General features: G+C 43.3%; 5 protein-coding genes and 1 non-coding gene across 14 annotated transcripts; 3 read left to right on the plus strand and 3 right to left on the minus strand.

The window, feature by feature from the left end:
- Positions 1-9,507: 9,507 nt before the first annotated feature.
- Positions 9,508-36,797, minus strand: CCDC47 (coiled-coil domain containing 47). 2 transcript variants are annotated; one of them, XM_054993071.1, is made up of 13 exons: positions 36,778-36,797; positions 27,604-27,866; positions 25,525-25,632; positions 23,880-24,054; positions 21,579-21,700; positions 20,491-20,556; positions 19,435-19,536; positions 18,143-18,253; positions 16,891-16,976; positions 15,934-15,992; positions 15,253-15,362; positions 14,131-14,298; positions 9,508-11,709 (listed from the first exon to the last, which is right to left on the minus strand). In XM_054993071.1, the coding sequence occupies exons 2-13, from the start codon at positions 27,859-27,861 to the stop codon at positions 11,629-11,631; spliced, it is 1,446 nt and encodes a 481-aa protein (XP_054849046.1). In that variant the 5' UTR covers positions 27,862-27,866; positions 36,778-36,797; the 3' UTR covers positions 9,508-11,628. The 2 variants fall into 2 exon arrangements, with proteins under 2 accessions (XP_054849046.1, XP_054849044.1); XM_054993069.1 differs by lacking the exon at positions 36,778-36,797 and adding an exon at positions 31,941-32,042.
- A 56-nt stretch (positions 36,798-36,853) lies between these two features.
- DDX42 (DEAD-box helicase 42) lies at positions 36,854-57,963 on the plus strand. 7 transcript variants are annotated; one of them, XM_054993063.1, is made up of 19 exons: positions 36,854-36,982; positions 37,773-38,675; positions 39,016-39,245; positions 39,782-39,932; positions 40,629-40,690; positions 41,179-41,215; positions 44,357-44,506; positions 44,875-44,979; positions 45,772-45,891; positions 46,835-47,011; positions 48,403-48,531; positions 49,084-49,183; positions 50,565-50,612; positions 51,473-51,570; positions 51,749-52,025; positions 53,629-53,855; positions 54,114-54,224; positions 54,310-54,408; positions 55,357-57,963. In XM_054993063.1, exons 2-19 carry the CDS (start codon positions 38,673-38,675, stop codon positions 56,014-56,016), a joined length of 2,784 nt encoding a protein of 927 aa, XP_054849038.1. In that variant the 5' UTR covers positions 36,854-36,982; positions 37,773-38,672; the 3' UTR covers positions 56,017-57,963. The 7 variants fall into 7 exon arrangements, with proteins under 7 accessions (XP_054849038.1, XP_054849041.1, XP_054849042.1 ...); XM_054993066.1 differs by having other exon boundaries at positions 38,579-38,675; XM_054993064.1 differs by lacking the exon at positions 36,854-36,982 and having other exon boundaries at positions 37,000-37,891; positions 38,477-38,675.
- A 2,038-nt stretch (positions 57,964-60,001) lies between these two features.
- On the minus strand, positions 60,002-77,273 carry LOC129340317 (parathyroid hormone/parathyroid hormone-related peptide receptor-like). The gene is made up of 13 exons (XM_054995040.1): positions 77,196-77,273; positions 71,174-71,279; positions 69,255-69,365; positions 66,787-66,911; positions 65,629-65,723; positions 64,820-65,009; positions 63,837-63,990; positions 63,458-63,518; positions 62,378-62,444; positions 61,958-62,052; positions 61,499-61,640; positions 61,375-61,416; positions 60,002-60,391 (listed from the first exon to the last, which is right to left on the minus strand). The coding sequence occupies exons 1-13, from the start codon at positions 77,271-77,273 to the stop codon at positions 60,002-60,004; spliced, it is 1,656 nt and encodes a 551-aa protein (XP_054851015.1).
- Positions 77,274-87,934: 10,661 nt separating this feature from the next.
- On the minus strand, positions 87,935-88,006 carry TRNAC-GCA (transfer RNA cysteine (anticodon GCA)). The gene has a single exon. It is a non-coding gene; the product is annotated as a tRNA-Cys (tRNA).
- Positions 88,007-106,533: 18,527 nt separating this feature from the next.
- Positions 106,534-121,867, plus strand: ARL5C (ADP ribosylation factor like GTPase 5C). Of its 2 annotated transcripts, XM_054993272.1 has the most exons (6): positions 106,534-106,584; positions 113,446-113,506; positions 114,936-115,083; positions 118,208-118,291; positions 119,706-119,857; positions 120,551-121,867. In XM_054993272.1, exons 1-6 carry the CDS (start codon positions 106,539-106,541, stop codon positions 120,597-120,599), a joined length of 540 nt encoding a protein of 179 aa, XP_054849247.1. In that variant the 5' UTR covers positions 106,534-106,538; the 3' UTR covers positions 120,600-121,867. The 2 variants fall into 2 exon arrangements, with proteins under 2 accessions (XP_054849247.1, XP_054849248.1); XM_054993273.1 differs by lacking the exon at positions 106,534-106,584 and having other exon boundaries at positions 113,444-113,506; positions 114,682-115,083.
- Positions 121,868-128,052: 6,185 nt separating this feature from the next.
- Positions 128,053-199,746, plus strand: PLXDC1 (plexin domain containing 1). The gene is made up of 14 exons (XM_054993609.1): positions 128,053-128,149; positions 145,819-145,982; positions 161,874-162,011; positions 165,635-165,704; positions 168,279-168,401; positions 170,925-171,043; positions 171,237-171,336; positions 172,821-172,916; positions 179,466-179,547; positions 181,996-182,056; positions 185,592-185,727; positions 192,494-192,529; positions 194,240-194,409; positions 198,045-199,746. Exons 1-14 carry the CDS (start codon positions 128,053-128,055, stop codon positions 198,153-198,155), a joined length of 1,503 nt encoding a protein of 500 aa, XP_054849584.1. The 3' UTR covers positions 198,156-199,746.
- Positions 199,747-208,796: the final 9,050 nt, after the last annotated feature.

The following is a 208,796-nucleotide window of genomic DNA, read 5'->3' on the forward strand; positions in this document are numbered from 1 at the left end:
GACGCACTGCACTCTGGATAAGAATTAGCAAAAATATTTCTGTGTCAAAATAGCTATTGGCATCATGATCAAGGAGCAGCCTGGTTAAATTACATATGCTGTCAAAAGTGTTAGACCTTATTTTGATGCAAAATTTTTCAATTAAATAAATTGAGTAACATTATTCCAATACAAACTCATGGATCTGTTTTTTTAAAATAATCCATTAGTCTAAATTAAAAAGAAAATTCGAGCCTAGAATAGATGGAGGAGATGAAAGAACTAGTCACCATTTTAAAAAAGATACAATGGCCAATTTTGAAACCTTTGGTATTGCAAGCATAAAAAGTCACATTGTATAAAGAAATATGAATAAATATTTTCTTTCTCCCTCTTATCGTTTCTGCACTACAATTCTATAAAGTTTGGTACACTTAAGCTCATTCAAAATAAGCAATGTTGAAGTCTGCAATTACACAATTCAAATGATTTCAGTTGTATTAGTAATCAAAAAGCTCTGCCTTTAAACCATCTTCTTCAGCTTGGATTGTAACATAAATTGGCTGTCGCTTTCCCTGCATTTCCCCCCACCATGCCACTGGAGGACTTTTTAAAGGGTTCTGTAATTGCTATAGAGTTATAGTGCATGAGAGGGAGCACACACATATGCACGCATGATACAATCCTAATGAAATTATTGCTAGAGAAAAGTTACCAATTCTAAAGAAACCCTCCAGTGGCAGTATGGGAAAAATGACAGCCATCCGGAGCTAATAAGGAAAATGACACCAACACGTCCCAGGATCTTTGCAAGTGCACATCTTTCTCATCAAGTCAGCATGCTAACATGCTTGGGCTGCATTCTTTCAAAAAAAAAATCAGAGTAGACCAGGTTTGGGGGCGGGGGAATCATGCCTAGTACAGGGATAACCCAAAAAATGGATAATTAGAAGACAGTGTTTGGTGGATACTCCCAAAAAACAGAAGTCCAGTTTAGAAGCAAAGGCAGAGTTTGTTCATGTGGCAGCAGCCCAGGAAATCAAAGTAAACAAACAAGAACTCAGTAGTCTGCCCCTGCACATACTATTTTATCCTCACAAAAGCACTATGAAGTAATTTAGAGGGAGATCTAGTGACTGGCCCAAAGGTCACACAGTAAACTTCAAGGCTAAAATGGGACTAGCACTCCTCTCTCTATCATGTCCATGCATTATAAGGATAACTTGACTTGTTTTTCCAGATGTAGTGGTCCTTCTAACTTTTCTTCCTCAATTAGTGTAAAGTAGTGGCTAAGAGAAGTTCAAATGTTACTTCAGCCTGCAATATAGTTGGTGGCTTTAAGAAAGTCACCAGCTCTGTGCCTCAGTTGTACCATTTGTAGTTTTTGTTTAAAAAAAAGACAGCCAATAACTGGCAATGTTATAAGAAGAAGGTAACGGTATTTTGATTAGTTTCTTTAATCAAGGAGTTTTGAGCCTTTGGCCTGCAAATCTAACACACAGACCAATTGTCTTCAAGTTGGATGAGATAATAGGTAACCTGAGGAATAAACAGATTCATGAGGGAGTTGTCCTCCCATCCCATTGGGGTCTCTGCCTTGTACCTAGGTTTTAGAGTAATAAAGGTTGCTGCCATATATGCTAATTCACATTTACTTCAAAAATATCACATCCACAATATTGCTTACCCCATTTTCATTCATTCTTAACCACCCCCAACCTGGTTCTATTTTAAAAAAGCACATTATCTTTACAGTAGAGTTTCTGCTGAGATTCAAAACTACGTAGGTGCCATACTGTGCAGTTAACTTCTCGCGTGAAATGGCGCCCAACTTGGTTGAGGCCAATTATTAGCACCAGGCTCTACCAGTCACAAAAATGCATGTTACTATACAGGGTTAAAAACAGAAACCCAGTTGGTATCTTAGGAGACCAGCAAAATTTATTCCAGGATAAGCATTTGGGCTCTCAGTTCACATCAGATGCATAAAGTGGACATCAGTAGCAGATACAGCTATATGCAAAGTTACAAGCAAAAGAAAGGCAGGAGTGGGGATAATAGTAGACGTGAGAGATTAAAAGCTCAAAGTTAGCCAATAGAGATGTCGTCTTTTTTTTTTAGCTGGGCTCCTGCACAGTAGCCTGAGGCAGCAACTCAACAGCAAAGCTTCCCAACCAAGTGCAAATATATCAGAAAAACTGTCCCTGTTGGATGTTTCTCTGTCACACAGCTATTAAAAAGTACAGAGCCTAACTTTGGGGTGGGGAAAGAAATCCTAGTAATGTAAGTGGCATTTAACCATTTCAGATACACAGCGCCCAGAAAATATTTCACACACATTTATCACTAACTTTGGAGTACTGCATTGAAAGACAAAATGTTGCACCACCTTAAAGATTATCCAGTTTTCATTAAAAAAAAAAGCTTTCTGGACTAGAGCCCATTTCAAAGCTTACCAAGAGTTCTGGCAAAACCTTTAAATCCTCTTTTATTAACTGTAGTCTAGCAACCCAATGAATACATTTGGAAGGCATAAGGTATTAGGGACAAATTAGGTCCACCACAGAGCAACTCCCCCGTATCAGATATATTTTCCTAACCTGCCACTGCCATGCCTGAACTCAGTGTATGAAAGGAACTGGACTGTCAGCTACAGCATTAGCCTTCCTTGTGTCAGCCATAATGCAGAACTTAAGCAGCCCAAGAGTAGGTACTCTTAAGAACCCATTTCCTGGGATTATGCCCCATTGAAGAGCGTTCTGTAGGACTGCCCTGCTAAATGGGGAGAGGATGCTTGCAAGGGTAGAAGATAAGCAAAAAGACCCTTAACAGGGCAACCCACAGGGAAAAGCTGGGAGAAAAAAATCAAATAGTTTGAAAGAGAGAAAAAAATCAAATAATTTGGATTGACTCTGGACACCTTGAACCAGTATGTGGGCCAAGAACATAATGGGAAGGCATCTCGGCTTTCCAGAAATTGGTTTGCTCTGAAGTAGCATATGTTTAGCAATAGCCTGTAAGTTTTTTTTAATTACCATTTGCTTCTTCCCCCCTGTAATCCTTCCGCCAAGGTCAGTGGTAGCCAAAGGACTTTTATCACATTTTTCCAGCTGAGCCGTTTGAGGTCCACCTATGTGAAAATACAGCCCAGAATTCTCCATTTGCAACAAAATGGATGCTGGATGTAAAGGAATGAATATTTATTCTGGGATAAACAATGAGGAACAGTGGGAAGTGATAAACAAAGAGCTCGCTGTTCAGCAAATAATCATTTCATATATTCATAGCAAGACCACAAGTGTATCTCCTGAAGTATCCATTCCAGCAACTTACCCACAATGCAGTTGGAGGAGTCTTTAAGAGAGTTATTTCTACAAGCTGGTTGCCATTGCTGAGGCGAATAGGAAGGAACTAGTTCATCTTACCACTAGGTGGCGAAGTCCAGCAGCACTCATATACCCTTATTCCACATCACTATACAACACTTCATCAAGGAGAGAAAAGTTGAGAAAAGCAGGTGAACTGTGGAGAACTATTCCACCAGGGTGTAGAAGATAGAATGTCAGACTGAGATTTCAGAGGCCGGAGGTCAAGTTGCCATGGAAGCTCACTCTCAGCTAACCTATGGCCCAGGTTCATTGTGAGGATAAAATGGAGGAGAATGATATCATAAGCAGCTCTGGGGAGAAAAGTGGAGTCTAAATAGATACATCAACTTGACAAGCTCCACATCTGTGGAATCACTGTATTTGCCAATAAAGGACAGGGAAGCTTTTTGTGTCCCAGACAAATTAGGATCAGGGTCCCCTAGCTCACTCTGGCCAGCTTTAGGGAACAATTAGGCTCTCCTGGTCTCAAATGCTGAAGAACCATTTAATACACAATGTAAAATATGCCCCCGAAATATGTAAAATGTGGCCTCAAAACCACTCTATTCATGGCAGTGTAGCCAAGAACAATAATTTTGATGCTAAATCATCTGTCATCCTAGCAAATGGCAAATGGCAAGCCTGATTTTAGCAGAGCACTCAAGCCTTCGTTTGCCAGCATGTCCTTACTTTGAACTTGCTGCTCCACCTAGGGTTGCCAGGTCCAGGCTGGAAAATTCCTGGAGATTTGGGCGGGGGGATGGAGCCTGGAAAGGGCAGGGTTTGGGGAGGGGCCTAAGAATGGTATAATACCATAGAGTCCACCCTCCAAAGCAGCCATTTTCTCCAGGGAACTGATCTCTGTCACCTGGAAATCAGTTGTAATTCCGGGAGATCTCCAGCCACCGCCTGGAGGCTAACAACCCTAGCTCCACCGCCTTTGTAATGTTCCCACTCTTCTGAAGAAGAGAGTGCTGTTAGCTACTCTGCTCAAGATGGCTGCTTTGCTCAGCCACAAAAAGTACGTTGCTCAGAATCACCAGAAGCACTTGCTGTGAACAGAAGCTGGTATTGTGTATAGAATCACAAAACCTTTCCCATTGTAGGTAATACGGTAGCTCCTTCTCATTACCAAATGATCAAAGTGACACATTTTCCATAGGCAAAAGGAAGGTATTGTATGCCAGTCATATGGCTCAGCCTGAAATATTTCTGGATCCAAGTCTAATTTTAATTATTTACCTCATTTATAGCCCACCCTTCTCCCCAGTGGGGATCCAAAGCAGCTTATATGGTTCTGTTCTCCATTTTATCCGCACAACAGTAACCACATTGAGGTAGGTTAACTTGAGAGGGTGTGACTGGCCCAAGGTCATCCAGTGAGCTCTTATGGCAGAGAGGGGATCCAAACCTGGTCCAACACTCTTAACCACTATACAACACTGGCTCTGTCTCATGACAGCTGCAGTTTGGGTTGCTAGGCCCAGGTTGTGAAATTCCTGGAGAAGGTGGGTTTGGGGAGGGGAGGGGCCTCAGTGGGCTGTAATGCCATAGAGTTCACCCTACAGAGCAGCCATTTTTTCTCAGAACTGGAGAGCAGTTGTAATTCCAGGAGACCTCCAGCTACCACCTGGAGACTGGCAACCCTAGCTACAGTCTCTCAGTACTCCCCCCTCCCCCAATCAAAGCCAAGAATGAAATATTTCCGTATTTTCTAACTGGTCTGTACGAAGTTGTTCCAAGAACATGAGACGAGTAATAAATACTTCAAACGAACAAAAAATTAAAAAAGAGGACTCCCCATACTATGTCCAGAGTGCATTTTTCTCACTACTCAGTACACATGGTTTTCTACATATACCTGAAATGAGGAAGTGTGAATTCCAAGGCTTTTGATCCCTGGCACATCCGGGTTGGGGGGGCGGATTAAAGGGGATGTTGTTGCATTATTTCCATGGTGACTACCAACTGATCTCATTTTAGAAATCAAGCACTGTATAAAATTTTAGTCCAAGTTCCTTAGAGGCTTATTGCAAAATAAATCTCAAACCTCCAAAACTTAATGGATTTTAAAAAAGGCATGCTTTTTTAATGTTGTAAACAATTTGTGTACTGCATGACTGTGAACACGCCAAACAAATGAGCCATTTCTGTGGGGAGTCTAACAGTGAAGCCTCAAGGACACTTTTCCTAGGAGTAAGCCCTGTTGAGTAAATTTGAGTAGGATTCTAAGTTAAGCTGCATAAGAGCACATTCTATGGCATCAATTCTCTGCTTATCTAGCAAGATGTCCCACCAACACACAGCGAGCCTTGCTTCCAAGCAAACATACACAAGATCAAGCTGTAAAACTGGGTTTTTACCACTCAAAACTGGGCCCCACTGCTATTGCTACACAAGCAATAGCAACAATGCCCCTTTGACTGCCACCAGTCAATACAAGAAAGCTGACCAGCACTGTAGCTCCACCCCATGTCAGTGTTAGCACACTTTTCTGAGCATTAATGGTGATATGACATATAGCCACCACAGTGGGTCCCACATCACACAGAGGAAGAATGTGATAAATTGGGCCAGAATGCTGGCCCAGTTTATTTACTTGATTCACACCCTTCTCAATGAGGACCCAAAGTGGCTAACATTCTCCCCTTCTCCATGTTGTCCTCACAACAGCCCTATGAGGTAGGTTAGATTGAGTGTGCGTGACTGGCCCAAGGTCACCCAGCAAGTTTCCATGGAGATGCAAATCTGGTCTTCCACATGCTAGCCCAACACCAACCACTACACAACACTGGCTCAAAAGATCTGTCACCTACTGAACACCATTTTCCCTACAACTGATTAAACACAGTCTCTCTTCTAAAATCTGACACAGTAAAAAGGCCCATTCTCTTTCATTCCCCCACCCAAATAGAAATGTAGAGCTGGAAGGTATCCCCCAAGGTCATCTAGTCCAACCCCCGGGCACAAAGCAGGAAATTCACAGCTACCTCCCCCTCCCCACTGACTGCTGCTCTATGCTGAGAGGAAGGCAAGAAAAACTCCCATGATCCCTGACCAATCTGGCCTGGAGGAAAATGCCTTCCTGACCCCAAAGTGGCAAAAGGCATTACTCTGGGAAATAAGGGCCACGAGAACCTAATGCTGACTCATCCCTTCCCGCCCTCCCTCTCATTATCTGCCTAAGTTCATACTAAGTCACAGAATCAGTATGGCTGTTAGGTAATCATCTTGCTTCTGATTAAAAACCTCCAAACAAGGAGAGCCCACCACCTCTCAAAGAAGCCTGTTGTACTGAGCAACTCTCTGTATGGTAATTCTACCTGTTTTGCCAAAAACTTTTGACCCATTGGTCCAACCTTCCAGGGCAACAGAAAACATCTCCGCTCTATCATCTGTGTCACAGCCCTTCAAATATTTGAAGAGGGCTATCAAATCACCTCTCAGTCACCTCCCCTCCTGGCTAAGCATACCCAGCTCCTTCAGTGTTTCCTCACAGGACATGGTCTCCAGACCCCTCACCATTTTTGTTTCCCTCCTTTGGACATATTCCAGCTTATAAACATCTGTCTCAAACTGTGGTGCCCAAAGCCAAACACTACTCCAAGTGAGGTCTAACCAGAACCAAGTGATCTGGACACTATACTTCTGTTGATACAGCCTAAAATCACATTTACCTTTTAAGTTACCTCATCACACTGCTGACTCATGTTCAATGTATTATCTACTAAGACCCCTAGATCCTTTTCACATGTACTACTGCCAAGATAAGTCTCTCTGTTCTATAATTATGCTTCTGATTTTCCTACTTAAATGCAGTAAATTTATCTGTTGAAATTCATTTTGCCTGTCAGAGTCATCCTGAATCTTGATTCTGTCTTCTGCTGTATTTGCTGCCTCTCCCAATTTAGTATAATCTGCAGATTTAATGTGTATCCCCTCTAGTCCTTCAAGTAATTTATAAAGAGGTTGAATACACAGGGCCCAGGACAGATCTCTGAGGGACTCCACTTGTCACTCCTCTCCAAGATGATGAGTAACCATTTACAAACACTCTTTGGGTGTGATCTGTCAATCAGTTACATATCCACCTAACAGAAACAGGATCCAAACTACATTTTACCAACTTGTCAAAAAGAATATCATGTTTAACCTTATCAAAGGCCTTCCTGAAATCAAGATATGTCCACAGCATTCCCCTGATCCACCATAGTAACTCTCTCAAAAAAGGAGATGAGGTTAGTCTGACACGACTTGTTCTTGAGGAACCCATGCTGACTTTACTAATCACAGGTGTCTTTTCTAAATGCTCAAGGACTGACTGGCTGATGATTTGTTCGAAAAGCTTTCCAAGTATGGGTGTCAAGCTGACAGGTCAGTAGTTACCTGGATCCTCCTTTTCCCCCTTTTTGAAGATGGGGACAATGTTTGCCCACCTCCAGTCTTCTGGCACTTCGCCTGTACTCCAAGAATGCTCAAAGATGATGGACGGAGGCTCTACAATTACATCAGCAACTTCCTTTAGTACTCTAGGATGCAATTCATCCGGCCCTGAGGATTTCATTTAAAGAAGTGTTTACGTACTAGCCCTATGCCTATCCTAGGCAGAAATTCTGTTCCTTCATCATGTGTTTTCTTTTGGGCAGGTTGAGCAGTTACCCTGGCAATCATCTATGTATTAAAAGCCAGCTCCCAGTATTTCTTCATTTACAAACACAACCATGAAACAACCTAAGACAGAGCATGCAGAATAAAAGATGCAGGAAGGAGCAGGCTCAGTTCCAAGCAGTTCGCATGGCATTCTGTAAGACATAGCAAAGAAGATGAAATCAACGCTGCTGGAGGTCAGGCCAAACTGGTTTTGCTGACCAAGCTGGGATCACTAGGGCCAAGTATATCAATGTCCTTGAATACATATACTTTATTTTCCCCTCATATAAATGAACAACTGCTATTCACTCCTGCAAGATAAAGGGTTACACTTTGGGGCACTGTTGTGATAGTGGCAAACTTTTCTCTCCCCCTTCCCCCCACCCTCAACTCTAACTCTGGGCAGCCCCTTCCTCATGGAAAGGAACGTTGTGGTCTGTGCATGTAAAATGCACGTTTCTGCACACAATTCGCAGCTTTCCCTTCCCCACTTCACAGCAGGTCCTGTAGTATATATGCCAGTTCTGTCTTCATCATGTCCACATCCATCCTAACTGCAAAATTTTGCTACTTTATTATAAAAAGAAGAGCCCTCTCTGGTAAGTTTCTTGAAGCAATCGCGTATTCTCTAAAAGCACAGCTCCTTCTCTAATCATCCCATAGTTTATGTTTTAAAAGGGGAGTAAACTCCAATTAACCAAATTCTTGCTCTACCCAGCTCCCAGATTTTACTCCCTTCTGTAACACACATGCTCACCCCAGCAGGCTTGCTCTCCCTCCTTCACCCCAGTGTCCACTCCATTAATAGCACAAAAGGGGTGCAAATGTACAAGGCTAGCAGCAACTCATGTAGCCTTACCCCTAAAGCAAAAGTGGTGCCTTTCCTTCTCTTTGCCACAGCCTCTGTAAAAAGAGAAAGAAGGGACCATCACCAGAAGTAGCACCTTCCCCAATCTTCCCATATCCCTCAGCTCAGTGAAGCAACATTCCCTTTGGCAATCCTCTCCACAGCCAAGTCAGACTCTCCTTTAATGGTCCCTTCATCTGAACCTTTCCTGCCCACCCAGTTTCCCTCTCCCTTCTAAATATGGTATATGGTACAGGAGTGCTGAGAGCCATATACATTTCCTTCTCCAGAAGCAGATCTATATGAATGATGGGTAGTACTCTCCAGAACTGCCCCAACCCAACAATGTGTTAGAACAACTGCTTGGATGTCATTTCTGCTCTCAAATATACGTCCTCTCCCTTTCCGTACTACCTGGTTTTCACAAAGGAGAGACAACTCATCAACTAACTTGGGAATGAAACTAAACAGGAAGCCTCATAGTGAAAGGGGGGGGGGAATCAAGCATGTTCAATTTTAGCCCTTTTTTAGTTCTTAAAAGCAGTTATTTACAAAGTTCTTTTCCACTGCCCTGGGTTTCAGAGAATTTCAATCATACCATTTATCCTTATGTGAACAAAAATAAGAGAACAAATCACATATACATTTCCTTAAAAAGAGAAATCTCTGTGAAACAATACTTTATTCAATTTTACTTTCTACATCTAGAGACAAAATAGTTTGAATCCCACACAGGATTGTGATTTTTTTTTTTTGCTGGAAAGTACCATAAATGACTGTTATATAAAAGTTACTAAATTGGACTGTTATTCAGGTTTCTGATTTTTAAAAACAACTGTGCATTTTCATGCTCTTTTAGCACATGCTGATTTAGAAGAGCAGCTTAATGTTATTGCATCAAAGATATTTGCAGATAAAAGCACAGTCAAGAAAATACATTAAGAATTTTTTTAACCCTCTTGTTTCTTTTCATAAAACCCTCTGACAAAGAACGCCCACCACAATGATCAAATGCCCTCTAGATAAGCATTTATAAAATGCAGCAATTCCACAACACTGCAAAGCATTAAAAAGCTTAGGTGCCTAGTTTTCCCTAGCATAAGCAAGCTCCTCTGTAGTCATCAATAGATACAAAAGAGACGTTCCTCTAAAAATTCTTCTACCTTGCTGAGGAAATAATTGCAGTATTAGTTGACAAGAAGCTGGAGTCTAAATGTTACACAGCCTGCAGCCACAGATACATAGAACAGTTAAAACAGCAGAGAAGATAACTTATTTAGAAAACCACATAGAAATTTAGAGAAAGCTCCTCCTGAATACTTTAAACATCTAGGAGGGAAAGAAACCATACATGTACACACTCACCCAAAATCAGCATACACTGTCCATGTAGGGAAACAGGAACAGCAGAGCTGTGTGCAGAAACCAGGTATGCAAAGCTTACTCGGGGCAGGGGGACATGATGGACAGATTACATTCTGCAATGGAGGAATGCATGTGGAACCACATGCTTGACCTCATACACATCTTCACGCAGCATCCTCTATTCAAGGGGAAAGCTGCATACACCCCAATGTGCCCACAGCGCTGCATCAAGGCAATTTAACAGTTGGATTCACATTCTTTTAAACTTCCTGAATTAAAAAAGAAACCTTACCAGCAGACACATTTCTTTGCACTCATTTCCTATTGCTTATATACTAATCCACATATTTGTAGATCCAGATCCTGCAGAGCCTTAATAGAAAGGTTCATCTGTATACAGTCTCTTCAAAGTATTAGGCTCCATTAGGGGAAAGCAGGATAAAAATGTCATTTTCAAACCATGTAGATTGACAACTAAAAGAATTTAAATACTACTGATTTCTACCTCTCTGTAACAGGAACAATGAAAAAGATTACATTTTTAGAAACTTGTGTTTTTTTAAACCCCAAACTATCCACTTAATGTGTTTTGAGTTTAATACAAGTTAGAATCAAACAATTAAACAAAAACTATTGTTGCATTGATAACAAAAGGAGTGAATATTCTTTCTAGTCTGAGGTTTGGGGGATTTTTTTTTGTAATGGACCATTATAATTCTTTATTTTGCTCCTGTCCTCAAAAGAGAATCAAAGTGCTTATGCATTGCTGGTACATACAATTTTTTTTAGAAGAAACAAGTAGTAGACCAAACCCAAGGGCTATTACAAGTATCTGCAGTGTCATCCAAAGCAAGTGGGCGGGGGGGGGACCCAGTCCAGCAGCATGGAAGACCATTGTAAAGCTTTCTCTATATACACACACATCTGCATGTTACATAAAACCAGAACACTGGCTGCAATCCTGAAAATATTTATTAGTAGTCCCACTAACACAAAACAGGACTAAAGCAGCTGCCAGGATTGTAACCCAACTGTTGGGAGTGCCAATGCAAAGGATCTTGCTTATGCTGCCAACTGCAGGGTAGCTTCGGTGTTTGTGAGTTCATTTTTTGAAGCAGTCCAGTGCACATAACAAAAATGTTACATCAGAACCGATTACCCATTTCCAGACATAACCCTGTGACTGATCCAGGAAAAGCTCCATGGTAACCAGTTCCAATAACCTTTCCATGTGGACACGTCCACAGAAAATGCTTCCAAATGTAATTCCATGTGCAACTAAACATTAAGTCAAACACGGTTCTTAACGGGCAACTGTTAAGATCAGGAACATAATTAGCTCATTTGTAGGCAGCAAATTGCAATTCTACAGTTGGCACTAAGAAAGGGGTTTCCTGGAACTTTGTGTTTTGCTTTTTTTTACATGGCTTTCACTTTGATTTGCTTCATCTTCATTTGCTTCTTCTCAAGTTTCTTCTGCTCACGCCGCAAAGCAGCCTCCTGTTGTAAAGACCACAAACTATGTGTTATCATTAGTTTCTCTGTGTTGTATGCAAAACAAAATTGAGTCCCCCCACCCCAAGTAAACAAATCTCACTGACAAGTAGATCAAGGGCCCTTTCAGACAAGTCAGTCATTGTGCAGCAGAAATTGAAATTATGACTTAGCAGGTACAGGTGATCAAAATGGTATTCTCTTCCCCTGCTAGTACATTTGTTTTAGGGATAAGTGGAATTGTTGCAAGAGGAACTGTTTATTCATTAGCAGGAATGAAATTCAGCATCAAGTTAAGCCCCATATCCAGGACCAAGAAGGCAGGGTCAAAACACAACTTCCAGGAGTGAAAGGATTCCCACTCTATTCCTATACTGACCAAAAAGCTACAGCAGGAAATAAACTTACAACTGACAAAAATATAACAGCTGATCAGTATTAAAAGAATACTATCCAGGTAAACTGCAAGAGAGCTAGCTGCCCAACCTACAAACACAGAAAACTAAGTTTCTCCTGAGGCTGTTGTTGTTATTAAGCCGTTGCATCACAGGAGAGCATTCTGCCTAGCCTTCCCTACAAGAGCAGCAGGAACATGTCATGGAACAATTTCCTTCCTTCTGCTCATCAACAGGAAGGCGTTCAATGTTGGGATATCAAAGAGCAGTACAATTCGACTAGGTCCTGCCCCAGCCTCAAATATGCCAGTAAGGCAATGAGTCCTGCTAACGGAGAACTCTGCAGAACGGTTTGCTCAAAGGCAGCCTTAACCTACGTGTCCCTCTTAGATCATCTCACGTGTTTGCCAAACAGAGCTACCCTTTCTCTCAGGAGGCTGCAGACTCTTAAGAGAATGTGCTAAACTTGAGTTAGGCAAGGAATATTCAGCCAATGCACCCCAATTGTTCTTATATGCAACAGGAACAGTTGGAAGACATACTGGAAGCCATACGGTTTGCAGAGCTTCTACTGGAACTGAGCCCAAATGATCAGCTTCCGGCATATGAAAACAAACGGGGGGTACAGAGAAGCTGCAAACTCCCAGGGAAAGCAATTTTCAGTCTTGCCCTCCCAGTCCCTTGGAACAGTGCAGTTACACAAGTCACATGATCTCCTACCTAGTTCCTCTGACATCAAGGAAAATGAGAAGCACATTTCTTCCTTATGATGTCTGTGCCAATTTCAGAACTTTAAAAGACTATTTTTTTAAAGAATCCTTTTCTCATTGTTTTAACAGAATGTGTGCTCCCCATCATGTTACTATAGTAGGAGCATTCATGTTGCTTTTTTAAATTTGGAAAAGAAAACAAAAACACACTCCACGAAGTACCAGCTTCTCCCAGGTATAGCCCTGCTAGTATTATTGCCTACAGACAAGCATATTAAATGCTGAACTAGCACTGTTTCAGATTGAGGAATATATTTATTTTTATTATTAGCATTGTCTCGATCCCCTCTTGGCCCACTCACAATATGCAGACTCAACAGAAACAATATAGGAAGAATCACATGACTTCCTCTGCTCCATGGGTTCACCAAAGCAACCAGGGACCCACACATTTTATCCCCCTAACCCTCCGTTTTCAGCAGCACTGCATGCAATCACTGAACCACTGGATTTTGGATAGGAGAAAACCCAGGTTCAAATCCACATTATGGCATGAATTCATTGGGCAGCCGTGGACCTTCCAAGAACATTTCAAAAGGCAGGCTGTGAAATCAATTGACATATTCTTAATTGCAACTGGCCTCTCCAAAAACCACATCCTCAAATGTTTCATTCATAGTAAATTTCAATGATACAACAATGGCCACCTCCCTGCTCATGTGAATTACTAGCATGACCACAGTGACACAGAAACAATGCAATCATGTAAGATTATGGCTCCACTTCTGTAAAAAAGAGACCATGATCTGGAATGGATCTGCATGTCCCAGAGCAGGTCACTCTGAAAGAGTGACAAGTAGATTAAAAAAATTTAAGGGGCATGGCATATTTACCCAGCCACCCTGCATATTGCAAAATGCTAAAGGAAGAAGAAAAGAAAAAGAACTTGCTGCCCCATTGAACCCTAGCACACCATCAACTGTTTGTGCGTCAAGATCTGACTCAATCAAGGCAGGTTCTGGAAAGAGATCAGAGAGGAGTTTTGGCAATTTTCCACAGTGCCCTACAGAGGCATGGGCTTGCACTCTGAGAATCAATGACAGCTTCTCATGGATTAATCTCTAGTTCTGTACACTTCACCAACCATTCTTGTATTAAGCACAAGCAAATTCACCTCGATTTCACAGTACAACAAAGAGCGTGCAACCAAAATGTATAGTGTTCATTCCACCTCTCCACAAAGACCCTGGAAACTGTCATGCTTTTAACCACAACAAAGATCTCTGCTAAGAGCTCAACTTTCATTAAGGGACTTGTTTTACCTCCAGGCGGCGCTGCTTTTCTGGATCCTCCTCATTCATGATCCTCTCTTTCTCAGCCCGTTTCTTCTCCTCCCGGCGGGTCTGAGCAGCCTCTTGCCTTTGCACATGAGTGAGTTTCAGAAAGTTCTCTTCCACACGCGCCCTGTTCTTATCTGCTTTTTGTTTACCCTTTGCCCCATGGTGGGAAGAGAGAGAGACACACAAAACGAGTCATAGTTAGTACGATTAAACACTTGGCACATCAGGCAATGTTGCAATAGGCTAAACATTGGTGATAAGACCTTCCAGATACTTTCACCTGCAGCAAAAACTTGGTCCCAAACTGTTCCAAAAAAGGCTGGATTAATGACTGTAATATACCAGGTTCCTCTCATACGCTTATGCAAGCTGCCCTTGAGGACAGTTGAGGAGTTTCAGCAGGCACAGTGCACAGCAGCTCTCGTCCTAGTAGGAATGGGAACCCAGGAACATTATATTCCAGCATCTGAACTCTGAACAGACTACTTCTGGCCTTCCCAACAGAAATCAAGATTGCTGTTTTCAGCTTTTAAAGTCATACATTGAGTTGACATCGAAAGGACTTTGTTTTTCTCTGCCTACTCCATGTTATGTCCAATCACAACCTGTTAACATTAGTGGTTTTCATCCTTTCATATCTTATATCCCACCAATCACTCTATTAAAGAACCTGAGTCCCACCATGATAGAAAAAAGCCCATGTTTTCTGAGCAGGGCACTGTACGTTGACAGACTTTGTTTTTACTATTAGCATGCTAAACGGTCATAAATGGATAAGACATAGGAGGAAGGATTGGCAAGAATAATTTTTATGAAAGCCCTGTGTTCCACCTAGAATACTCCTGCATTCCACCACTGGTATGTGCACCAATCGAAAACCACTAGCCTATAGCACACTCCACAGTACACTACACATGCCCCACAATCAACTGAAGACATGCACAAATCTGCATAGAACAGAAGGAGAAGTGACAGTGTGAGTAGGGGAAACAGCTAAGGGAAGAGAGTAGGGAAAATAGGCTGGACTTTTTTTTAAAAAAAAAAGTTGTTTTAAAAGTTTTTTTTTTTTACACAAAGAGGCACACATGTCAGCTCATAACTTACCTCTCTGTTCAGACGGAACTTTTTTGCTTTGTCAATGGAATAAATAACCATGTTCATCAGAGGCAGCAGGGCCTCCATGTCTTTTGGAGAAGTGTTGCCTGATCCAGGCACTATAAAGCAAGAGAGATACATTTCTCAAATTTAATGCCCAAGACAATTGGAGGAAAGCTTTCAGTTCTTTTTCTGCACTCCTTCTGCATAGATCCACTTTGGCAACCAAAGTTTCAATAAGGATCATAACAAACCACACTGATAAAAAGGTAAACAGCCCCACTAACATTAGGAGTTAATGAAGGGCAGATTCAAACATTACATTTCATGCTCTCCTAGATTTTTTTCTAAGTGATGCCATAGGCATGGGGGAGGGGGCTAGGCAATTCCCCCCTAGAAAGCATAAACAGCAAGTTCCAGATAGGTAGTCATGTTAGTCTTTAAGGAGCCATTGGCCTTCTGTTTTTATTTTGCTGTTACAGACTAACAAAATGTAATCCAGCATCAGTTTTCATGAATCAGAGCTCACTTGTGATGCTACACTATTGTGTCTGACACAAACACACACACAAATCACCATGCTTATAACTACAGGAAAAGAATTCTTTGACAAAAGGAGATGAAATTGCTTTCTGCTTGTGGAATATGTTCAATTTTAGATGCAGTTTAAAATCAGGAACACTTTCTTACCGTTAAAAGTAAACAAAAGTGTCTTTTTAGTTTCAGGCAGTTTCAAAGGCTGACCCTCCCTAGCAGAGAACAAAAAGAGGGTGGGTGGATGGAAGGAAGAAATAAAATAGGCAACAAATAGACAGAACAGTCCATAGGCAACACCATAAGCCCACTGTGGGAGGGAGCTCCTTTTTTGGATGCATCTGCATGCATCCTGTAATAGATGACAGCCCAGAACATTTTAAAACGATGGCAGGAACTTCCTGCTGTGGGAGTTTAGAGTGGCTTGGGAGTACTTCTCCGCAGGATGTTTGTGAATATACTTCCCACAATAAACCCCAACAGAGGCGGAAAATGGTAGGAGCATCTGATCCAGCAACAGCTTCCATACAAACCATCAAGGTATCAGTGGAAGGCATCTTAGAAATTCCTAGGCCAGGCACAAAGACCAGCACAAGAGTATCCAGGCTGCTCTTCTGCAACTGCAGAAGGATATGACGTAGCAAGTCTGTTCCCCACAATGCACCATGCTGGACTCCTGGCACTGCCAGTCCTCACTGCACTGTCCTTGCACTGTCAACAAGCACAGTGTTATTTATAGCTGAAAGGTATCTGAGCCATTACTAGGCCAGATCTCCACTGCTACTGCCTATCCTGCTTCCAGTAGCTAAAACAGGCATCAGTAGTAACCAGGAAAATTGCTGGCTCCTGTAGCACTGCCTGAAAGTAAATGCTCGGAAGGCAAAGGGACTGTGCTTCTCTCTCAGGCAGTCTTGTTTAAGCAACATTTAATTCTCTCATTCCACATAAGCTTGGGCTGTAAAAGAAAATAGAGAGCTGAGTCTTGCCATAAATTAAAGCAACGCTACTAGCAGTCACATGAGAATTGCCAGTTCACTGGAACCTTGGACAAAGAGATGGACTGCAACCCACACATTAATTTGTAAGCCTAATATTTCTTGTCATCATACTCACTCTTGCATAAGTTTTGGACCGGAAAACTGATCCGAAAAATGGATGGACTCGATCTTGTCAGCATAATGCGTGAGGAAATGGATCATCTACAAGAAAAATTAAGACAAGCATATAGAGAGGGGAATAATCTCTTAATGGCAATTGCCCATTAACTCCGAGCAAAGTAAGGTAGTTAAGCATTATAATAAAAAGAAGAGTAGTAGCACTGCAGCATCAGACCAAGGACCGCATAGGAAGCATTCCATTGCCAGCAACAGTTAGTCAAATGCCTCTAGGAAGCTTAGCAGAAAGAAATGTCCCTTCGTCCTCAGTACTTGCTCTTCAGAGATATGCTGCCTATGTACTTGAAAGTTCCATTCAGCTACCATACCCAATAGCTTTGAAACAGGTTAGGTAAATCTATCGGGAACAGCAGTCTCAAAGGCTATCTGGCTTAATGGCTGTCACCAAATCTTGTGGCAAGTAATCCACTTAATCAACTAACTTATCCTGTGATACTTTATGCTTCTTTTGATAGGCAAAAGAAAACAAGACCAAGTGCACACATTTTATCATCATCATCATCCCCCCAAGGGTAGTCACCTCTGATTTATCAAATGTTAGAGGACAAACCACAGAAGATGGCCGTAACCACCGTGCCTGTTGGTAAGCCTTCCTGGAACATCCGGCCAGTTAGTGTTCTGAGACAGTACAGGACTATATGGCCCTTTAGCTTGACCTAGAATGGCGCATGCCTATGTTTTAGACAATTAGTTTTATGCGCAAGTAGTTTGAAACCCCAGGCTTCCCCAATCAAAGACATCAAATTATAATTTTCAATCTTTTCAACTAAAAAAAGACTAGTTACCAATTCTTTCAACCCCATCATAGCAACCTTAGGATACATACAGACCTGTAAGTTACCCATTTACTCAAAACTACTCTAGTAAATTTCAATACAGGTGGATTTGGAACCCAAGTACATTATGTCTAAGTTCGCTGCTCAGCCCACTACAACAAGCTAACTCTAATTATCAACAGCTGGAAGACTTCATTTATTTCTCCTGGGAACTTTCAAAGTGAATGGCCTATTTTTTCCTCCAAGCTACTTAAGACAGAAAGATCCAAGACAAACAAGGCTATTCTTGGTCAAATACTGCAGATGAGGGCCTCAGAATGCAAAGTAATAATTTGACTTTTGGTTGTGCTGTTACAACTCCCATGAGATTCCACACTGAGTACAATTTTTTTATTAGCAGTTACTTGACATTACCTTAGTATCCATCATTCCCTCTGTGACCTCACCCATCTCCGACAGGATAGCCAATGACTCTGGGAGTCCATACTTCACCCCAGTCTTGGGTTTATCGCTGCAGAACTCACTCTGTTGGGAAGAAACTGCTGCATTACAAGTAGATTCCGTATCTGCAAATCCTTGGGTGCAAGCAGTTGCCCACTCAAAAAAAAGACTTGGATACACACTTTAGTTCTCAGTAAGAACTGAACTTCGGCTAAATTACCATTTATTTCCTGGCAACCTGGTGTGTAGCCGAAAGCCAATGATCACTCCATGTTTTCTCTATGGTTTTTTTCAACTTTTCAGAGCTCTTGCACTTTCCCCCCTCTTACCATACCTTCAAGCTAGAAGCATCCAAGAGGCAAGTGGCTCATAACATACACCTGCTGAATCTCTCACGGCTACAAGGTCAGGCTTTAGAAAGAGTGCATGGCAATTTTACTGTTGGATTTATATGATATTTTATACAGATCTCTCCAAAATGTCAGGGTAGGTTACAGTATTTTAACATAAGGAAATAAGTGCACACAGAAAGCTTAAAATCACACTGAGGATATCCCAATATTTTCAAGTTCTATTAAATACCCATCTCTCTCTCATGGATGAGGGGGACTGAAGTGACTCTTGTCACTTCACCACTTCTCACCCTATGTGTGTATATTCTCCTGTGTGTATTCCTTAGGAGAATACACACAGCATGGTGTTCTGCATGCCTTGCTACAGGCCCTCTCCATTGTCCCAGCAAAACGGCAGACAACTAAGCCACTAGTCTGAGGCATCATTCCCAATGAACCAGGAGCCACTCAAGGACATTTTTATCCTGTTCTCCCACCACAGAACCCAGAGGGGCATAAAGAAAGAAGTAAAAGGAGAACTGGCTTCACATGATCCCACTCCCATTTTATCCACATCACAATTCATCATGTAAGGCTGAGAGCAAACGACTGGCTCAAAGTCATTCAGTGAACTCATCTCATGACTGAGTGGGGATCTGAACCCAGAGTTTCCTAATCTAGTTACACTATGTCACACTTTTTAAGGCAGATGGCCAAGTATGTTTCCATACATAGAAACTACTCCAATTATTTTCAACGGATTCTGTAAGCTGAAACAGTGAACACAGTAACTATAATAATCTCCATCAGCACGCTCGGGCTACGAGAAAGGAATATTGAGACAACACTTGTTACACTGCACACAATACATACCTTTTCCACACATTATTCTAATTTTGAAGTTTAGTGGACCCCTTGCAATGCAATACATACCAGGTCCTGCATTTCCTTTTGAAGCCGCACCAAGGCTTTCCTTGTCCCAACAGCAAACACATAGGTGTCCATATCCTCATCATTCATCGTCACTTTTATTTGCTAAGCAACAGACAGAATTTGTGTAGAATTACAAAACAGACATAATTGTTCAGGAAAAGCTAAAGAAAGACCAAGAATTCTGGATCACAGCCAAGAGATAAATTGGCTCAATTACCATAAGTGGCCATTAGCCAGGATCAAGTTGGTGGGGACCACCAGATAAAAATAATTTTGAGGGTAACGTAAAAATATAATGACCAAAAGAGGAACTGTAGAACAGTTTCTGGACAGCAGTCATTAAACCTTTTAGCATGTGTACGCACCACAACCAGAGTAATTTGATACACAGTTACCCTAGAATGGCTTTGTTCAAATTGTAATAGAGTTAACTAAACTGCGATGAAGGACAGTTTTCCTTTAGCCCCAGCAAGCAGGTGAAGCATTACTTCATTTAACTCTGCTATGAAGAATATTCTCATTAAAGCAACAGCAATCCTGAAGGAACCCCCTAACATGCCAGAGAAATGGAAGAAACTGACAGTGCAATCTTCCATTACATCTACAGCTATTTAGTCAGTGAACCAGATGATGCATCTCGAATCTCTCCCGACAATTTTGGGCTAGAACTGAACAGCAAAGAACAATGCATGCCGCTATGGGTTTGCACCTAACGCCCGCACTCCTTTCCAGCATGCAGACTTGATCATGTTACACCAAGAAAAGCAGGTTTTCTGCAACCTATATAAGTTTAAGCAAGCATGCATTCAAGGATAACTTATTCAAGGGTTCATTACTTGCCTGTCTCAGACTCTTTCTGGCTTCTGACATTTCACTAGACATTGCCCACAGTCTTCAAAGACATATGAACTACTTCTTAGTTCAATCATGCACGCCTAGAATGTATCCATCTCTTGCATATAATAAGCCACTGCCAGCCACAGCTCATCAGGCTAAAGGAATCGTGAGTTTTAACCTATCCAAAATTGCTCTTAGGTTGCAAATCTAAACACATACCACTTGGTCACAGGTTGGTCTCATCATGCGAGCAAGCACATTCAGCAGATCTTGTCTCTTGAGAAACTGAAAGAGAGCATTTGGGGCCGTGGTTAAGTTCCTGCAACATGCTTAGCATTCCTTGCCATGTTTCCAAAGGCCCAATGACTCACTACCACCACTCCACCAGAACTAGTTAAAAAGCATGGCAAGGAATCCATTGTTACATATGCATGTCAAATGCGTACAGAAGACATGCTCTAGAAGCATCAGGGAACTTTTCACTGCTCCCCCTTACAACAAGCAGTTATTTCCACAGTGGAAGGCTAGGGATCTTGTTTGGGAAATTCCTAGATATTTGTGGGTAGTGGCTGAGCAGGACAGAGTTTGAGGAAGAAAGGGCACTCAAAGAAGACGTAATTCCACACAGTCCACCCTACAAGCAGCCGTTCTTCTCTGTAGTCTGGAGATTACTTGTAATTCCAGAAGAACCCCATGCCACATCTGGAGGTTGGTAGCCCTAGGTCAACTTGAAACAGACAGCAAGACCCCACCTGGGAACTTGGGTGCAGTCTGTTTCACATATTATAATCCTATTTCTTTCCCCCATGGGAGAGAAGAGGGTGATGAGAACTGAACATCCAACTTGCTAGGACCTAGTTCCTGTCTTCCCAAAGTGCGGGGACTGGAATGATCCTGCAGGAAATCTAACAGGATAGGGGCCTTTCCTTCTCAATTTCTCTTTCTCTTCTTCTTGAAAAGGTAGATTGAACTAGTGTTTCCCAGCCTGCTTCAGAACTGCCTACATTTAGTTCTCTTTCCTTGCTGTAGTTCCCATTGGAACCTGGAAGCAGTTGACTTGCTCCTGCTTTTAGCACAATGAGGGGGAAAAAACCAGTGCCATTGCATGCAGGGTAGAATGAATCAGAAACTCCTTTTCTCCTCGCCTGTAACACTCAGTTGTTAATCCAGAATTAGAAGATATATACAAGTATTAAGTGAAGACTCCCATCTGTACTAGGGTGCTGCCAATCTAAAAAAGAAAATTATTTGGAAAAAACATTCAGCTATTTTAAAATAGTAGTGTCTGAAGATGCTCTTGTTCTTACCTTAAGCTGGATAAGCATGCCCTCACAGCACACCCGACCAGAGCACCAGAGGTTGTAGATATGTTCATTCTCTTGGTTCAGCTTTCCTGTGCTCATGGCATCTTTATTGGTGCCATCATCCCCTTGAAAGAAACCAAATGCTAATTAATGAGAGCCTGCCACAGGGCAATTGCCTGGTCCTGTAGGAATAGTATGGTGGAAGCTGCACTGCTTGCCGGCCAACCTTCCTATGCTCTTTCCAACACAGGATGGAAACTTGAGCTGGAATACTCATGGCCAGTTGGATTTTCTTCAGGGGTACTAATCTCAAATCTGTCCTCTTTTTAGGAAGCAAAACTTTGCCACGTGTCACAACTGTGCCACATGATCCATTGGAACAGCTGCTCACCACCCACATGGGATCTGAGACAAATAGGGCAGGGAGGGAGACACCTAACATGCAGGTGCCAACTGCAACATGGTTGTTCTTTAAGAGGCCACAACTGAGGAAGGGGGCTGCAGGGGAATTGCAGTGGAAGGAGAAAAGCCAGGGAAGTTTTCCTCCCCCTCCATAGGGTTGAACTGCTCAGGTTTAGGGCTGGACGAGCCCTCAGTCTGAGCGGTACTCTGCAGGGAGGGATTTTAACCTCCTCGTGTTACAAGTCTTCTTGCTGAAATTGGGACTAGGGATGTATACTTCATAGACCCTAATTCCACACAGACACCTGATCCTTCAAGTTGAGGGGGCTGTTTTCTTTGGAAGAGTGTAAGACTGGAAAAAGCCTACAATCTTAATTCATCTCCTACCCACCCAAGACCATTTAAATTGCAAATGGGGCATACTCTCTAACAACATAAAGGATCCTGAAGAGGGGTGGAAATCTTTGATAGTTCAGGTCCTGCTAACACACACACACACACACAACTAACTTGAATGTGGGTTCTTTGGCTTTCCTCTCCACACATTGGCAAAATTATAGTCACTTGCTATCTCCACAGCTTTCTCCTCTCTAGTCTTTTAAGTTTCTCACCTCAGTTCTCTTCACTTCTGTTCACTTACTCTGCTGCCAAAATCATCTGTCTCCCTTTCAGTTCAGACTACAAAAGGCGCCTCTTTACATTCCTGCTAAGGCTTATCTTTTCCCGTACTTCACATTCTCTGTCTTGTGCCTTTTGTGCTTGGAATGCAGTCCCAGAAATATGGCCATAAAGATGGGCTGTGGCCGAGTGCAGCAACTTACGGCCGCCCCACAGGTTTTCAAGTCAAGAGACAGAGATGTTTTGCCATTGCCTGCCTCTTCATAGAAACCCTGGACTTCCTTGGTGGTCTCTTGTCCAAGTACTAACTACGGCCAACCCAACTGTGCTCCCAAGGTCTGATGAGATTGGGCTAGCCTGGACCATCCAGGAAAGGGCACAAGTCAGCTGGCTTTGTTCCACTCTTTATTTCCTTTACCCTGTGTTTTGTAGGTTTCTTCTTTTCATCAGGCAAGAGAGAGGCCTTTTCAGTCTTCTATATAAGTTAAAAAGTAACTACCACAGCTTTCTGAGGAATCCAGAGCACGAAACAGCTGGTGCTCAGAGTTTAAGTCGCATGGAAGAAAGGCTTAGGGCAGAAGTACAGGGTCAGTCTGCTGTCACAACTGCCCTTTACTCTGCATTGTCTTCTACTTGTGCAATTCCATTTTTGGATTATTTATGACATATTGTGTCTGATACAAAAATAGAAACAATGTGAAAAATGCAGTCCTAGCCCTACCGTGTGTTTACTGGATACCTCGTGCTATTGGATGGGATTGTTTTAGACCATGGAATCTTCCCTGAGTCTCATAAAGAAAAACAGTCTATAAAGTAAATAAATAAATAGAACATATCTGTCACAAGGAGAAAATGACGGATTGGGAGCTCCTTCTCAGCAAAAGCTCTTTTATTCACCAAGCACAACTGCCTTCCTTCTTGCACTCTGAATTTCTTAAAATATTTCTCCTGCCTACACTAACAAAGCAGAGGAACAAAGCCTAACCAAATTGCAGAAGCACAGAAAACTGGAACACTACCACAGATCCACAAGACTTCTGTATCATTTCCTCCACAGGTGTAATTCAACAGCAAATCCTCAGACAGCACTCATATACAAGCACCCCCCACCCCCCACCCCATGTTCCCAAGAACAAAAAACTGTTTAGCCTGGTACATGTACAAAGATTTCCCAGTGTCTTCACTTGATCTCCTGCTACAATGAATATTATTACAGGAAACTTCTCTTCTCTTAAAGACATCACGACACTAGCTGGTTGACAAGTGGATGAGAGAACCACATACCGACTAGGGCAAAATTACTCTCCAGCAGCTCCCGGTGAGTATTGAACCAGGCTTGAGCCAGACGGTTGTTCTTGTTCTTTCCAATGATGTAGTTCATGATGTAGGCAAGGAGACCTGTCACCATCAAGATTTCCATATAATAACTCTCCCAGCTGTTTTGGAGGTGCGCAGGGACCTGCAGTTGGATTTGGACTTTGTTTTAGTTGGAAGGGGGGAGGGATCAGGTACCTGATGCAAGCTCTGCCTCCAAATTATAATGTATCTATCATAGTTTATTAATTTAGAACTTAAATTCCAGGCACAAAGAGAACAGCAAATCAATGCAGGCCCAATAATGCATTATTTCTAGCAAGCAGAAAACTTTCATCTCATTTCATCTAATCTCATTTTAATCAATAATTAAGGCAGGGTTATTTTGACTTGTCCCAGGCAGCTAATGAACTTTATAGCAGAAAGCCAAACCCAGCTCTGCCCCATATCCAAATACTGGCCCAACGTATGCATTGTAGACAAAAGTGAACAATTTTATTTATTTACTTCCACTGTTCTCCTCTTCTCAATTTTTCTTCACAACAACCCTGCAAGGTAGGCTAGGAAGGCTGCAAGTGTGTGACTGGCCCAAGGCCACCCAGCAAGCTTTCAGGGCAGAGTAGGGGATTTGAACCTGAGTTTCCTAGATCTCAGTCCAGCACTCTAACCACTACACCACATTAGCTCACAGATAAGAGATACATAGTTAAGCAACATAAATAACAGAGGAGCACAGGGTAGGTAAGTTGTTTAGGTTTCTTTCCTGGCACAAATACGACTCAAAGTTTCATTGGGGAACTTTGAGTCATATTTGTAAGTACCACTACAACAAGGCACTACACTTTCATCTTTCTACTTAAACTTGTGTTTCGTACTCTGCTTGGTCATACCTCTGACATCCTTTAGGTAAGAGCTGAGCTAGCCAATAGACTTTCAAAATATATACATGGAGAGTATAGGGAAGAGGGAGAGAATCCACAGCACACACTAGAGGAAAGGCTTGATCACAGGTGCACAAAAGCACTTTGCTGAATAAACGAGTTTGAAGGAGGAGGAGAAAGCAGAGAGGCCGCATTCTTTCCTCGGGAAATTGTTCAATCTCTTATTACTGTTTTCAGCAACATGCTGGGCTGTGTGGGTTGACTGGGGATGGTCTTGGCTTGAGGTAAAGTACTGGACTGGTAGGATCCTATGCAAAATTCAAAGCTGCTGTTGATGCATATTTCAGCTACTGAAAGTGAAGAAACCATTTAACAGTACAGCTCCTTTCAGACAGTAAACTGCTAGGATTAGAACTTCACATGAGTCCTAAGACCAGTGGAGGGGCCATGGTTCATGGTAGAGCATCTGCTTTGCGTGCAGAAGGTTCCAGGTTCAGTCCCCAGCATTTATAGTTAGTAGGATTAAATAGCAGATGAAAGACCTTCACCTGAGACATTGAAGAGTTGTTTCCATTTCGAGTATACAATACCCTCAACAGAAGGCAGCTTCATGTGTTCAGAAGTGGAGAGCAGGGGGAATGCACCATGAGTTTAATAATAGTGATTTAGGCTAGCATCACTATGACCTATTATAACTAAGAGTTAATTATGAACACTTCACCACTTGCACTTACATTAACAATTTTTATAAGATCTTCACTTCTGCCAGGAGAGGCATCAGGTTTCTCTTCATAACCTTCAAACTCTTCATCGTCATATGGCTCACTCTCTGTATCACCTTCCTACAAGGAAAAAGTACAAGACACAGAAGTGTCAGATGTTTCTGTAATACAGGCTTTTAAGAGCATGAAGCCCATGTACTCTAGCACTTTGCTGACTGAATTAACAACAACTCATAGCAATTTCATAGCCCTTTCAGGGTTCAAATCCTTACAGACATATTGGGTTAGAACCAAATGTTCCATTGTACTAATAGTGGAGCTGTCCTCCAGATAAAGGTTCTACTGCTAATGGAACAGAACATTTGAACCCAATCCATTCGCTCACAGCAACCCTTATAACAACCATGTAATGAAGGCCAGCTTCCGATTGCGGGTAAGGAGAGTAAGGCTGAAAGAGTAACCTGAACGAGAAACTAAGTAGAGTGACCATCTACTCAGTTCATGGCTGAGAAGAAGTTTGTACCAGAGACGTTATGGTTCTTCACTAATTCTCTTCACCCACTACACTACTTAATTTCATACCACTATCACTTGGCATGATCCTAAATCAGGGATAGGCAACCTTTTCAGTCCAAGTATGTGCCAAAGAATAATGCAACATATACCTGTGAAGATGCTCGATTGTCAGCAATCACAATGAGGGGTGAGGGGAGAGACAAGGGTTGTCCTGAGAGACACAGTTGGACCAAGCCAAGCCCCAGTGGCACTGCCAGCATCTCAGGGATCCACCTTGTGCAGATCTGGAAAAGCAACGATGGGCATAGGCCATGCCTGTTGCCTTCTCTTGCACTGCTGCCCCAACAGTGCTGCCAGTGCCTCAGTTGCCTGGGCAGAGATCAAGCCCTGGGTGCCAAGCAAAACAGTCTGGTGTGCTGCTGTTGGCATACATTCCAGGGGTGTTGGTTGCCGCCCCTGCCCTAAAGAATTGATCTGGATCATGAAAAATTATTGCACTTCCATTCTGAACTTTCTTCATGGAGCTCAGTGAGGCTCCAAGGCAGTCGTGCATCCTGGTACCAAGCAGATTGAACTCTGCTTCATTTTAGCAAGCTAACAGCAACACTTGTCCTCAGATTGTTTTATGGATCCACTAGAATAGCTTGATATTTAGTGTTCAATTACTCTTTTTTTTTAATCTAGCAATTGTTAGCAGTAATTCTCTCTGCAGTGCTTGATAGTATGGATGGCTCTGGAGTAAAGTTCACTACATCAACACTACTTCTGTGTTGTGTTTATAAACAACACAGAAATGAAGTACTTCTTTTGAATGAGAGAACTCTTCAGGTTTGAAAAATGAGGGTCAAGCACAGCCTCTGTTCTCTGCCATTCACATTAGATCTTCGGGGAAACCCAACAATCAATGCTCCCATCTTTCAGAAGCGTGTATGCTTTTTAAAACCCAGGTATTGTGTTATTCTAAAGATGGCCATAGGGTGGCAGTAACTCCAAGAAAGAGGGCTTTCTAACACCTTCAAGACTAACTTATAATGTGTCCCAAGCTTTCATAAACAACACGTGGGGAATGACACCGACTAAGAAGATGGTAGGTTATTTTACAGATAAAAGCTTACATACAGTAGAAGGCACATTAAGTTAACAAAGGTAAGAACTCAATAGAAAGAATGCTAAGAATGCATCCAGGAGCTAGAATGTACCAGATGAACACAGTTTATGTGACACGCTGACTCAATGGAAGCAATCCATGTTCAGAAAGAAGTCGCCAACTGGGTGCATCAAGCTATGGGAAAGCCTGCCGTACAAAGATCAAATTAAGGAAAAGAGGAATGCATGCAGAACCCCAAGTATACACTCCAGGGTACTTACAGATTCATGAGTATATGTGCAAATGTTGGTATCCCTGCAGTTTTCTGAAGCAAAGCTGCATTCTATATATCATCATACATATTATACAGAATATAAGCTTCGTTTGGATTCATCTGTGTAGAAGGCTAGCTAACCCCCATAACTCATTTCCATTTTTCCCTTGCTCTGGAAGTGACCAAAATGGTGAGGTCCTTCATTAAACATCACCTGTGTGTCTGCATCCTCAAAGTCAAGACTTTCATCTTGACCTTCAAGTTCGATAGTGGCCTCCTCCTCGTCATCTTCTGTCGTGACAATGCGCTGGGGAGATTCCGTTGCAGGATCTTCAATCACGTCTTCAAATTCAGCAAAGTCATTGTCATCATATTCCACAATGTCATCACCATCATCAAATTCATCAAACTTTGCCAGAGAAAGACCCCATGGGATGAAGAGAGCAGCTAATAAGAATCTTGCACTTCTCATTATTGCTGGAGGAAAAAAACAAACACATCAACATCTTCAGACCTGAAATGAAGAATTTTATTTTCTCCTAGGACAGCACTGCAGGTATAGGTAACTTGCTCTCCTTTTGTAAGGACAAATAATGAACAATACATTCAACAATATGCAGGTCAACGTTGCATATCCTCCGCATATTACTTTTAGGAATAAAGTTGACACATTGCAATGTTTTCTTGTTCAGAAATTCTATGATGTGCAGTTTCCCAGAGGGTTTTTTTTTTAATGATACATTTGTGAAACCTCAAAGTCACGTGCTGGTTCATTTAGGCAACATGGGAACGCTGTTGCATCCCACATTCCTACACAGTTTATTTAGGTCATCCACTTTACAGACACTGAACAGCGCAAGACCATGAGTAGGGCCCTACTGAATTAAGCCAATCAGTTGATCTTCCACTTTTCAAAGGTGGCCAACCTGACGACTGCAGGAAATCCATGAGATTTCTTAAGCAGCTGCTCTCTTTACGTTGTACAGTCCCGTGTTAAGTGTAGAGAGGTAGATGGCACATAAACATAGAAGCACCTAAAAAGCAATTAAGAGACTTGTCTTTTTGTCCATTTTGAATTTACTGCCAGTGACTTTCAATGGGCAACCTTGAATAATAGATTTTTTTCTCCCTGTTGCATATTACTACACATACCCTTCAAGCTATTCATTATTTTACATTATTTTTACACTGTTCCCTTGCCTACCTCATTCTTTTTTTCCAAGAGTGCTCCAAATGTTTCACACTTGCCTTGCTGAATATGCTGCTTAAGCCCCCTTGATTATTTCTACTGCCCCTCTTTTCTGTACTTTTTCCAGCTCTAGGATACCCTTTCTGAGAAAAGCGACCAGAACATTCACAGTATTGCAAAAGTGGCCACACCATTGATCTGGATACTGACATAGTAAAATCTTGCAGATTTTCGGTTCCCAATAGTTCCAGTCATAGAATTTGCCTTTTCCTTGGCCATTACATTGATTTCTTTTCTAGTGAACTATCCCAGCTAATCCCCACCCAAGTTTATTTAGAGCCCTTTGATTACAGGCATAAAAACATTTTGTAACTTCAAGTTTTGCTTCAGAATACTCCTACCTACATTTATTATGAGATATATATAATAGACTTCTCTTATGTATTTTGATGCATTATCCATTTGTTAACAGTTATATTGGCTGTGCAGAAGTGGTGAAAGTATATAATATTCAATATGTGGCAAATGATGAAACTAATAATGTAGTTGCAAAACAGATTAGTTATGACATTTGTAACTTAAAATGTTGAATATAGATGTACCTTAATATAAGTATCATTGTATCTCATAGATAGTGTCTTAATGAAGGGGATGTTGGGGAGAAATACATTATTTCTGATTCACACAATCCCTTTTTCTGTATCCCCTCTTGTTATTATTTTGTTTTTAAAAATAAAGAAAATATAAAATAAAAGAACACGCCTACCTATATGTTTGCTGACACTTTCAGAAGAATTCTAAAAACGTTAGTGAGACAGGATTCTCCCATGGAAAGCCAGGGCTCCTGTTCACAATTGATCACATTACCACTCTCTTATTTAGCACTTTTAACTACCACTGTTAATTGATAACTTTGAAAAGTCATTTCCATTTGCTGCAGCAATATTGGATAGCAATTTCGTTACCCTAAGCTGTAACTAAGAAAGTGTTCCAGCTGCAAATCTTGACGTCATAATAGCACCTGCAACAGCCTTCTTTTATGCTTAAAGTTGTTTTATGGGTTGATTTTGCCATTACCTACTGTCAATGCTTGCCACTTACAAAATCAAACCTTTCTCTTGCTCCTAAAAAGGTATGCCATCTAGATTCAAACAGTCTAAAATTAGAAGTAGCAACCAGAACACTTGTCTCCATCACCCATCAGCTGTGTTTTTACAAACAAGAACAGGCAGACCTGGAATATACATAAGGGCACCCAAAGAAGAACCACGGGTGCAATCTCACTTTTGGCAAACCCTTTCAAAATGTTGCACTGCCACAAAATGGAAAACATTGGCTGCCTTTCCATAAAACATGTCCAAGCACCAATTACTGTATTTGTCTTACAACCACCCTGTGAAGGTTTGCCAGAGTAAAAAGTCACATCTCCAAGGAGCCACCAAGGAGGCTTCTTGGCTAATCAGTAAGGTTGCCAACCTCCAGGCAGAGGCTGTAAATCTCCTGGAATTACAACTGATCTCCACACTAGTTCCCCTGGAGAAAATAGCTGCTTTGGACTCTATGGTATTATACCCCACTTAGGACACTCCGCGAACCCTACCCTTTCCCTGATCCATCCCCCAATCTCCCAACCTGGAGTAGGCATCCCTCCTGATCAGGGGTTCTAAACAGGTCTGCCGCATATTTATCCACTGTAGCTCATAGCCCTCCCCCACATAAAGACTACCTTTATGGAAGAGGAGAGCAGAAATGGCATTATACTTAAATCCAAGGAGTATGGCAAATAAATACCAACGCAATTAAAGAGAAACATTGTTTTGCCCATCAGTGATTCTTGCAACAATAACTTAAAGACCAGTTTTGGAGATAATGGGATTTGGAAGTAGGATACTTGAGATTAATTCCCAAACCTGACAAGCGAGTGGCCACTTCAGACAAGTCTTCCTGACTTTTCCCCCCAATCAGTGTAGGAGATAAGAAAACATGTTTCTTATGCCACTTTTAGCTTCAGAACCCAAATTTAATAAGCTAGAGAGTAGCAGATAGGAACAACCGTCATTGTTCCTTGACTCCTGAAAAAAACAAGGATTACAGCAACCAACTTAACTTCTATGGGGAATCCTGATCCTTGTGAAGAATCCTAACCCTACCTATCCTAAATATGCTAAGTGTCTGTTTTTCCCGACCAACACTATCAACAAAACACAAAGACTTGATTCTACACTGTTACACCATCCTACCAGGTTCTGTACCTACATTCACAGATAGATATCATTCCCCACCCACCCCCATTCCTATACATCAGGGAAATTATCCTAAATTTTTATCCTTTTTTACAATTCCATGTATAAATATGAAAATGCAGGTAAGACATTTTATGGAGTCACTCATCCAACACTGACCATACCATCCAAAGCACCATTACACCCTTCTAAGCAGACGTCAATGTACTAAGAAGTTTGTAACTCTGTAAAATGACACTGACAGTGACCTTGAACACACCCAAGACTACAAGAATCCCACATGCCTGGTTACTGCAAAGGACTCCAAGAGATTTGATTATGAGACACAGGAATTGGACTTTCTTCAGCCCAGACATCAAACATTGTTTCCCACCCCATCAACATTATCCTCTGTAATGGGATACCCTTCCTCTTATAGAACAGCCTCGGAATACCACTATTTCAATCGGTGGAAAAAATGCTAAATGAGGAAAGGAGGGAACATTTTCACCCTAAACATGGTTAGGGTTCCACAGCGAAGCACACAGGAATGACCTCACACCTTCCCAAGGGGTGTCAAAGGAAGGCATTCATTTGCTTCAGACACAATGTAAGGTTGCCAGCCTCCAGGTGGGGCCTGGTGATCTCCCGGAATTACAACTGATCCGCAGAGACCAGTTCCCCTGGAGAAGATGGCTGCTTTGGAGGATGGCATTATACCCTGTGGTGGTTCCTCCCCTCTCCAAACGATGCCCTCTCCGGGCTCCACCCCCAAATCTCCAGGAATTTCCCAACCTGAAGTTGACAACCCTAAACCTTGTACTATCAGCTATGCAGCTCCCAGGTCTACGGGAAGGGGGGGGGGGTCTTTCTTTTTACATACGACCTCCGCCCACCCAAACAGCTAGCTTTAGGCCTGGAGGTGAAGGGGCTGGGACTTCGTGGGGTGACCTGCTCGCGCTCCCTCCTCCCCTCCCCAGTAATGACCTCAAGCTGGGGAAAGCATGGAGATATTGGACTGAGGAGAAGGTCTGCTTCAATTGTGTACATGTCCTCCTCCGATTAGCTTCAGTTGGCGGGAACAGAGGAGCAGACCTCTCGCTCCAGCAGGCCCCCGCCAGCCCCTCAAAATGCCCGTACCTGAGCGCAGCTACTCGAGGGCCCAGCTGCCTTCCTTGCTGTATTTGCGCTGGCTTTCGCCCCGGCCTTCTTCCTCGTAAAGTACGTGGATTGCGTAAATCCGCGCAGGCGCCCAGAGGCTGAAGGCCGCGAGAACGCTGAGGGAGGAGCTGAGAGAAGAAAGAATATTCCCCTCAGCCTCGTTCCTCCTTCCACTTTTGCTGGCAGGGTTTGGGTCCAGTGGCACCTTAGAGACCAACAGGATTTTTCAGGGGTGTAAGCTTTCGAGATTCAAAGTTCCCTGTTTCAGATAACCGAAGAAGATTTCAGGGCCCTAATTAGAACACACATGCCTTTTTGAAGGCAGGAAGCAGAAGAAAAACATGGCAATCTCTACGTTAACACAAGGGGACGTTAATTTTAGGTGATGTGCAGGCTAAAGAGGCCAGCTGTAGTCTATGGCTGTGAAGCCAAAAGTGGCTCTGTAAGGAACCAAATATGGCGCTTTAAAAGAGAAAAATAAAAAAACCCACCTTTTAGTTGGGGCATAGTGGAGGCGTAAGTGGGAGTAACTAGGAGGGTAAAGGGAATGGCAGGCAACCCTGTTTTTTGTGGGTTTTTTAAAAAAAACGGATCTAAGGGTTTTTTTTGAGAAGCTTTACAGAAAGGGAAATGATAAGAGGTGAACAGCTGCCGGTAATCCCAAATGCAAACCATGCACAGATTTATACCAGTGCACTAAGGACTATGCAGGGTGCTCTTGTGTGTATTCATGACGGATTGTGAGAGCGCGTGCGTGCCACTTTCTAATACATTTCTTGCAAGCCCCAGTGTTTGCGTCAACTCTAAGCAAGGTCAAGTTGTTTATTTTCAATGCAGCAAAGGGGCTTTCCTACTTTGGCTCTTTGTTGATCTCTGACTTTGAATTTCCACTCCTCAGTTTGGCTCTAATTATAAAATACCGCTGACTCTGACAAGGATTAATAGAAACCCCACAGAGTTACTTAATGAGTGGAAGGCAAGCAACCCCTTACTCAAAACCTCGCAGGAGGATCATCTACTTCCAGATGTGGAATTCTTTTCTTGGAAAACGCAGTGTTTCCCAAAATAGATAGTAGGCTGCTCTCTACCGCCTCAAGCAGACTGAACCCTTGGAGAGACAGGCGGGGTATTGAAGCAGATAGACGACACCACGTCCACGGTGCGAGGGCAAAACGGGCTGCAACTCCGGCTGACCTGGTGCCTCCTCCCCTCCGCTCGAGCCTTCTTGTCGTGGGCTTCCGCGTCCAGTTTCTGGAGCCTGCCTAGAAACCCCCGCCCTTCTTTCCTTGAAGCGCAGGTGGCAACCACTCTCCACCCGGGCGGACTTCTAACGCCTTCGCCCCTCTCTCCTGTGTCTGTGCATCTCTCCTCTGCATATGCAGGTCTACCCAAAAGGACGCTCAGAGCATCCCAATTACACTTTCAGTACTCCTTCCCTCTCCCCTTTAAGTCTGAGCGGAAGAGGCGGTCACCGCTTATTGGCCCGCGGACAGCGTTAGGCCCTCCCCTCCGGAAGCCTCGGCGGAAATTTCAGGTCCCGCCCTCGTCCGAAGCAGCCGGCAGGTGGCGCTACGTGCAAATGGGAGGCCCGTTTGGCCCTTATGTCTATAGCCACATATTGCGCCACACATCCCTTTTTGGGGTGCCACCGAATCCTTATGCTTATTGTGTGTAGTAACCCCAAACTCACCAACGAATCACATTAAAAAAAACAATAAGATACGTTGGTTGCTTTTATTCCACCGCCTCTGTCAGCACCACGTCTATATGGTGAAAATAAAACATGCAGCTGTTTGCTGAAGCTAGCAAAGCTCTCCTCCTTGTGGTCCAAGATAGCATCCAAAATAAGACAGAAAACAGTCACTCAAGGCCAAGGCCAGTTGGGTAAGAGAGGGCTGATTACTGGGGGTATTTACTGAGACATGGCAGGCCTGGAGACTCTGAAATTGTGAGAGTATTCTATCTTGATTGATGCTTATATAATCACAAAAGTCTGTTTCAAGATTTTGCTATTTTGGAGAAGAGGAACCCTTCTAGGCACCAAGAATAGTGATTCTCTGGTTCTCCTCCTAAGTGACATCATGCATTTATTTTCTCCCAGCTTATATAAGTAAAGTTGCATTTTTCTTTTTCTGAATTTGGTGTTATGTCCTCCCTGCACCCACCCAAAAGCTTAACTCAGCACACACTTAGAAAGTTACATACAGAAGACAGTGAACACACTGCTCTGGGTATGACTAGCTAAGAAGGGAGATTTCCAAGGTTTCTCCAGTATCCATAGTGGTTTGTAGTAGGTTGATTAATTTTAAAAACACCCTCCTCGTAGACAAAAATAAACTGTCTTGCTTGCAGATTACTATGCAAACATACTTTTAATTTACTTCCAGCAGCAGAAAGGAATTGCACATTTATTGTGTGGCGAGAATTAAGATTAGGAGTGTGCAGCCAAAAAAAATCAGTTCCATCTAGATTCAGGTACTAGGAATACCATAAAAATTTGGTATCCTTGACATCTGAATCAGATTCTCTAATCTAGTTTGGTAAGATCAGAGAACTCCAAATTTATCCAGCCATTATTCCCTGTATAGGAAAACTGTCCAGGAGGATGAGTGCATTTTTCAAGCAAACTCCACCAAATTTGCAGAGGACCTAATCCTTCCTGTCCACTAAATACTGTACATTTCAAGAAGATTGGACCCCAAAAGCCAGTCCCAATGCAAGTCCCACTTTCAATTCAAGCTGGATCAACAAAGCCCAACAGACCCAAACTGCACCAAGGGAACCAATGTCAAACCAGAGACTCTCACCCAAACAAACCTCCAAAGAATCCCTTTTTTAACTGGTGTGGCATCGTTAAGCCTCCTGTGATCCTACCATATGTAAACATGGCTGGGCCTGAGGGGGTGATGGGCTGCTGCGGGGTGGGGGGGGGTGGGGAGGCTCACTGGGAAAGCTATTAAGTTTAAAAGGTGTCTGGCGGCTTAAAAGGATGGTTTGGAGCTCCAGAGTGGAGATGGGAATTCACAGTCCTCACGGAGAAAGCAAACAACAGAGGCAGAGCAGCAGCAAGAGGGCAGTAGTGCAAGCTGCAAAGAAGTGGTGGCTTGAAGTGCTGAGGTAAGCTCTGCAGAAGAAGAGTAGCTTGATGTCAGCGGAATACAGAAGGAAGCAGGCAGAGAGGACGAGAGGGGAGGCCACTGGGAGCATGGGGAGTAGTGAGATAAGGGAGATGGTCTTGCTTCCTCCTACCCCCTGCCTTCACCCAGCTGGGATGAGCATAGCAGGTGGCAATGCCCTCCCTGCCCCCACTTTCACACAGCTGGGATCAGGAGCAGAGCAGGTGGCAATGCCTGCCCCCCCTTCAAACAGCTGGGATCAGATGCGGAGCAGGAGGCAAGGCCTGCCCCTTTCACCTAGCCGTAATCAGACACAGAGCAGGTAGCAATGACCAATGCCTGCCCACCTTCACTTGGCCGGAATCAGGCACAGAGGAGGTGTCTATGCCCGTCTCTCCCCACCTTCATCTGGCCAGGATCAGTGACTGAGGATGAGGAAATGCCTGCCTGTCTGCTCTCCCCTTTCTAGAGCCTGTTGTATTTTCCCCCACAACAGGCTTTGTTGCTAGTGAGAAAATGGTCTGCCTTTCTCACAGTGTAAATCAATGTAATCAATAGGATGTGACATATAATAAGCAATGTAATGGTCTAGGATTACAGAAATTTGAATTTTGATGGGAGGGGCTGAAAGTGGTTTGCTGTATTGTTTATGTGAAATCAAGCTTTGGTTTTGGTTTGCATTGCATTCTAATTTTGTAATCCTAGTCCTATTGCATTGTTAATTGAACATTATGATTGCATATACATGCTTTGAGTCTCAGCGAGAAATGCAGGTTATACCTGCAATGTGTTTAATTTCTAGTGCCCTTACATATGTAGGAATATTGAGCACCGAACTACCTTACAGTTACTCATTTGCATAGCAATCATTTTGTTCAACTGGGCAATGCTTCCATGACAGTTACACCAAAAGCCCCTGCACTGCTCTAATTGTAACTTTCGGTCAGTGGCTTCTTTCCTCAAGCCAGGCCTAGCCTACAAAGCATAGCTCAGGCTGCAGTAAACCCCCCTCCCTCCCTGGACCTTAGATTAGCTCTTTTGATCAACTCTTTTTAACTGGCTTCTCTTTGAAACAGCTTCCTGCTTTGAAAATAAAGACACAGACATAATGGATGTACGCTTCTATGCACTTTATGTAGTAAACTCTAAAATTCACGCTGGAGCAGATTCTGTTAATCGGCAGGTTGTGGTTGGGTAGCAAATCAGCACTTTGCTGGTTCGAATCCCACTACTGCCATGAGATCTGCAGGAAGCCTTGGATAAACTATTCCTTTCACCCCAGCTCTCTGTCTGTATTGTGGGGATAATAATAACACTGACTTCATTCACTGCTCTAAGTGGGGCACTAATCTATCTAGAAGAGCGCTATATAAGTGCAGTTATTATTGTTACAGTCCTGATTTATTTAAATACAGGCAAGGGCTGTTGTTTTCCTCGGGTTGCCAACCTCCAAGCAGGTCCTGGAGATGTCTCAGAATAACAATTTTCTCCAGCCTACAGAGATCAGTTCCCTTCGAGAAAATGGCTGCTTTGGAGGGTGGACTTTGTGGCATTATACCCTGCTGAGGTTCAGCCCCTCCCAAACCTCGGCCTCCCCAGACTCTACCCTCAAAATCTCCAGGTATTTCCCAACCGGCAGCTGGCAACCCCAGGAGAGACATCCCCCAAGCTCCAGGATGAAATAGAAGGGCTGCACGGACCTCTCTAACCTCTCCGTCTCTGTGGTGCTACTCTCGCGGAGCCATTTTGTCGTCCTCGGCATGCGCGTTGACGTCACGGCGTCGCCGTAACGCCGTCGCTCGGGTGCTGAGTCTCCCGTTTCTTCTCCGTAGTAACCGCCTGTGGGGGGACGGCGGGGAGAGAATCCCATAACCCCGTTCAGGTCTGAGGAGGAGGCGGCGGTGGGTAAGTGGAGAAGGGGCCGAGAAGGAGAGGCAGAGTCGTTGCCCCCGGGGCGGTTGAGGGAGAGGAGGAGGGGGCGGGGCTGCGGCCTAGAGAGGCCTTGGCGCCTGCTTTGATTAGTTCTTCCTTCGCCTGGGGAGGTTGGTCTCTTGTGCTTTCGGTTGTACCTGTGCCCCCCCGCCCCCTGACTCCCGTGGAGGGCTGGTAAATACGGGCGACGGATTCGCAGGGGATCAGCCGCTTTCGCTTGCTGCAGGCAAAACAACACAGGAGCCGTGTGGCGCCTGAACAGCTGCGCAGCACCAGCTTTTTGCGCGCTTACTCAGGAGTAAGCCCTGTTGGGCTCAGCGGGGGCTCCCCCCCTCCGAGTAAAAGTGCTTAGGGTGGTCGTCTTATGGTGAGCAGAAGCTGTTGTGGATATAGGGGCCGCTTTACCGTATGACACGGTGACTCCCCCTTCTTTTTATGCGGGTTGTAGGTTTGTTTATACATGTATCCACACGAGGAATGTGTGCTTCAAGTATCTGACCCAAGTGAATAGTGATTCTTGAGAAACGTTTTCTGGGGTTTTAAAGAAGTCTTTAAGACTTCTCTGGATTTTTACTGCAAGAGAGATACCCGCTGTAGAGGTTGGGTACAGGGTGCAGCCTTATACAGAGTTAGCGACTCCAGTCAAAGTTCACAGTGTTCAATGAGCATATATTGGAATACTTCTGCATGAATTATACATTTATCACCTAATCTGTAAATCTTTGGCCTGGTTGTGTTTTTGTTGTGATCTTAATTCACCAAGATGGATGACTGATTACTGGTGAACAGCAGAGGATGGCAGAGACAGCAAATTAGTCTGAGGACCTGCATTGACATCTGTGGTGGAAGTTGGACCTGAACACAGGTCTCTCTCTCAAAAAAGTGTGGTATTCTTTTGGTTTTTTTCTTTGATGAAATGCATTGGCTGTATTTATAAAATGGAGATAGTCTTACAAGAGAAGAATTATTTTCATAGAATTTTAGTGCTAGAAGGCACTAAGAATCCATCTAATCTACATACATTTCTGACCAGCTGCGTCCTAGAATCCAGTCTATGGAGTCCAAACCACAAAATGATGTTGTAATATAGATGCATTGTGCAACAGCTTTGAGTGGCTCAAACAAGTGAGCCAAGCTAGAAGACAAAGAAAACCCGAAATATATATATTTTTAAAAAACAGGTTCTCTAGCCAATGGACCTGGGTGAATGAGATCTAGACTGACATCTCTGATCAGCTAAGAAACTCCATAGGTAGCCTTCAAAAAGTCATTTCATGTTTTGCTTTGATCTCTGTGACAAGACAGTGGGTTACAAATGTAATATGCAACATTACTTCGTCATATGAAGTAGTGGTGAGCTGTGTTTAGGGTTTGAAGACAAATGAATAAGAGCATTTGTAAAAAAAATAAGAGTATGTGCAAGGTAAAATTACTATGTAATCATCTCATGTTTATTTACACATCAAGGTGTCTTGCTGCTTGTCTTCATCCCCTTCTGCCTCCCGGTAGAGCTGCTGTTCCTTGTTTTCATACCCTGCAAAACACAGGATACTTTCTTCCCTCCTTCAGACTGTTTTCGTTCATCTTGGGAGAACTGTGTAGTTACAAACTCAACAAGTGAATTATTTCCACAATCAACACTATCAAATCCTCCACTGAAAATATGGTACGCTAGATAGTAGGGTACTCCCTCTGCCAAGCTTTGAAAGTCCTAGATGTGAGAGTAGAAGGAAAGGTTAACTATGAACTGGAGTAAAGGACTATGATAGCAAGCCCTTACGAGTGGTAATATAAATCCATCATTAATTTACAAATTATTATCAAGTTCAGATTTTCTTTATTATGGCTTTTTTTAAGATGGTGGTCTATTTATTTTTCTAGATCAGACTCGCTTTTCTTAGTTCCATGCTGGTTATCCATGAAGCTGTGTTGTTTACTTGAACACTTGACTAGCTCTGAAATGGGGAAGAAGTTCTATAGCTAGCACAATTTTTATCTTTTATCAGGCCAACGCCATGAACTGGAACAAAGGTGGCCCTGGTACTAAAAGGGGTTTTGGTTTTGGTGGCTTCTCAATATCATCTGGAAAGAAGGAAGAGCCAAAACTCTCTCAACAGTCCCATAGTGCTTTCGGTGCCACTGGTTCTGCAGCTGGATTTGGGAAGACACCACCACCTCAGCTGCCCTCTTTTTACAAGATTGGATCCAAGCGAGCAAACTTTGATGAGGAGAATGCGTAAGCTGCCCAGTTATTTCATTCGTAGCTTCTTAGATCTGCTTGCATGGTTTTTGTGCATTGTTTCTTGGTTAGTTTCTATGCAGTTTTCAGCTTGTTTGGCTGAGGGAATCCCAAGAAGGCTTATCACTTCTCAGATCCAACAAAGGGTTTTTGAGCTTTCTTTCTCCTGGTGTCCTGACTATTTAAGAAAGCAAGCCATTGTCAAATCAGAAGTCCTTCTGCCTGCCATATTTGCTGACTATCCATGCCTGGAGAATGTCTTGTTGGAATTCCTAGATTTGCCCTGAATTTCCCCAGCATGAGTTTAAAGTGTGTGTGTGGGGGGGGGGGGGAGACTGTGCATGGTTCCACAGGCCCCCCCCCCATGAAAAATTAGTTTATTTAAAAACACAAATTTTGTGATTTCTGTTCTATATGTAATTAATATATTAGTTTCTGCTCTGGGATTGGCGAAAACAGCTATATAGCTCACTGTTTTCCCTGCATTAAGCTTGGCGTCTGCTGACTTGGTTGTTGTACATCTCAATTGACAGGTATTTTGAGGATGAAGAGGAAGATTCCAATAATGTTGACTTGCCATACATTCCTGCTGAGAACTCTCCCACTCGGCAGCAATTCCATTCCAAACCACCTGACTCAGACAGTGAGGATGACCCCTTGGAGGCATTCATGGCCGAAGTTGAGGTGAGCTCCAAATTCTTTATTGTTTGCAGAGAATGGATTCACCAGAAATTGCTTCTAGGGAGTACAGTTTTAATGTTGAAGAGATTAACCTTAAATATTTTTTACTTTTAAAAACATTTAAAAAATCACCTTTTTATACTAGGGTACTCAGGTAGGTTACAGCAATCCAGTAAAACCAGAAAATTAATAACATAATAAAATTAAAAAACGATAAAATTACCTTTAAATAAAATTAATGTCTAGGGCAAACATGCCAAAACACAACCTGAATGCTAATTTGGCTTCAGAAGTCTTTATATCCTTGTGTTCCTTCACTAAGGAGTTGTAAAGTTGTGGCACTATCACAGAAAAGGCCCTGTTTCTTGTGTGCATGATTAAACCTAGGGGGAGGGAGCCAGGAAGAAAATTCTTATGCACCAATTTTAAAAAACGGGGAGAGGGCTCCGTCGAAAACTACCACTGAACTGAAGTTTTGTATTTAGATGCATGTGTGTATGCCACAGAATGCTTCAAGTGATATGACAGGAATAGGCTAAAAAAGTGAAAGGAACCAGTCTTGTTGACTACAGAAGTCATCTCCTAACAACTGGGCTTTTGCTTCTTCCTGCTTCTGCATTCCTTTGCAAGTTTCTCCATGAGTTCCAGTGTAAGAAGATGTTTTTGATCCTGCTATCTGTTTCTTTTGTGCCTCCTTAGGATCAGGCTGCTAGAGACATGAAGAGACTGGAAGATAAAGACAAAGAGAGGAAAAATACAAAGTAAGTTTTTTTTCATATGTTGCAGCCCTGTCGAAATCCAAGAGATGGACAAGTGCATGGAATTATTCTATATTATTTCCTCAGGGATAACATTTGAATTTTTTTGCCATGCCAAGATCTTTAGGCCTTTTTGAACCTCCTTAAAGGCTGTAACCTAAATCCTGCGGGCTAATTTGTGTGTGGTGGGGCGGGGGGGGGGAGTTACATGAATGACTGTCTTGCAGCAGGAGGGCCCCAATCCACTTAAGATACTGCAAATAGCTCATCTCTTGCGTGAGGTAGATCTGAAATGGATTCATTCAACATGATCCTTCGTAATTCGGCAAATCCTGGTGGGTTGGAATTCACATAGACAGATCTTTGTTGCTCTTTGTTGCTGCTGAATATTGTCAACGTGGAGTCATATTGATGCTGATCAGGTTGTATGTATGGAGCTGGGTATGTGGAACATTTGCAGGGAAGTTTTGTTTCTCTGCTTGTTTTTACAGGGGTATACGCGATGATATTGAAGAAGAAGATGATCAAGTGAGTTTCCTACACACTCTTTCTATCTATTACCAAAAAAATCACCAAATGCCTCTGAGTGCAAATTTCTTAATATTCTTTGAAATAAATTGAATCACTTGAAAAAGTGCCCAGTCATATCATTTACTGTGGGGATTTTGTATGTGTGTATCTTTTGCATCTAAGTGCTCTGGTTCATACAATTGGTAGCTGAAAATTCTCTGAGCTTGTGCTTCTTGTTCTCCACATCAAGTAGATTACTGTTAATTATATTCTAAGACCTATTATTTGATACCAGTGACCAATAACTTTATTTATGATTGCATAAAAGAATACTTGTAAATCAAATTCTGAAGACTTTAGCCTAATAATTCCCACATTGGGTATAGTATTGTATTGCAAGAGAAATACTAGAGGGCAGTGAGAAATAACTAAAGTCTCTTGTGGGCCTAAAGAATTCACCCTTTGGGAAGGGTGCTCACTGAATTTCTACATAAGCTAGTGTTCTAGCCTTAACTTTTTCTGATCATCTCCTGCAGGGGAGGAGAATGGTTTTGTCCATCTTTTGTATCGGGTGTGGTTGGAGCATTCAATCACTTCTGGGTCAGAATGACCCACACACTCCTGTGGAGGCTGTCCATCATGTTTGCATGAGACCCTGTTCTAACCTTCAGTCAACTGGCATGCTCAGAACAATGATGGATAGAAGTACAGGGTAAAGTGCTCTGAGGGTAGATTGTTATTACTCATACCAAATCTAAAAATAAACTCACAAGGGCGTAAGTATGAAGCCCACCTCGGATTTTAATTCAGACAAAATGTGTCTCGGCTGTCAGAAGTTTGGGCCACACTGTTCTAGCTCAGCTAGAGTGATATGGTTAAAGTGGAACATTTTTTGCAGCTGAATGTAAAGCAGGAAAGAAACAGTAGCCGTGACCAACTAACTAAGGCAAATTGAAAAACAAATCCAAAGAAATAATGCAAAAGTTACTTTATAAGAAAGTTAATAGAATATAAAATAAACTCTGAGTGGTCAAAAGCTGGCACAAATTGCTAACAAGTGCCCTGTGGGAGTGAAATACAGCTTCAATATGCAAAATCAATACTTGCACACCCCACAAAGTCACCTTGACTAACCACAGAGTAAATGGACAGAAATTTACAGTAGCTATACAAGCTTACAAATCAAAATATATATACAGCATTTTGCATGGCAAACACCAAGTGACTAACCAATAAATATTTGAACATACAATCAGGTTTGACCACAAATGTTCAGTAGCTATACAAGCTTATATATCAAAATTCATATACACCATTTTGCATGGCAAAAAGCCAGTGACTGACCAATAAATAAATTTGAAAATACAATCAGGTGCAACCGCAACGGGTTAGCTAGCAAGGAATCCCGTTTCAGGCATCCCCTTCTTCCTGGCAGTTACAGAACCTCAAGGAAAGTCACAGTCAAGTTTCATGCATGCTGGAAGCTTGCTCAATGTAAAGCTGCTTTGGGATTCTGACAGTAAGGAACTTGAACCACATGGCTCCCTTGATAGACATTAATCCTAATTTAGAGGAGGGTTGAATTTGTTGTTTAATCTGCAGAATAGGCATAGCAGAGGAAAAAGGACTGAAGAAGCCCACTTAACATTACAGTTCAATAAAAACCTCTGCAAACTGAGTCCTGAATTCATTTGTGAGTGGAGATGATTGCGTCTTCCTGCCCTACTGTGTCTTTCACTGGGTTCACTACTTTTGCTCCTCACCACCATTGCAGGAAATTGAGCACATTGTGAAGAGCATATTGCCTGCTACCTTAATAAACACAACACTCGTGTCTCACGCTCTTTTTAAAAAAACTTGCCAGATTGTCGGACAGTCACATTGTTTTGATGTTGCACAAAGAAGAATGTTAGTTTTAAAAAACTTCAGAGATGTCTTAGGGTAACCTGTAGGGAAAATCTAAAATGTGAAAATCTAAAATGCAATTCTAACAAGAAGGGAAAGTACTCATTTTTTCCCTTCAAATTTAAGAATATAGATTATTCCTTATGATATTAATACATTAACATGATTTCCAAAAAATTTTGGGAACACATAATTAAGAGTTGTATTTGAGTGTTTTCTGTTACCTATAGCATATATTTCCATCTCTAAGTATCTAGTGGAACAGGTGCTCCCAGCACTTCAGAGGAAACCTGCTTATCTCCTTACATTTCAAAGGATTTTGTTTTGAATGACTGTTTCCTGGACATGAAGCAAAGTAACTAAAGTGATACATTTCATTGGAACACTATAAAGTGACACAGGAATATACAAGCATTTGAGTTGCACAAAATTGTTCCCCAGGCCACATCATTACAGAGATGCGATTGGAACACTCAGCTTCAGCACTTCTAATCGTTGTTTCTTGGCTTTTACTTGCATACGGATTTTATTTTCTTCCTTGGATCAAATTCCCCTTTATGTTTAGAAGAGGAAAAAAACTTTTGTATAACATGCTTTGTAGCCTAAGGATTTAGGAATTATGTGACTGTATGGGAATAAATGATAGCTGTTGGGAGAAAAAAAGATGGTGTAGCAAATTAGACCACAGACATTACTACTCTAATTGCTCACACATATCTATGTTAGTTGGTTGTCGCTCATTGACCATCTGCAAGAAAAGCCAACTCTTTCCATTTTCAGAAAAACTTTTTTTTTAAAGTTCTTAGTTGCCAGAAGTGTGAGCAAAAAGCTATTTACAAACTTGCATTAAGGCCATCTGCAGCTTAATGTGAAGAAAAGTAAAGGGGACACCTTTAGGCATGTACAGAGTATCTTTCACTCAACACCTCTCATCATAGAAATTAAAAACTGCAAGATAATCTCATCTCAGCATTGGTGAAAATATTTTTGAGATACTGCCTCAATGTTTTGGGTACTCTGAAATTTCCACTTTGCTATTTAAGCCAGATACAGCAACCAATGTACAAGTATTTAATACAGTTCTAAATAATTACGTCAGTATTACTGAAAAGGCATTATTATTAAAGTTTTAAAAACAGACATAACCTTACTTCCCTTTGTAGGTAAGTGTTAAAAATAAGTAACAATCAAAACTTGTCTAGCAGTAAAGCAAAAACTACCTGTATGCAGTTATACTGCTGTGTTTTGCTGCAGGAGGCTTACTTCCGCTACATGGCAGAAAATCCTAATGCTGGTGTGGTCCCAGAAGAGGAGGAAGATAACCTGGAGTATGATAGTGATGGAAATCCAATTGCGCCATCCAAAAAAATCATCGACCCTCTTCCTCCAATTGATCATTCAGAGGTGAGGGAATTTTTTTACACTGTTACAGCTGATATTATAGCTTCAGTGCCAAGTTTAGCTGAAGATCAACAGTAACGGAATGAACAGAGCCATCTACCAGAACCCCTTAATTACATCTGCTTGGTTGCTCATTTTATCTGTTGCTCTGAGCTGCTAAGATTAGGAAGCGAGATGCCCAAACAAATACACATGGGGGTTTTATGTCATGATGACCAGCCACACTGGTTGTTCAGATCTCTCACAGAAGCTACACCCTCTCTGGCAAGTAGTTCCTAAACAGGAATGTTCACAAATGTTCCATGACATTAAAACCAGAAGTTTTTTAATCTATAAGGTGACACACCTGAATAACTCTGTTTGGCTTGCAGATCGAATACCCACCATTTGAGAAGAACTTCTATGATGAGCATGAAGAAATCACCAGCCTCACTCCACAGCAAGTGGTGGAGCTTCGCCATAAGCTAAACCTCCGGGTAAGGTGTAGCCAGAGCTCTCGTTCAGAAATTTTAGTGGCAATTGTGCATGAGACGTTAGACAAACAAGTAACATGATTCCTGTCCTGGGGAGGGAGGATCCTTATAACTCACCAAATGCTCAAGGCAGCTAAGAATGTTGTTTAAAAACAATCTGTAACCAAACAGACAACATTAAAACTCATCCCATCATACAGGCCTAGACACTTTCATTATACAAAAATAGTCCAGCTTTTTCATCCATTCAACAGAGTACAGCCACCATTTAAAATAGTACTTCCCTGTATTCTGTCCACTTTTTTACTCTACCTGGCCTTGACTTGCATGTGAAAAGCCCCCAACCATTCTGTGATAATGATCCCATTTCAGTCAGTCAGTACGTTTTATTGGCATTCGATAAAAAAAATTGTTTGTTTTTTTATTGAATGCCAATAATGATCCCATTTGAAGCAGCTATGCTGGTGAGCACAAGTGGCTCCTTTTTGATTTGCTTGCTCCAAGCACTACTTGGGTGACCTCTCTGTTGTACCAAATTGAGGTTTCTGCTGATATGGATGCTCCCCTCATTGAAGATGGATCTGCTACTACTACTGGGACTCTTGAGTAGAAATGCACCATGCTCAGAATGGGAATAGTGTATCTGTAGTAGGGAGGGAAGAGACCTGTGGTGTAGGGGATGGATGATCTTTGACTCCCCCTTTCCCCTCACAGTTCTAGTACATACCATAAATAATCATATCTCCCAAAAGAAGTGAAGAAGACTTTATGCATAATTGATACGATTCTTCATAGGTCTCTGGTGCTGCTCCACCAAGGCCAGGAAGCAGCTTTGCTCATTTTGGTTTCGACGAGCAACTCATGCATCAGATCAGGAAATCCGAATACACTCAGCCTACCCCTATCCAGTGCCAGGTGAGTCTTGTATCTCTCTGTGGAGCAATAAATAGAATTCCCAGAGTATAAACTATGGGGTCTCATTCTTTTTGAGTATAGAAGGCATGCTTCCCAACTTTGTAATGCTCTGTTTATTCCTTGGCTAATGGGCAAGCAGCTTTAGAAATTAAATGATCATTTCATTTGCCCTTTGTGCAAATCATTCCCTCTCATCTCAAATAGTGCCAGCTTAAACTGCAAATGATAATGTACAAAGGTAAGAGTGTCGGACTAGGATCTAGGAGAACCAGGTCTGAATCCCTACTGTGCCATAGAAGGCACAGTAGGGATGTCCGTGGGCCAGTCGCACTCTTGCAGCCCAACCTACTGCGCAGAGTTGTTGTGAGGATTAAATGGAGAAAGGGAGAATATTGTAAGCCACTTTGAATCCTTATTGTGGAGTATAAATTAAATACATAGAATGTTATACTTGATGTACTGTTGGTCTGATCCAGCACTGTTGCTTTTGTGTTCTTAGCTTAGCCATGTAATAGCTCAAAGAGCGAGAGAGAACCTCTGAATATCTGTTTGATTTTTAACCACTGCCCTTGCTGTACAATTTCATACTAGTTGAATCTCTTCCAAATGAGATGAAAACCTAATGCAGTTGCTGACTTGGGATAGCCATTTTGTCCTATGAGTAGTATAGACCTTTGATCCAGCCAGTTGTAAACCTCAGTTACCTTGATATTTGCTACCAGGAACACCACAAATGGTATTTCTTCCAAGACTTATTACAAAATGGTGTAGACAAATATTTTATATTTAAATGTAATTTCCAGTAGGGAGAGATGCTACACAGATGTCTTTATGGATTGAATCACAATATTAGTCCTCAAGCTGAGTATCGCCTATTGCATGTTGGAGAGCTGATGGTTTAATATATGTAGGTTATTTATTTATTTATTTTTCTTCTCTTTAGGGTGTTCCAGTAGCGCTGAGTGGCAGAGACATGATTGGCATAGCAAAGACTGGCAGTGGGAAAACAGCCGCCTTCATTTGGCCCATGTTGATTCATATCATGGATCAGAAGGAGCTGGAACCAGGCGATGGTCCCATCGCAGTGATTGTGTGCCCAACCAGAGAGCTTTGCCAGCAGGTAGGTACATATTTAGAGCTTGGTAAAAGGAAAGGGAATTAGTAAACACTGACTTAGAACAGCATAGACATTACAAGGGATTCTGCTATGGGCTGCCCTTTCAATTGGGATTTGTGATAATTAACAGAGAACTTCCAGCAACTACTGCTCCATGTAACAACTATTCAATAAATAACATTTTACTTGTATGAAAATGCTATATGTCATAGCTCAACCACCTAAAAGGAGAGCAGAGAGCTGCTGAAAGATAATTTGCATCTGAGAAAAACTCAGATGAAAGATGATGTTTTAGCTCTTGCTGCACTGACAGGATCCCCTTGATTGGTCAGAGTTTGTGATGGAATTTAGTGACACAGGTGAACTTTGAGTACTTGTCCCCTTTCAGATCTTGAGAAACCAATAGTTAGGGCCCGTGTGCACCGGAAAAGGGTTTATGAAAATGACCCAAATACTTAGGGATAGTTCTTCACTTGCCTCTTCTGTTAAGCATGTGCCCCTCCTCCCCATGTATTGAGCTCTGTTTTGTAAAGGCAGGCTGCAGATGCTGCAATTGTAAGGGGAGGAAGAGATTGCTTGCCTCTGCTGTCACGCTTGTTTCTTCCCTGCTCTGCCTTTCCATCCTCAGTCCCAGTCCTGTTTCACCTGGATGTCTTGGTCCAGTGTTCTCAGAATAATGCTGGAAATCTGCTCTGGAAACAGATCCTTCTAATTTTTTATTTATTTAAAACCTTCCTGTGGTATCTTTCCACCCAAATAGAGTCCCCAAGGCAACAAATGTCAAACATTAAAACATTTTAGCTTTAAAAACATTTAAAATAAATTGTATATACACTATAGTTCAATAAAAACATAATAAGAATTAACAGCAAAAACCAGGGAGGAGGCCAATAACAGTTATTAATTAAATTACATTAACATTTCATGACCAGAAATACTAATTTATTCCACTTCTGTGAAGATGTGGAAAGTGACAGAACAGGCAGCTAACAAGATGAGGGGACCTGCTGTGGTTTAGCTATGAATAGTTATTGAGCAGTGGATGTGAAAAGGGTCAGATAGCTAAGCATGGATGGGAGGAAGTGGAATAGGACTAATTTCCTGGAAAGGCTGCTTAAAACTAGAAAGTTTGCAAATAGTAGGTAAAATTTCTGTAATCCATTCTGCTAATGGTGGCTCTTTGTTCAGGTTCAGGGAGCCTTCTGCCATTGGAAAGGGTTCCTCTTGCTGAAGTGGAAGTACCCCTGTTAATGGAACAGATTGCAGGATCCAGCCTGTTCACTCTGCATATCCTTGTACTAAATTGCTAGGGAAGATGTGTACATTTAGCAGTTCCTTCCCTCTGCTTTCTCATCACCATCTAATGATGATCTATGAACCTGTGTGCCTTTTAGATCCATGCTGAATGCAAGCGATTTGGGAAAGCCTACAACTTGCGCTCTGTAGCAGTGTATGGTGGAGGAAGCATGTGGGAGCAAGCAAAGGCTCTACAGGAAGGAGCAGAAATCGTTGTCTGCACCCCAGTGAGTACTTCTCTAGGGTCTTGCTGCCACAAGAGGCTTGGAAGGTTCAGCTTTTGTCTGTAAAGGATACAAAGGTTTCTAACATTAGTTCTCAGATTTTTTAAATCTCTTGACCGTAATTCATCTGCACCTTACTAAGTACAATTGTAATTCAAACTGGAGTTAAGTCTCGAATGGGAGAGGAATGTGGCCTTAGATGTTTGGAAGTCAGTTGCTCTTGAGGGATTTGTCAGACACGGGAGCACTCAGACTGTTCTTGAAGCTAAGTATCTTCCCTCAAGCACTGACTTCAAAGTTTTTTTTCCCCTTTTTTCCCTTTGTCTGACCTGGCTGACTGGTATTCTTCCTCCTACCCCATCATAAAACTCTCTGGCAGGGATCCTAGTGGTCATGTTCAGAAAGGGGCCACAGTAACAGTAAGGCAAGCATAAGGAGATATAACTGAATAATGGATCCCTCTTTTTCCTGTTTAATCTCTATGACTTGGAAACTTCTGTATTTTAGTAGAGCTGAAACTAACAAGGTTGCTGCTGTTATAATATTTCCATTCAGGGCCGGCTGATCGATCATGTGAAGAAGAAAGCTACCAACCTCCAGAGGGTCACTTACCTTGTCTTTGATGAAGCTGACAGAATGTTTGACATGGGTTTTGGTAGGTAACGTGGTAAAAGCAGCGATAGTGTGGCTGTGTCCAGGGCTGGTCCATATTCTCATCTTCACATCTTCTTCCAGTGTGTCTTGGCAAATCCATTGGTGAAGGAATGTAAAAACAAATGACTGCCTTAGCTGTGCGCTGAGCAAAGATTTTTTTGCAGTCTCTACAGGCTATTTTAAGTGATAGTGGTGGGTCAAAATGAAGGCTTTTGGATATGGAATGTAACAATTAGGAAAGAAAGTGATTTGAACCAGTGAAGAATAATGCAACATAAACATGTACGTCCTGTGGCCTCAAATGGCCTCCAGATGGTCCTGGGAAAGCAGAAGAAAGGGTGGTCTCTGGTGGCCAGTCCCAGCCTGTGGAGCTTCAGAAATCTTCCAAAATACCATTCCTGCTCTAGCAAGCACTTTGTGGCCAAGGGGAGAATTGCTTGAGTGTCTAGCTTTCATGAATTTGCTTAACACCCTACAGATAAAGGTGGAGCATGGTATTCGCAACAAGCTTAGAGTTGACATGGAACCCCTGGATCTGCTGCTACTTCCTGTCTGCCTGTTGCTGCAGGACAGACCTAGAGAACTGGCCCCATCTTGTCCTGTCTGTCTTTTGGCTATGGTAGAATTTGGCCAAGGGAGGTGCATGCACTCCAGACTGATTCCTGATTTGTTTTGGGGGGGTGGGGGGAGTAATTTATGTTTAAAAATGTAAATATATTTACATATCACCAAAAGCTCAGTATTAGGTGCCTCACTGCAAGGAAGGCTTTTTCCTGGAGTATAGAATACTACTAATAGCCATATGCAGAAACCCAAGTATCTTCTAAAATACAATTTTTGCAAAATCCAGATGTAAAAGTGCTGTCCCCTTTCATTATCTGCAGTTCTTAATGTTCAGAAAAGGCATACTGATCCACCCTGACAGGTAGCTTTGTCTACCAAATTCAACACAGGGGCGATAAAGCTGGAGTATTTCTCTAGCCTGTATTGGGACTTGCCCCTGATTTGAAGCCACTAAATAAATAGAGAACAAATATTTATCTGCCATTAAAGCTTCTAGCTTTGTAAACTCTCAATTAATGCCCCCTTTTCTAATGTATACAAAAGATACTTGAATGCCTTATGTCAGACTTTTATGTATTTTGAGCCTAAATTCAAATGTATTAGCACTGCATTCAAGAATTCCTGAAGCTGAGTTTGGGTATGGTTCTGGATTTGGGGAAGTAAAAGTGCATTATCCTAGAATACTGCAAGTTTCATTTCAGTCATGTGCCACACTTGAATGATGTAGTTGGATGCTTAGAAATCTCAATGGGTATGCTTTTAAGTATATGTCAGTGTTAATGGGGCTTTCTCTGGAACTCTTATTTGTCTTTGTTTAGAATATCAAGTCCGCTCAATTGCTAGCCATGTGCGTCCTGAAAGGCAGAGTGAGTATTGGCTTCTTTAATTTGGTGTAGTTTGAAATATGCCTTTTTTGAGTCTGAAGATATACCTGTCTTGGTAAAGATGTCTCTTCCTGTGAAGAGATGCTTGATTTTCCTATAGGGGTTAATTTAGCCCTTCTCCAAACCTAGAATCTGTTTTCTGGAAATACCTAGAAATTAAGTTGGATATTTAACATATTTGCACTGATTTCTCTAACCCTCCTCCCCTCCAGTTCTATTTCCCAGGCCTGCCAGGAAAGAGGAAAAAAGCCACTACCACCACCACAAAACAATGCAGAAAGTGGAGACAAAGAAGCAGTGGCTGGTGGGACTACGAGCTGCTAGCCATTGCCTCTTCATTTCCACTTCTCGCATTGTCTTGTGGTGATGAGGGTGGTTTTTCCCTCTTTCCTAGCCACCCTCTGTCCTCATGTTACTGATACATGCATTATAAAACGGGTCCGGTGCCACCTACAATGCCTAGTAGCTCAAGGATGCCTGGCAGATGAGATTCCTATGGCCAACAGGTCAAGGAAAGGCTAATCTCTCCCACAGTTTCTTGCCCTGCTTGGATTGGAAGGAATCTAGAATCTTCCTGTCGCCAATTAAACAAACCTAATAATCTCATATTAGTTTTCCTGGTGAGTCGTAGTGGAAGCTGTATGAGAAGTCAGACTTTGATCTTAGACACTGTATCATGTGCTAGCTGGAAACATTGTTTCTGGCAGTGGCACACCTTTTTGAAAGCAGACTGTGCAGAATGTCACATGCCTAGTTTCTGGGGGCTTTGCTTTGGGTTCGTGCCCTTGGTTCCAGAATCCCCGTCCCCTTATAACTTAAGCAGAGCTTTCCTGCCTCAACAGCTTTGTTGTTCAGTGCAACTTTTCGGAAGAAGATTGAGAAACTGGCCAGAGACATTCTGATTGATCCGATTCGTGTGGTGCAGGGAGACATTGGAGAGGTAATATTTCACTTCCCCTTCTGGAAAATCTCCCCCTCCCCCCAAGAACTGGGAGGTGCATGGGGATGTGTGTGGTGTGTTTTCCTCAGTCCTTTTCTTTGCAGAGGCACTTGCAATTTGCTGCATATTGCTGGCTTTTATTTTTCCCCGTTCTTTCCCCCACCCCTAATCTAAACAGGCAAATGAAGATATCACTCAAATTGTGGAGATTCTCTCCTCTGGCCCTAACAAGTGGAACTGGCTGACCAGCCGCCTTGTGGAATTCACCTCTTCAGGAAGCGTCCTCCTCTTTGTCACCAAGAAGGCAAATGCCGAGGAACTGGCCAATAACCTCAAGCAGGAGGGGCATAGTCTGGGTCTGCTGCATGGTGACATGGATCAGAGTGAAAGGAACAAGGTCATCTCAGATTTCAAGAAGGGCACCTTCCCAGTTCTGGTTGCTACTGATGTGGCAGGTAAGGGTGCAAGAACATGTCTGTTTAAAGGCCTGGGAACCTTTTGTTGTTGAACCCTTCGCTGAACCTCCCCATCTTTCCCCAAGCCTTTCCCCACCTGCTAGCTTTCACCTGCCCAGCAACCTATCTCCCTTTCCTGAAGTATCCATGCATGCCAGAAAACAAGCTGGCAGCTGCCTAGAGACTGCAGAAGTGAGAAGAATATTTATTTACTTCATTTATGCTCTGCCTTTCTCCCCATTGAGGACCCAAAGTGGTTTATATAATTTGCCCCTTCCACACAACAACCCTGGGAAGTAGGTTAGACTGAGAGGGCATGACTGGCCCAAGATTGCCCGGCAAGCTTCTGTGGCAGAGTGGGGAATTTGAACCTGGGTCCCCCAGATCCTAGTCCAACATTCTAACCACTACACCATGCTGTGCCACTGTTTAGATTTTGCCACCACCTAGAGGGTCCAGTGGTCACTGGGAAATTTCTCCTCCACCCTCCCAGGAAGACCACCATCTCAAGGGCAGGACCAGCATGAACCCACTGACTCATTTTTGTTCTGATGTTTGCAGACTGCCCTTCCTCCTTCCTAACTTTTCCTTCCACTCCCCTTGACTTCTGGGTCATGTCTACTTGTTTTGGAGGACAGGAGGAGCCTTCTCTGCTGGACTGATGAGATCTGCTTTGGGAGGCAGTTGTCTGTAAAGCAGTTTTGAAATCTAAGTGCCTGTCTTTAGCACAGAAAGTTTTGCCCTCAGCAAATACGTGCATGTCTGTGGTCCGTGTTTAAACTGTATCTTTATGCTCCCATCCCCATGAGCCTGGAAAGTGAAACATTTGTGAAACAACTGAATATAACTTGTAAGACATCCTTACACAGTTTTTTCCCAGGCTATTTTTATGATAGTTTGTAGCATAAAAGAACTTGATTTTTATTTATTTGTTCAACCCTGTCCTAATTTGTATGCAGTTTTAATTTGGCAACATCTAGAAACTGGCCATGGTTCCCTTTGTTTTATTCTCTCCCTGGCTTTATTTTAAATGTATGTTTTAACTTTTCCTCATGTGTTTCTTTCTTAGGAGTTACAGATTTGTGGTGTTAGCATAATTTAAACCTCAGTGTGACTTGTTTCTAGTCTAGAAAGACCTCTCTTTGGAGCAAGAATAGCTTGTACCCCACCACGCAGTTCCAAAGACCTAAGGGTGTTTCCACCTTTGGAGGAAGGAGTGGCAGTTTCTGCTGATTTTATCACAGATTTCCATTTTGCCCCTTACGCTGTTCCTGAGGGTCCATTGACCTCCCATCACAAAATGGGGAGGGATAGGAGGGGCTCAGTGGGCTGCAACAGAAGAGGGTAGCAAGAAAGTTCTACTCTGCAAATGCATCTCATTGAATGCAAACCAGTGTGATCTGTACCAAGTCTACACTGAAGGTTTCTGGGCTGAAATGAGTACTTTCTGCTGTTACCTTACATTTTTGTAAATGGGAGGCAACAGAAAAGAGATCTAAACAGACTTGGATCATCCTAGGGAAAGAATGGGCAGTGCAAGCCAAGCAGAGACTTGCAGTGACTTCTTGATCCCATACCTGGCTTTCTCTGTTCTGTGCCCCAGCTCGTGGTCTGGATATTCCTTCCATTAAGACCGTGATAAATTATGACGTAGCCCGCGACATCGACACTCACACCCACCGAATCGGTCGCACAGGCAGAGCAGGCGAGAAAGGTGTGGCTTACACCTTGCTAACTCCTAAAGATAGCAACTTTGCTGGAGACCTTGTTCGGAATTTGGAAGGAGCCAATCAACATGTTTCAAAAGAACTCTTGGACTTAGCCATGCAGGTAACATATGCAAGCACTCGGAAGTCTTTCCATAGCCAGGAACATGCATTGTATATTTCTCTGTTGCTTTCGGGGGAAACGTATAATGTAGAATTGTGGTGAATTTTCCATTCTTCCATACTGTGCACTTTTTTGGGCATTGCTTTCACACTGCCAGCCTGAATTCTGCAGCCTAGAATGGACCTGAACCAGCCCACAATTGTGTGCTTGTGCCTCACAGATTTATTACTTATGTTACTTCCATCTTTCTCTTGAAAGAATGCTTGGTTCCGAAAATCCCGTTTCAAAGGAGGGAAGGGCAAGAAACTCAACATTGGTGGCGGCGGCCTGGGGTACCGTGAACGCCCTGGCCTAGGTTCTGATGGTTCTGTAAGTATAACAAAGTAACTGTGCTAGGTTCAGCAGCTTTGGTTAGAGATAGACAGGACTTACTGCTGGCATCTTTGTTTTGCAGGATCGTGGGAGTAACAGCGTAATGAGCAATTATGAGGCATATAAACCTTCAACAGGAGCAATGGGGGACAGACTGTCTGCAATGAAGGCTGCATTTCAGGTAGATATGGCCTGTTGTCCTGCCACAAATCACATGCCACCTCTGTTGCTGCCTCTTTTCCACCAGGCTGGTTGTTTTGTCTTTAAATCAGTTTTGCCTATCCAGATTATATCAGGAGGAACCTTAGAAATCAGAATTCACCTTTAAGAATTCGAGAACTGAAAGAAGATGTTGAGGATCTTTGTCCAACCTTTGTTTATCCCCCTCCCCTTGACATGCTTTTCCATAGGTCCTCCACACTGGTGTGGGGTCATAGCTACAGAGGACCACTGGAAGAAGTGATGAATCTTTACCATCATCTTTTCTCCTTTTATTTTGGTATCTGAACATGAATTCATTAAAATAAATTGTTGAGTAGAGGAGGGGGGCTAGCAGCAGCTTTTTCTGCTTTGGAATAGCCATCATTCGGCCTGCAGTCTGAATTTCCTTCACACCCCGCTCAAGTTATTTGGCAAGCAATATTTTTGTTGGCCAGGAGATGGAGCTGTCACATTCCATTCAGTGTCTGGATCAAAATTGCTCATTGGCATATCACAAGTCAACCCTCTTCCATACAAATGAATGTGCTTCAAGCAAAGTGCAGAAGGGAACATGTGCTTTAATCCCAGAGGAGCCTGGAGGCAAGGACTGGTTAAGTCAAATCCTCCAGATGGCTCAAGATAGTAAGCCATGCTTATATATTGGAGAAGGCAGTAAAGTAGTAGCCAAGTAATAGTAGTCAAGTTGTGACTTGACCATTTGACCTAGAAGTACCTTCCCAGTATGGCAGTTAACAGGAGGAGGTTTGTGCACATTAAGACACACCCACTGAGCAGAATCCTGTCTTCCAGCATCCAGTTTTTAATTTTGATAGCATCTAATGCCCCTGAAGCTGGGAAAACAGAAAACGGTGGCACATACTGTGTGATATTTTTGTGAAGTAGTGTTTTTTTTTTCTCTCTCCTCCAGTCCCAATATAAGAGTCACTTTGTCGCTGCCAGCTTTAGCAACCAGAAGTCGGGCAGCTCTTCCACAGGTGCTGGTGGCTGGACCAGCGCTGGCAGCTTAAATTCTGTTCCAACAAATTCAGCACAGCAGAACTTGGCAAAGTCTGACAACCCCATGAGTGCAGCAAAGGGTCTTCCAGGCTTTATAAGCTCTGGCAACTTAAACAGCATCCCTTCTTTCCCGGGCTCTGGAATTCAAGGATTCAACAGTGTGAATGCCAGCAACAGCTCCCGAGAAGGTGGCAGTGGAGGCAGAGAACGGTACAGTGACAACCGGGGAGACAACCGGGGCAGCAGTCGTCACAGTGACAACCAGCGCCACGGAGACAACAGCAGTCGCCACAGTGACAGCCAGCGTCATGGAGATGGCTATCGCCATGGAGAGAACCGCCACGGGGACAGCCATCGTCACAGCGAAAGCCGACATTCGGGTGGTGGAAGTAGCAGCCGCCACGGGGACAGCCGGAATAATGGGGACAGCCGGAACAGCAGTGAAAACAGAAATAGCGAGAACAGGAACAACGAGAACAAGAAAGATGGCAACAGCAGGGACAACAGCAAGACAGATGGTTTTGCTGTTCCTGAGCCCCCGAAGCGCAAGAAGAGTCGATGGGACAGCTAAAACCCCAGGCTCTCCATCCAAGTGGCAACGGTGCCTGTCAAAGGAGGCTTGTTGTACCAATAAGCAGTCGCTGAGGAGAATAACAGTGGACAACAGCATTCCCCAACCAAGCCTTGGCTGGTGCATCTGTAGACAGCTTCACTTTAATGGCACGTAGGTGTTGTGCTTTGGTCCAAAGGAAAGCATCCCCTCTCATGGAACTTCTCCATGCCCTGCCTTTCAATATCCGTCCACCTGAGGGACTTGGTTAGCAAGAGCAAAAAAAGTTTTGGTTGGGAGTGTTTTGTTTTTGCTTTGTGTCAAGAAAGGAGCTTGAACTGGGTAGATCTTTTCGCTCCCCTAGAAATCAGTGTGAACTTCAACTAATGCAGCCCCCCTGTCTTCATCCTCATCACCATTGCACCCCTGAGCCTTTTACAGCTGGTCACACTAGCTGGCTCTGCCCAGGTCTGCTTGCCATGTTCATTTGGCATGTGCGCAGTTGTGCCACATGTGCAATGTCAGAAGTGAAAATGGTGATTCAGACTGGAATGCTACAAGCGGCGGACAACGCAGGTGGAGTAATGGTCTCTAGTGTGGGCAGTTCATAATCGAGCAGGCCCATGTACACAGAATCTCAGGCCCTGTATGGGAAGCATAATATCTTGCTGTGGCTTTTGACTGTGGTAATCTTTTTACCTATCTCACGTGATGAATCAGTCCAAACTGGTTAAGTCCATCTTTTATTAAGATTAATGGGCAGGTGTTGTGGCTTCAGTCCTGCTTTTTATGTCAGTAGTCCACACTTAAGTTAGAGAAGAGAAACAGATTATCAAATCACCAGCTTCATACTCTGCTGCTCATTATTAGTATCTGACAGGGTACTGTTAGAGATTTTATTCCAAGAAGCAGAGGAGAAAGAGGCAGGAAACATAGGCAGTACACTCTGCACATTTCTGTCATTTCTCCCTCCGTACTTCAGACAACTTAGATGACGAGTTTGGGTGGAACTAAAGGGCCCCTTTGAGTTGGTAATATGCTCTAGTCAAGTAGTGGGCCAGATGGCACTTACTTGTGGGCCCTTGTTGTTCTAGCAGCCTCCAGCAGAGCCTGCCTGATGTATTTCATAGAGATATTTTCAGGGGCAGAATGGCAGTGTTCCCCCACATCCAATTAAAATTTTTACACAACATGTCATTTATCTTCCAGATATTTGCTCTGTAAAACTGCTCAGCAAAGGCTCGCAGAATCTGCTGGCTTCTGTTTCCTGGGGATGGTCCAGTTTCAGTGCTTATAAATCTCTGAATTTATAAATGTGTGAGGAACTCTGTTAACCGTGAAGTTGATGAGGATAGGCAGGCCATGAAGGTCAGGGGAATGGTCACTCCCAGAAGGCTGTCCAGGAAACATGTAATACAAAAATTGATTTTTACACAACAGGCTTCCATTAGGATGAGGTCTTGTGTAGATTAACTTGTTAATGTTCCAGACTTTTTTGTGGTTTCCCTCACCCCACCCTGGCTAAAACATATTTGTGGGGAGAGAGACTTTTCATATACTGTATCAAGTTGCCATGATTTGGGGTGGGGGTGGGGGGCAGAGCCAGGAAGTTTTTCAAACTTCTAAGTTTGGGACTGATCACAGAAAAAGTGTGTACACAGAGAAGCTAAAATGGGACCTGTCTGAAACAGAATGTGATACTCTTTCCAAAATGGCTGTCTCACACATTTGGAAAGCAGCAGCAAATGTAAAAATATCCCACTTTATTCATTTTTTAAAACTGTGTTCTTGGGCTCTTTAATTTTTTTTTCCCCCCAGTGTGGTAGGATAATCTTGTTTGCTGGAAATAGTTCTGTTCTAGCCTCTCATTTATATGAAATTATCTGAAGCCGTGTCAAGATCTTGTGACATGCTGTTTTGTTTACTTTCTGCTTGCTCTTCTAGTAAATGTTTTTATTACTAGGACAATTGCCCAGCCTGTGCCTTTTTTGTCTTTTCTTACTTGTGAATAGGTTTTGCTGATGCACACAAAGTTGGGCTGCTGTAGTTATAAGGAGTATTTGCTCAGCTCAGACTGGCTAGAAACTCTGAGCATCTCTAACTTTCCCTACAATACATTCCTCACCTCACTTGCTCAAGTCATTTTATTTTGCATAATGCTTCTGCAGATCCTCCTAGGATGCTCATCTTATTGTAGATTGGAACTCCTTCCTGTACTGTCCCGACCCTTAGGAAGAAACTGCTGAAAAGTGCTTGCCCATGTCGGACGCATAGGGTTCGATCCAATTAATTTTTCTGCTGGTGAATTTTTCTACTGTGAATTCCAGTTTTTTCCTAGAATCTCCTTTGACCACCTGAAAAGCCTATGCTGGGGTCATGGGACCTGCATGGATGAAAGTCACATGGACTGGGGCTGTAGGGAGGAGAATAATTGAGTGAGACTGAGTGGAAGAGCTGGCTGGATCCAGCCCATAATTCTTAAAAGCTTCACTCATTATGCTACAGTCCAAGTGCATGTATTTTAGCATAATATATTCCTGGCAGCAAGTACAAGTTGGAGGAGTTGATGATACTCTATAGTTCAAACCTTTTCCACAACGCATGCTGTCCTTCAGAGAAAACAGCCACATTTTCCCTTAAAATATATGCCAGATTATGTGTCGACCAATTTGCATTTCCAAATTTCTAGCTCCTGCTGCCAGGAAGCGCTATTTAACAACACTTATTTCTTAGGCACTCTCCCTCCATCTGGGGCTCCATAACCTCATTTGCAACATGGGCCTGGAATCTCAACAGAGGGGATTTTCAGGGAGAAAACAGGCCGATGGAAATTTAAGCACATGTCTGACTTCACACTATTCTGTTGCAGCTGGGCATTTGGAAATACAAATTGGTCTCAGTGTCATTTTCAGCATTAAAGGGATTCCATAACTATTTTAGTGAAAACCATATTTTGTCCAGTATTGAACTGGTCTACTCTGCCTGTAGTTTTAGACATAATGCCTCTTGTCTGCTGCTCAGATTACAGGCAGAGTGGACATCTGGTCTAATTCTTGTCACTGAGAGGGCCATTGCCACAGTTTATTTTGGATTCAGAATTCTGTCTTTTAGAAAGACCTCCAGAAGATGGCAAAATCCATCTGGTGCTGTCAAACAAGTGTGCAAGTGCATCCGGTTTTCATAAAAGATTCCAAACACAGGTAAACTTCAAATACAGTATATAAGAAGTATGGTTTGCCACTGGGGAAGAAGATAAAGTGTTCATACAGTTGGAAGAATGGAGAGGGGTGACCATTAAATAGGGGAGAAAAGAAAACCCTATAATCACACCCTTTATTACGTATATTGGAACACCCAGTCTAAGAATGGAAACCTAGTTTAATTTAATTTCCAACATGTTTCATAGAGATACCAAGTTCTCGAATGCTGTAATTCTTTGTCCATAGAGCATAATAATGAAAAACAGCTTGCAATTGTTACCAGAAGTTTAGACTGTACGCTGTTCTAGAATGTTTCTATCTAGGTGTGATGACCAGCCTGTTAAGTATCCCTTACAGTTAATATCATGCGTGATTTCCTTTGTAAGAAAAGTTGATATTTTTCCTTGTGTGTTTTAGTGTTTCTAAACAAGGTGCAATATTTCCATTCTGCAATATAACAGAAATCAGAACTACCAGCTAACAATTTTAGTTGTTCAATTAAAAGGAGCAGATAATTACATTAAATGTGAATCTTATCAATCTAACCCCCCCTTTTGAACTGTGAGTGAACTTTATATTGAATCAACGAAAGCTACTAGTCATTGTCAGAAGGAAACATCTTGAACAATTTATTTCTCATTACAATAATATGACAGCCAAAATAGCCTTTAAAACAGAATGCTCTTAATTCTAGGTCTAAGAATTCAGATTTCTTCCCTATGTAAAGCATCAGTTAATTAATTGAATCTCTCAACTATTGCCTTTGAGACCTGGTCTTAGTCTAGCTGATAATTTTCTATGCTCTTTTACAGAATGGTCTCCAATTCTTTCTTGATACAGGAGTGGCTTCCTTCTAGTTCGAGGGATGTCCTTAAATCCTTCAGGTTCTCCTCAAAGGCCTTCTGTACAATCTCTTGGCTGGAAGATCTGGGCAGTGTCGGTGAACCAAGCATGTAGTCCAGCGCAGCGGCAGCAGGGGTGAAGTGTAGAAGCCAGTTCTTGGCCCCCAAAGGCAAGGCTACTGCTGCTGCTGAGACTGTCCCCCAGCCAGCCATGCTTAGACTCACACTGTTGGTGACATGGGACACAAGCCCCCCATAATAGTAACTCCCCCCTGTGCTGGTCACTCGGGTTTTCTGTTTGATGTCTAATACCAGGTTTCTCCGGAAACGGGCTTTTTTAATTTCTGTTTGTACCTGAGGATGGAGATAGACCATCAAGTGTATCACAACTTGGACCACAAATGGTGATAATTCCAGAGGTGTTGCCATGTTTTCAAAACGAAATAGGAGTTAAGTGGCACCTCAGATACTAAAGGTGTTGCTTGTTTTATTGGACAAAGTTGCCCATTGTTGGTTTGGAGACTGGTCAAAACAGCTCACAAACCAGTGGCCCATTCCCTATGTCCATGTTCCTTTTGGACTCTTCCTTCTAGCTTTGTTCTCACTAAAAAGTGATCCTAAAATTCAAAGCAAGTGTAAATTGAGATTCCTGTGGTAGGATTTTATCTGTACCCTGAACTGTTCCCAGCGGCTTTCCTTGCTTCATAAGAAAAGGTGAGGTTGCATGAGGAAAATCTGCCAGCATAAAGTGAAATAAACAGGACCGAATTTGAGCTAGAGGTGAGGAATCCTTGCCTCCTGTGCTTGTTTCCTATTCAAGTGTGTTCAAATATAGGATGTGAAGTAAATAATGAGAAGGGCCACGGGATAAAAAAGAGGACAGAATTTTGGGAGTTCTGGATACCTGAGAACCTGTGAAGTGAGGTAAATGTTTCTTTTCCATACAATGTTTGGGTTGGAAAAGAGGGCAGAAGGGAATCTTTGGAGGCCTAAACTGACTTGGCAGCTCTGATGGGGTGCATCGCTTACTGTTGCATAACTACAACCAGCATCCCATTTAAATCAGATTAGGAGGAGAAAAAGCTACCGCAAAGGATGTGGTTTCTGGGAATATCTTCCATTTTAAACATTAAAATATTGCAGCAAAATATCTATATCCATTTCCCAGAGAGAGAACATGGAACAAGATGGCTCACCATGTCTCAAAAGATGAAGATCACAATATAATTATACAAGCACACATACGTGTAACCATATGCAGAAGGAAATGAAGCTCTGTATGGTGCTGCAGAAACCATACATGCACATTCCCTCAGAAGAGTGAAATCTTAACTTACCTCACCATTGCAAAAGCAGTAAATAAATGCCACAAAGAAACCCTGCCAGGAGAGATGAGAGAAAGTCATTGATGAACAGGAGTAGCAGAAGTAGCTCAAAGCTGAATCTCTCACAAGGAATCACCTGTAAAGAATTGAAGAGCATCTCATAATGCATTTGGATCTGCCAAAGGATGCTGGAGACGTCTGTGTAAGGTATGGCCATAAACACCACATAATGGACACCAAAGAGGGGCATCAAGACCAGAGTGGATTTCAGGAGCTTCCTGAAAGGGGGAAAAAAGGTATGATGCTACCTCGTAGCAGTTTCTTAGCTACAACACAAGGAAAAGTAAGAGAGTCATAGTGGGTGATGACTAGAAACTTGCCGGGAGTTTGTACCGTGGGGTGATGATAATGACAGACTTGTAAGAAAAAGAAAATACAGTCAAAGGGAAAACCAGAAGAGAGGGACCTTATTTGTTTAAAATATTTCTATTCCAGCTCATCTGGCTTATAAAACACAAAGAGCACTTAACATGAGGAGACATCACCTTTTCTGAAGCTCTAGAGATGGCAGCTGCAAATGTTTAGACCCACATACCTGTACTGTTGACGTGGATCTAATTTTCCTGTATTTGTTTCCCACAGTTTGGATGCAAGGACTCTCACAATGTTCAGGAAGAGGAAAAAATTGACCTATCAGCAACAAAAAAAATAGCACGGTTTTTGCCCTTCCTTTAAGATTTTTCAAATCAGCGGGCTTAGTAGGGTTTACGTTTACTTAGTACAGCTGCGCTAGGAAGCTAGAGCAGGATTGTCCCTCTTTTTTTTCCTGACTTGCCTTGATCTCTTGTCAAATTGGAGTTTCTGCAAAATTCTGTATATTGCCAGCAGCAAAGAAAGGCAAATTTGAGCACTTGGGGGAGTGGCTGCTGTAGATGCCTGTTGGCAATCTCCCTAGCCAGGGGCATTTGGGGGCATTTTTCCTTCCTCTCCTAGCTCACTTTTTTGCACTCCTCACCATGATTGCGGCTAAGATCGGAGTTTGATAGATCCATTTCATGTTTCCAGCGCTGAGGTCCCAGCACCTAATGAAGAGAATCTGCAGTAAACAGAAAATGCTACGACCGCATACTGTCCTACGCTTGACTTCGAGACTCGATTTCACTGTGCCCTGTGCCTTTAATGATTCTCAACAGAGCCCAGAGTTTAGGCTACTTTGTTAGCAATTGAAGGCTAGGGTTAGCCAACTTTGTAATTCTGAGTTTGGGAATAGTTGAACTGTACAAGCCGTAAGGAAGTTTAGCATTTTAGAGAGTTTGAGATGTTTCACATGTTGTTTTTCCAATATTGGAAGGTGGGGGAACCATAGTCCAAGATGAATGCCTTATCTAAGGCCACTTAGTGAGTTCAAAACAAGATTTGAAACAGTAACTTCTTGATGCAGTGACTACACTAATTCAGCCTTCATGCTTTAGGTTGTAACACTAGAATTTTTCTCTAGGTGTTAGTGCAGCAGAGTCAAACCATTGATTTTGGTAGGCTTAAAATAAGGTTGCTAACTTCCTGGTGGGGCCTGAAGATCTCTTGGAATTGCAGCTGATGGACAGACCACAGACAGTTCCCCTGAAGAAAACTGTTGTTTTGGAGGGCAGACTCTATGGCATTATGCCCCACTGAAGTCTCTCCCCTCCCCAAAGTCCAGCCTCCCCAGGCACCACACCCAAATCTCCAGGAATTTCCCAACCTTGAGTTGGCAAACCTAGCTTAAAATACTGTAGCTCTGCTTAGGGCAGCACTGTTAGACTTTTTTGTGCAGATTTTATGGTCAACCTCAATGAAAAATGGAACATCTGCTATGGTGATAAACCATTATTGAGGGTGCAGTGGGAGAAGGATATTCTTTAATCCAGAATAAAAAGGTGTTCTTATTATGCATCCATCATCACATGGGGGTCTTTTTAGAACTGTAAACATTTGTCTCAAGGTGGAAATGGCTACTAGCTAAGCAGTGGGCTTACATGTTTTGCATTGACTGATCCTGCCAATTGACAGACTTGTTCCAAATTTGCCAAAATACTTTGAAGTGAAGAGTACGTACTGTGTATCTGCTAAAGATGCTCTTACACTGGCCCATATTGACACGAAGACACCAGGCACCCCTCAAGGGAGAAATGAGAGAGGAAAGCAGAAAGATACCTGAGTTTTCAGTGAGATCTTAAAGGGACTAGGAGAAAATATGAAGCCAGTAGCATAGAATGACTTCTTATTCTATACTGTTACCTTCATCCCCCATACTGGAAGAGCTATAGGTAGGTATGAGAGAAGTAATGCTAACTGTTGTGGCAAGGCCATTTCAAATACAAATATGGAGTCTGTCCTTCAGTGCCTCTGAGGTAAAAGTTTATAACCCTGGCTGAGGATCCCCAAGCAGATTATTGCTGAAGCAGAAAGTAGAATGTGAACCGGACTGTGCTTACCCCAGCCAATGAGTGTGAGAGCCCACAAGTAACTTTTGTTTGAGAGGAAAGCCATGAAGATCAAGCTATGCAGGTAGAGACCTTCGACCAAGATCCAGTAGTGGTTGGTAGCCAGAAAATAAAGGAATATAGTTACAGCCACCTTGCAGCCTGCCTGAAAGAATAGAGCAAGACAAGGCTATCTATCTAGAGCATTTTTCTTCCACTCTTTTCTAATAGGAATAGGGCATATAATTCTCCTGTGCTCATTTTATCCATACAACATCACTGTGAAGTAGACTAGGCTGAAGGAAACTGAGTGGCCCAAAATCACCCAGTAACTTCTGTATCAGCATGGAGACTTAACTTGGGTCTCTCGGATCCTTAACCATTGCACCACACTGGCTTTCAGTATCTAGTTCCTTTTATATGCTCCCAACCAGCTAGTATGGGAATATTGATGAAAACTTCATCTAGTATACTGATCCCAACCCATTCTTCCTTTCTTGAATTACAATTAGCTGCTTAATGAACTGGACCTGAAATGTATGAACAGGCAGATAAAACCAGGTCCCAGAGATCACCCAGCTCTGTTCCTGAAGGATCCCCCCACACTCTTAAAAAACTAGAATGCTGATATATTAAAATGTTGTGAAGTAAACCATATTGAACCTGATTGTTCTGATGTCATAATGGTCATTTTCTGGAGGCAGAAGAGGAAGTCTGTCAGCAGGGGAGAATTTGTATCTGTTCTTTCCTCCCACTGCAGAACAGCCATAGCATAAATCATTTTGTTCTTAGGGATCCCCTGAACCCCACAAGCAGCATTTTGGGAAACACAGTTGGCTGCAGTGGGAAGGTTGTCAGGATGCAACAAATTCATATTGCTATCTAAGAAAAAAAATGGAGGCATATTTCCTGTGAAGATTTAAAGCCAAACCTATCTTAATGATAGAAATTAGATGCTGGGTTAATGGAAGTGTGATGTGCACACTGGGACTTACCAGCTGGGTTTTCTTAGGTCCCCAAGAACTTAGCTCCTCTGCATTCCAGTCCCCAGTATGTGCTTTTCCTGGTCCCTCCAGTAAGGTGCTGGAATAGAGCACCACATCCTTCACAAAGATGCTCGTTGCCCGGCAGATGAAAGAAGCGAAAAGGTGGAGATGGATGTAGTTCCGAGTGCAGTGGAGTCGCCTAAAGACACCCATTACCCATGCAGGAGAAAGGGGCATAATGACCATGGGGAAAAGAAAGCAGGTACGGGATTTTAAAGAGTACCAGTAAGAAAGTGGCCAAGGTGTTGCCTCCCATCTTCTGATCCAAGTCCCAGAGAGAGAGAGACAGTACCAGTATAAGATATATATGTCACTTCCATCTCTGCAATGACCATACAGCAGCCTATCTCTGAGTGTCTTGCTGGACTTAAATTACCCCCTGAACCCATCTGCAGTACAAACAAAGTTTTTTAAAGGACTTACTGATAGTCTCTACCCTCATGCGAACCTAATGGCAGCCAAGGTCTTTTCTGTGCTACAAATTCAGGCCTGCATCATTATTTGAAAGACAAGAGTTCCATGAAGCATGTACAGAGTGATTTTCCTTGTCATTAAGTATGTTGCAACTAGGCCCCATGTATCTGGGATTTGGTGGTGGAACTTCCACTGCAGACAATGTGACCTCCATGTGAATTTGGAGCCCCAGTCACTTCTCCTTTTGCAAAAATAATCCCTTGCCAGGTAGTTGTGGAAGGGTTCTCTCTGGATATGGAGGGATGTATCAGAATTTGAATATAGTATGTTTTTTTCCTCCTTACTTGAAATAGCAAAGGATGAACATGGCAACCACAAGGGAGGTAAGGGAGATGGAGTAGCCAACAGTATAGATGATGTGCAGGCGATCAAACACTTCCTAGATGGGGGGGAAAGAGAAACAAATTCCTGCATTGAAAGTCTCTTCAAGACTTGTCTACTAACAGCTACTGTCAGTTTTTTATCCTATACCTCAACTGAATGAAAACCTCCCAAAAAGGAAACTCCAGAATCTCCTTGCAGGCTCATAAACTGCCTAACTGGTAGCCATGTCCTAGGAATTCTCCACCCTGATGTTCCTCAGGAATATGTGCTATAGTAACCTCACATTTGGACTGCTGCAATAGCCTCTTCATTGGACAGTTTCTGAAGACAGTATAGCGTCTGAAGCTGGTACAAAATGTGACTTGCCTACCTCCTGAGTGCGCCACAAGAGGCTGCCTATCACCTCCTGTTGCACTGAATTCCTTAGAGTCATCAATTTCTACACATTTGTAACTCACCATGTCTTTTATTCTCCGGGTGAAACCTTTTTTATTTCAGCTGTGGCTTCTTTTCTTAGCGCTTTACAAGCACTTTATGAATGTTGGGAGAGGGTATTGGTTGCCACTGCAAAATGGCTGCCATAGCCAATTGTAAAATATTGGAGGGAGGGAGGGACAAAGAGAGTTCTTATCGCAATGGCGGCATCCTACTACAGTGATGGTGGCTTCAGGCTTGTTTTGAGGTGCAGCTCTAACACAGCTGTGTGTTTTTAAAAAAACTTTTAAAGGCAGGCTTCATTCCCAGGAGTTTGATTTATGCTCAGAAACAGTGACAGGCAAAATGTGTTTAAGTTCAACTCCCTTCTGATGTCTAGCTGTTAAATGAGTTTGTTCGCTATGGCAAAGGTCTGAAAACTTGGAGGACGCCTGTTTTACCACATCTTAGTCAGAACTTCAGTCCAACTAGTTGTGACTGGATCTCAAGATCTCAGGCAGTGAGTACCCAAGATCTTTCACATGCTAGGGATAGAACCCGGGACCTTTGGGTTGCAAAGCACATGGTTTACCACTGAATAATGACTCCTTCTCTTCAAAACCTACACGCCTCTGTGTTTTCTGATCATCCCACCCACCCATGTCCGTTCCCTTTTCTCCATTCATTATAGTAAAGAATTCAACCTTCTCTTTCTTCTGTTGTTCCGGTGCAAAGAATATGGCACATTCTGTGTAATTGGCCCATGTCTTGTTCATGTTGGGTACCAACTGCCAGTTCCCATTGGCATCACAGTATCTGTAGGCATGACCTGAAATAAGGGGCATGCAGAGTTCAGCAAGCAAAACTAGACAAGGGGAAGTTGCCAGAAAGAACAAATCAGGTTTTTTCCCCAAATGCTAATGGCCACAGCTCTGGAATATATGAGTATCAAATGAACAAGTACTTTTGTGTGAGTGCTGAGTTGTTTTCTTTGGTCAATAATTGAGGACGGTTGAAAACCTGCCAGATTGGTTCAAGTCCTGTTTGCTAGTTGTGAATGGGGAGCCAGTTTTTCTATAGATTATTCGACTGTTCATTGATCTGTCCGCCGCAGTTTGACAGGTTGCTCCACTGTATTCCTTCCTAGCAGTGCAATATAGCGCATCAGCTTTTGGTGCATTCTCTTACAGCCCAACTGAGTTCTACTGTCCCTTGCTTTACCACTGCTGTGCTTAACTGTGTTTAATACACAGTTAAATCAGTCACTAATCATATAAATCAGTCATAAATAAATGCTATACTTTAAAAAAAAATCTCATGGTGTTATTGTAAAGATAAAGCAAAGAAGGGGAAATCATCATGCATGCCACTCTGAGCCCCTTGAAGAGACTGGTGGGATTTTAAAAATTACTTGATAAATGACAAAAATGTACTTGACAAATGGCCTTTCTTCCCTCCCCATGTACCCAGTCTAGACTGGGGCCCTTTACAGCTTCTATTTTAAAAATACTGAGGATCTAATCATGGATCTCCCAGTTTCTCATCTGTTTTGACCCACAGTCAGTCCTCACACAATGGGATTAGGAGTAGCTTCCAGGACAGAGCTTGAGACTTCCATGACTGGACTGTAACCCTCTTTTAAGAAATTGTCACCTTCACTTCCCAACAAGCCAACATGGCCCCCGTGACCCATTTGTCTACATGTCAGAAAGGTAAAACCTTTTAAATTGTCATTGTTCCTAACCAAGGAACTTTTGGAAATGATAGTTCTGTTAAAGAACAGGAACTCTAAGATTTCTTGGCATCAAATGATAAGTAAAGATAAACAGACCCTCTAAGCATGATGAAAGCAGTTTGAACATACATACCTTTATTCAAGAAAACATGGGCTGATTCTGCACACGTTGGATAATGCACTTTCAATGCACTTTATCAATCGTTTGAGGTGGATTTTTTTGTTCCGCACACAAAAAAATCCGTTCCAAATTATCTATAAAGAGGATTGGAAGTGCATTATCCAACGTGTGCGGAATCACTCATGGAGAACAAAACACATCCCGAATAGTTCTACCCTGGGTACGAAAGCCTTGGAATGCAGCAAAGATTCGTCGAAACCAGTTCAGCTACAATTTGGAATGCAGTATTTTCGTCCAGTGGCACCTTGGAGACCAAGTTTTTCAGAGTATAAGCTTTCAAGAGTCAGAACGCTTTTCTTCTTGGTGTCTGAAGAAGGGAGCTCTGACTCTTGAAAGCTTACACTCTGGAAATCTTGTTGGTCTCTAAGGTGCCACTGGACTAAAATACTGCTGTTCTACTGCAGACCAACATAGCTCCACACCTAATTATCCTCAATTTAGAATGCCTGTCTGTCTTCCCTCTCAAGGTCCCAATATCAGATGGCCTTCTTAGGGCCTAACCTGAGGTCCTTCAGGTCCAGCCACAACTCCTCTGCCAGTATAGAGGGGTTGAGAAATGGCATACTTTGAAAGATTTCACAGATGAAAATCTCAGACCCCCCAGAGCAACCTGAGCCCAGGAAATTTTGTACCTTTTTCCTCTCCCTGCTTCCTTGTTGAGATTAATCTCAACCTGCTTCTTGAGTCCAGCTCCTACTCTTCTGCCTTCTATGAACATCTTTCCTCTTCCAAATTGTCGGCTAGAAGCCACAGTGTGGCATTTGAATGTGCATAAGAATGGTGGGAGGGGGGGGAGCTGTTAGAGAATATGCATTAGAAGCAGTTTACTCGCTCACTGCCGCTGAACGTAAGCAGCATGTTCAGCTAACATGAAACTCCGAAGTCCTTTGTCAAATATGGGAAGAGAGGTCATTGTCTTTTCCACCATGCTGCTCTGCAGCAAAACTGGAACCAAGGATGGAGCCCACCAACCACTACTGTTATCAGATCAGACAAGACCATGGCATGCTTTAGATACATGAGGCTCAGAAATCACCTCTTGATGTTTTTTTCCGTGTTAGTTAGGAGTGCAAGAAGCCCAAACCATCTTATTGGATCACCATATTCTAGAATATGAGATATTCCCAGGAAGCACCTGGCAATTCCGTCACCATCCCAAAACCATGAGGTGAAAACCTGATTGGTCAAGTTCCTGCCCTCAAATAAACCCCCCAGTTATCAGAAGTATGCAGTGATGGTTGAGAGAGCCTACATACCATTGTGGTTGAAGTCATAGACGTAGTCTGGACATGGGGCCGCCACCAGTTCGTTTGGGAAGCTTTCTGGCCAGCAAATAATTCCGTCCCATTCAGGCAAGCAATTACCATCTAACAAGGAAGGGACAAGAGTCAGTACTTTGCACAGCAGGGTGTTGATCAGGGAAAGATATCCATTGTCGATGAAATGGAGACTTAAAGAGGTGTTCAGACATTTGAGTCTCCTGGTGTTTTAACACATTCCATCCCTTATATGGTTTCCCTCTTGTGTTCTATGAGTAAGCAGTTACTATTACCCAGGCTTTTTTCTGGGAAAAGAGGTGGTGGAACTCAATAGTGGAACTCAGGACTGCACAATGACATCACTTTGGGTCAGCTGGAACAAGGGGGGAGTTTTTAAAAGTTTAAATCGCTCTAGGTGAAAATGGTCACATGGTCGGTGGCCCCGCCCCCTGATCTCCAGACAGAGGGGAGTTTAGATTGCCCTCCGCGCCACTCCAGCGGCGCGGAGGGCAATCTAAACTCCCCTCTGCCTGGAGATCAGGGGGCGGGGCCACCGACCATGTGACCATTTTCAAGAGGTGCCGGAACTCTGTTCCACCGCGTTCCTGCTGGGGGAAAAAAGCCCTGCTATTACCAGATGTGGAGGGGTTTGGCCTTTTTTTCAAGAGCCTTTTGCAGATACTCTATGGATGGGTTAATGAATACACATAGGGGAGGAGCAGAATCATGGCAGCAAGCTCTACCCCCCCCACACACACACCTATGTGCATTCATTGTAACATCTGTGTAGATCTTATGCACATAGGGCTCTCTCCACACTATCAGGAAATCCTGCAAGTGCCTGTGGAGAGTGGTATGCCCATAGACACAGTCTCCCATTCAAGCATGACTGCCAGCAGAGGAACACCTGCTGGCCCAATAGTACATCAATCTCTCTCCTTTAGATTTCCTCTCCATTGTCTTTCTATTATGCATCTTCAGACTGTAAGCCCATCTCTCTTTATTGATGAAAGTCACTTTGGAAGATGATTGCCAGCAGGGCTTTTTTTCAGCTGGAACGCAGTGGAATGGAGTTCCGGAACCTCTTGAAAATGATCACATAGCTCGTGCCCCCTGCCCCGCCTGATCTCCAGACAGAGGGGAATTTAGATGGCGCGGAGGGCAATCTCAACTCCCCTCTGTCTGGAGATCAGGGGGCGGGGCCACCAGCCATGTGACCATTTTCTCTGAGGGCAATCCACTGAGTTCCACAACCTCTTTTCCCAGAAAAAAAGTCCTGATTGCCAGGAAACTTGGGATATAAACTAAAACAAAATGGGATATAAACTAAAACAAATGTGTAGACAGGATAGTGAGGGGTAAGTTTGAATATTCTGCTATATCATCTTGAAGATAAGTGGGTGGCAGGAAATACCATACAGAACCTTGGCATGGCATAATTCCATAGAGTCCACCCCCCAAAGTAGCCGTTCTTTACAGGTGAACTGATCTCTGTGGCCTGGAGACCCATTGTAATTCCGGGAGATCTCCAGCCACTACCTGGAGGCTGGCAACCCTACTCCCTGTGCTTCCCTGTGCCTGAGTCCCCTGGGCAGGATGGTTCTCCTTGGCAAGCTGGTAATTTTGCTATATCTCTGCAAAACTTGAAAGCGGTGGGATGATAACAATTTAACGACTTTTTAAAAATGTAGCCCATACTTTAGGGATTACAAACATAGCAAGGAATGCAAATGGTTATCCCTGATGATCCAGTACCATTTTGTGCCTTCAGCAGGGAAAATGTTTAATTAGGTCCGTTTTTTCCTCTGTTCTATGGTGTTCTTATGTGTAAATATTTCACAGCAAAATAGATCTTTTACATTTAAAAAAAATCCTTGTTCTAATCCAAGTGCTAGAAACATAGGGAGACCAGATACCTTTCACTCTCCCCTGCTGGGCATTTATCTGCCTGTGACATTTTGATTTCGCTTCCTCTAGCAAATAAATCTGTTCTTCTTTTGTCAGCACATCATCTGTGTCCACCTGCCAGAAAAGAAAGAGAGAGGATCAAGCTCAGGGGAGGAGGAAGCAGGGACTGGAGGGGACTGTCTGTGAGCTCCAATGACTTGCCCGTACTGTTTTCAAGATACAATTGGAGAAGAGAGAATGATGTGGTAAGCAGCTCTAGGGAGAAATTAGGGATATAAGTATCTAAATAAATAAGAATGCACTAGTTGTAGTGCTGGGATATGTGAAAGAAACTGAAATGGAAAATAATGATTTTTCTGTTTATTTAAGAGAAGCAAGAATGTCACTAAAACAGAAATGGAAATCAAGAGATCTAATGGCCATCAGTGGATCATTCAATCCAGGTAAATAACTGTTGTTTTAAAATTACTATTGTATTCAGGACCAAGAGAGGGGTTGCAATCCACTAGTATATTTTATTTGAAATTATGAATTTATTTAGTACATTTTTATCCTGCCTTCCTCCACAGAGCTCAGCATGACATACATGGTTCTCCTTCCCTTTATTTTACTTTCACAACAACCCAGTGAGGTAGGTTAGGCTGAAAGTGTGTGGCTGGCTCAAGGTCACCCAGCAAACTTCCGTGACAGAGTCAGGATTTGAACCCGGGTCTCCCAGATCCTATTCTGATACTCTAACCACTACTCTGTGAGAATGATTATGGAAATAACCAGCTGAGTTCCTTAGGCTTAATATAACTCCAGTGCTGAAATAAGTATATTAGGCCTGCACAGCTTCTCACGCCCCACAGTCCTTGGGCCATGCATTGTGTTCTGCAAGTAACTTGATAATCCATACTTTTTTGACAGTCCCAGGCAAGATACAAAACAAAAGCTTTATTGTCTACCACATATGGAGAGTGACTCTAACTTAGTCGATCACAGATTATGCAGAATTTTGTAGAACTGCGTATTTGTACAGTGATATATACCACATCATTTTGTTGTATTTATAAAGAAATCAGCATGTCTGGCATCAGCATATGGCAAGATGGGGCAACTGCTTCTGGTGGAGTCTACTACTGCTAACTTCATATTCACACATCTCCTTTGATTTCTGCACTCACATTAGGGTTCCCAGTTGCCCACCAGTAACAGGCAAACTCTTAGCAGTTTGCCCTGTTGCCATTGATCATTGGCGATCAGGGGGAGGTGGCAAACCACCCGGAGATCACCCCCTACCAGCAGGCAACCTCAGCAAGTCCGTAGGGGGTGAAGTCCCAGTGTGGTGCAACAATGTCACTTCCTGAAGTGATGTCATAGCGCTGGCTGCAGAGTGCTCCTGCATTTCGTAGGGGGGCAATTTTGGTCCCAAGCAGTCTGAATTGGCCCCGTGTGAAGTACATGAGCACTCCTGCTGCTGGCATGATGACATGACTTCAGGAAGTGATGTCATTACATTGGCACCAGGAGTGTTCGTGTGAAGGTCGTCTTCCCGGGAAGTATCGGGTCCTCCCCTCCTGCCAAGATAGTATAGGGACCTGACAACCCTAACTCACACCCTTCTACTGTCTGCTTGTGATTGCTTTGTCACCTCTGCTCTCAGCTGCATATGCTGCCAAGCGCAGCAAGAGAAGGGCATGTAGATGATGGACAAAGCATCAGCATTCCTGGTGGCCATGGCAGTGGCACTCCTAGCTACACCCACACCACTCAGCACTATTGGGGAAAGGGCAGGCAGGCAGTGTGGGCAGCTGTGACTACAGGTAGAGGGAGAGCTTGCAAGTGGACAAAGGAAGGATACACAGACAGGTGGGGGCACGTGGGTGGGAGAGAAAAAGAGGAGCTTAATAATGGGGAAAGGGGGAACCCTGAGCGCTTTCTGCCCAGTGCCCCACAAAACCTGGATCCTGCCCTGCACATCCGTGTAGCAAAACATTAAACAGAAATATGTCCAAGTCATTGGAGTGGAAATTGATATGAAACGATAACCCAGCAAGAGACACTTAATGGTTGATCCAGGTATATAAGTTCACTTGGTGGCATCAGATGCTCATAAACAATGTCCAGGGGCTGTGAGATTGCTTAGCATCTCCTAGAGACAGGCTCATTTCCCTTGCAAGAATTGTCAGGAAATGTGACAGCTATAAGAGATAAAACAGGACATTGAGAGACAATGGAAACAGGTCCAGACACGGACAGCTGCAATTAAATGGCCAATCTGCACAGAATGTTTTGAGAAGACTGATAAAGTTCTCTCAATAATGAAATTTCCATCACTGTGGCCAGAGCTGGAGGGGAAAAGAACATGACTTGTTGAAGCCCCAGATGTAAAAAGGGTGATATAATCAGGGATAAGACAGCCAATTTTTTTTAATTAAGGGTTCCTATTGTTGTGTCTTTTGATAGGGTTTCCCAGACCAGCCACGGCCATTTACAAATATTTCTTAGAAAGCCAAAGCCAGAGAGAATGTGTTTTGTAGGTCTTATATGAATGCCGCCTTAATCCATTTATAAACTGAACTTTTTAAAAGTAAAAACTAGCAAGGAACAGTAGAATAACAAAATTCATTCAGCAGAGGTTTGAAATAGACAAGCTCTGAGTGGTGGTAATGCAAACATTCACCAGCAGTTGGCACTATTAATCAGGAGAAGAAAATACAGTAAGACTATAGTTAAACAAAATGGTCGATTATGATAACACAGAGCCTTCATATCTCAAAATCTCATACTCCATTGTGCAAACCATTGGACAAGGAGGTCCTCATGAGATTCAAATGTGCAGGACCTGAAAATAGTTTTTAAAATTGCATGGTGAATCTTGCTGACCTAAAAGTCACCATTGTTAAGTAAAAAGGAAACTGTGTTGAATTAAAATTCATCAAGAAGTTTGCTAACATCTTCCAAGGACTAGGAGATTCCGCTTTTGTTACAGGTATTAACTGGCTTAGCAAAACAAGGAAATTGTGTTATCCCTTTTTACTGCTATTGTGAATGGTCTCTGTACTTTTCATTATTACGTTTGCATTTTACAGAATTTCATCTCACCTTGTATTTCCCACATTGTATGCCCTTTAACCCTGCTGTTTAAATGCATAACCTCATATATAAATGTCTGCCTAAGAAAGACCTATGACATGCATCTGATGAAGTGTCCACAAAACATCTACTAGAAGAAAATCTTATTAGTCTTTCTGGTGTCACAAGACTCTTAGCTATTTTTTAATCAAAATGTGTTTGTCAGAATAAGAGTCATTTTCACAGCTAGTTTTATATCTGGAAATTTCTTTTAAAAATGTTGCACTAGCACACAGAATATGCAAGCGTGATGGAAATATGAGGCCCCAGACAGCTGAAGTTTCTAAATTCACACTGTCTTCCTCTTTCAGCATCACAGAAAGGAAATCATCCTGCTGATGAAACACAATTGTCACCATGTGCCTTAATTTCTTGACTAAGCCTCTGCACAAAATTCTGACAGCCAGGGTAGAGGGTCTGAGCCAGAAGACAGCCTAAGAGTACCGTGATACATTTCTATCTGGGCCAAATTCTGGGAGGCAGGCTGATACTGAAATGGTAAAGAGAGTGTTGCTTGGGACTAACATGCAACCCCAAGCAGCACAGCTATACCCTTCCAAGTCCACCGACTGCTTAGGACTCCATTGCTAATCTTTGAATGCCTATTTCAGGCTTTTATATTGCTATGAAGCCCGATTGACTCAAACATTCATTTATTATTTACTTTCTTTATACCTTGCCTTTCTCCCCAGTAGGGGCCCAAAGCTGCTTACATCATTCTTTTTTCCTCCACTTCATCCTCACAACAAACCGGAGAAGGAGGTTAGGCTGAGAGTGTGAGACTGGTCCAAGGTTACCCAGCAAGCTTCCAAGGTAGAATGGGGAATTGAACTGGGGTCTCCCAGATCCTGGTCCAACTCAATGTCCCCATACCCCTATATCGTGGAAATCCTAGCCTGACACTCTACCACACTGGCTCATAATATAAACAAACTGTCATGGCTATTGAAGGTTGGCAGAAGTTAGAGCTATGATGCCTGAAAAGACATCCATTTCAGCCCCTGGGCTGAAAAGAAGTGCCAAAGGCTCTCCTGTGATATATTGCAACGGTTCTCTGCCAACCTTCAGGATTCTGACACCAGCTTGTTACTCCTGTCATTATCCTACCACTTCTCTGAATTTGAGTTGCAGAGCCATTGCACTAGAGACCACCCGGAGAAGAACAAGCCCCCTTTTGTATTGCTCAGCTTTTGACATCCTTGTACCAAGGTGAGCAAGCAATAGAAGGCAAGCAAAGTGAACTACGAGGAACAAGAACCAATACACCCCTCAAAGTCTAGTTTAGATTCAAGTCCCTCAGATGGAGTATATTCCCATCCACTTCCCTTCATCTTTTGCATTCATCTTTTTACTGCACATTTCTGCATCACTCTGACTTGATGGTATTCTTCATGTCTGAGGAGCGTGCTTTACCTACTTTTAAAAAAATTAACAGTTGTGAAAACTGTGATCAGAATCTCAGTTCTGCTGTTTTATATTTCCCGTATGTTAGAAAAGAAAGCTTTCATCAAATGGCAAAACCTCATCTAATAGAAAACATGCACAGTGGCCCTGATCTATTGTTCCCAAAAGACCAGTGTGACGTACTGGTTAGAGTGTCAGACCTGGATTTAGGAGACCCAAGTTTAAATTCCCACTTTACTATGGAAGCTCACTGGCCACCTAACCTACCTCACAGGATTGTATATGAGGATAAAACGTAGAAGAGGAGAATGATGTGGTAAACCGCTTTGCACCCTTATTGGGGGGGGGAAGCATAGTCGGCTTGTCAGATTCCCCATTCATTTGAAGAGAGGAGGAAAATCTAGGTACACAAATGGAGCTGCCCATGTTTCTGTTTCCTCAGCTGAAATGATTGGAAAAGCCGTTCCAGACTGAGAGGTCCATAAATGCCTTACAATCCCTGTGCCAGAAGACTGCAAACAGAAAACACCGACTCAGGATTGATTGTCTGTGTGCATATTTCATAGAGGGAAGAAAAATCTGTTTCGATAGAATTGTGAAGAGTAAGCAGATTGCTGTATTCATTCTAGCTCCCACTCACACAGCTCAATCAAAATATTTTTATTATATAGTTGACCAAGTATAACTGAAAGTCTCCCATGGGTTTTTGTGTTGCAGGAATAATCCCAGAACCACATCAATAAGGAAAGATTTCCATTCAAACCACCACCACTACCCCTTCCTCAAAATATATGAATCATTCTCTTTTCTGGAAAGAAAAACAGGCTTGCCGAATAACCAAGAAACTTAATTGTGTTTTCCAGTACTGTTATGTTATCCAACATTCCAGCACTTTCTGTGCCAGTCCAGATGTTTTGGAGAAAGAGAAAGAAACTCAGCTGGGAGACAGAAATGGTTTAATTTGTCTTGTTTGTCACTGCTCGATCATGAGATTCAAGAACAGGGAACTGATTCTCTGGTATAGGACAATGAGCATCGATCATGCAGAATGTACAAGTTCCTTCAAAACTAAATGGACTTCCTCAAGAGTACAGGAGTACCTATTGTATAACCCACACTAAAATGGATGGGATTCACACTACAATACAGCTAAGCTCTTGCACAGGTTCATTTGTTTGGGAGGTGCCTTTTACAGGAAATGTTTCCAGCACCATTGTTGTAGCACAGTGGTTAAGTGGTTCAGCTCTGAATCAGCACTCTAGTGGTTTGAATCCCACTACTGCCATGAGATCAGTAGGTGGCCTTGGGTCAGCCATTCCTCTCAGCCCCAGCTCCTCAGCTGTATTGTGGGGATAATAATAACACTAACTTGTTCACTGGTCTGGGTGAGGCACTAGAAGAGCAGTATATAAGCACAGTTATTATTGTTATTGCATTCACAATAAAGTTGTAACAGCAGCATAGAGACTGAGAACTGGGAGAAGGAACACAAACTAAAAAGGGACTTACCAAAGCTCCCACCAGATTCAGAAGGGAGAAGTAGAGGGCAGTTGACATCAAGCGTTTCAACTGAGCCAAGACCTCCATGCTTCTCAAGAGTTTTGGTACCATCCAAAGTGGAAATGAGTTTTGGTCATGCCAGGATGAGGACAGTCCTTAAGAACCACTCACTCCATGCTCATCAATGCAACCTCCATCTGAATCTGATGGAGGAACTGGGTGCCCAAACGCATCATCTCCCTGCTGGTCTCACTCGTTTCCTCCAAAAGACTGACCAACGTCAGCCACAACGTCATTTAGATAGATGGTTCCCGAGATTGATGTGTAATGATGTTCAGTGTCCTCGTTGCTGTTTGGTCCTTTTGTTTTCTGTACTCTGCTTGTTCAGGGAGCTCCGGTGATTTTCTCCTGCTGCTCCTTGTTCTCCTCCAGAACTGAAGGGCTAAGATTCGTTAGATCACCCCTAGGTGCTACATTCTTCCCCCTGGTTTTCCATTCCTGGGCGAGATCTCATAATTCTCCCCCTCTTGCAATCTTCAGTTGTACAACATTTCACCTCTCGGTACAGAAGTTAAATTGGCTTCTTAGACAGGGCCTGTGAGTGAATATTCTACCTGTAATGCTAGGGAAATGAGGACTATAGGAAAAGAGGAATCCCCCAAATGAGGTGGCTTGGCTCCATAAAGGAAGCCACGGCCTCCCGTTTGCAAGCGAACAAGGCTGTCAATGATAGGGTGTTTTGAAGGTTGTTAATTAATAGGATCACCATCAGTCAGAAGTGACTTGATGGCATATAACACATACAAGGGAAGGCTCCAATATCCAAAATTTATTTACTTTCTTCATTTTAACCCCACCTTTATCCCCAACAGAGACCCAAAGTGGCTTAACACCCTTCTCTCCTCCATTGTGTCCTCACAACCACCCTGTGAAGTAGGTTCGGCCAAGCGTGTGAGAGTGGCTCAAGGTCACCTAACAAGAGAGTGGGGGATTTGAACATGCAGCTCCCAGATTCTAGGCTGACTCTCTAACTACTATGTCATGCTGTCTCTCACACCGGCCCATTCCTCTTCATCATGGAAATATGCAGATTCACAATAATAATGAATCTGAAGTTATTCTTGCTTTGTGGACCAGGGCTGCACCCATATATGCTTGGCGATTTCATAATCCTTGCAATACCGTGATCATTTGCAACTGGATCTACTTGTCTGCTCAAGAAAATCTAGTTGAGAGTTATTGTTATAGAGCAATGATAGCCTAATATCCAACCATGTGTGGATGCAGCTCAGGACTATAATTTATTTATCTGGATTTTTTTTTGCTGCTTCTCCGGGAAACTTGACTGAGGTGGCTAACAAAATACAACACAAAACATGAACAGTTATCAATTAAAGCTCAGAATTAAAAACCCAGCCAGTTTTGGGGCATGCTATAAAAACTGTGTTTAAAAAAATCAGCCTCTTAAAACCCCACCGTGTCAGGTTGCCTAGGTTCTAAAAGATTTGATGGCAATCTGTAGTAATCTGAAATATTTGTTCCAGTATGGGTGAAGAACAATGTGCCCTGGATCCAGACAGAAGCTCAGATTTCCAGCAATGAGTTCTTCCACATCAGTTTCAGACAACTGCATCTCACTTCTTTTCCTGCCAGAGGCATGTTTTGTCAGTGTTTCCAGCAGCAGCAGCAGCGGTGGCGGCGGCATTCCATTCAAAACTATCAGCAATTTTCAGTATAATAAAAATAAACTATTACTGAAATCCCCCAAGGCAGAGACCCAAAGGTGCTCACCTGTCATTTCATCTGCTGTCTTCTTCATCCAGAGTATCTCCATCATGCATGCATCATTTTCTAGGCTGCATTTGCAGGGTTTCTGCCTGATCACTGGTGGGAGTTGGCAGTGATGACAATTGACCCCCCTCCTCCTCAACACCAAACATGGCATCCACCATCCCAGAGGGTATGCAGATGCAGCCATTAAAGGACCACATGCTAGCCTGCTGGGCCTTGACACCTGGCCTTTTAACAACCACCTGTCCAGTGACTACACTTTCAAGGTGAGAAAAGGGAGGGGCAGTGGACAGGTTGCTATAGGCTGCCTCACTCCCTCACGGCTTTGGCCATGCCTGCATAGTGTTTCTGGGTAATCGGAGGCTGGCAAGACCCAGGCATGGCTAAGGCATTTAAAAGGCCAAGGGAGGAGATCAAGGAGGACACGTCAGCTCCGGCTCTCTCAGCTCAGAAGGGAGTAGAGCTAAGAGAGAGAAGGTGGAAGAATAGAACTCCATCCTTCTCCTTCTGAGGCCAAGGGAAGGTGTTAGCCCACTGCAGGGAGAGGTAGGTGAGATTTTAACAAACGATAAAGAGAGGGCAGAACTGCTCAATTCCTACTTTGCTCCATTCTTCACTTGCAAGGGGAATTGTGCTCACCCTGGCAAAAAGGGAACACATGAAGAAGAAATGGAATTGCAGCCTAGGATAGATGTTGGGGTAGTATATGAACACTTAGCTTCTTTAAAGTCAAGTCTTCGGGACCAGATGAATTGCACCCTAGGGTACTAAAGGAACTTGCTGATGTAATTGTGGAAGGCTCTGTCCATCATCTTTGAGAATTCTTGGAGTACAGGCAAGGTGCCAGAAGATTGGATGTGGGCAAATGTTGTCCCCATCTTCAAGAAGGGGAAAAAGGAGGAGCCAGGTAATTATCGACCTGTCAGCTTGACATTCATACCTGGAAAGGTCCTGGAATAAATCATCAAATAGTCAGTCCGTGAGCATTAGCAAAGACAGCTGTGATTACTATAAGCCAGCATGGGTTCCTCAAGAACAAGGCATGTCATAATAACCTTGTCTCCTTTTTTTAGATAAGATCTCATTTTGGTGGATCAGGGGAATGCTGTGGACATAGTTTATCTTGATTTCACTAAGGTTTTTGATAGGGTTCTACATGATATTCTGGTTGACAAGTTGATAACGAGTGGTTTGGATCCTATTACTGATAGATGGATTTATAACTGGTTGAGAGAGAGAGTATCCAAAGACTGCTTGTAAATGGTTCCTCATCTTCTTGGAGTGGAGGGACAAGTGAAGTGTCTCAGGGATCTGTCCTGGGCCCTGTAGTGTTCAACCTCTTTATAAATGACTTGGATGAAGGAACAGAGGGGACACTCATGACATTTGCAGATGATATTATATTGGGAGGGGTTGCAAACACAGTAGAAGACAGAAGCAAAGTTCAAGGTGATCTTAACAAGCTGGAAAACTGGTCTAAAACTAACAAATGAATTTCAACACAGATAAATGTAAAGTTCTGCATTTAGTTAGGAAAAATCAAAAGGATATATGAGTCTTAGTAGATCACGTGCTGAATATCAGTCAGCAATGTGATGCTGTAGCCAAAAAAGCAAATGCAATATTAGGCTGTATCAATAGAAGTAAAGTTTCCAGATCACATGAGGTGATGGTATCTCTTTATTTTGCTCTGATTAGACCTCATTTGTAGTACTGTGTACAGTTTTGGGCACCACAGTTTAAGGAGGATGTTGACAAGCTGGAACATGTCCGAAGAAGGGCAACAGAGATGTTGAGGGGTCTGGAGACCAAGTCTTATGAGGAAAGGTTTAAGGAGCTAGGTATGTTTAGCCTGAAGAAAAGGTGACTGAGACAGGATATGATAACATCTTCAAGTATTTGATTAGCTGTCACATAGAGGATGGAGCTGAGTTGTTTTCTGTTGCCCCAATAGGTTGGACCAGAAACAATGGGTTAAAATTAAAGCAAAAGAGTTTTCAGATAAACATTAGGAAGAACTTCCTGACAGAGCGCTTCCTCAGTGGAACAGCCTCGTAGTGGGATCTCCTTCCTTGAAGGTATTTAAGAAGAGGCTAGATGATTCTCTGACTTAATATGAATGTACACAGATCAAGAGAGGGAATGCATGAAGGGATGAATCAGCGCTTGGCTCTTGCGGCCCTTGCTTTTATGCCTAGGGTAATGCCTTTTGCCACTTTAGGGTCAGGAAAGAATTTTCCTCCAGGTCAGATTGGCCAGGGATCCTGGAGGTTTCTTGCTTTCCTCTGGAGATACAGCAGGGGTCACTGAGGGAGGTGCAGGGGTGGGTGGGAAGGGGTAGCTGTGAATTTCCTGTGTTGTGCAGGGGGTTGGATTAGATGTCCCTTAGGATCCCTTCCAGTTCTATGTTTCCATCCAGGCTTCTGTAGTCCAGGACCTGACAACCACCAGTTCCATGAAGATTGAAAGGTTACACAGTACGGTTGCCAACTCACTCACTATAGCTGATCTGCCGTTACTGCCTCCTGGACACTGCTGAGAAGGGAAAGATGTTGCTGATGCATCAGTGTCACTTGGGGATAAATCCCAGAAATGTCACCATCAATGCCGTAGAATTTCACCAATCTCTAGAGACTGGCAAAATCCTTGAGCGTTGATGGCATCACTTCCATGTTTTAGCCAAAAGTGATGTTGATATTTCAGCAATACCTTTCCCCCCATGGGGTTCCAGGTATGCATCTGGCAACCCTATTCATAGAATCATATGGTTGGAAGGGACCTCTAGGGTCATCTAATCCAATCCCCTGCACAATGCAGGAACCCTATTACATGCTCCTCTGGTGACCTAGGTCAGTCCAATCAAATGCATCCTTTTATCACCTTCCAACCCTCTGCACTTTGCATTATCTAGCATAACAATCATTCATCTGCTGAACTGGAGTTCATTAGTGGGCTGAATATAAGACTCCCAACTCTAGGTTGGAAAATTCTTGGAAAATTTGGGAGTGGAGCCTACTGAGGGCAGGAAGGGGAGAAACCTCAGCTGATATAATGCCATAGAGTCCACCTTTCAAGGCAGTCATTTTCTCCAGGGGAACTGATCTCTGTCATCTGAGATCAGTTGTAATTCTAGGAGATCTCCAGCCACCACCTGGAGGTTGGGAACCCTTGCTGAATGGCAAGCTGAAGGGTGTCATTTTGCTGTTTTCCCTCCCATCTAGGTTCAGCTGCCATTTTTTTCTGTATGTACATCCAGCACACCAATAATTCCCAAAATGCGACCCATCTGTAAGCATACAGTGCAGTACTAAGTGCAGTGTTATATTCTTTTAAGTCTGTTGCTTGTGTGTGTTATGTGCAGTCAAGTCACCTTTGACCTGTGGTGACCCTCTGAATGAAAGATTTCCAAAACATCATATCATTAACAGACTTGCTTAGTTCTTGCAAACTGGAGGATGTGGCTTTCTTTATTGAGTCAACCCATCTTGTTTTAGGTCTTCCTCTTTTCCTACTGCCTTCCACTTTTCCTAGCATTATTGTCTTTCCCAGTGAGTCTAGTCTTCTCATGATGTGACCAAAGTACGATAGCCTCAATTTTGCCATTTTCGCTTTCAGGGAGAATTCAGGCTTGATGTGATTCTAGAACCCGCTTATTTGTCTTTTTGGTCATCCATGGTAACTGTAAAACTCTCCTCCAGCACCACATTTCAAATGAATTAATTTTCCTCCTGTCCACTTTCTACATTGTCCAACTTTCACATCCGTACATAGTTATGGGGAATACCATAGTATGGATTATCTTGATCTTGCTCCCTAGAGAGACACCCTTATCTTTAAGGATCTTTTCTAGTTCCCTCACAGCTGCTCTCCCAAGTCTCATTCTTCTACTGATTTCTTCATTGCAGTCTCCCTGTTGGTTGATGATTGAGCCAAGGAATAGAAAATCTTGAACAATTTCAATTTCCTCATTGTCAACTTTAAAATTGTGTAATTCCTCGGTAGTCATTACTTTTGTCTTTTTGATGTTCAGCAGTTCTGTTTTGACACTTTCTCCTTTAACCTTCATCAGTAGTCATTTCAGGTCTTCACTATTTTCTGCTAGTAATATAGTTTCTGTTAGTAACATCTGCATATCTCAAGTTGTTAATGTTCCTTCCACCAATTTTCATTCCACTTTCTAAATCTAATCCATCTTTCCTTACGATATGCTCCGTATGGAGGCTGAACAGATAGGGGGATAATATGCATCCTTATCTGATACCCTTTCCAATTCCATATTCTGTCCTAACAAGAGCTTCTTGTCAAAAGTACAGATGTGTATCAAAACAGTCAGATGTTGTGGCACCCTCATTTCTCTTAACACGCTCCATAGCTTTTCATGATTCACACAGTCAAAAGCCTTGCTGTAATACATAAAACATAGGCTGATTTTCTTTGAAATTCTCTGGTATGTTCCATTAGCTCTCGTAAATTTGCAATGTTATCTTAAGTGCCTCTTCTTTTTCTGAATCTTTTTCTGAACATCTGGAATTTCTTGCTCCATATCTGGTAAGAGTCTTTGCTGTAGAATTTTAAGCATCACTTTGCTTGTGTGGGAAATTAACACAATAGTTTTATAGTTGCTGCACTCTTTAGCATCCCTTTTTTGGAATTAGAATGTAGACTGAGTGTTTCCAGTCTGTGGTCCATTGTTTTATTTTCCATTTTTGTTGACAGATTCTTGTTAAGATTTTGATGGACTCAATTTCTGTAGCTTGAAATGGTTCTATTGATATCCCATCTACGCCAGGTGCTTTGTTTCTCCCAATTGCTTTGAGTGCAGCTTTTGCTTCATTTTCTAATATATCTGGTTCTTTGTCAAAAGATTTTTCTTCGAAAGTATCTATTATCCTTCCATCTCTTCTGCATAGTTCTCCAGTGTATTGTTTCCATCTTTCCATTATTTTGTCCTGATCAGATGCTGTATTTCCATGTTGATCTTTCAGCATTGCAAGCTGTGGTTTAAATTTCCTTTTGATTTCCTGGATCTTGTGGAAAGGATCTCTTGTTGTTCCTTTTTTATTGTTCTCTTCTATTTCTTTACACTGGCTATTATAATACATTTCTTTGTCTCTGCATGCAAGTCACTGAAAAGCTGCTTTGAGAATTCTGACTCCTTTCTGATGCCTTTTGCCTTTGCTTCTTGTCTGTCTTTAGCATAAGGGTTTCTTCAGTCATCCATTTAGACTTCTCCTTTCTTTTGGCTACAGGAATAGTCTTTGCACATACTTCCTTGATAATATCCCTGGGTTTAGCCCATAGTTCTTCTGGTTCATCATCAATTAAACTTACCATTGCAAATCTGTTCTTTACATCATCTTTAAATTCTTCAGGAATATTATTTAGATTGTATTCTGGCACTATGATTCTTTCAGTGTTTCACTTCAGCTTTAGTCTAATTTTTGATATTAGCAACTCATTATCTGTATCACAATCAGCTCCTGGTCTTGTTTTAGTAGACAGAATAGACCTTCTTCATCTTCTGCTTCCAGTTATGTAATCTGTTTGGTTCCTGTATTAGTCACCCAGTGATTTCCACATATACAATCGTCTTTTTGGTTGTCTGAAGCACAGGGCCGGCGCGCCCATTGAGGCCAGGTAGGCAGTGGCCTCAGGGCGTGAGGGCACCGGAGGGGTGCCAGAGGGGTGTCAGGGGCAGAGGCGCATGCCGCAGAGCTGGTGTGGCTGGGCCGCAGCTGCTGCAGCCAGCCAGCCCTGTGCCGCCACCGCTGCCGCCACACGCCCCCAGCCAGGCGCAGCAGCCACGAGCCGCTGCCAGGGCAGCGTGTGGAGAACAGAGCAGCCTCCACCCACCACTCCAGCCATCCGCCGGCAAATGCCCCCAGCTTGCGCTACGTGATGATGTCATCACACAGTCTGTGGCACGCGCGTGCTGTGCACGCGCACATAAGGGGATGGCCGCAGGCGCCAAAAACCCTGGCACCGGCAGTGCTGAAGCATGTGTTAGCAATGAACAGGTTGTTGGCTTCACAAAATTCTATGAGTTGCTCTCTTGCTTCATTTTGTTATTCTAGTCCAAGTTTTCCAACAATGTTTGCTTCTGCTTTGTCTCCTACTTTTGCATTCCAGATGCCTATGATTATCAGTATATCTTGTTTAGGTGTATGATCAGTTTCTTCTTGGACACTTGTGTAAAAAATTTTGATTTCTTCCTCATCAGCTTCTTTAACTGGGACATAAACTTGAATGATGGTTATGTTAACAGGCCTTCCATGAAGTCTAATTGATATTAATCGGTCAGACTTTGCATTGTAGCTCTTGAGTGTTCATGCTATCTTACCTCACAATTAGAGCAACACCATTTCTTTTGAATTTGTCATTTTCACAATAAAACATTTTGTGGCTTTCTGACTGAAAATGTCCTGAGTCAGACCACATTAGTTCACTCACACCTAGGATTGCAATGTTTAAACATTCCGTTTCTTGTTTTATGATTTCTAGCTTACTTGGCTTCATACTTCTCACGGTCCATGTTCCTGTTATGTGTGCTGCACAGCTTTGGACATTCCTTTTACATCTATTCACATCTGTAACTAGATGTTCTTTTGGCTTTAATCCATTCCCATCATTAAGAACAGCACTATTCGTACTTGTCCTCGGCTCTTCCCCAGTAGCCAATTGGGAGTCATCCAACCTGGGCATCCTGTCTTCCAGCACTATATCTTCTTTCATTTTGAATTATCTCATCACAGTTTTCAAGGTAAGAGATTAGCAGAAGTGGTTAACCATAGCCTTCTTCTGCACAGTACTAACCAGGGCTAGCTGAAGTGACACTGCTGTTGTCTGTGAAAGATCCTCCATCAGTGTCACCTTCCACTACTGCTGCTTCCCAGTAGCTAGCCTTCAAGAATTCCTCTGCTCCTATCACCATTGGAACAGTCAATTCTCTTCTACTGATGTGACCATTGATTCCTGAAGAGTGCATGTATCTTAATATGATGTCTTAGCTTTGACCATTTTCACCTTGAGTGACTCTTCCAGGAGTTTAGACTCTTGACCAAGCCTGCGCTCCTGATGGTGTTGCTCTCAGCTTCACTGACACACTCAAACCCATGTTTGACCGCACTCATGTTAAGGTGTGCATCCAAGTCTGTTAGTGGTCAGACTTGCCCTCATAGTATTAAGAAGTCTTATGGATATGGCAATATCATAAGCCCCTCTCTGTATGTGTTTTATACACGGAAATGCTGCCTATTCAGGCAGAAAAATGGAAGCCAGATCTCACCTGGGATATGGAAAATTACGAGCATTAACTTTGTTTCTACTATAATTAATAGGCACCCTGGCCACTCAGAATTTGAGAATACAAGAATTCTGTTGATAGATGAAAACCCAAAGGTTACAGCATGTAGTGCAAAGTTTTTAGCTGAAGGCTGCAGCTTACAAAATCTGCCAGTTAAGGAGGTATAAATGTGATGAAATGCTTTTATTGTATTTTAAAACAAGCATAAATCCAAACACAGAACTGAAAAAATGCTGAAACAAAGCATAAACATTTAAACATGACATATTAAACAATGTAGATTTTCCCCAGTATGTACATAGTAGCGTAGTACATAGTCTCTGTCACTTTGCCAAAGTATCTCTTTCAACCATTTCTTTACAGCACAACCCTTCTACCTTGAAAAAAAGCACTCCTGAATGATTTGTGCATACTTTGTGGAAAGCTAAGAGAGTGGGAGCCCTACTACCCTCTTCTGGCAGGACATTCTGTAAGGTGGGGGCCACTGCAGAGAATGCATGTGTATGGGCAGCTGTGGATTTTGCCCATTTACAGGGTGTCATCTGCAGAAGGCCCTGTTCAGTTGAGAGAAGCTGCCATGGCGAGGCATAGGGAGAGAGGCAATCCTGCAGATAGGAGGGACCATGGCCATGAAGGGCTTTGGATGTGATAGTCAATACCTTGAATGGAGCCTGGTAACTGATGGGTAACCAATGGAGTGACTGCAGGATGGGACTAATATTCATGCTCCTCTTAGCTCACGATAACCACCAAGCTGCATACCAAGTGGAGTCTAGTTGACTTTGAGGGGAGACTTATGTAGAGCACATTGCATAGTCTAGTCTCAATGTTACCATGGCATGGATTGTAGATAGATGTTAAAGCGGAATATCATATTTGTCTCTTATGGTATCATAGCTTCTTAGGAAGGAGGAAGCCATATATTTTAACTGGAAGCTTACACCCACCTTCAGCCTAACCTACCTCATAGGGTTGTTGTGAGGATAATATACAGCAAGAAAGACAACTATGTACGCCATCCTGAGAGCTACTGGAGGAAAATAATAAAGAAGATGATAATAATAATAAACAGCCGCACTGCTTAGAACATGCCACATGCTGAAATGATACCTCACCGACTCCTAGATTCTTGGATAAAATCCAAGTGATGAAGGACCAAAAAATTCCAGCCTAAACATCTGGTGAACTGTAATAACATCAAATAGAAAATAACATTGTTGTTCCCCATTTGTCCTCATTAAATTTCAATTGTATTTATTTATATTATTTATAGTCCATCTTTCTCACTGATAGTCAAGGAGGATTACACAGTGTAAGACAATATAATCAGCAGTCTTGGGACATTCAATAAACAATGGAAAACGGTGGGCAAATGCAAATTTGCAGAGATTTGAAAGGTCATTAGCAAGGTTACTGGCTAAGTCTAAAAGATAGCAGAATTTAATCCTTGGCAGGGAACATCTGTCACAGCTAAAGAAAAGTCCTACCAGAGTAGCCTCTTAATTCACCATTTCTGTGCTGTGAAACCTATAAAATATTGTCCTCATCCATAAAAGAAAAAAATGTTTAAACTGTAACAGCATGGCGAAGCTTTTGAACAAACAGCAAAAAAATTAAATGAACAGTATTTTTCCAGAAAAAAAAAAATCTGTTGAGGGGGCACCCGGATTTGAACCAGGGACCTCTTGATCTGCAGTCAAATGCTCTACCACTGAGCTATACCCCCTCTGCTGGTTCAGTGGTTTGCTGAAGAGCCTTTTATAGTGCTTATGACTGAAATCCAGCCTTCTGTGCGTTTTAAACCTCAAGCAAAGGCAAATTGAGGATTTCGGAGGGCGGAGGACCCTTTAGCAGGAAGAACTAATCCGACACAGGATATAACTCGTAAAGTAAACAAAGGAACTCCCAGCAGCGACAGAGATTCTTAAAGGCGAGCTTAAGTATAGGGTAGAAAATTGGTTGGAAAAGGCAAGAAGGCAATCCAGCTGATACACCGAGCAAACTGTCCTGGTACAGCGTTTTTGCACTTGGTTGCCACTAAAAGCGTGGTTGTGACTGCACGTATGAATGCGATTGATACAGGATAAAACTGGGAAGGTGGCAAATTTTTAAAAATGCAATGTACAGACATTTGCATTACAAATATAGGGAAAACAAAAAGGATAAGTGAAGTAAGTGCCCTTAAGCCGTAGATTTATCTGTGCTGAATCTTTAAAGGCGGAGGTGGGAGGTACACGGTAAACAAGCTGAGATTGCCAACCTCCAGGTCGTGGCTGGAGATCTCCTGGAATTACAGCTGATCTCCAGACCACAGATCAGTTCTCCTGGAGAAAAGGCTGCTTTGGAATATGGAGCCTATGGCATTATACCCCTCCCCGAACCCCACCCTCTCTACGCTCCACTCCCCAAATCTCCAGGTATTTCCCAATCTGGAGTTGGCAACCCAAAAACAGACACAGATGTTTTGCTCATTCACAGATTTAGGGCAAGATTTCTTGGACAAATGTTTTCATGTCTTTCTCTCTCCCACAAGCAAGCAACATACAATAATGCTTCGGAGCCTGTACCTTTCCTTTACCATTGCCAAATCCTCGCAAAGCGAACGAGGGGCTTCCAGACAAGCCTGAGGCCTGCCATCGCGATCAGCAGACATGAACAATGCGATGCGATGCGTATTTATTCAGAAGCAAGCCCCAATTTATTGAATGGTAGCAACTCCCAAGAAAGCAGGTTGCCCACCCGGTTTCCATAGACCCACCAGCAAGCTACTCCCTGCTACTGGGTTTCCTGTACCACGTAATAACCACGATGCACTCTCACAGCTCAAGCCCACTTCTTTAAAGTCCTTGGGAACTGAAGGACTGCTTTTTTCCAGATGACCCCACCTATCACCTTCTAGGACCCGCTTCTCTAAGGAGATCCTACGGCAGAATGCATAAAGCAGAATTGTTCAGGAGGAATTTTTACCAAGAGAACAGGAACATGGTAATTCAGAATTGTGGCAAGGCCATCTACACGGAGTATAGGCTCATAAGGTTTATCTTGTGTAAATGTTTTTGGCAGTTTTCTGTTCTGCTCTCTCTCCCTCCCCCCACGTTGTTTATTGGACATATTATGCCATTTTATTTCATTCTTCTGTGATGGGGTAATCCAGTTTCATGGCACTGTTTGTTGTCTAATGGTGCGATCTATTTTGATTGCATTATTTATTGTAAGATTATCCTGGTCTTTATTGCATTGTTTTTATAATTCTGTAATTTTCTGTGAGTTACAACAAGAAGGAAGGATGATAAATAAATAAAGATGAAGCAGCAAACTCTGTTACCATCGATGTAGCATCTGAGGATAACAAAGGTTTTTATGAAGTTGGCTTCAAAACAGTGCAACTTTTTTTTTCCTGTTGAGGATGTTTAAAAAGCCACATCTTTCCCAAGATTTCAGAGAGGTTGCACAATGCTCCTTTTCTTTTTTCTTTTTGCCTCAAAAGCATTTGATTGATTTAAAGTTGGCTATGTTGTATCATCTGTTTTATTGGGGTTGAATTATTTTATCCTGTGATTTTTTTTACGGTTTTTCTTAGAGTGGGGGGAGTGCTATAACATTGTTTAAACCACTACAAACACTTCAATGTGCTGTGGAAACAAAGCTGAATTCATACCAAGTTACCCCTGAGAAAATGGCACAAAGAGATTTCAAGGTCTCTTTCCAGGAATGATCGCCTAACAAAGGTTGTCAACAGGCCTGGAGAAAAGTGTCCTGACCCTTTAATAGAGGTTCAAAGTATGGAAATAGGGAGCTGAAAGTTTTCATGACATGGAGGTAAATAATTTCACCTGGTAAATAGCATCCCATTAAAGTGATATGTTATTGTTGTTGTTTTTCACTCCAGGCAGTTGGCAATTCTAATGCCAACCGATTTTTCACCCCCTTAGGCTTTCTGATTGTTAAATTGGCTCTGAGTTGAAGGTAAGTATGTGATGGGGATGTCTTTAAAAAAACAACAGCAACAATCTTCTTGCTGGAGACACAGGCAAAGTTGCTGAGGAATCCAGTCAGAGCAATCCAAAACAACGGGAAGCTTGTTTGTCCAGAGATCTATTCATCCCATTCCTAACTGCACCAATCTATCCAGGGTATCTAGAAAGTGCTAAAGACATCAGGAAAGTAAATATGTCATTTGCAGTCTCATTAAAGAAGGTGTTAAAGCCATCACTGGGGGGAGATGAGTAAGGGCAGTATGGAGGTGTGGAGATTTGTTGAGATGAAAGTTCCAGCACGTATACATCCCTCTTTGCAAGAAGAGCTAGTAATGGTAACATGCCTTACAATAATAAGTGCCACACAGAAAAGTGGGTAATATGGCATGAATGTTCATGATGATCCAAGAAAACATTTGTTTAAGTGGCCTTCCTGTCCCTGATTGGACAGAAATGTGGGATGCAAATGTTGTACATGAATAAATCAAGGGAATAGTATTGTTCTGCACTGTTTGTTGTATTGTTAGCTTGTTTTATTGCATTTTTTTCTAATTTTTGTAATACACACCCCCTTTTTTGTTTACATTTTAATGGTCATTTTTAATGTCATCTCTTATACTGGGTTGGATCCACCAGCTTTTCTGCTGGTGACAAAGGAAGAGGAGGGAGTCCCTTTTGACGAACACAAATTTTGTTCTGTGGATTAGAGGACCTGCAGAGACAAAAACCACATGGGATGGGGGGGGGCTGTAATAAGGAGGGGAATTGGGTGAGATAGAGCAAAAAAAGTTGGCTGGACCCAACCTGCTGTTTTTTTCACTGCACTGTTTTCTTCATTTTGTAATCCAGTTCCGTTGCATTGTTTATTGGGTGTCATAAACTGTTGCTGCTGCCTAGTTTTTAAAGTGTTGTAATCGGCTTAGTGTTGCAGTGAGAAAGATGGCCTATGAATAAAGTAAGTAAATAAACTACATGGACAGGTAGCATGCCCTATACAACATTAGCAGGTGGTAGAAAGTGCCATCAAATCACAGCTGATTTATGGCAACCCCACAGGGTTTTCAAGGCAACAGAGACTTCAGAAGTGGTGCTTGCATTGCCTGCATCTACACAGAGACCCTGGACTTCCTTGGTGTTCTTCCAACTAAATAATTAGGGCTGATCCTTCTTGGCTTCTGAGATTGGATGAGATCAGGCTAGCCTGGACCATCCAGGTAAGGGCACAACTTAGCAGTAGGGAATAAAAAAAATTTGGAAGGAATTTGCATGATAAAGACGCAAGAAGTGATAATTGGCCAGGTGAAGCCTGAGAATAAGGGATACATTTGTTTTTTGGTTTTTGCCTGATTAAGATTTCTGTGTAACTTGACAGCTTGCATATTCTCATACATCCCACATTAGTCCATTCAAAGATCACCAGGACCTATTTTTCTGTCTCTTTATAGACAACTTTAAGAGATCAGATTGAGTATACTGAAAAGGACACCTTCTCTTGGGTGTCCCTTGACTCAGGAGGACTACACTATCTAATAGTGCCTTCTCACCAGACATAATTTATGGACACAAACATGTTTATATTCTGAGGTCCGATCTACACATGCAACAGAACAAGGTGGCAGATTTCAGAGGTGGTAATGTAGAATGTCCCACTTAGAGTAGCAGATCATACTTACCAGTGCGCCTGTATGTAGACAACTTCCTAAAAACAGGAAACTTGTACAACTGGCAGCAGATGGGGAGAGACCATTTTGCATGGTGCCCAGGGCCAGACCTCTGCCAGGCAACCAAGGCACTGGCAACACTGCTGGGAACAGCCCTCATCCCCTTCCCCAGTTTTGTTTGCTGAAATACCAGCCTTTTCATAGGCAGCATAATGGTTAAGAGTGTTGGACTAGGATCTGGGAGATCCAGGTTTGAATACCGACTCTGCCAGGAAAGCTCACTGGGTGACCTTGGGCCAATCACACACTCTCAGCCTAAACTACCACGCAGGGTTGTTGTGGGGATAAAATGAAGGAGATAAGAAAGATGTATGCTGCTGTGCATCCCCACTGGAGAGAAAGGTGGGGGGTATACATAAAAGTGATTATATGGCATTTTTTCTGCACTTGGGCCAAAGAAGGTTACCTACTCCTGACATAAATGATGGTCTTCCCTTTTTGCTCTTCTTGCTGGGTCAGAGGAGAGGTAATCCAGAGGTTCCTGATCCTCTCAGTCAGTGACAAAATCAGTTCCTTGTCCTTCATCTTTGCAGTCCCCATCCGCCACCGGCAACCAGCAGAACTTGTCTGCAATAACCAATGACAGCTGTAGCCAGGGCTTTTTTTCGGCAGGAACCTGGGTCTCCCTAACCACCACACAGGCTCTGTGGATAGAGCTGTGGGGATCTCTCACATGCAAAACATTTGCTATGGAGCGTGTCCCTCTCCTCAAAATCTCAGCTGCAGCAACCAGAAATTGAACCCAGACTTCCCACATAGCAGGGGGGGAAATCTGCCATGAGCACCAATGCCTGATATTTGAGTTTTGAGCACCATGCAACTAATCCCCTACAAATATAGCCATATTCCAAAAAGACTGGAAGACAACAAATGTTACATACAAAGGTATATTTTGCCAGTTTTGTATTGCCAAGGTTACTTGAAATTGTGCATTCAGTTTTGGATATTTTTATGCCCTGATGTAGGGTTTAAGCCAAGCATTCTAACAAGTCCCCACCATCTGACAGCTTGTACTCCATCAGCAGTGTAAAACTCACAGAAAATCTGTTGTCTGTGTAGGTGAAGGGGGCAATCTGTGCCGAAGTCTGGGTGGTAGCACCTGTCTCAGTCGTCACTTGCCAACAGGGACCAGTCATATGGCACCTTAGGCCTTATGAAGCCCAGGCTTTTGGATTTCCTTTTCTGGCTGTACTATTTAATGTTCTGTGGACATGCTTAGCCCCGATGGAGTTTAACTGTGCCTGACTGCTAGAATTCTTGGAAACCTGACTGTGACTGCTCTTGGGCTATAGGCGGGATCTGCTTAATCTCGCCCGATGCTCCTCCTTACTGCAGCCCCATTCCGTATGACTTTTGTCTGGGGTTGCCAACATCCAGGTAGTGTCTGGAGATCTCCCAGAATTATAACTCATCTCCAGGCAACAAAGATCAGTTCCCCTGGAGAAAATGACTGCTTTGGAGGGTGGACTGTATAGCGTTATACCCCTCTGAAGTACCTCCCCTATCTCCAGAACTTCCCAACTGGCAGCTGGCAACCCTGCTTTTGCCATGCAGATCTTATGATCCCCAGCATAGTCTATGTGTACAGTATAGTTAGGTCCTAGAAGCAGCCAGACAGTCAGTGCCCTTGGGAAGGTTGCTTGTTTTTTCTCCCCACTGGACAATCTGGTGGTAGTGGTTGGAGGTTTCCACCTCTAAACATGACGCCATTTCCAGTTCTTGTGGCTTATAGATATTAACAGACTTTTATGAATGTATTCCTTATTGTTTTTTTAAATGTGCAAGCTTTGTTAGAGATTTTGTCAAGGAAGTACAGCTGTTGTATACCCTGGACTGAACAAGGGTACACCCTTTCTATCTGAGATGATCATTCTTGTCTACTGGGTATAAAAAATGGTGTTTCCACATTTTATGTCGATCAGCAGCTTAAATATATGATGAAAGGGCCATGGCTCAGTGGCAGAGCATCCGTTTGGCATGCAGAAGGTCCCAGGCGCAATCCCGTACATCTCTGGTTAAAAGGATCAGGTAGTTGGTGATGCAAAAGCCCTCCTCCTGGAAAGCCACTGCCAGTAAGAGTAGACAAGAATGACTTTGATAGGCCAGCGGCCTGATTCAGTATAAGGCAGCTTCATGTGTTCAAGAAATATTTCTCTTAGCCTATCCTAAATCACCTGCTGACCAATATCCTCTTTCTGTTTGTCTTGGTCTTACTGCTCTCTCTGGAGTGATCTCAAAAGAAGGAAAGACAGCATATCATTTAAAAAAATAAAAGGAACATGCAAAAAATGTTATAACAGGACACTGTTCCCAGTGTTTTTGAGAAAGTGAACTCTGTGAACTTTTTCCATGCCAGACACTGTTTATAGTTTTATAACATTAATCCATTTTGCTCCTATGTTTAACGCAGCCAATGCAATCTGGGATGCGGAGACAGAAGGTATTGCTTGGCAGCTGTGGAGCCAGACTTCTGGGCTTTCGTTTGCTCTCCTGGAGCGCCAGGAGGGCCTAGGCATTATGCTAAGCTGCTAATCCCTGATCAGCCACCACCTCCTCCTCCCCATTAGATTGGCAAACAACTGGAACCAGCAGGAGCTGAGATAGGCCTCACTATATAAACTTTCCCAGCCTTGCTGTCTTACCATCTCCATCAGCCCAGGTCTTCAGGATGAAGAATGATCTCTGCCTTCTCATCTTCCTTCTCTGCCCCTCACTGGCAGTGCATGGCTACATCTGGGCATGGATGTACTCATTGCCTTATCAGAATCCCAGCGAGGTGGTGTCCTTCAAAGGCCCTCGGCCATCACCTAGCCAGGAGCTTACGGTAAGCATGCATTGTGTACCATTTTAGATAACAGAATTCCAGTCCTAAGAGCACCTGCCAGTGCCGTTGAATAAAACAGGACTTACCTCTGAGTGAACATGGATAGGAGTGCACTGTGGGTTATGCTTGGATGTGTGAAAGTGTAGCTTCTCATGACGAGGCATGAGCACTAACCACGGGAAGGTGTGTGAGGGGTAAGGTGGGGGCTTGCCAAGGCTCACAAGGGCTCAGCCTCCAAACCCATTTCCTTTTCTAAGACTCAGCCTGGAACTAGCATACGAATGAGATAGCAAGACAATGAAATTGTACAAAGGGCTAGACCTGAACACCAATACATGTTCTTGAATGGGTGTGAGAGGTTTATGGGAAAAGAGTCGAGGGCTCAGCTTGCAGAGATTTGGAGAAATAAAAGATTGAGATTGAAACCCCTCAAATTAATACCTCATCTACTTACTTCTTGACCTCTCTTACCTTATAAACCCTGTGGGGTCACCATAAGTCACCTCTGTGACTTGACTGCACTTTCCACCACTAAAAAGGCCCCAAGTTAGGTCAAGAATCTGCTCCCATCTTTCCTTAGCTGCTTCCTTTTAAATTTATTCATTTAGATATTTATACCTGCTTTTCTGCCCAGTCGGGATCCAAGGCAGCAGGCGACATTCATTCGTCCTTGCTGTATCTTATCTTCTTAACAACCCTGCAAAGTAGGTTAGACCAAGAGAGAATGACTGTTTCGTGGTCAACCATCTTCACCATGTCAGGGTGAAGATTTGAACCTGGATCTCCCAGATCCTAGTCCAACACTGTCTAAAGCCACACAGCACAGCTACCTGGCTGAAGCTAGGCAGATCTGGATCTGGTCAGTGCCTGCCTGGGAGATGGTTGGGAAACCCCATGATGGCTGCCTTGAGCTCTTCAGAAGAATGGAGGGCTATGAATGCAATCAATAAGTTTTTTTCTGCACAGGTGACTGTGTGCAACCAGGAGGTACACTGCCCCCAGGGGTTCTTCTGTGACCGCCATTTTGGGCTCTGCCTAACCCTCCAAGAAGAAGGTGAATATTGTCGCTGGGATGCCCATTGCGCCAGGGGCTTAAGCTGCATGTTTGGCAAATGCCATCCAACTGTGCCAGGTGGACAGGAAGGTAAGGCAAGGAGAAGCAGGGTGCTTTCTCTGACTTTAGGGTAAGAAGTACGTGTTTACTATTGGGAATTGAATCAGGACTTAATTTAACGTAACTGGCGCATGCAAAGGAAGAGAGTATGCTTCTATGCATGCCAGGAGTATGTTCGTGACCGATGAATAATCTCAGCCTGCTGTCTGGGTTTAGAGAGTGGGGCTCTTAGGCCAGAAGATGTGGCTTTAGACCAGCTACCTTTGAGTCTGAACACATCTCATATGGCCTGTAATTAAAAAGCAACAATAGCTGTTGCATATTTGTATTCATGTGCCTTTCATCCAAAGAAAATTAATTAGGTGGCAAATGTCAAAGACCTGAACTCTTAAATTGCAAATGTTCCCAAACCTTCTGGAATCCTGACAGTGCCATTCTAATCAGAGTTATACCCTTCTAAGCCCATTAATTGACTGGGATTTCACTGCCTTTCTTTCTGATAAGAAAGAGATGCCACTAGTTTCAGGGTGGATGGATAGATAGGATTTGTTACATGTTTGGATATTTGGACAGAAGCGTCTCATACAAATTCTTAAACCTGAAACTTACAATATATTTTCAGATGCAAAGTGTTTGGAGTACAGCCTAATAGTTACTAAAATGTTCCAGCTTATGTGATGTTAATTTAGGGAGGGAGGTTTTCGCCTCAGTTCTTAAACACTGAATTGTAAGAATTTTTTTAGGCATTTAAACTTTTGAAACTGGGATTAATTTGGGGAAGGAAATCCGGACATTTTGCATTTGCAGAATTTGCTACATTTCTAAGAAATGCAAAAAAAATGATTTTGGTTCTAGATTTTGGTTCTCTTTTGGTCTTGCAGGTGCCCGTTGCCACCAGGATAAAGACTGTGGTCATGATGCATGCTGTGCCCGCCTCCATGGGGAGATGGTTTGCAAGAAACGGCTGCATTTAGGTGAAGGATGCTATATCCCTCAAGGAGGTATTGCATTCAGCTTGAACCAGGTGTGTCCCTGCCTTGAAGGGCTAGTTTGCAGAAGAACACCTCCTAACCAACAGTAAGTACTCCAGTTTATAATTCCAGATGGGTAGCTTTGTTAGTCTGTAGCAGCAAAATAAATCATGCCTCCAGTAGGCAGCATAAAGACTAACAAAACTTTATTCCAGCACAAGTCAACGGTCGCTTCATCAGCTGCACTGGAGTATACATAGATAGCAGTTATTCTAAAGACACTTCCTTGGGAGTAAACACTATTGAATAACGTGGGACTTACATCTGAGTAGACCTGTTTAGAATTGCTTCCTTAGAGTTATACACGTACACTCCAATGTATCTGATGAAGTGAGCCCTGATTCATGAAACATTGTGGTGGAATAAATGTCAGTCTTTAGCATTTCTACTGGGCTCCTGTTTTCTTTTACCGCTGTGAATTAGTGGTGGGAAAGTGGACAGTGGCAGCATTACCCCCAGGAATGGGTTCTTGAGCAGAGCTTTTGTCTGTCAGTGGGGCTGCCACATTTTCACGTGGGGCTTAAGAGAATAAAATAGCTAGGGTTTCCTTATTTATTTATTTAATTTATTTACAAAGGCTTATTCCCTATCTTTCCTTTCTGGAAAAAACATGGAGCCCAAGTTAGTTTATAAAATAGATGGAACATTTAAAAAAATGTATATTTTTATACATTTATTTTAAAATGTATTTAAAAATTAGAAGAAAAGCTACATGAATAAACTATTATCCTAACCAAGAACCATATGCATTGTTGGGTCTATGTATTATGGGCTGGAACAGAATTAAATTCTGATTTTTTGCCTGCTTGTAATAAACACCTTTCTGAAGTTATCTCTGATTTCCTTTAAGCACCGAGATAACTTAAGCATGGTAAAGGTGAAAGGAGGAGGGGAAAGTGTTGCATTAGCCAAGGAGAACTAGTCGGTGTGTGGCATTTGGAGTAAAGTCATGTTTGTGGGCATCGGCCTCCACTTCCCCTTTTAAAAAACTAAGTATCCTATTCTTTTTTTAAAATGCTCTCATTCTTTAAATGAAAGCTGTAACACCCCAAATTTAAAAAGTCTAGTTTTTGAAAAAAAATTAGGTGGGGCTATCAGTCCTCCAGGTCATACAGTGGCCTGCCCTGGGTATGGCCCTCTCTCCAAGGGCCAATTCACACATTACAAAGTTCCTGTGTCCCTCACATGTCTGGTCCACAGATAGTCCAGTTGCCAGGCCCCCTTACCCTCCTAGCAGGAGAAGGGGGACCCAGCACTCACCTTGTTCTTCATATTCGGGTGGAAGTGACATCATTGCGCTGCTCTGGCAGTCCCGTGCTTCACAGTGGGCCTATTGTGACCCAGATTGGCCTGCTGCGAAGCACAGGAGCTCTCCCAGGATGGTGCAATGATGTTACTCCCGGGATCCCTAGTTTCAAGAGTTCTATGCCCAATATTTAATTCCCAGTTGTGTTAAGGCCTAATTTAGATTGGGAACCACAGCATGTGGTTAACACAAGTTTCTCAACTTGACTTGCTCGAGAGAACCACCATTTGTCCCATTGGAGAATCATATGTGTTACCCATCAGTACCTGTAAGTTTCCCTTATGGGACAAATATCAGCTCCCAGAGAATGTTTCAAGTCATAGAGAACCATGAAGGCCCCATCATCCCACATGCCATGGTCTTGATCCAAATCAGCCCCATTCATGCCTGGGAATTGTTCCGAGCACAGGACTACCTGAAGATGTCTGATTAACAGGATGGATGGGACACACAGAGACTTATGAATTGGCCTTAATATGTAAAGCTATCTGATGTGGTGATGTGGTATGAGGTTTAACATGTGGGCTGCTAACTGTGGAATAAGGCACACCTGGGCAGGGTTTAATCTGAGCTAGGGCTGTACCCTGGATCCCGTTTACAGTGGAGTTACAGCCATCTTCAACATCTGCTACACTCTGTTCTGTATGTTGTGCTGTCTTTTGCTGCCTGTTGAAGAGTCTTGTGAGGTACGGAAATCTGAACCAGCTTCTGTTTCTCTCTCTTTCCTCCAGGATACTATCGGAGTACTGGCCAGATAAAGGTGACTGGCGATGCCAGAAACAGTAAGCAAGAGGCCAACCCCCCCCCTCAAGAGTTTTTAAATAACAGTATTTAATCCATGTAAATATCACTGTACATAGACTTGCTCTGCCCTTCTCCCCACCCCCCAAGGCTGGACATTTTCAAATAAACAAGCCATAAAACCTAGTCATAATGCTGTCTTTTAAAAGATCAAATAAATTGTATTAGCAAAGAGATTGAATGTACTTAGAAACAAGCTAAGCGCACCTTGCTTGAATGCCCCTTAAATGCTCCTGCCTGCCTCCTACTTTCTGAGCAACCCTCCCATTCGTTTATTTGCAGAGGTGAACAACATTGTAGTTATTTCCTATCTAACCCTACATAGCTTGAGCCTCATATGTCCTGCTGCAGCTCACAGGTCAACTATACTATATCACAGATGTTCTTCCAACAAAGGTTGAGGGTGTATTGAGGCCTTAAATACCCTTGAAAAGAGGTGGAGATGCAAGCCCTTCTCCCTCCAAAAGAAATAACTAGTTCTTAAAGGGGCCTCACCTGATTGTTGAACTGTGACAGGGTTGGGGCGGTTCTTGTCTTTGTGGGGCAAGAGAAACCATTTGGGGAGACATTTCAGGTGCTATAGGCTCTGGGGTGGAAGGTTCAGGGTCCAAGTCCTAATTAAACGGCAGATCTGTATCCTAGGGTGACAGAGCTTGTTCCTCTTATACCTCAAAGGGGTTCCTGGAGGTGTCTCAACTGCCTCCTTCTGTGAGGGTCTCAGGGATCACCCCCCTCTTCTTCATCTAACTCTTCAGTCTCTCTGGCTGATGAGGAGTCCATACTGTGGCCCATGTCACCATGTACAGAAGACACCCTTCTGCCCATCCAATCCAAACTGAAGGGACCAAAAAGTGCGGCATTCTTAGAACCAACTCAACCCAAACAATAGCAGTCTTGGCTCTTTAAGTGGGGGGTCTGCCCTACTGATGTCTAAAGTCTCTGTGGGTGGGTGTGATTTTAAGAGGAAAAGATCAAAGCCCGCTGCTTTGTAGCCCACCTTTGTAGTCCATCATCCCTGAGGGGAGCTCAGGCTCTCCTATAATTAACAGAGGAAGGCACACATTTCCTTAGAATCCTGTTCTATTCACTGGAGGCTCAGTCCCAGGAAAGTCTCAGGATTACACTGCCAAAAATGTGAGTAGTAGTCAGAATGTCAGAGACCCAGGTTCAACCCCCTGCTCTGCCATGGAAATGTGCAGGATGACCATGGGCCAGTCTCACACTCTCAACTTACCTCACAGAGTTGGGAGGATACAATGGTGAGGGGGAGAACGTAGTCAGTCGCTTTGGGTTCCCATTTTGGAGAAACATGGGGTAAAATAAAAATGCAAGGATCATGCCTCCCTTAGAGACCCATTAAATTCTGAGCCACAATGTTTTCCAGAAATACAAGCAGTCCTTATTTAGCCTCTGAGTTTAAGCAAGTGTTGTTAAATTTGATTTGGTTGTACAATCCTTTGCTGAATGGGCCTATTGGCATCTAGGATTTAATGTGTTCTTCTTTTGCCTGGGGGGGCCTTCTGCAAGATCTTGGGATGATTTGGATGTTAAAATGAAAATATAAAATAAATGAAAGATTTGCTAAGACTCAGCTACATGTACTTCCTGGAGAGGAAATTTCTTCACAAAGTGTTTCCCACACAGCAGAATGATACCACCTTTTGAATGTAAACAAGCACCTTTTTTTTTGCAGTTTAAAATTAGCGTGGGTGCTACTTTCAACCAGCCAAATACCACAAGCAATCAAGTACTTTTGAAAGGCGGGGGGATCGCTCAATAGTAGAGCATTGGGCTGCTAATTAAGAGATCTGTGCTGCAAATCTAAATATTCTTTCATAGTCATTCAGTTCAAAATGTTTAATTTCCCATTTAGAAATGAAGATCGGCCTTTTCTGGCTCCAGATTAAAGTCAGGCTTTCATATGGGGAAAAACATAAATATTTATCCAAAGGAAGTTCTTTCTGAAGTATCATGGTGAGTTAGTGCAGTCTAGGGCTCAGGTTAAGACACAACAAGAAACCATGGTTTATTTTAAGTATGGCTAGTTTCTGCAACTAGTAGGATTTGGCTTGCAGATGAGTATTCAAATTCTGGCCTGCCTCAATAAATGCTGGTTTCGTTGCAAGATTCAGGTCCAGTAGCACCTTAAAGACCAACTAGATTTCCAGGATATGAGATTTTGAAAGTCAGAGCTCTCTTCGTCAGATACAAGGAGTGGAGCTCTGACTCTCAAAAGCTCATACCCTGGAAATCTAATTGGTCTTTAAGGTGCTACTGGACCCAAATCTTTCTCTTCTACTATAGACCAACATAGCCACCCACCTGATGCAACACACCTGAAACTGGTTTCATTGCCTTTCCCTTGCCTTCCCTGTAGAGAACTAGCTGGTATCCTGACTTGCATTGTGGTGAGAGCAGCACCTGCGACCAAGCCAAGATGAAGTCAGGATGTCTGTGTTCATATAACTTGCGCGAGCTCATAGTTAAAAATACTTGTGGTTAATAAACCAGCTTCAAACCATTATTTCAGATCCTGGTTTGACATTTCCTAACTAACCAGTTAGCAAAGCAGCCCACATTCAGACATAGTTAGGTTAATTAAACCATAGCTTTATATGATATTTGAAATGAGCCAACATAAAGGAATAATTTCTTTCTCTGCCCAAAAGAAATCTGTTAAATGTGTAGAGTGGAATGAAGGATAGAATTTTAAGTGGTACTCCTAGAGCTGGAAGATGTATCTGGAGCTGTAAATCTTATCATTTTTTGGCTGTGTAAATTCTAAGCGGAAGTGCCTGCAAAGCTTAATTTGCTGCAAAGCTTAATTTGCTGCAAAGCTTAATTTGCTGAGGTTGCGCTGCAACTTTGTGATCAATCTCTCTTTAGAACAACACAAATGAAGGTCTTGGGGTCCCTTAAAGACTAAGGCTGACTTCACAGATGCCACTTTTCTCCCAGTGTTGGGGTGCACGTGTAAAATCCAGGCCATGTTATATGTGCTAATACTGCATTTCTAAATTGATTGCCATCCATTCAGGAAGAATGATTACCATCATCTCTGTGTGCTTTACAACCCAAGGGTGATTTCAGTCTGACAGATTTATTGTGGCTGAAGCTTTAGCTGTGCAATCTGACATAGTTATTACAGCCTAAGCCAAATGAATCAATGGGTATAAACTGGAGTAACTCTGCGCAGGAATGCATGCATGGTTGGGATCTAAAGCTCACTAAACATTGTAGGCTCAGATTTCCCTTGAAAATTGCAGAGGGGTAGCCATGTTAGTCTGTTGTGGGAACATAAAACAAAAGTCCAGTTGCAACCTAAAGACTAATGTTTTTTTCAACATGAGCTTTTGAGAGTCATGAAATAAATGTCGTTCATTTTTAATGCACAACTGGACTGTTATTAGATTTTCCAGCATCCAGTGGATGTTTATGCTTAAATCAAGTAGTCTTTAAGGAGTCACAAGACTCTTCATCCAGTCTCTGGATGCTGTGAAAGGCTGGATGACAAACAAGCAAATGTGATCCCAATAAAAAAGAAGTGCTGCAGAGTGGGACTAAAGCTAAGGAAATGGGCCATCCCTTTTGAATGGGGTTGGAATTCTCTGCAGTTATACAGTTTAGTGCCCTGTTCTTGATAAGTCCAGGCAAGCCCAATCTTGTCAGATCCTGGAAGCTAAGCAGGCTCTGCTTTGGTGTCTCCAAAGAAAACCAGGATTGCAGAAGCAGGCAATGGCAAACCATCTCTGTTAGTCTCTAGTCTTGAAAATCCCAGCAGGGGTCACCAGAAGTCAACTATGACTCAATGGCACTTTCTACTACCATGCAGTTTAGTGGTAATTCTGGATTTCCCACTTTCCTTGGATAAAAAAGTGGCAGAGGTAACTAGGAGTAAGCAGGAGGTGGCAGAGGTAACCTTCTACCAGCTCCAGCTGGTGTGCCTGCTGTGACTGTTCATGAGAAAAGCTAAGCTGTTCACTAGCACACATGCCTTGCTAACATCCAGACTAGACCACTATAACATGCTGTACATGGGGCAGCCTTTGAAGACAGTTCTGAAACTTCCAAGAGTACAAAACTTATCTGCTAGAGTGGTAACAGCTGTTTTCTGTAGCCAGTTCCATGTCAACTATGCTGGCTTCTGGTTTGTTTCCAGGCTCAATTCAAGATGCTAGTTTTAGCCTTTAATGCCCTGAGTCCAAAGAAGAACTACCTCCATCCCCATCAATCTGCTTGGGTCCTGACAAACTGTGCACTCCCCTCAGTCAGGAGGTGTGAGGCACTCTTATTCTGGCATCATGTGAAAAGCTTTCTGCCCCCAAGGCCCTACAGTATAGATCAGGCATAATGCTATGGAACGGGGAAGCTCTACTCTTCCCTTCTCCATCCGCTGTGGACTCTTCCCCAGTGCCCCAAGCTAGATCAACCTCCCCTCACCCATGGATTATTTGACACCTAACTACACATCTGAAATTCCAGTCATGAAACTCTAATGTCCCAGAGAGATTCAGTCTCACAGGCCAGAAGCTTAAAAACACAGCAGGTAAACCTATAGGTCCAAAAACTAGATGGGAAAAAGTAATAAATTCTTCTGGATTCTCCTAAATTTCACAGTGGGGATTCCTTCTAAAATCTCAGTGTCTTGGGAGTGAAAGGCAAGACACTTTGTTCATGCTCAGACACACTCTAGATTTTATTTTGCCCCTTTGAGGCCTGTACCCTGAACACTGGAACAAGTTCCAGAGCTTAGTCATGGCTGAATGTGCTGAGGTAATTTCTTAGAATGCAGCACATTTGAGATATCACATAATCTTCCACCACATCTTGAATATGATATGACTATGATCTTTTTCCTCCTCTGTTAGAGCCAAATTCTGCTGACTGAACGAACAGGAGGGGTGGAGTGAGAGTAGTTAGTATGGTTTTTGTTTGGTCACCATCGCACACAGAATGCGGGGGGGGGGGACCAAAGCTATCGTCATCAAGGAGCGGAAATATTACACTCTTCCTGCCTTGCAAGAACAAGTGCCTCCACAGAAACTATATCACACCGTTTCCTTGTTTCCTTCCCCAAACAAAAAGGAAGAAAGCAAATAGATGTTTTGGAACTGGCAACATTTTCAGCATTTTTGTAATAAAATTAAGCATTCAGCATGGAATGTGTCGGTGGGGTGGTGGAATATATATATATTTCCTATACTAAATTGCTCACATTTATTTACACACAAACAGTTTATTTTACAAAGAAATGTAAAAATCAAAGTACAATCCTAAGAGCTTTCTAAATAGTATCTCAACAATCTTCTCAAAACATCTCCACAGATTTCTATGGTGTTCTAATATATTCTCTGTTCCAAAGACATGTTTTTTTTTAAGATTAACTTCACAGACACCACTGAAACACAAAAAAATTTTAATTTTACAAGGGCCAACACTTCAAACAAAGTTGAACAGAGGCATCCATTAAGTTATTCTTCAAAACAAAATTGTAATCAAAGTTGAAAATTGACTGGAACATGGTTTGCCCTCTTTCATTTAGCAGCAACAGCCCTGTGAAAAAATGACGGGCTGAAAACCAATGTATATTGTGGCTAAAGTGGAGGCTTGAACTTGTATCCCCAAGGTCCTGGTCTGACACTCAAACCACTACACCTCTTTAGCGGTTTATATTTTTGTAATCAGATACAACTAATATGTGGATTTTCTTTTTTCCCCCTCTGCTGATGGCTTAAGATTATTGACATTGTGACTATTTTTGTATAGTTTTCCACACTGTCTTCCGTATTCTCAAAGGACATTAGAACCACATTGTTGCCTATTGTTCTGTAGGCAGCAGTTGACGTGGGGTTAATACATGGCTCCTCCATTTGACTTTGTAAAGTTGATAATAAGACAGAGTAAAATATATCTGTTCTTGGCCTGATTGCTGGGGCAGTTGGTGTATTGAAAAAGGGACAACCTAAGTTTAAATCCCCACTACCACCCCCAAATTACATGTTTTATTTGTCTCCAAATTGACCACGAAAATTTTCAGTCAGTTGCTGCTGGAAAGGCATCTCTGAGGCGTATAAAGCCCAGTTCAGATTGGGACCACAGCACATGAGGAAAGGGGGCTCAGGCCTTCCCTTTGAGTCATTCTCCAGAACTAAAACAGCCACAGGAAACCACTAATTTGGGTGGTTGCTTCCTAGCTGCAGCAGTTCTTGGAAGAGAAGTGATTTTCTAGATCCATTTTAACTTGGCTTCAGGCTGGGATTTGGAATAGCGACTGCATTGGTCACCTTGGTTGATGAACTCTACCAAGAACTAGAGAGGGGGACTGTGACCCTGCTAATCCTGCTTGATCTCTCAGCGGTCTTCAATACCATTGACCAACTCAGAAGTTCTGAGTTGCCTCTCAACCCTGGAACAAAGAGATACCATGTTACAGTGGTTCGAGTTCTATCTGAGTGATGGGTCTCAGAAGGTGGTACTAGGGGACTCCTGCTCTAGCACATGGCCATTGACCTATGGAGTCCCACAGGGCTGAATTTTATCCCCTATGCTATTTAATATTTACATGAAGCCATGAAGAGAGGTCATCAGGAGGTTTGCTCTGCGATGTCACCAACATGCAAATGATACCCAGCTCCACCTTTCTATTCCGTCTAATTCCAGGATGCGGTTGATGTTCTTTACTAGTGCTTGGAGTCAGTAAGGGGCTGGAACAGGGTGAACAAGCTGAAATTTAATCCTGACAAGATATAAGTCCTCAGGGTTAGTAGAAAGGCTGACCAGCAATGTGAGAGCTCCCTTGTCTTAGATGGGGTTACACCCTCCTGAAAAGTCAGGTTTGCAGCTTAAGAGTATTGCTTGACACAGTGGTTACTTTAGACAGTGGACTGACATTGACCCAAAAATGAAATTATTCTAAATTATTCATTTAGTATTTATCTGACTAAGCATGGAAACACCACTCTACCCTCTTTAAAACACCAGACTGTAAAGGTGGTAATAGGAATTTATTTAGCACATCTATATCAGACTCCCTGAAGTGCCTGGAGCATGGCTTGGTTTGGGGCTACTATGACTCCCTCCTCCCTTTCATCCCCATAACAACCCTTTAAGGTAGGTTAGGCTGAGAGAGGATGACTAGCCCAAGGCCACCAAAAACAAAGAGATATACATAATCTTAATAAAATAAGTAAATAAATAAATTTTAAAGGCAAGCAGGGGTTGGGGCTCTTAATGCAACCCTCTCATCAACACACCAGAAGGAGAGATGTCAGAAAGCGCTTCCCCCTCCCTTCCCGTTCGGTGAAAGAGCTGCAGAAAAGACTTGCCCGCTCCGGCCGGGGACATCCAACTCGAGCACGGCTTCTCCCCCTCGGAAAATCCCTCCGGAGACCAGCGGGTGGGCGGGGCTTCGGGCATGGCACGTCACCCGCAGAGGTTATAAGGAGGGCAGGAGGCGCGCTGCCTTAGAAGGCTGTGAGATCGGCATGGGGCAGGTTTTTGCAAGACTCTTGAGCATTTTCGGAAGCCGAGGTAGCCGCCTCCGTCCTCTTCCGCCCGGCTTGTTGCCAGACCCCTTTCTTCTAGTCGGATCTTTCTCTTTGCCATCCCTGAATCTTATTCCAGTCCTTTCTTCCTTTAGTCGTTTTCTGACGTTCCATCTCTTTGTGTGTGTGTTTTTTAAGTTGCGTTTTTCCTTTCCTCCCTTTCTTTTCTTCTTCGACATGGTTCAGGTTTCTCCTTCCTTTCTTCCATTTTCTCTTTCTGTCTGCTTTTTCCCTTTCTCTTTGACTTCTCCACCTCTACTCCTTTTTCTTTTTTCTTTTGCTTCCGATTTGCTGCTCCGTATCCTTCGTCTCCCTTTCGGAATAGTTCTTTGGATTTCTCCCCTGCAGTTTTTTACGCGCGCTCACCCTTTCTTCTGCCTCGCTCGCTTCCCCCTCATTTCTGCATTCCTCGCCAAAGCCCAGCGAGCAAGCTTGCGAGTTCCCCAGGACTCTTCGGCAAGCTGGGGGTTTTCTTTGTCCCTTTTGGCCCAGTTTTCCTTTTTTCTCTTTGCGTTCCTTTATTTGAAACAACAGGATTTGAGTCCAGTGGCACTTTATAGACCAATTAAGATTTTTCAAGGGTGTAAGCTTTCAGGAGTCAAAGCTTCCAACTTCAGATGCCTGAAAAAGAGGGGGTCACCTTATATTCGTTTACAAGAATTCTTCAGGTATCTGAAGAAGGGATTTTTGGCTCTCGAAAGTTTATTCTCTTGAAAAATCTTGGTCTTTAGATTGCTGCTGGACTCCAGATCTCCTGCTCTACTGCAGACCTACAGGGCTACCCACCTGTAATTATCTTTATTTGTTGATTTCCTTTCCCAAGTATGCATTTTTATTGGGAGATTGTCCTCCTCTTCACTCCTCGTTTTCCCTTTTTTCCCTGTTCTCACCCCTCCTTTTCTCCTTTTAAGGAATTAAATGCCATATGGGAGGGTGAAATGGGGGGGGGGGGTGCTGACCTTTTCAGCCTGCCAGAAGGAATGGCTTTTGTGCGGGTATGTGTGCTTCAGGCAGCTTGTGAGTGAGAGAAACAGCTTTTCTGTGATGTGTAGATTGTGAGTCTGGGGAGATGCTGTTATTTGTCGCCTTGCTGCCTTGTTCTCATATGGAGATGGAGAATCAAAGAGGGGCACTTTTTCCTGCAGCCTGCTGTTCATTTCCAAGTAGCACTTTTGAAAAATATTTTGGAAATTCCTCTTCAGCTTTGTTTAGAAGTGGGATATAAGTCTACTCCAAGCATTTCTACCCTCTGCACAGTAATGCATACTTAGTGCGGTGTTGAGGTTAAAGAAGTTGTTGTTGTTGTTGGAGTGGGGTTAATTTGGGACTGTCTGGGAAGAACAAAAGGCTGAATCAGAGGGTAGGCGGGCAGAATGGGGTGTGCCTGGTGTGGGGCTGGAGGCAGCAACAGAAGACAGGAGAAAGTTTTGTTGTCAGGGCACAGAACAAAAGTGAGCTCTGAGGGGAGAACAGGGATTGTTTTAGCAGATTTAAATGTTAAAGAAGGGAGGGGAATCAGGGAGTCTCCTCTGCAAACTGCTGCTAGGGCAAACAGTAGTGGGTCTAGACAAAGAAATTTTGGAATATTTGGCATCTTCAGCTGGTGAGTTTTGGTCTGAAATGGTTACGATACCTAGGGATTAAGATAGATGACGTAAAAGTATTTTCCATTCCTCCTTCAACCTTTGCCCATTTCCTTAAACAAAACAATCCAGGTTGGAGGCCTTCAAATTCCTCAAGACTTTGGGCAGTAGGATGAAGCAGGAAACACTTCTCTGTGTGTGTGTGTGTGTGTTGTATGTTAAGCACGCAGACTGCCCTCAGGTAATTGCACACAGATGCCCATGTGCTTATTTTTTAAACTTCATTTATGCCCCACCTTTTTCTCCAGTGGGTACCCACACTCTAGCCACTAATTTATTTAATCTTTACCCAGTTTTTCTTCCCAATGGGGACGCAGAGCAGATTGAGTCATTCTTCTTTCCTCCATTTTATCTTCACAACAACCCTGTGAGGTAGGTTAGACTGAGACTGAGAGTGGCCATGGTCATCCAACCATCTTCCATGGCAGAGTGGGGGTCTGAACCTTTGGGCTCCTAGATTCCAATTGGACACTCTTAACCACCACACCATGCTAGGCATATCTATGCACATGCCTTTCTCCTGTACAGGCACACAATGCCATGTGTTCTTAGTCTTATCTCTGTGTACATGTAAGTAATGTAACACAGAGAAATGTCTGTTCCTGCCTTGGACACACATTTATCCTATCACATGAAGGCAGAATGGATGTGGAGACAAATTTGTAGTAAGAAAGGTGGGTCTGCCCTGTTGGTTGAGCAGAAGCTTAATGTATGAGAGCCAAGCTACAAGTGACACTTGCCTGGCAAGTGAACAGACTCACGTGTATTCCTGTTCACTTGCCATTCACTTGCACTCCACTTAATCAAGTGGAGCGCATGAATGGCAAGTGAACAGGGAGGAATACTCGTGAGTCTGTTCACTTGCCAGGCAAGTGTAATTCATCACTTGTAGCTTGGCTCTGAGAATGAATTGGGAAGGGAAGGAGCATATCCAGCAGTGGGGGAATGTGTGTACATAACTCCATTGCCTGGCCCCTCAAAAGCGTGGGATCACTTTTCTCTTTATGCTCTGCCATGGCAGCTGCATTCATCTGAACAGGGCCTTCATGGCAACATCAGCAGCTGCCTGTACATGGGCCTTCTCTGGGGTGCCACCCCCACCTAATAGAGTGGCCTGCCTGAAGAGGTCAGGAAAGCACCCACTCTCCTGCCTTTCCACAAACTATGAAACTGAACTACTCCTGAGGGCTTTTTTGTCTACACAGTAGTCAGGCTGTGTTGTAAGGAAGTGTTTTGGATCGAGGGTGTGGTAAAGGGACAGGGACTGTAGACTATACTACTATGCACTGTTTGTTACTGTTGTTTATTATGTCTTGTCATTTTTTTTGCTTCAACTTTGTTTCAGCTGTATATCAGTTTTCTGCTTGTTTCCAAATGTCTGCAATCTATACCCTATTGTATTGTTGATTGAAAGTCCCAGCTGTTGATCGTATTAATCTGTTTTGGGTCTCTGTGAGAAAGGCAGACTATAAATAACATAATTTTTTTTTTAAAAAAGGAATTTCTAGATATCCAGAGCATATAAATTAGTCATTGTTTATAAGACTGTGTTGTGGCATGGTGGCTGTCCTCTAGTATTGCTGCTGTTCTCTGACTCACATTGTTGTGGTTTGATCTGCTCTGTTGCGATCATGTCAGCAAGTATTTAAACATGAATTAGTGCATGGCCACTTTCGGCAAGCACTCAAACGCATGCAGTTTTTGAAAAAACCTAAATTTGCACAAATTCACAGGCAGTCTTCCATAAACCTGCATTTCTGCCTCCGTGCATGCATGCATCCACTTCTGATGTCTGGAACTTGAAACAGGGCAACTAATATAGCCAATTGTACGAGGTTGGCTGTGGGGTTTGTTTCAGATGTCTGGAAGGGGAGGCGGGGAATCTTCTATTGTGTGTCTTTAAGTTTTAAGTAGGACTTCTTCCTTCCTTCTATACAAATTTCATCTGATGAAACTGCCAAGCTGTTTTCTTGGTAGAAAGGGAGCTTTTTAAAAAAGGTTCTTTGCGCTGAAAAAAGGTCATTCTTACTGCCTGTTCTGACCATTTTGCCATAGAAAAAGGACATAATGACATTCATCCTTAAGTGTCAAACAAGCTTTTCCTGAAACTTTATGAACTAAAATGTTTCAACAGCTTCTTTTTTATTATTGTTCATGGGAATTTTGGCCCTCAACCTCTCTGCCGTAACATGTCTGTTTCGTCTCGAATTTCTCATGGGCTCAGTTTACAGTGGCTGAGGCAAGCAAGCAAGGGAAATGAAATTTCGCTTTTATCTGATTTTTGCTGATGGACAGAAAGGCAGTACATAGCTTGTGCCAAGTTTTCTCTGTTGCTGTTTCTATACCGGCTAAATTGGGTAGAACAAAATAATACAATTTAGAACTTGCATAGTACTTTCAGCTCAAAGAACTTCAGGTGTTATCACTGTAATTCTTGACAGGCCTGTATCGTCCCTGTATAGCATATGGGGGCCATGTGGCTTGTAAGTCAACACAGGCATGCTGCTTCTTGGAGACTTTTCTTGCCAGGGCAGCAGAAAGCCCCTGGAGAATTTGAGGAGCATCCAGAAAACATCATGCCCCATCTGGGCCCAGCTTGCCTGGATCCCTTTGAACTGGCTCAAAGGGGGGAGGTATGGGGTGGCTGCAAGCAGAGGGTCCATCTGGATCCTCCGCCCACATTTCCTCCCCTTTTCTTTCAGCCTTTAAAGGACTTTTTTCTTTCCCAGTTGAGCAGAGTGGCTTGTTGGGGTAAAGGGGGGCTCCCAGGCTACTGGGGGAAGCACCAAAATGGCCATTGCACTGTGTTTTTTTGCACGTGCCCAGAAGAGGAAAATGAGAGCATTGGGAGTATGTAGCAACACACGCATGCAATGGGGATGCCAATGTGCTCTCACTGCCTTTGCCCTGCTTGCTGTAATGCTGGAGGCACATTTTCCCACCCCATCTGGAAACAGCCGTAGCGAACTTGTGGCTGAGATGAGATTTAAACCAGCAACCTGCCTAGTTTTTGTTTAATCTCATTCTTCCAAAGTCCTCAGAATTAACCTAGAAGTCCCAACAATCTGACTTGGCAAAAGACAGCTTCATCTATTCCTATAGATCAAACAAGGTCCATAAAGCATTTTTCCAAGGTTAAAACTGATACAGTAGTGAATTAGAATGGAAGATCTGTAGCTGAGTCAGCTTCACAGTGGCTCTTTTGGACCAGTTGTTTGGGACTCAAGGTAGCATGCATAATTTCATTGCCAAGGAGAACGTGAGTGAACTGTTGGTTAACGGCCATATAGTGAGGCAGCAGGGTAGATTCAGTGGATTTTTGCCTCCCCGGGCAAGGTATGCCCACTGCTGCTGTTGCCATGGCTGCTGACTGAGGTGGCTTCCACACTGCTAAGATTCTCCATGTAGCTGTTGTGGCCATTGTAAGTGCAATGAAGCATTCATGCAGTAGTTTCCCCCTGCATTTTGCTTGCCCCATGCTGCCAAAGGACTTTTGTACTTTATTAAAAAAATCTATAAGTGCAATATGACTATCTTTTTTTAAAAAAAATAAAAGCTGACAAAGCCTTCTGGTGGCACGCACATCCTTGTGTATGAATGGTGGCCCCAGGGACTTAGGCAAGGAAGGTAATGTCAGTGTGGGATGGCCTTTCAAATACGCACATCTGTAATCATGTGCAGTGTGCCGACATGCTTTGACTGCCATCTTTCTCAAAATGCTGTTTCAGGGCCTCATCCACACCGGGTTGGATCCTGCGCTCTCATTGCGAAACAGCAGTCATTATCAGCTGGGTTTTCCTGTATGAACAGGCGAATTCTGTAGCAATTGATTACTCTAGTACAGTGATAGCACAGTATCCAGTGATGTTTGGATACAGCCAAGGTTTGGAATTGCTCAGAGAAAAGCAGGGGAGAACTCAGAAAGTGGACCCTAAGGGGCGACAATGTGAATTTATTAAGGATGTTTCTATGCTGCGCCTTCAGAGTCCTGCTCAAAGGGCTTACAATTAAAACAACAACACAATATTTAAAAGCCATTAAAAACAAACCATGAAAGTGAACAGCACCTTTAGGATGTTCCAAAACCGCATTCCTTTTCACACGCCAAACATCCAAATAGAATCAGCTCATTTCAAATTATTGTCTTGAGGAATTTGGACCTAAACAGCAGTGACATGGTGCAAAACACCTGTTGTGTCCTGCATTGCAGAAGCCTGGGAATGAGCAGAGCTCTGGTATTCTTCTCCCTGTACCGCCCCAAGCAGTTACTTAGGCGGTTTGGCTGGAGAACTGGCCTTGCAAGGCACCCAAAAAGCTTGTGCACTTGCTTTTATGGCATATAAGGGCCTGGTTGCAATGGTGTGGACATAGCACTCTACCTGCTAAACAAAGCTGAAATGCATTTACAGTAGGTCTGACATTAGACTGATGTGCCTTGTTGAAGTGCAGGAATGTTGAAATGCGATAGTAAACCTGCCACCCCTCTGCATGGCTGTCAGTCCAGAAACACACAAGTGCCTCTCCAGCTACTTTTCTGGTTTTTACATGTGCATAGCCAGAAAAAGGCAGAGAAGGGCTTTCCATGTGTCAATTTAGCAATAAGGAGAAATGGCATTGTTATATTTGATCGACAGGTCCGTTGCTGACTTTTGGATTAGTGAGTCAGATTATATTGGGTGGTGGCAGTTTGTTGGCAGAGAAAAGCACAGAGTTTTCCTGGCTCTCTGCTGCATTCCTGGTGGATGGGGCACCCCCGTAAGTCCCCTAATCAGTCAAAGTGGGGGTGGTCAGGGGGAGGGAGAAGTTGCATGCAATTGTCTTGATTGTTCTAGACCTCCATGGAATGGCTGGCATACAGCTCTGTGTTTTGCAGGATTGTCTGGGGCAAGCAATTATCCCCTCCTCACAGTTTGAGTTTCTCCATCTGCAATAGTAGTTCAACGTATGCATGAGTTGTAACGATTGAATGCATCCAGCCAGCTTTTTTGCTGTATCTCACCCAGTTCCCCTTCCATGTATAGCTCCTGTCCCACATGACTTTTGCCCATGCAGATCCCGTGATCCCCAGCATGGCCTTTTTGGGTGGTCAGAGGAGACCCTGCCTCCCTTTTTCACAAGCAGAAAAGCTGGTCGGATCCATCCCTGTATCTTTCCTGAACAACCGGTAACTAATTCTGAGTCTTTTCATTTTTGTCCCCCTCTAGAGCACAAGGTGATAATTATTGGTTTAGACAATGCTGGGAAAACAACCATCCTCTATCAGTTGTGAGTATCTGTCTCTCTTCCCCACTCCTCCCAGTCAGTCCATTTCTATACAAACTGCAGGTCAGAGGGGAGGTGGTTAGAGAACTTTCAAGATACTGGCCTGTATCCGACCTCTCCACTAAGTAAGATTTGAAGTCTTCCTCCAGCCTAAGTGACTTGTCCATCAACAGATGAACCACTTAAGTTGGAGGCATCTGGAGGCCCTTCCTCCGACCAGAGGAAGGGGACTGCCATTAGCTCAACACATCTGATGTTAGGAATTTGTTTTGTTCAATGTGTATGCTGTCTCACGCTTTAAAAACAACTGCTCAAAAAAAGCTCATCAGTGCACAAAAACTAGCTGAAAAATTAATGACATCTTATCAGGTATGTTATTGGGAGAGATTTGAGTGCACACTTGACTTTTCATTTGAAAGAATTGGACTTAAAAGTCATTAAGATTGGCCAGATCATGCTTTTATATTTATTTAAAATTGCTGTCAACTGCAGCTCTTAGTCAGTGAACTCCCAAGGCAGTTTGTAATACAAAATAGCAATAAAATACAAAATACAATGCAAAATAGCAATAAAAATAACTCCCAACAGATTAAAATGAACATTAAAAAAGATATAGTGGTGTAAAAATCAAGATTCCTGCAAAGAGAATGCAACAATAAAATGGACAGAGGTACAATAATTTAAAAAAAGAGCATCGGACAGCACAGAAAAGTACTGGCAAAACAAATGAGCAGCAAGGAAAATTAGAATTAAAAACGAACCATTGCTTGGATGAAAAGTAACATCTTGACCTGGTGCCTAAAACTGGACAGGCGCAGGGCCAGACGAGCAGCTGAAAGTGGGAAGGGGGAGTTCCGGAGCATAGGCAACTCTGTTGAATAGGCCCTGCCCCTTACCTTGAAAGGGTGTGTGCGTGCATGACGCAGCCTCTTAACTACCAGGCACATTCCTGCCAGCCACATAGATCCCATTCCATTTTTTCAGGGGTTATGAGGTTTGTAGACCTTTTCCTCAAATCGGAAGCTGTTATATGCTAGCACCATATGTGATCCTAAATGGAGCCTTCTGAAGTTAGAAATCTGAAATCCTGTCTTATTTCCATTTTGAATTGTAGTAAAGCCTGAATTATTTATATTTTTGGAAAAGAGCACTGTTTCTTTTTCATCTTTCATCTACAGGAATGGAGTTCATCTGTGCAAGGGATGCCGCTCTTATGCATCAAGAACCTTTTTCAGCTTTTTCAGTGTTGTGGCATTGGTAGTTGTCCATAAGCTTTCCCAGGGTTTCCAAGATGCTGCAAGTTAGGGACAGGAAGTCCTGTGTGTCACATTAGTGCTGCTTCTTTGGAGGAGGGGGAGAGTTGTGGGAGCTATTGAGGGGCTGTTGCATCTTCCTGGTTCGGTCTTAACTTACTGGTCTGATATTCTGCTAGCCTCATGAATGAAGTGGTGCACACATCCCCCACCATTGGCAGCAATGTAGAAGAAATTGTTTTGCGCAAGACACACTTCCTGATGTGGGACATTGGTGGGCAAGAGTCCCTGAGGTCTACTTGGAACACCTACTATTCCAACACAGAGGTGAGTGTGGATCCAAACAATTTAAAGGGAATAAAATAGATTTGGTTGCAGACCAGGAAAGATCTGTAAGTCCCTCTCTGCCCCACCCCAGTACTGCTGTACTATAAAAACATCTAATCTACGTACCAACCCCATAAATGCAATCAGGGCCATTTGCCTACAGCTATGCCAACCCAGATCAACATGTTACTAGAAAATGTGCATTGTAGGAAAAAATGCTTACAGAATAAACAGTTTTTGGTGACTTTCTGAAAAAGTCAATAAGGCTAGGAAAAGTTGAAGGCAGTAGGAAAAGAGGAAGACCCAAAATGAGATGGCTTGACTCAATAAAGAAAGCCACATCCTCCAGTTTGCAAGATCTGAGCAAGGCTGTTAACGAGAGGAGGTGTTGGAGGTCTTTCATTCATAGGGTCACCATAAGTTGGAAGCAACTTGGCGGCACATGACGCACTCGCACGCGTGACTCTAGCTATTGATCCTTGCTGCGTTGCACCAGAGAGACCAAAAACCTCTCCCAGAGCCACTGGCCAATCAGATCAGGGAGATAATTCGTTCCTACCTAAAATATGGCAATTGTATTGGAGTATATCTGAAACTCGTGCTACTCTAATACTGGCAAGGGTAGAACACCACTGTTACTCCCATAAGTATGATTATAAGGAGGTGAAGGGAGGAAATGGGTTAACCCTTTCCTGGCCCTAGTGAGCCACAACAAAGGTGCAGTGCAAGATGTTCTTCAGAAACTTATCTGTCTTTTAACTTGAGGTTCTTTCCTCCTACAGCTGTTCTAGAGAGATTTTTTGAAACCGTTGAAACCGTTGTTTTGTGGTTTGAAGCATAAATTTTGCTTTAGTTCTTGTAAACAGGTGGTAAGCTTGGGTCTGAACTGTATCACTTTAGGCTACAGGTGAAAACCTCACATGACAAAAAATTGCCTTAGAAAAGAAGATTCCTTCACATAGGAAAGCTAGGCTAGAACTCCTCTTCCTGACATGTAGATCTTCTATGAGAGCTGGTGGCAGCATAGGGGCTAAAACAGGGCTACAGATTAGAAACTACCTAAATGTGTCTGCTGTGAACTTCCCAGTTTAGGGCTCAGCTACACAATCCCTCCCCTCTCCAAATACACCTGTTCATAAAAAAAATTCTTCTAACAAATGCAGCCTCCAGAGTTGGTTGATCACAGGGCAGAAAGGTGCCTGCGTTTCCTTCCCGCCTAGGCGCTGTGCAAAGTTGGGGCCAGCATGCTTGTTTCTGCTCGCTCCATGTGCAGTCAGCACACAGAAAGGTCATGCTACAGAAGGCCTGTTTGAAGTGGCAGAGTCAGGTCACAGGTTTGCCATCCAGTGAGTGAGAACTTTAATGGCCTGTCTGCAGATACTAGTTCTGGTGTTCATTTACAGTTTATTCATTTATACTTCCCCTCCCCCCTCCCAAAAAAAGTGGCTTACAACATTCTCCCCTTCTCCATTTTATCCTCACGATAATCTGTCAAGCAGGATTAGGCTGAGTGTGTGTGACTAGCCCCAGGTCATCCAATAACCTTCTATGGCAGAGAGATGATTCAAACCTGGGTCTCCCAGATTCTAGTCTGACGCTCTAATGGCTATTCCATGCTGGCTCTTGCACTTAAATAGCTGTGGTGTGTCTGAAGTGTTTACCTTTCTAGTCTTTCAGCGTGCCACTTTTATCTACCTCTCCAGCCTATGCTTGTCTGCCTTTGCTTAGCTATGCTGTGCTAGCTTTTCCTCCCGATCACTTCAGAATAAGACTAAAATGATGGGAGAAAGTGGAATTTGAGCCCTCTCTGAGTCAGAGCTCTCAATCTGCTTTGACAGAACAAAGCCAAGCTGAGACGTGCTCCGTTTTGTCTTCTAAGTTCACATTCTTGACATTTCTAAATACAGAATTCCCCCCCCTCCCCCTGCTTCTCGTCTTCTGATTTTTGTTCTCTTTTTTGTGTGTCTCAGTTCTTGCAGAGGCAGCAAATTAGCAAAACAAAGATACTCCATCCACCCAATGCAAATATAATCCTTGAAATGGAAAGGCCCTTTTAAAATTTCACAAGGACTGTGTATTTTTTATGGGAAAGTCTTAGAAAACTACAGGGGCCTGCATGTTTCCCCATCGAAGCACAGTGTTTGCTAGAGCTATGGGTAAATGTTGCTAGAAGCAGCAAAATAGGTATCAAAATGTCCTAATCTGTTCTAGCCCACAAATGCTTACTATACAATAATGTGAGGATAAGATGGAGGAGAAGGGACTGATGTAAGCTGCTTTGGGTCCCCATTGGGGAGGAAAGCCGGATATAAATATCTAAATAAACCCATTCTTTAAAGACTGTGAGACTTCTTTCCACCTTTGCTGCAACTTCCTGCTGACATGAATAATAATAACATTCGATTTATATATCGCCCTTCAGGACATCTTAACGTCTACTCAGAGCAGTTTACAAAGTGTGTTATTATTATCCTCACAACAATCACCCTGTTTGGGTGGGGCTGAGAGAGCTCAGAGAAGCTGTGACTGACCTCAGGTCACCCAGGTGGCTTCAAGTGAGGAGTCGGGAATCAAACCCAGTTCTCCAGATTAGAGTCCTGCTGCTCTTAACCACTGCATCAAACTGGTGTTTGACTGGCTACTGCTGTGAGACTAGGGTTGCCAGCCTCCAGGTAGTGGCTGGAGATCTCCTGGAATTACAACTGGTCTCCAGGCCACAGAGATCAGTTCACCTGGAGAAAATGGCTACTTGGGGGGGTGAACTCTATGGAATTATGCCATGCCAAGGTCCTTTCCCTCCCCAAACCCCACTTTTCCCAGGTTTCTCTAGATTTCATCGCCCAGATCTCCAGGAATTTCCCAACTTGGAGCTGGCAACCCTATGTGAGATAGACAGCTGAGTCAGGTGCTTCATTGCTCTGATCCAGTGTGAAAGTGTCCTCAGATCTATCATTTCCTTATCAGAGTTCCTTGAAAACTTTAAGGGGACAAGTTTCTGACGGGCATGAGTCCCTGTCTAGAAAGTATGTACTGAACCTCGCTGTCTATGATCATCTCTCTTTCTTTAGCCTTGGCTCGAGGTCTTAGATGGCTCATAGGTTTGCTGCTTTCCCTTTCTCTCTAGTTCATCATTCTTGTGATTGATAGCACAGACCGAGAGAGGCTGACGGTGACAAAAGAGGAGCTGTACAAGATGTTGGCTCATGAGGTGGGTGACTGCCGCGATGTACAGAGATGCATTATGGGAAATTGTGGTGCTTTTTAAAGACTTTTCTGTGCATTCTGTGTTGCTGTGAGAACGTACTGTTGGATGCTGGTAATGTTGCCTGCCTGTGGGCACATTGCTTTATGTAGCGGGCCAGAATGTTATGGAAATGGAAAATTAGTGGCATTTATCCCCATGGAAACTAGCTGGTATATATAAAAACATGGCTGGTCAATGTCAGTTTTGCAACTTGGAGAGGACATCTTTCTACCATATATGGTGGCTATGGGTATACACTTCAAAATTTTATATTAATGTCATTTCAGGGAGACCATACTTTTTGTTATTTCAGACTTTAGGGAGTGTTGTTACTGGGTCAGCATTCTATTTGGGGTATATTTTTTTCCAGTTCCAGAACTTCAGGACCATTTCCACTCTCCGTACCCCTTAGAGGTGGCAGGAGTGGAGAGGGAGGCAGGGGGAGAAAACAATCAGATGGATGGAATAACTAAGGCATAGATATTTGGAAACCTATGGTAAAATATATAGAAATTACTGTGATATAGGTATAAAGCATTGTTATTGCTTTGGAGTTAATAATAGATATAATTATGTATTCTATTTATATCATTTATACTCCGCCTTTCTCACTCGGACTCAAGATTCTCTGATGTGATGTAGATCTCCTTTCTTCACTGTGGTTCTGGGGAGATTCCATTCCGATGCTTCAGTTTGGTTCTGTTTTGCTTCCTCTGGGATGAGTTCAGCTTGCATTTGGGGGTGTGCCTTGGCCTTGCTCCAGTGTGTTTCTGCAATGGGTGTCTGCTTTGACTTTTTTCCTATAGGAAACAATGGAGTGGCTGGGGGCATCTTGTTCAGGGGCCCATAGAATTGCCCCCTGGGGTCCAATCATCCTGAAACATGGATATTCCTTAGAGGGCAGTTAAGAGTAGATCTCCTACAAATTTTGTGGAGTTTGCTTGAAAAATGCCAGCCCAGCCCCCCAGATACCCCTCAGATATTTCCCCATAGGAAATAATGGAGAGTGGGTTGGGGCACCTTCTTTGGGGGCCCATAAATTGGCCCCATGGTCCAATCTTCATGAAACTTGGGGGGAGGTCTTTACAGGACAGTCAGAAGCAATTCTTTCCAATTTTTGGTGAAATTTGATTGAAAAATGACTCCCCCAGCCCACTAGATAGAAATAGAAAACAATGGCTGAATTTTACCAAATGTTCACTGGAAATTCAGTAAAAATTTGGGATACCTGCTTTTTTATTCAAAATCCCAAATTTTACTGAATCAGCCAAAATTTGGTATTTTCATCTGAATTCTGCACACCCATAATCTAGTAGTATGATCAGGGAGCCAATGGCATATGGGCGTCACCAGCATATGTTTTCCTTCCCCACCTCAGGACCTGCGCAATGCTGCTGTGTTGATATTTGCCAACAAGCAGGATGTCAAAAATTCAATGTCTGCCTCTGAGATCTCCAAGTTTCTGACCCTCAGCTCCATCAAAGACCATCCTTGGCATATTCAAGGATGCTGTGCACTCACAGGAGAAGGGTGAGTACTGCATGTTTTGGCCTCCAATGAGGCAGAGAAACAGTCGGTGCGCTTTACCGGTCGAACTCTGTGCCTTATGAAATCAATATAGACTCATGAAATCAATAAAACTTTCAGACAGTTTGGCAAGATTAAGTGGGGTATAGTGGTTAGAGTTTTGGGGTAGGGTCTGGGAGACCCAGGTTCGAATCCCCACTCTGCCATGGAAGCTTGCTGGGTGACCTTGGGCCAGTCAAACTCAGCTAGGCCAACCTCACAGGGTTGTTGTGAAGATAAAATGAAGGAGAATGATGTAAACTGCTTTGGCTCCCCATTGGGGAGGAAGGTGGGGTATAAATGAAGTAAATAAGTAAACAGAAAATACCAATGTTGGACTATCAAAACCTGGGTTGTCGTATTTTGTAGGCCACAAAACAAGGCTGCTGGCCAGAAGTATGTTTGATGCTGCCTGTATTTGGTAAGCCCTTTGTCAGTGTAGCTGAGCACTGTCAGTTTTGGCCTTGGTTTCCCACCGTCTCAGGCAGATTAAGTCTTTTCCAATTCCAATACCAGTTAAGGTATTTTTTTCTCTGGGATTGAACTACATATAAAGCCACGTGCTCGACCGTGGAGCTCGCAGCCTTCCTCTCAGAGGTAGAGAGATTCTAAGTGTTTTGATTCTCTAGTAATAAACCCTTTATCTTCTCCCCACAGCCTTCCAGCTGGTTTAGAGTGGATGACTTCTCGAGTTCAAGCTAACTGACACCAGCCAAAGCTATGCTAAAGAAGAAAAACAGATTTGTATATTTATTTCCGTTTTACAAATGCTCAGGACCTATTGGACCATGCCTGGCTTTTATTTTCTTTCCAAAAGCCATCAGACTTGGATTTTATACGTTACGTTGAGACTATGGAAGGAGATGTGAACTGTAGCTTCTGAGAAAGAGGTGTGTGCAGAGGTCTTCCAGACCTGTCCTGCACCGCAGAAAAGAAGATACCGTTGAACAGCTTGGGCTTAAAAGGCTTTCTCCTGCACCTTTGCTGACAGAATAGAATAACAAAGCATTCCATATAGCTATAAAAGCCTTGTGAACCTAAAACCAGGTCAAGCGAAAGATGCTGAAGGCAGAACCACAGAGCCTCCCCAAAAAGAAAGTATTCAGCTCTGCCATCACCGAATCAGCAAGTGGTGGAAAAGCGGCGTCGAGGAGCGTGCCTTGATCTTTCACTCTGGTTTCTGACATATTTGGGCTGCTTTCCAAACTGGAAGATATCCAAGAGACTTTTGGAACAAAAGAGCGTTTGAGGTTTTCCTTGTTCTCTTGGGATTGTTCATATTTCTCTGTGGACAGGACAGAGTGGTCGGGATGCTGAATTTGCCCTTCAGTGTCCTTTTGAGCTTCACTTTTTTAAAAAAAAAGTTCTGACTTTTTAGTGACTTAACTGGTTAATGTCAGGAGAAAATTAATCTCTGCCACTGCTTTGGGGAAATTTTCTTTTGCGATGTTCAAGACAAGACTTGTCTTTCCATGTTATCTGCAGGCAGCTGCAGTATTCAGGAAAAGTAGTTTACATCAGAGCAGCAAAATCTCAGTATGGAAAGAAGTTCAATCCCTACCTCACAAGGGAAGCTTCCCTCCCTTGCTTACTAAATGAGGCAAATGCTTACATTTTTTTTTTGCAAATTTTAAGGCAATTTGGATGAATTATCTCAACCAATTTGGGAGAGGGGGTCAGTTTGCACACTCAGCCTTATAACCCCTGCAACACTTATCTCCAGCCCACATTAGCTAGCTTTTTGTGTGGGAAATAGATACTTTATAGTGCCTCAGTTTCCCCAACATTAAGACCTGTACAGGCTGTTGAACTCTAAAGGCAGAGGAATGTTTTCAAATATTGCTGTGTTTGAACAAAGACAGATTACCACCATGTATTTGTGTTCTCCCGTTGAGGGTTTTTTAAAAAAATGTAATCCATTTGGAATTTTTTTTATTAGAATGTTTCCTTATTAAATTATATTTATTTTTCACAGTTGTGCCTTCTTATTTACTACCAGATTTTTTTTCTGCAAGCAAAACCTGTCCCAGTGGTAGCCCTAGCTAGAACATCTTTGCATGCTCTGGCGATGACAGCAAATCGCTTCTGCTGACAGAAAGGGGCAGTTTGGTTCTCCCCTTCTGCTGAAGACCTTGATTTGCCCCTCATGCTGTTCAGGGGTGGGAGGGACTTTGTCTTCCAGAAACTGCATTTTGGGGAGATCAGTGGATTGGAGAGGGAGAGGCAAGGAAGTTCCATTCTGCTAATAAGAATATTAACAAATAATTAAAGTTGATCCAGCCAACTTTTTCATTCGGTGTTTGCCAATTCTCCTCCTTATTACAGCCTCTGCCCCATGTAGTTTTTGAACATGCAGGTCCCATAATGCCCAGGATAGCCTTCTTTATGGGTGGTCAAAAGAAGAGAGTGCTCCTTTTTTCATCACCAGAAAAGCAGGCTTGATCTGACCCATATTAAGTGCCCACACATTTACATCCATGTATCTCCAGTCTCCATCTTGCTGTTGTGTCTGCCTAATATCCCAGTTTTTGAGGTACTAGTGCCATGGCTGGAAAGCTTTGTCCTTTCAATGCGCCTTTGGAATGGCACAGAAAATCTCAAATAATTCTCAGAAGTCTTGTAACTTTTTCTCTGAACATATGCCTGGCAACCTTCATCTTTTTAATCTTACAGGTTTTTTTCAAAATCGTCTAAAGCCTGATAGTTCAGGCCTGCCCAGATCTTTTATCTGTTTGAGTTTGTATCAAAGCCTCGCCATGGGTAACCATGTAAAATAGCAAATATGAAAAGAAAACATTCCTGACCCTGTTCTTTTCAGCGCTGAACTGCTGTGCTGCCAGTAAGAAGTACCTTCTGAATTTAAAGGAAGTACCTGGGCATGAGTCATGCATACAATAGGAATCATGCCCTCCTACAAGGTATGCTTTACTGCCTTGTAGTCTTAGCACAGGTAATATAGCAATGGCTGCAGGTAATATAGCACAGTGTGCAGTCAGGGCTTAAGATATGCCAGGATCCAGCCCCAGAACTTGTCCAGTGTGGCTTATAATAAATATAATTAGGTGCATATTTTTTTCTTCTGCAACTAGGCTAGCTTAAAATGCCTATGAGTGTATGTTCAGTTGATAAGTCTAGGCAAAAGGACAGAGCACAGGGGTCTGCAACCTGCAGCTCCAGAGCCAAATGTGGATCTTTTAAAATAAAATCTTTGGGTTAAGGTATGTTGGAAGGGTAAGTGTGATGCTAGAATAACAAGGCTTTGAATGGAACGGCAGGCAAAGATTCTTATAAGACTAAAGGACTTCTTACAGGTGCTTTCCAGAAGTTGAAATGATAAGAGATGAAGTGTTGCCAGTAATTCCAGTGTGAACCATGTGCAGATTTAAGACACTAAAACAATAACACAGAGTGCTCCTGTGTATATTTATTACTTATTGTGAGCTCTTGTGGGTGCCAGTTCTTAATTAAGGATTCACAACAACCAGCACTTGGGCTGCAGAACCATTATGGATTATTAATCCGTGTGTCAATTATCAGTAATGTTGAGCTGTATGTTTTCAGTTAAGCAAACAAGCTCTTTGTGGTTCGCTTGCTCTGAATTTTGACATAGTTTGGCTCTTTAATCACAAAATGCTGCTGACCAGGGCTTTTTTTCTGGGAAAAGAGGTGGTGGAACTCAGTGGGTTGTCAGCACAGGGGGCAACTCCTGGCGGGAAGTGGTGCCTCTGGTACCACATGTGCACGCGCAAAGTGCGCACATGCTTCCGGGACTGCGCAATGATGTCACTTTGGGTCTGCTGGAACAAGGGGGGAGTTTTTAAAGTTTAAATCGCCCTCGGCGAAAATGGTCACATGGGGAGGGGAGTTTAGATTGCCCTCCATGCCAGTGATCAGGGGGCGGGAGCACTGGCCATGTGACCATTTTCAAGAGGTGCCAGAATTCCGTTCCACCACGTTCCAGCTGAAAAAAGCCCTGCTGCTGACCCATGATATAGCATCCAGTTAGCTGTTCCAGTGTTTCTTTTTGAGGATTAGAGTGGCTGACTTTGTCATTCTACCATTCATTCAGGTAAGGAAGGTAATTCACCAAAATGCCCTCATTGTGTCAGAATATAAATAGGTGAGCATCATACTCCTTCATGCCCATATGGCAATAACTTCAGCAATAGGTGCCACATTACCTTTGCTTTATCGTACTCTTCCTCCAAGGAGTTCCAAGTGGCATATATAGTCCTTCCTGCTCCGTTTTATCCTCACAACAATCCAGGGAGGCAGGTTTGGCTCAGAGTGGCAGTCTAAGGTACCACTGAACTTTGTGGCTTTGTACCAAGGTGTCCCAGATGCTTGTTCAACAATCTGAATCACTATACTAGCTCCAGTGTGTGTGTGTGTGTGAGAGAGAGAGAGGGGGGGGGGGAGGCAATGCCTGATACAAATCACTGCTGTTTGTGTGTTTAAAGTGCCATCAAGTCACAGGCAACTTATGGTAGCCCTTTAGGGTTTTCAAGGCAAGAGACAAACAGAAGGATGGTTTGCCATTGCCTGCCTCTGTGTAGCAACCTTGGACTTCCTTGGTGGTCTCCTATCCAAATACTATCCAGGGCAATGCAGTATCCTTAAAACGAACAGCAGCGATGAGATCATGTGGGCTTTGAACACGGAGGAGGTAATGTGTCACACTGAAAACTGATTGTATAGAAAAGACCCCAGAAGAGCATTGTGTTTCCCTGTTAACTAGGACCTTTTCATTCTGGGCTACCTTTCTCCATCACAAGATGGAGATAATACTGTCTCCACTAGGCTATACTGACTGAGTAGGAGAAATGACAGAATGGAATACTGGGGAGACTGGCATCAAGCAGGGTTTTATTTAGAGCAAATGGTTATGTTCCTTCCTAGGTATCTGACTTCTGGCCAGTGTTAGAGCATGAAATTTATCTGGTCCATGTGTTCTGGGGCATGTTCCAAAATTACACATTTCTGGCAACATGTTAGATCTAGGATCATTCTAACATTACCAAATTGGTCTTCACAGTGAATAATCTAATCTTGGGCAATATACCAGCTCTGTGAGTATTTCTCAAGCATCACATGTTATAGAGTCAAAGGGCAGCAGCATTGGTTGCCAACTAAATTGTCTTGCAGCACTGGAAGTCTTGTATTCCTCCCTCTGTGGATGACCGGGCCAATTACATGTTAGATCTTGCATAAGGTAGGGAATCACATACAACATCTGATGAAGGGAACTTTGACTCTTGAAAGCTTATATGCTGAAAATCTTATGGTCTTTGAGAATCAAGTCCTTTAGCACCTTACTCTTCTACTGCAGACCAACACAGCTACCCACCTAAAATGTACAACAGATGAGAAGGCCTCAGTCTGGCAAGATTTCTTCTATCTCTTTGAGCAGTGATGCCTCATCTGCTCTACTCCTTGTTTGCCTGGATCCATATTGTTGCCTCTCAAGCCCCCTCCCTATTCTTGTCCTCCTTTGAAAAAAGAAGCTGTGCTCAGATGTGTGTAACTCTATTATCTTGCTGATGAGCTATGCTGGGGAAGAGGCTGGGCAAGGGTAGGTGGTAGGGTTACATGGCATTTGTGTGTTATATTTATTTACTAGGGGCACTGCCCCTGCTTCTTTTGCTTGCCAGCCCTGTAGCTCTCTGCACTCATGGTATTTAGCAATAGTTTGAATACTGAATGAGCAGTTCTGCCTCCTGCTAAAAGAGTTGTAGCAACACCTGATGAAGCAATGACAAGAGTGATCCCCTTTTGTTAGTGAGAAGGAGGCAAAATTAGATTTATAACAAATGTCGTACTCTGTCTTTACCCCCAAAGGGTACTCAAAGTGGCTTTTATTATTCTCCTTTCCTCCATTTCCTCCTTACATCAACCATGTGAGGTAGACAAGGGTGGGAGAGCTTGACTGGTCCAAGTTTACCAAGAAAGTTTGTGGCTGCATTTGGATTCGAACTTGGGTCTCCTAGATCCTAGTCAGGTGCTCTAGCCACCACACCCCACTGGCTTAGGCAGCTCAAGTCGGTCCTTAGACCTCCTTTGTTTATTCAAGGAGAGGATATGTTCCAACCTCCTTGTTTGTGCTACCTTTCTCCCCAATGGGGACCCAAAGCAGCTTACATTGTTCTCGCCTCCATTTTATCCTCACAACAACTTTGTGAGGTAGATCTGGCTGAGACTGGCTGGCCCAAAGTCTGTCAGCAACCTTCCATGGCAGAGAGGGGATTGGAGCATGAATCTCTGATCCTAGTCTGACATTCTAACCACAACACCACATAAACTCAGCTAGATTAGGGAAGCTGATAAGCCCCCTTTGTTTTGTCACAGAGGGGATATTTTCCACCTTCTCTGTCAGTGCTGCCTTCCCTTGCTGGCTTCCTGTGACTAAACTTATGCTTCCACTGCAAATACCAGAGGTTTGCTTCTGAGATAACATGTACCAGGATGTCCCATACCCTTTATGTTTGGCACTGCAATTCCCATGACTGGTAGCCAATTTTGAGAAGCCTAGCTTTATGTTCTGAGAAGTTATGCCTGCCAAACATGGACTGAGAAACAGATGCTTTTATTATTATAGGTCCTATGTTGAAACGGAACTAGTAGCTTATGACTCAGTTTATATATTAAGTGAGGCCATGGTTTAAGCAAGCTAGCCATGGGTGAACACAGACTACGCCACTAATGATGGTTAGTTAGGATCTGGAATCATGGTTTGAATTTGGTTTATTAACCACAGTTAGGTTATATTCAGATGTAACATTAAACTATGGCTTAATTAAAGCTGATTGTCTCAATCCACACTAACTATGAGGGAAACTACATGAGATGCCTGGGCACAGGTTGGGTCAAGCAAGGTTTTCTGGGTAGTGTAGTCTTACAAAGAACAGCTGCTCGATGCGATTGTCTGCTGGGGAGAAGAGCAGTGGGGGGAATTCTCTCTCTCCCTCTCTCTTGCAAAAGGCTGCCCTCGATTTCCTGCCTCCTGTTACATCCCCCCCCCTCGAGCTCCCAGAGGAAAACCCGAGCCAAGACTTTTTGAAAGAGAGAAGAATCCCTCCCATCGCTCTTTCCACAGTGAAGAATTGCATTGAGCGGCTATTCTTTGCAAGACTACACTACCCAGGGAACTTTACAGGACTCAACACGTGAAGAACATGTCTGGTGTCTCATGTAGTTTGGCTCTAAAATTAGTTCAGTTACCTCAAACTAGGTTCTGAAGCCATGAGGGCTAAATTCCACATAGGTTTAAAATGAAATCGATGTTAACAAATTACTGCATTTGGGGGAGCAACTTGCTCATCATACAAGAGATTTGGGGCGGGGGTTAGTAGGTTCATGTGGAACTACTATAAATGCTTGTTTATAGTGAAGGATCAAGCAAGGAACTCAGAGGAATCTGCACACAGAGGTTAAATAACTACAAATTAAAGACAGCTGATGGAAGGAGACTGTGACAGAAGGAGATAGTTGGCTATCCCTGGGCAAAGAGTTCCATAGTTTTAGTGCTACTTCTGAGAAACAGGCTGTCGCCTGCCTAAACTCATAAGGGTCACCTGAAGCAGAGCCTTGGGAGATTACCTTAGTAGTCATATAGGTTCATATTGCAGTCCTTCATGTAAGATGACCCCGCAGCTGTAAAGATTCCCTGATTGCAATGCTAGTTACCCAAGACTAGTTATCCAAGCCCTTGCCAGGATCTACAGTTGTTCCAGCCTAAACTCCGTTTTCACTGTGACTCCTTAGAACAAAGTGAACCTCTAGCTAATTGTTCCATGTATGAACGCTGTTAATGTGAGTGTGTGTGGAAAAGTAAACTGAACCTGGTTGCATCTGCGGTCCACATGGCTGTGTCCCCAAGTGGCCACCAGAGGGCAGGCAGATCTCCTTGTTTCTCTCCCTTCCTCTCTCCCTGGTTCCAAACCCCGCTCAGCTGAGCTTTGACAGTTCCTTGCTGCAGCCCCCAAATGCTGAATTTTCTGCCAGTCAAATTCTGCTACAGACCAAGACTCTTGTGGGATTTGCTTATTCCTCATCATCATACCAGAGCTGACAACTGCTGAGAAAGGGGGCCAGAAAGCCGTGTAGCTGAAACTGCCAAGCACACAGCAGAAAGTTAGCACCAAGAAAAGGAGGAATTAGGGATGCACTCTGAATTGCTGAAGATTTTGTGGAGAGCCCTTGTCTTCTGCTTGCTACTGGAGGAGGCTGTAGGATCGGCTAGAGAGAGACCAGAAACAGGTATCGTTCACACCTCCGGTGGCACTGTCTTCTCACGAAACGTGTCTGTGTGCAAGGCATGAATAGGTATGGGTGCGTGTCTAGATCTGCCAGACTGAAAGCATGCATCAGTAATCGTAACTATTGAGTGGGAGCAGGATTGCTTGGATAGCATGGGAGGGTTGGAAGTGCAAGCATGAAAGGGAGGGGATTATGATAGGGTGAAAGTGTGCAAGAGGTTATCAGTGGGTCCACCTTGAAGTGCAAATGAGGGCTCAAATGTTACAAACCCATCGCAAATAAGGATGATGTGCCGTTCGTTGCGATAACACATCTGCAAATGTGCTAAGATTAAGGAGCATGATTTGGTGCAAATGCATCATTACGAATGTAAAATTTGATCAGCACTCACAGATTAACTACGTCTGTGTCAAAAGAGGCACAGGTAAATTCATGTCAGATGCCAATATTAATGCATGTGAGTACTATTTGTCTATGAACATATACATGTAAAAACAAACACTGAAGTATGTTCAAAGTTTCTCTCTTCTAGCAATGAGTGTATGTTAGTATAGGAGGGTGCCTAGTGTCTTTTGGTGTGTATGTGTGGTTCTGGATACTCATGATATCAGTGTGCACACAAGTGCTAAATGTACATTAAAGTAGCCATCCACTTGTGCGCACAGCTTTGGATACTTGAGTGTCGATGTGCTTGAAGCAGTAATGAACTAGTTTATGATAATTTGGTGACTTGCAAAGTTCAATTGATTTTTTAGAGTTTTGTTTTGCTTTCTGTCCAGGGTGTGACAGGTTGTAATCTGAACATGTATTCACAAGACCGGTGTGACATGCTTAATCCTTGGCAGAAGTCCATTTTGATTGACTTTACCATGTAAATAGTCTTTTGGAACATGCATACGGCTGTGAGAGTGTTTCCCAGCAGGCACGCTTTGAGGGATGAAAGCTGCTGTTGGAAAGAGTCTCCCAAGAAGGAAGGCACTCAGCAAAAAAAGGTTCCTTATATCTGGGACAGAAGCCAGGTTTGCATCATACTGATTGGCTGGCTGGCTGGGGGCTTATGATATCACAATCCACTTTCTGATTTCTTCCAGCACTTTTCCAACTCTATTTAAAAAATAAAGAGCCCAGCAAGTACAGCACCAGATAAACTTGCAAGTAGTGCTTAGAGTTTTTGTTTTAAAATGACAAGAACCCACATGGAGCAATGGCAGGGGCTACAAGAGAGACGATCCAGTCAGTGTTCAATTCATGGATAAGGAGATGTGAATACGTGTAAGGAGATGTATGGGGTGGGGGAGCCAAAGTTGCTTGGCAAGAGGAAAAATTGCTGAGAGACCTTTAAGGTATCTCTGTATGGCTTCTGAGTGACTTGGGTGTAAATGACAGGAAAATGTAGGAGTTTGCGGGTGAGACTGTGCTACAATATAAGGACAAGTTCTTGTGATGACAAGTCCTTGTCCTAAAGATTTTATTTCAGAATGTGATGGGAGATCTCTGCTACCCAGAAGCACATGATTCTGATTCTGATTCTAATTGTGGTGTATGAGGAGAATGGGCTTCCATTTTTATTCCCTCAGAATCATTTTCAAGCCCCAAGGGAGCCTGGGGGAGCCACTAGTTGCTCCTGTGGAAAGTTTACATGTATCCATTGGGTGTCATACAGGCAGATGTGAGTTTGTGCAGTAACCATGTGCATCGTTTGTGAAAACGTTGGTACATCATCTTCTCCAGATATGTGACATTTTGCATAAGTGGTGTATGACTGTACAGCTAAACCCAATATAGGAAAATGTTAGCAGTGGCGAAATGCTGTGATCTGTAACTGGTCATGGGCCTCTCAAGTAAATGACTTGATATGAGCACAGTTTGTGTGTGGGGTGAAGATAAGATGGATGGCCATGAGCAAAGAACCACCAAGCTGAATACCTCAGAGTTCACTTGTAATGAGGAATATGCACCAACTCCCACTGTGTATACATGTGTGAAAGTAAAAATACATATGAATGTGGACCAGTTTTTCTTTAAGGGGGCACAATGATGGATATACATGAAATGCCCTCTTTCTCAAGGCTTGCCTGGCACCTACTTTACTATCCCTTCCTTAGATGTCAAGCCAAAGCATTTTTTTTACTCAGGCTTTGAACTGAGGGTCCCATTTGCTTTAGCTGTTTTTATGATCTGATTTTAGTCTTAGGACTGTTCTGTGGATATCATTTTAGGCTTCTGAATGTTTCATGTTACTTTGCCATCCCTAGCTTGTTTTAATATTCTTATGCTGTTATTTTTATTATTTTATTTTATTTTTTTACTTTGGAGTCACTTTGAGCAGGTCTCTGATAAGGTGCCATACACATTTTCTTCTAAGTATAAATGAAGGCAAATTCTTCTTTTGATAATGCGTCAGTTTCTTCCTGTGTACACAAGTGAGAGGTGAATATGTGACAAACATCCAGGTTTTTGTGCAGTTGACTGCAAAAGTGGAAATAGGTGACCCATATCTCAGTAGTTCCTAGTTTGGTGCTCGTGTGCAATGGCATCTGCTAATGTGTTTGCAGTGCCAACTTTCTTCTGTCTCAAAACATCTCTCCCCAAACCAAGGAACCAGTGCTGATCAGCTACCCATGTGCACTACCCATAAATGTTGGTGAATGGTGCAGCAGACTGTAGAAAAGCTCCACAAATGACTTTGTGAAAAGATTTGTACAAAAGTTATACAGACATAAGCAACACATTTGCTTTGTGGCACTTTAACAGATAATTCTGGCATAAGCTTTTGTGGACTGGAGCCTGTTATGTCAGTTGTTTGCTGTGTTATTGTCACAGCTGGTGAATATATATGCATGAGCGCAGCGGGGAGAAATGGTGGACAAAGGAACTAAAATGCTGCTGAGATGCAAAGGGTGGTAGGAGATGTGTGACTTCTTTATGCAGAACCCAAAATGTATAATTTAGGAGTCACCTGCCTTGGTGGATCTGTAGGATTTTTGGAATTCTGAGCACAGCTAGTGGGCAATGAATGAACTGGGAGGGTCAAGCTAACATCTACAAGTGTTTAAAAAATTTCAATTATTTATTAAAAATTGTGTACACAAACACCATTAAAAATATAAAGGAAAAAAAAGTATAACTATCAGAACTCCTAATAAATACATACAATATTAAAAATTCCATACATACAAGATTATGATAGAGTATTTATTTTGATGCATGTATCATGGACATTGGGTTCTCCATCAATTTGTATGGAATGTTTAATCTTGTATGTATTTATTAGGAGTTCTGATAGTTATACTTTTATTCCTATATATTTTTAATGGTGTTTGTGTACACCATTTGTAATAAATAATTGAATTTTTTTAAACACTTGTAGATGTTAGCTATACCCTCCTAGTTCATTCTTTACTTTGGGTTGAGTTGTTAAACCCTTTCCCTTTGTTTTAAGTCTCAGCTAGTGGGCACCAGAACTAAATGACTGCCACAGGGGCTGGGTCCAGTCACAAAATGTTGGGAGATTCCACAGAATGCTGGGAGGCATCAAGCCAAGCATCCTTCTACGATGGAAGTAGCTGTTTCCAAATGGGTGCTCCCTGAAGGCACAAAGGTGATGATGCCTCTTGGTTCTTCTGAAGCACCTCCTGCTCCACTGAGAAAGAGGGAAGCCGGCACTGGCTCTATGCTTTGGGGAGAGATGCTTTGAGAAGAAGCAAGTAGATACCACATTGGGGGCCACTGAGATAAGGACACAGTGATCCATTCACAACAGCTGTCACTAGTGATTAGTACTGAGTTAAAACCAACCAGCTTTTCTACTATTGAAAAAGGAAGGAGTGGGGTCCCCTTTGACCACCCCAAAAGGCTATTCTATGAATTATGAGACTTGCATGGCCAAAAGCCATATGGGTCAGAGGCTGTAGTAAGGAGAAGAATGGGGTGTTATTGAGCAAAGAAGCTAAGCTGTACTAATTTAACCCATGTAGTAGGAAAGAAAACTACTCTTCTGATAGAGTTCAAGCTAAACAAAATCAAACGGACTGTTACATTCTAGTTCAGCAATTTTACTCTGGAACTTTCCATTGGAATTCCAGTCAAGGAAAATGGAACCATGTGGTTGAGTTACAGAACTTGGCCATTGATAATAGGATATTGTACATGGCAGTTGGAATCAAGTAGAATATGTATACTGGCCTGTCATTTTGTGGATTTTGTGTCCATTGCACCTGAACTTGTCTCAGAGTCTACTCCAGACTTATGTTTATGGTGGGATGGAAGTGGAATTTCTCAAGGGCCTCCATCCTGTGGGATCACCTGATGAAGATGCCATTAATGTATTGCAGGTACAGGGAGAGGTCTTTGGGGTATATCTTATGGAAACTTTGAAATAACATGGATAATAATGTCATTCTTGGCTCTGAAAGAGTGACACACAATGAATCATCCGCCTAATCCTTGATTTTCACACTTTTGAAGGTTTTTTAATAATTAAGTGTAAAATTCTGCTTCGTGAGACATTTGTGGGAGAAATTAACTTCAGTAGGTTCAAGACAGAGTTGGATAGGCTGATGAGGGGTTTTTTTACATAAGTTATTTTCAGATGCATAATAGTTGATTCAACTGAATATTTTGTTCAGGGAAGCCTCAAGAAAAACTGAACTTCTGGCTGCATCTGCTTGTACCAAAGGCGGTTAATGACATTTTTGGTGGTTTTCAATGGCATGTTATGACATTCAGTTGTCCTTAAACAACAGAAATGGCATCAGAGGTGTTTTTAAAACTCCAAAAATACCTAACTAGTTTATTTACTTCAGAGCGGAAAGGTCAGATGAAATCAGGGGTTGAAAATTTATGAGGTAATTCAACAAATATATTTCTGAAGTAAAATCAGAATATGCACAGATTTCAGTTCTTAAGATTGCCGCAGATACTTAAATGCTTATACATTGAGGCTTTTCTTCCCTTGGTTTCCCCAAACACTCTAATATACTTTCTTTCTCTGTCACTTTTGGAGTTAGAAATGCTGGCACCACTTTCTAGTATCCCAGTTTCCTTCTCTCCACACACCAGTGCTTTCCTTCAGTCATTAACTGAACCTGAAGGTTTCCACAGGCAATTTCCAACCACACCCAACCAGGGGATCTCTTCACTCTCCAGAGTTACCTCCCTGTTTGACTGGGTAGGGAAAATCTTCTCTCCTTAGAAGATCTATCCTCTTTTCCTTGGCCCACTTCGGAGTCTGCACTCCCTTCTCAAACCTCGTTGCCAACTTTCCTCAGTTCTCCTGCTGGTGTTAAAACCGTTCTCTCTGTTAGGACTCCATCCCTCGACTCTTCAAACTGGATTCCACTCGCCGCTAGGACTGGAAAAATATCCTCCTCTTTTCAGCTCATGCTACCAATCAGATCCCTTGGAGTAGCCTGCCATGCAAAGTTCTCTGATTCTGTGAGGGATTACCCTTTAATCAAGAGCCTCGTGGTGCAGAGTGGTAAGCTGCAGTACTGCAGCCCAAGCTCTGCTCATGACCTGAGTTCGATCCTGGCGGAAGCCAGGTTCAGATAGCCGGCTCAAGGTTGACTCAGCCTTCCATCCTTACGAGGTCGGTAAAATGAGTACCCAGTTTCCTGGGGGTAAAGTGTAGATGACTGGGGAAGGCAAAGGCAAACCACCCCGTAAAAAGTCTGCCAAGAAAACGTCGTGATGTGGCGTTCCCCCATGAGTCAGTAATGACTCGGTGCTTGCACCTTTGCCTACCTATCCTTTAATCATCCTGCAGCAGCGTGTACAACATTTCCAGACTTTTAAAGACATGCAGTCTGTCACATGTCTCCAGGGCCGGAGCACCCATTGAGGCTGGGCCGGCAGCCTCCTTGAGAGCTAAGGTGCCAGAGGGGGCACCAGGGGCAGGGTTGCGCGCCATGGAACTCAATTGCCCTGTGCTGCTGCGCCCAGCCAGGAGCTCTGTGCTGCTGCTGCTGCCGCCGCCGGTGACACACAACTGCAGGCCAGGTGCAGCAGGCGGCCGGGGCAGCATGCGGAGCAACTGAGCTGGAGGGAGGATGCATGTGCGCCTCCCCAGCCGCCTGTAGCGCCTGGCCTGCAGCTTCTGTGCCTGGCCAGGAGTGCGTGCAGCTGAGCAGGCAGTCTCCCAGCCCTCCCGCTCAGTTGCTCTGTGCTGCTGCTGCTGCTGCCGCCACCAACACACAGCTGCGGGCCAGGCACAGCAGGCAGCCAGGGCGGTGTGGGGCAACTGAATGGGAGGACTGGGAGGCCACCCGTGCGCCGTCCCTGCCCCCATGTGATGACATCACACGCAGTGACATCATCACGCAGTCTGGGTGTGCGCACGTGCAAAGCGCGTGTGCACCAACACCCCTGAAGCTGCCTCAGGCACCAGAAACGCCGGCGCCACCCCTGCATGTCTCAAACCTAATTATATAATATTTTCTCCCATCCAAAGAGACCTTTATTTAAGTCATTTTTAACCCACCTTCCCCTGTCAGGAGCTCAAAGCTGATTATAAATAGAAGCTTAAAATACCACCTATAAAACAACAGCTCTTAATCAAGCAAAGATCTGGCCAAGCAGTGTTGTTTTCCTGATCTGAAATGGCCCCAGAGAACCACACTTTTCCCTGCTGGGGAAAGTTGCTTGTAACTGTCAGTTCGTGGAATCTTCCCCTGGGGGGCAAATAGTCTCCAGGGTTGCTTTCAAGGCTTGAGCCCCATGTCATTGTCCCTGTCTGAATCAGGCCCACACTTACTTAGGTATGAATCTGTGAACAAGTCCTGAGCATGCCAGACAGCCTCTGACACAGCCTCTCTTCCACTCGCACTTCTGTTCACACAAGAGCTCATTGAAAACCCATGATCTGGCACAAACAGAAGTGCTCTCAGAAGAGGAAGCAAGCTCTGTGGCAGAGGATTGTTCACAGGATCCAAGCTTTGGGGGCCGGTCTTCTGTGCATGGAATTCCCTGCTCATGTCTGATTGACAGGACCCATGAGGATGTTGTAATGTGTGTATCAGAAGTTCAGCCTAACTTGCTCATAGGTTTTTCTGTGAGGATGCCTGGTAAAGAAAGAACAATATATGCTGTCACAGATTATGATTTTTATAAAATAGGCTACTCACCTAAAAATTGCTGTTGCGCTCTGGGTTGCTGAGAGGGGGGAGTAGGAGCTTCCAGCTTTCCTTACTGGGCTGTTTTCACCAACAGAAATGTTTGGAAGAACCGGATTAAAATGTGACAGAGTATACCTCAAATCTTGTTTGCATGTTTCTTATCTGTACGTGGGTATCAAATTAAAGCTTCCAAGCTGATGTGGGCACAGTTTTAACCCAGCTATGGTGTACTTTGGGTCCTCTTTTGAAAGAGTGATGTACTTTGGTCCCATTTTGACATGCTCCTGGTAATCACAGTTTGCTGGACTGTGCATCTACCAGATTTCTGGGCTCTGGTGCATCAGGAAGTACCTGAACCATTTCAATACCCTCCTCGGTCACTGAGTCAGTGAGGCTCAGGCATTTTTATATATACATAGAATAGAATGCAGATTCTCTGAATCAAATATAACTTTGCAAGCCCCAAAGCCGTTTTAAAGCATCCCAAGCTTGTCCAGCTCTTCAGCTTCCAATCCAAACTCAGCTGGAACACTGTGTAAACAGGAAAAGTCAGCAGTGCATGGCCAGCAGGAAGGAGTCTTGCGGTCCTTTCAGGGCTTGGCCCGTTTCTTTCTTTTTTTTTAATTGCAATTTAATATTTTCATGCTAGGAAAAGTATAGGGAAAGCAGCCAAACCGTAGAGGTTGATTAAGCCAAATGGCTCCCTCAGCTTAAATAAACCATGCACAGCACAACAGTTGCCTAACTGCACATTTTTGAGAGTATGTGGCTGCCTCCCACTCGTGTACCACCACCACCCTATAACATCTAGTCAAAGGAATATACGGCATGGCATCATCGCATGCAGCCGCCGCCAATGAGCTGGAAGCACAAGTGTGATGATGTCGTGTCAGGCGTTTCTTTTCTTAAATGTTACTGAGAGCCAAATTACAAGTTATGAGTGATGTAACTTGGGATGCAGGTGCCTGACCTGACTCACTATCACAAACAGCAACTTGTATAATGTGGGTTTACTGATTTTAAAAGTGTTCTGTTGGGCTCCAAAGTACTGGGGGGAGGGGCTTGAAGCTTTGTTACTCAGCTGTTCTCACCAGTAGAAGTGGCTGCAAGGAGGCCTGTTTGCCCTTTTCACTGCCTCCAACAGTACCTCCCTCCAGACATTTTTGCTGGCAAAATGATGTGGTAGGGAAGCTGGAAGTCCCTCCCACCCACAGCACTTTGGAGCCCAACAAAGGACTTTCTAGGTGAACAAACCCACTTTATGTGAGTTGTTATGTGTGACAGTGTGTCAAGAGCACCCATGTCCCAGCTCGTGTCACTTGTAACTAGGGTTACTTGTGGCATATTTTTTGTATACATGTATGTATGCGGATGCCAGTCACCCACTGCGGAGCACAGGTCAAATTGAGCACGGGAGTGCTCCTGCATTCTGCAGCGGCCCAATTCAGGCCTATTTGGATCCGAATTGGGCCTCAGCAGACTGCAGGAGTGCTTCCAGGGTGGCACATGACCCGTGTGATGACCTCACTTCCCAGAAGTGTTCCTGCGCTTCCCAGAAGTGAGGTCATCGCGTGGGCTTAGGAGCACATGCTCTGCACGTGAGAGGGGGGGGGGATCTGAAAGGTAAGTGCCAGGCCTCCAACCTCCTGCCTGGGGGGTCGGGGGACCTGGCAACCCTATGGATGGATGGATGGATGTAATGAAACAGTCTGCTATTCCCCTAATATCTGTGTGATTTAGTTTGATCCTATTGGGTGGAGCTCTTGGTTTCAGTTTTCCAGTTTTCTATGCTACCTGAAGTTGTTAGTTGTTGTCTCCTTGAAAAAAAATGGCTGTTGTTTTGAGCCAGCTTTTCTCTGCTGAATGGACCTAAGAATGGGTGCCAGAGGGTCTCTTTACACAAGACATCTTACATGGGGAAGCTCAAGAGACTTATTTTCTGTGTGGTCTTATATTCAAGTGTACTTAGGGTTGCCAGGCCCCCTCAATCTCCCAGCGGGAGATTGGCGCCTGGCTTTTACCTGGGGGGGGGGGGGTGCGCGTGCGCTCCTGCAAGCATGATGACGTCACTTCTGTGAAGTGACGTCATCACGCTGCCCCTGGATTGCGCCATTGGGGCCTGCTGCGGTGTGCAGGAACGCTCCTGAACTTTGCAGCAGCCCAAAACGGGCCCGATCCACGCCAAAACGGGTGTGGATTGGGCCCGTTTTGGTGCGGGTCAGGCCCGTTTTGGGCTCCTTTGGAGCACAGGAGTGTTCCTGCGCTCCACAGAGGCCCACAACGCTGCCTCTGGATTGCGCCGTTGGGGGATGCTGCGGAGTGCAGGAACGCTCCTGCACTTCGCAGCAGCACAAAACGGGTTCGATTCGTGCCAAAACGGGTGCGGATTGGGCCCGTTTTGGCGTGGGTCGGGCCCGTTTTGGGCTCCTTCGGAGCACAGGAGCACAGGTATGTAGGGGCGGGGGTGGGATGTCTTGTGTAGAGAGACTGAGTGAGTACTCTAACCTGGGAATCCACAGCCAAAGGAGGTGGGGTTGCCAGGTCCCCCTGTCCTCCCCGTGGAAGGTGGGCGACCCAGCACCTACCTTATCTTCTTTTTCTCATGTTCAAGAAGTGATGTCAACATGCAGACTGCAGCTGCTCCGGGAATGGGCCAATGTGGAGTGTGGGAGCAGTTCTGCGCTCCTCAGTGGTCCAATCCTGCCCGATTCGGGCCCAAATTGGTCCTTATCGTCCCCAAATTAGCCAGGATCCAGGCCCAAATCAGCCTGGAACGGGCTGCTGTGGAGCGTGGGAGTGCTCCTGTGCTCTGCAGCAGCCTGATCCAGGCAGATCTGGGACCAAATTGGCTTGGAGGGGCTGCTGCAGGGCTTGGGAGTGCTCCCACACTCCACAGCAGCCTGATCCGGGCCAATTCAGGCCCAATCCAGGCCTGATCAGGCTCACAGGAGTGCACTGCGCCACCTAGGAGCATGCCCCCTAGAGGCCCATGCCTCCTCCGCCGGCCGGGTAAGCAAGGGCCGTGGTGGGAGCAAGGGAGGGGACCCCCCGCCCCCAGTGAGGGGCTGGCAACCCTAAAAGGGGGACATTACATTGCTAACTCTGGCTTAGGAAATTCCCAGAGATTTGTGGGCCGAACCTGGGGACACAAGAGTTTAGGGAAGGGAGGAAGTTCAACAGGCCTGCAAGTCCAAAGAGTTCACCCTCCAATGCTGTAATTTGCTCCAGGGGAGCTGATCTCTGAGGTCTGGAGATCAGTCGTAAATCCAGGAGAACTCCAGGCCTCACATGAAGGGTGGCAGGCAACCCTCCTGTAATGTCTAGCTTGGCTCTAAGTGATATACAAAGGAGACATGAATCCTGCATCCCCCTGTTTTAGGCCCTGTTATCCCAGATTATGCTGCTGAGTCAGTATATGTTGCATGAGAGGGGAGCATAAAGGTGGGAACTGGATTTGCCAGGACAGCAGAGCAGTGGGTTTGTTATCTGGCTAGAGAGTCCCTGCATAAGAACCATTTCATCTGAGCAGAAGCAGATATGCTGACTCGCTCAGTTTTAAGATTCCTCTCTCCCCCCTGCTTTGCATTTTGACTTTTCCTTTGGTTTCATTTATTCATGTAAAGTGAAGTTTTTGTTATTGACTATTAAAAATCTGGTTCATTTATTTTCATAGTCCAAAAGCAGATAGTTGTTGACCATGTCGTGCCAGATTTGTACACAAGTTGCATACATTTCTTATTAGGCACTGAAACCCTGTGGAAAGTTTTTTTAAAAAAAAGGTTATGGGGTGGACTTTGAACAACACTTGGGTAACTTTGAAAAGCAGGTAGATATGAACAAAAATAAAAGAAAGTCAAAGTTGGAAGCAGGAGCGCGGGTTCTTGTTTTTGAGGGTAGAAAGAGTGCGTCTTACCTTTGAATATATGGTCCCCGTTGGGGAGAAAGGTGAGGAAGTGCACAAGACGGGGGAATCTTGATAATGATGGAGAAATAAGAGCAGATCTTTGGCCAGGATGGAGGAACTGTGAAAAATATGATTCAACAATAGTTGGGTTACAATGTAGTCCTATGCGTGTTTACCCTGAAGCATCCTCCTTTTTTCAAGGGAATTGAACCCACAGGATTGGATCCAGTAGCCTATTTACTCCGTCTTGCCCAATTTCCCTTTTTACAACAGTCCCTGTCTTACCTGGTTTTTGTACATGCATGTTCTATGATCCCCAGCATACCTTTTTTGTAATATCTCCTACCTTTTAGAAGGGATGGCACTATATCAGCATCACACGGGCTAGATTATGACATGATAATGCCCTAAACCATGTCAAGAAAGGACACTGGGGGAATATATATCTGAAAACTTTGTTTTTGCATACATTTTTATTTTACTCCACTTATGCTCCACTTTTCTTTCTAATGGGGCCCATATATTCAAAGGTGAAAGAGCAAAGAACTCATATTGTGCGTTCCTAAATTGTACTTTCTTAGCCTATCCCTGAATCCAGCCCTTCCTGCCTCCCTTCCTCTGCACCTTTTGTGTTTTATTGCTTGTGGTTTATGGGGGCATTATATTGCATTTGGAAAGGGCATAGTGGAAAGGTTAATCCACCAAGCGTCCCAGTTATCATCAAGTCTTGAAGGAGGGGGATCCCAAATATTGCTACTGTTAGAAATGTTAAAACACAAGAGGCCTGATCAGGAATGTCCAATGTATCATCTACTTTGGTCCATTGGTACTTGATATTTATATTGCCTCTTTAGAGAATTCTAAAGCAACCTGTCAGAGAGAAAAAACCCTGCAACTCCCATTCTTAAGGGGATGAGAAGTTTTGAGCTTACTCTCATTAGCCTTTCTTTGATGAAAATCCTTAAAACAAGGAGGAGTTGATTTCTGCAGGCATGCTGCTTTCTATCTGCAAGGTGATGCCGCTTTGAATTAGGGGCTAATTGGAGCAGTGAGGAAGCCAGGAAAGGGGAAATTTGAATGTTGTGCAGAATAACTTATCAAGCCAATTTAAGCAAGGCATCAAATTCCATGTGTCCATAGGCATGCAGTGCAAAAGAAGAATCAGCTTTTCAGAACAAGAGTGACCTTGGTGTAGACCCCTAAGACTTTTTCTGTGTAACTCATATGTTGGCATTTCTAGTGTTTTGAACTTAGATTGACCCAACAAAACCCACGATTGACTCATTTGTGCTGTTTTGTAGGGCTAGCGATGTTGCTGAAATTTGGATCTGCAATTGCTGATTTCCCTTCTATCACTATGGTCTATTCTTCAACCTCCCCACCCACCCCAGCCAGTGTCCAAGGCCAATTTCCATCACTGACACCACCACACAAGTCCTTGCTTCTCTACATCTGTTCAAAACATCTGGATTCCCACAAGCCACATGATAAATGCAGTCATGTGGGAAAAGCCGGGTTAGAATGAATACATGCCGTGGTAACCTTTATAAGTAGCTCTGGTTTCAAAAAGGGAGCCCAGAATAACATGTGGGATAGATGAGATGTTTCCAGTGTTCAGGTGTGGCTGCATTTTAGGGCAGGCAAATTCCTGATTTAGATCAGAGATAGGAATCCCCCAATATAAATGTCAAGCAGGTGACATGTATAGAGTTTAAGTGGCCTCGACAGTAGTTTTTGGGGGCACACTAGCTGTTTAACTTACAGGGGAAATTCCCAGCAAGTTGCTGCCCAGGAGGGCCATTGTTAGGGTTGCCAATAGGCCTGGAGAAAAATGTCTTGTTCCCTTTGTAGAGATTTAATGTGTTGAAATGAGCAACTGAAGCTTTTTGTGGCATGGAGGTAAAGCCCATCACAGCCTGTTAAGCCTTTCTTAAAGGGGCAGGACTCCCCCCCCCCCCCAAGCACAGAAAGCCTGAGCCACTAGTGGCTAGGAGCAAGCAGAATCAAGCCCTGCCCCTGTGATTGGTCTTGGCTCACTGCTCCTCCCACAAACTGGCAACAATATGGAAGGAGGCAATGTTCATTCCTGGTACTGCTGATCGGAGTGTGCCAAGAATTTTGGTTTGTAGCACTGCAAGGCCCTCTGAGGTTGGCTTTCTCCAAGGCTATTTTAACTTCCCTGTCCGCCCTTGGTGGCCTTATGGTTTTCTCACTATTGTTCATGATGTATGTTCCAGTCCCCTCCTTCTCCAATACAAAGGCCAGATGAGAGCCAGAGCACATGATACAGCTATGGGGTTAGAGACAACCAGTTTTTTTGGCTGGTGAAAAAGGGACCAAGAGTCTGCTCTGACCACCCAAAAAGGCAAAGCTGGCAAACACAGCATTGGCAAGCACAAGAAAACATATTGGATGGGGTCTGTATTTACTTTATTTACTTCATTTATAACCCACATTTCTCTCCAATGGGCCCCCAAAGCATTGTACATCATTCTTCTAACCTCCATTTTATCCTCACAACAACCCTGTGAGGTAGGTTAGGTTAACTTCCATGGCAAAGTGGGGATTTGAACCTGGATCTCCCGGATCCTAGTCCGACACTCTAACCATTGTGGCTCACTGGCTGTAGTGAGGAGGAGAATTTGACAAGACTGAGTGAAGCATCCTGTAGACCTGACAGAATGGACCTTTTTTCTTCCAGATTTTCTCTGGGGGAACAGAAGGAGGCAGGGAATGGTTGGTTATTCTCCAATTTGATTTAGAACTTCCTGCATCTGTTAATAAATTAATATATGTGAATTGGCTTTATCCATTGGTGCACATTGTTTAATTTCTGAAAGGAGAGGTACCTTAGCCAGTTGTCATCGATTTGTGGCGATCAGCAGCAGAAAGAACCGTTGGCACTTACTCAGCAGCCTATTGTCTGCATAAATGTCTTGTGCCAAGGAAAGAGCCCAGGCACTGAAAATAAGATCATATTTAGTACTATGGTTGTTGTGGGTTTTCCGGGCTGTATTGCCGTGGTCTTGGCATTGTAGTTCCTGACGTTTCGCCAGCAGCTGTGGCTGGCATCTTCAGAGGTGTAGCACCAAAAGACAGAGATCTCTCAGTGTGACTGAGAGATCTCTGTCTTTTGGTGCTACACCTCTGAAGATGCCAGCCACAGCTGCTGGCGAAACGTCAGGAACTACAATGCCAAGACCACGGCAATACAGCCCGGAAAACCCACAACAACCATCATTCTCCGGCTGTGAAAGCCTTTGACAATACATATTTAGTACTGTTTATGTATATTTCGTGTCAATTTTTTTTTTAAAAAAAGCTATGAAAAATTCTGTGCCAAGATTCACATCTGGTAAATTGTTATTTTGTTATGAATATGTTATGGTGCATTTAGTATACAGGGCACTTTACAACTACTAATTATCATTTATATAATGGGCTGTATCCAACCAGCTTTTCTGCTGGGGATCAGCCTGGACAAAATGTTGGGCACGGTATGTAGTAAAGAGAGGAATTTAGGGGAGAGAGTGTGAAAAAGTTGGCTGGATCTAGCCAAATATGTCTAACTTGCAAAGGACTTTATAATCTTCTTGGACACATGGTCTACCAAGATTAGTCAGACTGACAGTGGCTCTCCACGTTCTAAGGCAGAGGTCTTTCTCTTCGCCTCATACCTGATCTTTTTAACTGGAGAGCCTGCGGGGATTGAACCTGGGACCTTAGGCCTGCACAGCTGATGCTCTACCACTGAGCCACAGCCCCTCCCCACACTACAGCATACAACCTCCTTTTGATTGAGCCTTGCAATTATCTTCTAAGGTAGGCCACTATTAACCCCCTGTTGCAGGTGCGCAACTGAGACCAATAGAGAATTGATCAAAGCACCACAATGAGATAATGGAATAAAGCCATGTTCTTAGCTGACTACCTATGGAGCCTGGAGGGAAACCAGGGAAGTCTGTCAGAGTATCTTTGGCAACTTACATTAGTTTTCAACTTTGGCTCCTTTTTGAAACCTAATCTACAGTCTGGGGCTACAGTTCCAAAATCCTCTGTTCTACAGGTGAGCATGTAGAAATCCTTGCCCGTTCTTGTGTACATACAGCCTGCTTCTGTGTTTGAGGATATGAGTGCTTGGGGGTACAATGCTATGTAAAAAGAAGATCAGAATCTCTATAACTCACTTAAAACTAATCACAACGAAATATCAACAAATAAATCATCTGTTCTTTCTGAAATGATGGGGTATTGAGGATGTAGTTCCTTCTCAAGTCCTGTTATGGAGTCATTACCCACTGGGTAAGCCACTCCTCTCAGCCCCAGCTCCCCAGCTGTGTTGTGAGGAGAGCCAGTTTGGTGTAGTGGTTTAGATCTGGTTTGATTCCCCACTCCTCCACTGGAAGCCAGCTGGGTGACCTTGAGCTAGTCACGGCTCTCTGGAGCTATCTCAGCCCCACCCACCTCACAGGGTGTTATGTTGTGGGGATAATAGTAACATACTTTGTAAACCACTCTCAGTGGGCATTAAGTTGTCCTGAAGAGTGGTATATAAATCGAATGTTATTATAATAACAACATTGACTATGTTCACCGCTCTGAGGGAGCACTAATCTGTTTAGAAGAGTGGTATATAAGCACACAGTTATGATTATAATAATTATTATTATTCAATCCACCAAGGCCTGGACTGGCAGGAAGGAACACATTACCATCTTCAGGATTTCATCCTACCTTGGACCTTTGCATCCCCAAAGCAAGAGGATCACCTCATAGCTTAAGAACCACTATACTATTGCTTGATGTGTGCTAGACTCCTTGTGCAAACATGATAGCCCTTTGTGCTGTTAAACATAGCATATTCAGTTGCGTGAGAAATTATGCAAGCAATTTATGGGCACTATAAGATGTAAGGTAGAAAAAGCTAGGTGTTGCACAAGATCTTGTGCAAGCACAACCGCTCTAAGTCCATTTAGATTTCTACTTCGTCATTGGATCCAAGCCTATGGTTTCTATCCATATATATGCACATGTGCTGCCATTTAAGTGTGAAGCAACCCTCAGCTCTCCACAGTCTTATGATCCTTTTAAAAGATCAATAGATTAAAATAATAGGTTTTAGATCATTAGGTTGTAATGCCCCCCCCCCAACAAACAGTATAATACATGCAATATAATCAGCACAAAACTCCAGGAGCATGTAAGGAAAATAGAGTAACTATGGGGGGTGGAGGTGGAGATCATGGTTGAGATTTGGACAGTATTTCCAGGGCTTTTTTCCCCTGCCACCATTTTTTTTTCTCCTTTGATTTCCCTCCCTTTCCACTCCATTTGGACATCTTTAGGTTGAAATAACACACACACTTGGGAAAAGATCTGGCATTTATTCTGGTAAGAAAAGGAGGGGGAGGTCTCTTTTCGCCATCCCAAAAAAGGCTATCCTGGGACCTGCATGGACAAAAGCTATGTGGGATGAGAGCTATAGTAAGGAGGGGGATTAGGTGAGATTGAGCAAAAAAAGTTGGCTGACTCCAACCTGGTATAATTTTCATTTCTCATTAAACTCAATAGGACTTACTTTTGAATAAACGCTTTGAGAATTGTATTGCATGTTTGTTTTTATTCACAACATTTCTGTGCTGCCTTTCCACCCAAATAGGGTCCCCAAAGCAGGAAATGCCAAATCTGGTATTTGTCATCTCCATCATGCTTGTATTTTTGCCGAGAAAAATAACTTGGGTTCAAATTCGCAGGAAGTAACAGAGGACCAAGTTATGTGTGATGCTGTGGTCCCACCATCAGAAATCCAAACATCTTATTTGGCCCGAAAAAGCAGTTGGTGGAGGAGCATGGATCAGGGCCACAGAAAAGGGGCGATTTTCACTCTTCCTTCCCACATGGTTTCTCTGGTTGCTTAAGCCCCAGTAGACAAAAAAGACAGGTGCCTTTATTATGCCTGTCTTTTTTTTCCAGTGGGACAATTCCAATCAGGGCACCATCCCAAAGGGAAAGTTAACTCTCGTTTTCCTAGCCCTACAGCCCCAGTCCAGTTTCCTCTCACTAGCAGCTGCTTGTTTTTGCCTGAGAGGAAGTTCCAACCATAGAACTTCAGAGTCATGTATATTTGGCCTTTCGTTTAACCATTACTAAGAACTTCCTACCTGCTGCAAAAGCAATTCAGTCCTTGGAACAAATGGCACAGGATGGGTGCAGAATCTTCTTCCTTAGTAGTTCTGAAGAAAATTAGGTCTTCTGTGCTCGTACAAATTGGCAACAAACTATATAACAGACTTTCCAAATTCCTCTCTAGCCAAAGGATACAGCTGACTTGCGTCTTCTTATATATAGTCATTTATCCGCATATACAGCCAGCAAAGTAGAATCTTGGACTGGAAAAACACTGATCCCCACTCCCCCAGTGAAATTCACTGGAGGACCTAGGGCCAGTTGCTCTGTCAGCCTAACCTACCTCACAGGGTTGTTGTGATGTTAAATGGAATGGAGAGAGCTGTGTACTCTGCCATAAGTTCCTTGCAGAAAGGGTAAAGGAACAATGCAGTACATAGATAAAGATCATCGTGTGTGTGGGGGGGGGGATCTTCCTTCTGGGCAAGGAAACTACTTGTCATTTTTTGTTTCTCACCTGGCAGGTCAGACCCAAGACCATGTATTGGTGAAGGGGGTAAAACCTCAATCCTGGGAGCGAAGGACACGAGAGACCTCAGCCAAGGACAAAAAGCCACAGATCATCCCTCATATTGGTGGAGGAAGCCTGGCCATTGACACTCTGGCTGACAATGAAACTCAGATTGTGGTGAGTGTCGCACAAAAGATGGTAGAAATGGTCTGCTGAAAAGTATCTTCTGGCTTAGGTGGGCACTTTCTAAAGCCATGAGTGGATGATCTAGGGAAGTAGTTCCCAAAATGGGCGGTGCCACCCCCTGGTGGTGATGAGATTATCTGGCGGATGATAAGAGAGAAGGGGCAGCAGAGGACGCTGGAGGTGAGCCCCTCTGTTCACTTACTTACGATGGACCAGACTAGGGCCTAGAATGAAGCATCTTCCTTGCTTCAAGTTTCTGGTGCTGAAATCTGATGGAAACTTAGAATTCTTAGTAAATATGCCTCCAAAGTTCTAGTCAAATCAGTATATCACATTTTGAGAAACTGTTGTCACCTTTTGTGTTGAATTTTATTGTTATTATTGAATTTTGTTATTATCTACCCAAGCAGGTCATGCAAACCATTATTCTGAACAATGCTTTTTATAGGGTAGGGAAGGGAGCACTGGAGATAAATTTATGGAACCACGGCGGCAGTGTCCTGGAAAAAATTGGGGACCTCTGATCTAGGGCAAGGAGCAGCAACAGGCAGCCCCCATGCCAAATCTGTCCCACACTGTGCAGCCATGGATCCCTCCACACTTGCCCTCTCTATTGAGCTCCCCCTCCATTTCCTTCATTTTTGGGGGTGGGAACGAGATAGAACCACCAGCTATTTAACTGCAAAAGGCATCATTCTTAGCATGATCTGCAGGCTCAATACATGCTGTATTGCTAAATAATGATGGGAAGTATTTTGCAGCAAAGCCAAGGCGAGGGCTTTTGTGTGTGCGTGTGCGTGTGTGCGTGCGTGCACACGTGCACGTGCACGCACGTGTGTGTGATGGTACTCACTGCTACTGAGTACTGGCACCTTTCTCAGGGCTGTGGTCCTGATCCTCATACACCAGCTGGAGGAAGAGAGAGCAGATCCTCAGGAACACCCAATTGGGGTTAGGGTTGCTAGGTCCCCCAGAGCAAAAACTGTGGGACGGGTGGGTGGGGTGGTAGAGAGTACCAGGATGACTTATCTTTATGCTCGCACTCCAGAGCACCTCCTTGTTGCACCGGGAATGACATCATTCCCCACCTCAGCAGGGAACTAAAGGCTCCCACACAGGGTTGATTTGATAAAAATCAGCCCCTGATGAGCATGATAAGGAAGTGCTCTGGGAGTGCACAGGAGTACGTTGTGCAGCTCCTGGGCCCATTACCTGCGCCTTTCCCCCCCACCAGAACGCAGTGGCTGGGAGTGAGGATCCCTAGTGGGGATCTGCAGAAGGAGGGGGAATTGGTAGAAATTGATGCAACGTTATATGTGAGTATTAGCTCTTTTTTTAAAACAAAAAATCACTGAGTAAAGCCAAAGATGGCAACACGGCTGAAATTACTTTCGACATTGTCTCTACATTTGCCATTTTGCATTGACATTCAATTTTTATTAACTTACAATAATGTGCAATCACATTTTGCAAAGAATTATTATACAAATTATGTCAAACTCTTCCCGTTGTATATGTAGACCTCATGGCTACTCCAGGAGCATTGGGGGAGGGGGCGGGAATGCAGGAATTGGTGACACACAGTGCTGTGATATCATTTCTGGGTACATACCCAGAAGTGGCATCACAACATCCTGTGCCGCTCTAGGAATTTCTCAAATCTCTAAGGTAAAAATCATAGAGATTTGGGATATTCATAGAACAATGTGCAATGATGATTCACCTCCCCCCATTTTTGCTCCCACTGCTCCATCAAGTGGCAGTAGGAGCCTGGGGCAGGGATGTGAGGTCACCCACCACCGCAGGCAACCTGACCTCTCCACATCCATTGCATGTGTAGTATAACAAGGCCTAACTCACCTAGAGTATTGTGTTCAGTTTGGGGCACTACAATTTCAGAAGGATATATAGACAAACTGGAACGTGTCCAGAGGAGGGCAATGAAAATGGTGTGGAGTCTGGAGACCAAGTCCTATGAGGAAAGGTTGAAGGAGCTCGATATGTTTAGCCTGGAGAGATGATGACTGAGGGGTGATATGATAATCATCTTCAAATACTTGAAGGGCTGTCAAATAGAGGATGGCGTGGAGTTGTTTTCTGCTGTTCCAGAAGGACGGACCAGAACCAGTGGGCTAAAATTAAATCAAAAGAGTTTTTGTCTAAACATTAGGAAGAACTTCCTTACAGTTAGAGCGGTCCCTCAGTGGAACAGACTTCCTTGGGAGGTGGGGGCTCTCCTTCTTTGGAGGTTTTTAAGCAGAGGCTAGATGGCCATCTGACAGCAATGCTGATTCTGTGAACCTAGGCAGTTCATGAGAGAAGAGCAGGAAAGGTTACATCAGTGTTTAGTGCGCGTGGTCTCTTCTTATGTGCCCAGGGTAAGGCTGACTGCTACCTTGGAGTCAGGTAGCAATTTCCCCCAGGCCAGTTTGGTTAGGGATCTTGATGGTGGTTTGCCATCTTCTAGGCATGCAGTAAGGGTCACTGGGTATGTGTGTGGAAGGGGAGGTAACTGAATTTCCAGCACTGTGCAGGGGGTTGGACTAGATGACCCTAGAGATCCCTTCCAACACTACGATTCTGATTCTATGTTTTTCTTCCATCTTGTCCATGTCTGCCCCAGGTCCTGACCATCAGACAGGCTCTGTAGTCTCCATGCTTGCAATTAGTTTCCAAATTTACATGGGCCTGATTCAGATTGTGACTGTGGTGAATGGGGAGAAGGGGGCCTAAGCCCTTCCTGCACTGTTCTTATGCCCTGAAATGACCACAAGGTAGGGTTGCCAGGCCCCCTTGATCTCCCAGCGGGAGATTGAGACCTGACTCTTACCTGGAGGGGGGGTGCATGTGCGCGGAGTGCGCACGCATGCTCCTGCAAGCACGATGACGTCACTGCTGGGAAGTGACATCACCACGCAGCCTGTGTGGGCGCGGATCGGGCCCGTTGCGGGCCCCTGTAGAGCACAGGAGCATTTCTGCACTCTGCAGGGGCCCACAATGGGCCTGATCCACGCCCAAACGGGCCTGATCCACGCCCATTTTGGCGCGGATTGGGCCCGTTTTGGCACAGATTGGGCCTGTTGTGGGCCCCTGCAGAGCTCAGGAACGCTCCCACACTCCACAGGGGCCCCGATCCAGGCCAAAACAGGCCTGATCCTGGCAGTTGTTGTGCGCAGGGATCCTCCGCCCCCACCGGGGGTCTGGCAGCCCTACCACAAGGAGTTGCTATTTGCCCTGCTGGGAAATAGGGTTGCCTGGTCCCCTTCCTGGTGGGAGGGGGGACCTCACATTCACCTTTTTTTGCTCCTCGCGTGCGCTTCCGAGCCTGCACAATGACATCACTTCCTGGAAGTGAATCACACTGACCCACTTCATCCTGATCCAAATGAGGCCCTACACACCTGGGAACTGAGTTCCAAATACGAAACCATTGTGCATATCTGGTTGTCAGATTGCATTACCATTTGCCCAGCCTCAGCAGGCAAACTCTCATTCAGTCCCCTCATGCTTGGTCAGTGAAGAATGGGAGAAAAGGGGAGAGGAATGACATCAGCATCTTAAGCAATATTCTTGGAATTCCCACAATCACTATGGTTTTTACCATAGAGATTATGGGAATTCCTAGAGTGTTGTTTGATATGCCAACATCACGTCCATTTGTCTTCACCCAGAAGAGATGTCACCATATCATGCCTCACTCACCCTCTCCATGTTCCACCTCCCAAAAGCTCCCAGGATTGCCAGGAGCAGGCCTGGCAACCTTATCATCGGGACCCAGACAGAACGTAAGGAAAATATAATATGTAGTTAGGCCCTAGATTGTGTCCAAACCACTGTTCTTTAACTATTTCACTTTGTATCATCTTGTGACCCTCGCTGTCTTGGTACTGATCTTTCTGGGCAACCCCCCTCCCAGGACTGCAGTTGGGGTTTTTAATGTCCCCAATGATATTAAATGGGAGTACAGGTGCAAAAACATCAAGACTTTTGTCCAGACTCATTCCCAGAAAGTTTGTTCCTCTTTAACATGCGACTAAGTTGAAGGAAACAGAAGCTTAAAGAGTGTGCTTGATTATAGGGGAGAGTTCCATGACCAGAGCAGATCAATGGCCCATTGTTGATGTGCTTTGGAATCAGAGCATGAGTCGCGTCTAGATGAAAGGGGAATGAATTTTAATGAATCAAAATCAATACAGGGGGAAATGTGTTGCACGCTTCTATGGTGTGATGGCAGCAGCTGTAGCCGCAAAGTTTCCATGCTCCAGCTGTCGGCTGGAGTTGCAGGATTTTAGAGGCCAGCTTGAGGCTCACTCACTCCATTCATGGATTAACAGAGGGATCATGACTGCCAATTTTGCCATCAGTTCTGTAGTTTGAAACAGCAGCTGGATCTGCAGAAATGAGCAGGTGTGGCTTTCATAGGGTGTCTGCTCATTCCTGCAGATCAGACTGCTGGAAAAGGTATAGTAAAACAGGTTGGCTGAAAAGTTGGCAACCTTAGAACAGATCTTCCCTGCGGGGCTGATGTCAGCATATCCTGAGGTGGGGCATTTGCCAGGGCTCGTGGCTTCTGGAGGGGCCCACTGCTGCTGACGCTCTTTTCATACATCTTCTGTGATGTCTGCACTCACACCCTTCCCCTGCCTGCTTGTGTGAGTGCTTTATCACCTCAGCTCCCGGCTGCATATGCTGCCTAACACTGCTGGAGAAGGTCATGTGGGGTGGTGCACAAAGCATGGTTGCCACCCTCCAAGTGGTGGCTGGAGAGCTTCTGAAATCACAACTGATCTCCAGCAAGATATAGAGATCAATCCCCCTGGAGCAAATAGATGTTTTGGAAGGTAGATTCTGTGGTATTATATCTCACTGAGGTCTCTTGCTTCGCCAAACTCCAGCTCCCCCAATGCTCCACCCCCCAAATCTCCAAAACTTTCCCAACCTAGAGCTGGAAACCTTACCATTCCTGTTGGCCATAATAATAGCGCTCCTGGCTGCACCCAGCAGCACCCAGCACAAAGTTGTGCAAGCATTGTGGGCAGCTCTGACTGCAGGTGGTGGGAGAGCTTGTGAATGGGCAAAGGAAGGACACACCCACTGATGCATGGGATAGCAAGAAGGTGAGCCTGGTAGTGAGCATAAAGGGGACCTCTGAGCACTCTATGTGCCCCCTCTTTATGTGTGCAATGGCCTTGATCTAATAGGGCCCCAAACACACACAAACTGAGGAGAACCTACAACTTGTGTGTGATTATGTTGGTGTCTGGCACAGGTGGGGAGGGACCCCATAACTAACCTATGTACTTCCTAATGTGTGAAGAGAGAAGTGAGCTCTATAATTCTGTATCTGTTCTATACCATATACCCTATAAATGTCTGCTATTTCCACCAGCACCCCCATCTTAAAAACTGCCAGTAACAGATTCTACAGCTTTCTTGGGCAGCTTCCATGTTTAACGCTTATAATAATTAAGAAGGCTTTCCTAATGCTTCAACTAAATCTCCTTCCCTATTGTTTAAACTGTGTAGAAGTAGAAAAGAGGAGAGGATTTTGTGCTGGAGGCAGCCTCGCCCCAGCAGGCCTTGGCTGAGGCACAGGTTCTTGGTTCCTCGCAGAACTGAGTGGCCTTTGCTGAGACATCAGCAGACGAGGCAGAATGCCAAGATGTTCCAAATGGGCACAGTTGACTAGAATGAGGCTGCCTTCCGAAACTCAGTAATGGGTGGTTTGGAGGGGGCAGTGGTTACCTCCCCAGAGTGAGGAAAGGAAAGGAGAAAGAGGACACATGAACTTCAAAGAGAGGTCATTTGTCAGCTTATGGGAGTAGCGTTGGTAAAGCCCTGATTATGGCTTTTTCAGGGGAAAACTGGGGCCTCTTAACTTCATTACTAAATTTAACTCTTGTTCTGCACTCAGACTTGTCTTCTCCGATCTCTCCTTCATGCAGAGAGATGAGACATCACAAAGCCAGTTTATTTAAATGGTTTGTGAAACTGGGATTTGGCTTGCATAAGATTAGTGATTCCTAGCTTGGTGAATCTCTACCCCTCCAGATCTCCAGGAATTTCCCAACCCAGAATGGCAACGCTATCCACCAAAGACCCATATCTCTGCTGGTGCCCAAGTTAACTGATGACCAACCATTGCTGCACAAACTGGCTTATGATTATTCAGCAGCAACACAAGGGCAGGGAGGTTTGGGGCATTCTTGGTTGCAGAATAGGGTTGCCAGCCTCATGATGGAGCCTGGAATTTTCCCAGCATAGAGAGATCAGTTCTCAGGACCAAATGGCAGCATCGAAGAGTAGATTTTAGAATAACATCCCCATGGAGTTCCCTTCCCTCCCCAAACTCCACCCTTTCTGGGCACCACCCTCAAACTTTCCAGGAACTTCCAAAGTTGGAATGGGCAGCCTTTCTGCTAAGCTATGCCCCACCTTGCCAAGTAACTTGACTGGCTTTTGCATTACTCTTTCCTTACTCAAAAGCAAGGGCTGCAACTTCCTGCTGATTTCAATACATCCTTCCCACACATCAGAGCCTAGTTACATAGTTAATGTTTGGGTTGCCAACTCCATCTTAGGAAATTTCTGGAGATTTGGAAAGTGATGCTTGGTGAGGGAAGAGTTGCTCAGCAAGGATGTGGTGCCTTCTGAAGCTGCCTTTTCCTCCGGAGGAACTGATCTCAGTAGCAGGTGCCACCTTGAGGTTGATAACCCTACTTTGCCAGCCTGGTTAGTTTAATGAAATCATGGTTTCTTGTTCCAGTCTGAACTGACCAGTGGTCACCTTTTGGACAGATGTGGTTGTTTTGCTTGCAAGATAGCCTGTTATCACCCATGTGGAGAAATCCACATGGAACCTTGATCTCACAGGAAGGATCCATTGTGGCATAAAGGCCTGAATTTGAGGTCTGCCCTTTTGGAGGACACCCAATGCTAAACAAGCATCGGACCATTTGCCAAGGCACCCTTTTTACTTATCTTCCCATTGCTAATATCACTTCCTGTATAAGGATTGTATCGATCATATTGCTAATAATGTGTGTTTACCTCCATGTAGGTAAAAGGATGCCCTTTGTTGGATCAGCTTGGTTTGGTGGTTTTGGTACAGGTTTTGGTATTTCACAGCATTCTTCATTGAACCTGATGAAGATTTATGTAGAGACTGAAAATTTCCATGTCCTTGCACTTCTAAAACAGAGTTTTTGTAACCTACTTCCTAGTTCCTGTCTTGACCAATATAGCAGCCTCTATCTCTGAAGCCTGCTGAAGGATTCAGACCTCCGGGGGAGAAAGGCGGGGGAACTGTGAAAAACAAGTTTCCTCAAGTACCAAACTGAGGCTGTGTAAAGCTTTACTTCCTTCTCATCTCATATAACATGCTTGTTTTGGGATTACTTTTTTCTTCTCCCCTCTCCTCCTCTTGTTTTCTTTCTCTCCTCTTAATTCTTGCTGTAACCAAATCAAGGTGGCAGATTGGGACATAATAGTGATCCAGCAATGAGGTAATGACAGAGCACATGCTGTAAGAAGAGAGCAGCCAAATCCACCCATCTCCAGGATTTTCTGCGTTCATTTATTCCTCTCCCCTGCCCCCCTCCCTACATTTATTTTATTGAGAACACATTGGAAGCTGCTAACTTGCGTCTTTGCAAATGAGAACCGGCCTTTTTGCAGCTCACAGTCACCTCTGGGTTCACCTCCTGCAGCAAATCAGTCCTGAAAATGTAGCCTGACTTCCCCAGGGCATCATGTAGCTAAACCTCCCAGCTCTTAGCCCAGAATCTGCTTTCTTTAGTGGCCAGGCTCAGCTTTGAATTGGCAAAATCCTATTAAAGGAAAAGAGTGCCTTTGAGCTTGTGCAAAGCATCTCCTTCCTGTACCAGCGAATAAGGGAACTTGGAGGTTTTTGCATGAAGTCCCCAAGCAGTCGGTTAGGAGGGGCAATGCCTGTCATTGAGTTGACGTAAAGGGGAGTGTGAAAGGCAAGGCCAGGCCTTACACCAAAGAAAGCATTCTGCACTTCAAAAAAGCCCTGGAGGGGGGAATCATTGGGGTGTGTGTGCAGGGAGAAAAAAACACAGAAACCCCAGGAAAAAATCAGCTCTGCAGCTGATGCAGGCTTTCACTGTGTAGAATACAAAAAAGTCGTGGAAGCAGTTTGGCAACTAAATTGGGGTATTTTGACCATACCTATAGAACTCAGAAGAGAAATCAATGCAGTATGGGGCAAGAATGGATGAAAAAGCCCAGTGGGAAAAAGACATTTGGGAGGCAGGGAATGTTACCAAAGTCTGGGTGCCACTCAAACCTATCAGATCGGAGGGAAGAAAGATTTGGAAGACTAGCCTCCTTGTTTTATTGGTAGTTCATGGGGACCCAAAACAGCTTATTGAATTGTCGAAGGCTTTCACGGCTGGAGAACGATGGTTGTTGTGGATTTTCCGAGCTGTATCGCCGTGGTCTTGTAGTTCCTGACATTTTGCCAGCAGCTATGACTGGCATCTTCAGAGGTGTAGCACCCAAAAGACAGAGATCTCTCAGTGTCAAACTGTGGAGAAGATGTTAGGTAATTTATATCTACTCAGGAAGGTGGGTTTGGGTTGCGTCATCCTGTAAGAGTTTCCCAGGGTGTGGAATGCTAATGGAATGCTAATGTTTCACTATATCCTGAGGAGGTTCTTTTGTATATGGATTGGTGTTTGATATGCTAATCTTATCTGCAGGGCTATTGTAAGATGTAGAGTATTTTGTTAGCCTGGTGTTTTTCAGGACTGGAAACCATGCTCTATTCATGCTTAAAGTCTCTTCTTTCCTGTTGAAGTTGTCTTTATGCTTATGAATTTCAATGGCTTCCCTGTGCAATCTGACAAAGTAGTTGGAAGTGTTTAAACCCCTACAATTCCAGGTCATGCCTTTACTTGAAGTCATCTGAAGTTATAAAGTACCTGTATAAAACTAAGAATGACATGCTATAATATGTTAATAAGTGATTTGTGTTTGGAATCAGATTAAAATAGAATAAAACACCCATTACTCCCCCTTACCAACAAAACAATCAAACTATACCTCAGATTAAGGTAACACAGTGGATGTCTGAACAATAGGCCTTATGTCTGTCTGCAGAAATACTAATGTAAAAGAAGGAAATAGAACCTTTAATCCCCCCCCTTTAATGTTACAGCACTTATACAATTAGAGTTCATGTTTTTTGTTTTTCTGTGCTTAACCAAGTTGCATGGAACAAAGTTAAGGGTCCTGTTCTTGCTCGGTGAGTTGTAAGTGTTGTTCATTGTAGGGACAATCACGGCATTGTGGAAGGTGACTGTGGGAAGGAAATGTCCCTTGTTTTTCTGGAGATTGTAGAATGAGATGATGCAGAAGGTCTCTTCCTGATTCCTCATCATGGGCTTGATGTAAAGGTCCTTTGTGATGGGCCAATGGCTTTGAAGTACAGCTCCATTTATATCTGATATTTGCCTCCATCAGGGTTTTGGTGGTTGCTTTTAGTTCTCTGTGTTTTTGTAAAAATCTCCGGTAGAGATTCATTTCAAGTCCTCCTTTACGTCTTGCTAAATTAAGGATTTTGTCTTAGTTCATGAATGGAGGAATTGCCCATTAACATCACATGGGAGTCTTGATTTGCTTTTGGTTGATGGTGGAGGGCCTTGGCGAAAGGAACTTATTATTACTGGGGCCACTCCTTCTTCTAAGTCTAGGATTATTGCTAGCCACCATGAGGAGATAAAAGTTGGAAATCTGTGTTTTTCTTCTCCAGTCCCTCTAAATTTCAAATTATTTTGTCTCAATTTTAGTTCAAAGTCTAATATTTTGTTCTGCATACTCTCTTCTGAGGATTGCAAGTTTTTAATATCTTCCTGCAGTGTCACTGCCAACTCCAGGGCTGTATCTGCAGTCTTGGCTGCCTCAGTTAAAGCGTCTCTTATTTCTTTTAGCTGCTGAGATAGTGGGTCAATGAGTTGGGCGAGATTGTTAGTTAGTTTTTGTTCCAAGGTCGTCATAAACTCGGCTAAATTGCTTTTTGTTACAGCAGCATGCTGTTCAGAGCTTACTGCCTGCTCAGCAGCCATTTTGCCTTCCCTTTGCTTCCTGGGGCCCTATTTCCATTTGACTCACCAGAAGGAAAGAAAGCCTTCACCAATGGGGCCTCGGTCACATTTTGCTTGCTTTTAACTCCTGTAGTCTTTCCCATTGTTATTTTGGCTGTTCTGCTGGCAGATGCCTCAAAATGCTTTTAAGGAGAGGAAAGAGCCCAGGATCTTCAGTTCTATGCGACTGTCTCCATTGCTCATCGCTCTGCCCCCCTGGATCCTAATTTGACACCCTAACCACTATACTATGCCAGCCGTCTAGCCTGGTGGCTCCCAATTATGACCAAGCAAAGCATAGCAAGAGTTGGCAGGGTGATCAGAATCAAGTTGCAGAAACTCTATAGAGGAAGCTTAAGACTGACAATGAATTCAAATACTGTGCTGAAAGTGTGAGCACTAAAATGAGCACCTTCTGAAAAGTATTTGCAAAGCAAAGAACAGGCCAGAGACAGGGCAAGACAGTGAGGGAATGAAGCCTGAATCACCTTCCCATGAGGTTCAGGAATTTTCTTTACCACCCTGCAAATTTGATTTGGGGCAAGCCTTCCAGGTCATTCATGAGCTCCAATCTCTCTTAATATAAGAATTAAGCACTATGGAGCCTCAAGCTCCAGAGAAATTATTGTTTTGGCTACAATAGAAGAGGGATTTAATTTCCACCCCTGCCAATGAACTCTTCCATCCTTGTTGACAAATCTTTTGAGAAAAAGACCACTGGGTCAGCATCTCCAGCTTAGCACTCATGTCCTAAAACACCAGTGAGGCAAATCCTGAATTAACACCTTTTTGAACAAACATGGAACCCTGGTTTGTCGCCATGGTAAAAAAAGAAGCCAATCCCTGAAGTCCTGTATTGGAGGCCAGATTCTGCCTTTGACATTGCAGTGAAATCCACCCAGTTTTGACAGCATCCCAAGAATTAAAATTTGGCTAGAACAGAGCTTGGAGAGTGCCAGGTCCCGTGGCTGTTTTCAAAGTCAAAAATGTCTTAGCAATGTGTTCTGAAACAGAGTTATATCCTTCTAGCCCCATTGATTCAACAGAAGATGCAACTCGACTTAGGATTGCCTATCAGTGACCAGAGGTATGACAAGACACAAGAGCCCAATGCAGGGGGGAAATGACTGGCAGGAAACACAATTAGAGGATTAAAAGATCTCTGAGAGAATTCCAGAGGGAATAGCAAACTTTGTTGCAGCAAGAATAACAAAGTGACAACTTAAATGACAACTTAAAGATGAACAGATTTATTGTGGTATATGTGCGCCAAAACATCTGACCAAGCACGCTCTGGCTTGCAAATCTTTATGCTACAATACATTTGTTTTATTTAGGATATTTGTATGCCCTGTACTCCACAGTGCTGCTGGACTCTTTGTTATTATTGGATGGAAAATATAGAGAAAAATGATTTCCACCCCCCCCCCCATATTTTTAAAAAGACTCTTGGATCCAGCTGTTCAAATGTATAAGCAGCAAGTGAGCTGTAGATAAAACAAAATAGAGACCTTCTAAAAAGTTAAGTGTAATTAACCCATGAAATTCTATTCCACAGAAACCTGAAAGGGCTGCAAGCATCAACAGGTTTAACAAGGATTAAATGAATATTTGGAGGAAAGGGTTACCAGCAGCTAATAACTATGACAGCCAGAAACATGAGTTTGGGGGTATTATCTCTCTGTTTACCAGAAGCTGGAGAACTGAAAGACAATTTCCTCTTTTTAACTATCCCCAGGGTGTTTGACCAGCCATGGTTAGAAGACAGGATGCTGAACTGGTAGGCCACTGATGTGACCCACCATGGCAATGTTCAGCTGGGGACAGAGGCTTCAACCATTTATTTATTTATATCCCACTTCCTTCACTCATGGGACTTGCGATCATATGCCCAAGATTCCCAGGAGGCCTCCCCCAACCCTGACATTAACCAGTTCCAGACTTGCTTAGCTTCATCAAGGTTGCCGTTATGACATACCTTCCAACTATGTCCTGAGACCAGCTGTTTCATGCTTGACAGAGAGTAGAGACATGCCGTGAGAGCAGGGGACTCTCAGTTTGGGATGACTGTAAATTCTGCTCTCATCATGACTTTACACTGAGGTAAAAAAAAGTATGAATATAGCTGAAGGGCTGATTCGCATAAGAGTACCCAGCCTGGGTCTGTGGTCCCCACCTAGGGTTGCCAGCCTCCAGGTAGTGGCTGGAGATCTTCCGGAATTACAACTGGTCTCCAGTCCACAGAGATCAGTTCACCTGGAGAAAATGGCTACTTTGGGGGGTAGACACCATGGAATTATGCCATGCCAAGGACCTTTCCCTCCCCAAACCCCACTTTCTCCAGGTTTCTCCAGGTTTCACTCCCCAGATCTCCAGGAATTTCCCAACTTGGAGCTGGCAACCTTATCCCCACCCTATGTAACAGTCAGGTATAAGTTGCAGGTTTCTTTGCTCATTATCCTTGTCTGGGATCAGGACCATGGTCAAATGGAGAAGGGGCTTCATCTTGTTGGAACAGAAGCTACTCAGCATGCCTAGACACTACAGGGCACAAATTTCCCCTTCACATTAGAAACAGACTGCGTATTTGAATGATGCCACTCTTTGTCTGATCTAGAAACTCTATCTGACCCCTTCTTTTTCTGTGATCTTTGTTATCTCTCTTTAGCTGGTCTTGCAAGAAGCAAGATGCTCTCTGCGGAACTCTCCTGTGAAAACATGCCAAGAGGCACACCCATACATCTTCTCACGTGCAGCCAGATTAGCTGGCCACTTGTAATAGGGAATAGTGTTATTTAGATTTGGTTTCTATGTTTCCTTCTGTCACTACAAGAGTGCAAGTGAATGTGAATCAGCTTCAATAAAATTTAAGTTTTAACTGTTGCAATATACTGGCTTGGAGAGTGTTTAACTGTGCAATTTGCTATATTACCTAAAAATATCCCCAATACATCCTTTCCCTGTGAAATTGAAATAGAGGTTGCTATTTAGCCCACTGGGGAAACTTGTATATCCCAGGAAATGTGTGAATTTCCCCAATAGGCCAAACAGCAACCCCCTCAGACCATTTCGGGTTAGGGAAAAGTACAGGGGGTACTTAAGTCCATTTACCACGTGTGTTGTGGTCCTGATCCAGATCAGGCACTGTGTTTGCAAGAACTGAGGTGAACCTACAGCTCACGGCTGATATTTACACAGGGTGAGGGGTACCTCAGACCCAACCTATGTACACGGTAATGTGTGAATTGGGTATCCCAGCAATGCAATCTGAAGCTGTATGTCACTGGGGAACATTAAAAGTCCCCACTCCCCATGCACAAGGGAAGATCTCGGGATAACTTCTTCCTGTTTCTTTCCACCTAAATAATAATTAGATTCTGAATTAGCATTTACACACATACTGATCTTATTTCAGGCAGCAAAACAGATTTGCTGTGTCAAGTAAGTAAAAAAAAACCCCTCCTGTCATATTAAATTATTCTTTATTAATAGAATTTCCGCGTTATTCCCTAGCACCACCTGGCTAGCCTAAAAAGCGTTCTTTTTGGGACATACAACTAGTTCAGTTCTGTGAAAGCAGTTTTCTCTTTCTCCCCCACTGGAAACTGACAGAACAGTAACTGCCGTGATAGGTCATGGCCCCTGGTCCTTCCCTTGGTTCCTTGTCATGGTCGGCTGAGGTCAGCAGTGGCCTCAGGCATTTGATTTGGGGAGGGGGCAGCAACCTCTGCCATCACTCCTCCCTCCCCTTGCTCTGCGGCTTCATCACTCCCTCCTTCAAGCAGCTAATGCTCCTTATCCATGGTCACAACAACAGGGAAACCTCCACATCCATAGGCATAAACTTCTGAATACCAGTGCTGAGGAGGCAACATCGAAGATGGCCTTGGCCTCTACGGCTTGTCTGTTAGCCCTTTGAGGACAACTGTTTAATTTTTTTCCTGATTTATTAAAAAACTCATTAGTAATCAACAAATAACAAATGTCACAAATAAATATCAAGAACAGAGAAATAAATACCTTGTCAGCTCATTTGCTACAGACCAGAATGCACAGTGCATCAAAAATGAATCACTGAGGCAATTCCATTTCTAAATAATTTGTTAAAGGTCACTGGCTTATAGCTGAATAGTGTATGCATTGCAAGTGCTGTAGAGCTGTTACCTTCACTATAGCCATTGTTTCTTACAGTCTAGTCAGCCATTCTTTCTTATGATGTGAAGATTGTAGTTTCCAGTGATTCAACACTACCTCATGATATGACACATGGGGCTGGATCCAACCAGGGCAGTTTCCACACGGCTCCCCGCTGCTCGTAACAACCCAGAATATCACGAAAAAATGCGGAAGATCGCGTTTTCTCACGCGAGATTTGAGCGACGTCACGCAAATCTCGTGTGAGAAAACACGATCTTCCACGTTTTTTTCACGATATTCCGGGTTGTTACGAGCAGCGGGGAGCCGTGTGGAAACGGCCCAGCTTTTCTACTGGTGAAAAAAGGTGGGGGATCCCCTTTGACCACCAGAAAAAGTCTGTGCTGGGGACCATGAGACTTGCATGCAGAAAAGCCACTTGGGATGGGTGTTGTCATAAGGAGCAGAATTGGGCAAGATTAAATGAAAAAGCTGGCTGGATCCAATCCATGAATTGATACAACGTAATGTTAAAAAAAGTCTTCTGGGTTGAGAGATAATTCATTCTTCCATATAGCGAATATTGCCGTTTTGACCTAATTTCCCAACAAAAATCTGAGCTCTGCAACACATCTACCACAAAATGCTTTTAGTTAAACAAAACCAACAATGTCCAGATAGATTATGATTTATTTTAGACAACCTCTGTGTGGAGAAATGCCAGCATCCCTTTGTTAAGATGCCACTTTTACCATTGTCATTTCAAAATATCGGTTGGCATTCTCATATGTATGGTCATCCATTGATGAATGCAACATCAAATAAACATTTATATCACCTCAGAAACAATAATTATCTGTGGAATCGGTTCAGTTTTTCTGCTGCTAATGATCACAAGTATGGTGATCACGTGGTACATATGCATGGGTGGACTATGCTTGTTCAATTAACATATGAACAAGCTGTAATTTCTGTTCAGTTGTGATCACTGTGTTTTGAAGTGGGGATGGGATTTTGTTGTACAACACAACCACAGAAAGAGAGTATATGCCTGAAACTGGATTGTCCAATAGGGGCCACCAAGGCCTATAGAATCCTGCCCACAGTTTTCACTGAGAATTTGGTATTTATTTATTTGATTTATATACTGCTTCTCTTCAATTAAGAGCTTGAAGAGATTCACAAAAACTTCCTCAGTTAAAAGCAATACAAAACATAATATATACAATAAAATCACAGTAAAACAATAGCAAAATATATATACTTAAAACTGCTCTAGTTCCAGCCCCAGCCTGTAAACTGTAAACTATAGTTCAGTAGCTACCATTTCTGGTTCCTTGTGGATGCAATTAATTCAGTTCTCTTTGTATGTTTTCCATTTTTTTCTCATGTACATAGATAATTACATCCCTAACCTGCCTCATTCTCAGCAGAGATAGTTCCTGAGGAATATGAAAGGTGGTACTCATTCAGTGGTAGTCATTTGGTGGCTCACAGAGAGCCACATTTGCAACTACCACCTACCCTCATTTCATCCCTCACTGTACTCATGCAGTCGGGCCACAGCAAAGGTACTAAGGTCACAGGTAGGTACCAAGGGGTGCAAGTGTGGTCTCATGTGGTCTTTTTTTCTTCACAGGAAGACAACCACAGCTACTACATATCCCGGATTTACAGTCCAGGTGAAGCGCGAGCCAAGGATCTCTGGGTGAACATTGCAAAAGTCAACAGGACCCAAGTCCATGGGATCCTCTCCAATACACACAGACAGGCTGCAGTGAGTCTACCTCTTAATCTACTTCACCATTCCAGGGCTGGGTGCTTGTTCACACCCCTCTAATGTTTTGCCAATCATTTTTGTTTGAGTACTGATTTTCCTCTTCCTTTTGCTAGCAGTAACAGTGATCACTTTCTTGCTAGTAGAAGGTAATCTTTCCAGAAGGTATGAAAGACTAATTACATTTTTAACTCTTCTATCGGGCAGATTGGCCATTAAGGCCAGTCGGAAAAGTCCTGGGCAATTGATGGCCTGGGTGACAGCCCTCCCTGCTGAGACCACCCACCCACATCAGGGCTCCCCAGCCCAAAGAGAGAAGCAGCACAAACTGGAGGTGCAGGGAAGGAGGGTTTGCGTTGGCAAGAGCACAGGACATATCCACCAAGCCTCACCATGGTGAGGGATGGGGGCACGCCTGCCTGGCCTGAGAGGTTGGATGGGATGCACCTGCCTGGCTATGGCAAAGGATGTACCTGCCCAATCTCATGGTGCCCAGTTGCACAACTTGGCTGGGCAGGCTCTCCCTCCCTCCTTTTTTGGGAGGGTTCAGTGTGGCATGGGGGCAAGGCCCTTTTCCACTCCTGCTTTCCATGCTTCGGAAAAGCCCTAATATCAGGGTCAGATAGGCCCCCCAACTAAGTCACAGTTCTTAGATGTATTTGACATTGATTAAAAAAAAATTAAGGGTGTTTCTAGAAAAGAGTTACAGGGTCAGTATTAGGGGCTAATAATTGTGGGGTTTGGGGAGGAGAGGGACTTCAGAGTGATATAATGCCGCACAGTCCACCCGCCAAAGCAGCCATTTTCTCCAGAGAACTGATCTTTGAAGCCTGTAGCTGTAATTCCAGGAGATCTCTAGGGCCCACCTGGAAGCTGGCAGCCCTGCACCGGCTTCTCAAGTCACCTCATCTAGTGGCCTTGAAAGCTGCAGTATTTCCTCTGGCCTTATACAGTGGTAGCACTGTAGAGTAGCAGATATCAGGTCAGTAGTTCCCCTGGGGCATCTGCCTCCCCCAATCAGACTGCTTCCTCTGAGACCCAGTACAGCACCTTGCACAAAGCATGCTACATCCCAAAGCTAATTTGGGTCAAAGTGATCCTAAATTCCAGAAACATTGGCATAGAAATTATACGTAACAATACAGTTGTAACAAAATTTTTAATGGTAATTGTATACTGATAGAAGAAATAATAGCTTCTAACAGGTAAATCACATTATGTAAATCATGGAATGTAGATTATTTCCTTATTTATCCATTATATTAACAATAAATCCTTTTGATACCACTGTCCTAGAGATATTACCTTTCTGGCCACCAGCCCTCCTTTGGTTTGCATTCTCCTGAAGATTCTTTTTAGATACTGCTTTTCAGGAGATTTTACCTTATTGGAGATGTCTTTTCTTTCAATAACTTCTTGAGCCATTGAGAAGAGGTTGAACTTAATTTTTTAAAAATTATTTAAATTGAACACTCTCGCATTCCAGAAAGTGTCTTTCCATTTGGTTGATCTCCTGGTGGTAGCCTCCTCCTTTTTCCTATGATCCCCCTCAAAGGAAAAGAAATGAAAAAACTTTACTGAGATTCCAAGCTATCCTTATTGTTACTACCACATTAACATAACTATTACATCAACATGTCATTTCCCCTCTTAGTTTCTAGAGGTAAAAGTAGCATATCAGTATTGAATCACTTCCCTTTTCTTAATTGCTGGAACGATATAAAACTGCTATCGTGTTGCCAGCTATGTGGTGTCTCACAGGGGTCAAATCCACATTACTCATTCTAAGTCGCATGTTCCCCGCATTCCCCACGCAATTCCGAGTGCCGGTCACATTACCTCATTAAACAGATGCATTTCATTCGCATTTCTCCCGAATATGTGGTCACAGGTTTTCAACGGGAGTTTCACGGTGGCCGTGAACGGGCCAATGCGCAATTTACGTGGTTTTTTTAAAAACCACCCCACTTCCTGTCTCTCCGGCCATTCTGAAAGTTCCTATTGGCTGATTCAACTTGCAAGTGCTCCGTAGTCTGCAAAAGACTGTTTTTGACTTCATAGCATTGGATTTATTGATTATGCTGTTTCTGAATCAAATCTGGTAATTTGAAAAATCATTTTGGGGTGAATCCATCCTCAGAACGGACTCGCGAAACTTCCTTTTTAACTGTTTTTTATTTTTTTTATTTTATATTACTGTAATATCGAAATTATGAAATATCGAAATAATGACACTCCAAGGAAGTGAAACTTCAGTAAAATTCAGGCACTGAACTGTCCTGCATAGGAAATGCCCACGAAAGCTTCCCACATGCTTCCAAATTTCCAAAAAAGAAACGGGAGAGAGCCATCAGTGCTGTCAGTGGGGGAAAGAGGGGCATCATTATCTTCAATGATGTTTCTTTATAAGGCAAGATCGAAATAACGGAAAAGTGCGCTCAAAATTTTTTTTAAAAAAATGAGTGGGGAAAAAAGGTCCTGCCCAAAAAAGCAGTTTTCGAGTAGCCGTGTGACCAGAGGGACACGCAAGAAAGACGGATTGGAAGCAGGAATGTGAACGAAGAGGAAAAAATTGCGGATTGGAGGCAAACGGAAGATATCCAATAAACATGTGGGTAATGGGTGAATGTGGATTTGACCCTGATCTCAATCAGGGATGTTTTTTAAAAAATCATTAGATCCTGAAGAGTTAAACAAAAAGAAAGTTTTGCAAATGTGGTATCACATGTGAGCCCACATTATGATCTTAAATATGTGTTCTCCAGGGTTTTGAGCATGCCATGCTTGCCTCCAGTCAATACCCTTTTAGTGAAACTTTCAAATAAAGAACTACAACATGAGGGTGGCTAAAACACCCCAGTGCAACTGAATCCATTTTTGTATGAGAACACATTGATTATGGAGTGGCACAGGAAAAGGTTTTTCATGTTTTTGTACATCTTTGGTTATAGATCCAAATGTTAAATATCTTCATCAAGGGATCCAAGCTGCAGCCCGTTCTGAGAAGGCGTTCTGTTCCAGTTTTCCACCCACACAATAAAATCTGTACTCAGCTGCGCTTCCACGAATGCATAACACAAGTTTTATGGATCCAAGTTCATGCACAGAATTCAGAACCCTGAGAATCTCAGTTTGTTAGCAAAGATAATCTGAGAAACTGTGCTATGTGTGACAAAGTTTCAAAAGCCAGAGGAAGAGCCTTGCTTGAGGTGGCATTACTGAAGGTCATATGGGATTGGAGCCATTAGCTTCCTTCTGCTATGTCTTCCTGTAGTGGAGATTTCCTTTGACACATGGCTTCCTTCACTGGAAGAGATCTCATTTAGTGGAACAGAAACACAGTACCCCTCCAACCCCTACCATGTGGCTTCGGTATTCTGAATAACTACTTGCCTTTCTTTATGATTAACAGATGTAAGTTCTGCTAATGCACATATATATAGGAATTAATTTGTAAAATTTAGTCCAAACTGATTTGCCTTTGTACAGTATCTAGATTTGTTTTTCAAGCATAGTTTGCCCAGTTCTCTCTCTCTTCGTAATATGTGAATATGAACTTAGTTGACACATCACCCAGCACAATTTCTGCCTTCATGCTGTTATTTCCATCTATCTTCCTACAGAGAGTCACTCTATCATTTGACTTCCCTTTTTATGGGCATCACCTGCGGCAAGTTACCATAGCAACAGGAGGTGAGCCTTACTGGGTACCACAATGGGTTTAGAGAAAACAGGTGGGTGGTTCTAAAGATGGAGCAAAGGCTTCAGAAGCAACATGGCTTTGATGGTTTGGGTGCATGTGCTGTGGTCAGCTTCATTCTTTTCACCTAAACTTGTGGTGTTTAAGTATTATTAGAAATGGGTTACTTTGAAAAAGAGTAGGAAATACTTCCTTCTCTTGCCACCAAGGCCAAGTGGTCCTTCCCACCTTCCTGAAATGAGAGTGAGTGAGAAGAGCAATGAGGGAGACACACTGATGTGAGCCTGCCATGCTAAATCACAACAAGCTCTCAAACCATATATAAAAACAAAGACAATAACAACTCAGCTACTCAAAAACCTCCAAAACCAAAACTTGACCAAATTCAGTATGGAATCTATAAAAAAAACAAATCAGGACAAGCTAAATTAAAATGACAGAATAGCATATGGCTATAAAATAAATAAATACAATTTCCAGAGTAGCTGGGAAATAGTTGGGGAAGACACTCAGATGGTAAAAATTGTCTTAGCCTGGTACCTATCTGCTAGGTGAATGTCCAAGGAGCAAGCATTTCATAGACATGGTGGGAGGTAATCCAATACGCTCTCATCCCATCCTCAAAATTTTACTTTTAGTTCTAAAATCGACTCTATTATGCGTATGGGCTTGTAGCCCAGGCAGGCTCCCTTGGGCCCAGTAAAGAGTACCTATATCCTGGCTCCATGCTTGTGTCCTGGCTAGGGAGCAGACAGCACCTTCAGTGAGAAAGTCCAAGTCAACCTGTGGCCTGCTTACTCCCGCTTACTCCCACTCCCTGCTTACTCCTACTTACTAAGAACGTAAGAAGAACCTTATGGAATCAGACCAGCAATGATCCATCTAGTCTAGCGTTCTGTCTCATACAGTGTCCAATCAGAGGAGTTAGCCATGTTAGTCTGTAGTAGCAAAATAGTAAAGAGTCCAGTGGCACCTTTAAGACTAACCAACTTTACTGTAGCATAAGCTTTTGAGAACTACAGTTCTCTTCGTCAGATGCACAAAGAGAACTGTGCATGTAAGAGAACTGCGGTTCTCAAAAGCTTACGCTACAGTAAAGTTGGTTAGTCTTAAAGGTGCTACTGGACTCTTTATTAGTGTCCAACCAGTTACTTGGGGAGGGCCAACAAGAGGGCATAGAATTCGAGGCCATTCCCTGATGTTGCCTTCTGACCCTGCTATTCAGAGGTTTAATGCTTTTGAATGTGGAGATTCCCCTTAGTCACTGTGGCTATCAGCCACTGATAGACTTATCTTCCATGGATCTGTCTAATCCCCTTTTAAAGATGTCTATGTCTGTGTTCGTATGTAAAAAGAGGGGAGCTAATACCCCATCACTCGAAGCTGAGTGGATAAGAGCAGACCTGATTAGCTCCCACTCTTTATTCTGAAATGTTAGAGTTGTTATCAGAACTAGAGATGGGCACGAAATGGAAAAAAACTGAACCATGCGGTTCATGGTTCATCAAATTTCACAAACCACAAACTTTCACAAACCTGCCCCTAGTTCGCGAACTGGTTCATTTGTTTTGTGAAAACGTCACATCCAGGTCAGAGAAATCATCACTTCCAGGCCAGCAGAAAGTCACTTCCGGGTCAGCAGAAGGTCTTCAGGAAGTTCATCCCCTGTTGCCTAGGAAACTGATTGATTGGCACCAGGCTGTCTGCAGTCACGAACCAAAAAATGAACCAAACGTGCCAGCCTAAAGTTCATGGTGGTTCGTCAGAAACGGGATCTGATGAACTGCGGTTCGCAAACCACGAACCGGCCTGGTTTGTACTTAATTTTGGTTCATATTTTGGTTTGTGTCCATCTCTAGTAATCAGAACTAAAGGCCTTTGATATAGTTTAATCCAGCAACCTCACTGAAGCTAAGAATTTAGACAGTATCTAAATAGACCTCCTGGGAACTCTAAATAAACTGCCTCATCCTGCATGAGAAAGATTAAGTTTTAGATGGGTAGCCGTATTGGTCTGTAGTAAAACAGCAGGATTTGAGTCCAGTGGCACCTTAGAGACCAAGAAGATTTCCAGAGTGTAAGCTTTCAAGAATCAGAGTTCCCTTCTTCAGACACGAGTAGGAATGAAGATCCCTGTGCTGTACATTTGATGTCAGCAAATCCTGAAACATTTATTTTCCTTCTCAGGTATACTGAATGGGACTTGTGAAAGGCCTGATTATTTATTTCCCCAGTACTGCTCTTTGCAGTGGTACCATCATATAGTTGGAAGACACATGATCCAGCCAAGTTGCTGAAGTTAAGCAGAGTCTAGTTAGTGCCTGCATGGGGGAATCCCCTGGAAATCCTTTGTATGCCACTTTGAGTTCTTCAAAGGGATTTCAATGAAATCACTGGACCATAGTTTCAATGGCCTCCATGATTTGCTAGAAAAGTGGATTGTGAGCCCAGCATTTCAAGGGAAGAGGGCAATGGAATTAGTGGACTGGGCTCACCAAATGCCTATAAGAGACAACATTATTGTAATATGGACATAACTTGCTTTGTCGTTTTTGGTTTCCTGCCAGGGTTCATCTTCATGGGCGACGTCATTCACCAGATGCTGACAGCCACACAATATGTTGCCCCTCTTATGGCAAACTTCAACCCTAGCTACTCCCGCAATTCCACTGTCAAATTCTTCGACAATGGTGAGAGATTCTGTGGTCCTTCACATCCATGCAACCCCCTTCTCACACATATAAGCAGATCTGGACCAATCCTTATTCATATTTCTCTCATCACTGGGGCATGGGGGGAGGAGACCTGCACTGGGAACCCAGCCTCTCCTATGGCCATGTTCCACAGAGCTCAGCCCCTAGTCACGGGGCATTGGTTGAGCTGGGACTTTCCCACTCCCCTGGGGACCTTTAAAAGGCAGGATCCAGGGCATCTGACAAGGAAGGGCCAGACCTCTCCCTTGCTGGCAGGGAAGAGGCTTAGGCAAGGGAGAGAGGCCTTGATAAGCTGAAACTTGACTGAGGCATCTCCTATGCCCCCCCATGTCCCCCCATCTCCTATGTCCCTCCCCTCAGAAGGACACCGGAGGGCATGGCAGACCTGGACTCCTACCCTAGGGAGCTGGAACCTGACAGCTGTGTGAGGCAAGGGCTGAAGGAGGAAGAATTGGGTGAAAGTGAATGAAAAAGCAGGCTGGCTCCCACCCAAGATTCAAACAAATTCTCCACATAGATCCTCCCTGGCTATTGCTGGCAATCTAAATAATGAACAGGGAGAAACCATATATTACTTTGTTATCCCTACTCAAGATCTGTTTGGTGGGGATTCAGTACTGGAAGGCAGCCAATGTGTCAGGTCTCTTTTAAGATGACATAGAGGACATAAACATCCTAGTGATAATAATCTCTTGCAGTTGTGTGGGTGGTGTGTGATTTGTAGCCTATATGTTAGAGAGTTGCATCACAATAGCAGGGTGTATGGTTGTGACTTTGTTGTTAGTGCAGGAGGATGGATGAGGACTGGGTAGCACATGAGCATGTGGTTGTAGCAGTGATTAGAATGGTTGTTACCAGGGTTACCATCTCTGTGGGCTGATTTGTATGTACATGTGTGTGTATAATCTATGTAAGGTCTTTTGTTCCCTAGTCTCAAAGGATAGTTGTGATTTTAAAAAATGGAGAGGAGAATGATATAAGCTACTTTGGGTCCCTACTGGGGAGAAAGGTAGAGTACAAATGAGGTAAAATAAAAATAAATAAATAAATAATAAAAAGCTTAATTGAAATGTCCTTGCTGCAAAAGAATAGAATATTTTACAGAATTGATATAATTATGTACAAACATAGAAGTACGAGTAGATGCTTGCAAAATATCATGAGCACCTCTGACCCAAAAGTGCATAGTGCACCATAGCTCACACTGGGACATCTGTGGCTGCCTTTTACAATGAGCCATGTGCAGGATCATGGCTAAGTGGGTTTAGTTGTGGTTCATCAATAATAAGGGGAAACTGCTTAGAATTACTCCCCAGGAAACTAAGAAAAATAGTTCCAACTTCAGTAAAAAAAAAAAAGACCCTCTGTGGATGTGCTATGTTCATATGCAGGGTCTGACCGAGGGTCATCTCTGGAGCTGGGAGGAATCTTCATCCTGGTCAGATCGGCCCATGTTCCAAGGTACATTTTCATGTGCCTTCCCACATAATAGGTTGAATTCAGATTAACTTGACAATATCCACCTATTCCTCTTCCCCACTGCATGTAATTCCTCAGGGTCCCTGATTCCCAGAGAAAAGCATTTCATGGAGATCAGTGAGCTGCAGTGGAAGAGGAGAGGCGGAAAAGTTCCATTCAACCACTAAAAAATTTAGTCTGGATCAAACCCAAAGCCATCTTAGCTCACATCCTTGGGGCATCCGGAGATCCTTTGCTTTGCAGGAAACAAAAGTTTTAAACTAGGAGTTCAACAGCTCCAAAGGCTAAGTGGGCCAGAAAGGACCTTGACCTTAAGTGGTGCATTAACAGCACCAGACCCCACCCCCAGACATCACCAGGCCAAAGGGATTTGAACTGGGATTTCTTCAGTCCAATACAACCACTAGTAAATGCTGCCACTCTAAACTGAATATGTTAATCTGTGAAGGAGTACATGGTCCTGCCCTGTAGTTGTGAGGGATTTATGGGTCTCCAATGTAGTGTCTGTGGGCACCATGACCCCTACTACAACTTTGCTGGTGCCCACCAAGTGTTTTTAGAAAGCAGGCAGGGCTGAGTGGGGTTTTTTCCAGCAGGGCTTCAGATTGGCCATTGGAGGTCTGGTTGGCTTAGCTGCTTCAGCAAGAGTTGCCACTGAAGCGCAAGGATCTTCACTGCATTACTGTGTGCATGTGTAAGAAAATATTTTTAAACAATATGCTTGTTTTAAAAGGCATCCCATTAAACAGAGTTTCTTCCTGAAATATTGAAGAGTTACTATAAGAGTTATGCATAACCTCATTGGCTCCACCTCCTGGGGCAGCCATTTTGCATTCAGCTCCACCTCCTGTGGCAGCCATATTGAAGTTGCACTCACCACCTTCTGTTAGAAATCCAAAGGTGCCTGCAGGCTGAAAAAGTTTGGGAACCCATGTAATTGATAGACTCTGAATTCTTTCCATGATTCTGTGTATAACAAGAGAGATTTTAATTTCCATGTCCCTTCTTTTCTTCCCACAGGGACTGTCTTTGTTGTTCAGTGGGACCAAGTATATCTGGAAGGGAAGGAAGACAGAGGCTGTTTCATCTTCCAAGCAGCTTTGCACACTGATGGCAGAATTGTCTTTGGCTACAAGGAGGTAAGCAGTCCAAATGTGAGGTATAGAATGAAAGAGAATGATGGTTCTTCAAAGTATTCCCACATTCTGCCATCCACATCCAGCCATTGAGAGATGAGAGAGCCTTAAAGTGTGGAAAAGTAGAACATTTCTTGACCTTTATGTAACTCTGCTGTGGGTGTATTCAAAGCCTTTTCACCTTTCCTGGCTCCAGATCCCCATGTCAATCTTGGAAATCAGTGCCACACAACACCCTGTCAAAGCCGGCCTCTCGGATGCTTTCATGATCAGCAACTCCTCCCCTGATATATCTGGTGAGTCCAGCTTGATTTGCAGTGAGGGGGAACAGTGGAGGCAGGCAGGAAGCAGAACTCTAAGATCATTTGAACTCTTGCAAAAATATATTAAATACAAATACAACTGCTTGACTGAGATGCAGAAAGAGATTTTTTTAGTTTCTCCAGGTTCACACAGGAATGCTGCATTCTGCATCATGATCTATTTTTGCAGAGTGAGGTGGAGAGCAAAAGGGATTGCACCACTTCCAACAGCAGGTGGGAAATCACATTTTTAATGCTCGCCTGTGTTAAAAAAATTCCCTGTAAAATTGAAGAACAGCACAAGAAGACATTTATTTCTTGAGAAAACATGTATGGCACCTCCCCAGACCTGTTAGAGGTGGCTCACAGCAATAAAACAAAAACAAGCAGACATTAAAAACAAATTCTAGCAACAAAAATATATCAACAAAACAGTCTGAGTTAATAATGTAAATAAACTGAACCAAGTCCATTAAAAATGCCAATAAAAACAGCTGATAAAAGCAAGCCAGTACATAAAAGCACATAAAACAGAACAGTCTAAAATGGTGTTGATGAAATTGTACTCAGGCCAGTAAGCCAAGTGGAAGTTAAAAGGGGTAAGGATTAAAAGAAAAGAGTTAGTTTCTGATGTCCTAATTTTCTATTTCTGTCATTTCTTTAAACATTTATATCTCACCTTTCCCATGACTCAAGGTAGTGTTTTAGCATGCATAATTAAAATATTGTACAACAATACCCTCTCAATCTAATATAAGCTAGTAAAACCTCATAACGTGTAATAAAATGCCGGCAATCTACACTCCGTTAAAAGCTTTGATTGAAAAAAACAGCATTGCAGAGCCTCCTAAAAATTTCCAAGGATGCTGCTGCCTCCTCAGGGAGCCCGTTCTATAAAGTGGGAGCAACCACAGAAAGAAGCATAGCCCTTCATCGATACCAGGTGGGGCAGCTTTTATCACGGGAACAACCAGAAGGTGGCAAGCTGAGGACTGTAGCTGGCAAATGGGGAAATGTGCTCCCAGTATCAGCCAGCAGAATGCTCCAAGGAATTAAAGGAAGTTTTATATGATTTCTTATCAACCACAAGATAACTCTTCCTGGAAGAGCAACTTAGTCCTGAAATGGAAGTGTGATGTCCAGAGATTAGCTAAACTTGATCCCTGGACAGGTATCCTATCAGCTAGCTTGTTGAACTAGCCTTTATCTTAATAACCACTTCCAGCAAAGAAAAAGGATTAATTTATGGTTGCCTAACAACAGCAGTGACACTGTTTTCAACCACATTGCTCTTCCCCACTTCCAGTAAGGAGAAGATGCTAGAAATCAACCTGCCTGACTGTAAATTACTCAGTGACTGCCTAAACGTTAATACTTTGCTGTGCAAACAAAAAGGTAGGCGTTCCGAGATGACTGCACCCCACAAAACGTGGAGTGAAGCCCTCCCTTGATCTAACACTCTTCCTAATCTGTTTTAGGACCTCAGCGTCGAACCATCTATGAATACCACCGTGTGGAGCTGGATTCCAGCAAGATCACAAGTGCATCTGCGGTGGAGTTTGTGCCTTTGCCCAGTGAGTCATAATGCATAGACGCATGATAAAGCATCCTTTTGCTGCAGAGGGTTCTTGGGTACTTTTGTTATAAGCCTCCATTACTTAAGAAAATATAGATCTGTTTGAATGCCCCCCCAGGGTATTTCTGAAAATAGGTTGTATCGACTAGTGCTTACCCCCCTCCCCCATCTGGGGTAGGGCATTGATTTTTTATTTTACTTCATTGGTATCCTGCCTTTTCCCCAGTGGGGACCCAGAGCAGCTTACGTCATTCTCCTCTCTTTCATTTTATCCTTACGGCAACCCTGTGAGGAAGATTAAGCTAAGAGTGTGTGACTGGCCCATAGTCACTCAGCAAGCTACCATGGCAGACTGGGGATTTGAACCTGGGCCTCCCACATCCTAGTCTGTCATGCTAACCACTATACCACACTGGCACCTTAAAGAGGAACGGCATTTATTTCAATATGAGCATTTGGACTTTTGTTTCATTTAGCAGGACCATCACAGAAACCAAACACCAATTAGGATACATGAGATGCTCATGATTAAAGGTGGTTGGGTGGAGGGAATCTGTATTCATGCAACAAACCTTTGTTTTTAAAGTATATTTCCAACATCTCACTGGCTGATCTTAGAATTAGCTTCTGCCAAACTCATTTGCAAACTAAGATGAAGAACCCACACTGAATAAAAGTCTGCCCACCTTCTTGTGCGTCCTTTTTGAGATGTGTTGTAAAAGGGATGGCCAGAAAGATGATGTTTTCAGCACAAAGATGATGTCAGTGGAAACCAAACACCTCTCCCCCTTCTTGAGTTCATAAACACCCAGCAGAGAATAAACCTGTCCAGAAGATGGCAAACTTATGCATTTTAAACTTATCTCCATTGACTGTATTTTATGACAACTCCAAATAGCAAGCTCTGGCTGCTTTAATACATGCTATAAATCAGTGCTCTGCAAAGGTAGAAAGGAATCCCACTTTTGATGTTTTTTAACTTTCTTATCTGCAGTCAGTCACAGTGGAAATGAGGTCAAAGAAGCAAATGAAAAGATGCTCTTGAAACGTACTTGGCTCACTTGTCTGGCCGACAGTCTCAAATAACGTTTGACTCAATTGCCTGTTCAACCCTAGAGCTGCAGAGGAAGAACGCTCTTTTTAAAAAGAAAATATCAAGCATCTCAATAGAATCCAAGCATGCAACTTAAAACATAACAATGTAAACCCTCAATCACCAGTTGATCAGAAAGGCCTTTGTTATCAAGGGCCAGCACACATGTTACAAAGTCCTTGTATACTCCATATGTCCTGCATGTTGCATCCTTGAGGGGCTCCATAATTGGAATTTAATTCCAGGCATGAGGCTTCATCAGCAGCACCCATTCTCCACACACTGTTGTCCCAGTCTGAATTGGCCCACACATGCCTGGAATTAAGAGAGCCAGTGTGGTGTAGTGGCTAGAGTGTGAGACTAGGATCTGAGAGACCTGGGCCATTTCCAGACGGCTTACCTGCCTCCAGAACGTTGCGCCATCTTGCGGGGAAAACGCGAAATACCGTGTTTTCTCGCGCGAGTTTTGCGTGACATTGTGCGACGTCGCGCAAAACTCGCACGAGAAAACGCGATATTTCGCGTTTTCCCTGCAAGATGGTGCAACGTTCCGGAGGCAGGTAAGCCATCTGGAAACGGCCCCAGTTTTGAATCCTCATTCTGCCATAGAAGCTTGCCAGCTATGTACTCTCAGCCTAAACTCCCTCACAGGGTTGTTATGAGGATAAAATGTAAGCAAGGAGAATGATGTAAGCCACTTTGGGTCCCCATTGGCACAAAAAGCAGGTTATAGTTGAAGTAAATAAATAAATGTGTTCCAAGCACAGAACTCCCAGAACATGTCTGTCGCCAGGACAAAGGGTGAACCTAAGAACTTTGTAACATGTAAATTGCCCCTTAGCGCTTGTTCTGACAAGATGTTAGCAGCTAGCTTACATTAAAAAACAATTATGCACCCAGTCTGTCTACATGTGTAATGTTACATGGGACTCGTGCAGTCATGTGAAATCAATGTTTTTTCTTTCCCGTGAAAAGAAAAAGTGCCCTTTTTTCCTTTTCACGCAAGCAGAGCCCTGATCTCCAATGAGTTCCTAACTCCCACATTGCACTGCTTATGCAAGTAAACCACTTGCATGATCAGTTTTTTCCCCTCAAATCAGCTGCCAACATATTGTCTGCTGAATCCAAGCTTCCAGAAAAGATGCTGAGCCTTTGGCAAGGTTCCAAGGGAAAGAAGTTCCAAAATTGTGGCGAAGCCATTAAGAACACATCTCTCCAAGTCCTTCCTGTCTAAATAAAGCATATAGGTTATGCTCTCAGATTATCTCAGAGATTGTAAAAGGATATGGGAGGAAATGGTCTATTTTTGGCACCCTAATCCCATCGAATGCTGTTCCCCGTCTCCCTGGTGACCACAGAGTCCTTACCTCTTTGCTGCACTGTTCTTTGGTTCTGTCCCTGCTCCCCCCCCCTCCCACAATGCTTTCTCTTTCCCTCAACCCCAGCTCTTATCTTTAGCTACCCTACTCTCTGGCCCTTATGCCTTAGCACTGATTCACACATTACGAAGTTCCCTATTGGCAGATATGTTATGGGAATTCCCTGTTGGTCCCAGGTGCATGGGGGCCCAATTCAGTTCAGGACTATGGAACACAGGGAGAAGGGGCTGTGGCCTTTCCCCCATGATATTTTATTTACCTAAAACTGACTTAGGGAGCTGCTGTTTGCCCCACTGAGGAAACACAGATCTACTACTGTAACGGAGGGTTTCCAGTTCCACCCTCCATGCATCACAGCCAATCCGTGATTTTCTGCTGTATATGCAAACCTCTGATAATAACCAATGGGAAGCTGTGAATTTGTCAGAGAGAGAGAGAGAAGTAGGGTCGCCTACTCCAGGAGATTTGGGGTAGACTCAGGGGAGGGTTGAGTTTGGGGAGGGGAAGGATCTTGGTAGGAGTGTGATGCCATAGATGCTGCCCTCCAAAGTGGCCATATTCTCCAGGGAAACTGATCTCTGTAGTTTGGAGATCAGTTGTAATTCCAGGAGAATACCAGATCCCACCTGGAAGATGGCAACCCTGACTAGGGGTCTAGAATAATACCTGACCTTGAGGCAGCACTTTTAAAAAATTTGCATGGCTCTTCCACTCTGGCATGAGAATGTCCCTACTGATGTCATCATGCCGATCCATTTCCAAGCAGCTGGGCAGGCTGGCCACTCCCAAGGGGCGCCATGCAGCCACAGGAGACTGGGCACCCGAGCGGACAGGCCATTCCCACTAGTGCTGTGCAGGAGGTTGGGCATCCAGGCTGGCCCGCCATTCCCAGGTAGAACCACACAGCTGCAGGACATCAGGCAGGCGGGCTGGCCAGGTGTCTGGTATTTGGAGAACATTTCCCCCAGATGGCCATCAAAAATACCAGATGATCCGGGTGAATTCCAGACACCTGGCAATCCTACACCCCTTTACTTGCCCAACCACTCTTGCATGTGTGATATAGTATTCTAAAGTATGAAGCCCTTTTTCTCTGAGCACCAGGGTCTTGATGATCTGAATCAGGCCCTCATGTTATTTGCCCCATTGGGGAGCTGCATGTGCAAGATGGGGAAGTGTGATTTCCAGCACTGCCTTGACAAGGGCCGTTTTCACACTACTTGCCTTCATCCAGAACGCCGCAGAATGTTGCAAAAAAAAAAAAAGCGTGTTTTTTTCGCAACGTTCTGTGGCGTTCCGGAGGAAGGTAAGTAGTGTGGAAATGGCCAAATATTGGGAGATTTTGATAAATGGCACCCCACAATGACATCACTTTTGGTGCTACACAAAAGAGATGTTGTCACAATGGGGCTGAATCTTTATTCATTTGCCCAAAACATAGCATTTTCACTATGCTGTCACCTCCAGGTCACACTGGAAGTGATGTCATCATATCACATACACCCCATTTCCTGGGCATGCCTCCTTCATGATTGGTGGGTAGAGGCTGGGATTGCTGGGAGATTGCCTGCCATTGGTGGGCAGCTGGTATCTCTATTTCTTGGATATTTTCCTCCTGCTTTTCACTTTCTTGTGGGCAGGGAATTGGGGCCAAGGGTGGGAATTTAACCACTACAGGCAGACAAAAGGCAAACCCAGTGGGAAGGCTGAAAGTACTCCTTCCCCCACGACTGTTCTGATCCAAATCAGATCCCTGTGATGCTTGGGGAGTTCCCCCACAGCTGCTGTTTGACTGAGGAAAAAAAGCATCCGGTCAAGGGAATCCATGCCCAAGTTGTTTAAAAACATAATATTTAGTTTGTACTTGAGTCATCCTGATTAGAAAAATCTGAACATATGTAAATTTCACACACACACACACACACCCAAAAAACCAGGGCCCAAAATGGCTAAGCTGGCTGGATTCGACTAATAAGTGTGGTTTGTCATTATTAGAACAAATTTTGGCAACCCCGATATCTCCCTTTTCCCGTGTCCAGGATGGACAGAGTTGAGATATGATTTCATCCTAGCTTTCATGAGAGAACCCCGCTCCACAGGACACAACATCCAGTACTAACATTAGACCCAGTTCCAGCTTTTGATTGTTGTAAACCCTTTGTAGAGCTTAGCTTGGTTGAAAAGCAGGATGTAAATACAGTGGCTTGGAACCTCAGGTGCTGTTCCACTTGTGCAGCAGCAGCAGCTCTTCCAGTGGAACTGCTTTTCTGGGGGGCGGGGGAAAGGCAGGTTTTTGCTGATTCCCCTTCCTGCTGCCGACTCACTATTTGCTCCCCACATTGTTTGTTCGTGTGCATTAACCTGCAACAGCACAATTCGAGGAGGGGAGGAGAGGCACAGGAGGCTATGGTGAGAGGGGGAGTTGGGGGAACTGTTGCTCTTTTCTCCTGCCTCCCTTTAGCACAATACTGCTCACACTTAGGATGATAGTGAACGAAAAAGCAGCATTGGCTCCTGTGATTGTGGGGAGAGGGGGGGAGTCCTTTCTTTTCCAGCATTTTTTCTGCTCAAAACGCACACACACAGAACAAGGTCATGCACCAAAGAAAGCTCCAAAGGAAGTCTCCCACCAAACCACACACCAAAGCAAATCTCTCAACGTTTTTCTGAAGCGCCTTAAGGTTAGTCATCTGGAATCGGCCCTTGTGGGGGAAAGGAGCTTCAAGATAAGTGATTTTGAGCAGACGGATGGTAGGAAGGGAAAAGGTGAGCTACACCTTCCCTATCATTCCTCTGTTGATTCTGGCAACCTCTTTATAGTATGGGGGAGAACTAGTACACTTTACAAAAGATGGGAGGGGGGAGATCCAGGCTGCAAGCCTATTATCAAAATACAGTTTATTTATGGCACTTTATAAATGAAATAGAAATGTGTATTTCATGGCTTATTAGATTTTTCTGGATGGGATGGGGTTGGAGGGGAGGGAAGCATGTATGCTGGAAGTTGGTACTGGGCCTAGAGAAAATGTGTTTGCCCTGCTTGTAACTGCTTTTCTTTTTGAACCAAAATAATGTCATAAAACTGTCTGTGCATCTCCACATATCATGAAGTTTGGCCCAAAGATCTGGGAGGGATTTGGCAGTCATTTTGATTGAGTCGGAGGAAAATCCAGGATTCAAGCATAAACAGAGTAGTGATTGATTGATAGTATGAAATCAGTATTAAATGCTGAATGCTTCTCCCTGGAGCGAAAGGCTTGTTAAAAATTGTTTCCAAGACAATGGAAGGAGGTTTCGATGCATTTTCCTTGTCTTTAAAAAAATGTTCATGATTATGAATGTCAAGTACAGGCATTTCCAGTTCTTTGCATCTGAGATCACTTCATACCAATTTATACTAAGAAAACGGGTTTTAGTTAAATCAACACTGAAGCCTTCCCTGTCTTTCTGGCACTCTGGAATTTCCCTAAAAGTGAGGGGGGTATTTGGAAATCAGTACTTTTCCTCTTTTCAAAATAACTCTCCTATTCAAGATGTTCATAGTCAAAAGGTGTCAGCAATAAAATAGTAACTGACAATACTGATCCAGGAATTGATAGGAGACCAGCTGGGCTTAATTTGAGCATGGGATTTAGTAGATTTCAGCCCCAGATCCTGTTGTCCAGTGCCAAAGATTAATCCTGGAATGTAAGGAGTGACTAAGTATTTATGCCTGACCCCACACTTCTGGGATACAAGGACACCGTTTCTAGTAAGGCTGCCAAATCTGGCTTGAGAAATTCCTGGAGATTTTGAGGCAGACATTGAGAATGGTGAAGTTTGGGAAGGGGAGGGAGTTCAGAAGGGATGTGATTCCATAAAAACTGCCCTCCAAAGCTGCCAGTTCCTCCAGGGGAACTGATCTCTGTAGTCTGAAGATCAGCTGTAATTCCAGGAGAATTCCAGGTCCCACTTGGAGAATGTCAATCCTAGTTTCTAGAATGAAACAATGCAACTTCCAGGATAGGTGTCAGCCTCATCACCTCTCATTTTAGAAGTTGAGTATTGGTCCTCACTTTTATTTTCTCCATTGCAGCCTGCCTTCAGCATCAGAACTGTGAAATTTGTGTGACCTCAGACCTAACCTTCAACTGCAGTTGGTGCCACGTCCTGCAAAGGTAGTACACATCCAAGTGGGACAGAATGTATGCCCAGGTCATCCTTCAAATGAACCACATTAGTGTTCTCGGACCTTGTTCTGTTTATTCACTGAGCACAGATGTAGCATTTATGCACATTTGTAATAGAACACAAGGCTATGGCAAAGATTTTTGGACCAGTTGAGTTACCATTTTCCTATTTGCATCTTTCAGGGTGTAGGCCAGAAAAGATATGTGAGTACGTGTGTTTTGTGCAGCTCCCATGTTATCCTTCCACAGTGAATTATAAACAGGATTTTGTGGCACCTTAAAGGCATATATGTACATTTTTGTGACCTAGAGCTCACTTCATCAGATACATGTGTCTATCCATCTAGCTATGTGTCTTTCATCCATATATATGAAAACAAGCCCAAGGTTAAAGGCCAAGAGATGCAGAAAGTATAAGAAAAAGTGGTCTTTTGTAAGTTTCAAATGCAAACTAAATATAAAGAATTCAGAATAGTGACCATTACCTTACTGATCATTAACTTACAATTTCCCTTGTTTTGCTGAGCTAGTTAACTTCTGCAATGGCTGAGAAACCCCAACTTCTTGCAAAAGCAAACACAACTTGACAGACCTATAAGTAGGGTGCTAACTCTAGTTTGGGAAATTTCTGGAGATTTGGGGGGGGGGGTGGAAACTGAGGAGGGTGGAGCTTGGGTAGTGGAGGAACCTCAGCAGCGTTAGGTATAATGCCATAGAGTCTGCTGTCTTTCTCCAGGGGAACTGATCTCTGTAGTCTGGAGATCAATTGTAATTCTGGGAGATTTTCAGGTCCCATCTGGAAGTTGGCAACCCTATTAAAGAAGGGGAAAATCAGAACTTCCCAGTTCAAGAACCACTGTTGCAACCAGAAAGAATTCCATCTTGATTGGCAGGATGACTTTACTTGATTTACAGTGCAATCCTAAACAGAGTTAACACTCTTTCAAAACAATTGCAATTAATAGATTTAGACAGCTGTAACTCTGCTTAGAACTAAGCTATTAATAACGCGAAAGGTTTGGCTTTTTTGTGTGGATTCCTTATGAGTCATGCCCTCACAAATTTGCCAGAGGTGATATTATGCCATTCTTTTTAACCACGCAGATGGAGGATTCCACATCTGTGCTAAGTATCATGCTACCATCACTTTATAATTTGTTCCCCACCACTGAATTGGAAAAAATGCAGTCCCACCATCTGCATACAGCTGACGATGCCCAAAGATCAACTATGTTTGCTATGTACCCAAGAATCAAACACATGATTTGTCTTTATATTCCAAGTTTTTAATCTCCAAGATGTCTGGCTAGCCCACATTCCAAGTCTCTTAGAACTAGTCATATTGATCTCTCATTTTTAGATCATTTTCGGGGGGGGGGGGCACAAATGCAACCAGCTGGAAAGTTTGTACATTTCCCTTCATGCAGCACCCAAAGGATGAATACTATTGTTGTAGTTGTTGTTAATAAATACATTTTAATTCCACTGTTTCTCCAAGAAGCTCAGAAAATCTGCCTTTGCAGAGAAAGGTGGATTGATGCTATTTTCCGAGTTTTCTATTTTTGCTAGAAAATCATGAACAGCACCTTTCCAACACACATGCAATCACAACCAGCTAGAAAAAAAAAATTCTTCCGGCCCAGCTGTGTTGGAAGAAATCCTCAGTTTCTTAGGGCAAGTCTTTTTGGTCTCTCATTTGTTACATTTATCCATCCATGTATCTGGTGCACAACACCCATCTGGGAATTTTGATTATAAAATCATACACTTAAAAATAACCCGGCCCTCCCACATAGCATGAGGCCAGATGATCTGGTGCTAGCTCAGTATGCAAGCATTTTGAAGCAAATGTCCTTCACTCAGAATAAGAGCTCATGTATGTTACAGATTGGTCTTCATTTCCCAAAGATGGGAAATTGTAGTTTGGTTTGCTAGGCATCTGTTATCAAAAGACTTTCAGAAAGCTATATTTTGTGGGTTCTTGAAAGAAACCTCAGCAGTCCCCATCCTAAATGTTATTTAGCTTTCTGCTTGTGTGAAGCAACTAAAGATCTCTAAGCATGTCTGCTCTAGATATTTTTACAGATCTTGGGCATGGAATGTTCAGATACTTTCAAGCTAAGCAGCATTCATTCATTCAAATCCTGTGCAGATTTCACCATCTGTCTAAATGGCAGATGTTTACAAGAACTGTAGGCTGTGCATGGGTGAAGCTGTCTCACATAGGAAAGGAGTGCTGTTTCCAAGTGTCTTCTTCCTGCACTGTGTGCAGCAACAGACATGCAAGAAAACTCCTGTGCAGCCATGGGACCTGAGACAATTTCATCACTTCCCAACTATTATTCCCTGGCTTCATTGAGAGATGGTGGGGTGATGGAATTGTCACCAAGCAGGTTTATTTTTGCAGTGTCAGTGCATACTTCCCTTCCTCCATAGGTGTTCCAGTGGATTTGACCGACATCGTGAAGAATGGTTGACATATGACTGTGGCCGAGAGGTACGATTTTAATTAAAGAAACAGAAAGCATGAAAAATGATTGGTTCAGTCCGCAAGCATGATGACTCCCTTCTCTGCCACTTCCACAGAATTGATACAAAAACTCACTGTAATTCCACGAGACATAAGAAAGTCCAGATATGATGTCTTTGGAGGCATTTGAATACATGAAGCTGCCTTATACCAAGTCAGACAGTCTATCAAGCTTGGTCCTGTCTACTCTGACTGGCAGTGATTCTGCAGGGTCTCAGACAGAGGTCTTCCATATCACCTATTACCTTTTAACTGGAGATACCAGGGTTTGAACCTGGGGCCTTTTGCATGTAAAACAGATGCTCTACCAATGAGCTATGGCTCCTCTCTTTCATGGTAATGAGAAACAGCACTGAATACTTACAGTGGTTTTCCAATCACTCCCTCTGTAAGTAAAGTAAATGTCCTATTTTAAATAGAGCGATGACAAGTGACTCACTGCTTAGACCATGGAGATATGCTGTGAAATTTTGAATTTAAGGGGAATGTCCTGCATTGAAGAAAAATAGCACAAAGTGGGAGAAAGTTTGGGTACATGGACAATTGGAGGCTGCTGAAGAGAAGCATAATAGATGAAGACTATGGTACGAGCATAAGAAGAGGGAATAGGAGCAGAATGGGTACTGAATTCACATGCCATTCAGTCATGACAACAGGTCTGAGGGGGACAGAGACAGAGGAATGTTTGGTTTGCATGCATTCTGTTCAGATAACCCCAGTATAAGAGGCTTTCATTTGATAGCGTAAGAGCATCAGGCTTTCATTTGATAATGCTACCTGAAATGTTTGTACTTAAAAAATGGATATGGGCAATTAACATTTTATTCTTTTATTCCTTTAATGTTATTTATAGTCTGCCTGTCTCACTGAGACTCAAGGTACTTTACACAGTGTATGCTAATACAATCAACAGGATGTGACATCCAATAAACAATGCAATAGGATTTGGATTGCAGAAATCTGGGACCAAGCAGAGATCTGAAAACAGAGCTAAAGCATAAACATTAGCAAGACATGTTAAATGATGCAGAAATTATATAGTAGGATCCTACTTACAGCAACAGACAGTATGAACTATATGTAGCGGTATAGTCCACGCAGTCCCTAACCCTTTACCCAGACATCTTTCTGAACCATTTTTGTTGTAGTCCAGCCCTATTACATGTGTAAAAAAAGCCCTCTTGGATAATTCAGTTTTGAATAGAAAACATAAAGTGTACACGTTTGTGTTTTTAATATTACGCGTGTTATTACGAGAATGCCAAATAAGACACTTATAACACCATTCTTACGCAAGCTGCATTGGTTGCCAGTGGAGTACCGGATTAGATTCAAGGTTCTGGTATTGACCTATAAGGCCCTGTGCGGACTGGGACCAGTGTATCTACGGTACTGTCTCTCCCCATATATTCCCCGAAGGACACTCCGATCAGGGGACAAACAGCTGTTGGTAGTCCCTGGCCCCAAGGAAGCCCGCCTAGCCTCGACTAGAGCCAGGGCCTTTCCGATCCTGGCTCCCACCAGGTGGATCGCTCTGTCTGCTGAAATCAGGGCCTGGCAGGACCAACTATCTTTTCGCCGGGCCTGCAAGACAGAGTTGTTCCGCCAGGCGTATGGCTGAGGCTGGGCCTCCGCCTGCCTGAAAAAAGGGGTGTATAAAATCTTAACCCTCCCTGTGAAGGCTGTCCACCATCCTGTTTTAAATGTGTATTAATACACTGTTGTTTTAATGTTTGAATATAGATGAATTTTTATTGTACTTTAATATGTAGTTATCCGCCCTGAGCCCGCTTGTGGGGAGGGCGAAATAGAAATTTGAAATAAATAAATAAAAATAAATAAATAATATACACAGAAGAGATAAATGCAACAGAAACGGGAACTATGAATACATGAACAGGAAAAAGATGATGAATGGAAAGTCTGGGCAAAAATTAAGACATTGGGACAGTGGCAGTTCATCCAACAGGCCTATAAATCCCCCAAAATGCAGCTAACTGTTCACAACCTGTCCTCTAGTCTGTGAGAAAAAGTAAAATAATAGATCTGGTTCAAATTCTTGAGTCTGAGGGGGAAATAAAAACAACAGAATGATGTAAGATAGGCAAGAGGCCATAAGGAAGAAGGGATAATAATACAACTGGAGAAAGACAGTGAATACAAAACTATAAAAGGAAAAAATATAGCCGTGTTATACATCTAAAAAATAAAGCAAGGGAAGAAAATGAAACAGTGGCAGTTAGGAAATGATAGGTAAGACAGCCAAGTTAAGAGAGTAATAACAAGAAATAAATTTTAGGAGACATTTTAAATAAGGGATCAGCTCCGTTTCCAAGGCAGAGCATTTTTTCAGCCTGCTTACAAGGTGCCCTCCTAGTTCTCTTCACAAGATCCCGTGCTTGTCATCAGCTGAAAATATTACAAGTTACAAGAGAGGAGGAAGTCTTTCAACAGCTTATTGCAATATAGTATGTCTGAAGGCAACACTAGTACAAAGAACCTAGCAGAAGTAACTGTGTGTGAAGTGCCATCAAGTCAAAGCCAGCTTATGACAACCCCGTATACTTTTCAAGAGAAGGGAGTTCAGAGGTGGTTTGCCATTGCCTGCCTCTGCGTAGTGACCCTGGACTTCCTTGGAGGTACTAACCAGGGGCCAACCCTGCTTAGCAGTGAAAATCTGGCATGATTAGGCCAGCCTGGGCCATCCAGGTTAGGGTGCAGAAGTAACTGCAGGAGCTCAAAAGGTTCAAACCCAGCATCAGTAGGTTTCCTGGCATCCATTAGCTTCTTGAATTAATTATCTCTTCCCCAAACCAAGAGGCAGTCCTTCCTTACTTCCTCCTCATTGAAGTAGGACATACTTTATAAGAATTCAACAGGCATAGCCTTTGTGTCTTCAAGGATACCCATTCAGAAACAGCTGCCTCCATCATAGGAGGATGCTTTGCATGCAACTTCCCAACATTTTGTGATTGACCTGAGCACCTCATGGAATCCATTTTGCAATTGCCTCCTGTGGCAGCTATTTAATGGTAGTGCCCAGTGCCCACTCCTGGTTCTTAAAATTCCAAAAGTGCCCATATGCTGAATAAGCTTGGAAACCCCACATCTAAGAGTTCAGACATCGTAATGCTATAAGGAACCAAATGATCACTTCAGTGCAAATGAAATTGGTGGTGGTGAGGGTAGTTAACATGCTGCCCTGTGCCCTATTTATTGCGGTTGCCAGAAACTTTGGCCTCCATGTTTCCTTAAGCTAGTGTGCATTTGTATATGCTCTCAAACACATGAGGAAGACAACTGGAACCCAGGACAATGTCACAAGCAGCAGAGTAAAGTGGAGAGACAATGGTGATATTCAGAAGAGGAGTCAGACACTGTACAGACCAGCTGGGGAAATTTGGTAGGGATCTGATATAGCCCCAAAGCCCCCTTATTAAGGAACAGTACTCTAAACAAGGGCAGTGACCAAGTAACAGTTTGATTTGGCTTGTTGTTTCAGTCAGAAGAGAGGACCTGCACAGACTTTGAAGAGAATGAACATTACTACTCATCACCTCCAGACAACAGTCCCTTCACATCATTCAGAGATGTCACTACTACTTCTTCCCATTTTGTTGACAGCCTAACCACTGAAGGTACCTGCTAGGGTCAGAGGTTACAGTTGGAGGCAGAAGGAGAGACTTGTCTACCTCTTATGCCCAAGAAACCCGAGAACGGCAGTTTCATGAACAGAACTGGCATATTGATCTGAGAATTTTCAGCACCCTCACAAAACTTAATTTCCTAGGTTTCCTGGAGGAAACCCCATATTTTTTTATAAACCAGTAATTCTCAAACATTTTGAAGTGGGACCCACTTCTGAACATACGGTACTGTACTTACAAGGACCCACTTGCAAAATGATTCCATGTTACATTCCCCTTTCCCAAAGTAAGAGTCAAGAATCTCATATTGGTTAACAATGAATAAGTTTGTATTATATTTTTCATGTTTTGTATTTTTAAGTATATAGCAAGCTTGAGCAACAGGCTATATTTCATAGCCATTCCACACATTATGCAGAGGCAAACCCAAATCTGTAATCAAGCATTCTGGAGCCTCCTCTCTCAATTCACCCTGTTCCTCCCTCCTTGCTTCATGACTAAGGTTCCTATTTGCCCATTAATGGCAGGTAAAACCCTGCTCACCATCCCCCAACCTTGCTCTATGGAGGGAAAGGGGGAAATGGTGGAGAGGAAATGGGGAGACAATATTGCATAACACAGCAACATCACTTCCAGAAGTACAGTCACAATGTCACACAACTCTCTAGGAATTCCCCTAGTCTCTATGGTCTTTACCATAGAGATGGGAAATTCCTAGAGCATTGCTCAACACAGTGACATCACTTCCAGGTCTTCACCCAGAAGTGACATCACTATTTTCTATTTGCCTATTAATGGCAGGCAAAACCCTGCCCAAGCTCGTCATCCCCCATCCTTGCTCTGTGGACTGGGGGAGGGGAAATTGCTCAATGCAGTGACATCACTTCCAGGTCTTCAACCAGAAGTGACATCACAGAATTGTGCCCCACTTCCCACTTCCCATGCCCTGTCCTTAAACCTTCTGCTATTACCTGGGACGAATCCACACTTCCCTACCTTCCACTTTTCATGTGCATTAATCACACTGGATTCTATCCCGCAATGTCCCAGTCTGTGTTCACATCCCTTCTCTTACTGCTGCTACCTTGCGCTATACTTTGTCCACATCCCTGGTAGAATTGCGCAATACGGGGTGAGTTTAGATCCAACGTTGCCGATGACGACATCGCATTCATTCCCCCCCCCCTTTTTTCATCAGATTTCCGCTATAGCGTTTTTTTGCTAAATTGCTATGGCGAGGCCACACCCCTATGATGCCTGTGATTGGTTAATGTTATTCTATACCTTCTTCTTTGAAATCCATTGGACCATTATTCTGGCGGGCTAATTTGAACTGATATTTAAGGTGGGGGTGATCCAGACTCTCCAAATGGGCAGACTAATTATTTGACGCTTGAATGTAATGTTAGAATGATGGATTTCTGCTATAACGGTAATTTCAACAGTTTTAAAAAAATAATTTTAACAGCCACTGATATTTCCAACTGTTCGGCATCCTAAAAATGACACGGAAATGGAAATGACGCCACCCCTTGATGTCTCCGCGGGGATTTTGGAGCACCCCGATTAAGATTTATGGCTGGGATTGTGCAACAGTGCTGGGAAAGTCCCCTTTTTTTTTAAAAAAAGGGAAAGGGCGGGCAGGCAGGCATGCTGCGGAGAGAGTGGAAAAGCTTGATAATTGCATGGCAAAGAGGGATGGTGTTCCGGAAAGGCTGCAAACACGGAAGTGGGGTGGTTTGAAGGGGGCGGACTCCTTGTGAAACGCTTCTATTTGTCCACATCCACGGTGAGAACCACGCAAGAGAAGCGTTTGAACTCATGACAAATTCGTCTGAGGCGCAACACGAAAGACACGAGAGAATGACGGGATTGAGGTAAGAGTATGTGAACAGCCCTCTGAGAAGCGAATAATGGGTGGGAAAAAAGCGGAAAACTTGAGACGTGTGGATTCGGCCCTGGGGTGCCTCTCATTTTTCTTGTCATTGCCAGGTGCAGACCTGGCAACTCTACTCATGACCCATCTGTGACAGAGTTCTGACCTACTTTGTGGGCTTGATCCCCAGGCTGCAAAACACTGAGTTAAGACAATCGGTAGAAGTGATGATGCATGTGCAAAACACTGAATTGTTCTACTTGAAAGACACATCGCTCTGAAAGTCTGAATTAAAATTTGTTGAAATAATAAAAACAACAACTTATATGAGTAATAATACATATAACAACATCCGGGGAAGAGGGCATTGCTTCAGGTCCTGAGCCCTGTCACTTGTTTTAGAAATTAGCCAGTAAAAATCAAGATGCAGCAACGGTGGCCACTTCTGCCAATAAACAGGACATTATTCCAATCTAACCTAGTTTTCTCCAGCATGAGAAGTTCTGTCTTATTCCCCAGGATCTTATGCATAATAAGCTTCTGTTAGCACCAAAGCTGTATCTCCTCTGAGAATAGTGACAGGTACCAGTTCAATTTTGCTGCTTAATAGTCCCTATCGTAAGCTGCTAATTAAAATAAATAGAAAAGAACATTAGTAATTGCCCTTCAGCAATGAAGGAGGGAGAGGAAAGAATTCTTTTGTGACAGATTTGACTTTGAAAAAAGCTATTAAAAATGAGGGAAGCACCCCTCACACACACGCACACACACACACAGAGCAAGTGTGATGATTTCCCAATTCATTTTTGTTTCATTTGGACGGGGGAAAAGTGTGGAGAGAGAGAGAGAGAGAGAGAGAGAGATATGGTGACAATATATTCAAGCGTGAAGTCAATTTCTACTCTTGGAAGAAGGCTACAACAGCTAGCTGTGGCAAGGCAGGAAACTTTGGGGATTTACACAAGGTTTTTTCCTGTCACTTCTAGCCCCTATTCTGCTTCGATTTATCCCCTGAGTTCTGCATGGATTTTTTTGCAATAAAAGATGCAGCAGGTTCTCTGAATTCCCAGTTTTCATCTAATAAGTAAGTCTCTAGCTGTTTTCCCGGTGGCAATATGCCTTTTCCCTTATATCTCCACAACGGAAGAGGCTAGAGACCTGCTTTTTTTAAAAAAATGAAAGGTGGGGATTCAGGCTGCACAATGTTAGATTCATCCATCAATATAAAATTGACAGTTAAAACAAAATTCAACAGCCCTGGTGGCCAGAGGAGCGGGAGAGTAGTGGCGGCCACATCTGATGCCAGAAAAAGCAGTGCATGTTGAAAAGTTGCTGCTGCTCTGTGCTCCATCCCAACACAGGTCAGTTTGCCCCCCATTGCTGCCAGCCTTTGCCTCCTTGGCAGAGCTTTCCAGTTTGGACCATGTCAGGGAGAAACTTAGGTACAGGTGGTAGAGCTGCTCCCCTTTTAGGCGTCTTCAGCCAAAGACTTCCCCCATTTGTTCATTTTCAATCTTTTAAAAAAATATCAATCTCTTGATGTATCCATGAAAGCATGTGCAAAAAACCAGAAAGGGGCATGCTGCAACATCACCAATGATGACGACAGCATCCTGATGAAAACAGCACCCTTTCCTGAAAATCCTGATTATTTAAAACACATGAAGAACAAAATAAACTGACTCCACAACTGTAAAAATGGAAAGGGAGGGCAGATGTGCAGAAGAACCGTACCCTAATCGATCCCAATGACCCCAATTCTGTGAAGATAATGTCTGGCATCTTCCTCCTGTGTGCAGCTAGGGAAAGTTCGAGGCTGTAAGGTGTGCATTCTTCTACTACTTAGTCCAGCTCAGCTTAGTCAGCTCAGGCTCTCTGACTCCTTTTTTTTCCTAGGGGAGAGTGACTGTGGGGATATTGTTGGTGGAAGGGACCACTTGGGAGGCCTGAAGCTCTGGCTCTTGGATGGAAGCCAGTTATGACAGAGAAAGCTGATCTGGATATTCTGGGATGCAAGTAGCCTAGGATATAATGAGGACTGTAGGGGGCTTCTCTCCCCTCATGGAGTATCCCTCTTCTGAGTCCTCCAACAGCCTGGGGGAAACCCTGACAGGAAGACATACACGAGGTCACTGTATTGCTTTGTAAGGATTCAACAGACAAATCATAACATGTGAACATGCTGTGATGTGAATGTTTATAATGAGTGGGTCAGGGAGTTGTGATGTTGAAACTGGAAAATACGTATTTCTGAACTAACTCTGAAGATATCCTGGGAGTTGCACAAGTCTAGATCCTTAGGCTCATCCTGTGCAGACATTTATAGATGCTTCTGATATTCCTGTTATTTGGATCTCATTTGTGTCTTCCACTGGCACAAAAGAGCCTAAAGTATTACTGCCAGAGGTAGCTTAAGGGTCAAGGAAGACAGAACTCTTTCCTTCCCGCTGACGAATTCCTTCCAGTGGAGGAAACAGTGGTAAAGCAGGAGTGGATTTTATTATCCACCCCCTGGAATGACTTCTGCAAATGAACACGCCATACTTTTCTTGGTCTGAATTAACAGTATAAGCAGATCAGCAGATGACCCAGACTGAAATCAAGGCTTCACAGACCTTTGACCTGTATATTCATGTGCACATGTATAAGAGAGAGAGAAAAATAATATTAATCTTGATTCCTACCTTTGGAATGAAACTTTCTGTTAAAAATTGGGGAGAAGTGGACAATCTTTCTTCAGTTACTAGTATATAGGGGTACCAGGGGTACCATGTAGGGATACCAGAAAGCTACATCACTATATAAGTGTGATTTACAGTCCAATCCTAAACAGAGTTGCTCCCTTCTAAGCCCATTTACTTCTATGGGTTTAAACCAATGTAATTTTGTTTAGGATCGCACTGTTATATGGTGAAAGTGTGGGGTGTGGAAGTGTATTTGAAATATCCTCATGTATTATTCCATAGTACTTCCATGATAAAAGTTGGGCTGTTAGAGTCTCCATCCACCTACCTTTGATTACTGGTAGATAAAGCATATCTGTACCTTTCTAGCATGTTTGAAAAATAATAATTCTTATCTATATTCACACAGAAGTAAGAAGCAGCTTTTTATATGTTTTAAGGCCACAATCCCAAGGACACTTTACTGGGAGTAAGCCTTATTGAATAACCAATAGTTATGCAGATACTGAAATTCTCCATTTGTTTATTACTACTTGGATAAATATCTCAACACAGAAAGTCCAAACTTAAGATGCACAATATATCATCAACTAATTAGAATGCACAATGTTGTATAAATTACATTTTATAAACTGCACGGACCTAGTTGTAACTTTAGTTGTTGATCAATTGGTAGGACATAAGGGCTCAGGGTCTCCATTCCTATTTGCATCTGAAGAAGGGAGCTGACTCTCAAAAATGTATATTCTGAAAATCTTGTTGGTCTTTAGGGTGTCACTGGATTTGAATCTTGCAGTTCTACAAAAAAGAAGGTTCCATTAACAAAGAATTAAGGCACAGACTTAGCATAACAACAACATATAGCAAAGAAAAGCAGTACACAGTGCAATATAATAATAATAATAACAACATTCGATTTATATACTGCCCTTCAGGACAACAATGCCAGCCGGCTTCAAGATGGGTAGCTGTGTTAGTCTATTGGTTGCAGTAGAAAAGAACAAGAGTCCAGTAGCACCTATAAGGCTAACAAGATTTGTGGTAGGGTATGAGCTTTTGTGAGTCACAGCTCATTTCTTTAGATATGACACGTACACATGTGACAATAGAGAGTTCTACCACCTCTTTTCCCAGAAAAAAAGCCCTGGGTATAAATGAAGTAAAGAAATAATACATATAGCTGAAGATGGGTGGCAGATAAAAGTTAGGTTGAATGGTGGATGAGAAGGAGAAGAGGAAGCATGGTAAAGTGAGGACATGAGGATTGCCAGGAAGAGGGAAAAATTGAAATAGTATGGGGAGAGGGATACAGGGGGAAATGAAGACAGCTAAAATATGAGTGGACTCAATAGAATGTGATACAGCTAGAATGTGAGTCCACTCATATTCTAGCTGTATCTGAAGAAGTGAGCTGTGACTCACGAAAGTTCATACCCTACCACAAATTTTGTTGGTCTTACAGGCAGGGCTGGCGCACCCATTGAGGCCAGGTAGGCAGTGGCCTCAAGCGCAGGGTGCTGGAGGGAGTGTCAGAGGATGCGCAGGGGTCGGGCCCCTCCCGCCCCATGCTGCTGCTGCCGCCAGCACAAGCCCCTGGCTGGGCGCAGCTGCCACGGGCAGGCATCTGCGGCGGTGCAGGCAACCAAGCGGGAGAGCTCGGAGGCCACCCACTGCAGCGATTGGGCTGGCGGCGGCGCACACGCTCCTGTGATGATGTCACACATGACATCATCATGCAGGCCAGCGCACGCACACTTGCGTGCATGCGGGGGGGGGCACCCGGTCAGCCGGCTGCGAGTGCGGCAAACCCTTGCGCCACCCCTGCTTATAGGTGCAGCTGGCTTCAAGCAGAGGAGTGGAGAATCAAACTCGGTTCTCCAGATTAGAGTTTTGCCACTTTTACCACTACACCAAACTGGCTCCTAAACAGATTTACTCCCTGCGGAGCCGATTAAATTTAGTGGACTTAGAAGGGGATAGCTCTGCTTTAGAATAGCGCTCTTCGTGGCCAGCAAGTAAAAGACAACTCTGTGCAAGTAGTCAAGTAGTAGTAGTCCTTAAACCATTCATTTATGAAAAACGACATTTACACCATTTCTTGATTCCCTTCCCTATTACCAGGCACTGTGCAGAGATCTCAACATAGTTTACTTAACAACCCCATTGCTGCTTTTTTCCTTTTCTTTCTTTCTCTTAGATGACACAAAGTTAAATCAGAAAGCGGAAGGAGAAGGTAAGAGTCTACTCCTCTCATGGTCATGGGGGGATGTAGAACATGTACGTGTCCTGGCAATTTCTGTCTCAATACTTGCTGCTCTTACAACTTTTGCTGGCAAGTGCCAGGTCTGTGGCTAATAAAAACCACTCTCCTTGGTGATAGTGTTGGAGGAGGCTTCCAACATGGCATGAACCTTCTATGAAGAACACTTTTTTGTGGTGCTGCTAACTCAAGTTGGGGGTTCTGTTCACTGGGCCAGCCCAAGGAGTTCTGGTGCCTTAGGCAGCAATATGACTTCACTGCCCCCTCTCACATGGCAGAGGTTTCCTACCACACCACGGGGAAGCCAACAATCACCCTCCTTGCCCCTGCTCCACAGTGGAGAGAAAGAGGAACAGGACTTGCCGCCTGATGGAGGAAGGGAAGGAGCAAGCTCCTCACAAGCCACCAACCAGAACCTAGGGTTCCTCCTAGGGCTGCCGCTAGTGGTGGCAGACCCCAACGCTGTGGGCAGGCAGGTGGGGGGGCAACAGGGCTGGTTGGCACCCTGGACAATCTCCTAGGTGTGCTTAGTAGACAGGCTGGCCTTGTCAGGACAGCACCTGCCTGTGGGAAAAGGGAGCAGGCAGAGATTGTTATAGTCTACACTGATTCTATTAACTGTGCTTTAGCTGTTAAGCCAACTGAGGTCTTTCCTCTTCCCAGCAGAAGTGGTAACATGGCTCAAACTGCACAAAGAGCCACTTGAGGCTTCATGGTGAGGGGGACAGCACTGTTGCTTCTCAGCCATCCTGTTTGTCCCTTGCCACCTGGCCAGCCATCCTCCCCTCTCCCTTCCTTCCTCCAGTCACCATCAAAGAGGAATTAAGCTATCTTCAGAAATTGTCAACCCACCTCTAACAATCTGGATAGATCAGAGCTATCAGAAGGTAGCGAAGTCCCTCTCTGGTTATGGCTGGGAAGGAGAGAAGGAAGAGACAAAAGCATCAGGAAACAAAGGTTATGTATTTCTTAGCCAGGCAACCTCCCAGCAGCTATTTCTTGCCCCTCTATCTCCCATCCCTAGCCATAATTAGAGCAGGACTCCATAAAACAGGCTTTCTTAATTCTACAAAACCCTTTTTGAAGCAGAGTTGTTCCAATCCAACCTCATCTCAACCAACAGGACTGGAACATATAAGTAAGATTTCATGGAGGTATCACCAATTCCAGAGAAATTAGCGTATCTTTTTTTAAAAAATTAATTCATAAATCTGGAAGAGTGAGGCAACCACACAAGCTCATATATTTAAAGTCCTTGCTACAAAGCAGAAGTACCCACATTTGCCATGTTTTCCCAATACACCAGTCTGTATATAGTCTGATTCCACTGGATTTCTATACACAGATTTGGAGAAAGGAACAGAAATGGGAAATGTTTCTGAATGGTTTTATTACATCCCAAAAAGGAAGCTTCTCAAAACCAGCCATCTCTCAAAAGGCCTAGTCTTGATCAATGGTTGTTTGAAACACCTTGATCTGACCTAAAGGCATTATGGGTAATGGTGTCCAAAATGGTCTCTCAACAGCAAGCCTTCACACTTGCTTATATAAGTCTGAACAGAGTTCACCTCACCAACCCTTACCCCCCTTTCTTTTTTGTGTTGTTATTGCTATTTCTAAAGAAAATGCTAACTATACTGTTCTCTCTTTCATTCTCCCTCCCCATGGAAATTCCTCTTGCAGGTTTAAGAAACGATGACCTTCCTACAGAGAAAGTGGGGTCCCAGATCCACACAGGAACAATTGTGGGAATTGTGCTAGCAGTCCTTCTCATTGCCGCCATCATTCTGGCTGGCATCTACGTCAGCCTCAGCTTCAATCCTACCTCCAGCACTGCTTGGCTCTTCCTTGAGGTGATTTTAAGAGTCAGTTCAACCCTTACAAGTCTGTCTGAAAATGTGGCAACCAAAATTCACCTGTTGAAGCTCAACCAAAGCTTTCCTGCTCTAAAATTTGACATTTTGAAATAGTAAACCTGAAGGGGTTTAACATAGGGGCAGGGGGGAGAAAGTGCAAGCTCTGTTGTTTTTCTTTGAAAATCTGAATTAAGGCCTGCACAGTTGCAATTGCTCCTTTAAAAAATCACTGGGAAAATCCAATAGTGGGTTCTTTATTTGTCCCCTGGTTTTTACCTCTTTCCTCTTCAGTGGCATCATCACCAGTTTTCAGCCTCTGTGGATATAGTTCTGGAAATTAAACTCTGAACATCTGGTTCAGTACCTGCTATATGTGGCACTTTGATTACTCACCTTGCATTTTTAGCACACCATTTGGGCCCCAACAGACACCGCTTAGAGAGCACTGAAGCAACCTCAAAAGTCCCACACCAGAAAGACATTTGCAGATCTATCCAAAAGAAAGGAAACACATTTTAAAAAATAAAATTTATGGGGATATAAAGAAGAATAGAAACTCTCACTTCCACTTGATTGCAGGATAGTGTTGTGAACTCCGAGTTTGGAAATTCCTGGAGATTTGGGGGGGTGGAGCCTAGGAAGGGTGGGATTTAGGGTGGGGAGGGACCTCTGTGGGGTATAATGCCATAGTATCCACCCTCCAAAGCAGCCATTTTCTCTGGGGGAACTGATCTCTGTAATCTGGAGTTCATTTGTAATTCTGGGAGAGCTCCAGGTCCGACCTAAAGTTTCAAAACCAACTAAAGGAGACAACTCCACCAAGAAGAATACAATGTTTTTGAAATTTTAAAATATTTATAAATAAACACCCAATGTTCCTAAAGTGCAAGTGCCTAGAGTGCTCTATAGTTAAACCTATACATGAATAAATGTCAAAATTCAATAAATACAATAATATGATTGATAGAACAACATTGCATTCAACTTCATCCAATCAGTGCTACTTTACATCAAAGGTAAGTCCTCCAATGTAAATAAAGCCCAATATACAATGATGTAATAACTTGCTATTCTTTTTTCCTTTCTACAGAAACAAACTTAATGTTCCGGCGTAGCATTAAGATTGCCTTCGCCAACTCCAATCTTCAAAGTGCCTAGGGGGTTGCCAGCATTTTGATACGCTGTTTTGATATGATCCATCCGAAGCTTTGCCAGTTTGGTGACATGAGACTGTATGTTTGAAGTCCTTTTACATAAGGAATTATGAGCCTTTGAAAAAGTTTGGATTATGAAACGGGATAGTGCTTATGCTGGCAATGCCCGTTAGGCTCCGCCCTACAGCAGAAGGACAGTGGTCTGCAATAGGATTATCATTCCTCTTGAAGAATTCACTCTTCACTGTTAAACTATTACCTGAGATAAGAGGGAACTACTTTCACAATAATGAAGAACAGAATGAATATCATTTACCTCAGTGATTATCTTTAAGGATATTTTTCACCAATTGGATCTTTGGATTTTGTGCCAAATAGGAATTGCATACTCTGAAGTAAATAAATAAATTGTAATATTTATTCATATTTATATATCACTATAGCACTGTGCACTTTAAGAAAAAGAAAAAATACGAAGAAAATGTATAATACTATTAGAGAATCTATAGTTGTGTTTACTCCGAATAGGGGTTTTCCTTGCATTTGTAGTGCCTTCCATATGTAGGCAGCAAAATACATCCACTTAAGATCAGAATTCAGGAGCGTATATCAAGAATAAGGTATAGAAATGTGGAGGCTCCCTTAGTACAGCACTTTAATGAATGCCATGGAAATGCGAAGGAATTCAGCTTTTCGGTATTGCAGGTAATTCAGCCTAGATCTCTTAGTAATTTTCAGAGAGAATTAATGCAAGCAGAAGCACAGTGGATATTTAAATTGGAGTGTGTAGCACCACGAGGTCTTAACAACGAAATAGATTTTAATTGTTTTCTGTAACTTATTGAAGGATTGGCTGTATCTTCTGCTTTAAATTTGACTGGGGACAACAGTAGTTTTTGCTTTAAAAGAAGGAAGGAGCAGTGAATGTATACGGTGTCTTTGCCCATCTGCCTCCAACTTATGCAATTGTGCACCAGCGATAATTGTGATGTAGTAAGTATAAGGAAGACAAGGGAAACGGTTGCATTATTGTTTTTATTGATTGCGAGCATTATTGACATTATTGTATGTGTCATTGCAGTGTATTGCCTTATACCAGGGGTGGGCAAATTGCAGAGTTTTTTGTGGCCCGCCAAGACAGTCAGAAAAAACTGCCCTGAACCGAGATTTCCTTCCCGTGCGCGATATGAAATTAGCACAATAAATAAATTGAATAAAACTACCACTATTTTATTTAATTTATATTTATTGATTTTTATGATACAATTTATACCTTTTCTGAAATGCAAAGTTAACTAATGAATGCAATCATTTTAAAAGGTGCGGCCCTCCGCTAACCTCCACTCCCACAAAGTGGCCCCCGAGCCAAAACAATTGCCCACCCCTGCCTTATACAATAATTTGTTGCCCATGAAGAAGTGTATCGAAATGGGTGATTTCAATATGCTGGCAATCCCATCGGCACTTTGAAGACTGGAGTTGGTGAAGGCAATCTTAAGGCTACATTGGAATATTAAGTTCATTTTTGTGGAAAAGACAAGGAATAGCAAGTTATTACATCATTGCATAAAATAGTGTTTACATCATTGTATATTGGGTTTTATTTTCATTCAAGGACTTACTTTGATGTAAATTAGCACTGATTGGATGAAGTTGAATGAAATGTTCTATCAATCATATTATTGTATTTATTGAATTTTGGTATTTATTCATGTATAGGTTTAACTATAGAGCACTCTAGGCACTTGCACTTTAAGAATATTGGTTGATATTTATTTATAAATATTTTAAAATTTCAAAAACATTGTGTTCATCTTGGTGGAGTTGTCTCCTTTAGTTGGTTTTGATAACTGAAAGAGTCTCTCTGCGGGGAGTGCCCACCTAAAGGTTGGCAACCCTATTCCAAGGGTGTTTTGATCCATTTGGGACCTCAAGCCACAGAGGAACATCCACACAACTAAATATTCACTTCCCCAGTTTGTTCCATTCTTTCTGACAACAGCCTGGTACAATCTTTCCAGAAAGATTGTCCTCAGAGTAGGTTTGCCCACCATGTGGTTTGAAAGGTTCAGATTTTCAAAGCCCACATTGGTGTCATTTCCCTTCATCCCACCCCCACCCCCCCCCGGCACACAATGGAGAATCACCCTCTGAGTGGAAGCAGCCCCAGGTATGCAAGTAAATTCTACAAACTGAATGGAATTTACTTTCATAGATACATCTCAGTGATGTCCCCCGGTGTGCATAAGAGATTTCCTGCACTGGCCAAGCTGCCATATTATTTCTCAATGGATGGGGCAGTTTTATGTACAGCTGATCCCTCTATTGCAATGAATGGGGTAGCCCTTCTGAGCAGGAGAGTTCTGTTTTCACAACAGAGCTGTTTTCATCTGTAAGGAATTACTGGATAGGTTCAAGAGTTCAGAGCAACTGTGTACATTATGTGCTAATGTGCTATTCTCTTTTTTCACATTTCAGCGAAGGCCACATCGATGGCCCGCCATGAAGTTCAGAAACCACACAACATACACTGAAGTGGAGCCAGCCAGTCACGAGAAGGAGGGTTTTGTTGAAGCGGATCAGTGTTGAGCAATACTCCTGTTTCATTTCTTCAGAATCTTTAAAACTTCAAGGATCTCTCCAACTCTCAACGTCTCCAGTTTATTTCATTATGAATCACCACTGCAGGAACAGTAAAATAGGAGAATGAAAAAGAAAGCCCCACCCCTAAACTGAAATGAATACATGAAGATCACAGAAACAAGGATTGGCAGGGAAAATTACAATAGAATCATGACTTTATCCTGTGGGACCCATCAAGTGTAACTGGTGTAGCCATCCTCAGCTGCTTACAGTGCCAGTGAAAAGCAGTCTTTGTCCTTTCTGCTTTTTGTAGGTACTGTAACCAGAAGTTACAGGTGATCAGGAAGGCATGTTTGCACATTTGCCTCAGTGTATTCTGGGTAACACCACACATACTCAAACACTTCCAAAGGTGGAAAAATGTTAAGCTGTTCAAAGAAAAAGTTGGGTGGGGGGAAAAAATCAGCCTTCTAAGTGAGAGATGGAATGTTTACTTTCTAAATACCCCTTGAGATATGATGTTGGGGTTTATGGACTAAAGTATTATGGGTTGGCTGGTCTGACTTGCACTGTTCAAATATCTCAGCATCATCACAGACTTATCAGATGCAGCACCTGCTGTCTGTGGATTGAGAGGCGCTTAAGCTGAGTCTGAAATGGCACCTTCATATTTATCTGTAATGGTGGTATAAATTCAAGCCAGGAGCAGGAAAACATTAATTAAGGAGGCCTTGCTGTTGACAGTAATCGCCCCTCATTGACAGTTGAACCAGCCAGGAGATAAAATATGTTCCAAACATAACATGAAACCCTTTAGAAAAATGCAGTGGATCAACATGTTTCTGCTTTGAATTACTAACTTCACCTCACAATGGATTCTGGGGTTTTGGCTTAGTTTGCTTTCTTTTTTAAATATTAAGAGCCAACTATAGTCATTGGTTTCAGTGGGAAAACAAAATGGAAGACTTTATTACAAGGAAGCAGAAAGGTTTAGTTTATTTTTTAATGAATGAAAAATTATTATGTTGAGAAATTATATGGATAGGTACATAAGTACTACTCTCCATTTTGATGCCATTAACTGTCATCTTTAAATTGGGAATCAGAACACAATCTAGTATCAAGGAATTCTTGTGGCATATCTAGATGTTAAATTTTCTTTAAAGCCTTGAAAACAATAGGGTTCTCTGAGTTTCAATTCTCTCTCTAGCCCTTTCAGTTCTTATATTTACCACATATATGGAGCAAATGCTGTACACATGATCTCTGTTACATACTTGGTTGCCGTTTTGTTTGAAAGGGCACGTGTGTATTTACAGCCTCAGTATGTATATACCAGCGATTGCCCATATCAGGAGGGCTGCAGTGTAATGTATTCCCCATATATGCATGATAAAACATAACAACTGAAAAGGACTTCCCTCTCTCATCTTCTCCTTATTCAGGATCAGCTTCTTACATCTTCCCCAATCTGATAATGTGGTGAAGTCCACCTACAAAATGCAGATCAATATCCTTGTAAATACTATGGAACTATTTTTCATTCTAGTCTGAATTCCCACAATACAAATAACCAGGGCTTTTTTTCTGGGAAAAGAGGTGGTGGAACTCAGTGGGTTGCCCTTGGAGAAAATGGTCACATGACTGGTGGCCCCGCCCCCTGATCTCCAGACAGAGGGGAATTTAGATTGCCCTCTGGCCGCTGAGCGGCGCGGAGGGCTATCTAAACTCCCCTCTATCTGGAGATCAGGGGGCGGGGCCACCAGCCATGTGACCATTTTCAAGAGGTTCCGGAACTCCGTTCCACCACATTCCAGCTGAAAAAAGCCCTGCAAATAACACTCTAGGTGCTAGGCCTTAATTGACAGCCCCAACGTTCATTGGAGGAAGTCTTCTTAGGCTGGAAGGTAGCTTCAGATTGGTAGGATAAAAGGCATGGTTAACATTCCTACATGAGCTACCAAAAAAAAATATGTTCCTGGGCCCGTTGTGTGCATTCCGGAAAGCCAGTCCACACGCTCCCTTAAATATGTAGCTTTCACAAATCCCTATCTCCAGGTAATGTTTAGTTTAGTCAAATATTTAGTAAAAATTTTTCTTCCTGTGCTCCATATCTGAGCTGCCATGTGCAGGGGACAGGAACACACTGGATGCACTGATGTCCTGGCATGCATCTGCTTTAACTAAGGCCGTCATCACACGGGCCCTTATTTCGTCAGTTTTGCACTAGAAATCGTTTCTTCTGTTATCGTTATTAGAACAGATTCTCCCATCTTTTGATGACTGCTTGCGCTTCCAGTCAGTCACATTAAAAGGGAAAAGCGCAATTTGATGGTCAGTCAAAGTGCCTCCGGAAACGGGGCCCTAAAAATCCCGCCCCCTTTAAAAAAATTTGCATATTTGCGCTATATTGCTCTTCTATTATACCAATGTTGTGCTAGGCCAACCCAAAATCCAACCGTGATAGGTAGCAGAGGTTTCTGCCCATGGCAGAATAGTGCTATAGCGCTATAGTGCTATAAGGCTGACGTTTTTTTAAAAAAAATACTTTGAGGCTTAATTGCGGGTCACGTTGGGGCTTGTGGGAGTGTAGGGCAGGAGAATCAGTGTTAGGTGACACATGATCAGGGAGAGTGAGCGTTTTGGTGTTGCAAAGCATTCATAGTCGATCCAGGGCATTCACATGGAAGTGGATAAAGACGACATAAAGAGTCACAAAGCGTGAATTGGGGAGAATGGCGAAATCGCAAGAGAGCCAGAATAAGGTGAGCATTCAGCAGGAGATGGCGCTAGTTTGGCGCTAAATTTATGGCCGTGTGACAACGGCCTAAATGTGAGGAGAAGATGCAAGTCAGCAGCAGCCATATAAAGTTGCATCTCATTTGAGAGTTTAAACCAAAATCTTTATATTATCCCAGGCTGAATTGAGAAGCTGAAGAAAATACCCAAGGCATACCACCACAGCAGTGCTGTCTTGGTTGGGCGGGGGGAATACAAGAAGAGTTAACTTTTAATGATTTATATGGATGCTTCTACACTTAAATGTTTCATTCTCAATCCAGGCTGAGCCTGTCTGCTCCAAAGTTTTCTTCAGGAGCAAATTATATTGTGTACAGTACCAAACTGATTTTACATAATTATATAGATATATAAGAGATGTAGATACAGATCTTTTTATCAAAAAAGTCAGACCTTTGTTGTTGAGCTAGTTTCTTTTAGAAAAAGAAAAAAGGGCAACACGATTTCCCACCCCTGTGTATGTCCCTGTGGACATACATTTACTATGCAGTCCTAAGCAGAGTTAAACCCTTCTAAGTCAATTGAAGTAAATTGATTTAGAAGGCTACAACTCTGTTTAGGGCTGCCCTGTTAGAGACCCAGTGCAGTGCAGTAGTTACAGTGTCAGCCTAGAACCACAAAGATATGGGTTCAAATCCTTCCCCATCAATAAATCTCAATTGAGTAACCTTGGGTTACCCTCTCTTTCAGCATAACCTACCTCACAGGGTTGTTGGGAGAATAAGGGAAACCCTGAGCTCCGTGGAGAGGGTAGGATAAAAATGTAAAAGAAGAGATTTATCACTGGCAGATAAAGCAGCCCTGAGGTTTAAAAATGGAGTTTCCTAATAAAAGGGCAATGTATTCGTTTACTAGCCACTGTTATACAAGAGTGGCAACAGACAAAAATTTAATAATGTGAAGTGAAACATGAGGGTTCAGTTTGTCTGCACTGCAAGGAAGTATTAATACAGGCTCTTGTTCAGGCACTTAATGAAAAGTCTAAAGAAGTTCCATGCTGATGCCATGAATCATATTGCTAACAGTCTCCATCCCCTCCTCTAATGCAATTGCTGAAGGAATGTGGCTGGTTAAAGAGTCAATGCATGGATTTGGATGACGTGACCAGATCTGATCTTGTAAAAGACCCTGTTGGGAAACTCCCTAAATCAATGACCCATTCACTTACTCTCCAGAGGAAGCAGGGTCTGAGTTCCAAATTAATTACTAATTAATTGTTAATTTGTAACAATTCAAGGCCTAATTTCTTTCAATATACTTGAATTTGCAACATAATTCAATGTTGGGTGGGTGGGAAAGCTTGAAGCAACACATTTAGTGTGGACAGTCTGCATGCAGTACAATGTCAACAGTAATATATACTCCAAAAATGTTAATTACTTGCTCTTTTAGGGACTGCTTTGGTTTTCAGAATAAAAAAAAGCAAAGATTGATTTGTGTCAAATGACAACATTTTCTACTTGAGAAAAACGTGGTGGTTTTGACGGTGGAAGAGTGTGTATTACATGCACCCATTGCAGTCCATTATAGCTGACTTCAATGCTGATCCTTTGCCTATTTCTACCTGTCCATGCAGCCTACATGAAAGTCCCAAAATAGATGAATGCTTTTTCAAAGAACATGCTCTGCTCCACTTCCTGCATTTCTCATTTAATGTAAAAGCACAGCCCTAAAGCTGTGGGGACCTCCTACACTGGTGTACCAAAAACAACATTCCTCTCATTAAAAAAAAAAAGAATTTGGGGTAAGGAATGGCCTTTACAAATATTTAGATTTGCTTTTAAAATCTGTTTTGTTTTTGCTTTTCATTAACATTTCAACTCCGTCCTGATTATTAAAGGTCACATTTTTTTAGGCAGTAAAAGGGTTCTATTGTCCTGTGCTTGGGAACAGAGAATAAGTTAAGGACAGCACTAGATGTGGTAGGTGCAGACGTGTGCTTATAAACATGGGTCACCATTGAACAGCTGTAAGCTAGGGGGCAATTTCAAACATGGAAACAGTCAAAAGGACAAGGATGCTGAACTATCCTTCAGTTCCCTTCCCACGTCCTCTCCAACCCTTCTGCACAGGTTGTTTATCTGCTAGACAGGTTGATTTCTGATCTCACGGCTAGGTGAGAGGCAGCTGGGGAAAAGAAACGATGGGGTGGGAGGGAAGAAGCAATTTAATATCCCCCCAAATGGAGTGCAAAGTCATGCAACTTTGCAATCTGTGATTGCTATTCTTGAAGAGCCAGGTGCAATGTTCCATTGTTACTAAGATCCTTTTTCTTTTCATCCTCCCATCTGGGAATACATGCACAAAATCTATCTCAGAGTTGTTTAGATAAGGGGAAATGTGAATGAAAAGGGGGAAATTCTTATCTCTTTAAAACAAACTATTTTCAGAATAAGAGTGGGCATCATAATTTGGACAGGACTGAATGCTAACATGCCTTGTTTTCCAGGCACGAATTTCTTCAGTGGGTCTTGCCTTGCTGTCACAGGAATGGGTCACTCTTGCTAGCTTGTTACTTGGTGTAGTGATAAGAAAACTCAGTGGTGAAAGTGCTCATCATTGCTATCTCTGTCATGTACTCTCCTTTTGCTCAAAAAGGTGAAGAGATTTGGGTTTAGAAAATGGTCTACAAAGATATGCAGAACAGGCTGCAAGACCTGCCATGGAAAGTAAGAGTGCCCCAGTTCCATCTAGGTGGTCTAGCATTAACTTCTGTAAGACTGAAGGGTCTCAGAGATCAGACACTGTTTCCCAGGGACACAGACATGCATGCTGCTAGAAGACTGCTGTGCCATCTGCATAGATTCATTCATTTTTTTACTTCTTTATTTAGGAGAGATTTCTAAGCCCCCTCATCTGAGTACTGCTTGAGTCAGGTTACAAGTTAACAATATAAAAACAACAATAGCCTCTTAAAACAAAACATGGGGCATAAACAGTATAAAAACCATTGGTAAGTTGGTAAGATAAAACATTTAATTAAAAGCCTGTGTAAAAAGATGTTTTGGCCAGGTGCCTAAAAGACAGTAAAGTAGGCACCAGGCAAACCTCAAAGGGGAAGGTATTTCAGAGGCGAAGTGCCTCAGCACCAAATGCCCTGTCTCTAGTCACCACCCTCCTCACCTCTGTGGGGGCACAAAAAACAGGGCTTGAGAGGCAGATCTTAACTGGTGGGCTGAATATAGAATAGGAGGAGGCAGCCTTTCCCTTAAAGGAGGAAGCCTTCTCATTTAGTGGGATCAAGTTCCAAGAGTAGAGTTGCCAGGTCCTCCCTGGCAACCAGCAGGAGGGCAGGGGCAGGGTGGGGTAATGTGCTCCCACTGATGATGTCACTTCAAGTGACATCATTGCACCAGGGCCACCTCTTTAAGAATCAATGCAAAACATCATTATTAGGCTCAGTGTGATAAAGTCACTTCCGGTCACATCAGAAATGATGTAATTGGTGGGAGTATGGGAGCACATGTACAACCATTTCCCTAGCTTGCCCACCAATAGTGGGCACTCTATGGGATTCCTGACTCCTCCTGCCAATTACCAGTAATCAGTGAGCAAAGGCAGGAATCCACAGGAGATTGCTGGCCACCATCAGGCGCCTGAAACCCCTATCCAACAGTGGCATACCAAAATGTTGACAGCTCTTTTCAGATGTTACAGCTTTGCATCCAGGGAGCCTGCTGACCCATGTGTAGATCCTCCTGTTATGTGCAGTCACCACACTGTGTGAACAGGGGCAATATACATATTTACCATGCATGTACAGCCCTGGTTTGTGCAAACTAACTACTGGATTTTTCAGGGTTTACCACAACCACCACTATCCAGGAATAGCTATGCTCCTTTATGACTAAAGGGATCCTCTGTATTCAGAGGCAGTAAGCAGTAAGCCTCAGAATATCAGTGCAAGGAGACAACATCAGGGAAGGCCTTGGCACCTATGTCTATCCTTTGGCCCACCAGGGCAACTGGTTTGGCCACTGTATAAAGCATGACCCTTCTGTTTTCACGTCCTTGCAGAGTACTGCTGCTTTGTAAAGCTACCTTAAGTCAAAATAGATAATCAGGATATTAATGTTTTAAATAAATAAATGCTGGATTAGATCTGGTCCAGTGTGGTGGTTCTTCAGTCCATAGCCACCAATAAAATGGAAACCACACTCGATACAGCTTTCAGTACACAACATAAGACAGAAAGTATGCTAGTAAAGGATGAAAAATATTTAATACAAATTTCAAAGGTCAAGCCACATCCTATGAATGCCCATCATAACTGGAAAGCGGAAAATATCTGAAGAACTTGTTTACGAAATCAAAGAAAACAAAAAATCCTGTTTTGTTCTTTTACAATGGTGAATGAAAGTAATAAAACAATCATTCCTCTCGGGTAGAGGGAGTGCAACTAATTATCTCATGCAAGTTTTCCAGAGGGGTAGCCCTGATAGTCTGTTGTAGCAAAAAATAAACAGCCGTCTCATGGCTATGTAAAGGCTAAGTATTTTTATTTTAGTATACTGTGTCAAACCTTTCTCCCCCTTATTTCAGTCTCTGTCTCAGGTTTAGGATAGGTAAGTCTTGTAACTCTTTCTCCCAGAAGGCAACAGATACATTTTTTCAGGGCTGTTAGCAGCAAGGATATTTTACAGAAAAATAAAGCCACTTGAGATACCAGCAAAATAAGAGTCGAGAATTTCAGAATGTCGGGTATGGGTCTAAGTCAATAGGAAATCTTAGGCATATGTTGGCTGAATTTCTACTGCAAAGGGACACCCTGTCCTTGCAATACCAAATACCATCATTTGCAAAAATTACACCAGATGCCCAACCCATTAAAATCACTCAATTTTAGGTTAGAAGGGACCTCTAGTGGTTTTTTCTAGTCATCCACTTGTAACACAAATTGTTGGAAGCTGTGGGAAATGGTCCATATTAACACTATGTAATTGTTTTAATTAGTTTGGGGTTGGATCCAAAAAGTTGTTTTCCAGTGTAAGTCACTTCCATCAGCAAAAGAGGGAAACAGTTTTTTGCTGACACTACATCCAAAATGTTGCTTCTAAGGGACCACCAAGAAGTATGTGGGGAACAAAGTGGAAAATCACCAATCTTTTCATTTATGAAAAACAACCTTCATATCTAATTCATAGTTTTCCTTCAAGTTATCCTAATAATTGAAGTTCTTTAGGCGGTTATAGATATTTATTAAGTGTCTCAGCACCCTATTATTGCAATCATAAGCAGAGTGACTCCAGTCACAGCCCATTGAAATAAAACTGGAATAATGTGCTTAGTTGCACTGTAAGAGAACCAATTCTGTCTCCTGAATCTGCTCAGGCAACACTTTTATGGGGCATAAGAGCCAGTAATGATTAGTGTCTGACTAGAATCTGGGAGATCCAGTTTGGTATCCCTTCTCTGCTGTGGAAGCTTATTGACCTTGGTCTAGTCACATTCACCCTAAACTACCTCACAGAATTGTTTTTGTGAGGGTAAAATGGAGGAGATGAGAACAAGGTAAGCCACTGGAAAGGCGGCGGGGGTGGGGGGTATTAATGAAGTAAACAAACAAATCAGTCATACCATCAGAGGCAGCCCATCAGCTTATCCTTCAGTATGATCCAGGTTCAAATCCCCATCTGCTATGAAAAACTCACTGGGTGACCTTGGGCCAGTCATTCCCTTTCTCTATCGCATAGCAGTTAATGGGCAATACCTGTTGATCTCATATATAACCATATAACCATATATTAAGCCTACTGTTTGCAATAGTTTCCTATATCTGTTGGTTGTTAAGGTCCCACAAGACTACTTTGTGGTTTGCCAGCAGCAGTCTCCAAAGTAAGTACAATCATCTCTTCTGTGAGATTAACTGTGCGTGTTTTGGGTTGGACTGTAAAGTAACCTATTAAACATTCTTTTGTAAAAAAAGGAAACTGTTATATCTGCCTCAGTGTATGTCTAGCTGGTGGAGAGCCAGAATTGCCAAGTTAATGTAATGCCAGAGTCTGGTGGTCAGGTGAGCATAGTGCTGGCTTGCTAAATCCCTGTAGCTGCTTTGCACAAATGGCAGCTCAGTTTAATGAAGATTCTGGGTGAGTACGAAGTTGCACAGATTGTGTTCCTTTTCCTCACCAGCATCATATGCAAATCTGCTTTTTGCTTAATTTTGAGAGATGAGTGGAGGCCACCTTATCTAAACCAGCAAGTTGATTTTAATAGTGTAGTGATTCCTGTGGCAGATTTTAAAAAATTGTTTGTTAACAATTATTTGTTAACAAGTTCTCTGTGTGTGCATACTGCATGTTTCAAGATGGCAGATGTGGTTCAAACATCTCAGAAAAGACCCCAAAAGAGAAATATAGGGACTCATTTTTGCCACATTGTGTGCTAGGCCTGGTACAAATTTATAAAAATCCCCTCTGCTCCTGTAGTATATCACTTAGGCTTCCCAATTCAGGATGGGAAATTCTTGGAGGTTTGAGGATGGAACATGGAGAGGGCAGGATTTGGGGAAGGGGAGAAGCGTCAGTTATCATGTTATATCATCGAGTCCACGTTCCAAAGCAGCCATTTTCTCCTGAGTCATGGAAGAAAAATATCTGTAATGGACTTGCAGGCTGGGCTGCCCCACCCTCTCCCTAGTCTCTCAGACCTGATTGAAGCATACATATTCCCACCCAGCGTTCTTGCATGGGCCTTGCTTGTGTGAAGGAAGACATAGGTAGTGTGAAACCCTTTCAGCACATTTTGAGAAAGAAGAAATGCAAGATTTAATCCAGTTTAGAAAAAACTCTCTTCCCCTCAGTCAGAATCAGTGTAGGGCAGTGGTTATCATGTTGGATCAAAACATGGGTTCAAAATGTGAATCTTATTGGATGAGCTCAGGCCAGTCATTCTCTGTCAGCCTAATCTGCTTCTCAGAGTTGTTGCGAGGATAAAATGGAAGAGGGGAGACAGGATAACTATGTCCACCACCACCAGCTCCTTGAATAAAAGCTGGATTTCAAAAAAAACCCCCAGGAAATAAATAGTATTTTATCCCTGGAGTTTCTAGTTAGTAGTGACCAAGTTTGACAGCTAACTGGAATCAGTGGTGAGGGAAATGCACTTTGCACCTGCTCAGGAGCACTGTCATCTATGCTTCCTTCACGTATTCTGTGGTAGGATAGGAACTTTGGCATTAGAAACAGCTGCCACCTTTGCGTGCCCCAGCCTCTTCCCTAAAGCCATCCTCTTCTCCAAATACTTTTATATATCTAGGCAATGGAAATCATTTGGCGCCTTTGAGCGGAGTTCGAGCGTCCCCCCTTCGTGCATTATTCATGAGGGGGTGGAGCTGAATGTTCCCGGAGAGCAAAGAAGGCGGTGCTGAGCCAGCGTGGCACAAGAACGTTCTTCTTGGAGAAGCGTAACGAGGGCGAGGGGCGGAGGAGACTCTGTAATTATGCATAAGCAGAGGCGTGGCCAAGTAGGAGGGCGGGAGATTTGTGAACAAGAATACCCCCACGTAGGTGCCTCGAGCAGAAGGGGAGGGGAGGGCGGAAGGCGGGAAATATAAAAGATGTATTTAGCGGTAATTTGGTTGTTATTATTACTGAGGGGGGAAACATTCCTGTGGTAATGCATTGCCCACAACGCAAACACAGGTTTCTGTTTGAAAGTATGAACGTGTGATACGCAAAAAATTTAACGTGATTCACAGAAATATTTATGCGTGCCTAGTCCCTAAAAAGCAACAACAACAACAACAACAACAAAGTAAAATTTTATTAATCACATTCAAACAATTCTGTCCACATTCAATTGCTTTCAAATTAGCCTGGATGATTTACTGGGGCGGGGCGGGGTGGA

Source organism: Eublepharis macularius, chromosome 12 (genome assembly GCF_028583425.1).
Source record: "Eublepharis macularius isolate TG4126 chromosome 12, MPM_Emac_v1.0, whole genome shotgun sequence".
Classification (NCBI taxonomy): Eukaryota; Metazoa; Chordata; class Lepidosauria; order Squamata; family Eublepharidae; genus Eublepharis; species Eublepharis macularius.

What these genes read in the sequence shown, in the direction of transcription:
- CCDC47 (XM_054993071.1), bottom strand. Translation starts at nt 27,861, where the DNA reads ATGAGAAGTGCAAGATTCTTATTAGCTGCTCTCTTCATCCCATGGGGT. An exon ending in ACTTTTGTTTACTTTTAACG is followed by an intron (nt 15,363 to 15,933) that starts GTAAGAAAGTGT and finishes CTTGCTTTATAG; the next exon opens with TGCCTGGATCAGGCAACACT. An exon ending in AAAAGCAGCGCCGCCTGGAG is followed by an intron (nt 11,710 to 14,130) that starts GTAAAACAAGTC and finishes TCTTTACAACAG; the next exon opens with GAGGCTGCTTTGCGGCGTGA.
- DDX42 (XM_054993063.1), top strand. An exon ending in AATGTTTGACATGGGTTTTG is followed by an intron (nt 49,184 to 50,564) that starts GTAGGTAACGTG and finishes GTCTTTGTTTAG; the next exon opens with AATATCAAGTCCGCTCAATT. An exon ending in TGTGCGTCCTGAAAGGCAGA is followed by an intron (nt 50,613 to 51,472) that starts GTGAGTATTGGC and finishes CTGCCTCAACAG; the next exon opens with CTTTGTTGTTCAGTGCAACT.
- LOC129340317 (XM_054995040.1), bottom strand. Translation starts at nt 77,273, where the DNA reads ATGGAGGTCTTGGCTCAGTTGAAACGCTTGATGTCAACTGCCCTCTAC. An exon ending in TTCATCCTTTGCTATTTCAA is followed by an intron (nt 65,010 to 65,628) that starts GTAAGGAGGAAA and finishes GGGTGTCTTTAG; the next exon opens with GCGACTCCACTGCACTCGGA. An exon ending in TGCTCTTCAATTCTTTACAG is followed by an intron (nt 61,417 to 61,498) that starts GTGATTCCTTGT and finishes CTCTCCTGGCAG; the next exon opens with GGTTTCTTTGTGGCATTTAT.
- ARL5C (XM_054993272.1), top strand. Translation starts at nt 106,539, where the DNA reads ATGGGGCAGGTTTTTGCAAGACTCTTGAGCATTTTCGGAAGCCGAG. An exon ending in GAGCATTTTCGGAAGCCGAG is followed by an intron (nt 106,585 to 113,445) that starts GTAGCCGCCTCC and finishes GTCCCCCTCTAG; the next exon opens with AGCACAAGGTGATAATTATT. An exon ending in ACAAGATGTTGGCTCATGAG is followed by an intron (nt 118,292 to 119,705) that starts GTGGGTGACTGC and finishes TCCCCACCTCAG; the next exon opens with GACCTGCGCAATGCTGCTGT.
- PLXDC1 (XM_054993609.1), top strand. Translation starts at nt 128,053, where the DNA reads ATGCACTCTGAATTGCTGAAGATTTTGTGGAGAGCCCTTGTCTTCTGC. An exon ending in GGAGTTTGTGCCTTTGCCCA is followed by an intron (nt 172,917 to 179,465) that starts GTGAGTCATAAT and finishes TCTCCATTGCAG; the next exon opens with CCTGCCTTCAGCATCAGAAC. An exon ending in CATATGACTGTGGCCGAGAG is followed by an intron (nt 182,057 to 185,591) that starts GTACGATTTTAA and finishes TTGTTGTTTCAG; the next exon opens with TCAGAAGAGAGGACCTGCAC.